The 288358-nt window shown below is 36.3% G+C and overlaps 2 protein-coding genes and 1 long non-coding RNA gene across 7 annotated transcripts; 1 reads left to right on the top strand and 2 right to left on the bottom strand.

The window, feature by feature from the left end:
* Positions 1 to 50089: 50089 nt before the first annotated feature.
* RPE65 (retinoid isomerohydrolase RPE65) lies at positions 50090 to 70859 on the bottom strand. 4 transcript variants are annotated; one of them, XM_032303195.1, is made up of 14 exons: positions 70790 to 70859; positions 69580 to 69662; positions 67825 to 67975; positions 66178 to 66285; positions 65934 to 66075; positions 63432 to 63579; positions 62169 to 62250; positions 61810 to 61942; positions 61563 to 61702; positions 60475 to 60604; positions 52729 to 52843; positions 52553 to 52647; positions 52338 to 52449; positions 50090 to 51226 (listed from the first exon to the last, which is right to left on the bottom strand). In XM_032303195.1, exons 1-14 carry the CDS (start codon positions 70798 to 70800, stop codon positions 51075 to 51077), a joined length of 1602 nt encoding a protein of 533 aa, XP_032159086.1. In that variant the 5' UTR covers positions 70801 to 70859; the 3' UTR covers positions 50090 to 51074. The 4 variants fall into 4 exon arrangements, with proteins under 4 accessions (XP_032159086.1, XP_032159084.1, XP_032159085.1 ...); XM_032303193.1 differs by having other exon boundaries at positions 52553 to 52843; XM_032303194.1 differs by having other exon boundaries at positions 52553 to 52843; positions 63498 to 63579.
* Positions 70860 to 108538: 37679 nt separating this feature from the next.
* On the bottom strand, positions 108539 to 127721 carry DEPDC1 (DEP domain containing 1). Its single transcript, XM_032302687.1, is given in 13 exon segments — positions 108539 to 109294; positions 109972 to 110157; positions 111484 to 111660; positions 113379 to 113551; positions 114000 to 114851; positions 116205 to 116345; positions 119498 to 119545; positions 120936 to 121066; positions 121465 to 121583; positions 122023 to 122179; positions 125117 to 125382; positions 127481 to 127499; positions 127501 to 127721. Coding segments are annotated over 13 exon segments (2436 nt in total). The 5' UTR covers positions 127527 to 127721; the 3' UTR covers positions 108539 to 109153.
* LOC116567562 lies at positions 127693 to 242265 on the top strand. 2 transcript variants are annotated; one of them, XR_004276255.1, is made up of 4 exons: positions 127693 to 127921; positions 149846 to 149957; positions 164367 to 164453; positions 242043 to 242265. It is a non-coding gene; the product is annotated as an uncharacterized LOC116567562 (long non-coding RNA). The 2 variants fall into 2 exon arrangements; XR_004276254.1 differs by lacking the exon at positions 242043 to 242265 and adding an exon at positions 165399 to 166705.
* The last annotated feature ends 46093 nt before the right edge of the window (positions 242266 to 288358 follow it).

Genomic DNA, 288358 nt, shown 5'->3' with positions numbered 1-288358 from the left:
GGGCGCCAAACCTTATTTGTGGAGCATAACAAATAGCATGGAGGACATGGGGACTTAGAGTGGAGAAGGGAGTTGGGGGAAATTGGAAGGGGAGGTGAACCATGAGAGACTATGGACTCTGAAAAACAATCTGAGGGTTTTGAAGGGATGGGGGGTGGGAGGTTGGGGTACCAGGTGGTGGGTATTATAGAGGGCACGGATTGCATGGAGCACGGGGTGTGGTGCAAAAATAATGAATACTGTTATGCTGGAAAAAAAAAAAAAAAAAAAAAAAAGGGCGCCAAACAATTAGACAGATTATACATTGGGCTAAACGGACTTCTGTGGTCCCCTTTCTTTCGAACTTTTGCTTTGCATTTATCTCCCTTCAGATGGGAGATAGTCATGGAATTAAAAGATAATTGGTTCTGCTCTGGCATCCACAAAGTTTCTGACCAAATTATTGCCCAGTGTACTACTTATAAACCTCATCAGATTTTTAGAAGAAACCAATGTGCTTCAGGAAGTCTTCCGGGGCCCACATTGCCTCTTGGGGTACTCCTAAATGGGTTTTATAAATTTGTCTCCAGCTATAGGCTACATGGCTACATAAGCTGTGCGTTACTTGTCTATGTGTTTAGTGGATGGACTGAAATCTATGTAACTATATGTGCTGATGCCACAGAGTGGGAAAGAAATGAAAAACTGAGATTATTCCTTGTTTTGGCCTGTTATGGATTGAATCAGATCAAGGAACTCATTTGACAGCAGAAACAAGCCATTTGCTTGCAAAACCTTTGAGATACTCATTGAAATTCCATACCCTGTACTATCCTCAATCCTTGGAGCAAGTGGAACATAAAAATCAAGGCATAAAGAAGACTTTAGAAAAAGTCTGTCAGAAAATGGACTTAAACATCCTCTCTTGTCCTTATAAAAATCTAGAATAGTCCATATAGGGGACATGGCTTATCCCCTTTTAAAAGATAATGTTGGGTCACCCTATGCCTACTAGCATCTCTAAGCTTCCATTCCTAGATTGAGTGAACATTATGGGGACTGAGGTGAGCAATGTGATGTTAAGATTAGCTATATGCAAGAATTAGCTAGTATTCTTGGGACAGATCATCAACAGGTAAAAAAGTCATGACATCCAAATAACAGATGAGTTTTACCCTCCCTTTCCAACAGGAGATTGGGTATACAACAAGGTTTTTAAAAGATAGGACACACCGTCATCTCCCTGGGAAGGACCTTATTAAGAAGTATTGGTAACCACTTAGGCTGCCTTAAAAATGACAGGAAAATCCTCCTGATTTGTGTACATATGTGCACCAAACTAAACCCAGATCAGCATTCCCAAGACAACTGGAAGAGCATTCCTACAGGTGACCTTGAAGCAAGGATTTCTAGGATTAATTCCCAAGTTTAAGAAGCATATGACATCACAGAGTAGATATCTTTCCCCAAGAACAGGATTAGCAAACTGTATTTCCACCTATTTTCTACCCCCACTAAATCTTCTAATCCACAAAAAACCGAAATGAAACAAATTAAAATAATGCTGTTACTTTTAATGCAGCCTCCCATTTTTTTTGCCATTTAATTAAAGATAACTAAAGATTGCTTATCTCAGTGGTACCTTTTCTCCCTCTGATCCTCCACTATGGCCTTTCTCTCAAAGTTTCTCCCTTGTGTTAACCCTTACTGTTTTCTCAACAGGTCAAACATAGATCTAACATTCCCTTATACTGGTTTTCCAAACACTGACCACTTTAACTAACTAGTTTGGTTATTGGTTGTATCAACATCTAGATCATGCAAAAGAACCTGAGCTGATTTTTGTTCTGCCAGTGTGAACCAGCTCTGGAAATGGATGTATGACAGGGTATGATTTCCACAACCAAGAAAATAATACTACTCTGTTTGGCATTCTGTTGTGTTGATGGGTCATGAAAGCCTCTATAGATTCTCAAGGATGGTTCTTTGCTCAGGTGAAGTCATTAGAAGGGAGTTTTCCCCTCTGTGTTGGAAACAGGAATGGTGGGGCACCTGGGTGGCTCAGTCATTTGAGTGTCTGAGTCTTGATTTTGGCTCAGGTCATATTCTCAGGGTATTGAGATTGAACCATGTTGGACTCCCTGCTCAGCATGGTTTCCCTGGGATTTTCTCTCTCTTCCTCTTCCTTTGCTCCCTGCCCCCAGTCCCCGCTAACATGGGCTATAAATAAATAAGTAAATAAATAATCTTAAAAAAAAGAAAACAGGAATGGTGCTGGATCCTTCCTAGGTGACATACCAAGGCAATATTACAATCAAGCTTTGATTTAGTTTCACAGGTGACATCTTCAAAGATGTCTCACAAAGGTCATAGATGGCCTTGGCACCCACTCTTATGGTACGGACACTTGCCAAATCACTAGATATTAACAGCTTAGCTCATAAGCCACCCTTATATAATCTGGGGTAGCTCAGCTGCTCTTCTGATTAGGTTGCCCAATACCGAAGAATACATAAGTATAGACCAAAATTCTTGGCAAGGTAACACAATCACGCCTCATAACTGCCAAAGCCAAACTGTAGGTCTTCTATATTAGATGTTTTGCAATGTGTTATGCTCCCACAGACCGATGTAAACATACACGGAAGATGGAGTTATGCAGATGCCAACATGACAGATGATGAAACGAACCAAACTCCAACCTGATGGGTCGAAAGTTCTACTCTGATCTTACTTGACAATGTAATGAAGGATTCAAAAATGGTCAGGACAATTTGGACTTGGATACCTGATGCTTCCATCACCATTTCTTCTTTTAAATGTGAGCCAAAGCACAAACTTGGGCACCTTGTTCATAAAGTACTGCCCCATAAACATACTAAGTGTTCTAGGCACCATGTCATAGAAAATCCACGTGTATGTCATAATTCTATGTTCTTTTCAGCACTGAGACCCCTTTTCTTAGGCTTTGAAAGCTCTGAGTTGGAAAAGGCATATTGATTTTTTTAAAAAAAGATTTTATTTATTTATTTGACAGAGAGCATAAGCAGGGAGAATGGCTGAGAGAGGGAGAAGGAGAAGCAGGCTCCCCACAGAGGAGGGAGCCTGATGCTGGCTCCATCCCAGGACCCTGAGATCATGATTTGATGTGAAGGCAAACACTTAACCAACTGAGCCACCCAAACGCCCCAGCATATTGATTATTTTGAGTTAAAGGCACTTAAAAAACAGCCAGTGCAAGAAGGATGCTCTGATTTCCCCTTTTTCCTTCTTAAGGCAGAGGTTAAAACGACCATGGGAGAACTGCCCAGCCTATGCCATGAGGAAAGAAACATCCTCATTGCCAGAAATGGGAGTCAGGCTCAGTGGATTCTGTACAAACCAACCTTGTTAAAATAACTCTTAATATTCCTTTGTTCTCCTCATTTATTTTAGTTGCTTTTCCATAATTGCCATCCTTTATTCAATGTAGTATATAAGCATTTAGGTTTTGCCGCTTCTTTGGGTTTTCATTTCCCTATGAAGTCTTCTGTGTCATATAAAACTAACATTAAATAAATTTATATTTCTCTTGTTAATGTGTGTTACATCAGTTTAATTCTCAGGCCCAGCTGGAGACTTTAAGAGAGTAGAGGTAAAATTTCTGCTTTTCCTACAAAAGCAATCAATAGAACCTTTCTCTGAGGGGGCCATATATTGGACTTAGCAGAGGAAGATTTCAAAGCAATTATTATGAACATATTTAAATAAAGGAACTAATATTTTAAAATGTAAACAAAAATATAACAATTATTCATCAAATAGAGAATGTCTAAAGAAATTAAAATGAAGAAATTTGATTTGAAAAAGCAAGTAGAAATTCTGGAATTATAAAGTATAATTAAGATGAAAAATTCACAAGAGGGGCTCAATTACAAATATCAACTGGCAGAATAAAATGAGTCTGTGAAATTGAAGATACATTAAAAATTATAAGAAATTACAGAAAGAAAAATGAACAGTCTCTGAGACCTAAGGAACACCAACAAGTGATCCAACATAAGTGTCCCAGAAGTAGAGAAGAGAAAAGGAAAGAAAAAATATTTAAGAAATAATGCCAGAGGACCTGCATGGCTCAGTTGGTTAAACGGCTGCCTTCAGCTCATATCATGGTGATGGGGTCCTGAAATGGAACCTGCATTGGGCCCATGCTCAACAGGGCGTCTGCTTCTCCCTTTGCCCTTCCCCACACACTCATGCTCACTTGTGTGCATGCTCTCTCTCTCAAGTGAATAAATAAAATCTTAAAAAAAGAAATAATGCCAGAAAATAACTAAATGTATATATATATTTATATGTGTGTATTATATATACATTTGTGTGTGTGTGTATTTTAAAAGACCTCTGTATTACTCTGCTCAGGCTGTTGTAACAAAAATACCTTTATTGGGTGGTTTAAACAACAGACATTTATTTCTCATAGTTTTGGAGGATAAGTCCTCTTGGTGAGAACCTCCTTCCTAGCTTCCAGATGGCTTCCTGCTTGCTGTGTCCTCACATGGCAGAGAGAATGAGCTCTGGTCTCTTTTCCTCTTCTTATAAGGTCATGAATCCCAACATGGAAGCCCCTCCTCATGACCTCATCTAAACTTAATAATCTTACAAAAGCCCCACCTCCAGATACCATCATACTGAGGGTTAGGGCTTCAATATATGCACATTAGGGGGACACAAACATTCAGTCTGTACAGCATCCTGCAAATGAATTTAAGTGGTCCACTAGAAAATATTTAATACAATAAAAGCAATAAAGAACAGAAAAGCAAAAGAATGCATGATATATAGGTAAATAAATCCAAATAAAATTTCAACAAATACATTGAAAATAAAAGCATTCAAGAAACATATATTAGAATGGCCATAGATAAAAAAACTGACAATACCTGTTGCTGGTAAGGATGCAACAGGAACTCTCATTCATTGCTGATGGGTATCAAAGAGAAAAAGACTCCTTGGAAGATAGTTTGGCAGTTTCTTACAAAGCTAAACATAGTCTTACCTTATGAACCAGCAGTGTGCTCCTAGGTATTCACCCAACTGATCTAAAGACTATGTCCTAAAAATGCTGCAAATGAATGTTTATAGCAGCTGTATTTATAATGGCCAAAAGCTAATAATAGGTGGATAGATAAACAAACTGTGGCACATTCATAGAATAAAGTGTTAGTTGGTGATAAAAATATATGAAGCCGTGGTAAGGCATGGTAAACTTTAAATGCATATGCAAAGTGAAATAAGCCATTTTAAAAAGGCTATATACTCTTTAATTCTAATATGTGACAATGTGGAAAAGAGAAAACTGGAAACCGTAAATATGTGAGTGATTTCCAGAGTTTGGCAGCAGGTAGGGGTCTGATGGAAGGTTCAGTAGATGAAGTACAGGGATTTTTTTAGGGTGTTGAAAGGATTCTTTGTGATAATGTAATTGTGGATATGTGACACTATGCATTTGTCAAAACTTTAGAGCAAAAAGAATGAACTTTAATTGTGCAAATATTAAAAAATCATTTAGGGGGTAGAGGAATCACAAGATTGAATCCAGTACATCAAACTGTATGTAATTCAAATGCATAGAACAACCTCATGGAAGGGGCTTGGGTAAGAGGCACTGACCTATGTAAGTCTGGAAATAAATGAAGTCTGTAAAAATAGTGATGAAAGAAACTATGCACACGCATTGTCAGTAGTTGATAGAGTTATTTCCCATGGACATACAGCTTAACAAGTCGGATACTGCTATTCTGGAATCGAACAGTTAAGTAAATTCAGACTTCCATTCAGATGGTGGGAGTCAGATGTCAGATGATGTCTCATTGTTGATACATGATAACTCATGTTGACAGTATGTATCCTTGATAAACAAAAGGAAAAGGCTAGAACTATTCAAGTGGTAATGGACTAGAGTTTGAAGCATTAGTATGAACTCATGTTAGGCTTAACATCAATACAGATGCTTATATGCAGAAATGTGTACATGTACAGATTAGTATATACATATGTATTTCCTTGCTCTGTCATCTGAGCAGGCCTAGAAACAGTAACACTCCAAAAGCAATGAGCACACTTAGTGCTCAGATCTTGGTGTCTAATACCATTTGCCCATAAAAGGAACCAGGGTTTCTTAGAGAACTGGTTGATTCTAGGACTAGGGTGGGAAATATACAAAATGAACCTGGACCATCCTACAGTGTCAGAAAGCAAGAAAGTTGTTCAAAAGCAAGCTAACAAACATCCATGGTGTTGGAAGTATATCTAAAGGAGCTTAAATGAAAGAACTCCCAATGGCGGGGACAGAACAATCCAAGCAATCACATTTGTAAAGTACTATTGGATAGTAATCCAGATTATAAAATAAGTACCAATGAGTCCATACTGATGTAAATAAGTGATTGAATAAATATTAAATGGGGGGGGGAAGATCTCTCATATAGAAGAATTCCAAATAGTTCACACAGATATTCTGGCCTCAAAACAGTGGAGTATAACTCCCTACTCCTTAGGTTTGGGCTGTGTATAGTGACTTCCTGCCAAAGAATACAGCATGAAAAGGAGGGAAAAAGGAGTGACTTTACAGTGGAGAAAACTGACAAACATTACCTGAGCTGGTCAAGGTCAACATCAAGAGTTATAAGTCATGTTGATAGTATATATACTTGATACAATGTGATGAAAATGGCACTTTACCTCTGTGATCTTCCCTCTCAAAATACACAACTCGAGTCTAATCCTAAGAAAAACACAATAATGGAGGGACATTATACAAAGAGCCTGACTAGTACTCTTCAGATACATCAAAGTCATCAAAAACAAGGCTAGTCTGAGAAACTCTCATGGTCAAGGAGAGCCTAGGTAGACATGATGAGCAAATGTAATGTGACATCCTAGATGGCACACGGCATCAGAAAAAGGTTATTAGAGAAAAACTGAGAAAATCTGATTGAAGAATTATCAATAGTGTTCAATATTGGTTTATTAAATTTAACAAATGTACCATACTAATGTAAAATAGGGGAAAATTAATGTAAGTTGTGTGAAAACTCTGTACTTATAATCTTTGTAATCTTTCTATAAATCTAGAACTTTTAAAAATACAGTATTTGAAAAATATATATATGTGTCTATGTGTGTGTGTGTGTATCATGCAAGCAAGCAATAACCATAAATAAGTTAGAATGGCTCTAATAGTATCAAGTAAAATAGAATTTAAGACAAATATTTATAATAGATAGAAGGTGATATGTCCATAACGTTCATATGATGAAATATTATGCAGCAATAAAAGGGTATGAATTGGGCGCCTGGGTGGCTCAGTGGGTTAAGCCGCTGCCTTCGGCTCAGGTCATGATCTCAGGGTCCTGGGATCGAGTCCCGCATCGGGCTCTCTGCTCAGCAGGGAGCCTGCTTCCCTCTCTCTCTCTCTGCCTGCCTCTCCGACTACTTGTGATTTCTCTCTGTCAAATAAATAAATAAAATCTTTAAAAAAAAAAAAAAAAGGGTATGAATTACTGATACCTACTACAACATGGATGACCCTCAAAAACATTATGCTGATTGAAAAAAGCCAGATACAGAGGACCTATTGTTATGGGTTCCATTTATATCAAATGCCTGGAAAAGGCAAACCTATAGAGACAGCAAGTCAATTAGTGATTGCCTCAGGCTGGAGGTAGAAAAGTGGTTTGGCTGCAAGTAGGCATAAGGGAATCTCTTTGGGGTGATGGGAGTGTTCTAAAATGGGATTGTGATGATTGCTTTAAATTTAATTTTACTGACACTCATTGATGTACATTTAACATGAGGCAAATATTTGGGGGGGACTGAATCTTCTGATGTGTAAATTATATGTCCATAAAGCTGTTTAAAACTTTAAAAAAAATTTTAACTCTGTAGATAAGTTAATGACTAATAAGCAGATTATTATCAATGTCTGCTTTGTTTTGTCTTTTTAAACATTGTAATGCAATTTTGCCCTACTTTCTAAGAACTTAAATTAGAGTTCTTGTCCCTTTTTCCTTTGCAGTTGGAGAATGTGTGGCACTCTGCTGAATAAAACAGTAACTCTCTTGTGACTCCTGCCGGTGTGAGGTGAAATCCTTCCCAATGCCCAAAGAAAGCCCAGTTTCTGGGATCTTCCTCAAGAGCCATGGGATCTTCTGGTCTTTGCTGGGAATCTGGGAGGCAGACACAACAGCTGGACAACCTTCAGGATGCTTAGAATTCTGTCCCTTATGGCTTACCAAAGGGCAAAGCTAAGGTCAGTTGGTCCTTCCCTGTGGGATTGTCGCTTTTATCCAGCCCACAGCTCCGTTGTGGAAGCACACCTCAGGAAGAGCAAAGCCTGTACAAAGAGGTCATTCATACCTCTTTGCTCTTTGGGTTGGTTCTTTGTGGCTGATAGACCCCCAATGGGACCTGTGAGTTCATACCAGCCTGGATGAATTATGAGAAATTATTAGGTTGGTGGGAAAAAGAGAGCTATTCTGATTATTCTTACTTCCCAGCACTTTTTGAGGTGTCCTGTCTCTAGATCTTTGTAAATACTTCTCCCTTCCGTCATGTCTCTCTTCCACCTGGGGAAATCATTTTCCACCTTCAAGATTCAACTCAAGTGTTTCTTCCAAGAAGCTTTCCTTCACCTTAATGAGGCATACTCTGCTTTGTATGCCTTGGGGCTTGGTGCCCATCTTGGCGTTTATCTTCCTTGTACTGTATTATAATCATGTTCTCAGCCTTAGACGAAGAAGAATATCCTGAGGTGCTGAGTTGAATTGTTGATTCTTCTCTATATCCCAAGTACACCTAGTACAATGGCTGACATGGAGAAAGCTCATAATGAATATTTCATTACTGAGCAAGGAATAACTAAAAGAAGAATGAAGAGAGACCAGACTCCAAAGGAAACTTTGTGAAGTTTCCTCTCACCCTATTCCTGAATCCCCCAGTGAGCCTGGGTTGCCACACCCTTTGTGGGATCTGTGCTATTTCTAGCCCATTTTTAAAAAACATTTTTATTATAGGTTGAAACATGTAACTTTGAAAATGGTCTTTCAAGCTCATGGCCTTCAACCCTAGAATTAGGTTGCAAATATGTGTCTTTGGTTGCTAGTAATGAAAAAAAGATTGAGTGGGGAGAACTTTCCATGGGAAGGACATATAATAATGTTACAAAGAGCAGTCTTTATAACATTGCAAGGGAATGTTTTTTTCAAATGTTTTACAAATATGTTGGGCAAGAGGATGACTTCTAGGTCTCACCAGTTCTTTCTTTATGATTCTACTGAATGACTTGCAAACAGGCCACACTGCATTGTTCTTAGCCAAGATAAGCACTTAAAAAATGCATTGGTTCATGTTCTGCCTCCCATATTTGTGAACTAAGCTCATTACATATTTCCTTCTTCTCTCTGAGCAAAGAATTTACCAAGATAAACAGATACATAGTATGTCCTGAAACTCCTGCAATGCACCTCTTTAATAAACTTGACCTCCTTTTCTCCTGATTATACACACCTCTTTCTAGAAATATACTTCTTCCACTGTTACTGTTCCCTGGAAAGCAGTTCTCTTCCTAAATTCAATGCACACCCAGATATCCTTCGAAAATTCTTGTTGTGTTGTACTTGATGAGGTTTGACTCGTAGTGTTTCTTTCTTTCTTTCTTTCTTTGTTCTAGTATATGGGGTTTTGTTGAAATGTAACCTCCCTTAGTGCATCAATTCAGGATAAATCCACACTTCTTCCATGCTCTCACATAAAAGCCTAATGCAAGGTAGACCCCTGTGTGAGTGACTGTTCCCTCTATCTCCTGGAAGGCAGAGACAAGTTCTTGTTCCCTGCCTTATCCTCACGGCCCAGCTGTGGGCCTGATACCTAAGAGGCACTTGGTAAATGTGACTTTTAAATTTTAGCCTTTAGAAGCAGAGCATGACTATGTTTAGCACTTGTAGGGCCAGTGTTAGCAGAAGTATGAGAAGTTGGGGATATTTGGGCAGCATTTGAGAATTCATGGTGGCAAGGAAGATCTCTCAGATGAAGAAAGGGAAGGAAGCTAATGGGAGGCAGTAAAAGGAAAGAGGAATAAAGAAAGAACTGACATCTGTCAGACTGAGCTTTTCCTCCTGCTTGCCCTCAGTTCCAGGACCTGCTGAATTTGTTTGGGTTTTTCTTTGTAGTACCTTCCCACCTGCTCCAATTCTGATGAGGAGAGCTGTAGTGCAGAATGAGTAATTGTAAGCAGGTGGAGAACAGCAACTGAATGTAAAGGTTAGGAATTTATTTAGCCAAGAAATTTGAAGTTATGTTAAAATGCCAGGCTACATTATAATGTTTCGCTGCTCAAGGGGTGGACCTTCTAAGTGACTAATCATCTTTCCCCTATCAAATGCAGTATGCTTTAATGGAAACAGTCCATGAACAGCCTGGTGTTTCATTTCTCCAAGGTCTTCCAGAGTTGCTGCTGGGTTGATTTGGAGGGTTGGCTGGGTTGGGCTAAGGTTAAGCCAAGAAGGTCTTAAAGTAAGTGGCATTTGGGGTAACTACTATATGTTTCCAAAGAATAGGTGATGATGACAAAGAGATGTGATCTGAAAGGTATGTGACTTCAAAAGCGTGCAGCTTTAGTCTTTTGCTTGATTCTTATTTGTCAAAATAGCCCAGGGGATTCTGACCAAAGGTCTTGTTGGAAGAAAAATTGCAATTTGCCAAATCCCTTTTTTTTTAAACTTCAACTTTTTAAGAAGTAGAAAATAAACATTGGTTGGAATGCAGTTGTCTTTTTGTTTAATTGTGAAAACATTTTTAGGATATCTCAAATACCCTCCAAAATTTGGTAGTTAATATTTCAAGTATAAATATTTAAATGAAGTGAGAAACTTGCCTATAGGGAAAAATGAGAAATTTTGAGCTCTTCATTTGAGTTCCAGGTGTACCATCTGTATCTTTGTACCCAAGTGCTTGGCATGTAGTGGGAGTTCATAAACATTTGGTAAAGGAGTGGGGAAGCCAAAAACCAACTACATTATGCAATCCTGTTCTGCTGTTTCAGTCAAAGCAGCTAGTTGGCTATACCTAATGGGACCTCAGCATTTTGATTTATTTTGCTATGAAAGTAGGTAGAGTGAGGAGATGGACACAACTTTAAACCACCTGTTCTCAATAACAATAAGTCTATTTTATTAGAAATGTATGTGTGCATGTGTTTGCAGGAAAAGCTTGCAACATAACAGAACCAGCTTTCAGAAAATTGACCACTGTCTTTTGTAATCAGTACGTCATCCCTTTGTAGTCTTTCCAAACGGATGAGCAGAGAGCTCCAAGTTTCTTTAGAGATTTAATTAAACTAATAGTGGTATCATTTTGTATTTTTCCTGATCGCAAAGTCATATTTTTTTAAATTGTGCAAAATGAAAAAGCAGAAAGAAATTAAAACTCAGAGTCACTGCAAGGATATGTAATAGGCAGAATTCTACAGAGTTTTCACTGCAAGAATATGTAATAGCTAGAATTCCAAGATGGCTCCCATGATCCACCCTCTCTGGGGTGTTTCCTGTGATTGGGGATGTTACCTGGAAAAAGGCATTTTACAGAGGTAATTAAGTTACTAATCAGTTGACCTTAAAGTAAGGAGATTATTCAGGTGGGCCTAACCCTTTCAAAGTAAAGTTTTCTCTCCCTAATTGAAAAAGCAGCAGTCAGAGATTTAAAATATGAGAAGAATTCAACATTCCAGCCAACATTGCTGGCTTAAAGATGGAGAGATCCATAAGTTGAAGAATGTGGGTGACATCTAGGAGTTGAAAGTGACTCCCAGCCACCAGCCAGCAAGTGAATGGAGACCTACTCCTACAACCAGAGAGAACTGGACTCTTCCAATGATGTGAATGAATTTGAAAGCAAATTCTCATACAGAGCCTCCACCTAGGCCAACACCTTGATTTCAGCCTGAGATACTAAGTAGAGGACATAGCAAAGATGGCTCTAGGCCAGATTCCTGACCCACAGATACTGCTTTTATAAGTATATATTATTTATAGCTGCTAAGTTTGTGGTAGTTCTGTAGTAATAAAAGACTAATACAGATTTTGGTACTTGGAAATGCGGTACTGCCCTAAAGTAACATATCTAAGGCCTGGAAGTAGCTTTGGAATCAGGCAGTAGCTGGAAGAATTTTGAGGAATATGATAGAAGAAACCAAAAATTGCCTTGAACAGACTGTTAGTAGAACTGTGGACACTGCAGATGCAGCTGGTGAAAGCTCAGAAGGAATTGAACATTATAGAGAAAACTTACATTGTTTTAGAGAAAGACTAAATTACCATGAATAGACCGTTATTAGGAATTTCGGTTTTTAGAATGCTTCTGGTGAAGACTCAGAAGGAAGTGGAGAATATGTTATTGGAACCGGAGGATGGAGGAAGATCCTTACATGGTGGCAGAAAGCTTTGAAAAATTGTGACCTGAAGTTATGTCAAAAGTGGAATTTTTGACAAATTGGAATATATAGCTAGGGGGGTTCTAAGCAAAGTGGTGAAGTAGCTAATTTGCTTCATCTTGCTGGTTATACTAAAATGCAAGGAAAAAAAGAAATAATTGATTTATTTTTAAGCTTTTATTTTAATTAAAGTTAGTTAACATACAGTGTTATATTAGTTTTAGGTGTATAGGATAGCAATTCAACAATTTCATATATCACCCTGTGCTTATCACAACAAGTGCACTCCAATTGAAAAAAGAAATAATTTGAAGGAAAAAACCTGGTAAATATAAGATGATTCAGGACTGGATGATTTTGAAAAATTTCAGCTGTTTCAGACGGTGAAAGATTTGAACCGTCAGAAGTGGCTTCTGACATGGTATAGAGAGCTGTGTGACTATCCAGCTTTTGGGGGGAACAGAAAGACCAGACAGAAAACAGAAAGTATTCAGTGATAGGCTTTTCTAGGAGCTTAAGGGTGTGATGCATAGGTCCCATCAATCAAACCAGAGGGTCTCTCAGAAGCTTAGGGGCATTGTCCCTAAACCATCTGAGCAGAAACCAAAGGTAAAAGGAGATACCTCAAAAATATTTGTCGATGTGATTTTTGTTTAATGGAGTGAAACTATGAAATTCATGCAAGGATAATATAACAGGTTGAATAGTTTCCCCCCAAATTCATGTTTACCTAAAATATGTGAATGTAACCATATTCAGAAATGTAATTGAGTTAAGATGAGGTCATTCTGGATTAGCATGGGCTCTAATCTAATGACCTGTGTCCTCATAAGAAGAAGAAAATTTGGACAGAATTCTAAGCATTCTGGCAGTATTCTAAGCTAGCCCCTAGATCTCTGCCCTCTGGTGTTAACTCTCTGATTATATTGTGTTACATAGGAACAGGCTTTTTACAGATGCAATTAAGGTAGCTAATCAGTTGACTTTAAGAGAGAGAGGGTATCCAGGTAGGCCTGTCCTAATCACATAAACCTTTTAAAATAAGTGAATTTTCTCTGAGTGGTCAGAGAAGCAGAAGTCAGAGGTTCAAAACATGAGAAGAATTCAGCATACCATTGTTGGCTTGAAGATAGAGGGAGCCACATGTTGAGGATTGTATTCAGATTCTGGAGCTGATGGTGACCACTGACCAACAGCCCCAGTGTGAGAATGAGGACTTTAGTCCTGCCACCGCAAGAACTTGATTTTGCCAACAACGTGAATGAGCATGGAAGCAGATTCTTCCCTAGAAACTCCTTATGAGACCACAGCTCAGCTGACAGCTTGATTTCATTCAACCTTTGAGACCCTCAACAGAGGGCCCACATAAAGATTATTGGACACCTGAACCCTGGAAACTATGAGATATAAATTTGTGTTATATATAGCTATAAGTTTGTGGTAATTGGTTATGCAGCAATAAAACTAGTCTGTGCGATTGTATGGGTATAATTCTGTGCATATATATACTCTTAGGTTATGAAGGGTCTTATGTAGTAATGTAAACTTTATCTTGAAAATGGTGGGAAAAATCATTTGAAGTATTTAAGCATAGGATGTTACCAAGTTTTCTCTTTAGAAAAATCTGTTTGCAGGGTAGAGATGAATTATAGGGAGCAAGACCAATTGAAGAGAGATCAGACCAAACTCTTCCAGATTTGAGATATCTGAACTGAGTGATGGTGGGATGGAGAGGAGCGCATGGCCTTGAGAGATCATAGAGACTAAATGATCACTGTGTGTTTGCTTGGAACTGGACTATGAAGAAGGGGGAAGAACAAAGGTTCATGTCTATTTTTCAGGGTTTTGAGATTAGTTGACTGGCTGTATCACTCAACAAGTTGGGAACCCAGAGGAGGAGCACTTTTGGGAAAGAGATGAACTCAGTTTTTGGACATGTTGTGTTTGAAGTGTATGTGAGGTAGCCAAAGGGAAATGTCACAGAGGAATTTGGTTATCTTATTCTGTAGGAGATAGGAGACTTGTTTCCTATCCCCTAGACAGAGGCTTGGACAGGTTGGTGCAATGAAATTACTATCAGAAAAGGCAGTTGAAATTGTTGGTAAGAGAATAGCTGAAATGATTAAAAACTATGCTATTTATCTGTAAAACTAGGATAATAATTTATCTGTAGTAGTAATACATTAGTATGCAGTCAGGACCAGAGGTTGTCAAACTCAGACATGTAATAGTATAGATGTTGTAAGAACAAAGAATACCTTCTAAGCAAAGGATTTTCAGATATCTCACCCAAGATCTGAGAGTTGAGTGTGGTTTCTTTAATTCTGCATTAAACACTGCCTACACGGATGGTGACCATGTTTCACTTCAAGGATGAGGTCCCACCAGGTTGCAGGAAGCTCTGAGTAGGGACTTACCATGTCTCTTATATTCTAAAATATGTCACACCCAAACTCCTGTATAGTTGATTTATAAGGCTGATGAAACTTCCCTTAGTGGGCCCCATTACCTGTATCTAATTAGATAGGTTCCAGGTACAGTTCCTCACTAAGCTTCCAGTGCCATCTTGCTACGTTGTCCCAAGTTTTAGAATGATGGCTAGGTATCTAGTGTGTATAGTTACACTGGAATGATGAACAGTGTATATATGTTCAGTTTAAGAACTAGAAAGGGCTTAGCATGGAAGACTTGACTAAAGCCTTCAACCCCAAGTTCATAGAGTGGTCCTGACAATTAAATGATATAAGCCAGGAAAATGCTTAGCACCCAATAAAAGTTGCTATTATTGTTAATTGTTCTTACTTATTGCTGTTACTAATGCTGTGGCAACTATTGTTGCAAAAGAAGTGAAGACAATACGGGCTGTAATTGGGAGACGGCTCATATTGGGAGAAAGAGGAGGGTTTGGGGAGGTCATAATGAGGCTGAAGAAATAATAGGATGGCAACAACTGGATGAAAGTTTTGGATGGTGGTGATGAGCAGTGGTTAAATTGAAGCTTTAAGAGAGGGAATAGTTCCAAGTAATGACAGGACTCCAGCAACCGGGATGGACGTAACAGTGTATGTGCGACGTGAGATGAGAAGTGTGAGAAGGAGCTGTGAGATGAAGGTCATTAGCACTAAGGAGGTCAAAGAATCCAGGGGAACCTGGAAGTTCCTCCATGTGACTGTGGAGGTCTCTTGGGATGACATCGTGGCTTGGATTAGAGAAGACAAATATAAGTAAGTGCTTATTAACATCTTTGATACAAGAAGAAAATACCTGAACTATGTGGGTAGGATCCCCATGCCTGACACTGTCTCTGGATCCTGTGGATTTAGCAGAACTGTTCTGTACACTACTTATGCCCTTGGGCAGAGTTTTGTCTATCCTCTAACTTTAGGATGTGACTCGATTCAGCTGGTTTCCAGAGAGCTGCTGTGATAGTGCAGTCAGTCCCCGGGGTGGCTGTTTGGAACACATCCGAGGTACTGTACCCTTTCTTCTAGTCCCGGCCAACTGCCCCATTTCCAAGAAGAAAGACCCCTTAGAGCTCCTTGCCTGAACGTCACGAGATCTGTTCTCATTCTAATTTAGAATGCAGAGGCTTGTGTGATGACTCATACATTTGAAAAGCCCAAATTAAGTAGTGGTGATCTCAACCATGATTCACTGATGAAAACTGGAAAGTGATTCATCTCCTTTATGTGCTTGTCCTTGGGAGTCACAAGGCTTAGAGGTCTTTCTTCTGAAGAACACACCGCACTCAAGGAAAGACACTGGGCCCTCCTGTGGTGGTATTTTAGTAATGACATGGAGTCACTCACCACATTTTCTTACAAGGCCGTTTGTATTAGTTCATTTTATTCCCATCTCTAATCTGTAAGATGTTCTTGAGCTGTAATGACTCACTGCTAATAAATTAGGGAAGGCAATGATGCTTTCAGGCCAAAGGTGTGTGTGGGGGTCCATTTAGTAAATCATTGGTGCAGAGTCACAGCCCGGTAATGTGTAGAGACCATAGTGTCTTTCAGATTATCTATTTGTTATCAGGGGGTCACTTTTTTTCTTAGATGAACAACTAGGTTTAAATAAATTTATAAGGTCTTAAGAGAAAATATTAATGAAAATACTTAAAAGTAAAGATGACTTAAAAAAATTTTTTTTTAACATATTTACTTGAGAGAGAGAAAGAACACATGGGTAAGACAGCACAAATGGGGGGAGGGACCGAAGCAGACGGAAGGGGAGAAACAATCTTCCCTCTGAGCAGGGAACCCAGCACAGGGCTCCTTCCCAGGACCCTGGGACCATGACCCCAGACACTTAACTGACAGAGCCATCCAGGCACCCCAGGATGACTTCTATTATAACAAATAAGCTGAGAGATTAATGACCCTTATGTACCAGAAATAGCATTATATAGAATTAAAATTAATATCCAAAATTAATATCTGAAAAAAAGAGACCATATAATTTGACCACAATAAGTAATTATTTGTGTGCCTACTATGTTCTTAATCACTGTGCTATCTAGGACTAGGTAGGAATTGTTCCTATGAGCTTCCTTAGCACCTTGTACTAACACTCACCGTAGCTTGTATAAATGATCAGTTCCAGTGCTATCTGATATATCTATGATCTCCACCCAGGTCTTTGAATGCTTATAGCTAACATATATACTGGATTATTTTGTGCCAGGCACTGGCTCTAAGCAATAATTAACTTACTTAATATTTACAGAACCCTAGGAATTAAGTCCTTATTCTTATCCCTGTGCTTATGTACAAATAAACTGAAACCAGAAACATCAAATTGTTGCCATGGTCATCCAGCATGTGGTAAGGGAGCCAGGGTTTAAACCCAGGTAGAATTGCTGGAGTCCATGTTCTTCAACAGTCTCCTCTGTGCATGTCTCTGAGTCTCTTTCATGCCTATCTTCATATCCTCGGGTGTACTAGGTGTCATGTCTGGCCACTCAGTCTTATGTTTGTCCCACTTTGGTCTATTCTCTACACAGCTACCAGAATAATGTTTTAAAACTGTTAGATCAAAGTTACTATCTTTGTCAAAACCCCCAGTGACTCCCTATCTCACTTAGAATAAAATTCAAACTCCTACAAGGTCCTACATAATCCGGCTACTGCCTACACAACCTCATCTTTACCATTTCCAGCCTTGCTCACTCTCTTCCACCTACACCATTCTTCTTGCTGCCCTTAGAATGCAGCAATACCTTCCTGCCTCAGGAGTTGGATAATTGCTCGTCTCTCTGCCAATGAGATTATTTGACTACCTTTTTCTTCATTGATATTGCTTCTCAAATGCCCTCTTCTTAAAGGGGCTTTTTCTGACTCTCCTGTCTATTACTCCCAGTCACTGACTTGCCCTTACCCCACTTTACAGCTCTTAATCACTAGCTGAAATTGTACAAGACAATGCCATCTACATGATCACGGGCAATTTACTGTCTTATTCACTGTTGTATCTTGAGCACTGAGAACAGGTGTCTGGTTCCTAGTAGGCACTCAATAAGTATATGTTGAATGAATGCTTGTCTAGTAATAGGTATAAATTTTTTTGAAGGAGTGAATAAATGCATGCAGTCTTATAGATGATACACAGATAATTTTAATATGAAAATATTGATGAGTGCATAGAAGAGGGATTCCCAAGTATTTCTAGAGAGAATGGAGCTGAGCTAAGTCTTGACAAAATGGTAGGAGTTACTTAGGCTTAGAATGGATGGAAGGGTCTTTCAAGGAAAGGAAAAAATTATGCAAAGATTTGAAAGTGTGAAACAAGTACTAAATAGGGAATTACAAGTAGTTGGTATATTCTGGAGCCATAAAATGTAGGCTCCTTTTTCTTCCATAAAGAAACAGAAATGATCCTGGAAATACAGACAAGGGCTGCTTTATCTTTCTTCAATACTGAAATAAAAATGTTAAAAACTACAGTCAACCAAACAAAATCATCTCGTACTTAAAAGTTAATGGAATGGGGGTACCTGGGCGCAGCGGGTTAAGCCTCTGTCTTCGGCTCAGGTCATGATCTCAGGGTCCTGGGATTGAGCCCTGCATTGGGCTCTCTGCTCAGTGGGGAGCCTGCTTCCCCCTCTCTCTCTGCCTGCCTCTCTGCCTACTTGTGATCTCTCTCTGTCAAATAAATAATAAAATCTTTTAAAAAATTAGTGGAATGTATTAATTTAAAAGTCATCACTAGTTCTCAATTTTTTAAAACTTTGATACTCCAAGTAACTGATAGCATGTAAAGAAAGAAAAAAAGACATCCTGAGGTGAGGGCAATAATGACAAGCTGTTAGTGAATGAGCAACTCAGGTTAGTCGTGTATAATTAATACTTTCTGGGACTGACACCCTGAGCAAGCCATGACGTACTCTATGGCAAGATCCAGGATGCAGGCATCTTCATGGGTGAGGTGTGGGGCTATCTCTTACCCCCATTCTTCTCTCACTTAAAAAAAGAGAAGCAAATTCTTGATTTTCTTGTTTTTGTTGATTTCTCTACTACAATATAAACTTCTTGAGGGCAGGAACTTTACATATCTCGTTCATAACTATGTCCTCACCACCTAGAACTAAAGGAACATTTGTTGAATGATCATATGGGTATCCAAATAGAGGTGTGTATTTAGCATTTGCATCCATGGGTCCAGAGACTAGAAGGTAAATAAAGATTATTTGTGTTGAGATGATCCCTAACATTGCCAGTGTGGATTAATTTTGTGGATTAATTTTATATTAATTTTATATATGGACCTTGTAATTACCCATAAAGGAGACAGTAGTTAAATAAGAGGAAGGCCTGAGTTAAATGTCAAAGAGCTCAGTGAATGAGGCAGAGTAGTTAGGATGGAAATACAGACAAGGGCTGCTTTATCTTTCTTCAATACTTCAATATAATTATCATTTACAGATAATGTGCCAGGCACTGGCTCTAAGATAATGATAATTATCTGTAAATGATAATTATATTTGGAATAGAGAGCAATATAGACAGATATCAAAGTGATAAGTGATTTAGCCTGAGCATGGAAAATTAATGATTTATGAAAGAATATAGAAGAACCATCCTTCCCCTTCCCCTCCATTTTCCTGGTAAAACTAGGAAGATGGAGGAACATTGTATAACTAGGTTGGGAATATAAGAAGGATTGATGGAGGAACTCAAAGGTTCTGTAGAACACTGAGAAATAGGATAGCTATGGAAAGAAGAATCACAGTGCGGAAGGAACATAGGATGGCATGGAACATGTGAGGGAATAGTGGATTACAGAGGTTTGCATTTTGGCCAGTTACCAAAGATAGCAGAGATGAGGGCCACAGGTACATTGACTATTCTTAAGGGAAGGACCATACTTAATCTGCAACTACTTCCCACATTGTTAATTCTTTCTACAGATATTTACTGAGGATTTGCCAGCTATGTTCCAGTCATTGTGAAAACACAGGAGAGTAAAATGGCTCTGGCCCCTTTTCTGGTGTATGCTATATAGTCTAGCAGAACAGATGGATTTAAACATAGATATTTATGTAATTGTAAATGCAATAGATTCAATGAGAAAATATGTAGAGTGCAGTGAGAATTTATAATAAAGGAATCTAACTTAATCTAGAGATTCTGGGAAATTTATTCCTAAAAGATGGGTAATGATAAACCAAATTATAAAGGTAGACACAGGCAGAGTCTTTGAGGCAAGATGCAGGAGCTACCTGCCATTGTATTACATAGACAGTGTTCTATAAAATGTAGTGCTCAGTAAAGCTTTAGTATTCTGTTATGTATTATAGCATGGAAAAGTGTGATTTTTGTATCCAATGTGGTATTAGGTTAAGTTCCTGGTGCAGACATTTAAAGTGCTTTCAAGTGCTGTTGTCATTTGTACATTCTCAATAGATTGGCTTTGACATTTTCCTTCAACATCATAGGTCTGTTTCTCTGACTGACACAGAAAATTGAAAGCATAGTTTTTAAAAAAACTTTGAATTGAATTCAGTCAGCTATCTATTGACAGCAAAATGTAGAAGACACAGCGAAGGTCAGTGAACTCAATGAAATTACAATGTTATTGAAAATGCAATATACAAAAATGAGATGAATGATAACACAATATAACAACATAGTAGGTGTTATAGAACAGTGTATAACACTTGAGGGGTATAAACAAGAGATACCCTAGAGTCATAGGGTGGTGATAATACTGTTTTCCTGGAGTTGTCTGAGAATGCTTTATGATGGACTTGGGCTTGAGATAGTCTTTGAAATCTCTCTGAATAGATGCTATAGCCAGATATTTTAATTTTGAAGAAAACCTCTTAGAGTATATAGTAGTTAGGATTATTTTGGGGTTGCAAATATATATATATATATATATATATATTTGCAACCAAAATATATTACAGATATCTATAAAATTATATATATGCATATATATATATATATATATATTTTTTTTTTTTTTTCTCCCAAAGTGACTTGAATGAGAAAGGAAATAGACTGGCTTACAAAACTAAAAACTCCACTAGTAATGCAGACAGCAAGTAGAGTTTGATTAAGGACCTGGTTTTATTTCTCCTCTTCATGTTTGTTCTTAGGCTGCTTTCTTTCATGGTTGCTAGATGACCATCCTTTACAAGAAGAGGGGAAGAGGTTGCACTCTTCTTTACTAATAATGGGGTATATCGTTGCACAATGTTTTAGTGGACAGTTACATGCTATTTAGTAAAATTTGTTATCTTTTTTTTACTTTCATTTTTCATGGAGATGTATATGTTCTAAAGCAATAAAGTAGACTAATATTGGTTATGCAATTTACTTATTTTTTTTTTACACATGTATGATATCGTGTAATTACTACCAGAATTAAGATATGGTAACTTCCTATCATCACAGATCACTTTCACCTAGTCTTGAATTTCCTGTAAAAGAAATCATAGTTCCTGTTCTTTTGTGTCTTGTTTGTTTCAATAAATTGTCTGGGAGATTCATCCATATAGTTGAATGTTATCAGTAGTTCACATTTTTTGTCAATTACCTGTTGATAAACATTTAAATAATTTCTAGTTCAAGACTGTTCAGAATAAAGCTATTTTGAACATTCTTGCATATATCTCTTGATGGACATATATCCTCATTGCTATTGTGATTGCTGTCTCATAGAGCTGGAAGATCTTTAGCTTTAGTGGATATTTCCAAACCAATTTTTGAAGTGCTTTTACAATTTATATTCTCACAAACAGGGTATGAGAGTTCCAGTTGCACCACATACTTCCCAAGGCTTGTTATTGCCAGTCTTTTAATTTTAGCCATTCTCACGCTGGTGTGATGGTATCTTCTTGTGGCTTTAATTTGCATTTCCCAGGTAGGTCATGATGTTAAGCACCTTTTCATACACTATTGGTCATTTTCATTTCCCTTTTCTTTGTGATCTGTAATATATCTCAAATTCATTTTTGTGTATTATGGGAGATAGAAACCTGACATTTTTTCTCAAAAGATAGGAAATTTTCCCACTGATTTGAAGTACCACTTTTATTTTATATTTATAAATATTTATACCAATCATATATGCATGTGTCTTTCTCTGGACCAACTATTTAGCTCCCCTGATTCATTTGTTTATCAGTAATAGAATACTGCGCAGTTTTAATTACTTATGGATTTGTTGTATGTTTTGATACCTGATAGGACATCCTCCCTCCTCCTCCCCTTTCTTTCTTTCTCTTCCTCCCCATACTCTTCCTCTCCCTTCTCTTTCTCCCCTCCTTCCTCCCTTCCTCTCCTCCTCCTCCTCTTCCTCTTCCTTTTCCCTTTTCTTCTCCTCATCCTTCCTCCTCGTCTCTGCAATATTTAAGCTATTCTTTGACATTTCTCTAACCAGATGAACTTTGGAATCAGTTTTTTATGACAAGTCTTCCTATTCAGAATGCAGTTTACGTCTCTAGTTACTCTAGTTATGTCTTCCATAAAGTTCTAGAATTGACTTTAGAGAGGTGACTTTAGAGAGGACTTCTTTTTAATTTTATTCTGAGCTACTACATAAAATCTGCTTTAATGGGACCTATTTTCATTATTAAAGTTTTTAAAAAATAAACATTTCTTCTATATAAGAAGAAAATATATATCTCTCAATCTGTTCCACAAATTTTTTTATGTATTCTAAAATTTGCTGTTGATTATCTTGGATATCCTAGGTAGACCATTATGTCTCCTGCATGTAGAAATAAAAATCCCTTTATTTTGTAATATTTTGTGATATTTATTTCTTTATTCTTTTTTCTTATATTTCCTAACACAACCAGGCAATGTTAACTACTAATGCTAATAGTATTCCTGTCTTAGGTTTTATTAGAATGCATCTACGGTTTAAGAGTTAATAAATATATTCTGCTAGTTTGTAGTAGATGACTTTTGTTAGGCTAAGGATGTTTCCAGTATTGTTAATTTACTAGGAGCTTTCATTACATTTGTTTTAGAATGTATGTATTTGTTAAGAATGTATTAAGTAGGGCGCCTGGGTGGCTCAGTGGGTTAAGCCGCTGCCTTCGGCTCAGGTCATGATCTCAGGGTCCTGGGATCGAGTCCCACATCGGGCTCTCTGCTCAGCAGGGAGCCTGCTTCCTCCTCTCTCTCTCTCTGCCTGCCTCTCTGCCTACTTGTGATCTCTCTCTGTCAAATAAATAAATAAAATCTTTAAAAAAAAAAAAAGAATGTATTAAGTACCTTTTAATTCTGAAATTATTTTAAACAAAGGGAAAAAAAGAAGTTATTAGTCAGTTTTCCTTGAATTTATAACTGTTCCCATTTTTAAAAACTATTTTAATGGTATCTTAAAAGTATTTTAATATTTTAAAGTTTAGAATATAATTTTATAGCTTATAATCTTTGAGTGCTGAGTCAAAAGCTTGAGGATGTATAAGACATGGTTATTAGTATGTGTTTCAACTTGGAAATATTTTAAAAAAGATTTATTTATTTTAGAGAGTGAATGTGTATGTGAATGGGGTTGGGAGAGATAGAAGGAGAGGGAGAGAGAGAATCTCAAGCAAACTCTCCACTGAGTAGGAAGTCCAGTGTGGGACTTGATCTCATGATCATGAGATCATGACCTGAGCCAAAATCAAGAGTTGGGTGCTGAGTTGACTGAGTCACTCAACTTGTAAGTTTTTTAATAGAAACTGATTTTTCTTTTATAAGTCTTTATTGAAGTGTTTTGGGGAACTTGTTAGTTTATATCTGTTCGAGTCTCTTCTTAGGCAGACATTTTTTCAGATGATAAGCGTAGTTGTAGAATGATATGTACCATAACATTACTATCTTCAATAAAAATTCCATAGGCAACCAGAAGATTTTTAATTTTTTAAATGTAGGATTTAAAAAACTATATTTTTATAATTTTTTTCTATAATATATTATATTCTATTTATAAAACTATTCCCTAAAAATAAGTTTAAATATTTTAAATATTTGAATTTTTTCTTTCCTTTGAAAATTTATGTATTATTTCTTACAAAAATATCAACAGTAACTTTGAAAACAAAATCAAAATTCAATGAAAAGGAAAACAATAACTCACAATAGTGACAGACATTGTTATAATTCTGACATGTTTCTTTCTAATCTTTTCTTCATATATATCTTTATATATTTGTAATCAGAGTATGCATACAGTCTTTGCAAGTTGTATGTTATACTTTAAATCAGTATCAGGCTGCATTTTTCTAAGTTTCTATGTTATCTTCATTGTCATCATCAATGGCCACATAACATTAAATTTTATAAATGTACTGTAATTTTCTCAACCATTTTTCTTTGTGGGAAATTTAGGTTATCTGTAATATTTCACTATAATAAAGTAAGTTGGGAAATTTTTTAAAGACTAGATTCCTAACAATGAAATTAATGAATCAAAGGGTTATTTTCTCATTTCTCTTGACACATTCTTGCAAATTGTTTTCAGAAGGTTTATGCCACTCTGTACTCTCACTTGATACAGGATGCCAACTTATTTTAATGAGGGGCATGCCTATTGATAATTCTTCCAAAAATATAGGACAGGACCAGTTTCACCAGATCCTTGCCAGCACTGGGTATTATCATTTTTTAAAAAGTTTTATTTTACTGTTTCATAAGTTGAAATTTTCAGACCTTGACCTTGAAGCTAAATATAACAATAAATAAATAAATAAATAAATAAATAAATAAATGTATATATATATATAAAACAATATAATCTTAAGGCCTGAAAAATAATATATTTTGTTTGTTTCTCTCACTCATTTTAGCAGTATGGAATTGTAGTTTTTAGGTAGCAGGAGCTGCTTACATTTCTAGCCCGACTGAGGAATGTAAAATTGTAAAGCTGGGCCAGCTTTAGTAAAAGCTGCTGTAGAAGAAGATATCTCTGTTGGAGAACTGGGAGAAGCCACTCTGAATTCATGGTAGAAAAGGAGATGAAAAACAAATTAATTGTTCTCAAAAGGTGATATTCAAAACCCAGGGTAAATGCAGGCTATTGTGATGGAGACTGAGTAATTATAATCTGAGGTTTATATGGAAGGATCAGGTTTTTTTTTTTTTTTTTTTAAGATTTTATTTATTTATTTTGAGAGATTGAGCAGGGAGGGTTGGGGAGGGGCAGAGGGAGAAAGAGGTTCTCAAGCAGACTCCATGTTGACCATGGAGCCCAATGCGGAGCTTGATCTCAAGACCCTGAATTCATGGCCTGAGCCAAGATCAGAAGTCAGACGCTTAACCAACTGAGCCATCCAAATGCCCTGGGAAGGATAAGCTCTTTTCTGATCAGTTCATGTTGAGCATTATGCAATGACTACAACTTGAGTGATCATCCTGGCTTAGGGACAGGACTGGGAGCTTCTCAAACAAAATTCAAAATATTGAAATCATACAAAGAACAGTCCAAGATGTTAGGAATACCAACAAATTGAAAACAAAATAAGCCATAAAAAGAAAATAAATAATAAAAGCAGAAAATACTGAAACAGGAAACAAGTATATAATAAAATCAATAGAGTAAAAAATTGTCTCTTTAAAAAAACAATGAAATTGGTAAGTATCACATAAAAATTACCAAGACAAAAAGTGAGAAGTTTAAAAAGTGAGAAAGAATGTAAAAGGGGATGTTGAAAAGATCACAGAGGAACATTATGAACAAATTCATGTCAGCAAATTTGGAAATTTAAATAAAATACCTATATTTCTAGGAAAATAAAACTTACCAAAAGTAACAGAAGAAGTACAAAATCAAGGAATTCTATAACTGCTAAAAAAACTCAATGTGTAGTTAAACACCTTCCTGTAGAAGAAACTTCAAGTTGAAATAGCATCGCCAATGAGTTTTTGATAACCTATAAAGGAAGAAATAATGTCACACAAGCTTTTCTAGAATATGGAGGAAAAAAAGAACACTTCCCAACTTTTTTGGTGAGAATTGCATAACTTTAATAACAAAACTGACAAGAGCTTGAGAAACAAATAAGTAAAAGCCCCTCAGGCCAATCTTTTTTATTGAATATAAATATAAAAATCCTAAATAAAGTATTGGGACACCAAAATCAAGGAATTTATAAAAAGAATAATAAAACCAACCGACCTGAGTTTATTTTCATTAATGCAAATTTGGAAAATCAATGGAACTCATCACATCAACAAAATATAGAGGACACATACGTTGATGGACACAGAAAAATCATTTGACAAAAGACAACATCCATTTATAATAAAAACTCCCAGGAAACCTGAAATAGAAGGAACATTCCTTCATCTGATGAAGGGTATTTACCAAAACAAACAAATAAACAAAAATCCTGTTGAAAGCCATCCCTCTGAGATTGTAGATAAGAATGTTTGGTATCATTACTTTGCCTTATTCTGGTCATTCTTCCCAGTGTAATAAAATGAGAAAAAAAAATAAAGACTGGAAAGGAAGAAAGAAGTTATATTAAAAAGTATTTTAGGGGCGCCTGGTTGGCTCAGTGGGTTAAAGTCTCTGCCTTCAGCTCAGGTCATGATCTCAGGGTCCTGGGATCGAGCCCCGCATCAGGCTCTCTGCTCAGCAGGGAGCCTGCTTCCTCCTCCCTCTCTGCCTGCCTCTCTGCCTACCTGTGATCTCCATCTGACAAATAAATAAGTCAAATATTAAAAAGAAAAAAAGTATTTTAAAGCACTTTACTAAGTTATTTGAAATACAAGGAATAAATAAAATGAAAAGAAATGAAAAGAAGATGGCAGAGGGGCACAAAATAGAACCAGCGATGAGTCCATAAAAGACATGTACCACAGCACCATATTCTCCCAATCACTGGGACACAAATCTGATTCTAACTTTTCTAGCAACCAGCAGCAAAAGGAATTCGAATAAATCTATAGGTCACATAAAATAGACACAGTCTAGTTGTTCAAGAGAAACATGATTCTTTTTTTTTTTTTTTAAGATTTTATGTATTTACTTGACAAAGAGAGAGAGAGGGAACACAAGCAGGGGGAGTAGGAGTGGGAGAAGGGAGCCTGATGTGGGACTTGATCCCAGGATCCCGGGATCATGACTTGAACCGAAGGCAGAAGCTCAACGACTGAGCCACCCAGGTGCCCCACATGATTCTTTCTGATGCCAAGACCAGGTAGGATTTTTTTTTCTTGATGTAAAATATGCACAAAATATGCACTGCGTATGTGAGGATATAATTATCTTCCAGTCTATGGGCTTAAATTTTTGTCTGTGATTTGATGTCTTGAAGTATAGTTTTTCCTGTTTGTAATTTTATTTGGTTCCTGTTAGTGTTAGTGGTGGTATTGACTATTTTGCATCTACTGAAGAGGAAGCCTATAATCAGGTTAAAAATATTTTTCTCAAAGAATTTTTTTTTCCACATAAATTATGGATACCTGACAAGCCTGTGGAATGTGATGATCTTTTATATAGCCCCTTTTATATAGGCTGGCAACTCAAGATATTGAGTCTCATTAGATCTTAAATTAGAAGGGAAGAAAGTAAACATGTTTTTAGGTGGATTACTTAGACAAGTGATTAATTATTTTCAAAAATTATGGTGCATTTGGGACTCCTGGATGGCTTAGTCGGTTAAATGACTAACTCTTGATTTTGGCTCAGGTCATGATCTCAGGGTTGTTAGATGGAGCCCCGCCTTGGGCTCTGCACTGAGTGTGGAGCCTGCTTAAGATTCTCTCTCTCCCTTTCTTTCTGTCCATCTCTCCTCCCCCGCCTGCTTGCACTCTCTCTTTCTCTCAAAAAAAAAAAAAAAAAAAGAAATTATGGTGCATTTAATTATTCCAAGTATTTAGATGAGTCTTAGAATGTGGCACTGGAAGTTAAAGCTTAGTGATACGGAATAAGTATTCTTTTCATGAAGACATGATATAAATAATTATGTATCTAATCAATTAGAGACTAGTGAGTTAGAAGTCTGATATATTTTCAAGCTCATGCAAATTAATGGGATTTTATGACTCCTGCAGGTATCTGATTTTTATCTTTAAACTCTGTTAGTATATTTTAAATACCGAGGCAAAAGAAAACATTAGAAAAGTTTGAGAATCTATGACTGCCTAGTCCCAGGATTCTATGGAAGTAGAGAAATAATTAATGGAGGGAAAGGGATCTTTGAAATGTAGAAGTTCTGAAAGGATTTTTCAAGCAAGGGTGAACTCTTAGAAAAACCACGATAGTCATAAACAGCCTTTGGAATTCAACAATCCTGGTTTTGAATCTCCTTTCAACCATTTATAATGGTTGACCTTTAGTAAGTTATTTACTCTCTAGGTCTGTTTATCTATAAAATGCATACAGTGATAATGTCTATTTCATAAGGTTATTTTAAGAACTTAATCAAATATTCATGTACATTGCCTAGCACCATGTTAAAAAGTAATAGCTGTTATAATTGGTGGTTTTATAGGTGCTAGAACTCTCAGGCAGAGAATTATTATTATTTGATGAAACAAGAATGAAAACTCCAAAGATTTCTGTCCTTTGGAGTGAATAAAATACATTTGTTAAGTAAATTAATGAATATCTGGATACAGTGAGTTTTTAAACTGTTAATTCTTTCAATAATATATTCAGCACAGGCTCACTGAATACTTAATATGTGACACATGAACTTAGTTGAAAGTCAAAGAGGCAGACCTTAACAATATTAAATTACACGTGAGTTTTTAAACCATCACTAGATTCCTGCAAAGTACACCATAAGGACATTTAAACTAGTTGAGTTATGAAGGCATATCATCATGTGTCTTTTGTAGATTTTGAATTGGTTGACAGATGGAAGTTGATTCCATGAGTTCGAAGCAGAATGTGGAACAACATTTGTAACAGGTTTTATTCATCTGGGAGGGTAAGAATTCTCTTTTTTTTTTTTTTTTTTTGAGAGTGAGAGTGAGAATGAGAAAGACTGAGCATGCATGCTAGCAAGGGAAAGGGGCAGAGAGAGAGAGAGAGAGAATCTTAAGCAGGCTCCACGGCCAGCGGAGAGCCCAATGTGGGGCGATCTCACAACCCTGAGATCATGACCTGAGCCTAAATCAAGAATAGGATGCTAAACCAACTGAGCTTCCCAGGCACCCTGAGAGAGGGTAATATTTACTTTGCAGGAGCACATCTTTCTTGTAAAGTTGAGCTAGAGGAGGACAAGGCACTCTTCCTTTCTGCTAAGGCTGATCTTTTCAATTGTAATCTAGATCTAGTTCTTCTAAAACCCATTTTATCAACCATGTGAGAAAACTAAGCATCTTTGTGGATGAAACAGAACTTCAAGGAAAATTCCATTAGGGAGAATGATATGATGTGCATATGAGTCCTATTCCCAGGGTTTAAGAGAGTTCTGCAGTGGGAAACTTCTTTTGGCATCCCAATATTCAATAGCCCAAATTAAAAATTCAGGCTGCACTGAGTGCTATACCAGTTGCTTTACAATTCTATGCTTGAGTTCTGTCAGGCAAATTCATTTTCTCCAGAGGAAGCTCGTTGTTTCTTGCTTAAGTTAAAAAATTTTAAGGTAATTAAGAGGCAAATTATACTGTATCATGTATCATCATCATAGATATTTAATGAATATCCACTGGGTAGGTTCAAATGCTAGACACGATCAATTATGAGTTTGTAAAGAGATGTGAGAACAACTGGTTTAATAAATCCAGTGTTGTTATTAAAATGTTTCATTGGTTATATTATTCCAGAGGGACACCAGAACCTGTTGGGCCAAGAATGAATGATTTTCCCTGATTGGGTGTTCTAAGAAATAATTGAAATAGATGCCATTAAAATAAACAGCCTTTCAGATGACTCTTTGACGTGACCCAACTGAGATGGTAACAAAAGAACATGTATTGAATTCTTCCTGTGTGCCAGGACCTGTTCTAAATGTTATATGTATGTCACTTTATTTAATAATCAGAATAATCCTACAAAGCAAATACCACAATTACCCTCATGTGATGGATGAGACTAAAGCACAGAATAGTTATTTGTCAAGTCAGTGTTAGTGAGTGGTGATGTTGGACTTGAAGCCTAGTCAGTCTGACCTCAGAGACTGTGTGCTTATCCAGGAGAATACAGAAGTAGTAGCAGGAATTGTAGTAGTTTAATGTAGTAATAGTATAATGTAATAGGAGGAGGACAGGGAGAAGGAAGAGGAGAATAGCTAGAGGTAAAATTAGTAAAATAGTAGCAGCTGCTGAATACCAAGGAGTAGTGGAGCTGGTGGGTGAGAGTGAAGACTGCAGCTAGCCTGCCTTAATCCATATCCTCTCTTCTATCTGAACAAGAAGTGAGACCTGGGGTGCCTGGGTGGCTCAGTGGGTTAAAGCCTCTGCCTTCGGCTCGGGTCATAATCCCAGAGTCCTGGGATGGAGCCCCACATCGTGCTCTCTGCTCAGCAGGGAGCCTGCTTCCCCCTCTTCTCTCTCTGCCTGTCTCTCTGCCTACTTGTGATCTCTGTCAAATAAATAAATAAAAATCTTAAAAAAAAAAAAAGAAGTCAGACCTTAGGTAAGTCACTTAATATCTTTTTAAAAAAGTATTTTATTTATTTGACAGAGAGATCACAAGTAGGCAGAGAGGCAGGCAGAGAGAGAGAGAGAGGGGAAAGCAGGCTCCCTGCTGAGCAGAGAGCCCAATGCGAGGACCCTGAGATCATGACCTGAGCTGAAGGCAGCGGCTTAATCCACTGAGAAACCCAGGTGCCCCCATTTAATATTTTTGTGCCTCCATTTTGTCACCTGTGAAATAGTTACTGGGGAAAGGTTAAATGATATAATTACATATACTTAGAGTAGAGCCTGGCACATGATGTGTACTCAATCAATGTTGTTAATATTTATATTATTTCTGTGCTGTGTCTCCTTAGGAAAGACATGCACAAGGAATCCTTTCTTATTTTTCTTTTCTCTCTGCTCATCTTGAAAATCCCATCACATGATCTTTTCTTAGTTTAGCATGCTTCTCTTTCTTCTTATCCTAGGATGAAATTTTCAGGACAATCTGAATTTTCAGCTTCTGGAGATTTATCCCTCACCTGTCTAGATATATTATATGTTTCTCCAGAGTGTGGTCAGCAACACATTGAAATACTGAGTTTAGTAGATGATGAGACAAACCAGTCTTGGCTTACTCCGCATCTAGAGACTAGACATCTATCCTGAGGGAACAAGCATACTTCTCTTATGGGTATGAAGGGAGAGGTTTCTCAGCTAATTAGAGCAAGCGGGCCTTCCACATGGACACATAAAAATTAGAGTAAGGGAAAGAGAGTGGCTTCAGGGCTGTGCTTTGATCCTGGAGAAGAAAGGGTGGGAGTAGAGAGCTGAGATTTTGATTAAAGCAGGTAATATGCTTGTTGAGACTGGGTTTCTTTGTTTACAAACAAGCCAATTAAAAATTCAGTTCCTTGGGACGCCTGGGTGGCTCAGTTGGTTGGACGACTGCCTTCGGCTCAGGTCATGATCCTGGAGTCCCGGGATCGAGTCCCACATCGGGCTCCCAGCTCCATGGGGAGTCTGCTTCGCTCTCTGACCTTCTCCTCGCTCATGGTCTCTCTCACTGTCTCTCTCTCAAATAAATAAATAAATAAAATAAATAAAATCTTTAAAAAAAAAAAATTCAGTTCCTTAGTTACACTAGCCACACTTAAAGTGCTCAGTAGCCATATGTGGCCAGTGGTTACACTATTGGACAACACAAGATAGAGCACTTCCATCATCACAGAAGGTTTTACTGGTCTAGACAGTACTTGGAACATAGCAGTTGCTCAGTAAATATTAGCTGGGTGAAAGAGTTGAATCACAAAGAATGCTTACCTTGCCGACTTTGCAGAGTGTTTGGAGAATCAAAAGTTCTTTTCAAATGATGAATGATTGGGAACATTGAAGAGCTTTCATTTCTATTATGTCTTCCAAACAAATACAAATCCAAATACTTGGATGCATGATCAATTTTTGTCATTGGTTATGTTTTAGGAATGGTGTTTCCTCAGGGCCACTATCCCTGCAATTAAACAAACTTCCTTTTTGACTACAGGAAATGAGGTGAACTTGACCCAGCGGCACGGCCCTGTTTGTTCCTCCTCTTTTCAGCAGGTTCCCTCCATCTTTTTTTTACGATTTTATTTATTTATTTGACAGACAGAGATCACAAGTAGGCAGAGAGGCAGGCAGAGAGAGAGGAGAAGCAGGCTCCCTGCTGAGCAGAGAGATTCCTTCTCAATTATCAAAGATGTTCATATGTGTCCTCCTACATGTCTTCCAACAGTCTTAGAGGGCTGATAGGGCAGATATAATTCTTCCAACTCTGTGGACAAAGTTCAGAACAGAGCATTTTATGTAAGTGGCTCACTTCAGATTATATAGCTTATAAGAAGCAAAACAGGACTAACACCTAGGGCTTCTGACCCATACTCCTTTACCCTCTGCTGCCTAATTTACTTTATGGGAGATGAAACCGTTGATCAGTTTTTGCAGATGTAGACATTAACATGATTCCATCGCAGTTTCTTCTAATACCCTTTTAACTGGGTTGTGCTTTTGCCTTTCTTTTATCTTCACTTATTTAGACGCAGTGACGAATGATAGAAAAGGATGGACTTTGAAGTCAGACAAGCATGACTCCTCCACTACCCTCTCCTCCCCTACTTACTAGATGAGTACATTTGGGCAACTTACTTATATTTTATAAACTTTGGTTTACTCATTTAAAAAAAATAAAGAAGGGGCAGAGTGCCTGGGTGGCTCAGTTGGTTAAGCCTCCAACTCTTGTTTCCTGCTCAGGTTGTGATCTCAGGTTCGTCAGGGATCAAGCCCCGTGTTGGGCTCTGTCCTCAGAATGGAGTCTGCTTAAGACTCTCTCTCTCTCTCCCCCTCACCCTTTGACCCTCCCCCTGCACTCCTTTTCTCTAAAATAAATAAATAAGGCTTTAAAAAAAAATAGAGAAGCAAATAAGGAAATTAGAAATACTGTCTACATCACCAGTATATTATGACAGTCATATATTGAAACTTAGCAAGCTTTTTATAAATAAACTAGTTGTTTTCCCTCCTTAGAACTAAAAAGTGAATGCAGATCTCAGATAATGTTAGGCAGTCCATAGGCTCTTGAAAGATCTTAGAGTGAACATTTAGAGTAAGTAAAATTCCACTGAAACCAATAAGTATTTATTAAGCATCAACCCTGTGCCTGGAAATGTCCTATGCAAGGCTCCTTGGAATGTAGTACTTGGGCCCCACCTTTTGAGATTTTGAGTACAGCCTATTGATTAGCAAATAAATACTATTTATTGAGAATTCAAATTGGGCAGTATGTCACGATGATCTGAGAAAGAATAAAATGTGACCCTTCTCTTGAATGTGCTTTACTTTCTAGAGAAGAAAGCAAGGTATTTAGCACTATTATTCCCATTTTATAGATAAAGATATTAAATAAACTATTAAAGTTTGCAAAGGCAGTATATAGAAAAATATGAATTCTGATCCAGATCACCTGACTCTGAAACCCTCTCTGCTACTTGAAGGAATATCTGATATAACTCAAAACCAGTGATCTCAATAGGAACCAGCATCTGTTTAGCACTCCCAAGTCCCAGATACTGCACTTGACCCTTGACATGCTTTCTTCCTTTATCCTCACAGTAAACATGTGAAGTTGATACTCCCATTAGCCTCCTTCTACCAGTGGGACACCGGGGTTCGTTCGGAATTGGCAAAGCCAGTATTGAAACCTATGTCTATCTCCAAATCCTAACACTTAACCACTCACTGCCTCAGGCTTCCTGTCACCTTGCACACATGGAGAAGTAGCTCCCTCACAGTCTATGCACTGAAACGTGTGTAACTAACATCTTGTCTCATTCACAGTTCAGAATATCATTCCAGGGCACCTGGGTGGCTCAGGTGTTGGGTGTCTGCCCTTGGCTTGGGTCATAATCCCAGGGTCCTGGGATTGAGTCCCACACTGGGCTCCCTGCTTGACAGGAAGCCTGCTTCTCCCTCTCCAATTCCCCCTGCTTGTGTTCCCTCTCTCACTGTGTCTCTCTCTGTCAAGTAAATAAATAAAAATTTTTACAAAAAAATATCATTCCTTCAGATAACCGATGAAAGGTATTTATAGCTATTATGCAGGAGATTTGTTATGAAGTAGACAAAGCATTCAACACAAAGCCAGTATTTTTTTTTTTGTCTTTTCTATATATGATCAAAATCTGGATTGTCAGAGAAGCAGTGATTATTTCTTATACATGCTTCGGTTATATGTATATGTTCTTTATTCTAGGAGATAGGAATTTTTGGTGATGACTTATAGCAATAGGATAGATTCATCTATGCAATTTCATCTGTATCCTTTTCTGTCAAAAAACAACTAGTAGGTAATAGTTCTAACCATAATGAAAAAGAGACTAGGCTGAATCTGGCCTGATACTGTGCAAATAATGATTCATTTGTTGAAGAATCAACAATGACTCTCCATATCCTAGCAGATAAAACCCCAAATCATCACCCAAATCCCTCTGAATTTGTCCAGACATATCCATTACTTTTCTCTGTCATGAACCCTGTTTATGCTTCTTAATATCCTTGAGAGGGTACTGACACTGGATTTAGCTTATAAAAATGCCAATTAAAAATTCAGTTCCTCACACACTAGCTACACTCAACATTGTTTTGCCAACAGTGACATATGAAATGACTGACAGTCAAAATTTCAAACCAATAAAGGACAGTCTTTCCTCATTACAAATTGTCATGTATTCCTGGAAAATTCTGTGTATATTGAAATCAATAAAAAATATACTACTAGGTTTTTTTTTTCTTTGTGAAATTGAGTTATGTTCCAGGCTCTAATAGTTATAAATAAGTTTTTCACTCACCGAGATGTCAGTTTAGTTGGTTATGAATAGTACAAAGTTATTCTTCTTTGATCAAACTGTCCCCTAAATTACAGAAAAACTGGATTGGCTTACATGTCATCAGTGTGTCCCCTTTTCCATCTTCATGATGGCCCAATGTATGTCACATATTTCCAAAACCCCCTGGCGGTTGTTTCATCCCTTTGGAGACCGCCTGCTCTAGAGTATTTTAGGCTCTGATATCATGAGCGTTTAGATAATGCCTCTTTGGTTCTATTGAAAACTCTAACAGTGCTGGGATGGTTCTACCATGAAAGATATAGCTGTAACCACAATGAGAAAGGGCTAATATCATACTGACGAGTTTGCTTCTTAGGATGATTAAGCTTTAAAAATTTTATGTTTTATTTTCTTAGATGCTACTAATAGTACTCTAACAGCACATTCTTAGTAATTGAAGATTCCTTTAAGCATTGTAAGTATACAGAAATATGGATTATTAGCAATTCTCATGACAAGAGAATAGCAAATGGAGACCGAGTCTATGTTTAGAGAATGATGCAGATAACCTTGTAAGTTTCTTGAACATTTGGCCTTTGGAAATTGTCAAGTGGATATTTAAGGTCAAGAAACTTACATTTAAAATTTTATGTGTGGTTTTTCTTCATAGATATGAATAGCAATTTGGTCTTTATTCACTTTTCATTTATGCGCTCATCCAATGACAAATATTTAAGTCCTTATTAAGTACCATGCACTGTGCTAGCTCCAGACACACAAAGATAAGTAAAATATGGCTCCTATTCTCCAGAAGTTTATAATCTACTGGAGAAGACAGATAGAGAAACAATTAATTATAAAACAGTAGGTAAGTGCTTTAACAAAAAGGTGTGTGGCATATGGGGACAAAGAAAAGACTTATCTACTAAGAGGATATCTGTGTGTGTGTGTGTGTGTGTTGTGGATGGCTTGTTGGGTAAGTCACAAATGACTTCTCTGAGAAGGTGATGTTTATGCTGAATTTTAAATGAAGAGTAGAAGTAACAAGTTAAATGCAGAGGAATGCATGGGATTGGGCTTCTCAGGCAAGGGGGGAAAGCAAAGAGATAAGAAAAAACATGATCGGTAAGGGAAACTATATTGGGGCACCTGGGTGGTTCAGTGTGTTGGGCATCTGTGTTTGGCTCAGGTCATGATCTTGGTGTCCTGGGGTCGAGTGCTGCACTGGGCTCCTTGCTCAGCAGAGAGTCTGCTTCTCCCTCTGCTTTTCCCCTTCCTTATGCTCTCTCTCTCAAATAAATAAAATCTTAAAAAATAAGGGAAACTATAAGAATTATGTGACTGAAAGTTACATTTTGAGATGAGACTATGGAGGTAGGCTGAGTGAGATTATGAATGCTTGAAATTCTTGTACTTGATCCTGAATACAGTGAGGAACCATTAAGAGTTTGAGGTGTGGGGGCGCCTGGGTGGCTCAGTGGGTTAAGCCTCTGCCTTCGGCTCAGGTCATGATCTTAGGGTCCTGGGATCGAGACCCCCGTTGGGCTCTCTGCTCAGCAGGGAGCCTGCTTCCTCTCCCCCCTCTCTCTCTCTGTCTGCCTCTCTGCCTACTTGTGACCTCTGTCTGTCAAATAAACGAATAAAATCTTAAAAAAAAAAAAAAAAAAGAAAAAGAGTTTGAGGTGTGGAATGACATGGGTAGACCTAACATTTCATTGTTTTGTGAGAGCAAAAGACCACTTGGAAAGTTGGTCAAGACTAGTGTGAAGTTAAAATGTTTTAATTTACTGCAAAGTAAATGTGGACAACAATTCTGTATCAGAAGTTTAAGTGAAAAGTTTATCCACTTGTACATCGGTCTCGTGCTTTCTGGAACATAACCTAAGTAAAAAATTAGTTATTCATGAAAATGTTTCCCAGCCCCCCATAAATTTCAATCTTTCTGCTTCCTATCATAATTTTTTTTAGATCTAACTCTTAAGATAATTTTTGGTAAATAGGCAAAAGGGCACATTATTATAACTGTAACATTCTTTTAAAAAATTAAATCCTTGTGGTGGTTTATAAATAATTTTGGCATAACCAAAGCAAAAATGGCTTTATTTTTCTACAATAGTACTTAGTCTTTTTAGAATCAAAGTAATCATATACTTAAAAGAATCTTGAGTTTGTATTTTAAAGTAATTACTTTTATTTGAAAATAATATTTGATGTTAAATATTGAAAATATTGATCTTGATATTGAAAATATTGAAAGTAATATTGAAAATATTTTATCTTATTTGTCAGATGGGCTAATTTACATTTGTTGCTTATATCTTTGAAAAATGTCAATTTGACATTTGTTGAGCACCAAAAAGAAAAAGTAGAATAAGTAATGATTGGTTAATGATTTGTCAGTTTTCAATATTGGATGCAATAATTTTAATTAGTTTAAATGCATTCTCTTTGAGAATAAGATGAAGCTACAAAATTACCTACCACTGTATTTGAGAAACCATCCCTGATTTAACTCTACCAAATCTCAGTTCCATTATTGAAATATCTAAAAAGTTTTTTGTTAGTATTCATGTTACTTTTTGGGAAAAAAATTTTTGTATATGTATGTACCCATTATATATAGATGAATATGCTTGTCTTTATAAGCATATACTCACATAAAAGTGTAAATAATACATCATGAATATAAAAATAAACCTGGGTGCCCTGGAACCCAAGACTTTGGTGATGATCTGACACTGGGGAAAGGCCTAGAGCCTGGGACCATGAATGTCAGCACCTGCAGACCATGAATGTCTGCAGGTGCTGGCCTGGCTTCTGGGAATGTGGGGGAGTGAGTTTCAATATTGTATCCATTCTTTTTCCGTCTTTTCCTTTTCCTCTTCCAAAGCATGGAGCCCAACGCAGAACTTGAACTCACAACCCTGAGACTAAGACCTGAGCTGAGATCAAGAGTTGAATGCTTAATTGATTGAGCCGCCCTGGCACCCCTCTTTTTCCATCTCATTGCTCCTCCTAGCCTAGCCTTTTGCTTAATCTGCAGGGTGCAAATTGTCTTCATGCCATGCCCTCACTGGAGATAGTCGGAAAGAAAAAAAGAGGTAGAAGAAGATAAATCACTTACTTTTTGTTAGGGGCAAGACCTAATCTCATACTCTGCTCATGTCCCATTGTTCAGAAGTTAACAAAGCTGGAAGGGAAGCTGAGAATTGTCATCATTACCTTGGGCAGCCATTTACTTCTAACATTTAGAGGTTCTGTGACTTTGGTGGAGATTCAGAGATACACGGCGATTCATTAGTTTTTTTTTTTTTCCCCCTTCTATCTTTATTGTGCCCTCTAGTTTTCCTTTGAATTTTTCTCGCCTTTTAGCAGGGTTTTAAATATTTTTGTAAAAATCTCACATATTTCTTATTGTGTTTTACTCCATGGTACTTTTTGTGGTGAGTCTCATTCCTTGGTAAAGTTTTGTTATAGTTTTCAGCCTTTTTTTCTTCCATCAATGTCACGCTAGTCTCCTCTTAGTATTCATTGTTATGGATTGAATTGTATCCTCTCAAATGATATTTTGAAATCCTAACCCCTATACCTCTGAATGTGACCTTATTTGGAAAATAGGGTCTTTATAAGGTAACCACATTAAAGTTGTTAGAGTGGATCCTAATTCAGTATGATGGCTCTCCTTATAAAAAGGGGACATTTGGGAACAGAAAAAGACATGCATAGAGGGAAGCTAATCTGAAGATTCACAGGGAGAATGCCTTCTGAAGATTGAGGATCCCAGTTATGCCGAGAAACACCTGGGACCACCAGAAGCTAGGAAGATACAAGGAAGAATTAATTCCCTTCATAGGTTAGAGGGAAACTGGTCCTAGTGATACCTTGATTTCAGACTTGTGGCCTAAAGAACTATGAGATGATACAGTTCTATTATTTTGAGCTACCCAGTTTGGGGTACTTTGTTATAGCAGTCCTGGTTGAGCTGAATTAATTATTGCATCGGATTTTCCTGGATTAACAATTTTCAGGGGATTTATTTTTATGTACTTGAGGAGAGTTGGCAGAGGACCAACTGTAGCACACCAGCTTCGTGCCTTAATGATGCTCTTCTTTGTTGTTCCTTCAGAGACAGGTAGTTTCCACAAATGTGGCTTGACTATGCATGTAGCCCTACTTTTGAACTGATTTTTACCAAATAAATCTAGGAAAGCTTAGGTCGCCAGCCCTTCTTATCTTAGTTTTTGCACTGATTTTTGTAAGCATTGTGAGTACCATAAAAGCCATGCTAATGGATATGTGATATATTGGATACCAGAACCTCTTTTTACTCTTTTTCCTTCATTTTTTCTTCTTATGCCCCATCCCAGCTGCTTTTATTAACCCTGTGATTGTTTTGGCATCTGGAAATATATACTTTCCTTAAAAATGGAGTATACAGGGTTTTGTTGTTGTTATGTTTTCCTGTTGCTTTTCTATGATTTATAGAAAGGGTAATGCAGGGATGCCTGGGTGGCTCAGTGGGTTAAGCCTCTGCCTTCAGCTCAGGTCATGATCCCAGGGTCCTGGGATCGAGCCCACATTGGGCTCCCTGTTCTGCAGGAAGCCTGCTTGTCTCTCTCCCACTCCCCCTATTTGTGTTCCCTCTCTCTCTGTGTCTCTGTCAAATAAATAAACAAAATCTTAAAAAAAATAAAAAGGGGAATGCAGATTTGTACAGCCTTGTTCATGGGTGAAGACTCAGTGTGCACTTTCAAAGCTGTTGGCAGCAGTAAGAACAGAAATAGAAGTTGCATAAGACTAAGAGGCAATGTTGTGTTTTTCTTTTACCAGACATCAGACTGGAATCCTGGCAAATAATGCTGGCATCTCTTAAAGGAAATAACTTTGTCAATTCATGTAGTCACAAAAATATCCCGATTATGTTTCTCCCAAACACACCCCACAGCATCAACATGTAGCTAGTCTCTCACAGGTTATGTCACCTTGGACTTCTAAAATGCTGTCAAAAAAGGCTTAGGTCTTGTCAGTTAATGGGGTTTCTGTGTTTTCTCTTTAAAACTTCAGCAAAATAAGTGTTTCTGATACTTTTTGACTTGGAACCCATAGAACATTTTTGCATTCTTTTCTTCAACAAATATTTACTGAGTGGCTTCCGTATACCTAGTTTTGTAGCTGGAGTAGGAGAGAAACAATGAACAGAGGGGACATTACCATTCCTGCATGAAGCTCAATTTAATTTCTTTGAGGAGGAGTTAAATAAAAAAAAAAATCCCTGATACATTTGTTATCAAAAGCATAGGTAATATTTATATTTTACATCTCTTTTTTATTACCTCTATCAATAAGATAGTGTCTAAGCCAACTTGTTACTTAGTCTCTGGAACAGTTAGATATGTTCTTAAGTAAAAAGAAAGCATGATAACACTCTCATATTTAAGTTTTCATTTCTTTTTTCTTTGAAGGCTATTCTTCATGCTTCAGGAAGGTTAAGATCACAAGATCTGGAACTGAATAGATTTAGATTCAAACCCTAGCCATTCGTGTAAGTAGGAAGTTACTTAGGCTTTCTGAGATTCAAATTCCTCTGCTGGGAAATAAAAACAATAATACCAATCTTTCTAGCTTATTAGGAGGATTAAGCATGCAAAACCATGTAAATCCCTCAGCATGACACATAGGAATAACAGATTTATTATTGGTATAGTTACCTATGGCACTGTGCATTAAAGTTAAGTGTATATTACATTTTCAGGTATGGCCCCTAAGTGACCTTTTTTTGTATGATCCTCTCCTGTACAGAGATTTTAAAAAATTATCTCCTCTAACCCATACTCTTTTTTAAAATTAAATTAAAATTCTTTTCAGTGTTCCAAAATTCATTGTTTATGCACCACACCCAAGGCTCCATGCGATATGTGCCCTCCTTAATACCCACCACCAGGCTCACCCAACCCCCCACCCCTCTCCCCTCCAAAACCCTCATTTTGTTTCTCAGAGTCCACATTCTCATGCTTTGTCTCCCACTGCCTCAATTTTCCCCAACTCACTTCTCCTCTCCATCTCTCAATGTCCTCCATGTTATTCCTTATGCTCCACAAGTAAGTGAAACCATATGATAATTGATTCTCTGCTTGACTTATTTCACTCAGCATAATCTCTTCCAGTCCCATCCATGTTGATATAAAAGTTGGGTATTCTTCCTTTCTGATGGAGGCATAATACTCCATTGTATATATGGACCACATCTTCTTTATCCATTTGCCCACTGAAGGGCATCTTGGCTCTTTCCCACAGTTTGGTGACTGTGCCATTGCTGCTATGAACACTGGGGTACAGATGGCCCTTCTTTTCACTACATCTGTATCTTTGGGGTAAATACCCAGTATGCAATTGCAGGGTCATAGGGTAGCTCTATTTTTAATTTCTTAAGGAATCTCCACACTGTTTTCCAAAGTGGCTGCACCAACTTGCATTCCCACCAACAGTGTAAGAGGGTTCCCCTTTCTCCACATTCTCTCCAACACTTGTTGTTTACTGTCTTGTTGATTTTGGCCATTCTAACTGGTGTAAGGTGGTATCTCAATGTGGTTTTGATTTGAATCTCTCTGATGACTAATGATGGTGAACATTTTTTCATGTGTCTGTTAGCCATTTGTATGTCTTTGGAGAAGTGTCTTCTAACCCATACTCTTATATACTGCGTTATTTTTGTTTTTGTGTTGATGATGGTGATTTATTTTTCATTAAATGTGTTTTTTCTTTTGTTTTTCTTTTCTCTATTTATTTTGTCTTTGACCCAGTGATACCCACAAAGATTTCTTAGAAGAGTAGTCCTTACAGTGTAATAGTATAACTCTTTTTTAAAATTGATCCTCCTTACAGGCAGAAGATCTTTCTGGAGGCTAAGAGCCCAGCCTTTTATAATGGCCACAGTTACCTGTGCAGTTGTACCCAAGTTAACTCAGTCATTGGTGGTTGTTTTGGCAGCAAAAGCTACACTGTGGTAATGGATGTGATATATTTTGAATACTGGATCACACAAGATGAGTTTTATTGTTTTCCCAAACACTGAACAGTACAGAAGCAATTCCAAATAGTGTCTTGTTCCCATGAGTAGTCCAAGGAAGATAGAAATATTTATTTCAACTTCTCTTCTGGTAGCAGGCTATGGTCCTGCACTCAGAACTACTTCTGCAATCAAAGGTAACCATAGATATAGTTTTAATAACATCATTGTCAGGGAAGATGTGGGTGATGTCAAAGAAACAAGGCTACTGAGACTCCTGCACTCCATTATAATTCTGGCTTTTTAAGTCAATGGGTGGATTTAAGGGAAGTCATTACATTTTCCCATTTCTTTCATCATCTCAAATGTCAACAAATGTCAGTTTAATCACAGTGCGATTAAAGTCATGGGCTATGGAGCCAGACTGCTTTTACAAATCTTTTTTTTTGCCACTTAACAGCTGTTGTACAAGTTCATTAACCTCTCACTGTCGTGGTTTCTTTATTTGTAATGAAGTGGTATCTACTTTGTTTAGTCATTGATATCCAATCATTAGATCTAATCATTGGGATTGAATGAGTTAATGCATGGAAAAATGCATAGAACATAGAAAGCACATACATAGAAAGCGAGTGAGTGATTAAGTGAGTAAGTAAGTAAGATGACTCCCATGTCAGCTTGCCTTTTGGTAAGGGTAAAAAAAGTGTCCAGTAAAACCATCATTGCAACCATCATCAGCAAGGCTTAAGAGAGTGTCAGTGTCATCAAGCTAAGTTGCTTTTCTACAGGACTCCTCATCTCCATCAGTAGGATCCAGGTGTGAGGCCCTTAATTCTTCTTGCTTCCCCTTCCTAAACACTAATACCCTTTCAATCACTTTATGCTTTTGGTGCATCAGAAGTAATGTTATGATAGGGGCACCTGGGTGGCTCAGTCAGTTAAGCATCTGCCTTTGGCCCAGATCATGATCTCAGGGTCCTGGGATCGAGCCCCACATCAGGTTCCCTGCTCTGTGGGGGGTCTGCTTTTCCTTCTCCCTCTTCCTGCTGCTCTCCCTGCTTGTGCGCTCTCTTTGTCACTGTCAAATAGATAAATAGAAATCTTTAAAAAAAGTTTATCTAAAGAAAAAGAAATAATGTTGTGATATCCTTTATCACTGTTCATGGATTCCCAGGTCTCTTATATTCTAGACTCTAATTCTAGGGTTCTAGGCATTACCTTTCCTGTCCTCATCTCCCTGAGGCCCATCTCTGAAACCCTAGAATTCTGCGTGAGTCATCAATTAGATCCTCTTTATCTTCAATCTCATTTGTGAACTTTCTATTTTCCGTTTGCTATAACCAAAACACAGCTCAAAAAGCCCAAACACCAAACCAGCACCCCTCCTCCCCAAACCAAAACCAAACCACATGGCTCTACCCTGATAATAATGCATCTCTGCAGCCTTTTCAAGTGGTGAATGCTTCCTTTCCCAAACCCCTCATACCATGGGGCCTGGAATTTTCAGGCCATCCTCTCTTTCTCTTCCATTAAAGAAAGAGCTCGTTTGAATTCCTTGTTATCAGATTTTACCATCATTATCCCTCCTAATGTAATGTTTTATGACTTCCCAGATTGTTAATCTTTAGTCCTTCAACATTGTATCTGTTAGCTCACTCTTTTCCCATCCAATATCACTCTTGCCATAATTTGGGGAAAATTCAACATTCATTTAGAGAATTGTACATTTGCTTTGGTATTGTAGATTGCTTAACCTCCTTCACTCTTACTGGGCCATTCATTCTGATGTCCTGTCCCTTACTGCAAACTCTCCATAATCTCAATTGTACGTATTCTACTTTGTACGCACTATCTACTGTTTTTCCCTACCAAAATAAGATTACCTTACATGACCACTGACCTTTTGTCTATAATCTTCCTTATTCCTATCTTACTCTGCTTAAACTCTATGACTATTCATTACAATAGCTTTTTTTTTAATTAATTTTTTATTTTTTATAAACATATATTTTTATCCCCAGGGGTACAGGTCTGTGAATCACCAGGTTTACACACTTCACAGCGCTCACCAAAGCACATACCCTCCCCAATGTCCATAATCCCACCCCCTTCTCCCAAACCCCCTCCCCCCAGCAACCCTCAGTTTGTTTTGTGAGATTAAGAGTCACTTATGGTTTGTCTCCCTCCCAATCCCACAATGGAATACTATGCAGCCATCAAAAGAAATGAAATCTTGCCATTTGCGACAACATGGATGGAACTAGAGCGTATCATGCTTAGTGAAATAAGTCAAGCAGAGAAAGACAACTATCATATGATCTCCCTGATATGAGGAAGTGGTGATGCAACATGGGGGCTTAAGTGGGTAGGAGTACAATAGCTTTTTTTGTATAGATACTAAACTCCCTAATCTTATCCAATGTATATGTACCCTTTATCTCATTTTTTTCATGTCTATTCAAGGACATTTACCCAGAAGGTTTGCTTTGTTTTATCAAATCATCATGTTTCCTTCTTCTACCAGGTCATTCTTATCAGAATTTAAAGGTGTTATAATTTCTCTAACTAAAAAAAAAAAAAAAAAAGCACTTTTTTGGATTCCATTCTCTTCAGCCACTCCCCCTATTACCTGACTCCCTTCTTCCCTTTACAGAGAAATTTACTAAAAGTATGTTCTGTGCTTTATATTTTCAATTTCTCCCTCATTCTTTCTTGTACCTATTCCAATCAAGTATCTTTTCCCAGCACAATGCAGAAACTGCTCTTGACAAGTCAACCAGTGACTTCCATATTACTTAGATGAATAGATGAGGCCAATTCTCAATTCTTTTCTAACTTGACCTATTGCAGCATTGACTTCTCACTTATTTTTAAAACACCTTGCTTCCATAACACCCATATTGTTTATTTTTTTTCTCCTAGATTTCTGTCTACTCACTTTCTATTTTCTTAATTTCTTCTCATCCCTCTGATTTCTAAATGTTGGAATGCCTCAGAGCTCCATTTTTGAACCTCTTTCTTCCCCTATCTGTATCCCTTCCCCAGATGATCTCATTTAATTTAATGGCTTTAAAAACCATTTATGAAGTTATGACTCCCAAATGTATATCTGCGGCCCTGAGCAATCCTCAATGCCAGAAATTTATAACCAATAAATTATTTGATATGTCATGTGGATCTCCACAGATATTTCAAACTCAACATGTCAAAAACTGTTCTTTATATTTGTCACTAAAACAGCTTCCCATAATGGTATTTCCATTAATGATAATTCTATCCTTCCAGGTGCTCAGGGCAAAGATTTTGGCGTTCTCTTGGATTCTTCACTTTCTCCCCAGAGTGCAGTCTGTCAGAAAGTTGTGTTGGCTCTATCTTCACAATATGTCCAGTTTCTACCATTTCTATTACCTTTACCACCACTTATTTTGTCCAAACCTCATTCCCTCTCTCTGGAGTACTGCAGTAGCTTCTTAACAGCCCCCTCATTTCTGACTCTGTTCTGTTATGGTCAAGTCTCAGAAGAGCTACCTAAGAGATGCTATGAAAAATGTCAACCAGGTCACCTTACATTTCTGTTTACAACTCTTCAATTACTTGTAATCCAAAAGTTCACACAATTTCACCAAATTCCTCCCAGTTCCCAAGACCTTTCTGCTAAGACCTTGATACCATTCTCTATTTTATTTTATTTTATATTATTTTATCTTATTATTTTTTACTTTGGATAGAGAGAGAGAGAGAGAGAGAGAGAGCAGGGGAAGGGGCAGAGGGAGAGGATACCAAGCAGACTCCCTGTTGAGCATGGGTCCTGACATGGGGCTTGATCCCGCAACCCTGAGATCATGACCTGAGCCAAAACCAAGAGTCGGGCTTAACTGACTGTGCCACCCAGTTGTCCTGCTATCAGATACGTGTTTTTACAAATATTTTCTCCCATTCTGTGGGTTGCCTTTTTACTTTCTTGATGGTATCCTTGGGGCACAAATGTAAAAAATATTTATAAAGTCCAATTTATATCTTTTTCAGTTGTTGTTTATGCTTTTGGTATTACATCTAAGAAACCTCGTCTAAACCAAGGTTATAGACATTTACCTGTATGGTTTCTCCTAGGAGTTTTGAAGTTTGAGCGCTTATATTTAGTTCTGTGATCAATTTTGAGTTAATTTTTTTAGATATTTATTTATTTTAGAGAGAGAGCGTAAGTATGAGCAGGGGTAGGGGCCGAGGGAATAAGAAAGAGAAGCAGACTCCCTACTGAGCGGAAGCCCAATGAAAGACTGAATCCCAGCATCCTGAGATGAGATCATGACCTGAGCAAAATTGAGTCCAATGTTTAACTGAGCCACTGAGGAGCCCCTTGAGTTAATTTTTGTATGATGTGAGATAAGGGTCCAGTTTGATTCTTTTGTACGTGGCTATCCAATTTCACAGCACCATTTGTTGAAAAGACTTTTTCCTCATTGAATTCTCTTGGTACCTTTATCGAAAATCATTTGGCCAAATGTAAGGGTTGTTTTCTGAACTCTCTATTTGATATGTTCATTTGATATGTATGTTTATCCTTATGTTAGCACCACACTGTCTTGATTATGTAGTTCTATAGCGGCTTTTGAAATGGAAACATATGAGTCCTTCAACTTTGCTCTTTCTTTTCAAGATTCTTTTCACTATTCTTGGTCTTTTTCGTATGACTTTTAGGATCATTTTGTTAATTTCTGCTTAAAGGCAGCTCAGGTTTTGATATAAATTGCATTGAGTCTGTAGGGCAATTTGGATTATATTGCCATCTTAACAATATTAAGTCTTCAAATCCAAGAACATGGGATGTTTCTCCATTTACTTTTTTCAACTGTATTTTGTAGTTTCTGTGTAAAAGTCTTGAAACTCTTATATTAAGTTTATTACTAAGTATTTTGTTCTTTTTGACACTTTTGTAAATGGATTGTTGTCTTTATTTTGGATAGCAAACAGAAATATAACTACTTTTTATATAGTGATCTTGTATCCTGCAACTTTGTGGAACTGATTATTCTAATACTTTTTATTTGAATTCTAATAGTTTTTGATGCAAAACCATGTCATCTGTGAATAAAAATAGTTTTATTCTTCATTTTACATTTTATTTCTTTTCCTTGTCTAATTGCTATGGCTAAAACCTCCAGTACAATGGTGAACAGTAGTGGAGAGAGCCAACATCTTTCTTTTGTTCCTGATCTTGGTGGGTAAAATTCATTATTTCATAATAAATTGTGATGTGAACTGTGGGTTTTTCATAGATGCTCTTTATTTGGATGAACAAATTCATTTTTATTTGTACTATTTTTTCTCCCCCCCATGAATAGTTGTTAAATGCTTTCAAATGCTTTGTCTGAATCTGCTGAGATGATCACGTGGTTTGTCCTTTATTAATATGGCGCATTACATTTATTTATTATTTATTTATTTTTGGAGAAAGACAGTGTGTGTGCATGTATGAGTGGTCAGGGGAGAGGTAGGGACAGAGGGAGGGAGAGACTCTTAAACAGGCTCCACACCCAGCGTGGAGCCCAGTGTGGGGCTTGATCTCACAACCCTGAGTTCATGACCTGAACCAAAATCAAGAGTCAGATGCATAACTGACTGAGCCACCCAGGCTAGCCACCCACATTTATTGATTTTTGGATGTTAAACCAACCTTGAATTTTTAGAATAAGTCCCACTTGATATAGTCCTTTTTTATGAATTGTTGAATTTGGCTTGCTAATATATTACTCATTTTTTTCCATGTAAATTCATAAGTGATATTGGTCTGTGTAGTTTTCTTGTGATGTTTTTGTCTGGAATTGCTATCAATATCAAATTGCTATCAATAATCAATATTGGCCTATGAATGTATTGGGAAATATTTCCTGTATGTCTACATTTTGGATATCATCCAAAAGAAGGTAGTAATGTAATGTTGAAATTGTGAACTACCTCCAGGTAGTAGTTCACTGTGTCCAACAGATCCAGATAGTATTTGGAATTAGATCACCATTCTGTGTGGAAATTTGGACAAGATATTTAACATTATTGAGCTTCACTTTCCTCACCTGCAACAAATGTGTAGATTATCAAATCTACACACAAGATTTTACTGGTATTGGTTAATAGAATCCCTGGCATAATAAATACTTGGTAAATGGTCAGTATATTTAAGGAACATTTTGGCTACTAATCAATAGTAGTATGAGTTACTGACCAGTCAAAGATTTTATTGCACCCAGACTTGATGACCAAGTAGTATGATAGTAGTTGTATTTGAAATAAAATTTTCAATAAGTAGGAATATTTCAAAAGTTATCAGAAACCAAATTTTCAAGGAGAACTATTAGGTTTAGATTTTAGTTCAAGTTTTGCTTCTCATTAAAAGAAGTAACCTGGCCTCCCTTTCCTCATCTTTAAAATGGTGCAGGTAGTACCATGATGGGTATAGCTTTATGAATGACTTTCACTTTTCTTTAAAAAAGTAAAAGGCAGTCTAAGAGTGCAAGTTTTCTTTCTTCTTGTCTTTTAGAGATTGTTTTCCCACTGATGTTGAATTTTACCGGATTTGGTGTTCCTCTGAGATGGTCTTCAGAGATTCTATAAAGACATATTTTCTCTATAATCCCTGATCATTGATACTCTTCCTGTCAAGTTTATGGAAGAAAGCACTCCATTTTGTTCTTTAGCCAGACTGTTGGTTGATGGAATTCTTGGAATGTAGGCTGCCTTTTTGTCTATTGGTATTTTCTGGTTTAGAATACAGCACAGGGACTTTGTCTAGATTATCTTCCATAAGACAAAAAATTGTCAGTTTTTAATAAGCCTTTGGTGATATTTTCCAAAGTTGATTGACATGGCTATGACAAATATAATAAAAATGGAAAAAATAAAGGTCTCAAACAACTTGTTGTTTTAAAAATAACTTCTTATCAACAGGTTTATTTGTCTTAATTTAGTTGAATTTTTTCCTTAAAACAGATTTATTTGTTTATACATGGGATGTAGTTCTCTAGATCCTCCAAATGGGTAGCTCTGGTTCTTAGAAAGCAGGTTCCTTAATTTTTTCAATGCGCATTTCCAAATTAGTTCTTCTTTCCTGACTTAAGCCTCCTTTATTTTAATTAAAAAATTTAAAGCTCATCTTCCATTTTTTGGTCTTAAAAGGCAGCTCCTAAGCCTTTTTGGCATAATATTAGCAATGGTTATATAGAGAATTCCAATTTTGTGAAATGGTATTGACAGGATGTTGCTTTAGTTAGATCTACCTCTCTTCTGTCTTCACAAACACTGTGGCGATCTCCACAGAGCACAGTGCTCACAGTGGGATCCTGCACAAGGAAGAGAGGTGGGCACACTGAAGTGCAAGACTTTCTTCATAGAAAATGAATAGGAAGGAATAAGGCAAGGAGTGATTGGCAAATGTAGGAAAGGGCAGCTTTAGGAATTCTCTTAAATAGGAAAATTTTATCAAGCACAGAACTTAGTAATTATTCAGTAATTTATTTCCTGCATTTTTTTTTAAAGATTTTATTTATTTATTTGACAGAGAGAAATCACAAGTAGACGGAGAGGCAGGCAGAGAGAGAGAGAGAGGGAAGCAGGCTCCCCACTGAGCAGAGAGCCGGATGCGGGACTCGATCCCAAGACCCTGAGATCATGACCTGAGCCGAAGGCAGCGGCTTAACCCACTGAGCCACCCAGGCGCCCCTATTTCCTGCATTTTTAAAAGAAATAGGTAAATAGCCTTCTCTGTGGAATTATGTTCATGTGCCATGTCTAGAGACAAAAACTAACAGGTTGATGTTTATCTACGTCACACATTCCACGTTACTCTCTGGCATTTTCTTTTCTTTTGTGAAATTTCTAATTCTAGCTAGGAACTAGGCACAATGAAACAATGATTACATTAAAATCCATGGGAGGAAAAAAGAAAAGAATAGTCCCCAATCTTAATAGTAGTTGAGCTTAGATGAGCTCTGTATGATTGTACTTTATAATTTCTACTTTTCTGTAATTTTAAATTTTCTTTGAGAAGTATGTTTCAATGAGTATTTATAATTTTAAAAATGAGTTTGCATTTTATTCTAAATAAAGAAATCAAATAGATGCATCAAATACCCTAGTCAGTCTGTTCCTTCAAGCTATTTTTACTTAGTCAAACACAATGGTGATTATCTTAAGCACAATGATGTGTAATACTTAGCATAAAATACATACCAGGATTAAGATATAGAATATAATTTTTTGTCAATCTCCATTTTTTGCAACATGTAGCAATAAGAGAATAATTTTTAAAATAAAAATACTTAAATGTATTAATATATGAATACTAATTTTAATATTTTCTTTTTCTCTCTTTGTCTTTTGCTTAGGTCAGCTGATTGCACAGTGCTTATATATAATTAAACATGAGGCAACATAGTATAACCCCCTGACATTATCTTATACTCTGATTTTAAGTAGAAATTATATTTGTAAGTATTTCAAAAATTATAGTCACTACTATATGTAAGTGCTTTGATGTTATATAAGCTTTTAATAGATAACTTATCTCTGCGATGTTACTTTGTTAGAGCTGTCAGTCGATTAGAGATAGGCTTTCTTATTGTAAAATCAGAAATAACCAGTAATTGTGTATATTAAATGGAAATGTTAAAATTCATAAAGCTTGAGAATCTTGGAACAGTAATGTATGTATGTATGTGTATACACACACACACACACACACACACACACACTTATTAGTAGGATTACTCTTAGATGATAGTCCCTGGTTGTGAAAAAGTTTGGTCTGACATTTAGTAATTAAGCCTTTTTGCATGGTACTACCTTGCCTTAGGGAAGCCGTATACAAATCAGTTGTAGAGAACTTTGGCTTTTAAATGTTAAAAAATAATTGGAGAAGATAGATACCTAAAATATACTTTTACAGTAGGAAAAAAACCTTAATAAATCCACATTTATTTTCTACCTGATTGATAAATATATAAAGAGTTTTTAGTTATGGTCTGCCTGTCTCACAGAGAAAGTATGATTATCTAAAATTTGTGCTGCCTTTTTTTTTTTTTTAAGGAATTGCTTGCTAAACTCTGTGCTTTCTGTAAAATATTGCAAAATTGTGTTTATCTGCAAGTTAAAACGATGTAATACAGCAGGCTAAAACTGAACAGAATTTGATTGCAGACCCGACTGTTTTTCTGGTTTTGTCAATAGAAATATAATGTGCTAGAATGTGCTTAGGATTTTTTGAACAGTCCATGAAAGGTGACAGGGATATTAATTTCCACTTCAGCCCTGGCAACTTCGCTCAAGTCCTTGGCATTCAGAATCAGAAGATAAGCAGGTTTTTGTCCTGCCCCAGGGCTCACCACCACACTCAGAACTACACCTGTTAATCAAAAGTAAGGCAATGTTAAAAAAAAAAAAAAAAAAAAAGCCCAGGACCATAGGCTAAATGAAATAATATAGGAGGTTTTGGCATTGACAAATAAAGAAAACCATATCATTTGATATCTTGCCCTGACTCATCCATCATCTGTCTATACCACCACCTTGAATGGATCTTTCAAACTCTTTATGTTCCCTAGACGGTAAGCTCCAGAAAGGGAGTGACCATATCTGTCTTGTCCACTGTTGATTTCCAATAGCTACTCCAATTGCTAGGATATAGTAGGTGTTCATTAAATTCCTATTGATGAAAAGATCTGTGCTCTTGTCTGTAACATAAGATTTAACATAACCTATTACAAAAAAAAGTGTTGTGACAATCAAGTGAAAAAATATATTAAAAGGCTTTGAAAACAGTAAGGTATATTATTTATGTACTTTCTAAGACCTAGCTAGAAGCTTACAAAACGTGAACAAACCTTTTGCAGTTTTGTCCAGATGGACTGTATATGTAAAATCATTTAGCAGGAAATGGCTCCATAGTTCTTTTACTCATTTCTCTGTGGCTTTCCAAATTTTAATTCCAGAGAGTGTCATCTACCTTCCTGTCCCAGCTAATCAGTAGTTAACAAAGACTGATGCTTTGTCATTGAATGACTGTGTTATAGGCTATGGCTCCAGCTTACTAAAAGAAGAAACCCAAAGCAGAGGCACAAAGCCCCATTCTTATTCTCTTTGATCTGTTAGAATACTCAATTTCTCTCCTTCGAACTCTATCCTTTTTCAGAAATTTATCTAGGTCAGGAAAGGCAACACCCTTGAATTCATGCTGTTCTTTCTTCATCCTTCCCGCCTTCATCTAGAACAGACATTGATGTTCCATTATGACACCAGATGGTGGTTTAACATTTTCCCATGAGTAATCAATGAGCTTGGCCACAAGATGAAACTTATTTTCTAATAAGCTTAAATACTTTCATGCTGCATTGAAATTAGTAGTATTAAGGATCATATCTGGACATAAGGGAGTAATCACTGTGACTCCTAATGTACTAGCATATAGAACTCCCAATAAAAAGAAAGTGTTCAGACACATCCATTGCTTTCATTACCATCATCTTCCTCCAAGGCATCTGGGTGAGAAACAAAGATAGGTTCTGATGGATATGAATCAGGTTCTTGCCATACCCACGTTTCTTTAGTTTTAACGTTCAGCTTACAGAGCTGCTTGTGAGAAACAAACATCAGTTAATCAGTCGATGGGCTTTACTTGACTAGTATATGACTCAAACTACTTTTCTAGTATTAGGTAAGATGGATTAATTACCCTGTCTGGAACAAAGTGATTCAAACCAAGTCCATATGCGTACGTGTAAGGTTTCCCTCCATACTTCTGATAATTGATTTGAGGAAACTCAAATGCTACAAAATAGAGGACATGCTTAGGAAAACTCTGAAAAAATTTCTGAAACAGACAATTTGTTCCCTCTAAATCAATCTCACCTTGGCGAGGCCCTGAAAAGAGAACCTCAGGTTCCAGCCAGATGGTCTCATCACTGCACAGAATTGCAGTGGCAGTTGTGTTGGGGAGTGTGACTAAGTTCTTGCCTGTGTCAGCCTAAGGAAAAAGGATAACAGACACCTCAGTGAGAAGGAAAGAAAAATCAAGCAGCCATAAATGCGGTCTTCCTGAGTTTTGTCTCTTGCATTCTTTGTTTCTTAAGTCAATGTGTAGGGAGGAGCAGTGCATAAAGCAACACAATTGGGAAAACCGTCTGTACCTGTGTTGGTCACTGCCTGTGTATCACTGGGAAAGTCATGTAACCTCTAGGCCCTCTAGGCCTTCACATCTCTACAATGAGATTGTCCTTAAAGAAAATGTAAGGCTCTGAGGAAGGGCTTCTGAGAATTTTTTTTTTTTAAGACCAGCAAAGGACTTCAAACTCTTTGAATTCATTTATAGTGTTTATCTCACTTACAGTTAGGATATATTTTGATTTTTCTTGAAAAAAAAAAAACCCATACATTTCTGTTGTCAAAAAGAAAAAAAATGCATATAAGAAAACTATTGGAGCAGATGTTGTCTAAGATCTCTTGTCACTCCCTCACCCTGCCTGGTGGTTTTCAGATTCTTCTGTGAAAGGAATGCATAACCTGAACTCTTTCTAAGAACATTATTTTTTAATACCTGTATCAAATACTTGAATACATGTTTTGTGCTCGACTCTATTCTAGATGTTTGGGAGAATTCAGAGAATCAAGTTCCTGAAGCTTGCATTCTAGTTTGGGGACATAAACAAATCAATACAATTAATAAAGTATATAATATATCATGAGTATGGGGAGAAAAAATACAGTGGACTTAGGAGGATCAAAAGTGTGAGGTGTAGGTGTTATAATTTTAGTAGGTGGTCAGGGTGGGTCTCCTTGAAAAGATGACATTTGGGACAAAACCTTTTGTAGGAAGTGAAGTGAAGAAACCAACAGCATAGATATCTAGGGAAGAACATTTACACAAAGAAAACAGCGTAAAGGCCTGAGGTAGGAGGATGCCAAATGTGCTTGAAGAACATTAAAGAAACTGGTGTGGCTGCAGCTGTCTGAGCCTGGGGAAGAGAAACAGGAGAGGAGTGTAGCGGAGAGATTGTGTACAGCTTTTTTTTTTTTTTTTAAATATATTTTTTTAATTTATTTATTTGAGAGAGAGACAGTGAGAGAGAGCATGAGAAGCGAGAAGGTCAGAGGGAGAAGCAGTCTCCCCATGGAACTGGGAGCCTGATGCGGGACTTGATCCCAGGACTCCGGGACCGTGACCTGAGCCGAAGGCAGTTGCTTAACCAACTGAGCCACCCAGGCGCCCTGTGTACAGCTTTTTAGATCATTGGGAGGACTTGGTCTTTTACTCTGAGTGAGAGATGGGAAGCCATAAATTGATTTGGGGTAGAGGATTGACATGCTATAATATTTAAAAGAATTGCTCTGGCTGTTCTCTTGAGACTACCCTTGGGAGTAGGGGGAATGCGAGAGCAGAAATGGGGACACCAGTTTGTTCAGTTGTCTAGTCAAAAGAAGAGAGTAGTTCAGACTAGGCTAGTAGCACTGGAGTCAGTGAGAAGTGGAAGGCAGAGCCATGAGGTTTTCCTGATAGATAGGCTATGGGGTAGGGAAGAGGCATGAACTTAAGACAGAAGTCAGGGATGACTCCAAGGTGTTTGGCCTGAAAATTCATTGTTGAAGCTGTCTCAACAAAGATGAGGACTGCTGCAGGTGGGGTAAATTTTTTTGGTAGAGGAAGAGAAGAAATTTAGATTTCATCTTATTAAGCTTGAGAGGTCTATTAGACATTCAAAGGGAGACATGGAATTCACAGTAGCATATATAAATCTTGAATTGAAAGATAAGTTGAAAATGTAAATGTAGGCTGCTTTAAAGCAAGAGTCTTTACAAAGGGAGGGAATGTATAAACAGAAGATAGAATGAAAGGCTGAGTTCTGATGCCCTCCAACATTAAGGGGTCTATAAAAAAGAGAATGAAGATAGCTTGTGGGGGCAAGAAGAGTCAAGAGAAGGATTTTGTAAGAGAGCAAAATAATAGCACGATATGAGTGACCCAATGAGATAGAAGGGAAAGTAATGATAAAGGAGAGGGAAGAGAATCACTTGAGTGATGTCCTTGAGTGGGTAAGGAAGGAAAAATGGGAAGGACTAGTTCTGGGTGGGATGATAGATAATTCAATACAAGTACAGATGCTGGTGGGCGGGTAGATGTGGTGGCAGGAGTCTAACGTTCTTTTTTGATTTCTTTCATTTGTTTCAATAAAATAGGAAGCAGAGCCATCAGCTGAGTATGAGTGTGGAGGTGGGAGGTGTTAGAAGATTGAAAAGGGGAGGGTGTGAAATACTTAACTAGCAAAGTGGGAGAGTAAATGAAGTTGAGAAATGTAGCAATGAGGTTTGTGGTCATATATTTAAAAATGAACCAATTAACATGATTGTGTGTTTTCAGCACTTAATTTCATCCTTAGAGATACAAGTGTAGAGTGGGTGGAGAGTTGGATTTAACTAGGGGGAATTGTGGTTTTGAAAAATGAGTTCAATAAAGTAAGAAGGAGGCAAGAGAAGTGAGAATCTATATAAGATTGAAATTGTTGACAATGGAATTTTAATTAAGTAATGAGGAAAAGTAAGTTCTCAGGGGAGTGAGGTATGTTGAGAAGGTAGTAAGTTCAGGGGATTGGAGGTTTCTGGTGGGAATCATAGTAGGGCAAGTGATCTTGAAAGATAGAAGGTGGTAGTCAGAGCCAATCATGCATGAAACTAAGAGTATGGAAGAAGCACAGTCATAGGTAATGGCAGGGTCAAGTGTATGACAATGGGGAGTGAGTAGCTGACATAGAATGGAGGACAAGATCAGTGGAAGAGGTCAAGGAACTGAGAGGCCAGGTTGTTGGAAGAATCACCCTGGAAATGACCAAGAGTCAGTAGATCCGGGGAGTGTGACATTGGGACAAGAAGGGAAGTGAGGCAGTGGTGGTTCATAGACAACAAAAGTAATGAGGGGTGAATATATGTATACATCCCTTAGCTGAATTGAGATTAGCTGAAATGAGATTAAAATTGGAATATGTTAAGAGTGGATGGAAGGAACAGGGAATCTGGAAACAGAGAAGTAGAACAGAGAGAATATCTACAGTAACCCCAGGTCAAGAGGTATAAGGGCTGTAGGAAGAGACTGGAGAGATCAGTGTCTTTAAGAGAGAGCCAGGTTTTTGCTTTTTGTTTTTGTTTTTTAAAGATTTTATTTATTTCTTTGAGAGAGCACAAGCAGGGGGATAAGGAGAAGCAGGCTCCCCGCTGAACTTGGGAGACAGATGTGGAGCTCCATCCCAGGACCCTGAGACCATGACCCAAGACGAAGGTAGACACTTAATTTACTGAGCCATGCAAGTGGTCCCAGGTTGTTTTTTTTTTTTAAATTTAAATATAATGTATTATTTGTTCAGGGGTACAGATCTGTGATTCGTCGCTCTACCCACGTTTGGTTTTAAAGTAAAGAATGTGAAAGGAACATTCTGAAAAGAGGATAGAGGGGATTTTTCTGAGGGTGTATCATTGATTAAGAGGTCATGGAAGATTCTTAAGATAGGGAAGGGATAGGAGGTAAGGAGCAAATACAGAAATGATGATAATTTTATGAGATTTTGTGAAATAGGACCTCAAGGTACTTTGTGGTGTTTTGGGGGAAGAAGAGATCAAATGCTTACGTCAGACATATTATCTATATACTTGTAAGTTTAAATTGATTCTCTTCATTCTATCTTATTTTTTCTATTACTAAATTAAAATTTTTATGTAAGAAATCTGTAACATTATTCTTGCTTTCCCCAACAAACTAGCACCTCATTTTTGCTACCCACCCACTTTTTTTTTTTAACAGAAGCATTTTTCCTTTAACCCAAAATCTCATTTCTGAGGATCTAATCTATTCATATATCTGTGCATGTATGAAATGACATACATACAAAGTTATTCCTTATCACATTATTGGAAATAGCCAAAGACTGGAAACAATTCTGTTGTGCAGCAATGAGAGACCTGGGTATGTTCACAGAAAGAATACCGTGTAGTTGAAAACAGCAAGATCTTTAGCATATATATTGTTAAATGAAGAAAGCAGGGAAGAAAACAGTGGATATAGAAAATAACTTTTTGTGTATGAGAATGGGAAATAATAATTATATATATATATATACTTATATTCTTATATTTGCATAAACAAACCAAAGAAAAGGAAAAACATGGAAAGGTACACATAGGGAGTGAGCGGGGATAGTACAGACTGGATGCAGGTGGAGGGTGGAGTGAGATTTCCCAGTGTGTACCTCTGCATATCATTTTGATTTTTGACTATTTAAATGTACCACCTACTCAAAAAAATGTAAAGACATATTTTAAAGGTACTACCATTATCTAATTAGTAAACTGGAAACTTCACTCACCTTATACTCTTTCCTCTCCTTAGCCCTTCCCTCAATATCTTTCTTACCTCTCCTCCCAATTTATGACCGATTTTCCCCTTCCCTGCCACATTTTTCGACGTGTGGACTTAGAGTTACTCCTCCCACGTGCTACCAGTTGCTGACCTTTGAGTCCCAATTTCTCCCTCTCTCAACCTCATCTGTTGGAGATCACCAAATCTGGTATTTGACTTTTGGTCTTCATCCTTTTTAACTTGTCTATAGCAAGGGGCACTGATGAAACCCTCTTGCCCTATCCAATGTGGGATTTTCCTCTCTTAGCTCCAGGTAGGGCTATTTGGTGACTTTCTCTCTCTCTCTCTCTCTCTCTCTCTCTCTCTCTCTCTCTCCCTCGCTCCTCTTTTTTGTACTTTCTGTACATGAGACCTCCCAAACTTCCGTGTCTGGCCAACCTTTCTTCTCTCGGTCTTTTCTATACTATCAAATTCTTTATTTTTAAAATAAGCAAATGTGTATGTTTCTTTTCTAAAATTTATTCTAAAGTATGACTTCTCCTTGCTAGAAGTCTCATCTATCTAATCTCATATATTTGATCATCATTTCAATATCAGTAACTATCAGCCCTGACTGACCTCACAAGGTCCTTCATTGATGTGTGGAAGCCTATGAGGTATCTTCCATGAAGATGTTTTGATACTGATTTTGTTGTTGTTGCTGCTGATGATAGGGGATATTTGTTTGATATTTACTTTGTGAGAAGGGCTATATTTTTTTTCAAGGGCTTTATTTAATAATTAACATATACCAATTCATGTATCAGCCACAAAAACTCTGTAAGATGGGTCTAGATTAGGAAAAGGAAATTTAAAAAGGTTCAATGTTTCTCCTTATAGATAGAGAGAAGAAAATTTAATGTTAAATCACTCAGTAAGTGGAAGAGCTAAAACTCAAGCCTGGCTCTGTATGACTTGAAGTGAAGCTCCTTTTCCTTTCCCTTCCTGAGAGTTCTATACTTCATGTTTCTCCATACCTGCTCTGCCTGTTACACTCCCTATTTCCAAAAGTATCACTATTCTAGACATGTAGGCTTATGGGATCTCTATGATGTTTTGCATGTCTAAGATTTAATTCATTCTGCAATCCAATCAAATGCAAGACCCTTTTAATTCCACCTAGAGTAACTCTTATTTTCATCCATGTTTGCCTTTTCCTAGGATCACTACATTATTCTCTTGCCTGCCTGAGTGAATTTATTGTCTTCTACCCCAGGGTCCTATCTCTGTCCTTTCTACACTTCCAGTATCACTTAGGCACAACACAGACTTATTTTAGAAAATCAAGTTTTTAAAGGTGCAAATGACCCTTGTTATTATTTAGTCCAATTTAGCTAGGTTTCAGAGCAGGCAACTGAACTTAGAGTGGTTGAGTGACTTGCCTGGGGGAAGCCAGGCATTTAGTTGAAGAGACAACCATGAAAGTCAGCACACCTGGTACCCATTCCACCAACTCTGAATGCGGTTTTCTTCTGTTCAGAGACTTTCACTGCCAAAAAAAGTACAACCTCTTAGCCTGGCCTTAAAGCTTTTGAAGACCACAAGTTTGCCTTTTAAAATTTTTAAAAATCCTGCCTCATTTAGTCCACTGCGTATGCTTATGTTCTAATTGGATTGCAGTCAGTTCCCTCTGCTCTTCTGCCCCACCCCACTTCTGTTTTTTCTCAAACTATGCCTCCTGTCTTAAGTTGATGTGCTTCAGTATCTTCTGCCAGAATATTGCAAATGACTGTGTTTCATGAATTCCTCCAAACAAGCATGACCGTTCATTGTCTGAATAGCCAAAGTACTTTATGCCTCCTTCCCACGACTTGTCTCATGCCAACATGTGTTATCATTACCAAATCACCTTCCTCCTCCCCAATACACGAGGTAATGAGTTCCTGGGGAACAAGAGCATATCCTAGTGATGTACCCACTGGAATAAGTCATACAATGTTGTGTTAACAGTGGTTAATTGTGAAAGAAGGGTCTAGGATGACATTAGACATTTTTTTTTTTTTGTCACCGAGGTTCTCTATTTCATTATTGGATGGTCTTTCTTCAGGCAGTGATGACTACATATTTATGAAAATCTTTCCTTGTTCCTATTCTTGGATGTGAAGAGAGTGAGGTAAGGCATATTTAAATTAAGTGATCTTAGTTTAAAGATGATTGTGATTTTCTCATCACTAGTAAAATAAAATTTTACTAAAATCATTAGACTCATTCATTTGGTATTTTGTAGACACTCAGCTATGTACTAGAGATCTGCTTCCCAAGGGCAAAGTTAGAGTACTTAAAGCCTCATACAATATCATTCCAACCTTCTTTCCAGTCCCTCTGCCCAATGCCCATCTCTCCTTTGCTCCTAATGTACCAGCTCTACCAACCACTTTGTATTTCTACATTGTTTGGTTTTTTAACACCTCTCTGCTTTTGAAGAAGCTCATTTAACTAACTACCTAATGCCCCACCTCAACTTCCTCTTCCTTTCTTATCCTTATAGAGTTTACAAACTTGCTTAAGAGCTGTAGTGTCTAGTTCTAAATTGGGTTTATTTTCCACTGTATTTGATCTAGCTTTGAGTACAATGTTCTACATTCCATGTAGCTGCCTTACCCATTTTTGTGTATATATCTCATATGTACACAAATGACAGTGTATGCTCATGTATCCATTGTGAAAATTCTGTTTGTCTTGGTTTTGACTGGCATTCTATCACACAAAAACTTCTTGATGTTAGTCTAATATTATAAAAAGACAGCCACTGAATACAGGGAAGAAAAAGTAGAAATAAAAAGATGACCGCCAAAGGCTATTAATGATGTTTGTCCTCTACTGATATTTTTCGAAGGTTTGCAGAAAATAAAAATAATGGGCTGATTTCCCTAAAGGAGTGCTTTTTAATCCTTCATTTCTTTAGAATTTCAAATCACTTAAATTAAATTATTTATATTATTAACAGAGGATCCTAAGAAACAGTGGTCTGCACTATTCACTGAGAAAATATATTTTGAAAGGATTTTACAAATGAAAGAACAGCAGATTTAGCATCAAAACCTGGCTCTGCTGCACTTGGCTTTTCCTAAGTCATGTCACTCATTTGTTAAATGAGGGGAGTTGAATTAGTGTATTTTTAAAGTTCCTTCCAGCTCTGAAGTTTCAAGACTTTATGTATAAACATAAGGCAGGAGAACAAATCTGATATATCTGAAATCTGTGTAGAGGGCATTTACCTTGTCAATATTCAGAGGAAGCACGTATCTCCTCACTTCAGGCTGGGGAGCCTTTCTGGCATTTTTTTTCACCTCTTCCCAGTTCTCACGTAAATTGGCTAAATATAAGTAATTATAAACAAATTCAAATCTGCAAAAAGTAAGAAGTAAGAAGTTAGACATGAGCACAGACAATGGCAAATAATTCCAGAGAGATGATCCATATCCGTGCCTTTTAAAAGAACAAGTGTCTGCCTGTTCCTTTTTTTTTTTTTTTAAGATTTATTTATTTATTTTAGAGAGAGAGTGAGAGAGAGAACGGGTGAATGAGCATGGGGTAAGGGGTATAGAAAGGGGGGAAGGGCAGAGAGAGAGACTCTTAAGTGGACTCTGAGCTGAGCTTAGTGTAGAGCTGAGGTGGGGCTTAATCCCATGACCCTGAGATGAGGACCTGAGCTGAAACCAAGAGTCGGACACTTAAGTGGCTGTGCCACCCAGGCGCCCCAACCTGCCTGTTCTTTATTCTCCTACCCAGGAACTGCTAATGACCCAAGTATATTAGAGCCATTTTCTCTTGTCCATGCTGCATGAACACCAAACCAAACAAAACAAAGAAATCTGCCTCACCGATATGTTTAAATAACAGCAGCTTTTGATACTTTCTGCTCTGTTTCTCCATCATCATTCTGTGTCTTTAGGAGCTACTGTCTTTTTAGTGACTTGGTATTATTCTCAAGAAAGCATGCCTCTTTCTCCCAAACCAAGAGTGGGTGGAGTTCAAGGCCCCACCAAGGGAACATGTCAAGTTGCAGTGAGGTTAAGTTTAAATTCACGTATCAGGTCATAGCTTCTCTGATTTTCAGCTCAGGTTCATAGACCTGATCAGTTTTCAATCACTAACCATGGTTTTGATGTTCAGTTTGCATGTGCTTCTGATTAACTAGCCTCCCTACTGCTTTTTCAGTTATATTCTGTGACTTAAGCATACTTCTTGTGTTTTTTTTTTGAAGCTGTAATTCATATTAAATATTGAGAGCAGCATCTCTGAAAAAGGCCCCTAATTTCTAAGCATGACTGGGGATGTAACATTATCACATGTCCTTTCTTACCCTTTCCAGCAACAGAGATCCACAATCAGAAACCCATTGTCTTCATAAGTATTGATGTGATGGAAGAGATTAAAGGAAGAGGTCCTGTATTTATTATTGAGGTACTTTCTTCTTTTTTTGTCAGCGATATGAAGCCAAACCTTGAAAAGTGAGGAAAATATTTTGATGCATTTAAAAAGGAAAACAGTATACATTATGAAACGCTATCTTCAGAATCCTAAACGTGACAAATAAATGCATGACTTACCCCCATGGTTTCATTGGACTCAAAACAATCCATGTAGTTGGCTCCCCAAAGACTCCATGAGGAAAGGAACTTGAACAGGTTAATTTTGACTGGCGTCTCCACAAAAACAATATAGTTGGGAGTCAAACCAAAACTGTTCAGAAACACAAATAGACTTGTGAATGGGAAGGACTGATTCTCAAACCACAAAAAAATATGTGCACATGAGGTATGAATCAACAGTGCCTACATGAAATTAATTACATTTAAATTTAGGTTTCTGCAAGGAAATGTCGTGATCAGGATTGGTATCAAAGGTAGGCAAAGCAGATCTTTAAACTTGAGTTTTCCTGAAGATTCATAGCAGGCCTTCAAGTTACCTATGGACGTAAGATGGCTTGAATCGGTCACTGCAGGGGAATTGTACAACGACCTCTGACTTGCTTATTGGATCTTCCTTGTCTGAAATAAAGCGGTTTTAAAAGGCTTTGGAAAAGCCTCTTTTTTTCTCTTTTAATACAATGCATTTAGAACAGCTTATGCAAATAAAAAAATACATTTTCAGATCTTGATTTTTTGTTTTTAGAGCTTATTTTCATTTTTTCAGTCATTGGCATTTCTTAGGGAAATTTCATGTGAAGCTGCAGTCGTCCAGGAAAATCCAAACAGCAGCAGATTTGGAAAAGTGTACTCAAACAGTGTTGTGGCAGGCAGAGGACAGTAGAGTTGCATCTTAACAACTGGTAGGTGCCAAGTCAGCACACAGTAGTATGCTCAAAATGCCTTTTGTAATCTCTTAAGTTACCTATAAAGTGTCATGTATGTGGGTTTGTGTCATTAGTTCTGTACGGTAATTCTTATGCACAGAAAAGGTTGTTTCCTACTATGTCAGTGGTGTTCAAACCTTAGTGTACATCAGAATCACAGAAAGAGGTTTTTAAAATAGTAACTGTGGGCCCACACCCAGAATTTCTCCTTTAGTCAACCATGGGTGGGACTCTGGATTTCTAGCAGCTTTCCAAGTGATTCTGCTGGTCCAGGGACCACGCCTTGAGATCCAGGCTATGCAATACCAAACAAAAATCCATATATGTTCAAATAATTCTGTCGCCAAGATGGTTATCAAATTTCTGGCAGTGAATGAATGGAGAATTCTGAAGAGGACTCTCTTTTCTGTTTTAGTATTCTTCCTCTATAATATTAGTATGAGTTAATAGGTTTGTTTGTGGCTTTGAGAATTAAACACACACAAAATAGTTAGTACCCTCTCATATATGTGTGTGTGCTACTATGCATACACATGTTTGTTTAGAAATTTAATTTTGCCTGGCACATGAATAAGAGCCCAGTAAGTATTTCCTGAACTTGAATCTAACTCTTACATGATCAGATACTCATATACACTACATTTTTGAAACATTGTAGAATACGATTTGGCCACTTGCTTTCTGTTTTCAAGTCGTCATTTTCTGCTATGATGCTTCTGGGCATTGGTCCCTGGAGGATGGTGCAAAGGCAATTTAAAAGGAATTTAACTGTGCATCTATAGTGCGATCCTGATAGTCTGATCTGGTATCCCATTTCCAGTAATTTTCTCACAATATAGATACTTGTTTTAAGAAGGGTCAAATTGGTAAACTGACCTGCTTGTAGTGGAGGGATCTTTACAATATTGTAGGCAATTGAAAAATTTTTCCCAAAGCAATTACCAATGTTGTAAACAGTTCCGTCACTTTCAATATGGGGGTGAGCAGTGGCTCCATTGACAGACACATAGTTGCAAAGATCAACCTAGGGAAGCAGAGCAGATGTCATCCATGTAAAGAGAAAGGCTGTATTACCCCTTGGTCCCTAGGTCTGACCTTACGGTTGCCACTTGTATCCTCACCCAAAGCACATTTTCTCTTTTTTTCCATCTCCCTGGGTTCTACCCTTTTTCAAGTCTGCCTGAATTCTTGTTGATAGTGCAGAGCTCTCTTCTGACCCTCATACTGATTGTCCCACACCTCTGAAATCTTGGAGATCTTCCTGACTGTGTTCTTCCCTGTACCCCATACACTGCTCTGGTTAGTTACTTTCCTTCTGCTCATGCAACTTATCCTCAAACTGATAATGTGAATCCTGGGATTTCTTTATATCCCCCTTATTGTATTAGATGAATTGTGTGAGATTGCTGAGATATACAATAATTTTTATTTTATGAAAATGGCAATTTTGTACACTATAACCTAAATACCAAATCCAGTGGCTTGCACAGAGTATAAATTTGGAAGTGAAAGAAATCCCAGGATTCTATTTAGTATAGAGTCAACCTAAATAGACTTCAGGAGAACCATGAATCTCCTGGAATTAAATGCAAATGTTTCTGGAGAAAAGATTTAGCACTTTAATTCAATTTGGAGTCTCATAGGAAATTCAGAATCACAAATCTAGCATAAATCTCTCTGTTTACAGAAAGAGAAATTGAAGTCCAAGAGAGGTCAGGTGACTTTTTCAAGGATACAAAGCCACATGCTGGCAAAATCAGCACTAGAATTTCTACCTGTGACTTACTCAATATAGATTTATTGAATGGATAATTGATGAGGTATATATTTAACCAAAATTCTTTCTATTTAATTAGGAGAATATGTTTTAAAGGGAATTTTAAGCATTTTTATTTAAATAATAGAAAAGACATTCATTCATTCAATCATTCCTTATGTACTCATTAAACTTCTATGATTACTGTGCTAGGGTCAAGTTCTATTTGGTAGCACTGTTAGACCAGTAAGCTGGTATATAATACCGTACATTGCTGGTAAATGCAAAACGGTATCTGCAGGGTCATCTAACCCAGACTGGGAGATTAGGCCAGGCTTCCCAACGGCAATGACTCCAACTAATGTTTGGAAAGACAAGTAGGAGCCAAGTGGAGAAGAAAGACAGATATTACAGGGACTGGGAATCCTAATGTACAAGCACTGAATTGTGAAATAGCAGGTGCTGTTTGGGGATTACTAGTCATTAAACATGGCTGCTATGAAAGGTATGCATGGAGGAGGAGAAATAAGAACCAGCCAGCCACAAAGCCCTGTTTGGACTTTATCTTGGGAACTGTGGGTGCCTCAGATAGAGAAACACATTTTTACTTGCATTTGAGAAAAATTGCTTCTACTGAATTAGGGAAGTTGTATTTAAGAGAATCAGGCTGGAGGCAAAGGTACTTATTAGGAGGCTATTTTAGTAATAGTTAATAAAAGAATCTCAAATTCTAAAACTGTATTTTTATATGAAGTCAAGGCACAGTGAGGCTCACAATGAAACTTGACCTCCTAGTAAAGGCTATTTTGGAGCCTTACATGAACTTTACATTTGCAATTATATTACCATAGCAATTTGAGTACAGATCCACTCATCAGAGTGAAATGAATGGTTTAGAATTCATTTTCAGTTCTTCTCCAAATGATCTAACACATAGTCTTATATGATTGCAAACATACATTAAAAATAAGAGAGAGCTATGAAGAGGATATGTTAAGTCTTAGTAAATAGTCTGCTGAGAATTACACATTAGCTAGTGACATTGAGGCCTAGGGCTGGGGCTGTTTTTTCCGTTCTGTTTCTACTACACTGAATTTCTAGTTCTGATCTTAAATTCTACCTAGCTTGTCTCCCAGCTGTCCCTTACCTCTTTTGTCCTCCCATACGGTTTATGCATGGCTTCCAGATTAAATATCCTAAAGCACGGCTCTGCTTATACTGTTTCACCAAGCAAAAACTTGCAGTAGCTTCCCGTTAGCTAAACAATTTATTCCAAATTCTTGTCTTAAGTGGGTTGTCTCTCCTATTGATATATTCTTTGCATCTGGTATACGTTCTGATATATGGAAGGGATTCAATATTTGTGTCACAAATGAATGAATGAATGAATGAATATGTTAGGCATTTTATAAGGTTTTCCTCCAACCTGTATAATAAATGTTTAAAATTTCATAGATGAAGAAACAAAGTTTTCCCTGTGTCACATAGTTAGTAGTTGATGACAAAACAAGGAGGTGAAACTTCATCTATCTGGGTCTCATGTGCTTTCCCCCAAAGTGCAGTTAATTCTGAACTGCAAATTCTAACTTCTTGAGCAGTGTTGCCAGAGCACTGTGTCCTACCTGCTTAATTGTCTCCAAAGTCTCAGGATTAATCTTTGTAATGAAGTTGGTCTCTGTGCAGGCATAGTAATCTTCCCCTACTGGGTAGATGTTAACAAGGGCATTGTCAGTGACCTCCACTCCTCGAAAGTAAGAAAAAAACCTGCAGAAGCAAATGGATTTTTCAGTCCAGTAACTTTCAAGCTGTGAGAGAAAAGGGCTAATGTAAAATGTCTTTAATAACATGCAGTCAAGTTTCAGTAACCTGGAAAATATATTCTTGCAGGGATCTGGGAATGCACAGGTGCCAAACTCTGTTATGACAATCCTTTTCTCAGTCATTGCCCGGACATAAGCATCAGTGCGGATGAACCTGAAGGACACAGAGACATGGGAAAGTGTCATAGGCAGGGACAATCAGTGTGGTCCATATGGAACTGAGAATGGTCATTCCATATGTCCTTAACAAGTTGGAACCATAAATCCACAACATGAAGAATGAAGAGCATTGTTCAGTAACTTTCTCAGGGTGACTGAGAGAGAAAGAGATAATGTGCTATGAGTTTAAATTTAAGTCTTATAAACCTCACAATGACTTAAGGAAATTGAGGCTCATGGCTTAGACTTGTCATGTCCAAGCAGAGCAGTTAAGCGATTGGCATATGTCATAGAACTAGGTTAGAACTCAAGTTGGCCAGGGCTGGGAAACATGCATTTCTCCATATCACACTATGCAACCTCTGTGGGTGGTTCACATAGGACCTCTGACTTCCTGTAGCCTATAACCCACCAACCTAAAACTGAATGGAGAAATACAGAATAAGGTGTGCTGAATTATAGTCCTTTCAATCTCCCTTTTGTCACTGTTGGTTTTTTTCCTGCAGTTTAAAAATTTATTTCTCTGGTTTTAAAAAAGTAGATGTTCTTGAATCCAGTATCTTGTATAGACAGAACTCTGTAACCATATCCCATATGTTACCTAGGATTTCTCATGTGGAAAGCCAATTAAAATCTGATTTTGCATTTCTTCCAATGCATATAATAGTTTAAGATTTCTAGATGAAGAAACAAAGTCATGGAGAAGAAACAATACCAAGGTCTTTAGGGGGCATATGAAAGCTTTGTCTGACTTCTTAGCTAAATTTTTGCTTGACCTGATCTATTTCTCTTCTGTTATAGTCTGAATTATCCTGACTACCTCAAGCCTTCATTTGCTTTTCCTTATGGTGTCTCTTCAGAATTCCTGATAACCTGTGGTGATCAACAAAGCGTCTTACAGGTCCGAATATTACAGGAAAAGCAAAGTATTTATTGTGGTGTTAATGGGTACTTGGAGTGATGGCTTAGGCCTTGGAGCCTTTTAGCACCAATCTTCTGTTCTTAGTAAACTTCTCTTGTATCATAATGACAAAATTTGGTCCTTCCCTCTTTGCGCCACCCCTCTCTCCTACCCAGGGCCTTTCTGATTATTAAAAAAAAAGAAAGAGTCTAGAGAACCAATGGTCTAATAATTATAACAATAATTATAATAATAGCAACTTATTATTACTGAATATTTCCTATTTACCAGTACTTCATTTAATCATTATAATGAACCCTGAGTTAGAATTTTAGAGATGACAAAACCAAGAATTAGAGATTAATATCTTGCCAAAGTTTGCCCAGTTAGGCAAGTGGTGTCTGGTAGATATAAAATTTGAAGCTGAGCATATTGAACCCGAAAGCTCTAGTTCTTAGGTTCTTTTTTAATATCTCACAGTTCCCAGGTATCTGTGCAAATGTCCTGGGCCAGGATTCTGAGAGGAAACAAACCTTTAAGTAGACTCTTGAATTCAAGAGGTTGAGGAGCATATAGGAGGAGGTGCTGAGCTAGGCCCTACCCCTAGGCGGAGTAGGACCTGGCATTCTTTACCTTCTATGATATGTGACGTGTCCTTCTTTAAAGTCAAACTTGTGCAGGAGGGCTTGTCCATCGAACAGGTGGTAAAATGGTTCAGATCCAACTTCAAAGAGTCCTGGCCCACATCGAAGGAGACTGCCAGTGAGCCAGAGGGGGATCCTGCCTGTGATGAAGGTGAGACATAGAGTATTGCTTCTTAGCCCAGCCCTTTGCTGGGCTCATCCCTGGTATGGGGGAGTGTATGATTATATTAGCAGCTCAATTGGGCAGCCTCTTTGTAAAGCTGGCAATGATTTTCATTCCCAGCTCTCACACTGGGCAGCCCTTCCAAAATGCTTGCTGACTTGACTGTCCTTTCACTAGGAGACCAAGTGGTGGGAAACATTGCAATGCCTGAGTTTGGATAAAGGGTTGGAAGGAGACAAGGAAAAGCATCTTGAGGAAAAGGGGATTCTGCACCCACCAGGTTTCCCCAGATAGCAACATCTTTTTACCATCTCGCTTTTAAGAAAATCATCAAATTTCTTGATGTATTTTGATGGAGTAAGGTGTGGGAAAGGTGGATTAGGAACAGGGATCAAAACACTAAAAAAAGATGTTTCTATAGAAGAAACCATTTAAATGACAACAAGAATACTGGCTTTTTAAAACCTAGAGCTATATTCCTTTGAGGGTATGGGCTACTGTCCAGATGAAGATTAACCTGCTGAAGGAGAAATTGCACAAGGCTGGCTGTCAGAGACTGGATTCTGGTTCAGGATTTGCCATGTGCCATCTCGGGGGCTCAGTGTCCTCATCTGCAAAATGAGGGGTACACAACAAAGGCCATGAAGCCTTTCATTTTAAGCAGTTAGATATGTGCCCTCATATCCTATGAAAAATGCAATGTTTGCTTAATCCTTACCATTTTTTTAAACAGAAGGATTATTTTCTGCAGTTCCATTTCTGTAGCCTGCTTCCTAAGAATGTATTTTTCTGATAAAACCTTTAAGAAGGCATGACTTAACTAATGACACAACATAAATTTGGTTGCTAGAACCTATATTGTTAGCATCAGAATCTGACTGAGAAAGAACATTTGGCTCCTCTCTCTTATTTTACAGAAGGAGAAACAGGAGGGAAGAGACTTTCTGTGTCCAAACAGGGATGTTGCATGGGTCATATGATGTTTTTGGATAATGCTAACAATAGTACTAATAATGACCACTTACTGATTGCTTTGTGTTGGATACTAGGTGAATCTTTCAGTCATCTTATTCAGTTATTCACAACAACCCCATGATGAAAAGTTTGGCTTTTGATAGGTAAGGGAACTGGAACTCAGAAAGTTTAAGTAACTTGCAAGGTTCACAGCCAGTAAAATACTGGAGCTGCAATGAGCAGCTGTCTGACTCTGGAAGCAAATCAACAGGCAGGAAACCTACCATTCTTTACTGTAATATTTCCAGATGCTTGTCACCAGGTCCTCACTTATCCAGACACTGGAATGGATAATGGAACATGCATTTCTAGGATATTTACTATATGCCAGGCACTGAGTTAGGCTTTGACAGTTTAAAGATGACAAAGATGGAGTCCCAGTCCCAAGGAGTTGCAGTTAGGTAGCATATTTCTAGCTTAGGGAAATAAAAGCTAAATGAGAGGAAATGGGCTTCTGGCATACAAAGCCCACACCTCCACCATTGAGAGATGCCAATGAATAAAAAACCAGGGAAAAGGGATCTCAACAAAGCAAGAGAAGATGGTTTCAAGACTGGTGAGACCAACCTGTAACATGAGCTGTGAGCGGCGAAGACAGTTCCTCCACAGTTTCGAACAGTTTCTTGTAACCACCAGCAGGATGTTCAACTCTGAAAAGGTGGAATAATCGAGAAGAAGCCCACGTTGATACTCCGAGAAGTCCCCTGAGGCAGCGGTAGAGCTCCAAGAGAAAAGGCATTCTCTGATTCAATATCAGAGCACCACTGCCAGTCTAGCCTTTGCTGGGAGCACACACTTTGCTGGAGGACAGCAGTGTCCTCAGGTTTGCTAGTGGCAGGTTGCGGGGGTGCTGGGTCAGTGCTCTACCTTTGATGTTGGAGGAATGGCCTCCCTTTTAATGTCACAGTGGACCTAATTCTGCCCTCTGCAGTCTTCCCATGTTTTGGATGATAAATCAACTAATCCTGTTGCTCTCAGTGGTCATCCCCCAGAATTACCCTGCCCTGTCGCCACTCTAAGTGCACAGCATCATTGATTCTCTTGCCTTGTTTGTGTCCCTCCAAGAGTCGGGAGATGACCGCTTTTTGAGCAAGTAACTTATTTTTTGTTATAATATAACTTATATTTTGTTATTGTTATTTTATTATTTGTTATATTTTGTAATATATAATACCTATATTATACCATCATCTGTGCCGATCATCCTATTTCTTCACCCATCTCCAGGAGCTTATGGTACTCTTTAAAAATAGTCTGACTGGGAGATTCTGGTTTCATATTTTTGTTTATTTCCTGCCTCTTCACTTTGGCTTTATTTTATAACCTCTCAAGTGGGAACCATGCCCAGAGTCCTTAATTATGATAGCTGTCTTTTATTAAGCACTTACTATGTGCCACACACCATAAAAAGAATTTTGTATGCTATTAGCTCATTTAAATGTCACAATACCACAATGCTCATTCTATATATGGAAAAACATAGACTATGAAACGTTAAGTCCAAAATCACACAGCTGGGAAGTGGCTGCAACCTAGGCCTGCCTCATTATAGTCTTCATGCTCACAACTGCTTTCAAGGCCCATTCACAAAAATCTCACAGTAATTTAGACCCCAATTCTAGATATTTGCTTCAATATATAAATAGGAAGAAATTCTCCCCTTCAAGACCTAAGGCCTCCCATAAACAGGCCTTCAGTCCTCTTCAGGACCTCTTGAAATAGCCCATTTACCATCGACCCACCAAGGCATTTAAAAACACCTCCCAGAGATACTCACTGGATGGACATTTTCTCTCAGTGGTGGATTGAGAGTTCTGGCACCAAGTGCAGAATGAGGAAGCGAGTCCTCAACCAGGGGCCTTTATATGCCTTCTAAGTCTCTCTGAAAGGACTTAGGGCTTTCCCACCCCGTCAGCTGAGAGAAGGGGAACAGAAGTGGCTTTCAGCACTCAGATCCTCCTGATGCCGGAGCATTATTTGGGCTTGCCGTTCCCATAACAGTTTTTTGGCTGTTTTCCAGAGACCTCAATCCTTCTCAAAGAGAATGACAAGTGGATTGGAAAGAAAGGAGCTGTGTGGGAGTGGCTAGCATCAGGCCTGAGCTGATCCGGGTCACCCCACTGGAACCTGGCATCACTCTCTGGCAGTCACCCCCCTCTACCACCTCTGTGCCCTCATCTTCACTGTCATGTGTTCATTCACTTCCTTAATTTTTAACATCGGATGCATATCATCTATGGGCCAGACAGATGGGCACTGTCCATGTCGTCACAGATGTTGTCACGCTGCAAGGAGAACAGGAATTTAACAAACTATTTCATAACATTTTCTAAGCGTTAAGATGGGAACAAATATGCAGTGTTATGGAAGTGCCCTATAGCACCTCCAACCCCCTCCGGTTGCTTTATTGGCCCCACTTAGGGCCCTCGTTACAACAAGGGGAAGGATTTTATGGCCTTTTGGTTTGTTGGGGATGAAGCCCTTTCTATATCCTTGCTTGTCACTAATGCTCGTTTGTTCTGCCCCTCACCTTCCTGCTTGTGGGTATGTGTGCTGCCCTCAGAGAGCAGATAGTGCTATTTCCTTCACATTTCCCTAAGCCTTAGTTGTTTGTTAGTACAGATGTGATGCCTCCCAAAGGAGTCCCTTGAAACAGACAAGATATCTACTATACCAGCTGACAACTTGAACATTTTTTGAGAAGCTCATTATCCATTTTGATTTTGAGAAGTGGTTATGGCTATTCACCCTAGAGCTCCTCAGTAAAACAACTTGAGCATCCCCAAGATGGGAGACAGGAGCTTAATTTCCCAGCCTGCCTTGCAGTGACAGCACAGACATGTGACTGGGGCTTCACCAATCAGAGGAAGGGGCAGAGGTACTAGTAGTAGCACCCAGTGCCCAGCACCAGCTAGGTGTGACCATCCAAGGCTGCCAGAGTCTCTCCAATGGAGCCATTCTGTAGTGGAGACTGGAGTATTTTCAATGACTTGGTGTTCTCCAAACCCCATCCTTTAGCAATCTCAGAGATTCTCTTAGTCACCTAATTAAACTATTTGTGTAGCTGTTTGATTAACTGAAATTGGTTTCATCGTTTATAACTAAAAGCTCTGTGTCTATAAAATGATGGTAAAATAGGGTACTTTAGAATCACATAAGATGAACATCTTTATTGTCCCAGAGGGATTTTTGAGGAAGTCTCTAAGCTAAGAAGAATATATAAAGGTTAGCTAGTCAAAGGGCAGGGAGAAGAATGTTCAGACACAGCTTGTAGCATTTACCAAAGTCTAGAAGTGAGTGTGATTTGGGGAAATGGCAAAAGATGAAGACATATTTGAGATAACCATAGGCCAGATTTTGTAGAGCCTTGTCAACTCCATAAAGAAATTGAGACCCATATCATGAGAACAGAGGGAATCACTGGAATGTGTTATTCAGAAGAGGGAAACCTTCTGATTTGCATTTTGTTAAGACTACTTTGATTACATTGTATATAATATATTGGAATGGGAGTTTTGGTAAGATAAATCGGAGACCAAGCAAGTGCAGATAACGGATGTGAGGGATGCATTGGGGTTGGATATGAATGGTCGAATTCAAGAGATACTTTAGAGAAGGACTGATCACATTTTGTACTTGGTAAGTACATTGAGGAAATAAAAGGTAGAGAAAGGATGGCTGCTTGGTTTCTGGATTGAACTATGGTACAAATACTTGAGAAAGTACACATTGTGTGTGTGTACACATGTGTGTGAGCATGCACGAGTGTGCATTTGAGACACAAAGACAAGTTTTAGAGATGTAGAGATGTAGGATGAATTCTGATTTTGATAAATTTATTTAAAGAAAGAGATGACTGGGGGCTGTAATAGTTTGAAAGCTTCATAGGGAAGTGGAGTAAGTTGCCATCTGAAGGATAGGCAGGGTATGGACACAGAGAAGATGGAGAGGAGGTCTGGTGAAGGGAGCAGAGCGAGAGAAGGCAGAGTGGGCAGTTTGAGACGCAATGTTCAAAGGAATTTCTCTCTCTTGCACTGTTCCTGTTGGATTTTGTTTTCTCAGAAGTGTCTCTTCATGAATAGAATTATGGGCCATGTTGTGATACCTGTACACAGTCAGTGCACTGAAGAGAATTTCCAAGAACATCAGAACCCAGCTGCTTTTCTTCATTTTCACCTCCTGTTGCAAGGAGCCAAAACAGAAGGCTTTGTGGCAGGCAGGTGTTAGAAAACCTATACTAGCTGAATGATGCTTTGACAAACTGCATTTTCTATTGAGGAACATTTTCTGGGAGATGAAAACCAACCTGACTGGTACCCATGAGTGTACCAAATGCCTTTCATAGGGGTTCCTGTGCAGCCTTTGGTATTCCGGGGCCATAGCCACGTTGCTTAACTGCAGGAATTGATTTTCGTGATTTTTGCAGTTAGTTTTGCATCTGCGGTAGTCTTTATTCTTCAGCCTATTTCAATACTAGAAGTCAGTGACTTCAGATCCATTGTAAAAATACAAATCATAGCAATTCATTCTTGGGAGACATACAGACTTATGGATCACGCGAGTCATCAAGTTAGCATGCTTGATTAAAGTCAGAATGAAAGCTAATTACTGTGCATTGACCCTCATGGAACCCAGAATTCTTCAGGTATAAAGCAAGGAAATTGTGCAAAATATTTTTTAGCTTACTCTCTATACAAATATTAAGTGATATATACCAATGCTCATTCGTAGGGAGTTTCATTTGTCTAATCTTCCATCTAACACCTCTTACCTCAGAGGCAACTCATTTTTCTGTATTCCTTATTGGTGTGAAGTCAGAGAACAGATGGCTATATCCTTTACAAAGCACTGTTTTGATCTCTTGGCTTCTAAAGCCTCAAATGTGGACCTCTTTCTTAAGTCTATCTGTTTCTTTCTGTCATTTCATTGTTATACACTGGCTCACCAATTTACTCTTACTTTCTCTTTCATCCTGTCCTCTTATTTTCCATCTTAATTTTTTGTTGTTTGGAAAAATCAGATCTTCATGTTCAACTTATGTGTCTGCCAAAGTTTCTTTTTTGTAAATTTAAATTTTAGTTAGTTAATATACAGTGCAATATTGGTTTCTGGAGTAGAATTCAGTGACTTATCACTTACATGCCACACCCAGTGCTCATCATAGTAAGTGCCTTCTTTGATAGCCATCACCAGTCTAGCCCATGTCCTACCCCACCTTCTTCCATCAACCCTCAGTTTGTTCTCTATTGTTAAGAGTGGTTTATTTCCCTTGTTCCTTCTCCCCTTTCCTGTATGTCCATCTGTTTTTTTTTCCTTAAATTCCGTATGTGGGTGAAATCATATGGTATTTGTCTTTTTCTGACTGAATTATTTCACTTAGCATAATGTACTATAGCTCCATCCAGGTCATTGCAAATGGCAAGATTTCACTTTTTTGATGGCTGAGTAATATTCCATTGAAACTGTTTCATTTTTATATACTTTGGTACATTTACCAAAATAATATTCCCTGAATTGAAATAGTAAAGCATCTTTCTTCATGCAGAAATTTCTTAATGGGAACCAATTCCACATTTCTTTGAAGAAACCATATTTGAGAGTATAATACAAGCTACTTTTTCACCCTGGCACATGGCAGACCATGCTGGGCTTAGGGGTCATGGTGAAGAGCTTGTATTAGATTGTATTCTGAGAGCAATACAAAGAAATTGAAGGGTTTTGAGCAGGGAAATGACTGAAGTGATCTTACTTACATCACTCTCCTTGATACTTGAAGAATAGATTGTAAATGCCTGAAGTAGAAGCAGAGAAAGCATATAGTAATTCAGGTGAGGTGGTGGTGGTTCTTAGTCTATAGTGGAGCAGTGCAGATGGAAAAAAAGCAGATAGATTTGAGATCTGTTTTGTAGGTAGAAGTATAGGATTTTCTGTTATATAATTGATATGCCTGGGATGTAAGAAAATGGAGTCATGGGACCTATCATTTATCTACTATGGCATAAAAATTAAACTTTAAATCTCAGTGTCCTACAACAGTCAGTGCCTGGGGTGGTTAGCTAGGTAGATTTGCTGATATTGGCTGGATTTGCTCTCTTAATTGGATTTGCCTAGCTGTTAGCTAATCTCCAGGACTCAGCTGGGATGAGAGGGGTAAACTGGCTTTACCACTCGTGTTTGTCCTGTAGGTAACCTGGGCATATTCTCCTGCCTGTGGCAGGGATGAAAATGAGCAAGTACAAATACAAAAATCTGCTTCAGGGCTAGGCTTAGAATGATAACACTGTCACTTCTACCACCTTCTGTTAGCCAAAACAAGTCATGAGACCAGACCATATCTCAAGGGGTATGAAAACAGCTTCTGCCTTTAGTGAGAACTATAGTGTCACACATTGCAAGGTCATGGATACAGGGAGAGATGAAGAATTAGTGCCATCTTTGCATTTGGATGTATAGGAGAACTAAATAGGATTCTTAGTAACTGAATGAGTGTCATACACTAAGACTATGGGAGGAATGGTTGAGAGGAAATGGTATATTACGAGTTCCTCATTAAATTGGAGACGTTGTAAGAGATTCATCTTCTCCATATGACTTAGTTGTGCTTTCTTCTAGCCTCCTATAGTACCTCTGAGCCTCCTAACCCTGAAGGAACATGCTTGGTCAGTGGAGGTGGGATTCAAAGCAAAACAGTCTGATTTCAGACTGATTCCAGTCTGCATTCTCTTTTTTTTTTCTTTAAGATTTTTATTAGAGAGAGAGAGAGCATGAGCAGTGGGGAGAGAGAGAGAAGCAGGTTCCCTGCCAAACAGAAAGCCCAATGCGGGGCTCAATCCTAGGACCCTGGGATCATAACCGAAGGCAGATGCTTAACCCATTGAGCTACCCAGACGCCCCTCCAGTCTGCATTCTTATAAGTGTTACTTCCAGTTACATGTTAAGTAAGTTCTGGTAAATACTATTTTCTCAATTTTATTACATGCTCAATAATATTTTAGTGCTCCTTATAGATAAATGCTCCTGGAAGCTTCCCAGCTAACTTGTCCCTAATCTGTGTCTTCAACTATTCTTCACCAACACCCCTGGAATCATTCTTCTTAAAGGAAAATTAGGCCATGTCCCTTCTTAGAGCCTTTTATGAGGTCTGTACTATTTACTGGATAAAGTCCCTGATCTTTGCCTATGTCTTTGTGTCTTCACCTGCCACTCTCTCCTTTCATTTGTGCTCCAGCAGTACCGAACTCTTCATTGCTTCTCATCAGTCATGTACCATTTCATACTTCCTTTCTTCATGCAATTTAGCATCTTTGCTTGGAATTCCCTTGCCTCCCTTGCCCATCTGGTAAATGCCTAGTTTCCGTCATAACCCTGAGAGCATCACCTTCCTGTGATGCCTCAGATAGAATGCGCTCTTTTGTATTTTTTGGGAAACTTTCATATAATTCCGCTTTTGTATATATAACACTATGTTGTTTCATCTGTTAGCATGTCTGTCTTCCACTTTAATTTATAAGCTTCTTGATTATTGCAGAACAACTTAAATCACCCAGCAAAATGAAATTTGGTCAAACCATTCAATATCTGTCAGGATGGAAACTGGAAGCCACCCCAGCTGCTCCCCCAGGGTGAAAATCAATAGACTAGCAAAAGCTCTGCATTCACTTCTGCTGTACCTCCATAAATCATATGAGGCAAGCTATCCTGCCCCTCTTGTCTCCCCATCACTGCCAAAACTAAGACTGCCCTGGCATCATTAAAAAATGTCGTGGCAGGTGGGGGGCACTCCTGGGTGGCCTCTGCCTTTGGCTCAGGTCATGATCTCAGGGTCCTGGGATTGAATCCTGCATTGGGCTCTCTGCTCAGCAGGGAGCCTGCTCCCCACTCCCCCGCCTGCCTCTCTGCCTACTTGTGATCTCTGTCAAATAAGGAAATAAAATCTTAAACAAATGTCATGGGGAAGGAAAGATTCATAAGGTCCCCTGACCAGCCAGGCACACTCTGTCTTCTCTCCTCTGTAGTAGATATCAGATTGCCTTCTTTCTGGTGGATCCTCCGCATCACTTGGGGAATCCCCCTTGTTTGCCCATACCTGTGTGAGTAATAGTTCAAGTTGTTTGTAGTCCCTGGCTTGGGTGTGCTGTTTTGACATCTGATATCTTAATAAGTTAGACCCTATATGCTCAGGGCATCAGTATAAGAACTCAGTAAAACTTATTTGTTCAACCAAGTTAGTATAGGTCACTAAAAAAACTCTTAGTGAACTGAACACAAGAATAATATTAAAATTGTGCTAATGAATGAGTGCTTAAGGATTTAGATTTGTTTTCTACAAAGAATTTAAAATATTTTCCTTAAAATCTTGATTATAGTCTTATTTTAATTAATTAGCTCTTAATTCACACAAATGCAGAAAGTACAAAAGAGGATCTGGGCCAGCCCTAATGGATTAATGGTGCCTCAGCTATTTAAGGCCTTAGTCCCCTTTAAATTCTGTGGTTCTGCCAGTTGGTACAAATGCAAAGAAGAAAGGGCAGCTGAAATCTTTTAGAGCAGATTTTTTTTACCCTTTCTAGGCCAGAGAACTGGTTTATTAGACAAAAGAACCTTAAAGGTGGATTAGGTATGACTTATCCTCTTAACTTCAGGCACATGAACATCAGAGAAAGAGCAATTCTAATAGCATTAGGAATCCCAGTTGTGCTAATCTAGTTTATGAAATTTTAGATTGTTTATGGGTCATTCTCAGACAATGGGAAAATAAGCTTACTAGTAGGAGAAAATTGTTAATAATTGAGCGAATGTCCACACATATCTTTATTCCTTTACTTATCACAGTATATTACCTGCTTCTGTGATTGTTTTTTGAGACAGTGCACCTGTTTATTTGTCATTGTATGGTAAAGCCCAGGACTTAGTGAGTAGTTACTAAATATTATATGCTATTGTAAATGGTAATTTTTAAATCTGAATTTCTGCCTGTTAAGTGCCAGCATATGGAAATACATTTAATTTTTGTAAACTGATCTTTCACTGTTGTAAACTGATCCTGCAGTCTTTCTAAACTCATTTACTCTAGCAGTTTTTAAAGTAGATTCCCTCATATTTTCTGATAGAAGATCATGTTGCTATAGGTAAAGACAGTTTCACTTCTTCCTTTCCAATCTAGATGCTTTTTATTTCTTTTATTTTCTTGTCTTATTGCACTTGCTAGAACCTCTAGGACAGTGTTGGTAGAAGTGGTGAGAGAGGACATCCTTGTCTAGTTCCTGATCTTAGATAGAAAATATGGAGTCTTTTACCATAAAATATGATGTTTCCTATAGCTTTTTTCATAGATGTCCTTTATCAGCTTGAGTAAGTTTTCTACTTATTGAGGGTTTTGAGTCAGGAATGGATGTCAGAGTATGTCAAATGCTTTTTTTGTATTCATTAAGATTATCATATGAATATTATTTATTAGTTATTATGGTGAATTCTATTTACTTTACAGACCATTAAATTAACTTTGAATTTCTAGGATAACCCAGAGACCTATATTACCATTTTTATGAACTTTACGATTCTGTTTGTGAGTTTTTACATCCATGTTCACATAGAATAATGGTCTAAACTGTATTTTTTCTTGTAATGTTTTTGTCTAGTTTATGATGGCTTTGAAAAATGAGTTAGAAATTGTTATCAGCTCTTAACTTTTCTGTAAGACTTTGTACAGAATTACTATTTTTTGTCCCTTCAGCATCTGGTAACTTTATCAGTGAAGCCATTTAAGCCTGGAGCTTTTGTTTTTTATAGGGTTTTAGTGACAAATTCTATTTCTTTAATAGAGATAGGAGTCTAGGTTATGTATTTCACTGAGATATCTCATAAGATTTGTTCATTTGTGTCTTTCAAAGAATTTACACTTCATCTAAGTTAGTGAATATACTGGCCTAATGTTGTACATAATTCCATTTTATTTTTTTAATATCTATAGAATCTGCAGTTATGTTGCATCTCTCACTCCTGATATTGGTAATTGTACCTTTTTCCTTTTTTTCACTGAGTAGTCTGGCTAGAGTTTTATCAATTTTATTGATCTCAAAGAACCATCTTTCTTTTTTAAACCTATTTCAATTAAATTAATTAATTAATTAATTTGTGTTCCAAAATTCATTGTTTATGCACCTCACCCAGTGCTCCATGCAATACGTGCCCTCCTTAATACCCACCACCAGGCTCACCCAACCTCCTACCCTTTTCCCCTCCAAAATCCTCATTTTGTTTCTCAGAGTCCACACTCTCTCATGGTTTGTCTCCCCCTCTGATTTGCCCCATCACTTCTCCTCTCCCATTTCCTGATGTCTTATTCCTTATGCTCCGCAAGTAAGTGAAACTATATGATAACTGACTCTCTCTGCTTGACTTATTTCATGCAGAATAGTCTCCTCCAGATGATACAAAAGGTGGGTATTCATCCTTTCTGCTGGAGGCATAATACACCATTGTATATATGAATCATATCTTAATCCATTCATCCGTTGAAGGGCATCTTGGCTCTCTTCACAGTTTGGCGACTGTGGCCATTGCTGCTATGAACATTGGGGTACGGGTGGCCCTTCTTTTCACTACATCTTTGGGGTAAATACCCAGTAGTGCAATTGCAGGGTCATAGGTAGCTCTGCTTTTAATTTCTTAAGGAATCTCCACACTGTTTTCCAAAGTGGCTGTACTAACTTGCATTCCCACAATGGTATATAAGAGGGTTCCCCTTTCTCCACATTCTCTCCAACACTTGTTGTTTACGGTCTTGTTGATTTTGGCCATTCTAACTGGTGTAAGGTGGTATCTCGCTGTGGTTTTGATTTGAATCTCCCTGATGGCTAATGATGATGAACATTTTTTCATGTGTATGTTAGCCATTTGTATGTCTTCTTTGGAGAAGTGTCTTCATGTCTTCTGCCCATTTTTTGACATGGTTATCTGTTCTGTGTGTGTTGAGTTTGAGGAGTACTTTATAGATCTTGGATATCAACCCTTTGTCTGTAGTGTCATTTGCGAATATCATCTCCTATTCCGTGGGTTGCCTCTTTGTTTTGTTGACTGTTTGCTTTGCTGTGCAGAAGCTTTTGATCTTGATGAAGTCCCAAAAGTTCTTTTTCGCTTTTATTTCCTTTGCCTTGGGGGACATATCTTGAAAGAAGTTGCTGTGGCCGATGTCATAGAGGTTACTGCCTATGTTCTGGTCTAGGATTTTGTTAGATTCCTGTCTCACGTTGAGGTCTTTTATCCATTTCAAGTTTATCTTTGTGTATGGGGTAAGAGAATGGTCGAATTTCATTCTTCTATACATAGCAGTCCGATTTTCCCAGCACCATTTATTAAAGGGACTCTCTTTTTTCCCCCTGTATATTTTTTCCTGCTTTGTCAAAGATTATTTGACCATAGAGTTGAGGGTCCATATCTGGGCTCTCTACTCTGTTCTACTGAACTATGTGTCTGTTTTTGTGCCAGTACCATGATGTGTCTGTTTTTGTGCCAGTACCATGCTGTCTTGATCACAGCTTTGTCATAAAGTTTGAAATTAGGCAACATGATGCCCCCAGTTTTTTCTTTTCCAACATTTCAAAGAACTGTTTTATAAAACCTATTTATATGTTTATGTTTAAAACTTAATTTCTTATTGGTGGAATGTAGTTTTGTCTTGCTTTTTAATCCAGTCTGACAATATTTGCCTTTTAGATGGGATATGTAGACCATTCATATTTAATGTGACTATTGATGTGGTTAAATTTGAGCCTATCATCTTATTATTTGTTTGCTTTACATCTCTTCTGTTCTTGGTCCCTCTTCCCCTTTTTTTACGACCTCCTTAGGGATTAATAAATTTTTATTGTTGTTATTAATACCATCTATTGTATTTTCATATCTGAGAGTATAGTTTTCATCTCTAGAGTTTCTATTTGGGTCTTTTTTAAAGATTTTTTTTTTTTTTATTTGACAGAGAGAAATCACAAGTAGATGGAGAGGCAGGCAGAGAGAGAGAGAGGGAAGCAGGCTCTCTGCTGAGCAGAGAGCCCGATGCGGGACTCGATCCCAGGACTCTGAGATCATGACCTGAGCCGAAGGCAGCGGCTTAACCCACTGAGCCACCCAGGCGCCCTTGGGTCTTTTTTTATATGTTCCATATCTCTACTTAAATTTTTGCATGTTTTAATATACTTCTCTGGTAATTAGAACATATGTGTGGGTGTCAATTGGCTGATTTTTATCTTAATTATGGGTTATAGTTTTCTGCTTTTTTGCATGCCTGGTAATTTTTTATTGATAACCAGACATTTAAAAATTTACCTCATTCATTGCTAGATTTATTTGTATTCCTTTTAATGATCTTGTGCTTTGTTCTGGGACTCAGTTTTTTTGGAAACAGGTCACTTTGAGTTTTGTTAAGATTTCTTAGGTGGAATTGAAGCAGTACTTAGTGCTCAAGGCCAATTTTCCAATACTGCCCAAGTACTTTTCTGTGTGGTCTACCAAATTCTCCATCACTCGTGAGATTTTCTAGTCTGCGTCATGGGAATAAAGAGGTCCTATTCTCAGCTCTGTGTGGGTGAAGCAATGTTACCTCTAATCTAGTCAGGTGATTCTCTTGGCTTAGGGTAATTTGCTTACATAAAAGCACTGACAAATATTTCAGCTTAATACTTAAAGGGGACATGATACAGAGCTTCAGAATTCTCTCTCCGTAGATTTCCACCTCTATAGGACTCTCCTTGAATTTTAAGTCACCTCCTTCTCCCCAGATTCTTAGCTTCATCTCCTCAACTCAGAGAATCTTCTAGGCTCTATTAGGTTCACTTTCTGGGCATCACAATACAGAAACCTTTCATAGTATTAAACTGGTGCAATCAGATGGCTTACCTTGTTTAGTGGTCATTGTTTTTTATTGAATGATTTCAAGTATCTTGGATACAGTTGTTTTAAATTTTTTTCATTATTTCAGGCAAGGGGATAAATCTAGGCTTTAATTAGTGATTAGTTAAGTGCTTAATTTTTAGTGCTTAATTTTTATTGGTAGCTGAAGTTCACCAATTGATAAATATTTGTTTTGAAATAAATTTCAGGAAACTGAAATTCTGAACTTCTTATAGAACAACTTGGGGGGGCTGTGTTGCATATCTTTGGAAGTGGGAAAGTGAGATTATGGAATTTTATGACGGATGGCATTAGGTGTAATATGATGGTAATAGAGGTTAGATATTGCAGGAGACAAGAAACTTAAAAATGGCCACTGTTAAGACTTGTAAAATATAGTGTCATACACTATATGATGGTGAATCAAAAGACAAATTTCTTTCTGCATCAGACATCATTATAGTTTGCATGAGGACAAGTGTTTGATTGCTTAATTTATTATTTTTGCATTACTTTGCATTGATTGAGATGTTTTATTTCATTAAGATAGGCCATATAACCCTAACAATATACAACATGTGATATGTGTTAGCTCACAGATTTGTACTTCCCTGTTACAGCACTCATATTATATTATAATTGTCAAAATTTTTTATGATTTTTTAAAATTTTTTATTTTTTATAAACATATAATATATTTTTATCCCCAGGGGTACAGGTCTGTGAATCGCCAGGTTTACACACTTCACAGCACTCACCATAGCACATACCCTCCCCAGTGTCCAAAACCTCACTCCGCTTCTCCCAACCCCCCTCCCCCTAGCAAGCCTCAGTTTGTTTTGTGAGATTAAGAGTCACTTATTGGAAGGGGAGGTGAACCATGAGAGACTATGGACTCTGAAAAACAATCTGAGGGTTTTGAAGGGACGGGGGGTGGGAGGTTGGGGTACCAGGTGGTGGGTATTATAGAGGGCACGGATTGCATGGAGCACGGGGTGTGGTGCAAAAATAATGAATACTGTTATGCTGGAAATAAAAAAAAAATTAAAAAAAAAAAAAAGAGTCACTTATGGTTTGTCTCCCTCCCAATCCCATCTTGTTTCATTTATTTTTCTCCTATCCCCTTAACCCCCCATGTTGCATCTCCACTTCCTCATATCAGGGAGATCATATGATAGTTGTCTTTCTCTGATTGACTTATTTTGCTAAGCATGATACCCTCTAGTTCCATCCACTCTAACTGTCAATTTTTTTTATCTGTTTTTCTAACCAGTCTGTCAGCTTCTCTAAATCAAGATTAGGGTATTACATTTAGCCTTTTATCCCCATTGTCTAACACAGTGCAGAGCATGTAGCTGGTATCAGTGAGTGAATAATGAATGGAGAAATAGATGAATGATGGTCTAAATTTTCTGTATTAGGGCTGATTGTCAAGAAAGTCATTTTGGATAAATGGATCTTTTGGTTACTTTAGTTAGGTTACTGCCTTGACACCTATCAATCAAAATATACCAACACATTTATCTTCAAGTCTAATGGAAGTTGGTGTGTAATAATAATAGGGTTATGTGTTCAGAATATGTTTTTTAAAGTTTTAATACTAGTTGCTATGAGAACTTCAAGGTGTTTTTTTTTTTTTTGCTTTCAAATGTAAACAAATGAACAGTAGTACTTCCTAAATTCGAATAAGTGAGAAGCTAATTATATGTACACCTGAGCAATATCTAGTATTTACTTCATAATGATCTTCCAATGTGAAGCAATACATAAATGCATAAATAAATAAATTTTAAAGAAGGCAGCAGTTAAAAGTGGACCATGTTTGGGCAGCAGGATCCTTGTATACTGGACCATGTTTGGGCAGCAGGATCCTTGTATACGTCTCTAGAACCTAGAACAATACTTAGGAATGAATGGCTGAAGAGATGAATGAACAACACCTCATTCTTCTCAAGGTTAATTCACTACATCAAAATGACTCTGGGAGCATAACCAAACAAAAGGAAAATGTAAGCCTATTTAGCAAGGTAGTATCTTTAGCAGATGAGGATACTATTATCATGGTTTATGAACAGAACATTTTTTAAAAACCTGACTATTCAATAAAGTAAATATTTTATACCCAGGTGGGGCCTTGGGCCACAGTAGAAAATGGTCAAGCAGATTGTTTTTCAGGGTATTTGTGCAATAGAATGCTTTAGCTCAGCCCAGACTATTCAAGGCATGATTCAATACTCTGAATTCCAATCAAGTTTGTAAAATGAGATGTCAGATTGAAAACCTCTGCTAGAATTAAGTTCCTTCTCAGAAGGTCCTTCCATGTAATCAGCAGAATAGTACAAGGACCTGCAGGGGAAGAGAAGGAGAAAAGCCATGCATAAAAGAAAACATGGTAAAGTTGTGCATAAGTTTTGGAGTTTTAATGATATTTTATAATTAAACATTTGGCCAAATATTTGATAAGTCATCAGATATAATTAAGAAAAAGTGACATATCAGAGAAGAATCCATTAAGCATGCTCAAATCAGATTTGTTGAATTGCTTATTTCCACACTTGTAATCTTACATATAGAAAAAAAGTTTGAGGGATAAAAATAACCAAATTAGTAGATACTAATAGCTTACCATGCAAGCTTTGATGATTAGTTTGCAATGCTGCTGATAATGGCATAAAAATGTACATTAGAGCTGTGAGATATTCTATGAAGCTGTTATAGTGTCTTTATCTGCACTCAATCACCCAGGCACCCTGTTCAATTACTTTTTTTTTTTAAGATTTTATTTATTTATTTGACAGACAGAGATCATAAATGCAGAGATTCACATTCAGTCAGATTTGCTAGCTTTTTTTTTCCCACTGTAAATCTCTCATAATCTTTCTTTTAGTTAATCATAACTGCCTGGTTGTATACAATTGAGGCAATTCAAAGAATCTAATGATTCAAGTGCATCACTTTGATTTTTACTGTTCATACTTCTGAATAAATACTTTAAATTTTTTGTTTAAATCATCTCCAGTTAAATTACTTTTTAATTTTTTAATATTTTAAAAGATTGTGTTTTATTCATTTGAAAGAGAGTGAGCAGGAGAGAAAGCAAGCAGTAGGGAGGGGAAGAGGGAGAGGGAGAAGCAGGCTCCATGCTGAGCAGAGAGCATGATGTAGGGCTCAATCTCAGGACTCTGGGATCATGACCTGAACTGAAGGCAGATGCTTAACTGACTAAGCCACCCAGGCACCCTGTTCAATTACTTTTTTTTTTTTTTTTTAAGATTTTATTTATTTATTTGACAGACAGAGATCACAAGTAGGCAGAGAGAGGCAGGCAAAGAGAGAGGAGGGGAGCAGGCTCCCCGCTGAACAGAGAGCCTGATCCAGGGCTTGATCCTAGGACCCTGGGATCATGACCTGAGCCGAAGGCAGAGGCTTTAACCCACTGAACCACCCAGGCGCCCCTTAAATTACTTTTTAAATGTGTTTTTCCATGAAGACACATTTCTGAGTGCCTAATATGTTATTATTTATATTCATCAATTAGAGATGTTTTATTTAATTAGGAATTTCTGGGGCACCTGGGTGGCTCAGTGGGTTGGGCCTCTGTCTTTGGAATGGGTCATGATCTCAAGGCCCTGGGATTGAGCCCCACCGCATAGGACTCTCTGCTTAGCAGGGGGCCTGCTTCTCCCTCCCCCTCTGCCTGCCTCTCTGCCTACTTGTGATCTCTGTCAAATAAATAAATAAAATCTTTAAAAAAATAATTAGGAATTTCTTCTAATAACCAGATTAGAAAGGCTCCAGTTGCACTGAAATTACATCTTAACTGTTATATTCAAAAGATCTATCTTATATTATTATGGCTGTGAATCTCATAACTAGCAGATCATAGATTTGAAAGAATCAGAATAAGATTCACATATGAAATAGGGTAGAAGAAACAGGGGTGTGATCTATTAATGCCCTTCTCTGAAGGGCTTTAAATTAATTTCTCTACTTTAGAAGAGATGAAACTATTTAATCAGTCATTGGATCACTGGATCCTTTTAGAGGTTCTGGAAAGATAAGAGGTGAAGAGAAAAGAAAGTGACAGGGAGTTCCTTCTTCCTCCCTGACTTATATCCAAACTTGGATTAAGTTGGAAATATAAGCTGACTTTATAGAAATAAATAGGTTTGTTGGTCTTTATTGAATTAACCAGTCAGATTAGTATAGTAAAACTACAATCAATTCAATAAACATTTCAGTCATGCCAAAGACTTATCATATTTTATTTGACTAGACTAGATTAGTATAGACTCAAGACTATTATTAGACTAGACTTAGACTCCAAGATTAGAGTAAAAGAGTTTAGAGATAATCTAGTACAAACCTCCCACTTTACATGTTAGGATATTAAAGTTCAAAAATTATTTATCTAACCTATTAGTGAAAGCCCGAGGTCTCAATGCTTTTACTCTCAATTTAGTCAGAATTGAAATGGCTTTGGTATGGGATATAACAAGTAGATTTGGGTATGTTAAAGCTTATTTGTTTTCATACTTAATCAATCTTTTCTTCCCATCAGAGAATGTTTGCTTCCGACAGCCCATGTGTGGCCCATATGGATGCCATTGTAGCACTTTTCTATGAAACTTTAGATTAGCAAGGGTGAGGCTTCAGCCTTGTCTCCCATTTGAGCTATACCCAATAGGGATGCCCAGACTGAGTTCACAGGCAAAATTTACTCCTTACCATGGATCCCAATTTTCCTGAATCCTACTTTTAGGACTCAGTCGAGCCAATCAAAATTAGGCTATAATCACACTAGATTTAAATAGTCATGTTAGTTAAAACCATGCTACATGAGAGATAGGGTAGTGTTTGCCAAATCTCTTGAGAGAGAGATTCAGACTCATTAGGTCTGAGTTGATAGGTTAGACAAGGCTGAGAAACAATGTCTGATATCAAGGGAAGAAAAGCTTAAAAGGCAAGATCAGAGGTAGATTGGACACAGAGACAGGGGATCTTCGTCTTGTTGGTTACAGCATGCTTCAAAGTTGAGGTCATTCAAGACATTATTGGCCAAAAGGCTCAATGCTCTAAAATTACCTAGTTGGTACTTCCTCTAGTATTGTCTAATTAATTCAAGTTTACTTCACTGTATCACATTATAAATCCCTGCAGTTCCTGATGTTCCCTGGCATTAGTGTCACCTGATTGATATTGCTGGAATTAAAACAAAAACGGATGCCATAGGAATGATGAAGAAAACCTATACAGAGGAATTCTTTCCATTAAAGATGATTTAAAAATTTGCCTTTTTAAAATCATTGGCTGAGATTGTAGATGTACAGATATCTCTTTAAGGATGGTGGGGCAGCTTCATTTTCTTGACTACTTTTAGCCTATGAGTCTTGCGGAAAAGAAATGCCTTTTGTTGTGACAGGAGGCTATGGAAAATTGTTCATGCCTACAGACGATCTGGAGAGCTGTTCAGTTCTGGCCTAATTCTCATCAACATCACATGGCTTGTCCTCTGAGATCTTTTTTTTTTTTTCCTGGTGGAAAGGATCTCTTAAATTATTTTACCTCCTTGTGATTTTGTTTCCTCTTTTAAAGTGCTGTCTCTTCTCTTAACTCCCCACGTCCTCCATGCTATTTGTTATGCTCCACAAATAAGTGAAACCATATAATTGACTCTCTCTGCTTGACTTATTTCACTCAGCATAATATCTTCCAGTCCTGTCCATGTTGCTACAAAAGTTGGGTATTCGTCCTTTCTGATGGAGGCATAATACTCCATAGTGTATATGGACCCCATCTTCCTTATCCATTCGTCCGTTGAAGGGCATCTTGGTTCTTGCCACAGTTTGGCGACCGTGGCCATTGCTGCTATAAACATTGGGGTACAGATGGCCCTTCTTTTCACTCCATCTGTATCTTTGGGGTAAATACCCAGTAGTGCAATTGCAGGGTCATAGGGAAGTTCTATTTTTAATTTCTTGAGGAATCTCCACACTGTTCTCCAAAGAGGCTGCACCAACTTGCATTCCCACCAACAGTGGAAGAGGGTTCCCCTTTCTCCAAATCCCCTCCAACACATGTTGTTTCCTGTCTTGTTAATTTTGGCCATTCTAACTGGTGTAAGGTGATATCTCAATGTGGTTTTAATTTGAATCTCCCTGATGGCTAGTGATGAACATTTTTCCATGTGTCCAATAGCCATTTGTATGTCTTCATTGGAGAAGTGTCTGTTCATTATCTTCTGCCCATGTTTTGATATGATTGTCTTTTTTGTGTGTGTTGAGTTTGAGGAGTTCTTTATAGATCCTGGATATCAACCTTTTGTCTGTACTGTCATTTGCAAATATCTTCTCCCATTCCGTGGGTTGCTTCTTTGTTTTCTTGACTGTTTCCTTTGCTGTGCAGAAGCTTTTGATTTTTTTTTTTTTAAGATTTTATTTATTTATTTGACAGAGAACACAAGTAGGCAGAGAGGCAGGCAGAGAGAGAGGAGGAAGCAGGCTCTCTGCTGAGCAGAGAGCCCGATGCGGGACTCGATCCCAGGACCCTGAGATCATGACCTGAGCCGAAGGCAGCGGCTTAACCCACTGAGCCACCCAGGCGCCCCGAAGCTTTTGATTTTGATGAAGTCCCAAAAGTTTATTTTGGCTTTTTTTTTCCTTTGCCTTTGGAGACATATCTTGAAAGAAGTTGCTGTGACTGTTATCGAAGAGATTACTGCCTATATTCTCCTCTAAGATTCTGATGGATTCCTGTCTCACGTTGAGGTCTTTTTTCCATTTTGAGTTTATCTTTGTGTATGGTGTAAGAGAATGGTCGAGTTTCATTCTTCTACATATAGCTGTCCAGTTTTCCCAGCACCATTTATTGAAGAGACTGTCTTTTTTCCACTGTATATTTTTTCCTGTTTTGTCGAAGATTATTTGCCCATAGAGTTGAGGGTCCATAACTGAGCAAAGTGCCAATGATAATTATACCTTCCTCAAAGAGTTCTTATCAGAATAAAATAAGTTATTAATACAAAGTGCTCAGAATCCTATCTGGCAACAGGTGCTCAGTAATTGTTAGCTTATTATTACTACTGTCACTTCTGAAGGAGAGTAGTTATGATACTGGGGTAAAACAGAAAAGAATCATTGGATCATGTGGAAAGGTTTGTGACAAATGGTGGCCCTTATCCATGCCCCATGCAATCTATATTTACAAGTCCACCTATCAAGAGATGGAGTGTCTTCCCACTCCTTGAATGTGAGATGGACTGTGACTTCCCTTAGAGTGATGGAATGCAGTAGAAGACATGCTGTGTCAGTTCCAGGCTTAATTCTCTAGAGTTATTGCACAAATCTACTCTGTGTCTTGGGACTTCTGACTGCCATGAAAAAGCCCCAGCTAGTGAGAGACTGCATGAAATGAAGATGATTCATCTCAGGTGAGGCCATTCCAGATCAGGTAAGACCAGAAAAACTGTCCTTCTGAGCCCAGCAGAGGTTGACGAACTGCAGAATTGTGAGCTAAATAAATAGTCATTGTTTTAAGCTTTCACATTTCAGGGGTGGTTGATAGAGGGCTTTTGGGAAGAAGGCAAGTTGTGGGAAGGTGACCATAAAATGTATGGTAAGTAAGAGTTTAATAAGGTTTGATAGGGTTAGTTAACCAGATTTGTCAGTGCCTTCTCTATTGGTGAGTTGCTGAGTTCTCCTCTTCCTGGCATAGGAAAGAGAGACATCTCTACAAATGGAAATTTTCTTTATAAATGTGAATTTCTTTTACAAAAGGGAAATGTGTGCCCTGAATTTAGGTCTTTTTCTGGGTGTTCTGGTTCTCAGTAGCCTTTAGCTCAAAATAACCCATATGCCAAAGAGGCATATTTTGGGGTGATGTATTCTGGTACTATTTAAGATACCGAAGAAAAAACGCTCAAAACTCCTGGTCTTAAGGAGTTACATTAATTTCTTATTATTACCATACACTTAGAGACTAAAGCAACACAGATTTATTATCTTACGGTTCTAGAGGTCAGAAGTCTAAATTGGTTGTACAGGGTCACTTTCCTTCTGGAGCCACTGGGAGAGCATCTGTTTCCTTGACTTTTCCAGCTTCTAGAGGCTGCCTATATTTCGACTTATGGCCCCTTCCTGTCTTGAAGCCAACTGCGTATCATTTTCTCTTCTCTGATTTTTGCTTCCATCTTCACATCTGTCTCTGATGATCCTCCTGTCTTTCTTTTCTATAGGACCCTTGTGATTACATTGGGTCTACCCAATAATCTAGGATAATCACTGTATCTCAGGATCTTTATTTTAATCACAAATGCAAAGGTTGTTTTGTTTTTTTAAAGCTATATAAGGTATATAGTCACAGGTTTTTGGGATTAGGACATGAACTTATTTGGGGGTCTGTTATTCAACTGGGCACAAGAAGGTTGCCTTTTAGTAAAGTTCATTGTTATAGGATAAAGCCCAAGTTTTTAAATGTAAGTCAGATAAATTTTTATGATCTTTCATCCCAGCTAGATGTCCAGTGACTCTCTGCCTAAGATACATAGTTCAAAAATCCTGCTTCTATTACTTCTCCCTAACAGAAAAAATATGTTCTTTCTTACCCCTGTGATTTGCCCCTTTCTACAAGGCCCTGCTTCTGCATACCTCTTCTCAACATCCCAGCACTCTTTGCCTGGAAAAATACTCAGCAAGGGGCATCACCTTATCTGAGAAGTGGTGACCCTTTGGCTGCCTCCACCACTGACTTTGTTACACTGTCTCTGTTTATGAAGAACTCTCTGTTTATGTGTTGGTTGCCTTGCTCCATTACTCAAAAGCTCCGTGAGAGTCGGGAGTGTGCCACTCATTTTTACTAGCTTCAACACTTAGATCTAGTACCTGGCATACTATAACAGCTTAAGAATTGTCAAATGAGTAAGTGAGTATCACTGAAATTATGTATCTATTACTAATTATATGAGGAAGAAAGGAGGGAAAAGTTGGAGTTTTTTGTCTTGTTTTTATCTTGAATTGTTAAAAAAGTTTGGTAAAGAGCAAATTTCTTGCAGAGCTTGGAGAAGGAACAGCAAACGGGAAAGATGAGGTATACATGACTCACAGGCAATGATAATAACAAGAGCCAGAGGCACTGAAGCTTCAGGCCTGCTCCTCTCGGTTGGAGGGTTTTTGATGTGTGCCTGCTTTGATCCCTGCTGTGTAGCTATGGCCCAGGATGTTCCAGAATGAAAAAAAACAAGACAAAACAAAAACAAAACGACTTACTGTTTCCTGTTCTCAAGATCTAGGGTGTGTTACAGAAGAAACACATGGTGAGGGGGTTGGTGACAAAAGAAAATCATCTCCCAAAGGTAAATTGTCTCTCCAACATGGCTGAGAGCTGAAACAAAAGAAAAGAGGCTGCACAGAAAAGACATTGCAGTGTGCAGGAGAAAAGCAGAATGCAACATAAAAGCAGAGACAAGATAAAAGTGTGAGGTCAGCAAGGCTGTACTAGTAATGGCAGCAATGGATTACCGACCATACGTGGAGGGATTTTGTCAGCCTCTTGGACAATACATGGTGCACAGATAGTGACACCTCAAGTACCCTTATACTAAGGAACAGGAAATCATGGTTGACAGATCAGGACTGGGGGAAAAAAGACACGCAGAAACACACTGCTACCCCTCCCTGTATGGGAAGTCATGTGGAACTCCCATTGTGAGTTTATTTTTAGAAGCATAAATTCTGTCATGGATTATGTCCAAGTTAAATCATTTTTTTTTAAAGATTTTATTTATTTATTTGACAGACAGAGATCACAAGTAGGCAGAGAGACAGGCAGAGAGAGAGGTGAGGAAGCAGGCTCCCCGCGGAGCAGAGAGCCTGATGCGGGGCTCCATCCCAGGACCCTGGGATCATGACCTGAGCCGAAGGCAGAGGCTATAACCCACTGAGCCACCCAGGTGCCCCCAAGTTAAATCATTCTTATTAAACTTATCTGAGATGTGGTTCAGTTATTGTCAAAAACTCCTTTCTGAAATAGAGCTTCCTTTTTAGAAATGTGTTAAATTTATACAATAGTCAGATCTTATTGACCATCTCAGACTAGCCTATTATAAATGTACTGCTACTTCAATCTTCCCAGTTTGGTAGAGAGAGAGAGGAGAATATGAATTTTTAAAAAGGAGGGAGTATGTGAGACAAGCTTTGGGGAGTTGTTGGAAAATCAAGCACTCTCATGCTACACATATTAAACAGTTTAAGAGGCAAACAGCTGGGGCTGTACCTAAGCAAATATCTGATGGGACTTGATTCAAAAAAGGAAGCTCTTTCTAGAATATGAAGTGTTTTAGAGTTAATTGTCCTAGTCCCTAAACCCTGGTATTTTTTAGGATACATAACGTCAAAGTCACTGTAGTTTGACAAAGGGCTAAATCATGTTAATTCTCACACTGAGAAGCAGAGATCTTGTCTGTTTTATTCACCACTGGAAAAGTTTCTGCACATTGTGGGGGCTCAAAAGTAGCTGATAGAATGAACACAGTGGAGAGAGGATGAGTCACTGAATCTATAAAACTTGTGTTTGTGAGTGGGGTTAATGATGGAGATGAAACATGATTGCCCAAAGACCTGTGAGCCTCTGAGGCTGGGGCCTCTGCAATTTGGTCCTAGGAGAAAGCTAACAGTATCAGAGCTCTATTTTAATTAGTTACATTGTATACCACATTATGAGCTAGACATTTTAGATATATTGTTTCCAGTCCTCAAAATAACTCCCCAAGGTACATGGTATCATCCCTGTTTTACACATAGGGAAAACAAGCTGTGAAAAGTTAAATAACTTTTCTAAAGTGACATGACTAGTAAATGACATAGCAATAATTCAAACCCAGATTTGACTGCTAAATCAATGTTTTGTATTCATACCACACCATCTCCAACAATATACATATTCTTATAATAAAATCAGTACATGTTTGCAATAGATGTGGGAAATATAGAAATGTGTAGAGGAAAAATCAGTAATGATACCTTCACTGTTTTGTAAAGATAGGACAATGCAATTGATTCTCATTATTTGCAATAATGTTCTGTAAGTCACCATGAACACTGAATTAGCAAACACTGAAGACTTGCTCCTAGGGTAATAACAGATTTGGGTTCCTGTGAGATTCTGGTCACATTTTCATCAGTCTGCTAATCCATAACCTTATTTTATGTGTGTTTATATAAAGACATTATTTAATATATGTTGTTGACTCACAGCCAACAGTGCCTGACTTGATGCCTGAGTGAAGCTTTTCCAATACACGCATTTTCTCTGTAAGGCACATTACAGCTTTTGTATGTTTAGGAACACCAGACAGCACTTCAGCTCTATGCTTGGGGTTCATATTAACAGTGAAATCACAGATAAAGAGCACAATAATGCAGAAAAAAAAAAAAAACCTGACACCACATAGACCTCCAAAAAAGGACAATTATTTATAGCATGAGAGCTGAGAAAGAAGGCAGAGCATCCCCTTGTTCAGCCTCAGCTGGAAACACACATGTTGGTGATGCAATATTATACCACTCTGGGCATGTCCAGGGATGACTGTCAAAGTGTTGCAAGTATTAATTTGAGGGTTAGAAATACACGTTATTGAGTAGACGAGTTCACAAATATGAAATTGTGAATAATGAAGATCAAAATACTGATTGGTTTTGTGAAAACCATGGACATTGTAGAAGAGGGCTTTTCAGAAACATCTGCTCTGCAAAAATCTCATGTAGAGGCAGATCCATCCAGCTAGCCATTTATTTCGTTTAACATCTGTTGGGTCTCTCCTAATATAGGCTAGGGACTATGATAGGTATTAGAGATAATAAAAGTGAACATGACCGTTCCTAGCTCATGGTTTAATGGAAGGAGACAGACATATAAAAAATGATTTTAGCAAATTGTGGTAAGCTCAGTACTGGACGTAGGTATGAGGTCTTTTGGCAGCACACACAGGAGGAGAGCCACTTGGAAGGGGGTGATTCAGTTAAGTACTAAGGACACAGTCTGATTTGGTTCGGTGATGGGTGGGAAGGAGTTGTGGGAGGGAGTGGTGACTGTTAATTGTCAGTAATACACAATAAGATAGTATATGTTAACAAAGGCAATTTGATTCAGATGTCTTTGGAAACATGAAGTAAAATGATTAATTACCATGTATACTAGCCTGTGTCTTCCACATAGCACAGGTTTTACTATGTTTTGTCTAGCTCAACCTGGACTTTATGGATGGATCATCATAGCATATTTCATGCTTGCTACATGTCCTAATTGTTAGATAAGTGAAGGATCTTGTCTTGGTCTAGTATTTATCAAGGTAACTGTACTTATGTCATGTTTCCAAATAGATGATAAAATTCCCCCCAAGGCAAAGATTTTTCTGAGTTCTTTGTATAAAAGTCTGCAAATAGAAATAATTGTCTACTACATGATACACGTTCCCTTGAGAGTATATATTAAGATTTCAGAGTTTATCCCAAATCTGAATTGTTCAGTCAAGACTTTTCCTTTTCTCTACTGCTTCATTTAGAAGTAAGAAGCCAAGATTTGGGGGTGGGGAGGAAGAATTACTCATTTTTTAATATAAGGATAATTTCATATATTTTCCTTTTCCAGATATTCATATTTATTTGTTTTTATTTGAAAAATGTTGTACATGATAGGATTTAGAACAGCTCCAAAGATATACACCTTAAAAAATAAGGCTTCATATCCTCCAGATTCAGCAATCAATCACTGTTTATCAATTTCTGGTAAATATCTTGCAGAAATATTCTTTGCAGGTATTTACATCTACATAGATTTGAAATTTAAAAGACATAAAAATGAAAACAGAGAGCAGGGTTGATAGTAAGTATTCTAAGAAGACAGTTCCTTCAAACTCCATTTTCCCCCAAAAGATAATTTTACAACTCTAAAGCTGACTGGGTATGAAGGCAATAGTCTTTAGATTTTTAAAACTTTGTTTGTTTTAAGGGAAAGGGAACTACTGTGCATTGGGGCACATTGTATGCACATTCTGTATGAGGCATTTTATACATATTATCTCATTTGAGCTCTCAAAGATGTCAAGAATCAAGAAGGAAGTATTATTCTCATTTTATAAATAAGGAAACTTCATGTCAGAGATATTAAAATTTTTAATGTCACACAGCTGGTAAGTAATGGAGCCACAATTAGAAGCCAGTCCTCTAAGATCCCAATATTTATGTTCATCAAAATATATTCAAGGTCCTATATGTTATGTTTAATATTTTGGCTATAAATATGAATATGACAATTGATATTAGCTCAGTGACTTAAAAATCCCTAACAGGGATCTGTACCTGTAAATTTATGCTGCTTAAATTTGTGCTTAATATCACTTTGTATTTGACATTACAAAGCCATAAATATTCAGTAGAGTCAAATCCCTTTTGAGAACCCGAGAGTTGTAAGAACTGCATCAGAGGAGACCTGCAGATGGCACTGGTGCCCATGCACCAAAATCAAACTTCCTAATTGCTTAAATAAACAAAACAAAAGATAGTTGTTTTAGGAATTGCCCAACAGTGAATCCAAAAGTTAAATTCAACCAACATTTGAGTGATCTATAAATCGTGTAATTCCTCCCAATTTATGGTTTGACACTGAAATTTAATGAACAATGAGTATAATGCTTAACAATGTTCTAGCCTAGCAATAGGTAGAATACAAGTCTTTGTGGAGGCGACACAAGAATATCAATTAAGTTTGGGAAGAGAAAGAAATTTGGACTCTGCTTGAACATAAGGTGCTGCCTGACAAATCAGGTCACTTAAGAATCATGAGAGAGATTGAGAGTGCTAAAATCTAAAGATTGATACAGTCTTTAGAATTTCCAAGTAACCTGGAACCTGATGAAAAACCACAAATGCAAAAGTCTGAGACATTGTACGTAATGAACAAGAATGCCAGGCCTTTACCATTGTATTTTTAGCTTCACCATGAATTTTTAGGAAAAATTACTCTCAGTTTTTAATCCTAACCAATCATACAAGTTTTAGAAGACAAGAGCTACTTTCTCTTGAGTCATTAAGAGACAAAGTTCTGGAGAAGGAACGCCAAGATTTTCACAGGGTTGATTCTGGTTGGTAAGTATATGGGTGATTTAAATTTTCATTTCTAATCATCTACAATAGACAGACATTACTTTTTAATTAGAGGTTAAAATTAGTAAATACTAAAGCAGAAAATAACTGAAAACTGATTTTTATTACCTCTCCTTTGTCTCTGTCTCTCATATTAACACAAATCCTCCCCACCCTTGACCTTCACCCGCTGCTGCTTTGTGTTCATTTTAATGCTAGGGATCCTCTGTGGTGAATATGAAGTGTTCTGTACAGACCTCCATTCAGTGCTATGTCATGAATTCTCCCAACTGCCAGGAATACTGGCTCTAGTCCTCTTTAGGAATTGTATGCTTGGTAGAAGGGAGTTGTCTCAACCTAAGGTTACACTTCTTCTTCAGAAACAACCTATATTCTGTGACTGGTTTACTTAAAGGTACAAACTCCCAGCACTTTCTCTCAGTTTGAGACAATTCTGAAGAGCCATCCCACCTTCAGAACCCCTCATGTGATCAGCTGCACCGCAGTTCAACTTTTTCTTTTGCCCCAGCCCAACTCCATCACTTTCTTACAAGGGTTCCTGAGTGTACTTCCCAGTAAACTCTTATGCAAATATGTCTCAAAATATGGGGATCATGGCCTAAAACAGAACTAAGAGTAGTCCAGGAAGGTGACTAGAATAGAATTTTGGAGCTTGATCATCCAGTGGCTGTCTCATAATGAGGGGATTATTATCATTGGTGGCTAGTGAAGTGCTGAAAGTTATTGCCCAAACTTTTATTGGTGCTGAACTGCTACCAACTCCCAGTCAAGTTAGCAAATCTAAGACAGTATCATTCAATTTTTCTCCGGGATTGCAGATTTTTACAAGAAGTGTACTGTCTCTTTTATTTTTCTGTGTAAAATGTGTTTTTCTCTAGATGCCTTTAAGATTTCTCTATCAATAATTTTTAGCAACCTGATTATATATGTCTTGGTATAGTCTTGTTTCTTTTGTTGGGGGTTATGTGAGCTTCTCTAGGTTTATGGTCTTTATCATTTTAGAAAAAAATGCAGCCTTTACTTTTGGCCAGTAATTTTTATGCCCTTCCTTTTTCTTCTCTCATTCCTAGGTTTCTTTTCTTTCTTTCTTTTTTTTAAGATGTATTTATTTGAAAAGGAGAGTGCAATTGAGAGCATGGAGGTGGAGGGAGGGGCAGAGGAAGAGAATCCTCAAGCAGATACTCTGCTAAGTGCAGAGCCCATTGTGGGACTGGATCCCTCAACTGACCCATGACATCATGACCTGAGCCAAAACCAAGACCTGGACACTTAAACGATTGAGCCACCCAGGTGCATCCCAGCCTCCAACTGTATACATTACTCAATTTCATAATTTCACACAGCTCTCTGAGGTTCTGTAATATTTTTTGTTTTATTTCCTCTTTATTTTGGGTAGTGTCTATGGCTCTCTCAAGTTTACAGACATTCTGCTATGTCTCATTTGCTCTTAATTTCATTACATAGATTTTTCATTTTAGGTATTATACTTTTAATCTTTATAACTTCTTTTTGGATCTGTTTTTTATAACTTCCATTCTATCACTTTATTCCCTATTCCTTCATATCCTACAATATGCTTATAATGATTATGTTAGTGTTTAATTCCATTATCTCTGTCATTCCCACATGTTTCTGTTGACTGATTTTTCCCCGCTTTCATTATGGGTAATGTATTTTCTGTTTCTTTGCACGTCTGGTAATTTTTATTTTCTTCTTATTATTACTTTTCTATTGAAGTATATTGGCAAATGACATACCAGTTTCAGATGTACAATATGACCAATATTGTATTTATTATGAAATGATCACACAATATGTCTAGTAATTTTTGATTAGATGATGGACATTGTAGCTTTTACATTGTTGAGTGCTGGGTTTCGCTGTATTTTTAAAAGGATGGAACTTTGTGAACGGTGCAGGTCCATGCCATAGAAATCTGTAAAATTTGGAGATTTGAAATTCACTCCCATACCTGAGATAAAAACACTTGGTCACAGGCTGGGTGAACACAGAGTTCAGATGGAAACCAGAGAGACAAACGTGATTGATTACTTTTCTGTGACAGCTCAATGAAGAGTGGGGGGCATAAGCTTTCAGTTCCAGAGCTAGAGAGCAGGGCGTTGTCATTTTCATCCTCTCTGCATTAGTGCTGAAAGCCTTCAAGGAGCAAAACACCACCACATAGTAGAATCCAGAGCTGCTTACACTGAGCCTGGCCCCCAGGCAAGGATGGTGTATTTCCACAACTGCAAGGGTACCTGAGAATGGGTACCTGAGAATCAGTGCAACAGGCCCTCCCCCAGATGGCCAGCAAGAACAACTGGCTAGAACCAAGTTTACTGATCACAGAGAACTGCAAACTTTAGCTCTTGGGGAAAAGAGTATATAGCATTTGTGGGTTTGTTTTGTTTTTGTTTTAAATTTAGTCTTTCAGGGTTTTTTATTTTTTCAATTCTTTTTTTATTCCATATATATATGGACTATATATATTAATTATAAATATATATTATATATTTAATATATTTATATATAATATATAATAATATAAATATAAATTATACATACACACACATATTTACTTTTGGTTTCCTTTCATTGTATTTTCCTTTTGTGTATATATATGTTTTTCCTTCTTTCCTGTTTTGGGGTTTAGTTTCTTTAACAAACAGACCAAGATACACACAGCATCTAGCTTATTATTTTGTTCTGTTTTGTTTCCTGCTTGATTTTTTCATATTTTGTTTTGTTTTCTTCTGGTTTCCTTTGCTTTTTTTCCTTTTGTTATTATTGTTGTCTTTTCTCTCTCTTTCATATGTTCTTTTCTGGACATAATGATGAGACAAAGAAATTCACCCCAAAAGAAAGAACATGAGGTAGTACTCACTGCCAGCGAGTTAATGAATACAGATATAAGTAAGATGTTTGAAATAGAATTTAAAACAATGATTATAAAGATGCCAGCTGGGCTTGAAAAAAGCATAGATGACACTAGAGAATCCCTTACTGTTGGAATAAATAACTAAAATCTAATCAGGCTGAAATAAAAAATGCTGTTATAGGATTTCCTTTTTCATTGGTGTCCATGGTTCTTGGTCACCCTGCTTTGAGATAGATGACAGAGTGGGGAGCAGCAAAGCAAAGTTTATTGAGGGATAGTAAAGCTTATTGAGGGATAGTAAAGTTTATTGAATGATAGAGTACACAGCTCCCAAAGAGGGAAGGGACCCAAGAGGATGCCACTGGCGTTTCTAAGTCTAGGGGTATTCATGGGCTTTTTGGTGGGCTGTTTTAATCTGATTAAACTCCATGAGCCTGTCATCCAGTCAGGTTTTGTCATCTATCTATCACATGGGAAAGGGTGGAGAGCTCCTTCCAGGGTGGTTTGCCTTTAGAGTGGGACCTCATTGTCCCTCTCGGCTTTTCTTCTAACTATCCTTCATCAATGCTATTACTAAGATACTGTCACAAATGGAGGCTCTAACAGCTAAGATAAATGAGGCAGAGGAGAGATTCAATGATATAGAAGACAAAATGATGGGAAATAAGGAAGCTGAGAAGAAGAGAGAAAGACAACTAGTAGATCACAAAGGGTGACTTTGAGAACTCAGTGATTCCATAAAGTGATACAGTATTGGGATACTATGGGTCCCAAAAAATGAAGAGGTGGTGGTGGGGGGGAAACAGAAGATTTATTTGAACAATTTATGGCTGAGAACTTCCTTAATCTGGGGAAGGAAACAGGCATTCAAGTCCAGGAGGCACAGGGAATCCCCCTCAAAATCAATAAAATTAGGTCAACACCTTGACATATAATAGTGAAGCTCACAAATTTCAGAGATACACAGAAAATCCTGAAAGCAGCTTGGGACAAGAGGTCCTTAACGTACAAGGATAGACACTTAAGACTGGTAGCAGACGTGTCCAGAGACTTGGCAGGCCTGAAATGACTGGCATGATATATTCAGCATGCAAAATGGGAAACATATGCAGCCAAGAATACTTTATCAGCAAGGCTGTCATTCAGAATAGGAGAGATAAAGAGTTTCTAGGACAAACAAAAACTAAAGGACTTTGTGGTCACTAAACCAGCCCTGCAAGAAATATTACAGGGGATCCTTTGAACAGAGACTGAACCCAAAAGTAACAAAGACCAGAAAGGAATAGAGACAATCTACAGGAACAGTGACTTCACAGGTAATACAATGGCACTAAATTCATATCTTTCAATAATTACTCTGAATGTTAATGGGCTAAGTGCTATAATCAAAAGACACAGCATCATATTGGATAAAAAATAAGACCCACTGATATGCTCTCTATAAGAGACTCATTTCAGACTGAAATGCACCTCCAGATTGAAAGCGAAGGGATGGAGAACTGTTTATCCTGGTAATGGACTATCAGAAGAAAGCTGGGATAGCCATCCTTAATATCAGACAAACTAGATTTTAAACCAAACACTAATAAGAGATGAAGAAGGACACTTTATCAGAATAAAAGGATCTATCCAACAAGAAGATCTAACAATTATAAATATTTATGCCCCTAACTTGGGAGCAGCCAAATATATAAAGCAATTAATAACAAAATTAAAGAAACCAATTGATAATATTACAATAACAGTAAGGGACTTTAACATCCCACTCACAGCAATGGACAGATCATATAAGCAGATCAGCAAGGAAACAACAGCTCTGAATGACACAGTGGACCAGATGGACATCACAAATATATTCATAGCATTTCATCATAAAGCAGCAAAATACACATTCTTCTTGTGTGCACATTTAACATTCTCCAGAATAGATTATATACTGGGTTGCAAATCGAGTCTCAACTGGTACAAAAAGACTGAGATTATACCATGCATATTTTTATTTTAAAATTTGAACTCAACCACAAGAACAAATTCGGAAGGACCACAAATGGAGGTTAAAGAGCATCCTGCAAAAGAATGAATAGGTCAACTGTGAAATTAAAGAACTTAAAAAAATACATGGAATCAAATGAAAATGAAAACACAACAGTTCAGAAACTTTGGGATGCAGCAAAGGTGGCCCTAAGAGGGAATTATATACCAGTACAGGCCTTCCTCAAGAAACAATGAGAGTCTCAAATACACAAACTATCTTACACCAAAAGGAGCTGGAAAAAGAAAGCAAATGAACCCTAAATTCAGCAGTAGAAGAGAAATAATAATAAACCCCTCCCCCCAGGAGAACAGATCAATGAAATTAGGAGTTGGTTCTTTGAAAAAATTAATAAGATTGATAGACCCGTAGCCAGACTATCCAAAAGCAGAGAAAGGACACGAATAAATAAAATCGTGAAGTAAAGAGGTGAGATCACAAACACTGAGGAAATACAATTATAAGAGAATATTATGAGCAATTATATGCCAACAAATTAGGCAATCGGGAAGAAATGGATGCATTCCTACAAACATATAAACTACCAAAACTGAAAAAGGAAGAAATAGAAAACCCGAGCAGACCCATAATCAGCAAAGAAATTGAAGCAGTAATAAAAAATCTCCCAACAAGTATCCAGGACCTGATGGCTTCCCAGAGGAATCCTACCAAACATTTAAAGAAAAATTAATATCTCTTCTGAAATTGTAAAAAAAAAAAAAAATGAAATGGAAGGAAAACTTCCAAAGTTATTCTGAGACCAGCATTATCTTGATCCCAAAACAAAAACCCCACGGAATTACAGACCAATATTACTGAGAAATATGGTTGCAAATATTATCACCAAGATCCTAGCTAATAGGATCCACAGTATAGTAAATGATTATTCATCCCCACCAAGTGGGATTTATTCATGGGCAGCAAGGGTGGTTCAACATCTGCAAATCAATCAATGTGATACACTACATTAATAAAAGAAAGGACAAGAACCATATTATTCTCTCAGGTGATGCAAAAAAAAGCATTTGACAAAACACAGCATCCTTTCTTGATAAAAACTCTGTGCTGTGCAGGGATAAATGGAGCATACCTCAATATCATAAAATTTATATACAAAAGACCCACAGCAAATATCATCCTCATTGGGGAAAAACGGAGTCTTCCCCTTAGATCAGGAACACGACAGTGATGTACAACTTTCACCAATGTTGTTCAACATAGTACTGGAAGTCCTAGCCTCAGCAATTAGACAACAAGAAGTAAAAAAAGGCATCCAAATTGGCAAAGAAGTCCAATTCTCACTCTTCACATGTGACATAATACTCTGTAGAAAACCCAAAAGACTCCACACCAAAAATTTGCTAGAATTGTTACAGGAATTCAGCAAAGTGGCAGAGTATAAAATTAATGCACAGAAAACAGTTGCATTTCTATACACTAACAATGAGGCAGAGGAAAGAAAATTCAAGGAAATCTATCCCATTTACAATTGCACCAAAACCCACAAGTTACCTAGGAATAAACCGAAGCAAAGAGGGAAAGGATCTATACTCAGAAAACTAAGAACACTTATGAAAGAAATTGAGGAAGACACAAAGAAATGGAAAAACATTCCGTGTCCATGGATTAGAAGAACAAATATTATTAAAATTTTATGCTACCCAAAGCAATCTACACATTCAGTGCAATCCCTATCAAAGTACCATCAGCATTTTTCACAGAACTGGAACAAACAGTCCTAAAATTTGTATGGAACTAGAAGAGACCCCAAATAGCTAGAGGAATATTGAAAAAGAAAACCAAAGCTGGAGGCATCACAATTCTGGACTTCAAGTTATATTACAAAGCTGTAATCAAGACAGTAGGTATTGGCACAAAAACAGACACAGATCAATGGATCAGAATAGAGAACCCAGAAATGGACCCTCAACCCTATGGTCAACTGATCTTTGACAAAGCAGGAAAGACTATCCAATGGATAAAAGACAGTCTCTTCAACAAATGGCCTTAGGAAAATTGGACAGTCACAGGGAGAAGAATGAAACTGGACCATTTTCTTACACCATACACAAAAATCAACTCCAAATGGATGAAAGACCTAAATGTGAGACAGCAATCCATCAAAATCCTAGAGGAGAACACAGGCAGGAACCTCTTGGATCTCAGCACAGAAACTTCATACTAGACACATCTCCAAAAGCAAGAGAAACAAAAGCAAAAATGAACTATCAGGACCTCAAAATGAAAAGCTTTTGGACAGCAAAGGAAACAGTCAACAAAACTAAAAGGCAATCTATGGAGTGGGAGAAAATATTTGCAAATGACTTAACTGATAAAGGGCTAGTATAAAAAATCTACAAAGAACTTATCAAACTCAACACCCAAAGAAAAAATAATCTAATCAAGAAATGGGGACTAGGCATGAACAGATATTCTCCAAAGACATCCAAATGGCTAATAGACACATGAAAAAAATGCTGAACATCACTCAGGATCAGGGAAATACAAATCAAAACCACAATGAGATACCACCTCACACCAGTCAGAATGGCTGAAATGAAAAATTCTGGAAACAGCGATGTTGGAGAAGATTTGGGGACATCTTGCCCTCTTACATTGTTGGTGGGAATGCAACCTGGTGCAGCCACTGAAGAAAACAGTATGGAGGTTCCTCAAAAAGTTAAAAATAGAACTACAGTATGACCCAGCAATTGTACCCGTAGGTATTTATCTTAAGGATATGAACATAGTGATTCAAAGGGGCACATGCACCTTGGTGTTTATTATTTGTCAGAGAGAGGGAGGGAATGAGAAAACATAAGCAGGAGAAGCAGCAGGCAGTGGGAGAAGCAGGCTCCCCACTGAGTAAGGAGCCTGATGTGGGACTTGATTCCAGGACCCTGGGACCATGACCTGAGCCAAAGGCAGATGTTTAACCAACTGAGCCACCCAGAGGTCCTGCACCCCAATGTTTAAAGCAACAATGTCTGTAATAGCCAAATTATGGAAGGAGCCCAGATGTCCATCAACAGATGAATAGATAAAGAAGTAGTAGTACACTGGAGTACTACTCAGCTATCAAAAAGAATGAAATCTTGCTATTTGCAGTGATGTGGATAGAACTAGAGAGTACTACGCTAAGCAAAATAAGTCAGAGAAAGACAAATACCATGATTTCATTCATATGTGTAATTTAGGAAACAAAACAGATGAACATAAGGAAAGGGAACTAAAAATAAGATGAAAATTAAGGAGGAGGCCAACCATGAGAGAGACTGAACTCTAGAAAACAAACTGAGGATTGCTGGAGGGGTGGTGGGTGGGGGAAGCGATCATTGGGTGATGGGCATTATGGAGGACACTTGATGGAATGACTACTGGGTATTATGTGCAATTGATGGATCACTAAATTCTACCTTTGAAAGTAATAAAAATATTTTTAAAAGATGTGAGAAAAAAGGTATGGAACTTTGTTCTGGCATGCAGGAAGTTACTTGATCAATTTGAACATTTTGAGGTATTTTTAAGATTCATTAAGGTGAATCCATAACAGTTTTAATTTATGGCTAATTTGGCCCTACTAGTAAAGCACAACTGTTCTGAAGATGCTACCCAATGCCCCATGTATTAGACTCTCTATTCTTCCTGATGGTAACATAAACTATTCCCAGCTCAGTGAGGTCCAGGGATTGTTTTACTACTTTCCAGTTATTCTTTTTATTTTTTTAAAGATTTATTTACTTATTTATTTGTGAGAGAGAAAGAGCATAAAATATCAGAGTCCTTGCTTAGTATCAAGCAGACTCCTTGCGGAGTCTGACCCAGTGCTCAATCTCAAGACAGAGATCAAGAACCGAGATGAAAACAGGAGTAAGAAGCTTAACTGACCACACTATCCAGTTGCCCCTCCAGTTATTCTTTTGTTGGCCTTTTTGAATAGTACTCAATTGGCTTCCTTCACCTTTGACCATGCCAATTATTACACAACAAATTCTTTAGATTACTCTGCAGATCTCTTGAGCTTTTTGTTGTTTTGCAGCTTCCTCAGTCATCCTAAACTCTCCTCTAGTTATTAAATGTAGTGAGATGCTGGGCTTCATTTGGTTCTCCATTCCTTCACTGCAGCCTGGCAACTGCCTCCAGGTGGTAATCTAGGGGCAATCATAAGGCTCACCACGTTCAATCGTCATAGTCCCATATTACTTAATGTCCAATGTCTAAAAACAGCTCTTTCATATACTTTTGATTTTTTAGCTGCTTACAGAAGGAAGGACAATTCAAAGATCAACTAATACATGTGAATCTACACTTTGATACAGAAATTTCTATTTTTTTAAAAAAATTGTTTTAATGAAAAATAAAATCACTGCTTTCACTTGTCTTATAAATTCTACATTTCCTCAGTGCACATTCTTAAATTTTCAGGAGATAACAGGTAATCTGTACCTTTCCTCTCCTAGTTCTTAGAAAATAAGACTCTCAGTTAACAAAAAAGCTAATTTTGAGTAATAAAAGATTCTTAATTGCTCTACTTGATTGTATTCAGAACTGTTAAGTTTATTCTAGTGAAATTGACTTTATTTCTTTTTATTTAGAATTTAACATTAAAACTAGCAATCCTTAATTTTCTGCCCTTAAAAGACTTCAATGCCAAACACACACACATACTCTCTCACTCTATCTTTAGAATCAAAGGGTGGTATATCTATTGGAGAGGTACACAGATTGTTAGGATATAAAATTCCAAGCTATTTTTAATTCCACTAAATATGAGGTCAAAATGACTACCACTGATAGAGTAGAAACATACTGTGAAATGCGAAGGCAGAGATTTGGTAGGAAAGAAGTTTTAATTAGCAGAGATCTTGTGAAGCTCAATATAAGGAAAGAGGAAAGGACTGGGAAGTTGAACATGGGCTTGGCTCAGTTCAAGATTTAAATATGTTGGCTCTTTTGATTTTCAAAACAACTTGGTTAGGTGCCCGTTATTATTCAAATTTTATAGATTAAGAAACTAAAGAGTTTAAGTTTCCCAAGGACAGAATGTAGTCAGTAGAAAATGTCACATACTCTCCACTCTAAATGTTACGTAACTGTCCTGGACAATATGTGGGGAGAGCGGATCATTATAACACAACCATTAACAGAAACAATCGGGGATGGTTGGCAGCAAGAACTACATACAGTTTGTAAAACAACCAGATATCATTTGATTTGGTATAACCTGCATATCATCCTCCCCATCCTGCTTTACTCTTAGCAGCTGACTTTCTTAGTTCCTAAGAAACTAAAAGCAATTAGAAGAGAATTTCTGTAAGCCATCAACATCCAATCAGCCAATCTATATTTGAATTTAAATACTCTGCCTTTTTTCTGACAGTATGGGAAGTATGGAATCTGTCCATGCTCTTGCTGAAGGCTAAGCCCTTTACTGTGTACTGCAACTCATGTTTTCATATACTTAAGAATATTGCTTCTGAAGATATTCATACTTTCCTTCCTCATCAAATTTTCCCTTCATACTAGGTTAAAGTTTTTCAGCCAGTGTGTACAATCAGAACTTTCATCTTCTAACTAAACAGCAGTTTAATAAGACTCAATAATTGTTGACAATTTTGTTTTGTTCATGTCTGCCTAAAGAAACTCAGGACACAAGATTATATTTCTGCTAAGATCTCTTCTAGTGCTAGAATAATAATTGTTAATATTTAATAGAGTGCTATTTCTAGACTAGACACTGTGCTAAACACTTGCATGTATTATATTATTTAATTCTCACAACAATTCTAAAAGAGAGATACTATTATAATCTTTATGGTATAGAAGAGGAAAAGTAGAACTTAGAACAGTTAATTTGTCTGAGGTTACATAGTAAATAGCACAGTAAAATTCAAACCTGACTTCACAATTCAGGTTATTAAATTGTTACACCAATTTTTTTTTTTTTAAAGAATTTTATTTATTTGACAGATCACAAGAAGGCAGAGAGGCAGGCAGAGAGAGAGAGGAGGAGGCAGGCTCCCTGCCGAGCAGAGAGCCTGATGTGAGGCTTGATCCCAGGGTCCTGGGGATAATGTCCCAAGCCGAAGGCAGAGGCTTTAAACCACTGAGCCACCCAGGCGCCCTGTTATACCAATTTTGTAATCTCAATTGCATGCACACTACTGCAGATAAAAGGTTACTGACTTTATAATATTTATAATTTAATATCAATGGATAAAAAACCAAAATCGTTAGAAAATCCACAATAATTTTTATCTCAATATGCAACAGAATTCACATAATTACATGTCTTTTTTAAAAAAACTTATTTGAGAGAGAGATGGGGGGGACAGTGCAAGTGAGGGCAGGGGCAGAGGGAGAGGAAAAGAGAGAATCACAAGCAGGCCTCACATCCAGTGCAGAGCCTGAAGTGAGGCTAGATCTCACAGCTCTGAGATCACAACCTGAGCAGAAATCAAGAGTTGGATGCTTAACTGACTGAGACATTCAGGTGCTCCATTATACATCTTTAAAGAGGAAAATTTTAGCATATAGACACCTTGGAAAAAGATCTAATTTGGTCCTATAGTTTTATAGCTAAGGGTAAAAGACAGGAGTTATCATTTTCTGTACAGGTTTTTTTTTTTTTTTTAGATTTTATTTATTTATTTGACAGAGATCACAAGTATGCAGAGAGGCAAGCAGAGACAGAGAGGAGGAAGCAGGCTCCCTGCTGAGCATAGAGCCCAATGCGGGGCTCGATCTCAGGACCCTGAGATCATGACCTGAGCTGAAAGCAGAGGCTCTAACCCACTGAGCCACCCAGGTGCCCCATCTGTCCAGGTTTTTAATAAAAAGTAGTAATTTCAAATGAAACATTGTCATTTTATAGCACATTACATTGAGAAATCAAGTTATTGAATAGTAAGTGTCTATTATGTCTCAGACATTATATATCTTTACACATAAGAATGGGTATTAAATAAGCTTAGAGTAAAATATGGAAGAAAAACTGCTTCAAGTTTGTGTTTAATAAAGCAGAAATATGAATAACCTTGTATTAAGATGAGAAGCGTTTATAATTTGCATTTTCATCCAATGAAATAATAAAGCCAAGCTTGGCATTTGCTTAAATGCTTATAAAAAGTGTTTAGGGACTGATTCTTAAAGTTGGCTGAATACTGGAATCTCCTCGAGAGTTTGAAAAATACTGATGGCTACTGATAAAAGGTAGAGCCTGAGCATTATTGTTTTAAAACTTTCTAGGTAATTCTAATATGTAAGAGTTTGAAAACACTAGCTTAGAGAACTGTTACATAACTAAAGAGGCCAGTCTTCAGCTGAAGGATATTCCATGACTTGATTTCAGGGTATATACTGTTATTTAAGTACCTGGAAGTTATATCTCCCTTAGTTAGAAAATACATAAAAAAAAATTTTTTTATTTTATTCATCATTTTCTCTCCCTATTTGGAATAATAAAAGGCACATAGTAGTTGCTAAATAAATTTTTTGAATGAATACGATTGCCTTATACTTCATTTACACCATTATCTTCTAGTAGATACATGAACATAAGAATGCAAGATATTCAAATATCAAGATATTTATTGAAAAATTGAATGATTGAAGTAGTTTTGATAAGGGTTTAAAGCAAAGTGAAGACTTACTTACATGTATATATTTTAAAAACATACATATATATAAATAGATCAAAAGTAGAAAAAGAATACACAAAAGAGTGCAACATTTAGCATAGAGAATTCACTGAGTTTTCCAATACTCTTCACATTCTTTTACTTAGAAAAAAGAATACCCCTAAACAACTAGTACTTTAGCTAATATTCATAAGTACATGTACAGATAATTTTTTTAAAAAACAGAATTACAGCTTAATCTTGACATATCAGTTTTCAAAATTCAAGTAAGTAAAGTTTTAGCACACATAATAGCTTTTACAGGTGCTGTATTAAAAAAAAGATTTCTTGTTAAAGTATCTGGTACCACCTTTGTTATTTGTTCTCAGTTGATACCTATTAGCTTCTTAGCAGTCTTACACTGATAAAAAATTACTTTGGTACCTCTTTACATATTTTTCTTAGAAAAATCCATTAATAAATAGACTTCTATTTTAGAAGCTAGATTCTTAGATATGGCTTCATTTACCAAAGTTCTACAGATATTACATTGTAATTTTTAATTCAGTTAGTATCTTAGACTACGAAACTTTGTTTTTTTTAAAATTAGCATTGGTTGTTTGATTGTAGGTTTGTCACCAAAAAGGACTGCTTCACTCTCCGTGGATGGAAATCTTTTCTGATATATCAAGGGATATTCCTTCTGAAACTTAAAAACGAGGTGAGAAATTAGAGGGTATTTTACATTTATTATCCTAGCTGAAGCCAGTGTTCAACATAAGAATTCAGTGCCTTTCTCAAACATGTATTTCAGAAGTGAGTATCCATTCAATTTATCCTTGCCTTTCCCTTTGTTTTCTCATATATGAAAGGTATAATGTAAGATTTCTTAGATCCAAGTTAGCATTAATATTCTAGGATTCTCTTCTAATGTATTCTCCTCCTAAATTCCAGATCTTCTTTCTTTCCATTTGTAACACCTGTGAAGGTCATAGTGATTTAGTATATTTCATATTTGAGTATCTCAGACCTGGAATTAAACTTGTCAGAATCATGTTGTTACTGGATTTTGATGGAGATTTAAAATTCTAAATGGTAATAATGAGTCAGTAAAAGTTATATATTATAATAAAAATATTTTAATTATTTTCCCAGGCTAATCTAAACTATAAGGAAGAGTATCTGTTATTATTATTATTATTTTTATTATTTAAATTTCAGGATAAAGAGTAAAGCCAGGCAAATAGGGTATATAAATAGCCTAAATATATAGTGTCTAAAATCTAAAATATTAGAATGAGAAATTAGATTCTTAATTTTATTAAATAACAATCAGCAACAGCATAATGAAAAATATTATGATTGAGAACTTGTTCATTCTCTTACCTGTTTTAGTTTTTTCCTTTTCTCTTTTAGAGGCAAACTCTTGTTTTTAATAATATTCTCTAAAAGTTCTGTAATTGCAGCTTGTGAGGTAGACACTTTTTGTTCATCAAACTCCTGAGCACTAATCTGCTTACAATATGAGTACGTTGGCAAAGGAACAGTCAGTCCATCTCCAGGATTTTTAATCTGTCGTGGACAAAATGGTATAGTCCAAGTCTATTCTGTTCATGTTACTATTTGCTAAGGGTTCTTTCGATGAGACTTAGTATCTACTAATTTGCTATCAAACATTTAATACTTAAAGAAAACTGTATTATGCAGTAGAGTAGTGATAAATCCCAGAATATAAATCCCAGACCCACAATCTACTAGCTTTGTAGCATTGAGCAAGTTATTCTACTTCACTTGCTCTGTTTCCTCATCTGTAAAATGGGAATTACAAAAGTTAATGTATATAAAGTGCTCAGCACAGAATAAGTATTAAAGTCATCCATTATCATTATTGCCATTAACCATGAATTTTATTAACTACAAAACAAAAAAAATGCTTTAATTCATTTTAAAACATTACTCTTCTGACATAGTAATAATATTCATCTACTGTTTTTGAGGTGTAAGAGCATGAACAGATACTGTATCATCTGCTGATAACAGAAGGAAATTGTGAAGGATAATTATAAGCCAGGGCAATATTAGAACGGTATATATGGGAAGAAACATAGTATGAAATATAGGTGCTCGGCAGCCAAAAATTGAATATAACAGACATCTGGTTTTTGGTTACTCAGCATTCCTTCTCTCCTTTTAATAGTTGCTTCCCATTCCAGCTCCAGTATCCTCATCCTCCCACCCCGCCCAATTTTTTAAACATTTATTTATTTATTTGAGAAAGAGAGAGAGTGCAAGAAGCAGAGGGAATGGGACTAGCAGACTTTGCACTGACAGTGGAGGCTGATGTGGGGGCTCGATCTCACGACCCTAGATCATGACCTGAGTCAAAATTAAGAGGCAGATGCTTAACTGAGCCACCCAGGTGTCCCTGCCCTCACTTTTTGAATAGCAGATTCTCCTCTAATCATCTAGAGCCAGAGTATGGCCCTGTCTCCAATGCACTTACCCTGAACCACCTAAAGGTTGTGTTTTAGCCTAGACTGTCCAGAGGCATGTAGTAGTTGCCTTGTGGAGAACTTTTCAAATTGGTAGGTAAAGCTGTAGTACTTTTTCCTTTTGGGTTAAAAATGCAAGTTTGTGACTTAAGAGCTTTAATCAGCCATATGCCCCCTATCATGTGAAGGAGCCATTTGTTAAATATAGGACCAAAATGGAAATAAGAGATGAAGAGATGGGAATAGTTTTATTGCTATTTGAGTCCCCAGATTCTGTTATATTCCTGACTTTTAGAGGTTATTTATGTGAGCTAATAAAGACTTCCTTTTTAATTAGGCTAGTTTGAGATGAGTTTGCCACTTGGAACTGACTAATGCAGAGAATTTTAAGATTTACAATACATACATAGCCCTTTTTTAAGTAGTCAAGATGTTTATCCACTGCAGTCTGTAAGTAAGAGGGTACTTGAAGAATTTCCTGATGATGATCCATTAAGAAAGAAACTAATCTTGCAGCAAGAAGCTCATCAAGATCCACTTCTTCAGCACAGCATAGCACACACCGAGAAAAAGTGTGTATCATCTAGAAACATATTAAAAGATGTGAATGTAAAAACCTAAGCTTTCATATAAATAAGAGTATCAGGAATTTCTGGGTATCATGCTAAAGTACTGAGATAAAGTGATAAGCAGATTTCAGCTTAAAAATGAGAACAATTAATTACATTAGAAAGGTAAGAATATTCTTTTTAAAGTACTTTTTAAGTATTTCTTTAATATAATTCCAAAGGATTATAAAGGGCTTAGCTTTTTAATTTTGTCACAATTTTATTGGTAAATACCATTGGTTCCATTAGTAACATATGGATATGTCACTTAAAGAATGTCAAAGAACAATGACTTATTAACCCCATAAAACACAAACTAGGAGAATACATACCATGTAAAGATTAGTGATAATGAGGTTGGTACCATTTAGCTTTTGAAATTCTGGAAAATAGCTTTTAATCTTTTTTCTGTCAGTTTTTAAAGACAATACATACATTTTTCAATTCCATCATAAGGAGTCTTCAAATCCTGGGATAAATTTTGTGTTTCAAAAGTTATTTACTCTCATTCATATCCATATTATCCATTAAGTATAAGACACTCAAACCCATATCTCATTCTAAAATAGTCATCAGAATTCTAAGTATTTAGCATATAATAGATGAGGAACACATTTACTGAACTGAAATATTTTTGGTTTTATTCCTACATGTCAGACATGTTTTCCTCTCCTTCCACAACTGAGTCCTCAGCTTTTTATTCATCCTTCCTAGCTTTGTAGAGCTCATTTATTCTCAAAGCTCCAACTACTACTTCTCTCCAAATAATCTGCCTTTTGACCTAATCTTTCTTCACCAAGCTCACATTTCTAATAGTCTGTTGGATAAATTTCACTTGGATGTCCTATAAACTCAAACTCAAAAAGTATAAAACTGAAATTATTTTCTTTCTACTCATGTCTCTGAAAATATATTCCTCTATAAACTTCCCTATGCCTTTTAATGGTGTCACAATTACTCAAGAATAATTCTTCCTTTTTAGATTGGATCTATCATTGCTAAAGAACTGTCCTTAATGAGTGGAAGAATAGAGCTCAGCTCCAGATTCCTTGCTATAAGAAAATCATTGGAAGCTGCACTGAGGAAGTGGTAGCTCTTGAAAAGAGAGTGAGTGAGAGAGAGAGATTAGATACTATTTTAAGAGTTCATTTTCAATCAATATCTGGATAAAATGCTTCCACCCTCATCCTCTTATGGAGTCTGAGACTGCTTCGTAATAGTTTGTCCCAATTTCTTGCCCACAGTGAAATGCTATCCTAATTCACATATTTCGTCAAATACAACTTTCCCATTACCACAAGATTTCTATTAATTCTCTCATTTACAAAGTTATAGTGCCCTTATGCTTTTAACCATGCTTATATCTTCTCTTTCTTCCTCACCAAACAGAATTTGTACAAGGCAATGGAATATGGTCTGATAATCCAAGTCTATCAATATGATGTGTTAGGAGTGAAGAGGCAAAGTGCTCAGACAAGATAAAGATCAGGATATGAAAGTTTAGCATACTGGACACAAAAGATTAATGCAACAACATTCTGCTACTAAGAAAGATACTTTTAAGAGCCTTTCTATCCTAAAAATCTAGGATTTTGAGACCACAATATCACTCAAGTAGAACTTTTGGGTGATTTGCTTTTCTTTTTTTAGTTTATGAACCATGGCTTATTCTTTCCTTAAGAAATCAACTTACCAGTGATCTTGTACCCATTGCATCATGAAGTTGGGGCATATCAACATTTTGACTCATTCGGGAAATCATGCGCATTAAAAGTTGAAGCTTTCTACGATTTGGTGGGGGAAGTAACAAACAACATAACTGTAGTGCATCGATGGCAACCCTCTCTAAATGAGGTTGCAGGAAACCTAGAAGGCAAAATTACAACCCACCCCCCAAAAAATCATCAATGACACTAAATTGCTTTCACATCATGAGCATACACAATTACATGAAGAATACGGTTATATAAATACTAAAACAATATTTTAGTAATAATTTCTTTTAACTATCCCTAGAAATTTCCACATTGCTCAAAAGCTCATTACTTTCTTCATAACCTATTTGAGTATTAACATCCTTTACCTACTACAAATAAAGTGACTCAGAATAAGTTAAAATGAGGTAAAAGAAAATAAGTGCTTTAGGTAAGTAGAATAAATCTTGGTTATGCCATGACAAAGTCTTTTGCAATAAAAACATTTCCTTTTGGAGGAAAAATATAAAGCAGTTTCAGAGAAGAAAAGACAGGTAAACAAAACACAGTTAGTAAACACTAAAAGTTAATATTACATGCATTGAAAGCATCAACCTTACTTTGTGTGCCAGTCAACACAGAAGAAGCTGGAGGTAAAGAATTTCCTGAAAGTTCTATCGTACTTTTGCAGAGTCTTTTATTGATTGTTGTACTAGACTCCCCGAGTTCACTTTCCATAGCTGTTTGTACACTTGTGCTGCCTTGTCCGAGATTTGGTTTCATGATAATTTCAGCCACTGGCATATTGATATAACTATTCCTTCTTCTACTAGTTCTTAAAAGTAAACTCTGAGATCTACAAAGCTGTTTTGACTTGCATTTCCCATTACATAACTCCTCTTGGTCTTGAACAGTCAAAGTAGAGGTTCTCTTAAAACCAACACAGAGTGGCTTTTGATTACTCTCCTCTGAATGAAGATTCATTAGGGATTCCTGTTTGCTCTTAGACTCTAAAAACTGCTTATTATTTTGTCCTTCTATATTCAGAACAGATTGATGGAAGGCATTGAAGACCTCTTTATTTGCACTCCCTGGTAGGTCTATAATTCCTTCTAAAGAATAGCACCTTGGTTTGATGTTAGAGGATAGAACATGCATATTACTTAAGCCTATTAAATTATGACAACTTCCTCCCATTATGTCATTAGCACTGGCTCTTCTATTTTTAAAATTAACTAGCTGCATTTTCTTAGCACATTTTTCTTGAAATCCTTGATCACTTATCTGCAGTCTCTTAGTAGTATCTGATTCTTCTTTGTTTTTGTCTTTATGAAGCAGACTGAGAAGAAGACACTCAGTTGATTTGAAGGAATTCAAATTGTTTAAGCGAAGGATTTTTGAAGACTGTGGATCATCTTGGATTTTATGTATCCCACTGGGTCTATCTGAAACTGTGACGTAGCCACAAACAACTACCAGGAAATGAAACAAAAATTAAAATGCAACTGTGTGACAGTGGGCAAAAATAAAACAAAAACAATAGTAAAGTTAAAAAAAAAAGCATCACTATAGTATATATTGTTAGTATAGTACAAATAGCAGTTGCTTAATTCAGAAGCCACTTAAATAGGACACATGCAACATTCAGTTACAAAGTGCAAGACTAGAGGTTTTCCAACTTGTGACATAAAAAACTTTAAAGTTTATTTCTACAGTCTAAATTATAATTGAGTCAAATACATAAAAAAACCTGGTTTCAGCCTATAAATATTAGAAAGCTCTTAATTATAAGACAACTATAGTATAATAAAGACTTAAATATTTGGTCTTTGTCTCTACTACCTGGTGTAGTGCTTCTAAGAGGCTTGGAATTTTCAGAGTGACAGGAGTCTTTGTTACTCATAATGCATCTGTTTGAGTACATCTGAGTTTATGCTAATGAGGTGACTTAGGACTGGACTAGAGAAGGTTGGAATTTTCAGCCTACCTCAGACCTCCTTGAGGAGAGGGGGATGTGAGTTGAAGACTGATTGACAAATTGACAATTTGACAGATTGACAAATCATTGGTCAATCACCAATGACCAATGATTTAATCAATCATGATTTAATCAGTCATGCCTATGTAATTAAACCTCAATTAAAATTCTGAGGTAACAAGATTAGGGGACTTTATGGGTGGTTGAGCATATGAACCTGGTTGGGAGGATGGCATTCTTGGAGAGGGCATGAAAGATCTGCACAGCCCTTACTTCCATATCTTGCCCTATGTACTTACACTTTCATATGGCTGTTCTTGACTTGTATCCTTTAAAAAACTGGTACTGATTAAATAAAGCAGTTTCCAGAGTTCTGAGTTAAAATCAATCATTAAATTCAAGAAAGGTTATGGGAACCCCGAAACTGATAGTTGGGCAGAAGTGTCAGTAAACCCGAGGATCTCATTTATAGACAACTGAATGGAAGGCAGTCTTGTGGAGGTGAGCACTTAATTGGTGTTTACATTAACTCTATGGTTAATATGAGGATTGAAGGATTTTGTGCCTAACTTGTGGGGTCTAGTCTAATTTTGGGTAGTCAGTGTCAGAAATGAGTAGTAGGGCACCAAACTGATGTGGAGAACTGGTGTTGGAATGACATATTTAAATTATTGGAAAAAAACATAACAGGAACCAGAGTATTCCCAAATTTTAAAATAATTCATAGCTTGCCACCTTTATATTTACCTGCACTTTTTTTTTTTTTTTACCTACATCTTTTAAATTATGGAAGACTTGAAAATGTTAATGAAATACATTTAAATAATAAGTAAAAATCCATACATACCCAAAATGCTTACAAATAATTCATAATATTCAAACGTAATCAGAGGTTCAGGGAGCTCTAGAAAATAATCTGCTATTGTTCTGAATACATCTCGTTCAAATCCAACATAAGTTGGATTATTCATATCATTACTTCTTGGCCCTAAGACACAGGAGGCAAAAAAAAAATTGGCAAAATTTATTTTATTTCAAATAAAAATTTTAAATTTTAAAATGTATAAAACCTGTATTTCATGAAGGAGCTAAGTTTAACAACTTCTGTCACAATTCAAAAATCTGAAGAGTTGTGCACATCTCATTCTTATTGTTTTCATTAGAAATCACTACAAGCAACTACTAGCATTTTGTTTTAATATTTATATACTTGAAAATTGCCTAGAGGGCAAAATTTGAAATACATTTTATTTTATTTTTAAAGATTTTATTTACTTATTTGACAGAGAGAGAGATATCACAAGTAGGCAGAGAGGCTGGCAGAGGGAGAGGAGAAGCAGGCTTCCTGCTGAGCAGAGAGCCTGATGTGGGGCTTGATCCCAGGACCCTGTGACCATGACCTGAGCCGAAGGCAGAGGCTTAACCCACTGAGCTACCCAGGTGTCCCAAAATATATTTTAAAATATTAAGGTTATTTAATGAGATTTTATTGCAATTCATTTTATAAAACAAAGAATATTTAGGTAATACAAATAATCCTTCTAAATTCTCTTTTGTAAATTTACATTTTCATGAACAAATTTTGCCTAACACAAAGCATGCCCTTAATGAATTTAAACAAAATCTTTACATTGCCATTTCATTAGCTTAACGTTCTTAAAAGAATCATTCCTGTTCATTAGTATTTTACTCAGAAATAAAATCTGATCTCATGTTACAGATGAAAAAAGTGAAGCTCAGAGTAATTTGCCTAAAATGAAAAAGCCACTGGTGGCAAAGCTAGAATTAGAACTTAGAGCAGTGTAAGTAAGAGCTAGACCTGGCACCCTGAGGTCTAACAACTAAAGTAAGCTCTATGGATTATATAATCAGAATCATCCAATATGCCTATTAAAAATATAAGTTTCTCTGTACAGACCAGAATTTATGGAGGCAAAGCTAAGAATTACGGACTTAAAAATGTTTGCTTCTGGCTAATTTAGTAGTTTCCAAATGCTGATCTGGGAATCTTCACTCTAAGAATCTTCTGAGGTATGCTGAATCAACTAAATGAAACCACCTAATGAATCAACCAATCAGAATCTTTGGCTAGTTTCACTAGTTACTATAATCCGCAATGGGGTTTGAGAGTCACTCTTCTATCTATTCTTTTTTTTTTTTTTAAATATTTTATTATTTGATAGCACAAGCAGGGGGAGTGGCAGGCAGAGGGAGAAGCAGGCTCCCCGAGGAGCAGGGAGCTCAATGTGGGGCTCGATCGGGGATTATGACCTGAGCCCAGGGCAGAAGGTAGATGCTTAACTGACTGAGCCACCGATGCTGTTCTTTCAAGTTATAATCTTTTTCTTCCCAAACCCAAATAATCTCTCTTACTTCTCTGTCTCCAAACTTTTGTATTGTCATACAAATGTGAGCACATGCACTAAAAAAGGATTAAAGAAAAAAATCACACATATTTAATAGCTTAAAGGCTAATATGGATTTACATAGAGCAAAATAAACATCTCCTTCAGGAGAATAAGAAATAGTCTCAGTATGTAAAATATAAATTTTGATAATCATTACAACATTTTCTAAGACAAAATACTTTTACTAGAATTAAAATACAGAATTTATAGTTCGAGGATCCTAGTTGCATGCATAGCTCTTTATATTATCAGTAGACTTTCAAAAGCCTTATTTTCTCTTCTGGAAAAAAAATAGGATAGTATGTTAATCACTGATTCTTGTATGTCATGGGATTACTATAGGGATTAAATAATGACTACAAGTCTAAATACTACCTCTGGCTAGATATATTATTAATTTGGAATCTAGTAAATTATATCTTTGGTACCACTTAGGTATAACATAGACTGGTAAGAAAGAGAAGAAAAAAATATCTCTCAACATGAGATCTCAGAGAAATCCTGAAAGTGTAAGTATCTGGGTTGCTAACCATGAGCCAAGGTATGAGGCAGAAGGGCAGTTAGATGAGGGAAGGTAGAAAGAGAAACTCAAAAATCAAGTTTATGATTAAGATCTTTATTTCAATTTGATAAAGAAAATATTTCTATCACTTACATTATTTATTTTATTGCTATTTATTCTGTTATTTTGTCATATTGACACCCAGTGGACAACAAGGGAATATATACCTATCTTGAACTTTATTAATAAAATACTCATTTCATAAAAATGAGAAAAATCCTTTTGTAAAAAAACTATCAAAATATAATTTAACTTAATTTGATGACTTAGAAGCACATATTTCTGCATATTTTAAAACTGATTTTTAAAGCAGTTAGGTCTTCTACTTGAAATATGGTCTCAAATTATAAAAATCAGTTATCACTGATCATTATGGAAAAAGCCATGCTTAAAAAAGTGGTTTGCTGCTTAGTGACAGATCATTTTTTCCCATAAATATAAAAGTCCCATTAATATATCTGATGGAGGGCGCCTGGGTGGCTCAGTGGGTTAAGCTGCTGCCTTCGGCTCAGGTCATGATCTCAGGGTCCTGGGATCGAGTCCCACATCGGGCTCTCTGCTCAGCAGGGAGCCTGCTTCCTCCTCTCTCTCTCTGCCTACTTGTGATCTCTCTGTCAAATAAATAAATAAAAACCTTTAAAAAGAAAATATATATATATCTGATGGATACATTATATATATAATATGTATATATCTGATGACAAGCCTGTCATGAAGCACCCCAGTGTTGAAGCCTTGTACTAATGGCAAGGGGACTAAAGTAGATTTTATGAGACTATTTCTGATTGAACCTTTCCTGCTTTTAAGAGCTATATTACTTACAGGTTGTATATGATTCTAGAGGCCTCACTAAGACAACTAATGTATGTTATACCTAAAAATTCTGTAAGACCCACTAACCTATGATTTTATGATTTATGAAAACTGAGCCATACATGAGAAGATTGAATTATAAAACCACCATCTTCATAGAAAAAGTTAAGGACTCTATTCCACATGCAAGTATATGTAATAATTTCTACTAGATTGTCATTTAAGCATCAAGAGAAATTGGCATACTCTAAATTTATCAGGACTTCTATGAATTATTTTAAAAATCTCTTTAGTTCTTGTTAAATACTACAAATATAAAACACGAATATACATACATATTTTGCATGATTAACTTACAGTTTGCTAGGCACTTCATGGCAGATAAGACCCAATGAGGAAGGTCATCTATACAAAAATATATTTACACTATTTAGTAAATCACACAATTTTTATGATAGTATATTAATATTTTACACTTACTATATACATATAATTATACCCACACACATATATATAGATGTATGTACATACATCTATATTACCAAGATTAAAAATTATGTGTTTAACAAGACATAAAGCCAAAATAATATTTTAATACAAATTTAAAACTTACAGAGATCTTGAGTTTGATGCTTTCCATGATACATAAAACAATTAGTTATCCCCAAATTGAGGATACATTATTTTGGTGGGGATTCATAAATAAAAAAATGTTCATCCTTGTCCACTGCTACCATGTTTTCTTTATCTTCATTTCCATTCTAATTATAGCTATACTATTTGAATATTACTGCCTTGAGTGAGATCTATGATTGAAATGAGCTATATTTGAATATTAGGGTGCTTTCACAGTGAGGCTTACTTAAAATCTTTCATTTGTCACTAACTGAATTATGCTGCATAAAATCTTGTAGTTTTTGACACCAATACAAAAACCATACATACACTTGACTTGAAAAGTTTATGGTTATAAAGAAAAGCCTGAATAAGATAATATACTGTTAAGTATGTGATTTTAGGTAATGAAAGATGGGACTAGACCAAAGCCATATGCATAAGCAACATGATTCTTAAGTTTTTGCTTTTTGTTCCTACAGTTTAAACCTTAAAGTTCTTGCCAACAGAAAGAAACTCAAGTAATGCATGCCACTTAACACTGCAGGCAGCAGTTGATTATAAAAAATGAGTTAACACTTTGAGATTTATTGACAGATTTCTTGAAGTGTTAAGTTTTGTAATGCATCTGGCTTGAATTATATCCCTAATTTTTTCATCTTAGATCTAAAATCAATATATTATATCTATATATATAATACAAAGCTAGTAATTTTTAAAATATCAACTTTGAGAGTTTGGGCTTATGTTATTGTGTGTTACCTCAGTTTTGAATATATATCTCGACCTGTGTAAATTTATATGTAACTACTTATATAAGCTCCAAGAAGTCATGGACCATTTCTCTCTTGTTCATCACTAAATCTTTAGCATAATGCCCGGTACATTGTAGGCCCTCACTAAAATGTAGTTAATCAATAATTTTATTATATTTGCATACCTTTCAGATGTCTAGCCCTACCACTTAAAAAAAAACATGCATAAGTACCACTTATAGGCTAAAATAATAGTATGAATAATATTCACTTAAAATGACTACTAAAGCACGTATGATAAAACAATAATCTCCCCTTGATGCTCTCTCAAAGTATTCTACTTTCTATATTTTTAGTCTCAGTGCACCCCCACTATAGCTGCAACCTATGCTAACAAGATTCTAACTTCTTTTATTGATACCAACCTGATTTGTCTTGTAGTATAACTATTCCATGTTTACTTGTATTGGTCATGTTGTACATTACATATTGAGGAACTACTTGCTTTGGATTTATGAGTTCTTCTAGGGATGGCACACCTAAAATAGTTTGTAGGCTAAACCAGAAGAAAGAAGACAAACTTCTTTTTCTCCATAAATAAATGGAATAGGATATAAATATTGAAAGAGTATTAATGGCAAAGTATTCAGAGTATTTCTTTACTTAACTTACAAGGTTTATATTAGTAGCCACTTTCAAATGTATTTTAGTAACCTTGAAATGATTCCAATATAAAACTCCAACTATATATATGTATAACTTTGATTCAAAGAAAAAACAAATCATGCTGAAAACATTCTATTTCTACTATACTAGAACTATAGCAAGAGCATTTATTAAGAAACACATATAGGTTAAATTCTAAGCTTTTCTGCATTTGTATATCTTGATAAAAACGTCAAATTCACATTCTAAACACCTCTAGAACTTGGTTAGAGCTTAGTTTTAGCTTACTAGATCAGAGTAATATGTCTCCAAACTTCTTCAACATCTTCCTGGCTTATTTCTCTATTATAAACTGAGTTTTCTTGATCTCCATTGATTATTTCATGGTTCATTTCCTCTACATTTTCCTGGGGAAAAAAATTACTTTGGTTTAATGTTATGCTCAAATTAAGGAAATATTGAAGTGACACAATTCCTAATATTTTATTGGTAGATAGTCCACAATGAAGCTATAAGGTATCACCTAAAGAAATAATGTTAACATATGGTAATAGAACTTTTTGGTTTTGTAGCTGCTCCTACCACCCTCAGATCAATTTAAAACAAAACAGACTTAAATTATACAAATAGTGTTTCAAGTATGTCTCACTACAATATTTATTATTGTTCCTATGCGTTCTATTGTTCTACTGTAAAACAATTTACACACATTTTTGGAATTCAATGTAGATTAAGAGACTTCAGTATTGGCTTCAAATATTAAAGATTTATATACTTTTAATGATTTTTTAATTAAGTACATGGTAGTTATATTTAAACTAATAATTAGCAAAAGGGATGTTTTACCTGAGAGAAATGTAATCCAAGTTTTTTAGGCGTTCTACGAGATAAATTTCGTAATTTAAAAATGCTATCTTTATCTTTGGAAAAGTTTTCTATGCTGTTTTTTCTCAATTCTGGATGTTTTCGTGGAAGACTTTTAAGCGGAGAATTTGCAGGAAATCTGGTTTAAGAATAATATGCAATTAAGTAATATAAGATCAGAAACAAATTTTTAATGCCTGTTTATCTAAAGTAAAAATCACAAAAGAACTGAATTTATTTATATTACCAGGAATAAAGATTCTACATAAATCGATTTTCTCACTAAACCTTTAAAAAATATCTTAATAGTTTCCTACTCTTCTTAGTATACAGTACATATTTAACTTTATATCGGCATAATTTAGAGGTATTATTGGGATCAATTCTGTTGAAGAAGAAAATAGTTGCATTTTTAAAATTTCTTTGACAAGCTATCTATAATTTATATATATTTCTGACTTTTGTTGACTGTGCTTGTTCTAATTGCCAGATCTTGGTTTCTGTTACTGCTTTTGATTATAATGTTTCCCCCCTCCAGTGTAATAAAGAATATTTCAAAGATATAAAAGGTACAGAAAATAGTATAGATAACATGCATATATGTAATCTTCAACCAATGCAATTGTTAACATTTTACTAAAGACTTCATTATTATTTTTTTGTTAAATGAAAGAAATTCTTTGCTTATTCTATTTCTTTCTTTCTGAGGGAAGCCATTAACTTGCAGTTAGTGTTATTTCCTTCTTGTTCATGTTTATATTTTTAATAAATATTCATTAACAATATGTATGGTTTTGTTTTTTCATTCTATAGTATCTTACACATTAAATATATGCATAAGTTTATAGTGAACTCAGAAGTTCTTTTATATTCCACAGTCCTAAAATATTTTTTATACTCCTTCATAAGAGTTTTATTTTCATATTTAGGTATTTAATCCATGTATAATTTATATCCCATTCCCATATACAGTTGACCTGTGAACATGGGTTCGAACACTTATACACAGGTTTTTTAAATCAATGAAGTACAGTATTACAGAAGTGTTCCCTTCCTTATGATTTTCTTAATAACATGTTCTTTTCTCTAGCTTACTTTATTGTAAAAATACAGTTTATAATACATGTAACATAAAAAATGTGTGTTAATTGATTGCGTATGTTAATAATAAAGCTTCTGGTCAATAGTAGGCTATTAGCAAAGTTTTAAGGGAGTCAAAAGTTATATGTGGATTTTTGACTATGCAAGGAGTCAGTGTCTCTGATCCCTGCACTATTCAAGAACCAACTATATGTATGGGTTTTGCTTTTTCAGTACTTAATTGTTTTAATTTAATTTAAGACCAGATATCATATATGGCAATTCTCCCCTCCTTGTTCACTTCAAAACTGCCTTGAACTTTAGAATCTGCTTGTCACATTCTATAAAGGAATTATATAGGATTTTGAATGAATATGCACTGAATTTATCGATTTTGGGAAAAGTGACTCTTTTCATTCATCAACAGGATATCCTTCTCCCCTTCTACTTTCTATACAACTTTATAATTTTCTCCAGTAAGGTCTTACACATTTTTGGTAAAGTATATTTATAAGTACTTTATAACCTTATTATCATTATAAAAGACTAGAGGCAGAGAGACTAGTTGAAGAATTACACAGAGTTCCAGGTAAGAGAGAAAAATGGTCTAACAAAAAAAACTGTTAGGGTGGAGAAAGAAGTGGACAGAGAACTACTGAAGCAGTATAACAGATATGGTTTGTTAATTAAATCATATTTAAAGGGGAGAGGAAAGGAAAAGAATCAAAGCAACTACAGGGAAAACAGTATCATTCATCTATGTATAGACATTAGAAGACACAGTTCAGGTTAAGACATGATACTTATTTTTCTTTTTGTTGTATCTGAAATGCCTAATGGGCAAAAAATGGGTCTAAATCTCAGAAGATATATTTGGGTTGGAAATTTTAAAGTTAAAAGGAAAGTAGGTGAAGACATGGTAAGAAATTGTCTAGGGAGAGAGGTGAAGTAAAGATTAATCTAGGATCTTAAAAACCAGTAACAACTATAGAATGAATAATAGCAAAGGAGCTCCCAAAGGTGACTAAGCTATAGTTAGGAGAGGAAGCTATAGTTAGGAGGATTTGTAGAATGTTCTACAAAATGAACTATTCACATGCTTGTTATTGCAATTCACTTGTACAACATAAATCATCTTTGATATGGAGGCAAAAATCAACTTCTAAGACATTTCACTTGAAAACTACTAATTTTGTAGAGAAACAAAGCATGGGTATTAGAATCCAAAGACTCAGTTGAATGATATATGAAACAGAACCCTGAGAAAAAGCAATTGTGGTGGCCTGAGGGAGTCAGAAAGGCTCCACAGAGAAAGCTGCAGTACAAACGACAGGAGAACAAATGTATTTACTAATCTGACAAATATCTACCGTGTTTCAAGGTGGAAGAACATATATCATACATATGTAACAAGATTAAATAAAGCATAATCTCAGTTTCCTTATCTGTAAAAATGAACTAATATTTATCCCGCTTAAATAGTCTGGGGATTAAGTAAGCAAACATGCAAATCATAAAGCAAGGCTTCTGATACATGGTGAATCCTTAATAAATATCTCTTTAACCTATGGTAAGTTTCTTCTATTATTTAAAGTTTGCTATTATTTATTTTATCACATATATTCTTTGATTATATAAGATTATATGTTACTTGAGGGCAAGGACCTGTGAGAATTTGTCTTATAATTCCTCAACTTATGAAACTAAAGGTTAATAGTAATCTGTTCTTGAAATGTTATAGCTTTCAGAATATGAAGAAGTGATGTCTCACTCTTTTGTCCCAATACCTATTTTATTTTATATACTATTTAACATTTTACAAGTTTTAATTGTGCAGCAATTAACTTTAACCTCTAAGTACTTTTAATTGTACTAAGAGCAGTAAGTTTTATAAAAAAAATTTTCTTCTGAAGAAGCTGAAATTTTAGTAAAAGCATTATAGAAATGGAGTTAACTTTTGTTAAGTAATTCAATTTTGTAGCTACTTGTTCAGTACCTGAATAGCTGACTGTTGTCATCAATATTTTCTGATCCCCATCTGCCTTTGATATCTTCAATTACATGATTCTTAAGAAATTTTCTCAGCAGTTGGAGAGTCTGTTGCCTTGTAACTTCAGGACCAAAATTGTTGTTATTTCTTAATAGGTCATAAAGCCAATCCACTGCTTCTTCTGCTGTAAAACAATTGCCATATTTTTTAAAGTGCTGCCTGTGTTTTCGTAGAGGCATTCCTGCTCGAAAAGATGTGGTAATTTCATTCCACTGCAGAAAGAAAATATATATTTTTTAAAATTAAACAACAAAATTAGATATCTTACAACTCAGTTGAAACAAAGTAGACAAAGAAAATTATTTTATTCACAACGAATTATATCATAAACATTCATTAAGAATCATTCATTAAGAAATCATTTGTCTTATTTACTACAGAAAATATCAGATCTTATATTGATTTCTCTTTATTCTAGTATTGTGGTAATACTTCTTTGTATAGTTTTTGACTAAAAGCACTTCATGGTCTGATTGGCTTACTTAGGAAACCTACAAATAATGAAGAACTGCAATGAACTTGCCTCTTAGTTTTGATACAGAAAACACTTATTCCTTTTTTTCTAAATCTCAACTAATATTAGTAAAATGCTGGTAGCATTTGTGTCAGATACTACTTTACATTCATTACTTCATTTTCATTCTCAGAATTCTATTAGTAGGTACTATTGTTATTCCATTTTCATATAAGGAATATGAAACACAGAGAGATTTAATAATTGGACCAAAGTCACCCAGATAAATGATGAATCCAGGCATTCAAACCCAGGTTTGATTGACTCAAGAACCTGCATTCGTAACTCCTATGCTGGTCAAATAAAATTCATGGTAGGCAGTAGTTTTACTGGAAGATACCTTTAATGTTGAAGTACCTTATATATGTCTTACGTGAAGATTCCCATAGTGAACATAGAACAAGAGGGTAAATTAACTAAGCTTTAAGTCCACTGCATATTGAATAACAGTGATGCACCTAGGTTTTAAAAAGATACTCATGGGACGCCTGGGTGGCTCAGTTGGTTGGACGACTGCCTTCGGCTCAGGTCATGATCCTGGAGTCCCGGGATCGAGTCCCGCATTGGACTCCCAGCTCCATGGGGAGTCTGCTTCTCCCTCTGACCTTCTCCTCTCTCACCTTCTCACTCTCTCTCTCTCTCTCTCTCAAGTAAATAAAAAAATAAAAAAAATCTCAAAAAAAAAAATAAAAAAAATTAAAAGATACTCATATTTTCCAAATTGTCTTCAAATAACCCAAACTTTCAGGTTTGTGGTAGCTATACCACTGGAGTACCAAGGTGGTGGTGGTGGTGTAAAGTACACACATCACTCTTTAACTGAAAAATCCTGTATTAGAGTCCAAGAAATCTGATTCGTAACCCCCAACTATGCCACTACAAGCTATGTTATCATTTATCTAACCAATGCGGCCCCAACACCCACAACACAATAATTATTCTTTTCTTCCCACCACACCTCCCCATTTCATACATTTATTCAAGAAACGTATTGAGCTCTGACTTATCCATAGGATCTATAGATCACAACACACTTTCATATACGGTATCCTCTTGGGATATCCTTTAAGGTGGGTGTATACACTATTAGCCCGACTTTACCAGAGTGGAAACTGGGGCTAACATAAATTAAGCCACTCTTCTAATTTCACGTACCCAGTGGCACTGGACTCTGTTGGATTGAGAATTTAAATGCACAAAGACACTGTATCCGAGTACAAACCCAGTGACTACCAACAGTGGTTCCCGTTGGGTATCTTAACTGTTCCGGGCTTAGTTTGGAAATGGGCGGCTGTTACCTAATGCGATTACAATCGGTAGATCCTGCATTACATTCTACAGACCCAGCAAAACAAAGCTGTCACATTCGGGCTGTCTCCCTATTCTGACACTACAGGGTAACAGAACTCTTTCTCAGCTCTTCTTTAATCCTGATCGGGGTAGAGAATCAGACGTGGGGAGTGGCTAAAATCGGAATATTCTATGACTTTCCAGAGCACGCCGACAACTGCAGGCACAGGAGTCGCCTAAAAAAGGCCAGTGTATGATGCGCAAACCCGGGGACGCGACCCTTTGGACTAACGGCTCACAGCCCAGACCCTCAAAGGAGGAGGATAGGCGTGTCCCGCCAGGGTTTCGCGATGCCTAATTCCCCCCAATCTCCTTTTCAGGGAACCAAGGGGCTCTGGGATCCATCTGTCCTCTCAAGACAAAAAAACTACAAACGTTCTCGCGTAAAGGCGGTGGCGGCCATCGCTGCGGCTGGCCAAAGTCTAGCCATTCTGGGCGGTTCTTACCAGTTTGGTGGCCGATAAGGCCCGGGAGAACACTCCGACTCTCCATTCCGCCTGGCGGGCCCGGAGGTCTGTCAGCGGCCGGCGCAGTGCATGGCGGCGTTGGACGATACGGGAGCTCGGTGGCCCCGACGGCGGCGTGGCTAGGCACAACGGCCGGCCGCGCCGCGGATTTGAATAGCGCAGAGGGCTGCGCTGATTGGCCGCGTCTCGAAGTCACGTGCGCGCCGTCCGGATCCGGCCGCAGTTGGCTAGCGCCGCCGCGTCGCTGCTCCGTGCCGGGGCGCGAGCCGCGGATGCTTGGCACCGTGTAGCCAGCGCGGGGGCCGGGCCCGTGGGACGGGCTCGTGGGACGGGCTCTGGGCTTCACTCGGCTGTCCTGGAGCTGCTTCTCCCTCTTGCGGTCGCAGGCGAGGCGGAGCCGTGTTTCCACACTCAGAACCGGTGAGGCAGTTTAGCCACAGACTGGATGGTTTGGAGTCCTGCCTTTGGCTTTAGGGAATTTGAAATTTGAAAAGAAGAAGAAAAACAAAACCCCAAGCGTTTTCTGCCTGGCCCTACAGAATCTCCAGCAGTGGTTGGCATGTAAAACAAAGCACCTCTGGGGCGTAGCTTTCACCTGACAAACCCCTTGGTTTTGCTTCTGTAAAGCTTCCTGGGTGTAGGCTGCGGTGCGGTCATCCTGGTACATTTTAGCTGGGGGCCATGATTCCGTTCTTCCCAGGGCAAAAACGTAGGTTATTCCTCCTCCCCTTTAATTCCGTGGTAAAATGGAGCAGAAGTAGATTTCCAGTAAGTACACACGACGAAGGGCTTGGGAAAGGTTATATAAAACTTGTCAAATTGCTCCGCTGAAGAAAATCTGGCATGTCTTTACAAGAATCATGGTTAAATTTAAATCATGATTATACACTTTAAAAATGTCATTTTTCAAATGACATAAGCTAAGTTCTGAACGTTGAAGAGACTTGCCCAAAGTCGCACGTCTCCTTGGCGGAGGTCAGGCTTCATACTTTTTATTTTTATTGAAATAAAAACGCTCTATCACCAGTCTGAAACTGATACTAAGAAAGCCTTAGTACAGCATACTGAGAGATTGCTTGAGTGGTTTGAAGCTGTAGAATAATTAATTTGGAAATTAAACAGCAATGTAGAAGGATAGGACTTAGCCAAAAGGCAAGGTAAGGGAAAGTGTTCTAAGGAGGAATAGTATAATGGTCTACAGTTTATTTTAGCTATTGAACTTCAGATAATTTAGATGGAGATGCATCTGTTTTTCTGAACAGGACCAGTGGTTAGGAATTTTCAAAAACGACTTGGTAAATGGGAACAATCATCTCAGTTTTGCATTTGTGTTAAGGGCAAGTAGAATGATAGATGTTACAAAATAATGTTAACTATTGTTTATCTGGCTTTGTGACATATTGTCCTTTCTTTTGCCTCCTATTTCCTTTCAGAATGACATGGAGATGACAACGTGGAAGCCAAATTCATTTTGCATTTTTGCCTAGCTCCTTAGCTGAAAATTATCTCATTGCAGCCTTTGCTATAGCTTAATACTACCTAAGTTTCTAAGACATAATCTGACAGAGGATACTATTAATGACATAAAATTAATTTAAAATTACAGAGTATCATCTGACATGTTTTAGAAGGTAGCAGGAAAAGTAAATCCAAACTTTTCATAAGAGAATAGTTGAAGTTCTAAAAAGGCATGCAGAAAAAAGTGGGGTCACATCTTGAGAAAGCCTTTAGGACTCTAGATACTTTCATTGTTTCTGTGGCTTACTTTGCATCATTCACCTTCATGTTGACTGTTTTTGTAGTAAGAAAATATCTAAAAGTTAGGGTTTATCAGATGTTGGTGGTTTATGATTCTTTTTTATTCTTTAATTAATTAATTAATTTTTGGTTTATTTTTCTTTAGTTAACTATATATTTCTGCTCTTAGTAACTATTGATTTCGTTGTTTGATTCTTGGAAGTAATTTTATTTCTTTCATTGCCTGGTTTTGGGGACTCACTTGACCATTTTTTTCCTCATTCCCCTACTTTGGGATTTCTCAGGTGGGTAAAAAAAACACCTCATTAAGGTCATCTGGGGTACCTGTCAAAATGCTAATTCCTTGGATTCCCCAAACAATATTGGGGGAGTGTGTGTGTGTGTGTGTGTGTGTGTGTGTTTGGTGTGGCGGGGTAGGTACAGGGTACATGTTTATGATGGAGGAGCCTGGATTTCTAAAGATTTTGTGGAGCTGCGCTGCTAGAATGCCCAAAGGCCACCTACCTGTGAACTTTTTATGAGAGAAATATGAACCTCTGTTAATTCAGTCTTAGAGCTGAAACTAATCCTAATTGATAAAACAAATATTAGAAAATAAAATAAAATGTAGTATCACCTCTTAAATATGAGGAAACAAGATATGAAATACAAAAATTTCCTACCTTGACAGAGATTATCTACTTTGCATGGAGTTTCATTTAGTCCCAATAGAATATAAGTTCCATAGCAGAGACTTTACCTCATTTGTTCACTATTGTATCTCCAACTGCTAAACAGCACATAGGAATTTAATAAATATTTGGTGAATGGATTATCACTAAAAACAAAGCTTGTATATAGGTGATATATATCCAATTAACTTTTCTTCCTAGGAAACTTTTTATAAAATATTTCTGCATGGTAAAGATTTATTTGTTTTTGAAGTTTAGGCATTCCATCATTTCATATGTCTAGTTATGAGTGTGAGTTCATAAATCTTGACTAATATTTGGTCTGGTCTGAGAAAACTTCCTCTTTTTTCTTTTGTATTGATCCAGTCTGTTTTCTTCCCATGCTTTTGAAACTGTTATTGGTTATTTGATGTCCTGGGTCTGTCTTATTTTTCTAATGCCCTTCCTTCTAGGATTTTCATTTTACTGTTTTTTTTTTCTTTTTGTAAATTTTGAGAGAATTCTTCCAACTGAGCTTTGAATTCAGTGATCTAATTTCCTTTACACCTTTATGTTTTATAGTAACTCACTAGAAATGCCCCCAAATGACCTTCTTCTTTGACCTGCTGATTCTTTAAAAAAAGATTTTATTTATTTATTTGAGAGAGAGGGAGAGCATGAGCAGGGGGAGGGGTAGAGGGAGAAGGAGACTCTCTCCCGAGCAAGGAGCCCAACATGGCTCCATCCCACGATCCTGAGATTATGGTCTGAGCCAAAGACAGATGCTTAAGTGACTGAGCCACCCAGGTGCCCCAGCTGCTGATTTTTTTTATTGTATGCATTGATTTGCTTTAATTTATATGTTCTTATAAGAGATTTTTTAAAATTTGCCATCAGTAACTGAGATGAGTCCCAGTAAAGACTTGTTAAGACCATGAAAATAATAAAATAACTATTTTTTATTTTGCTACCATCCATTTCCCAAGATCCTGCATTCTCAAATATGTAGACAGCTGTTATATTTTAGGGTTAGAAGTATAGTTGACACTCATTGTTTTGTCTGGCAATAGCTCTCAGTTCTTTTGGGAATAGCATGCTTCCTTTTCAAAGAACTCATTTTACTATAACATGTATTCTGAATGGACTCTTCCATGTTCTTTGCTTTCAGGAATGAACACAATATAAGTGAGTTATAGCATTTTGCTCCCCTGATTCAGTGAGGTGGTCACGTGCCCAAGCTGAGTCAAGGAGGGTTTTTTGAAATATTGGATTAAGAGGGAAGAGCTGTCTCTTTCTGAGAACTGAATTGAGAAGATAGGAGCCAGGAGCCAGTGCGGGCTATAGTTATAGCTAATGAGACTTCTACTCTGTAAAACACACAGATGCTTAAAGACAAACAGAAGTGAAAGTCAGAGAGTACTAGTTTTAGTCTTTCTGAGGCTAGCTTACTTCTCTAGAATTTGATTATATGGTATAATTTTTGTTTGTTCGCTTGGATTTTTGTCACTTACCATCAGAAGATCTCCCGTAAAAGAATTTTTTCAAGAGTGCTAGTGGTGATGATATTTCTTAGGAAGAATGCCATCCAATTCCTTGGTAAGGTTTTATATCATTTTAGTATGTTACAGAGCTCTGTATAGATAACAGAGAAGCCACATAACTACATTGGGGAGATTATCAGGATTGCTCACGGTCAGATGCTGGCCTTCTTGAGGAGGTTCTCATGTGTTTGACAACTAAGCTAATTTGGGGTCCTATAACTTTTTGTCTTTATTGGGAAGTTTTACTTCATGAGACTTTTAGTCTCCTCTCTAGTACACAGCATATGAAAGTCCCTAACCTACTTCTCCAAAGCTTCTAGTAAATCCCATAGTCTCAAACACACTATGTAAGTTTACTGAAGCTTGGGAAGGTGAGGATGACAGGGGCCTGTGGTCAGGCTGCCACATTCCATATTCTTCTGTGTTCTGTTTTTACGTAGTGGAACAATTTATGGTAAAAAACACCTGGATTAAAAGACCATGAAGAGGGGCGTCTGGGTGACTCAGTGGGTTAAGGCTTTGTCTTCGGCTCAGGTCATGATCTTAGGGTCCTAAGACTGACCTCTGCATTGGGGTAAGGGGTGGTGTCTCTGCTCAGCAGGGAGCCTGCTTCCCCACTCTCTCTGCCTGCCTCTCTGCCTACTTGTGATCTCTCTGTCAAAAAATAAATAAAATAAAATAAAAAAAAGACCATGAAGAATTCAGTTACATGGTTTCTTTTTCTCCATGAGAGATTATATTAGCCAACCTCCAGGACAGCCCCCAATGATTCATGCTTGTTGGTGTTCATATCCTTGTGTTATCCCATCGCAAACCAAGAAAGGCCAACCTGAGTAACCAATAAGATGTTGCAAAAATGAATGTGAATCTTGACATTCACATTCAATTACATAAAAGTAATTCCTGTTCCTGCCTTGCTATTTCTTGGATCTTTTGCTCTGGGGGAAGTTGCCTGCCATATCATGAGACTATTTGGACAGTCTTTTGGAAAAGTCCCTGTGGAAAGGAATTGAAGCCTTATGTTAACAGTCAGCACTGACTGAGTGAGCCACCTTAGAGTAGATTCTTCTAACCTACTAAAAGTTTTGGATGACCAACCTTGGACAATACCTTGACTGCAGTCTTATGAGAGACCCTGGGCTAGAACCACTAAACTATATCTGGCATCCTGACCTACAAAGACTAAGATGTTTGTTGTTTTAAGTTGTTGTTTGAGTGAATTGTTACAGAGCAATACATAACTAATATAGAGATTCTCACTGTTCTTAAGAAATCAGTTTGATAAATAGTAGAGTTTATTCTGATGGAAAAGATTGGGGGAAGAACAAATTGAAATCAGAATTTCTGCTTTGGTCTTGTTAATTATGAGATGCTAGTAGGAATTCAAGTGTGGATGTTAAATTCACAGTTGAGCATAAGATTATTGCATTTTAGAGAGAGATCAGAATTATAGAATGGAATTTGAGAGGCATTTGTATATACATTGTATTTAATATTGAAGGAGGAGATGTAGAGAAGAGAATGGAGCTCATCATTGGGTTGCTTCCCAATGGGGGAAGAAGAAGAGTCAGCAAAAAAGTTTAAGAAATAGTCATTGAAATAGGAGGAAAAGAAACTAGCTTGTGTGTTAAGAATGCTAAGAGAAGAAAATGTCTTTGGAAGAAGGGGATGATCTACCTTGCCAAATGACTTGAGGTTCAGCAGGATAACAGATAAGTGTATATGGGAGCTGGCATCATGGTGAGCACCTTCCTGAGAGCAGTTTTTAGTGTAGTGATGATTTTTAAAAAATGAAGCCCAAGTGGAGTGACCTGACAAGAGTATGGGAATGAGGAAGACAGACATCACTAACACATTCAAGAAGTTTTGCAGTGAAAGGGAGGTGAGAAATAGCTCCTGGAAAAAAATAGTAACTGGAAGAGGATATGAGGGCAAGAGAGGGCTTATTTTTTTTTTTCCTTTTTTGTATTTAAAATTTTTAAGATACAGGATACCAGACTATGTTTGTAAGCTGATGGGAATAATTAAGCTGAAGAGATTAATAAGAGATGCAGGAGAGGGGATAATTGTGGGAACAAACCCTGTGAAAAATTGAGAAGGGATGAAATAGAATTGGAGAGGTTGGTCTTTGAAGGAAGCAGGAAATTCTTTCTTTGTAATGAGAAGCCTTGATTACTCCTAAATTATACAGATTGAGAAGTGTTCAGAGATAGGGAATTGAACATTTCCTTAAAAACTAATAGCAATATCTAATAGCTTTTTAAATAGAAATACTGCGTTTTAGAGTGTAAACTAATCTCTGTGAAAACAGACTAAGTATATGTGTGTGTGCGTGTATGTAGGTGTGCATAAAATTGAAATTCAGTTTAAAAGTATATTTGGGTGTATATGGAGTATTCAAGCTAATCTGAATTTTTTAACTAGAATACTCTTGGCTTCAACATTATTGTTGAAAATCTTTCTAATATAGATCACTTTACTTTGATGTCTTGTTAATGCTTAAAAACATGTGTTGGAAATTATGTGGAAAATTTTTAATTAAGCAATTTTCAATTTAATTTTGGTTAAGATTTTTACTATACTTGAATATTTTTAAGTTCAAGTTCCCCGCCTTGTATTTCTTCTTTTCTTTTCTTTTTTTTTTTTTAAGATTTTATTTATTTATTTGACAAAGAGAGAGATCACAAGTAGGCGAGAGGCAGGCAGAGAGAGAGGGGGAAGCAGGCTCCCTGCTGAGTAGAGAGCCAATGTGGGGCTTGATCCCAGGACCCCAAGATCTTGACCTGAGCTGAGGGCAGAGGCTTAACCAACTGAGCCACCCAGGTGCCCCGTATTTCTTCCCTTTGAATAATTCTGATTTGTGTGTGTGTGTGTGTGTGTGTTTAGTGTGTGATAATAAAAGTAATACAATTTTATAGTTTATATTCTTCTATTAATGTAGAACTTTATTTTTTTACCCTAAAGTCTTTCATCTGAAATAGTTTCCACTAACATTTTTCTTCATTCTTTTTTTTTTTTTTTTCTTTGGATTTGTCCTTTATTAAGAGTTTTTTTTTTTAAATTTAAATTAATTTTTTATTTTTTATAAACATATATTTTTATCCCCAGGGGTACAGGTCTGTGAATCACCAGGTTTACACACTTCACAGCACTCACCAAAGCACATACCCTCCCCAATGTCCATAATCCCACCCCCTTCTCCCAAACCCCCTCCCCCCAGCAACCCTCAGTTTGTTTTGTGAGATTAAGAGTCATTTTTCTTCATTCTATTTGCTCTTTTTTTCCCTTTAGTCTTTTGTCTCTTTTGGTGGAGAGATGGCAGTAAGGAGGCTATAGGGAATTCTAGTCTTCATTTGATATGTCATTTTATAGACTTCTGCTTTCTTTGAACTTTAATGCCAATTCTTTATTATTATTTTTTTAATTCTGCTTAGTCAGGTCTCATGCTATGCTGGAGAGAGTAAAATTTATTAATGAATTTCAATAAGTATATATAGAAAATGCTAATATAATATATAACCATCAAATGTCTGAGTTTGCCTTTGTTTATAACATTTCTATGTTTTTCTATTAAAGGTAATTTATTAAAAATTAATAGATCTGTAGCTGTACAATTATACATGTCTAAAACATATCTTCATATGTATGTGTAATATGTATGTATTCTGAAATAGAAAAAATCCTTTGTTGGACTGCTCTGTTACTACAATATGTACATGAGAATTCTGGTGAACTCAGTGTATGACAATAACATTGGTAGAAGGGGATTTATAGAGGAGGAGGAAGTTTGTGAATTTCTTGATGAGAAAATACTACATGAAGTTTGTAAATGATTATTTGCCTTGCAGGAAATTCATAGATCAAGGAACAGCCTCTTCTAGTCTAGTAGATGTTTACTGGTTGATTACACAACATTGCTTTTCCTTGTTGATTTTTCTTAAAAAACCCAGATTGTTCTTATACCTTCTTTTTGATGGAAGGTATAAGAACAATCTGGGTTTTTGAAAAAAAAAAAATCAGCTCTGGGTGTAGCCCTGGATTTCCTTAATCTAATAAGGATATGAAATTGCTTTCGATGCAATTAATTTTGATTGGATTTAAGCCAATGGCTATGTTGAATCTGCCATGTTTTATAAAGTCCTTCTAGGTCCCATAGGAAGGTTTTGGAGTCAAGTAGACAAACAGCTGAGGATGGCTAGCTACTATAAAACATTTGGCAGATACCATAAATAAGGGGGAAAAATCCCCAAATAAAATTCTTACAAAATTGGAATATGAAAGTCAGGAAGGGGTGCTAGGATCACAGTAATGTGGGATTAGAAAGTCATCATGCATTTTTCAACTATAACAGTAATCATTAGTAGCATGTTCAAGGAACTTAACCTGTGAGGTTCAAAGATCCACACATAAAAATAATCCCTTCCTTAACTTTAATTCTTCCCCTATTGTACATTGTGAATTATAGGACTATTGTTCCATAGAGCACCTATAATTGGGGACTAATTTAGGAATTCAACACAATTTAGAAAATTATTTCAAGGGGAAAAATGAATTCCCAGTTCTAACTACAAGTGATTCATAGGTGAGTTTTTAAAATATACCCCACATATCAGTTTAGAATTTGTTGTGTTTGTAAGAGGCTTGGTAGTGTGTTGGAGCGCTGCTCTAGGAAGGAGACAAAGAATATTCATTCTTACCTAGTTCTGCTATTAATTAGCTGTGAGACCTGCATAAGTCACCTTCCTGGTTCTTTATTTACTCATATGACAAATGAAAATTTAAAGTATATTTTGAAGATTCTTGTGGGTCCAGTAATTTATAATAAATCTGTCAAATGCCAGACACTCATTTATTTGACAGTGACTTTATTTTTTATTTTATCTTATTTTTAAAAAGATTTATTTATTTATCTATTTGATAGAGAGAGTACAAGCAGGGGGAACAGCAGAGGGAGAGAAAAAGCAGGCTTTTCACTGAGCAGGGGGCCTGATATGGGGCTTGATTCCAGAACCCTAAGATCATGACCTGAGCCAAAGGTGGACACTTAACAACTGAGCCACCCAGGCGCCCCAGCAGTGACTTTAATACTAGGTTTTACAAATGTGTTTTGAAAAATATTCTTCTTCATTTTATTTTGTTCTTCTGGATCATAAAATATGATTCATAAAAGTAATTTTACCTTTGAACATTTAATTTAAGACATTAGTTAGGATCATTCTAATAATGGTACCAAGACACATCTTGATAAGATAATGTATTATACATAAGTGTTTTGTTTGTTTTCTTTTGTTTTTGAGAGAGAGAGAGAAAAAGAGAGAGAGACTGTGGTGGGGAGGGGCAGATGGAGAGGGAGAGAGAGAATCTTAAGTAGGCCCATACCCAGTGCAGAGCACAATGTGGGGCTCGATCTCACAACCCTGAGATCATGACCAGAGCTGAAATAATGAGTCAGATGCTAAACTGATTGAGCCCTCCAGATGTCCCTAGACATAATTTTAAATGCATTTTTTTTGTTTTTACTAATTCTAAATGACTTTAAGTCCTTTCGTTTATTTTTCCAGGTGTTCTTGTGATACACTGGTATGAGAGGACTTTTGTTACTTCCTAAAATAGTTATGCCTGATTTATAATTTTATTATGTTACTGATTTAGTAATATTCATTAGAAATTTTAAAACAAATTCTTTGTGTACATGTACAATATTATTATAGCATATTTTATATGTGTGTGACATTAGACATGTATATAATAATGTGGTTAACATCACATATATTTCATGCATATATATATGTGTATATACACACAGACACATATGTAAATATATATATATAATATTTATGAGATACTATTTATATTGTCATTTTTTAAGCCTATTTTATGCCAGGTACTCTGCTAGGCTCTGGGGATAAAAAAACATAGGGTTATTTGTTGCAAGGGGCTTATGGTCTACTGAATAAAATAATCAGGTAAAATGTATGGCCAGTTAATGTATGGAAAGATATACATGCATTACTAATCATGGGAATCAGAAATAATATATTCCAGTTTTTGAAGATTAGGTGGGTGATAGTATCACATATAAGGCAGAATGTGAAAAAGGGATGCTGTTTTGGAATGATTGTAAATATTACTCCTTTCTATCTCTTTATTATGCTTTATTTTCCTTCTCAGACCTGAGGTATATGTTTATTTATATATCATCTGCTTTTATCCACTAGAACATGAACTCCATAAAAGAATTGATTTACAATGTTTTTGTCCACTGCTAAATTCTTAGTGCTTATGGTAGTGCCCGACACACAGTAGGTACTCAATAAATACTTGTTGAATAAATGAGTGAAATGGAGATTTATTACACAGTATAGCAGAATTCAAGCAAAACTGAAATTGCCTGTGTTAAGACTTAGAAATTCCACTTTTTAAGGATGTAACTTACACGAGTAAATTATTTTTATGCACAAAAGTGTTTGCTTGAACATTATTTAAATAGTGAAAAAATTGAAAATAAACTATATTTTTATCAAAAGGGTATAGTGTGCCATCTGCATACTTTGGAGTATATACATGTGTGTTGACATGGATAGAAATTTGGGGAACACTTTTAAGTGAAAAAGAAGTGGCAAAACAATGCAAATAGTCTTATCCAATTTGTATGTGTGCAATTATGTAAATTAGTAGAAAAACCCTGGAAGAACACACATCAATCTAGGAAAAGTGAAAGAGTGTGTAATGTTACTCCATGTAAAATTTTTATTCTTTTTATCTATGAAGTTTTTTATTGTTTGGAATTTTTATATTGTGCATATAGCAGCATACTATTTAAATACCTAACTACATAAGCAGATGATATATTTTCTTAAGCACCATGACAACCATAATAAAATGAGATGCATAGGAAAGTCACAAAAGCTATTTTCGGGAGGGCTTGTGTGAGAAGGAAACGCCACAGCTTACCTTGACAAATAAACTGGGAGTTGGCCAGGTGAAGAAAGGAAAGAAGGATATCTAATGAGAAAGAATAGCTTGTACAGAGTTATGAAAGCATATGCATGTAGACTATTTGGGAAATTGAAAGTAATTTTTATGTGATAGTGCAGGAAAGAAAGAATGAGATGAAGCTGGAGACATAAACATGATTTAGATCATGAGGATGCTTATATGCCATGTAAGAATTTCACATTACACCTCTCCCCAGTCTATCCTTGATTAGTCTTTTTTCTGACTTTAAAAGTCATTTTCCTATGGATAGTCAGTCACATTGCAGTTGCAATTCTTACATCTACTTTTGTCTCCCTAGAATTTTTCTTTTAAAAAAATTTTATTTTATTTAAATTCAATTAATTGACAATTGCAGTTGCATATAACACCCAGTACATTATGTTAGGTGCCCTTCTTAATGCCATCACCCAGTTACCCCATCCCCCGCCCGCCCACCCCCCCACCACAGCAACCCTCAGTTTGTTTCCTGTAGTTAAGAGTTTCTTATGGTTTGTCTCTCCTCTACAATTTTGTGTTATTTTATTTTTCCCTTCTTTCCTCTGTGATTCTCTTTTTTGTTTCTTAAATTTCACATAATGAGGGAAATTATATAATTGTCATTCTCTGATTGAATTATTTCACTCAGCGTAATACACTGTAGTTCCATCCACATTGTTGCAAATGACAAGATTTCATTTTTTTCTACTGGCTGAGTAATATTTCATTGTATATATATATCACATCTTCTTTATCCATTCATCTGTCAATGGACATCTGGACTCTTTCCATAGTTTGGCTATTGTGGACATTTCTGCTGTGAACATTGGGGTGCAGGTGCCCCTTCTGATCACTATGTTTATATTCTTTGGGTAAATACCTAGTGGTGCAATTGCTGGGTTGCTCTATTTTCAACTTTTTGAGGAATCTTCACACTGTTTTCCAGGGTGGCTGTAACAGCTTGTATTCCCACCATTAAGAGGGTTCCCCTTTCTCTGCATCCTCACCAACATTTGTTGTTTCCTGACTTGTTAATTTTAGCTAGTCTGACTGGTGTGAGGTGGTATCTCAGTGTTGTTTTGATTTGTATTTCCCTGATGCTGAGTGATGTGGAGCATTTTTTCATGTATCTGTTGGTCATTTGGATGTCTTCTTTGGAAAATATCTGTCATGTCTTCTGCCCATTTCTTGACTGGATTATTTGTTTTTTGGGGGAGTATTAAGTTTGATAAGTTCTTTATAGATACTGGACATTAACCCTTTATCTGATAAGATATTTGCAAATATCTTCTCCCATCCTGTAAGTTGCCGTTTCAGTTTTGTTGACTGCTTCCTTTGTTGTGAAAAAGCTTTTTTTTTTTTTTTTAAATATTTTATTTGTTTATTTGACAGAGATCTCAAGTAGGCAGAGAGGCAGGCAGAGAGAGGAAGGGAAGCAGGCTCCCCGCTGAGCAGAGAGCCCGAAGCGGGGCTCGATCCCAGGATCCTGACCCGAGCCAAAGGCAGAGGCTTTAACCCACTGAGCCACCCAGGCGCCCCATTGTGAAAAAGCTTTTAATCGTGATGAAATCCCATTAGTGCATTTTTGCTTTTGTTTCCCTTGGCTTTGGAGATGTATCTAACAAGAAGTTGTGGCAGCTGAGGTGGAAGAGGTTGCTGCCTGTGTTCTCCTCAAGAATTTTGATGGATTCCAAGATATTGAGGTCATTCATCCATTTGGAGTTGATTTTTGTGTATGGTGTAAGAAAATGGCCCAGTTTCTTTATTCTGCATGTGGCTGTCCAATTTTCTCAAGACCATTTTTTGAAGAGACTGTCTTTTTTTCCATTGGATAGTCTTTCCTGCTTTGTCAAAGATCAGTTGACCATAGGGTTGTGGGTCCATTTCTGGGTTCTCTATTCTGTTCCATTGATCTGTGTTTGTTTTTGTGCCAGTACCTACTGTCTTGATGATTACAGCTTTGTAATACCCACTTGAAGTCCAGAATTATGATGTCTCCGGCTTTGTTTATCTTTTAAAACATTCCTCTGGCTATTCAGGGTCTTTTCTGGTTCATACACATTTTAGGACTGTTTGTTCGAGTTCTGTGAGAAATGTTGATGATATTTTGATAGGGATTGCATTAAATGTGTAAATTGCTCTGGGTAACATAGACATTTTAACAATATTTATTCTTCCAATCCATGGTGATGGAATGTTTTTCCATTTTTTTGTGTCTTCCTCAATTTCTTTTATAAGTGTTCTATAATATTTTTTACAATTTTATTTATTTGAGAGAGAGAGAGAGCATGAGCAAGGGGAAGGGCAGAAAGAGAAGCAGCAGACTTCCCATAGAGCAGGGAGCCTGATGCAGGGCTCAATCCCAGGAGCCCAGGATCATGACCTGAGCTGAAGGCAGTCACTTAACCATCTGAGGCACCAAGGCTCCCTCCTAAGTGTTCTGTAGTTTTCAGAATACAGATCCTTTCTCTCTTTGGTTAGGTTTATTCCTAGGTATCTTATGGGTTTGGTGCAGTTGTAAATGGGCTTGTTTTCTTAACTTCTCTTTCTTCTGCCTCATTGTTTATATAGAAAAGTGACTGACCTCTGTGTATTGGGTAGGGATTTATTGATCTTATTAATTTTTTCAGAGAACCGATTCTGAGTTTCATTGATATGTTCCACTGTACTTTTGGTTTCTGTTTCCTTGGTTTCTGCTCTACTGTTTATTATTTCTTTTCTGCTGGATTTAGGCTTTATTTGCTGTTTTTTCTCTAGCTCCTTTAGGTATAAGTGTAGGTTATGTAGTTGAGATTTTCGTTTCTTGAGAAAGACCTGTATTGCTATATACTTCCTTGTTAGGACCATCTTTGCTGCATCCCACAGGTTCTGAACTGTTTTTTTGTTTTGTTTTTTTAAGATTTTATTTATTTATTTGACAGAGAGACACAGCGAGAGAGAGAGAACACAGCAGAGGAAGTGGGAGAGGGAGAAGCTGGCTTCCCACGGAGCAGGGAGCCTGATGTGGGACTCGATTCCAGGACCCTGGGATCATGACCTGAGCCGTAGGCAGACGCTGAACGACTGAGCCACCCAGGCGCTTTTGAGCTGTTGTGTTTTTATTTTCATTTGCTTTCATGTATTTTTAAAATTCTTCTTTAATTTCCTGGTTGACCTATTCATTCTTTTGTAGGATGCTCTGTAAACCTCCATGTATTTGTGGTCCTTCCAATTTTTTCTTGTGGTTGATTTCACATTTTAAAGCATTGTGGTCTGAAAATATGCATGGTATAATCTCAATCTTTTTGTATTTGAGATATTTGAGACCTGATTTGTGACCCTGGATGTATTCTATTCTGGAGAATATTCCACGTGCACTTGAGAAGAATGTGTATTCTTTTGCTTTAGTATGAAATGATGAAATGCTCTGAACATGTATGTGAAGTCCATCTGGTCCAGTGTGCCATTCAGAGCTCTTGTTTTCTTGCTGATCTTCTGCTTATATGATCTTTCCATTGCTGTGAGTGGGGTATTAAATTTGCCTACTATTATTGTCAATGAGTTTCTTTAATATTGTTGTTAATTGGTTTATGTAACTGGCTGATCCCACTTTAGGGGCATAGATATTTACAATGTTAGATCTTCTTGCTGGATAGACCCTTTAATTATAATACAGTGTCCTCCTTCTCTTTTACAGTTTTTGGTTTAAGATATAATTTATCTGGCATAAGGATTGCTACCCTAGATTTCTTTCGATGTCCATTAGTATGAAAAATTGTTCTCCCCCCTTCACTTTCTATCTGGAGCTGTCTTTGGGTGTAAAATTAATCTCTTGTATAGAGGGGATCAGTGGGTTTTGATTTTTATCCAATTTGATGCCTGTGTCTTTTGATTGTAGCATTTAGCCCATTTACACTACAAGTTATTATTGAAAGATATGAATTTAGTGCCATTGTATTACCTGTGAAGTCACTGTTTTTGATATTGTCTCTGTTCCTTTCTGGTCTTTGTTTCTTTTGGCCTCTCTCTTCACTTAAAGGATCCCCTGTGATATTTCTTGCAGCGCTGATTTAGTGATCACAAATTCTTTTGGTTTCTGTTTGTCCTGGAAACTATCTCTCCTTCTATTCTGAATGACAGCCTTGCTGGATAAAGTATTTTGGTTTCATATTTTTCTCATTTAGCTTGCTGAATATATCATGTCAGTCCTTTTGAGCCTGCCAGGTCTCTGTGGACAAGTCTGCTGCTAGCCTTATGCTTCTACTCTTCTAGGTTAAAGATCTCTTGTCCTAAGCTGATTTTAGGATTTTCTGTGTATCTCTGAAATTTGCAAGCTTCACTATATGTTGAGGTGTTGATCTATTTTTATTGATTTTGAGGGGGATTCTGTGTTCCTACTGGACTTGAATGCCTGTTTCCTTCCCCAGATTAGGGAAGTTCTCAGCTGTAATATGTTCAAATAAACCTTTTGCCCTCCCCTCTTCATTTTCTGGGACCCCTCTTGTCCAGATAGTATTTTGCTTTATGGAATCACTGAGTTTTTGAAGTCTCTTTTTGTGATCCAGTTATTGTCTCTCTATTCTTCTCAGCTTCCTTATTTTCTATCATTTTTCTTCTTTATCACTGACTCTCTCTCTCTTCTCCTCATTTATCCTAGCAGTTAGAACCTCCATTTTTATTGCATCTCAGTAATAGCCTTTTGAATTTCCATCTGATTAGATTTTAGTTCTTTTATTTTTCAGTGAGGGTATCTCTGTGTCTTCTCTGTTTTTTTTTCAAGCCTAGCTGGTATCTTTATAATCATTGTTTTGAATTTTAGTTTTGATATCTTAATTATATCCATATTTATTAAATCACTGGCAGTGAGTACTGCCTCTTGTTCTCTTTTTGGGGGTGAGTTCTTCTATCTGGTCATTATGTCCAGAAAAAAATGGACATATGAAAAAGAGGGAAAATATAAGAATAGCAATAGTGACACCAGAAGAATATACAGTACACAAATTAGAAGAAAAGAGAAACCAAAAAGAAAGAAAAATTAAAAAAAATAAGAATAAAATCAAATAAGAAGTTGAACAGAACAATGAACTAGATCCTGGGTGTATTTTGGTCTGTTTGTTAGAAGAAACTAGATCCCAAATAGGAAAGAAACAAAAACATAATATACAAAAATGAAGTTGAATACAATGAAGCAAAACATGAAAAAGAAATGTATAAAACCTAAGTGTAAAAATGAAAATTAAAATGACTTAAAAATAATTGATAAAATAAGAAAATATCTGAAAAGGAAGATAAAATATAAAGCTGAAAGACTAAAGAATAATAAGAAAAATACATGAATGCTATACATTTCTTTGCCCAAGAGCTAGAGTTAACAGTCTTTATGATCTGTAAACTTGGCATTCACTGAAAGTTTCTGCTGGTCTCCTGGGGGAGGGGCCTGTTGCACTGATTCTCAGGTGTCTTTGCCCAGGAGGAATTGCACCCCGCCTTGTTAGGGGGCTAGTCTTAGTGTAAGTGACTCTGGAGCTAGTGTGGAGGATGAAAATGGCAGTGCCCCAATCTCTAGGCCCTGAGCTGAAAGTTCGTGTCCGTGTCCCCTACATTTCAGTGAGCCCTTACAGAAAAGCAGTCAGTCAGTTTTGTCTCCCTGGTTTCTCTTTCTGTCTGAACTCTGTGTTCACCCATCCTGTGACTGAACATTTTTATCTCAGGCACGTGATCCCGTTTCCTTTCAAGTGTCCAAACTTTATGAATTCTGGTGATGTTCTCCTCCAGTGTTCCTCCTGGGAGAGAGTGAGGAAGGTGTCGCCAGGGTTCTGCCTCTTGCTGGGACCCTGCTTGGAGAGTGGTCACCCAACAGTGCAGTATTTCTGATTTATGGAAACACTGAGCAGAAATCCTGCTCTTGGACTCACTGTTTGCAAATCATTTCCCCACTCCAGTGCCGGGGACTCTGCTGCATTCGGATACCCCTATTCTTTTTGTGACCTTGGGGATCCTGAGGCCATGTTCTCCCACCTGGGATTCCACCTTGTTTTGTCTCTTGAGCACCTTTGAAGCAAAATTTTAAAAGTTCTTTTTTGCATTCCACTGCTTATACCACTTTCCAGTGGAGGCTCCCTCTACCCGGTTTATCTTCCCATATATCACCTTGGGTTCATGTCTCCACACCTCCTTACCGTGCAAAAAAGTGGCCACTTTTCTGTTTGTAGAATTGTAACAATTCTTGTATCTATGGTTGATTTTGCAGATGTTCAGAATTATTTGATACTATCTAGCTGATTTTCAGGGACTAGATGAAAATAGGGTCCCATAGTCCTCTGCCATCTTAACTCCTGTAGAATTTATTTTCAGTGAAACACCCAGTTACCTCTCACCCATATAGTTCCTTTTATTATGCCCCCTTACATTGTAATTGTTTTATGTATTATATCTACATACATTGAAAACCCTATCAAGATAGTATTAAAATATTTACCTTCAAATATCAAGCATATTTTAAAGAACTATAGAGGATAAGAATAGTGTATTATATTGTCCCAAATATTTACTATTTCTGCAGCTCTTCTTTCATTCTCAGTGCTATAGGCATCTTTTGGGTATTTTTTCCATTCTGTCTGAAGAAATTCTTTAACATTTCTTTTGGCACATATCAACTGGCAAGAAATTCTCTTGCTTTATCTACCTTTGTTTGAGAATATCCCCATTTCACCTTCATTCCTAAAAGATACTTTCTCTGGATATGGAATTCTGGGTTGGTAATTGTTTCTTTTCAAAATTTAAGAATATTATGAAATGTTCCACTTCCTTCTGGCCTACATGAGTCATTTGAATAATTTTTCCCTGTAAATGATACATTATTTTTCTCTTGCTATTTTCATGATATTTTCTTTGTCTGTAGTTTTCAGCAGTTTGATTATGATAGGTCTGGGCATAGATTTCATTGGGTTTATTCTTTTTGGGTTTAGTGTGTTTCTTAAACCTGTAAGTATATGTCTTTCCTCCAAATTTGGGTAGTTTTCAACCATTATTTCTTCAAAAAATTTTTTTATAAACATTTCATGATTCTGTGCAGCTTAGATGATACCACTGTTAGACGTTTTGTTACTCTACTACAGATTCCTGTTGTCCTGTGTAATTAAATTTAATTTTTTCATTCATTTTCTGTCAGTTTTTCAGATACAGTCCCTATTACTTTGTCTTTAAATTCAGTAATTTCCTTTGCAATCTCTATTCTGCTATGGAGCCCATCCAGTAAGTTTCTAAGTTTGTTATTGTATTTTTCAGTTCTAGAGTTTCCACTGGATTCTTAAGATATTCTATTTCAAGATTTACTACCTTTCCATTTATTTCAAGATTATTTCCCCTTACTTGTTGGAGTATTTTTATAATACCTGCTTTATTTATTTATTTTTTTAAAAGATTTCATTTATTTATTTATTTATTTGACAGAGACAGCAAGAGAGGGAATGCAAGCAGGGGGAGTAAGAGAGGGAGAAGCAGGCTTCTGCAGAAAGGGACCCCAAAGTGGGGCTCGATTCCAGGGCCCTGGGATCATAACCTGAGCCAAACACAAATGCTTAACTGAGCCACCCAGGCACCCCTACGATAGCTGCTTAATGCAGAATTATACAATCCGTGTCACTTCATCATTGGCATCTGTTGATGGTCTTTCCCATTGTGAGTTGAGATTTTTCTGGTTCATCCATCATATATCAAGTAACTGTAAATTATATCTTGGACATTTTGAATATTATGTTATGAGACTCTAGGTCTTATTAAAATCATATGAAAAATGTGGATACTTTTGTATTAGTTGGCAGTTGGACTATCTGGGTTCAGACCATAAACTGTAACCAGCTTTCTGCAGCTTTCTTTCAATGTTGGTTTTGTTTCCAAAGCTTTTATAGTGCAAAGGGTCTTTTTTGTGTATGTATCATTTTCAGTGGCCAGTGTGAGATCTGGGTAGTGGTCTACATCATGGTTCACTTTTTAGAGTTGTTGGTATGCTGTTCAAGTTCAAATATATGCATATGTAGCTTGTGGGTGAGGACAGGATTCATAAACAATTTATGGTATCATTTTCTCACATTCTTCATTCTGCAAGTTTCTCTGTGCTTTTCTGTTTCTTCTAGCTTCCCTTTTTGGTTTGCTGGCCATAACCATGGGTCTTTATTCCACTCACACTCTTCCTGTGATTCTCTCTGTATCTGGTACAAAACAGCAAGAGGACAGAGGTAGGTCGGGGGGTGGGGGGAGATTTCTTATCCTTTTTGGAGTACAGCTCATATGATTGGAGATGGAAGGTTCTTGTCACATAAACTTTTAGACACACATTCTTCCATTGCCATCTCTGTTATGGTCACTGAGCAACCATTGGATTGCTTGGGGCTGGGACATGAGCAAATGGGAAAAAGAAAAAAAAAATGGACTTCTTGCTCTCTCTGTTAGTGTTAGTCTTATCTTTTCTTTTTTAATGTTTAATTTATTGAGAGAGAGAAAGAACACAAGCAGAGGGAGGGGCAGGGGAGAGAGAGAAGCAGACTCTGCTGAATGTGGAGCCCAATATGGGGCTTAATCCTAGGATCTGAGAATATGATCTGAGTTGCAGTCAGACACAAAACTGACTGAGCCACCCAGAAGTCCTGTGTTAGGTTGTTTTTGTTTTTGTTTTCTGTGCCCTATTTTTGAGTTTCAGACTAAACTAAGTATAGGCCAAAACATTCCAAAGTAAAATAAAAGTTAAAACTCACTGTCAGCTCAGTAATACTTTGATTTCTGTGTTTCTTTTCTGATCTTCTTGTTATTTACTTATCAGAGTCCTCAAGTAGCTGTCGTATGTATTCTTTTTTAATTTATTTTTATATCTTTTCAGTGTTCCAAAATTCATTGTTTGTGTACTACACCTAGTGCTCCATGCAATACATGCCCTCCACAATAACCACAATCAGGCTCACCCCACCACCCTTGCTCCAAAACCCTCAGTTTGTTTCTCAGAGTCCACAGGCTCTCATGGTTTGTCTCCCCCTCCGATTTCCCCCAACTCACTTCTCTTCCATCTCCCAGTGTCCTCCATGTTATTCCTTAAGCTCCTCAAGTAAGTGAAACCATATGATAATTGACTCTCTCTGCTTGACTTATTTCGCTCAGCATAATCTCCTCCAGTCTTGTCCATGTTGATACAAAAGTTGGGTATTCTTCCTTTCTGATGGAAGCATAATACTCCATTGTATATATGGACCATATCTTCTTTATTCATTTGTCCATTGAAGGGCATCTTATTTTATCGCTATATCTGGTATAGTAATGAATTATTAATAAATAACTGTTTGGTTGGTTATTATGAGAGATTATCATAATATCTCAATTTAGGAATTCTTGAGTGAAATTTTCTTTGGAAATAATTTATTTTCTTTTATGAGAGGAAATTTAATTTCTATCTTGTAAAAGTCCTTTTCTAGATATTAAATGAGTTTTTCCTTGTTATCCTGGAAGAAATAATGTTCTTTACATAATTGTAATTGTTAACTCTTCAAAGTATTTGCTGCAGGTTTAGGAGGTGATTGATTTTTTTTTTAAAAATTCTGTTTTATGTATGTATTCAGCTTGATTTTGTCTGTTACTATATTTGCTTCATTTTTTCTTAACATTGATAGGTTCATTCTTATAACTTGAAACAAATTTAACATGAAATTCATGTGTAATTGAACCATTAAAGAATAGACCATTCTTTAATCTTACATTAAATTAAAGGAATTACAAGTAGGAAAGCCACTCCTTAGTATACATGTTAACTATTAAGGAATAGAGGGGGAAAAAAAGAAAGTTTTCATATGTATTAAGATGACCAAAACTCTAATTATTTCTGAGTTTGTCCCTTTTAGAGCATAGCTATGGTATAGTTATAAGCAATTGTAAAGGGATTACTTTAAAATTCATGAACACTTAGTTATTCTCTCAACTGCACTTTCAGAGACTATAGTCTTATTGGGCTTCAGTCATTAGAAGGAATTCTAAATATAGAAAACATGGTGTCATGAACACTGTAAAATTGGACGTTGAGAATCAGGCTATTGCAGGTTGGATGCTTACTTCCTAGAGGACTAAGTTTCTAATAGGCATGCATTTCTTAGGGACCATAATCCATTTAATCATAGCCTTAATGTTAACATTAATCTATTCTAAGACTTTCCAGGAGTACTTATCAGGAAGTGACAGATGTTTTTTAGACTACATATTCTTGACTCTTTGGTAAGTCATCACTTCACTATCTAAGTGTTCATTTGTTGCCTCAGTAAATGTTTATTGACTTCCTGCTATGTTCTTGGATTTTGCTAGATCTGGGGCTATATTGGACAGTAAAAACAAGTTTTACTCAGAGTTACTTGTAATTTTTCAAGAAATACATGCCAATAAAATAAGGTTTAATTGGTGTTATGATAGAAGTGTAAGTTATTAAAAATAGTATAAGATGCTGGGATGGTACATAAGAGGGGCATCTAAGTCAAAGAATGTCTATAATAATACTATACAATACTAATCAAATAATAAGAGTAAGAACAAATTAGCCAAATGAGAAGATGATAGAGGACCTTTCTGACTCGATACAGAGAGATTTCCCTGAGAACTGTAGCCTGTCACAATAGTAATGCTTCAATGTTATTTTATTTTCTAAAGAGTGAGTACCTGGAAAAGTTCATATATATTTTTCTTACTCTAAATGAAGCAAAGAACCTAATTAATATGTAATTCTGGTCCGATTCACAAATTAATAAAACAGTTATAGATCATAAATGTTACCACACATCATTTCCAATTACTAATAAATAATTTCATATTTATATAGCCTCATAAATCAATATTATAATGATTTTTTAAAAGATTTTATTTATTTGAGAGAGAGAGAGTTCACACAAGCAGGAGGGAGAGGCAGAGGAAGAGAGAAGCAAACTCCCTGCTGAACAAGAAGCCTGACCTGCGGCTTGATGCCTGGAACCCCAGATCATGACCTGACCCAAGGGCAGATGCTTAACTGACTGAGCCACCCTGGCACCACTATTATGATTCTTGATGATGTCCATCAGCAGCTTTCTTCCTTCACTGTTTTCTTACCTGACAGTGGGTCCGTGTATCTATTTGCTTGTCTTGAAGTTTTATTTTCTTAGCCTTTCTGTTTTTCTTATCCATTATGAATAAGGGGTAAAAATGTCAATTTTGAAATTTCCTTGTGAAAGTTCCATCCCGTTTTTGTTAGATTCATCACTCATTTTATTCTCAGTTTTAATGATAGATTACAGTGGCTTTCAAGTATCAGATATATCAATTTAATATCTTTACTGGCTTGTTCTTTGATACCTTTTGCTTTCTTTTCTCCTCTTTTCACTGGAAGTTTCATTTCTGAGTTTATTTTTTTAAGTTAGTTTCTCAGTATTTTCCCATAGCATAACAAGAGAAAAACAATCTTGTTTGGCTGGACAACATGGAAGAACGAATAAAAGGAGAGAATAAGCTGCAAATCCAAAACCTTCAGGAGACAGAGAGCGTGACTGAAAGGTATGGTGAAAAGGGATATTTCTGTCTTGGACAAGAGGGCTTTGGGACGTGATGATAATTTATTTGTAGACTATTTATAGATAAGCTCTGGGCTTCTATGAGAGTTACAAGTTAGGGGGACCTAGATACTCTGGTAGATACTCTCAAAATGAGTGTGTAGATGGGCTTGTACTAAGTTTAGTGCTTAGAGAAAAATGACTGATTTTTCTTAGGTTGTGTTTGAATGCGCTGTGTTCTCAAGGATGTGATAAGCCTGAGTGTTGGAATATGCTTATTGAACTGTAGATTCGATGAGGGGTTGGCTGACATTGTGGCTATTCAGAAAATTCTGTGGCATGGATAAACAAAAAATGGCATAAACTGCAATACTGAGCTCTCCCTAAAAGGCAATCTTCTCTCCCTTTCTTTTTTTAAAAGTAGGCTCCACGCCTAGCATGGAGCGCAGTGTGGGGCTCAAACTCACAACCCTGAGATTGATACCTGAGCTGAGATCAAGAGTTGGATGCTTAGCCAACTGAGGCACCTACGCACCCCTGTCTCTCTCTTTAGAGAGATCTAGGTTATACTCTCATGTGGAATAAAAGTTGTACCTCTAGAGGTTTTCAGTGTGCCTTTGTGGTTGGGTGGATGGTTTGGGGGCAGTGCTGGAGAGAGAAACACACTTGGATGGGATAGCATTCGATCCCTAAGAACATGACCAATTTTACAGAACATTATAATCTAAGGAGATTTGATTACTCTGAAATCAAGGGACCATCAGGAATTACTACACAGAGCTGCATTTATGTTGCTTTTATTACTATGAAAACTTCTATTACTAATATAAAGCAATAAGTAAGAAAAATCTATGATTAATGATTTAAACAAAAAAATGAGACGGCTAGCTTTTCACATAAAGTAGTTTTTAGTCTCTTATCCAACTACTCAGTTGTTGAGTTTAAGACTTTATTATCTCTTTAAATCATAATTAATATAGAAAATATGATGCATTTGTGCTTCCTGCATTTGTGCTTCCTAATCACTGTTTATCCAAGCAACTCCAACATTTTATAATTCTGTTTTGTACTATCATTATATTTGTTTTATAAATGAGAAGCATTAAGTTTTGTTTTCATGAGAAAATCTTAAGGTGGCACTTCAATAAAGCAATGTTAAGTCAAAGAGTTAGAATCTAATATACATTGACATTAAGACATGCACGTATTTTGGGGGACACTTGGGTAGTTCAGTCAGTTAAGCCTCTGAATCTTGATTTTGGCTTAGGTCCTGATCTCATGGCTTGTGGGATTGAACCTCTCATTGGGCTCCCCCTCATCAGGAGTCTGCTTGGACATTCTCTCCCTCTGCCCCTTTCCCTGCTTATGCACATGTTCTCTCTCTCTCTCTCAAATAAATAAATAAATCTTAAAAAAAAGACATGCACATATTTTTGAATATTTTAATGATAGCAATACCAAAGAATGGGAAATGGTTTTTATATTTATTAATTCAAGATCCTAGAACATTCATGTTTGAGAAGTGCTTAATATTTTCGTTACAGAGCTTTTAGGAGCATTTTGTATTTTGATCATGTGAAATATAACAAGGATAACGAAAGGATTTACAATTTCCCAGAACATTGCTCTCACTTAGTTCAGTTCAAAAGACACAAACAGATGAATAGCTTAGAAGAAAGCATGCTAAGTTCTAGTACCTGTTCTCAAAGAGTTTACACCTCAACTGGGAAAATTTCAAAACAATGTTTTGATAATTTGATTGTTCAATAACAAAATTGATGATTTCAAAACAGCACAATGATAAATGCTTTAATAAAGGCATGTACATCAGTGTTCTGTAGGTGCAAATAAGAGATACTTAATCTTAGCTAGAATATGCTGTTTTCTCTAGGAATAGCTTCCTGCATTTTGAGAGAGTTCAGTTTGGCTGTCTTGACTATATACTCTCTAGAAGCTGGAATAATAATGAAGGATGTGCCTCACTGGAAGGTTGGATGACTTGGAAAGCACTGGTAGATGCCTCCATGCTAGAGAAGTAACTCAGGAATAAGGCATCATGATTACAATTGAGGGACTGCAATGCTAACCATGGAGTAGTTTAGCATTTCTGTAATGTTCTTTTTCAGGTAGGATCCTTAGATCAGTATCCTTGTGAAGATTGTGGGCTATATATCAATATTTTTGTTCTTCACCTTTCCTCCCACCACACGAGTCACAAAAAGACAGGGGGAAGTGAATTTGGGGCAAGGAGATGGTGGGAGTAGAGACTCTAGGAAAAATTAGAGATGGTATCTCCATCAACTAAGTTTTGCTTAAGCTTTGAAATGTTTGTACTGTTTTGTGTATGCTTGATGAAGAGGTTGTAGATACAAGAGGGAAGAGTTTGGGAGAAAATGAGAGTTGCTTCTGCCATAGCAGTGGAGGAACAAGACCTGCTGATGTTGGGCTCTCTAACCTGTAAAGTTTACCTCACTTTGCTGTGAGGGCTGTCTGGGGGATGGTAGTCAAAATGTCCAGCATAATATACTCCCAGTTGGTCTAGAGTCCTAGGCATGATGGACTTGTGTGTTGAAAGGTCACACCATGGCCCAACTCCAATCAGAGGTTAGGTAATGTTGGATAGAAGGACCTGGTCTTCTTTGCACCAGAGTAGAGGTATTCCTTTCCATTTCTTCTTTTCATGGGGCCTTGTCTCTGGCAGGGATTTTCCTGGAACTGGGAGGTTTTGATACTTCTATAAACTAACTTACTGGAAATAATGCTGTTGTGCATCTGAGAAAATATGATTCTGAAAGTGTCGCTCAGTTGTTACTGGTGGTGAGAGATGATGATATTGTGGAATATTCTAGATATATAACATTCAATCAGGTTATTGGAAAGGTTAACAAATTACATGGGGGCCCACATTTGGTTTGGTGCTAATGGGAAGGTGAAAGTTCAGTTTGATATTTATCTTAAAACCTTTTCTACTTTTGTACCTTTAACTTGAGTGAAAATTGTAATTACAAATAAGCACATGTTAATATAAACCGCACAGTAAGGACATAAGAATTCTAATGGCAAGGAAATTGGTGAAGTTGGGAGTTAAGGAAATTTTCTTAGAGAAAGTGAGCCCTTTTTTTTTTTTTGAAGCTTTATTGAGGAATTATTTACATACAATAAACAATGTAGCCACAATTTCCATTTCCTGTACTCTTTTTTCCTTTGTATAAATTCATTATTTTCATTAATATCATTTTTTTCTGCCTGAATTTTTCCTTTAACATTTCTTGTAGTGTGGATCTGCTGGTGATAATTTCTTTCACGTTTTATGTATCTGAAAAGTCTTCCTCTTAGCTTCATTTTTTTTTTTTTTTTGTTGAAGCCATTTATTTTATTTTATTTTATTTTATTTTTTCAAAGCAAATACACAGGTGGAAAGTCAACCCATGTAAAGATGTTTAATATCATTAATCATTAGGAAAATTCACATTAAAACCACAATGAGATAACACCATATGCACTCTAGAATGGTTGACATTAACAAGACTGACCCTATGAAGTGTTGGTGATAATATGAAACCATTGGAACTTTCATACAAGGAAAGAACATAAAATGGCACAATCCCCTTGTAAAACAGTTTGACATTTTTTTTTTTATTTATTTCCAGCATAACAGTATTCATTATTTTTGCACCACACCCCGTGCTCCATGCAATCCGTGCCCTCTATAATACCCACCACCTGATACCCCAACCTCCCACCCCCCGTCCCTTCAAAACCCTCAGATTGTTTTTCAGAGTCCATAGTCTCTCATGGTTCACCTCCCCTTCCAATTTCCCCCAACTCCCTTCTCCACTCTAAGTCCCCATGTCCTCCATGCTATTTGTTATGCTCCACAATTAAGTGAAACCATATGATAATTGACTCTCTCTGCTTGACTTATTTCACTCAGCATAATCTCTTCCAGTCCCGTCCATGTTGTTACAAAAGTTGGGTATTCATCCTTTCTGATGGAGGCATAATACTCTATCCCCAGGGGTACAGGTCTGTGAATCACCAGGTTTACACACTTCACAGCACTCACCAAAGCACATACCCTCCCCAATGTCCATAATCCCACCCCCTTCTCCCAAACCCCCTCCCCCCAGCAACCCTCAGTTTGTTTTGTGAGATTAAAAGTCACTTATGGTTTGTCTCCCTCCCAATCCCATCTTGTTTCCTTTATTCTTCTCCTACCCACTTAAGCCCCCATGTTGCATCACCACTTCCTCATATCAAGGAGATCATATGATAGTTGTCTTTCTCTGCTTGACTTATTTCGCTAAGCATGATACGCTCTAGTTCCATCCATGTTGTCGCAAATGGCAAGATTTCATTTCTTTTGATGGCTGCATAGTATTCCATTGTGTATATATACCACATCTTCTTGATCCATTCATCTGTTGATGGACATCTAGGTTCTTTCCATAGTTTGGCTATTGTGGACATTGCTGCTATAAACATTCGGGTGCATGTGCCCCTTTGGATCACTACGTTTGTATCCTTAGGGTAAATACCCAATAGTGCAATTGCTGGGTCATAGGGCAGTTCTATTTTCAACATTTTGAGGAACCTCCATGCTGTTTTCCAGAGTGGCTGCACCAGCTTGCATTCCCACCAACAGTGTAGGAGGGTTCCCCTTTCTCCGCATCCTCGCCAGCATCTGTCATTTCCTGACTTGTTGATTTGAGCCATTCTGACTGGTGTGAGGTGATATCTCATTGTGGTTTTGATTTGTATTTCCCTGATGCCGAGTGATATGGAGCACTTTTTCATGTGTCTGTTGGCCATCTGGATGTCTTCTTTGCAGAAATGTCTGTTCATGTCCTCTGCCCATTTCTTGATTGGATTATTTGTTCTTTGGGTGTTGAGTTTGCTAAGTTCCTTATAGATTCTGGACACTAGTCCTTTATCTGATATGTCATTTGCAAATATCTTCTCCCATTCTGTCAGTTGTCTTTTGATTTTGTTAACTGTTTCCTTTGCTGTGCAAAAGCTTTTGATCTTGATGAAATCCCAATAGTTCATTTTTGCCCTTGCTTCCCTTGCCTTTTGCGTTGTTCCTAGGAAGATGTTGCTGCGGTTGAGGTCAAAGAGGTTGCTGCCTGTGTTCTCCTCAAGGATTTTGATGGATTCCTTTCGCACATTGAGGTCCTTCATCCATTTTGAGTCTATTTTTGTGTGTGGTGTAAGGAAATGGTCCAATTTCATTTTTCTGCATGTGGCTGTCCAATTTTCCCAGCACCATTTATTGAAGAGGCTGTCTTTTTGCCATTGGACATTCTTTCCTGCTTTGTCGAAGATTAGTTGACCATAGAGTTGAGGGTCTATTTCTGGGCTCTCTATTCTGTTCCATTGATCTATGTGTCTGTTTTTGTGCCAGTACCATGCTGTCTTGATGACGACAGCTTTGTAATAGAGCTTGAAGTCCGGAATTGTGATGCCACCAACGTTGGCTTTCTTTTTCAATATCCCTTTGGCTATTCGAGGTCTTTTCTGGTTCCATATAATTTTAGCATTATTTGTTCCATTTCTTTGAAAAAGATGGATGGTACTTTGATAGGAATTGCATTAAATGTGTAGATTGCTTTAGGTAGCATAGACATTTTCACAATATTTATTCTTCCAATCCAGGAGCATGGAACATCTTTCCATTTCTTTGTGTCTTCCTCAATTTCTTTCATGAGTACTTTATAGTTTTCTGAGTATAGATTCTGTGTCTCTTTGGTTAGGTTTATTCCTAGGTATCTTATGGTTTTGGGTGCAATTGTAAATGGGATTGACTCCTTAATTTCTCTTTCTTCTGTCTTGCTGTTGGTGTAGAGAAATGCAACTGATTTCTGTGCATTGATTTTATATCCTGACACTTTACTGAATTCCTGTATAAGTTCTAGCAGTTTTGGAGTGGAGTCTTTTGGGTTTTCCACATATAGTATCATATCATCTGCGAAGAGTGATAATTTGACTTCTTCTTTGCCGATTTGGATGCCTTTAATTTCCTTTTGTTGTCTGATTGCTGAGGCTAGGACCTCTAGTACTATGTTGAATAGCAGTGGTGATAATGGACATCCCTGCCGTGTTCCTGACCTTAGCGGAAAAGCTTTCAGTTTTTCTGCATTGAGAATGATATTTGCGATGGGTTTTTCATAGATGGCTTTGATGATATTGAGGTATGTGCCCTCTATCCCTACACTTTGAAGAGTTTTGATCAGGAAGGGATGCTGTACTTTGTCAAATGCCTTTTCAGCATCTATTGAGAGTATCATATGGTTCTTGTTCTGTCTTTTATTGATGTGTTGTATCACATTGACTGATTTGCGGATGTTGAACCAACCTTGCAGCCCTGGAATAAATCCCACTTGGTCGTGGTGAATAATCTTTTTAATGTACTGTTGAATCCTATTGGCTAGTATTTTGTTGAGTATTTTCGCATCTGTGTTCATCAAGGATATCGGTCTATAGCTCTCTTTTTTGGTGGGATCCTTGTCTGGTTTTAGGATCAAGGTGATGCTGGCCTCATAAAATGAGTTTGGAAGTTTTCCTTCCATTTCTATTTTTTGGAACAGTTTCAGGAGAATAGGAATTAGTTCTTCTTTAAATGTTTGGTAGAATTCCCCCGGGAAGCCGTCTGGCCCTGGGCTTTTGTTTGTTTGGAGATTTTTAATGACTGTTTCAATCTCCTTACTGGTTATGGGTCTGTTCAGGCTTTCTATTTCTTCCTGGTTCAGTTGTGGTAGTTTATATGTTTCTAGGAATGCATCCATTTCTTCCAGATTGTCAAATTTGTTGGCGTAGAGTTGCTCATAGTATGTTCTTATAATAGTTTGTATTTCTTTGGTGTTAGTTGTGATCTCTCCTCTTTCATTCATGATTTTATTTATTTGGGTCCTTTCTCTTTTCTTTTTGATAAGTCGGGCCAGGGGTTTATCAATTTTATTAATTCTTTCAAAGAACCAGCTCCTAGTTTCGTTGATTTGTTCTATTGTTTTTTTTGGTTTCTATTTCATTGATTTCTGCTCTGATCTTTATGATTTCTCTTCTCCTGCTGGGCTTAGGGTTTCTTTCTTGTTCTTTCTCCAGCTCCTTTAGGTGTAGGGTTAGGTTGTGTACCTGAGACCTTTCTTGTTTCTTGAGAAAGGCTTGTACCGCTATATATTTTCCTCTCAGGACTGCCTTTGTTGTGTCCCACAGATTTTGAACCGTTGTATTTTCATTATCATTTGTTTCCATGATTTTTTTCAATTCTTCTTTAATTTCCCGGTTGACCCATTCATTCTTTAGAAGGATGCTGTTTAGTCTCCATGTATTTGGGTTCTTTCCAAACTTCCTTTTGTGGTTGAGTTCTAGCTTTAGAGCATTGTGGTCTGAAAATATGCAGGGAATGATCCCAATCTTTTGATACCGGTTGAGTCCTGATTTAGGACCAAGGATGTGATCTATTCTGGAGAATGTTCCATGTGCACTAGAGAAGAATGTGTATTCTGTTGCTTTGGGATGAAATATTCTGAATATATCTGTGATGTCCATCTGGTCCAGTGTGTCGTTTAAGGCCTTTATTTCCTTGCTGATCTTTTGCTTGGATGATCTGTCCATTTCAGTGAGGGGAGGGTTAAAGTCCCCTACTATTATTGTATTATTGTTGATGTGTTTCTTTGATTTTGTTATTAATTGGTTTATATAGTTGGCTGCTCCCACGTTGGGGGCATAGATATTTAAAATTGTTAAATCTTCTTGTTGGACAGACCCTTTGAGTATGATATAGTGTCCTTCCTCATCTCTTATTATAGTCTTTGGCTTAAAATCTAATTGATCTGATATAAGGATTGCCACTCCTGCTTTCTTCTGATGTCCATTAGCATGGTAAATTCTTTTCCACCCCCTCACTTTAAATCTGGAGGTGTCTTCGGGCTTAAAATGAGTTTCTTGGAGGCAACATATAGATGGGTTTTGTTTTTTTATCCATTCTGATACCCTGTGTCTTTTGACAGGGGCATTTAGCCCATTAACATTCAGGGTAACTATTGAGAGATATGAATTTAGTGCCATTGTATTGCCTGTAAGTTGACTGTTACTGTATATGGTCTCTGTTCCTTTCTGATCTACCACTTGTAGGCTCTCTCTTTGCTTAGAGGACCCCTTTCAATATTTCCTGTAGAGCTGGTTTGGTATTTGCAAATTCTTTCAGTTTTGTTTGTCCTGGAAGCTTTTAATCTCTCCTTCTATTTTCAATGATAGCCTAGCTGGATATAGTATTCTTGGCTGCATGTTTTTCTCGTTTAGTGCTCTGAAAATATCATGCCAGCTCTTTCTGGCCTGCCAGGTCTCTGTGGATAAGTCAGCTGCCAATCTAATATTTTTACCATTGTATGTTACAGACTTCTTTTCCCGGGCTGCTTTCAGGATTTTCTCTTTGTCACTGAGACTTGTAAATTTTACTATTAGGTGACGGGGTGTGGGCCTATTCCTATTGATTTTGAGGGGCGTTCTCTGAACCTCCTGAATTTTGATGCTCGTTCCCTTTGCCATATTGGGGAAATTCTCCCCAATAATTCTCTCCAGTATACCTTCTGCTCCCCTCTCTCTTTCTTCTTCTTCTGGAATCCCAATTATTCTAATGTTGTTTCGTCTTATGGTGTCACTTATCTCTCGAATTCTCCCCTCGTGGTCCAGTAGCTGTTTGTCCCTCTTTTGATCAGCTTCTTTATTCTCTGTCATTTGGTCTTCTATATCACTAATTCTTTCTTCTGCCTCATTTATCCTAGCAGTGAGAGCCTCCATTTTTGATTGCACTTCATTAATAGCTTTTTTGATTTCAACTTGGTTAGATTTTAGTTCTTTTATTTCTCCAGAAAGGGCTTTTATATCTCTCGAGAGGGTTTCTCTAATATCTTCCATGCCTTTTTCGAGCCCGGCTAGAACCTTGAGAATTGTCATTCTGAACTCTAGATCTGACATATTACCAATGTCTGTATTGATTAGGTCCCTAGCCTTCGGTACTGCCTCTTGTTCTTTTTTTTGTGTTGAATTTTTCCGTCTTGTCATTTTGTCCAGATAAGAGTATATGAAGGGGCAAGTAAAATACTAAAAGGGTGGCAACAACCCCAGGAAAAAATGCTTTAACCAAATTAGAAGAGATCCAAAATCGTGAGGGGGGAGAAAGGGGATAAAAAGAGGTTCAAAAAGGAAGAAAGAAAAAAAAAGAAAAAAGAAAAAAAAAAAAGAAAAAAAAGAAAAAAGAAAATAATTAAAAAAAAAAAAAAAAGGAAAACACCTAAGAAAAATGTAAAAAAGAAAAAATATATATATTAGATAAACTAGTAAAAAATCGTTAAAAAAGAAACAGGTAACAGTTAAAAAAAAAAAATTTTACCCGAAGGCGAGAAAAAAAAAAAAAAAAAAACCAAAAAATGAAAAAGAAAAAAATTAAATTAACTGCAAGACGAAAAAAAAATCACAGGGAAAAAGCCATGAGTTCCGTGCTTGGCTTTCTCTTCCTCTGGAATTCTGCTGCTCTCCTTGGTATTGAAACCGCACTCCTTGGTAGGTGAACTTGGTCTCGGCTGGATTTCTTGTTGATCTTCTGGGGGAGGGGCCTGTTGTAGTGATTCTCAAGTGTCTTTGCCCCAGGCGGAATTACACCGCCCTTACCCGGGGCCGGGGTGAGTAATCCGCTCGGGTTTGCTTTCAGGAGCTTTTGTTCCCTGAGCGCTTTCCGTAGAGTTCCGGAGGACGGGAATACAAATGGCGGCCTCCTGGTCTCCGGCCCGGAGGAGCCGAGAGCCCAGGGCCGCAATCCTCAGTGCGCCCTCAGAGAACAACGCCCAGTTACTCCCGTCTGCCTGACCTCCGGCCGCGCTCCGAGCTCTCCGAGCCTGCGACCAGTTCAAGGTAACACCGAGCTGTGAGCTTACTGTCGGCTCTGTCTCTGTAGCCGGCTTTCCCGTTCCAATACCCGCAAGGTCTGCGACACTCAGACACCCCTGCTCCTTCTGTGACCCTGCGGGACCTGAGGCCACGCTGAACCCGCGTGGGCTTTGCCCCGGTTTAGCCTCTGGAGCGATGTCCCTCAGCGGAACAGACTTTTAAAACTCCTGATTTTGTGCACCGTTGCTCCGCCGCTTGCCGGGAGCCGGCCCCTCCCCCCGGGGTCTATCTTCCCGTCGCTTTGGATTCACTTCTCCGCCGGTCCTACCTTTCAGAAAGTGGTTGTTTTTCTGTTTCCAGATTGCTGTTCTTCTTCTCTTCGATCTGCCGATGGATTTTCAGGTGTTTGCAATCTTTAGATAAGCTATCTAGCTGATCTCCGGCTAGCTGAAGCAGTCTCAGCCTGCTACTTCTCCACCATCTTGACTCCTCCCCCTCTCTTAGCTTCATTTTTATAGATTTCTTTTTTTTACTGAATATTGAATTCTAGGTTGACAGTGTTTTTTTTCTTTCTTTTTTTTTTTTTTTAAAGATTTTATTTATTTATTTGACAGACAGAGATCACAAGCAGGCAGAGAGAGAGGAGGAAGCAGGCTCCCTGCTGAGCAGAGAGCCGGATGTGGGGCTTGATCCCAGTACCCTGGGATTATGACCTGGGCCGAAGGCAGAGGCTTTAATCCACTGAGCCACCCAGGCGCCCCCATATTTTCTTTTCATACTTAAAAATATACTTTAAAAAAAATGCTCCACTGTCTCCTCACTTGATCATTCTTATTCTCTCTATATAATGTAACATACTCTGTTTAACCCTGATATTGAGCCATTTGATTATCATGCACACAGGTGTAGTTTTCTTCAGGTTTCTTATGCCTTGGGGTTCATCGAAACTTCATGGAACTCTGAGTTTATCAAATTTGGAAAATTTTAACCATTATATTTTTGAAAAATATAAAAATGTTAATAAACGTTTCTGTCCCTCCTTTTCAAGTTTGAACATGAGCTACATTTCACTGATGTTCTGTTTCTTCTTCTTTTCTTAAATTCTCTTTTATTTCTGTATTTCCTTTTGGATAGTTTCTATTGCTACTTCTTAAAGGCCACTAATATTTTCTTCTACAATGTCTAATCAGTATGTATTTTTGTATTTAAATTCAATTAATTAACACATAATGTATTCTTTGTTTCAGGGGTACAGGTCTGTGATTCATTAGTCATATATAATACCCAGAGCTCATTACAACACATACCGTCCCGAGTGTCCATCACCCAGTTAACCCATCCCTCTACCCTCCTTCCCTCCAGCAATCCTCAGTTTGTTTCCTATGATTAAGAGTCTCTTATGGTTTGTCTCCCTCTCTGGTTTCGTCTTGTTTCATTTTTTTCCTCTCTTCCCCTATGATCCTCTGCCTTGTTTCTTAAATTCCTCATATGAGTGAGATTATATGATACTTGTCTTTTTCTGATTGACTTATTTCACCTAGCATAATATACAGTATGTATTCTGGGTAGTTCTATCCATGTTAGTTCTTTCTTGAAGAAGGTCATAGATGCAGATTGGCATCTATGTTATGATTTGCCTTGAACAACTCATTTAACCTTACCAAAGGGTTTTCACATTTATCATCTCACTTTATCCAGAAAAAATTCTATAGCAATTATCATACCAGTTGGATTAATAAGGAAACCAAGCCATTAAGAGGTCAGATATTATCAAAGGACACATTTTGTTAGCTGAATTTCTGTGCCTTGAACCCAAATCCCCTGTGTTCTGATCTGTGTTATATGCATAAGCTATATATAATCTCTTTCCTACTTTGTCCCTCATTATATAAGAAACACAGAATAAAAAAAGATATTTTAATATTTTTGCTATTAAGTTTGAAAATGCAAAATATACTAGGAAAATAAAACTAATAAAATAGTTAAGCCTTTAAAAGAAAAATAAGTTAAGGGGTGCCTGGGTGGTTTAATTGGTTGAATGTCTGACTCAAGATTTTGGCTCAGGTCACAATTTCATGATCTCAGGATGGTGGGATAGAGCCCCAGGTCTGGCTCAACAGGGAGTCTGCTTGAGATTCTCTGTCTCTTCTCTCCCCCTCTCTCTGCCCCTCCTCCCACTCACAGTCCCCCCTCAAATAAATAGATATTTAAAAATAGTAAAGTTATAAAAATAGTTATAATATTTCTGATATATTCCCCCAAAGTTAGGGAAAATGAATTGCCATCAAATATTAGGTCAACCTAAAGAGATAAAGTACACTAAACAATGGTTTTTTAATGTAATTAAAATGTAATGTTAATACACAATGTAATATTAACTTTTCAAAACCTAATTAAAATGCAGTGTAATATTAATCTTTCAAAGTTCAGTTCATATAGACTCTTTTTTTTTTTTTTAAATTAACAGCTTCTTCTCAGTGATATGTCAAGATTTTTGCTCCCTATTATTTTGCCATGCTATGTCTGGAAATGGAACTGGGTGTGATGTTCTGGTCCTGGACTCTCATTCCTGAGCCCAAGGTGTGTTAAAGTGGAGTTGGGTTGTTAGCATTAGCTGTACATTGCTTTCTCAAAAGCAAGGAAGGTACTTTGCTCACTGCTGATTCTTCCTCATCTGTTTATTGTGTCTGTTAAACTATTGCTCATGGGCTGGTTAAAATGGCATGAGTGCTCACATTTCACATATTACCATCATTCTGATTGTTTTGTTTGTAGGGTTTCAAACTCAGAAATCTTTTCTTCTTCTTCTTTTTTTCCAATCACAGCCTCCTTGCTTCATTCATATACCCTTCAACATTTTGTTTCTCCTGAGTTTGCACTTTATCTTTTGGCCTCCTTCCAGTACATTAATTATTAGATAACAAGTCTCCTGTTTTTAGAAAATGAAGGCAAACCCAGTAAAGAGAGAAAGAAAAAGAAAATGAAGGCAAAATTTTAGCTCTTGAGGCACTCACAGTCTACTCTAAAGCAATGACAAGATGGTAATACCATGTGGTAAGAATTTTGTCAGGAGTTGTTATCTCTTTTTAGTAGTGTGGTCTTGATTAACCATATGAAACACAAGCAGGGTTTTGAGACTAAGTAGTACAAGTCCTAGTGTATTTCTTTTTTATTGCTATGTAACAAATTACCTCAGAACTTAATGGCTTTAAACAACATTATCTGGAAGTTTCTGTGGGTCAGAAGCCTGGGCTGGCTTAGCAGGTCTTCTGTCTCTCCCTCTATGTACTAGATTGGATGTAGCCAAAAAACTAAAAATAACTGTGGCAAGGTGATAAGCTGTTATCATTTATTGAAAGGCTGTGTTGGAAACTGTGTTGGTGTCCCCATTCTTTCACTTGGCCTTTGAAAGGTATGTAATAGGGAGGCAGCCTTAGGTGTCAGCAGGGCTGCTTTACTGAGCTGTGCAGGTTGTGCCCTGCATAACTCCCAAGATCATGACCACCAGTGTGAGCAACACATGTTGGATATGTATGTAGTGGCAGTGTTTATTGGTTGTATTCTTGCATCTGGATTCAGCACTTTCTTACTAGTGGTGTGGCCTTGACAAGTTATTTAAGGTCTCTAAGCTTTAGTTTCCTCATCTCAAGTACTCTAGATTGCTAGGGGGATTACATGAGAGCCTCCTCCTCATCATCACTATCACTTACTCCATGCTTATAAAGATCCAGGCACTCCTCTAAGTGTTTTGAAGAAATTAACTTTCACAATAACTCCATGAAGAAGGTATCTTTATGATCTCATTTTTACTGATGATGAAACGGAGGCATGGAGAGGTTAAGTACTTTACCTAAGGTAACAGAGCTAGGAAATGGTTCAACTCCAGAGTCTTTTTAACATTTACACCATACTGCTCATTCTGGAGTCAAGATCATAGCATAGTGGCCAGCACTTAGTACCTGCTCATTAATAACTCTTATTTACCTTCATTTTGCTAATGGGAAAACAAAGACTGTGAATCTAGGCCATCAAGAAAAGGATGCATTTTAAATCATGTAACTCTGAATAAAGGACTGGAAATATGTAATATATTTTAGAATGTTTCCATTGAATTTATTGAAGTAGAATCAGTTTGATACTACAATAGGTAAGCGTCAGCTACCTGGAAAATTGATTTATGTTGCGCATCTCCTTCCTGAGCTTTGTCAGTTAAATGAAGTATGGCTATGTAAAGTAAAAAGGATAGTAAATGCAATAGCTCTGAGTGTTTAGCTACAAATGGACCTCAACAATTTTAGTTTAGTTTTCTGCATCTTACCAGAAATATAGAATGTTCTGTAACTCATGAAATGAATCGCATTAAAGGAATGTGATCCATGAAATATACCTCTGTTTTTAAAAACGTATATATGCCCATCCATTAGTTGTACCTTTTCCATATAGGGGTGTGTGTGTGTATGTGCATATATATGTGTATATATATGAAAATTATTAATCATATACTTTATTCTATGCTGCTGTTATCAAGGAATAGAGAATGGAACTGATAGATGAAATGTCATGTCATAAAGAAAACAAGCATTTTCCTTGTAAGGACGTATCAACCACCAGCAAAGTAGGTACTGTTATAAATTTACATTCTTCATTCTAAGTTGGCTCTCAACAATGCTTTGGAAAACAAACATTATATTTCTATAATGACCTCACTGTCTTCACCTTATAAAATATCTTAACTAAACTTTCTTATTATTTTTTAAGATTTTTTTTTTTTTAAATATTACATGTTTTATTATCCTGTCCCCAGAGGGTGGTTTATCCAGAAACCGAGAAAAAAATAATCAAATCAGAATAAACTCAATAAAGGGGGGAAGGGAGCAAAACCCATCAACTAACAGGCAGCCAGGCCGGCAGCCCACCCTCCACCTTATTTATTTATTTTAGAGAGGTAGAGAGTGTGAATGGGGGGAGGGCAGAGAGGGAGAGAGATGGAATCCCAAGCAGACACTGTTCTGAGCACAGAGCCCAACATGGGGCTAGATCCCAGCACCCCGAGATCATGACCTGAGGCAAAATCAGGGAATCAGATGCTCAACCAACTAAGCCACCCAGGTGCACTAACCTTTTTAAATTTTTGTCCATCTTTTCTTCCTCCTTGTTTTATGTGTATCTAAATGATAACATCTACTTTATACTGTTGAGAAAGTTCATAAGGCCTTTTACTGAATTCAGTCAAACAAAGTGATCATTGGAGGAGTCAGAACTACTTTGTTTAGATACTTGTTCTGTTATTTACCAGGTAGGAGACTGGGGCAAGTCCTTTAAATTCTATAAATTTCATTTTTCTTCTATGTAAAATGGGAACAAAGTGGTAGCCATTTTGATATATCAGGTATATTAGGATGTCCTAAGGATTAAATTATAATCCATATAATAATCCATATAAAACTCTTAGTTTTGTGGCTGGCAAGTAGGTCAATAAACGTTACTTGTTATCATTAATATTATTATTGTTATAATATTATATTTTTGTTAATAATATTATTTATTGGTTCTGTTTTAGGTGCTGAGAGCTTCCAAATCTGTACCATTAGTGCAGATATCTTTTCTGGGATTCAGAACTGCCTAAACCCCACATCTAGCTTTCAGTGATCCATCTGCTTAACTCCATTTGTTTTGCTGTTAGCTTTCCTCACGACTTGGACCAAACTCTGGGGAGAGCAATGGCATTCACTTTGCCTAATAGAATTGTGAATAGACTCTTTAATATTCCAGGTACTTTCAGTTATTAGAACTGTTCTATTTCAGCCTTTAACATCTCAGTCTTGTATATTTTAAGACTTCCCTCTCATACTCTATTCAAAGCTCTCTCTTTTCTTAAAAGCACAGTTAGGACTATCTGGTTGATCTTCAGTAGCTTAGAACAAAGTTTCCACATCCAACTTCCTCTTCTAGGTACTAGCTCCTCTCTTAGGTTCTGGTGCAGAGAAGGGAGTGGGGAAAAAACCCAAGCCTTTACTTACTGAATTGAGAGTGGAAGTAATTACTTGTAATTGGTAAGAGGTTTCTCTGGCTGCCATTGGTTGTTTCTGTCATGGGTTGTAGAGGACCTTGTTTGGATTCCCTGATGATTCTTTGACATGGGAGATAAGCTCTGGTTTATTATTTTCATTTCTTGTACCCTTAGCTTCTGGCTGATAGCATTTTACTGCTGGGGTGCTTCTTGGGAGAAGTTCCTGCAAAGAGAGGCTGAAACTCAACTCCTTTTGAGATGTCTACTTGGCTTGGCCTTAATACTATGAGTGCAGTTTCATTGCTTCTTTATCTTTTAGTCTTGTCTTCTTTCTCTCTTCCCAGCTCATGGTTACCCAGTGGTAGATCATTGAGTCTGTTGGTTCCCAACTGGACTTTTCTCCTTTTTTGGTGGAAATCCTACTATTGTAAAAGGGATTTTTATGAAGCTGCCCGTTCCCAGTGGATTTCGGAAGGAGAAGCATTCATATAGATATATTGGGAAAGGAAAAGAAAGTTATCTTCTCCTTGGATACTGCACACAATTCACTCTCTCCTCCCCATCTTTTATGTGTTTTCACTGTTAGAAAAGATGATCATTGAGTGTGGTAGAGAAGATTTTGGATTCTTGCCTCCCATTCAGCCTTGAAGATATGTGTGAGCCCAAGTGCTGATGAATTTATGAGCTTATAATGTAAGAACTTTGTATGTTTTGTGTATAGTTTTGAGCCTTTGCTGTAATTCTTAGAACACAGAACAAAATCTCAAACAAACCTCCTGTTATACTCCACTAAATTTAAATACCAGAAATCTGAGACCATTATTTTCCTATCTCATTTTATGTATTTATTTTTGTGTTTTTAAACTTTTAATTGCAGCTTAGTTAACATATAACATATTAGTTTCAGGTATACAACAGAGTGATTTGATTTATATACATTATATATATGCATATATAATGTATATATATATAATTATATATACTTTGAAAAGCTCACCATAAGAAGTGTAGTTACCGTGTGTTAGGTACACAAAGTTATTGCAGTATTATTGACCATATTCCCTATGACATGCTTTTCATCCCTGTGATTCAGTCAATTTATAACTTGATGTTTGTACCTCTTTATCCCCTTCACCTATTTTGCCCATTCCCTGACTCCCTCCCCTCTGGAAATTACTAGTTCTCTATATTTATGAGAATGTTTCTCTTTTGTTAATGTTTGTCTTTTAGATTCCAAAAATAAGTGAAACTGTATGATATTTGTTTTTCTCTGAGTTATTTTACTTGACATAATACTCTCTAGCCCATCTGTGTTGTCATGAATGGAAAGATTTCACCCTTTTTTAATGGCTGAGTAATATTCTGTTATGTATATATGTCACATCTTTATTCATCTATTGATAGACTCTTAGGTGGCTTCCATATCTCGGCTATTGTAAGTAATGCTGCAGTAAACATAGAGGTGCATTGATTTTTCAAATTAGAATTTTCATTTTTTCCTGTTCTCATTTTATACCTACAGTACCTCACATAGTATCTACAAGATTGTAGGTATTCAATAAATATTTGTTGAATGAATGAAAATCCAAACAGGACACCTAGAAAAGCTGATCCTAAACTCTTTGGCACACAATAGGGAGAGAAGACATCATCTTGGAAATAGGTACCCAGAAAAATTGCTATCAACATCTTAATACTTTCAAACATACAAATTTCTTGAGTTGGTCCCTTTGATACCATTGTGTTTATTGTGTGCATTTCTATACTTTCATGCTTTGTTTTTACTTTCTACCTATTAGTTAAATAATTACTTTATAAAAATTGTGGGGATATATTTAAAACTTTACTGTGTTTCTACAGAGTTCTGCTGTAATATAAATACTATGGAATGATTTCACATCTACTCAGAATTATTAACAGGCATGGTCTAAGAAATGTTTTTATTTTTCTTCATTCTTTTCCCAGTCATCTTAAAATGATCCCCTTTGCATTTAGGTGATTTTGTTAAGAGTTTTGTACTCATTTTAAAATGCCAGATTCTTTTTCTAATCTTTAAAATTTCTTTACTGGAAACTTGATTTCCAAGCAAAGTATTCAAGAAAAAAATCTAAATTTAAATTCAGTCTTTCAGATAAATATGAATAACATCTGGTAAAAAGTAATGAATGCTGTTCTTAATATTTCCCTAAAAAACTTGGGAATTTTGCTGGGTTCTCAAGTAGATTTACCTGAGAGATTAGCCATGAGCCATTTTAAGGTACATGAGCTTGATCGCTTGATATGAACAAATCCCCACATACCTTTGTTAAAAGTACGAAGAAAAATAATCATAATGTTCTGTTCCAATATATTTCAATAATGTTTGGAATAGGACCTTTTTTAAAAGTCCTGATTAGAAAATTGCTCAGAGTTTACAAAGATTGTTAAAAAAAAATAACTTGGACGTAATAAATTGCACTAAATTTATTGCAAACAATAAATTGCTTGGCTATTTCAGGTTCTTATAGGGATTGGGCTTAGTGAGGCAAGTTACCAGGGAAACCTTTTCCTCACTGGGAAAGGATAATTGTGCACTATCCATCCATGCGTAGCAAGGTTATAATCTTGCTCTACTTTTATTTCATCTGGGTTAGCCACAGAAGAACAAACATTGTAGAGACTAGATGCTAAGAATGCCGAAGGGTAAAAGTAATTTTTATAATCTTAAGTTGATTATTCATATTAATAACAGTATGAATAGTAGTACTGATATTATTAATAAAAATAAACATTTATAAATCACTCTATATTTTAAAAACTGTGCTCACTTAAATAGGTCTTTTTGAGACACTATTGTCACAGCCTCATCTTAGAGATGAGGAAGTTACAGTCAAGTGCATGGCCCCTGACAAATAGGAATTAAGTGGGAGCCTGAAAGTTGTACCCAGCCTCTTGATGCCAGAATATTTACCTTTCACGTATCACCCATAAAGCAAACTCCTAGTCATTCTAGTGAGAGGATGCAGAGGTAGGCTTAGCATGAATTAAAAGAAGCATAGTTTTAGGGCCTCTCACTTACCTGGGCTCATTCCAAAGTCTTGGGAGAGGCCTTCACAGTATTCACATATTTTTGTAAAATTTTGTAGTATTTTTTAAAAAGTAAGATATTTTTCAATCTGTAATCAGTCTTTCCATTGTATCTTTACCTTTGTTGTATTTCCCCTTGTTTTGGCTTGGTGTTCCAGTAGCTATGGGTTGTTTCGGAATCTAGTTTAGAGGAAATTGATTTGGCAATACACTTGGTTTAATGAGATTTATTTATGTGATTTTATTTATGTGATTTGCATTTACTCCCCCCATGGTTAAACCATTGTCATCCATGGTGATGTAGAGATGTTTTCTAGGAATATTACTATAGCCTGTTGTGTTGACTCAATCAGGATTAAAACATAAAAATGCAGCATAGATAGTTATTTACTATCAATTTACTCATAGTACAGCTTCAGCACCTAAAATATATGAGAAGAGGAAGACAAACAGAATAGTTCAGAGCCAGAAGCTAATTTGTAGAAAATTCTTCCAAGTATTACATGAGTAAAATATAAGTAGAGAGATGGATTCTCACCAACACTTAGTCAAAATCGCCCTCTTCTTGATAGAGGTTTTCCCAAATGTGACAACAATCTTAAAATTTTTCATGTCCTTACTAATGACAAATTATGAAGCTGAAAGTTAATTTAGTAAAGGAAGTTAATTAATAGAAATATGCCATCTTCTGATTTTATATTTTTGGTATTGCAACTTAATACAATTTGTAACTTTTTGTGATTTATATTTTCATTCTGAATATTTTTATTTTATTTTTTATTTAAAAGAATTTTTAAAGATTTTATTTATTTATTTGACAGAGAGAGAAAGAGAGAGAGCAAGCAGGGGCAGCAGCAGAGGGAGAGGGAAAAGCAGACTCTGTGCTGAGCAGGGAGCCTCTGTCGGGCTCAGTCCCAGGATTCTGGGATCATGACCTGAGTGGAAGGCAGATCCTGAACTGACTGAGCCACCCAGGTGTCCCTCTGAATATTTGTATAGAGGACTTTGTACGTATAATTTTATGTAATTTTTTCTTAAAGGGGCTCTTATTCCCCAAATTGTTTTAGATTAAGACCTCATAAAGCTGGATCTTCCACTGAAGTATGTATGCCCAGGAATACTTGTGGAATAAATAAAAATCTCCATGAATTGGTTTTGATACCAAAGTGATTTGATACTCTGAAATTCTGACCATAAGGAATTGGTGGATTTTCTCTTCCAAACTGGGAGATAGGAGATAGCCCTGTACTTTATGAATCTTGTGCTCTGTATAGATTTATTATAGTTCTTTTTAAAAAAGATTTTATTTTTGTTTATTTGCGAGAGAGAGAGAGAGAGAGTGAGTGCAAGAGTGGGGTGAGGGACAGAGGGAGAAGCAGACTGTCCACTAAGCCAGGAGCCTGATAACGTGGCTGGATCCTGGAACTCTGGGATCATGGCCTAAGCTGAAGGCAGATGCTTAACTGACTGAGCCACCCAGGTGCCCAAAGATTTATTATATTTCTATTCTAGTACCTGCCTAAAGCTAACTACTTGTGTTCTATAGTCAGAGATTTTCCCTCCTCTAGCAACTTAGCTTCTTACCTTCTTTGGATATCAAACAGAATCTTTCTCTTTAAAACCCTATGCTCATCAAGGTGATACAAATGGATTGTTTTAGACTGGGAAGGATTCCAATGGAAGTGGTTCACTCTGGGAGAGATATTAGACCTTGAATTTGGGTGTCACAAATGATGGAAGGCTGTAAGGAGAGTCATCTTGTTTTCCCTAAACTCATTTTTTGGAAATGATGATTCTTCCATAAAGCTGAGATGATTGTGACACTATAAGTTGTAGTTTGAGACACTTATTAATAGTTTCCGAAGTCCTAGAGTGCCTGGGTGCCTCTGTCAGTTAAGCATCTGCCTTTGGCTCAGGTTGTGATCCCAGGGTCTCGGGCTCTGTTCAGTGGAGAGCCTGCTTTCCCTCTCCTTCTGCCTGCTACTTACCCTGTTTGTGCCCTTGGCTCTCTCTCTCTCTCTCTTTCTGTGTCAAATAAATAAACAAAGTCTTAAAAAAATTAGTTTCTGAAGTACTGAGTTATCACACAGTAGATAGAAACATTAGTGTATTAAGGGGTGCTTGGATGATTGGACTGTTCACATCACAGGGGAATCATCTAGATCGAAGACCATAGACTCCTTTTTCCTAATTTGCCGAACTATATAATCACACCATCTCATCACTCCAATGGAAGACTTTTGTATATATAATGATATTAAAATAGTAATTCTCAAACCATGGTAAACATTTTAGAAATACAAATTCTCAGGACTACTAATCAATAACTCTAGGGAGCAATGCCATAGAGCAAATTTATATGTATTACATATGGATTTGAAGTATTTCACACAAGTGGGGAACACGAAGGTCTGCTGGGCCTCACAAAGGATGGGAAACAGAAACGGAAAAGCCATCAGGAGACAAGGCAATGACACAAACACTTTCTAGATACAGAATAGCGTAGTCTGTCCTGGCTTTGCTCTGCGAATCTGAATTTTTCTTTGTTTAAAGATTTTTTCTTTTTCTGCTTCTCTCTATATATGGCTAAAAAGTAACCATCTTTTTGTTCTACAAGAGCTCAGGTAGTTAACAGAGATTGACTATGAATCTGAAACCCAATTTTAGAAGAAAGATTTGATTGCCTCCATTTAGAAGTTTGGGCTGACGTGATCATATGGGACAGACAGTGCTGTAAGGGGCCTTACACTTGTGTGTGGTGTGTCAGTTCCCAGAAAAGGAGCTCATGTATCTACACAGTAAACATCAGGATGCGTAAGACTGAAGACTATTAATATTATAGGTTATATTTCTAGTTTTTATTAAATTTCTTGCCTACAGGTTCTTTTGTACCTTGACTAAGTCTTGTGCACATTTCCATGTGCTTGGATATATTAAAATAAATCAAGTTTGGCAAGGAAGTTAAATTTATGCTGGAGTAAGAGGTAGTTGGAAGTCTGACTTTTATACTGGGATTTTTATTGCCTGCTTAAGACATAAATTGTATTTCCTCCAAAGATCTGAAATAACAGCTTAATAAATGACTACTAATATTGCAGTTCAAGCATTTTAATTAGGCATCGTTAACTTCCACTACTGTAATAGTCAAGTAATGTATGATGCAGCGAGCCTGTTTGGTTGCAAAATTGGAAACTTTCCAATAATCTAAGCAACATTTCAAGTGAATTTAATTTTAACTCAGACTCTAGGTATCTAAGAATTATTTTTACTAATATCTAAAAATAATCACAGATTTGTTATACTTTTAATCTTTGGTTTCTTTATTGTTAGTACATGTGGTTATTTCCAAGTCTAGGTTTTTATTAATTATTTCCTTAAAGCTAATTATGGTGAATTCTCAATTCCATGCAGTAGGATGAGGTCTCTGATCAAAAAGATCTCAGGATATAAACCAGAAGTTGTCCGGTGTTTTCATTTAAGGGCCAGAGTGTAAATATTTTAGGTGTTATGGACCACAAATAGTGACATAGTCTTTTCCTTCTCCTCTTCCCCATTTTCTTACTTTTCTTCCTCCTCCTTTTGCTCCTTTTCCTCTTCTTCTTCCTTCTTTGTAACTTATTCTTATCTCAGGGGTCATATAAAAACAGGCTGCAGGCTGAGTTTGGCCCATGAGCTATAGTTTTTGACCCATGATTTTAATTCAGAAAGGAACTAGAAAGTGATTGAATTTTCTGTCTTCAAAGTGTCACGAATTATCAGTCACCCTTTTGTGATCAAATTATATGATCAGATTGTGGTGCAGAAAGAGGCTAAAACATGCAGAGTAAGGGAAAGGAGAACAAATTGATAAATGACTTCAGACTTAATAATAGAGAAGATATTTATAAGCATCTCTATTGTGCCAGATACTAAATAAGTATATGTTTTTCACTTAATCTTCCAAACCAAACTGGTAGGTTTTTTAATATCCTTTATAGATAAGAAAACATATGTGAAGAGGTAACATTACTAAATACCTTCTCAAGTTTGTTTGCTGCATAAAACCCATCTTCTTTGTGATATACCACATTATGATGTTTCATAGAGTCAAGAATACTATACACATCACCACAGATTTGTAAACATTTAAAAAAAACCCCTGCATTCTAAAAGCATGTTGGTGGGAATGCAAGCTGGTGCAGCCACTCTGGAAAACAGCATGGAGGTTCCTCAAAATGTTGAAAATAGAACTGCCCTATGACCCAGCAATTGCACTATTGGGTATTTACCCTAAGGATACAAACGTAGTGATCCAAAGGGGCACATGCACCCGAATGTTTATAGCAGCAATGTCCACAATAGCCAAACTATGGAAAGAACCTAGATGTCCATCAACAGATGAATGGATCAAGAAGATGTGGTATATATACACAATGGAATACTATGCAGCCATCAAAAGAAATGAAATCTTGCCATTTGCGACAACATGGATGGAACTAGAGCGTATCATGCTTAGCGAAATAAGTCAAGCAGAGAAAGACAACTATCATATGATCTCCTTGATATGAGGAAGTGGTGATGCAACATGGGGGCTTAAGTGGGTAGGAGAAGAATAAAGGAAACAAGATGGGATTGGGAGGGAGACAAACCATAAGTGACTTTTAATCTCACAAAACAAACTGAGGGTTGCTGGGGGGAGGGGGTTTGGGAGAAGGGGGTGGGATTATGGACATTGGGGAGGGTATGTGCTTTGGTGAGTGCTGTGAAGTGTGTAAACCTGGTGATTCACAGACCTGTACCCCTGGGGATAGAGTATTATGCCTCCATCAGAAAGGATGAATACCCAACTTTTGTAACAACATGGACGGGACTGGAAGAGATTATGCTGAGTGAAATAAGTCAAGCAGAGAGAGTCAATTATCATATGGTTTCACTTATTTGTGGAGCATAACAAATAGCATGGAGGACATGGGGACTTAGAGTGGAGAAGGGAGTTGGGGGAAATTGGAAGGGGAGGTGAACCATGAGAGACTATGGACTCTGAAAAACAATCTGAGGGTTTTGAAGGGACGGGGAGTGGGAGGTTGGGGTACTAGGTGGTGGGTATTATAGAGGGCACGGATTGCATGGAGCACGGGGTGTGGTGCAAAAATAATGAATACTGTTATGCTGGAAATAAAAAAAAAAATTAAAAAAAAATAAAGAATAAAAAAAAAATAAAGAAATCCGAATCATTCTCTGAAAAAAAAAAAAATAAAAAAATAAAAGCATCTTATAGCAGGACCTGGGTGGCATAGTCCATTAAGTGTCTATCTTGTTTTGACTCAGGTCATAAACTCGGGGTCATGAGATCGAGCCCTGTGTGGAGATTGCTCAGTGTGGAGTTTGCTTGAGATTCTTCGCTCTCTGCCCTGCCCCCCCCACATGGGCTCTCTCTCTCTTTCTAATAAATAAATAAATCTTTAAAAAAATAAAAGCCTCTTATAGAATTGCTGAAGTATTAAAAGAATTTTACAGGTATTTATTAGAGTCAATATGTGCAAATAAATTCAAACTGCTTAGAAATAACATTTCTTTAATGGTAACATATTGTTTTTTTACAATACATATAGTTTGAAAGTTCCAAAGTTCTAGTCCTAATAAATGAAATAGTGCATTGCCCAAAGTGTTCATACACCTGTTCCCTTTATCCTTATCAGTACACTTATAATCACAATGTATTCATGAAATATGCAAGATAAATGTGAAACTATTGTTTTACTCTATTTTCTGAGGCACTGGTACATGAAGGAGCTGAAATGAACTTGCTTAGTTGGTGGTGGAACTAAGACTGTGATTAGAATTATATACATACCCTTAAGCTAATGGATATTTTACTAGATTGCCTCTTGTGTGTTGCTTTATGTTTTAGGGAGAGCATTTTCCTGATTTCTAATGAATATACAGCTGGACCTACTTTTCTCAAATTAGCTTATCATCAAGGCTATTATTCCATAAAAGTGAATCAGATGTTACTTAAATCTAGCTTGATTACAGATACTTCCCACAGTTTTATTCAATTGCTTAACTCTAAACATTATGCTATCAAACCATTTAATTTGACCATCTCCAAAAGTTTTATTTAAATTGTTTAATATTATGGGAATTAAATAACTCATTACCCAAGCCATAAAAGGGAGGTCATAACACAGTAATAATGTTACCATATGAATATTTATTTTTTTGAAGTCTCCAACATACTAATAAAATACTATATCAACTCTTGACATAGCTTTGCGAGATACAGTAGCTACCAGAGTATATCTGGACTTTATAGATGAAGAACTCATAGTCATGTATTGATTTGCATTAAGCATAAAAATAACTCAAAATGTTTCATGGCTTAATGCTCTTTCACAGAACAAGAATGTCTTGGTCTGTTTGGGTTGCTATAAAAGAATATTATAAACTGGGTGGCTGAAACAACAAATGTTGTGCCCCACAGTTCTGGAAGCTGGGAAATCCGAGATCAAGGCACTAAGAGATTTCTGGTAAGAGCCTGCTTCCTGATTCATAGCCAACCATCTTTCTGTTGTGTCCTTATAGGCAAAAGGAGCAAGGGAGCACTTAGGGTCTCTGTGTCAAGGGCACTAATCTAGTTCATGAGGGTGGAGCTTAATTACCTTTTGAAGGCCCTACCTCCTAATACTATCACATTGGGGATTAGGGTTTGTTTTTTTAGACATAATGTTATTGTGCACTTAGTAGACTATAGGATAATGTAAACAAAAATTATTTATTTATTTATTTATTTATTTATTTATTATTTCCAGCATAACAGTATTCATTATTTTTGCACCACAAAATTTTTATATACATTGGAAAACCAAAAACTTCATTTCACTTGCTTTATTATGGTATTTGTTTTATTGTAGTGGCCTGGAACTGAGCCCGTGTATCTCTGAGTTATGCCTGTATTTATTTTGTTTACTTTTACTTTGTGCCTGTGCAAAACTCATTTTAGGAATCTTATTAAGAAAATAGGGGTGCCTTGGAGGCACAGTTGGTTAAGCCTCTGATTCTTGGTTTTGGCTCAGGTCATGATCTCAGAGTTGTGAGACTGAGCCCCACATTGGGCTCCGTGCTTAGCACAGGGTCTGTTTGAGTTTCACTCTCCCTCTGCCCCTCCCCACTCCACTTTCTCTCTCTCTCCAATAAATAAGTAAATCTTAAAAAAACCCCAACTAAATATGATAAACTCAAAACAAGTTACCAAAGACAAAGAAATGGACATACAAATAAGGAAGGAAGAAGTCTACAGAGTTTCTGTGAGTCAGGAATTCATGAACATCTTAGCTAGCTTGAAGTCTCTAGTAATGTTGCAGTTGGGATATCTGACATCCTCTGAAGGCATAAATAGGCTGGAAAATCTGCTTTCAAGATAACCCACTCAAATGGCTAGAAAATTGCTATTGGTTGTTGGTGGGAGGCCTCAGTGTCTCCTTATATGAACCTCTTCAAAGTAGGGTTTGTTGTTCTTATTACAACCTGGGTGGTTATCTTCCCAACTGGTGACTGATTTTAAGACCACAAGACAAAAGCAGCAACTCCTTTTATGACCCAGCCTCAAAAGCCACACATTGACACTTCTGTTATATTCTGTTACAAGTGAGTCAACAACACTAGCCCATGTTTAAAGGAAGGAAAATTAAGCTATAGCTTTTGATGGGAGAGAGATCAAAGAATTTTCAAATATATTTTAAAATCATTATATTGTTTTTTGAAGATTTTAAATACTTCTTACAATTTGAAAAATCAATGAGCTCAGGTTAAGAAGAAATTAAATTAAAAAAAATTATCCCTGAAGTGAAGGTCGTGTATCTAATAACAAAAGATAATAGAAACTATTGAAAACATAGTAAGAGTGGGAGACACAAGCCAAATGAATTGTAAATGAACAAGTAATTAAAAAATATTTGAATAATTGAATAATGGCCCCAAAGATATACAGATCCCAATCCCTGGAACCTGTGAATGTTATCTATTATGGCAATGGTGACTGCAGATGCGATTAAGTATCTGAAGATGGAGAGATGGTCCTGGTAGTCCCTAAATGTAATGACAGTTGTCCTTTTGGGAAGAAGGCAAAGAGAGATTTGACTATGGTGACAGAAAAGTAGAAGGTGATGTAATGACAAAGCAGAGATGGATTTTAAAGATGTTATGTTGTTGACTTTGAAGATGAAAGAAGGGGCCATAGTTCAAGGGATGGAAGAAATGCAGGTCTAGAAGTTGGAAAAGGTAGGAAAACAGATTGTCCTCTAGAGCCTCCAAAGGGAGCACAGCTCCCTCCACACCTTGGTTTTGCCCAGTGAAACTCACTTTACACTTCTGACCTCTAGAACTATAAGCAAATAAGTGTTTATTGTTTTAAGCTATTAAGTTTGTGGTAATTTATTACCATAACTATAGGAAAATAACAAAGGAATGGCGAGAAATTTGTGTGGAAGAGAGACAAAAGGAGAATTCCAAGTATGCATAATTGTTCTGACTGAAGAATAGAACTGAAAAGATTGAAAAATATAGCTTAAGAAATGTTTTTAGAACTAAAATATTTGAAAGAAAACCTAAATTATTTGAATCAAAAATTAAAAAGTAATATTATATTCTAAAAAAATTGTCATAGAAAAACCCGTATCAGGATTTTAGTCATTCCAACAGTCTTTACATTTTAATTAGCATGTGCGTACTCATTATATTTAATGTAATCTTCAGTATATTTGGATTTAAGTCTACTGTCAGCTATTTATTTCCTATTTGTGGCATCTGTGTTCTTTTTCCTAAATTTTGACCTTAGATTATGTGTTTTAATATTCTGTTTATCTCTATTACTGCCTTCTGACTATACTTTTTTGCAACAGCTCTGGAGTTTAAAATATTTAAAATTTATTGTAGTTCACCTTCAAGTAATATTAGACCACTGCATAAATAGTGTGAAAACCTTACAATGGTATACTTTAATTCCCCCTCCTTTGTTCTATTTTTGTCATGTATATTACTTCTACATTTGATCATAATCCCCATGATATGTTGCTATCATTTTGCTTGCATTATTCAATTATCTTATAATTTTTTATGACAAAAAATGTCTTTTATATTTTGTTTGATATTTACTGTATGCCAACAATAAAGAAAATATTTTGTGCACACAGGAAGAAAGGTTAAGTTATCCAAGGACAAAATATATCAAGCTGGCCACAGTCTTCCCAGTAACATATAATATAGGAAGATTGTGATCTTAGACTTATACATCAGTCCAAATATCATTTAAATATAAATAGAACAAATATTTGTGAATTTACATAAACAAGAAACTATAAAAATTATCAGTCACATTTAAAAAAAAGCCAGAAAAAGTTCTTTAAGTGGAAAATTGGATATTTGATATTAGAGATAAAATAGATGAGTTAAATAGCTTAGGGATCTGAAGGATCTGAAGAAGTCAAAGAAAGTAAAACAAAAAGTGAGTAAGTAATGCAAAATAGTGAGGAGAAACTAAGATATGTGGAAAAATGAGAAGGTCTAACGATATCTAATCAGGGTTCTAATTTTTCAAAACAAAGGAAAACCTTTAAAGCAGCCAGAGAGAAAAAGAATGATTATTTACAAAGAAATTATAACTGGTCTGACAAGTGACTTCTCAGTTGCAGCAAGGGAAGCCATAAGGCAGTGGAATAAAATTTTCAGACTGGAGAGAAAATAATTGTCATTATGGAATTTGTAAGGTATATAAAAAGAGAGAGAGAAAACTTACTATTAACCTCTTAATAGAGAAACTTTAAAAGATATGTGTTATGTGGTATTTGTCTTTCTCCAACTGACTTATTTTGCTTAGGATAATATTTTCTAGCTCCATCCATGTCATTGCAAATGGCAAGATTTTGTTCTTTTTTATACTGAGTAATATTCCATTGTGTATATATACCACATCTTTATTGGTGGACACTTGGGTTGTTTCCATAATTTAGCTATTGTAAGTACTGCTGTTATGAACATTGGGTTGCATGTATATCTTTGAATTAATGTTTTTGTATTCTTTGGGCAAATATCTAGTGGTGTAATTGCTGTATCATAGGATAGTTCAATTTTTAACTTTTTTTAAAAAAAGATTTTATTTATTTGACACATAGAGAGAAAGTTCCTTATATATTTTGGATATTGACCAAAACAGACTCTTAACTATAGAGAATTGATAGTTACCCAGAAATGAGGTGGGTGGGAAATGTGCAAAATAGGTTATGGAGATTAAGGAATGCACTTATTGTTGTGAGTACCCAGTACTGTATGGAAATGTTGAATCACTATATTGTACACCTGAAATGAATATACCACTTTATGTCAACTAAATGAATTTAAATAAAAACTTAAAAAAGAAAAAAAATAGCTTCTGTTGTAAAAAAGAAACACAAGAAGTTAATTGAATGTAAAAAAATTATTTTAATAAAGTTATGTTTCAGTCATAAAAATAATGAGAGAAGGTGTGAAATGAAAGAAGAAAATAGTAAACATGTGAGTAAATACATGAATGTCCAAATTGTGAGGTTATAAAAAGATGAAACTATTAGAAATTAAAAAAAACAGCTCTGAACTTCGGGATAATAGAAGTCAAAAGATAGTGATTTTAGTTAAAAGATTTTAAGCTTATATGCTTTTTCCTTAAATCCTTGTTTTGATGTTAAAATTTCTAAAATTGTCATTTAAATAAAGTGGAGTGTTTAACTTTAAAACTAATGCAAGGAAAAAGTGGAAAGAATAAAAGAAATAATAATTAAATTTCTATAATTAAAAAATTACAGAAACTAAATCCATTCAAAACAATGTAGGAAAGAAGAAAAAAGTAAAATCATATAGAAAAAGTAAAAGAAAATTATAAAAGAGTAAATGTAAATGGACTCAATTTTCCAGGTAAAGAGAAAAATATTCAGACTAGAGTTAAAAAAATATTAGAAAAATTTATGGTAGGCAAATGTAACTAACATAAAGCTAATTAAACTCTTTTAATATAATGGCTGTATTGAGGAATCAGAATTTATGGAGTATAATCAAGAAACCAATTTTACTTTTGTTACTCACAGTTTTTTAAATATCTGCTCAGTGATTTAAAGGGGTTACTTTTTCCCTGCTACTCAGTGACAATTCTAGACCCTATAACTTCTTTGTTTACATTTAGAAAATAATTCCAAGATTATTACAAACAGATTCCTTTCCAGACTTTATAGACACTTCCATATTCACTGAAAATTTTAGCTGTTCCTGGATAGTCTTTGGGAGAGGAGGTATATTGGAGTTGGAGAAGAAGTAAAGGGTATATCCAAATTTTTATTTGACTGATTTAATCATAAATTGGTGTTTAAGCCCAAATGATTCTCAGACCAGAGTGTGTCTGTTGTGGAGTCCTTCCATGGCTACTTTGGAAATTTTTGCCCATCAAACTACAACTTTCTTGGTGGGCAATGCCCCTTTGTCAGATGATGCCCTTTTATCATGTGCCCTGATAATACTTTTCTCACTGTCTTTTTGTTATGATCATCTTATCCTACCAATAAGCCGTCTTCACTAGTGACTTTTAAAAATGATCCCATACCGATTTCTAACCATGAATTTCACATCTCACCCCTGGAATTCAAGTACCTTTGTAAGAGATAAATTATTAAAGCTGCAGATTTCTTTCTTTCATTTTTTTAACTTTATCAGACATGAAGTTCTTCTCAAGCAGTTCCAAAACAGGAGGAGAGTGACAGATGCCAGTTTGTCTTCCATAGTTTTGGCTGGTAGGGAAGAAATGATCCCAAATGGATTTAGAGATTATTATTTACAGCATAACAGGAAGCATGAGCTCCATGTTCATATCAGTTTCCCTTTTCCTCCGAGCTTTAAAGAAGTGATCTGAAAGTGGATCCAGGTGGATTCTGGGACCAGCTGAGGAGCACTGATCCTAGAAAACATCCAATCTTATTAGAGACTGCTGGCGAATCTACCCATCTTTCCCTCAGAAGAGAGACCTTATCTTTACTATAATGTTTTCAAGAGAAGAGATGTCTCTGTCTTTATTATACATAAATGTAAATAAATTTTCTCCTGAGTCTCTCTGTCTGTCCTGCCAGGGCCACATGAAAAACATTCTTGAAAAAATACTTACGGAGCAAATGGGCTGTTAATGCCTAGACGTGTAAATATGAAAGATACATGGAGAATTGTTTCTAACATTTTTTTTTCTGTCTGTGGTGAGAGCAGAAGGTTGACTCCTAGCAATACAATGAATACCTCATTCTTATTAAATCCTATCATCACTTACGCTATGTTTTGATTCTCCATGTGAGCAAATGATTTTTAAAATATGAAACAAATTCTCAGATCCATCATTTGAAAATCTAGTCTTGCTGTGTCCTTTACTTTGGAATTTTCTATCTGTTGCATGTTGATGCCACACCAAAAAGCTTTCACCTAAGCTGCCTGCTACTTAAAATATCACAAGATAAGACAAGATAGAATTTAAGACAAGGCATTATTAGGAAAAATAATATACTTTGATAAAAAGCTTCTTTTCACTATGAAAACTTAAAATTCGAAAGTTGCATGCACCTAATATCTGGTTTTAAATATATATGAAAAAATTATCACATCTGCGAGAACTGACAAACATACCATCCTATTGGGAAATATTAAATTTTCCAACTCATTTTATGAGGCTAGTAAGACTTTGATACTAAAACCAATGAGGGGCACCTGGGTGGCTCAGTGGGTTAAGCCTCTGCCTGCCGCTCAGGTCATGATCTCAGGGTCCTGGGATCGAGCCCTGCATCGGGCTCTCTGCTTAGCAGGGAGCCTGCTTCCCCATCCCTCTCTGCCTGCCTGTCTGCTTACTTGTGATCTCTCTTTCCGTTGAATAAATAAATAGAATCTTTAAAAAAATTAAAAACCAATGAGAGAAAGAAATTATAAATGTATTTCACATAAAAACATACAAAAATAAATATTAGGGAATAGAATTAGAAGCTAATGCATCACTATGAAATTGGAATTATAAGGATACAGAATTAGAAAATCAATGTATCTTTCTCTAATAACTTAAAGGACAAGCATGATATAGTCATCTCAAGATTTTTTTTTAAGGATTTTATTTATTTATTTGACAGAGAGAGACACAGTGAGAGAGATGACAGGCAGGGGGAGTGGGAGAGGTAGAAGCAGGCTTCCTGCCAAGCAAGGAGCCTGATGCTGGGCTTGATCCCAGGACCCTGGGATCATGACCTGAGCCCATGACCTGAGTCCAAGGCAGATGCTTAATGACTGAGCCACATGGGTGCCCCTCATCTCAAGATATAAAATATAATTGAAAAAAAAAAGTAACATTGGTTCATTATTTTTAAAAAAAACTCTCTTAGAAAGCAAATTATGGAAGAGAACTTTTTTTTTTTTTTTTTTTTTTTTGGTTTTCATATTTAATTTATTTTTTATTTTTTTATTTCCAGTGGAAGAGAACTTCTTTAGCCTGCTAGCGCTGTCCACAAAAATTCATACCAAACATCACTCCCAAGAGAATTTCTTTAAGAGTTAGAAACAAGACTTGTATGCTTGATACCACCACTGTTCAACATTTTTTTAAAAATTTTTTATTTTTTATAAACATATATTTTATCCCCAGGGGTACAGGTCTGTGAATCACCAGGTTTACACACTTCACAGCACTCACCAAAGCACATACCATCCCCAATGTCCATAATCCCACCCCCTTCTCCCAAACCCCCTCCCCCCAGCAACCCTCTTAATCTCACAACATTTTTACTGTTATTAGTTTTTTCAATAAGTTAATTAAAAGAATAATATTGGAATAGATAGAAAAAAATGTGATTATTTTCAGCCAATGTAATTGTCTACTTGAAGAACAAAAAGAATTCACAGAGAAATTATTTAAATTAATGAGATTTTGCAAGGATGCAATATATAATATTGATATTTAAGTCAATTTTATTTTTCTATCCCCTCACAACTATTTAGAAAATGTAATTTAAGAAGATATTTGCAATAGCAACACAGTGTTTTTGAATATAATGAAATGTCTTAAGATTGCTATGGAGACAAATAGAACCCCTTATTGAAAGACATTATTAAATAAAACCTAAATATATAAAATGATATATCATAGTCATGGGTTGAGGATTCAATAGTGTAAAGAAAGTTTATTATGATGTTCCAGAATGACAAGTTAGTTACATGACCTAACTAGGAAAACGAATTATATAGACTGGGTTTCTTATGCCCTCTAAGATGAAACCTCTACATGTCTCTGGTAATTTTACTAAAATACAAATAGCAAACTCAGCTATTAAAACATTCCAAATGTATTTTGTGTTGGTATATCATAGTAAAAGAGCTGTGAGTTAAGAACTATCAGCTATGTAAAACTAAACACATTATTTTGGAGGAGATACCAAGTCTCAGAAATTAAAATCAAATGACAGAAATTTTAAAAATTCATGTTGTATCAAGTAAATCTTCACATTAGTAAGGGCTTCAATCTAATAACCAGTGGCTTTTTGAATTATTTATACACAAACCACCAGGTTTTATTAGTTCCCAACCAGATTCTGCAACCTGGATTCCTATGAAGGAATGAAAATTATTCAGAAATCCTAGGAAACTATCAACATACATAAAGCAATAATTTTTGAATGTATGAGAACAATAAAAATAATTTATATTTATGTCATTGATATTTTAGACGAAGTTAGGAAACTGCAAAACTGAGTTTATAAGAGGTTCAGCTATAATAATAGCAGTTTAAATATTTGAAGGAATTTATTGAGTAAAATATGTAGTTACTGTTTAAATTCTTGAGACAAATCAGTTTTCATAACTTTTTAATGGAGATACAAAATCAGTACATCAAAATTAAGCAAAGTACATATGACAATGAATATGTCTCTCCATATGTATGATTACTTCTCACAACTAAAACACTGACCGGTACTGCAGTGATACAAAGGTGCACTGCCAGATCCCCTCTGCTGGCCCAAGACTCTCCTTTCCCCTTCTCTTGTGAGTGTTGTCTAATGATGGTTCACAGCTAATCAGTCCCTCTAGGAATTACCTCTTGATGAAGAGAGTTGTCTTGCCCAAGGTTATGCCCCTCCCTGGGGATAGCCTTCATCTGGTGGTTGATGTGGGGGCATAAAGTCTCAGATCTCAATGTGGGACAGCAGTGAAGAGCCATCATAGCTCCAGAGCTCCTGTACGATGTGCTAAGGCCTTCAGTGCAATAGCATCACCCTGTTATAGGTGTTGTTCCAGAGCAGACACTCGCCAGTTGATCTTTTGTATTCAAATCTCCATTCAAAATCTATTTCCTATGGAACCCCACCTAAGGTAGGGCTAAATTATTTTTTTTTTATTTCTATAAACAAACATTTACTAAATTGACAACTATTTGACAATTGTTGAGTTATTGATATAGACACTGGAGATACAATGATGTATTTCCTGACCTAGGTTTTATATAGGTGGGCAGGGCATCTACATAAACACTACTAAACTACACATACACATACACACACTCACAGAATGAGCCAAATATGTGAAGAGTGGATAGATAGGTAGATAGATAGATAATAGGAAGTCAGGGAAAGAAGAGATCTGTCTTCTTGAACTGTGAAAGACAAGGAGGATTGAAATAAAACAAAAGAAGATAGTATTAGGCCTGGTATGGTGCAAGGCTGTTCATAACATGTATCAGGTGGCACCACGATTTATATAGTTCACATGCCTTTTTTTTTTTTTTTCAACTAGAGTGTGAGTTCCTTAGTGATGGGTCCTTATTGTCTTCATCTTTGAATCCACAGAAAGTAGAATGTTTATTAATTCAGTGAGTATGTGGCACTAAGCAGTCAGGTACTGTTCCAGGTACTGGGCATTAGAGTATAAATGAAGTATTTTCCCTGCCTTCAGGGAGCCTATAGTCCAGAGAGGAAGATCATTAATAGACACTTAGGTAGATGATTTAAATACATTGTGACAGATAATTTGTTTAATGTCAAGTGCCATTTTTGTGCCAGGCACAGTACTGTCTATGATGAAATAATAAACATAGTGCTGTGGGAGCATACAGCAGGGACCCTCAACCCATGTAGAGAAGAATGTGTTGTTTAAGGAAGATTTCCAGAGAAGGAGATGTTAAGTGAGGTGCATCTTTGGGGTCTGTTCTCTGAGAAGAACTTAGTTCGGAGCTGTTAACTGCTTTGCTTCTAGCAGCAGGTGGATTGTCTCCATTCTGTAGGTGATTTGGGCTGAATATATCAGTATTCACCTTGGTGATTTAGGTAGACTAGACCCTCTCAAGATTGAGAGTACGTTGGAATTGCCAAGAGGGCTTTTTAAAACATAGCTGATGGCACAATCCCCAGGTTTTCTGAAATAGTAGATCAGGAGAGGGCCCTAAAATTTGCATATCTAACAAATCCCAGCTGATGCTGATACCTATGCTGCTGGCTTAGGATCTACGCTTAAAGAGCCACTGATGTAGAGAAAGCTGTATTTGAAATGCTACCTCAGAACATTCATTAAGAATAGGTAGAGTTTTGATATTTATGGAATAAATATCTTCAAATTCAAGAATCCTACTTACAACTGAAGGAGGAGAAACATGATTATAGTACAATGTGATAAGTACTATAAGAAGTTAGTGCAAAGTATTAGCAGGTTTGGAAAAGAAAATGGCTAATTTTCTCTTAGTGTGTCATGAAAATCTTGACAAAGTAAGTGATAGGCAAGCTGAAATCACCTTCTGGATGAGTGAACTAATTGTAAGTAAATTATTTATTATCTTTGCATTTTAGTTTCCCTCTGAGTAAAATGGGGATATTAATATTGATATTGGGGGTGCCTGGGTGGCTCAGTTGGTTAAGCATTTGCCTTCGGCTTAGGTCATGATCCCAGAGTCCTGGGATTGGGCTTTCTGCTCACTGGGGAGTCTGCTTCTCCCTCTCTTTCTGTCCCTCTCCCTGCTTGTGTTCTCTCTCTTGCTCTCTCTCAAATAAATAACTAAAATCTTAAAAAAAATGGTATGAGTGGTTAGGATTAATTAAGATAAGGCATATGAGGGGCACCTGGGTGGCTCAGTGGGTTAAGCCACTGCCTTCAGCTCAGGTCATGATCTCAGGGTCCTGGGTTCGAGTCCCGCATCAGGCTCTCTGCTCGGCAGGGAGCCTGCTTCCTCCTCTTTCTCTCTGCCTGCCTCTCTGCCTACTTGTGATCTCTCTCTGTCAAATAAATAAATAAAAAATCTTTAAAAAAAAAGATAAGGCATATGAAATTATAATTTAAAGTAATACTCTTTAAAATTTAAATTCAAGTTAGTTAGCATCTAGTGTAGTATTGGTTTTCGGAATATTATTTACTGATTCATCATTTACAATTATTCATATAACACCAGGTGCTCATCCCAGTAAGTGTCCTCCTTAATGCCCATCATTCATTTAGCCCATCTCCCACCCCCCTCCCTCCATCAACCCTTAGTTTGTTCTTTATAGTTAAGAGTCTCTTATGGGGGCGCCTCGGCTCAGGTCGTGGTCTCGGGGTCCTGGGATGGAGCCCCGCGTCGGGCTCTCTGCTCGGCGGGGAGCCCGCTTCCCCCCTCTCTCTGCCTGCTTGTGATCTTTCTCTCTCTCTCTGTCAAATAAATAACTAAAATATTTATATTAAAAAAAAGAGTCTTTTATGGTTTGCTTCCCTCTCTTTTTTTTCTTCCCTTGTGTTCACTTGTTTTGTTTCTTAAATTCCACATATGACTGAAATTGTATGGTATTTGTCTTTTCTCTGACTTATGTTGCTTGTCATAATAAACTCTAGCCCCATCCACATCATTATAAATGGCAAAATTTCATTCTTTTCAATGGCTGAGTAATATTCCATTCTATATGTTCTATATTCTACACCACATTGTCTTTATCCATTCATCAGCTGATGGACATTTGGGTTCCTTCCATAATTTGGCTATTGTTGATAATGCTGCTATAAACATTGATAAGCATGTGCCTCTTTGAATCAGCATTTTTGTATCCTTTGTGTAAATACCTAGTAGTACAATTGTTGGGTCACAGAGCAGTTCATTTTTAACTTTTTTTTTTTTAAAGATTTTATTTATTTATTTGAGAGAGAGACAGTGAGAGAGAACATGAGCGAGGAGAAGGTCAGAGGGAGAAGCAGACTCCCCGTGGAGCTGGGAGCCTGATGCGGGACTCGATCCCGGGACTCCAGGATCATGACCTAAGCCGAAGGCAGCCGTCTAACCAACTGAGCCACCCAGGCGCCCCCATTTTTAACTTTTTGAGGGACCTCCGTACTGTTTCCCAAAGTGGCTGCACCAGTTTTCATTCCCACCAATAGTGCAAAAGTGTTTCTCTTTCTCAGCATCCTCACCATTTTCTGTTGTTTTCTGAGTTCTTAATTTTAGCCTTTCTGACAGATGTGAGGTGGTATCTCATTGTGGTTTTGATTTGAAAAAAAAAAAAAGTAATTTTCAAAATTTTAGCTTTTGTTCTTTGCTTGATTATCTTTCTAGAATTCTTTGTTGGCTTGCTTGTTTATGTAAGTATCTATGATTTCATTGTTGTAGTAAAATAAATGATACTTTCTTCAGCTTTCAGATTTTTTCTTTTGTTTTACTAGTAATATACAACGAAACAGGATGGAAGTCACTATTAACAGTTAAATGAGAAGAATTAATTACAGTTTCCCTTTGTCATGTAAATTTTGCCTTTACTATAAGAATTGGAAAAGTTGCAAATTCTTTACTTAGGAATAGTATCTAAATGATACAAGAATGGATGTACATTTGATTAGAACTTCTATTTGTGGATTTAAATTTCACCTCTGGAATTTTTTTTAAATAAATTTAATCTCTTTTGCCACATGATGGTAGTATTGCTTCTCTTGTTAAGCCACAAAAATAGATTTCAGATGCCAGTTACAATCATAAAAAAATTACATTTCTCCTAGGAGACCTAACAATAAAACATTAGTTTCATAAAGAAAAAGGACTCCTACACATTTATGTTATTTTTAAAGTGCAGGAAACATCAATGCTTGTGTTTCCTGAGGAGAATTGCCATTTCTTCTTTAGGAAACAGATCTTTGCATGTCAGGAACATCATTTCTCTCTTACCAGATTTTGTTTTAGTCATTGTCTTTTAAGTTACTGCCCCTTTTAATTGGGTGGGTCAATATAATTATTTCCTTGTAAGTTGATGTAGATATTAATCTTAAGAGAAATTTTAAATGGCACTTACATTGATTATATTTTATATAATCTTTTATATCAGATTTAGAATTAGAAGCCAACTTGCAAGTTGTCTAGTGTGACCCTCTTTGAATGCAGTAGTTTCTTCTGCATCATCCAGAACAGATGGCCCTATAGTTCCTCAGCTGCCTCTAAAGTTGCCCTTCAAGGCAGCCTCTATTCTTCGTAGGACCCCTAGTAAAGGAACTTGCTTGCTGTTGTGCTCAACATAATGTGGTGTTGCTTGGAAGCTGTGAATCTTCTGTTTGCTTGAATTCAAAACCATTTCTTTTGTCTGGAGGCAACCATCTTGTTGAGAGAATGAGTCATAGGATAAAATTATGAAAGGCAGTTTGCTGCATACTGTAGTCAGTCACAATCTGTCCCACAGATAAAAAAAAATATTGAAGAAATATAACAAGCTGCAGTTCATAGCCTGAGAAATCTGGGTTTAACATATCAGAAATTTATTTTCTTCATGACCATCATGGATTTATTGAAGTATTGAGACAATTAGGATTTTAGGTTGTCCTTTCCCCCAAAGTGCAGTTTCCATTAACATTAAACTTTCCAATAAGCAGGTGTGGTGGAGGAAATTAAATCTTTGTCACCTTGTCAAATGGGGGTGGGGGTTGTGTGTTGAGAAGGCACACCTGCCTCAGCAGGTCTTTGGCTATTTTCTCATTTTCCCAGTTATCCAGTGACGGTAACCCATTGAAGGTGAGATGATAAGAGAGAGGTTTGTGCAAAGATTAGAATGAATTTATAGGAGTCCGAACAGCAGTGGAGTCACTGTGGGTCCAGAATGCATTCCTCAGCTTTGTGGATTTAGAAACTTCCTCTTACTGGTTCAGCAAGGGGCTGATTATGCTCTGGGGAAACCTACTACACTAACTGATCTCAGAAGAGAATGTATTATAAAACTGAATGCTTCTTTATTACATTTCCTGTGAGACATTCACCTGGAAGATAATTTACAGCGGTCATTGCCCATGCCATACTACTTCTGTGGGTATTATAATATCAGCTCCCTGAGGGGCACTATGCCAAGGTATAGAGATGAATCAGACCTTATGGGATATGCTATTTCTGCAGATGGCTAATTACTTTCATTTTGTATTCATTTTGTTGGTTCATAATTTCAGAGGGTGATATTTCTGACTTTGACCTCCTGAAACTACATATGCATGACAACTGCATAGATTGTTGTTATAAATTTTGTGATGTCTAAATATAGAAATTAACTAGGAATTATGTATTTTTCAAGTGCATTCTATTTGTAATAATTTTCTGTTATCACACAGCATTTTGATCAGAAAGGTAAGAAAAAAAACACTTAAATTTCTTCATATTTTGCTTAGACATGGCAGACACTAATTAAGATATAAACAGTGAAAAAAATAGAGTAGAAATGTGAGAACACAGACAACAATTCAGTCTTCAAGCGGAAAGTCAGATAAAGATTCATGTAATGTCCATCTTCTTTAAAATATCAATGTTGACTTTTTTTTTTACTTGATGAAGGACATCTACTATATATATGTATATTTTGAGTGAACAACTATATATATAAATTTTTTGTATACATTTTTTTGTTCACTCAAAACAAAATCACTTATGTTTAACAAATTCCAAGACTGTATTAGGCATGATAGAGACAGAATTAATAAAACAGTCTCTATCTCAAGATATTTACAACCTAGGGTTCCCTGGGTGGCTCATTGGGTTAAGCCTCTGCCTTCAGCTCAGCTCATGATCTCAGGGTCCCGGGATCAAGCCCCGCATCGGGCTCTCTGCTCAGCGGGGAACCTGCTTTCCCCTCCCTCTCTGCCTGCCTCTCTGCGTACTTGTGATGTTTCTCTCTCTCTGTCAAATAAATACACAAAATCTTTAAAAAAAAAGATATTTACAACCTAGTAGGAGAGACTAACAAGGAAACAGGCAATTCTGATTAAATAGGATGTAAAGAAACATACAGTGCTACTGGTATTCATGAAAGTTTTCCTAACCAGCTATAGTATTCATCAATAATGCAGGAAAAGCACATTTTTGTAAATTTTTAAAATACTTTTCCATAGTCTTCCTTTATTTCTGAAAGATTTAAGATAGATGATTATCCATAAAAATGAGATGCACTTATTATATGTATTAACATATGGGATAATCAAGGTCTTGATTATGGAAGTGATAGTCCCCAGAGAGTGAGATATGTATCTATATCTATATCATAAAATACATATTTACCATTGGGATGGGGTTGTAATATTCTCCCAAATTTTCAGTGTCTCCCTCAAACCACCTTATATTAAACATACAATCTACATAAAAACAGGGTGTTTGGAATGTAAGCACAGATTCAGGGAAGTTTCGTAGAACCCGATCTTTTGTTACCACACACACACAGGAACTCATCCAAACAGGGAGCTGCTTCAAATTCCTCCTATTAAGAAATTTGGAATCGCTACTGTATGAAAGTCTTTGTATAATATGAAGGCAGGAGTCAATGCAACAAAAGGATATAGGCTATTTTTTGTATGATATATAAAGTTATTGTCCGAGATGTTAGAGTCACAATTTTAACATTCCTTACTTAGACCGTAGCATTTTAATATCCTTACTATGAACTAATAGAATATACTCTATAAGACTTTCCAAAACTTCAGAGAACAAAAACATTGGACCAGTATGGATCCTTCTTCAGCAAGCTGCAGGGAATCTGTGCAGCTTTATCATAGAGTACAGTCCCATGGACTTCTGAGCTCCTATCAATCACCTGACTAGCATAAATGGTATTCAATAAAATTTCATCTACCCACTAACCTACCCAAATGGCATTTGTCAAGCTCCTATAATGTTCTGGGTTCTGTTGTGGATTCTGGGTTTCTATGAATGAGTAACATGTAATCTCTATGTCCAGGGAGTTCTCACTTCATCATGGGAGGTAGATTTACTAATGATCTATCATGTGAAAGTATTTTAACTTCTCTTGAACATGGTGCCACAAAGATTAGAAAGGAAGGATAAATATTGTCTCTTATGGGTGGAAAAAGATTCTACAGAGAGGAAGCCACATTTGTACAGCTTGAAGAATGAATAAGAATTTCTAGATGCCTAAAGATATATTGGGAAAATATTATGAGGTAAATTACATGTGATTCATTTATTCTGTTTATTTTAAGATCTATCTTTAGAAACTTAGATGATTAGAAATCTCTGTGCTTGGACTGCACCATCTCAGCTTTCTGCAGAAATGCCTCCACTGGATTTGTTTAATATTGTGGTCATTTCCTAAGAAATGGCTATATAATGAATATTGCTGCATTGTTTATAAAATGTTTTTGATTGGTATTACACACTGATTTTTCAATCTGGGCAGTGTTTAGCAAACATTTTCTTCACACCATAAGTAATTATCTTTTCTTGGTATTAAACTGTTCTAACCCTTTATCATTTTTCTTAATTGAGTTACATGCATTTCCTCTCTTATCTCACTTTTTTAATAGATAAAATAGATCCCACCAGATATGGAAACTCTCAGAATCCCTCTCCTTGAACTGCTAAGTTTTATTTATCTTCATTTATCTGTCCCACTTTTTAAAGAATAACCTTTCCATAAGATTCTTCTAGCCATTTATTTTCAAACTCATTTTGGGATTTCATGTGATCAAATATTGCCTCTCTTCTAAAATCTATCTTTCTTGCTCAACATCACTTATCAGGAAAATATAAATCAAAACCATAATGAAATACCACCTCACACCTGACAGAATGGCTAAAATTAATTATACAGGAACAACAGATATTGGTGAGGATGTGGAGAAAGGGGAATCCTCTTACAGCGTTTGTGGAAATGTAAACTGGTGCAGCCACTTTGGGAAGCAGTATGGAGGTCCCTCAAAAAGTTAAACATAGAACTGCTCTGTGAGGGGCGCCTGAGTGGCTCAGTGGGTTAAGCCTCTGCCTTCGGCTCAGGTCATGATATCAGGGTCCTGGGATTGAGTCCCGCATCGGGCTCTCTGCTCAGCGGAGAGCTTGCTTCCTCCTCTCTCTCTGCCTGCTTCTCTGGCTACTTGTGATCTCTGTCTGTCAAATAAATAAAATCTAAAAAACAAACAAACAAACAAAACTGCTCTGTGACCCAACAATTATACTACTAGGTATTTACACAAAGGATACAAAAAGCTGATTCAAAGGACACAGCATGTCAATGTTTATAGCAGCATTATCAACAATAGCCAAACTATGGAAAGAACCCAAATGTCCATCAACTGATGAATGGATAAAGAAGATGTGGTGTAGAATATAGAATATAGAATGTAATATTACTCAGCCATTGAAAAGAATGAAATTTTGCCATTTATAATGATGTGGATGGGGCTAGAGTTTATTATGGCAAGCAACATAAGTCAGAGAAAGACAAATACCATGTGATTCACTCATATGTGGAATTTAACAAAACAGTGAACACAGGGGAAGAAAAAAAAGAGAGGGAAGCAAGCCATAAGAGATTGAAACTATAAAGAACAAACTAAGTGTTGATGGAGTGGGGTGGGAGATGGGCTAAATGAATGATGGGCATTAAGGAGCGCACTTAGGATGAGTATTGTGTGTTACATGTAAGTGGTGAATCAGTAAATTCTACACCTGAAACCAATTTTACCACATGTGTTAACTAACTAGAATATAAATTAGAACTTGAAGGAAAAAAAATAAAATCTGTGTCTTTCTAACCAGTGTCATTTAACCTATGAAGATGCTTAATTCTTTTCATTGGAAAACAAGAGAAAAAAGGCATATCCTTCAAATTTGGCTTTTCCTATTTACCTTTCTTCATTCTAGATAAAGCATAGGAAGAAAAAGAAACTGAGTAACAGATCCCATGGCCAAGTCATACTTCAGTCAAACGCTGGTGAATGCTGAATACTTTCAGAGCCACTGAATATTAATTCTGAGCTGTCTTTATACATTTGCATCCTCACATGAGACAAAAAGTCCTGAGTAGAATATTTAATTGCCTTAACCTGGGCCACTTCTCTCAATAAACCCTGGTTGCTCTCTATCTTCTTTAGTAGACACATGTATGACCCTTTACCCTTGGCATAAAGCAAGATTTCCCCCTAAATTAAAAAAACAAGTGGGGCGCCTGTGTGGCTCAGTGGGTTAAGCCTTTGCCTTTGGCTCAGGTCATGATCCCAGGGTTTGGGGATGGAGCCCCACATCAGGCTCTCTGCTCAGTGGGGAGCCTGCTTCCCTTCTCCCCCTCTGCCTGCTTCTCTGCCTACTTGTGATCTCTCTCTCTCTCTGTCTGCCAAATAAATAAATAAAATCTTAAAACAACAACATCAACAGCAACAAGTACATTAGAGGGTAAACATAAAAATACAAATGTCATTTCCCCTTCCATGATCCCTCTGTGGCCTTTGGTACCATTATCCACTCCCTTCTTGAAACCCTTTTCTTTATCTGACTTTTACATACCTCTCCTGTTTTTCTAATCTTGGTATCTCCCTATTACCAATAGATTAGATAAATAGATAACATTTTTAACATGGCCTTCATTGCTTTTTGTAATAAAATTCTTTGGATTTTGATCATTACACTCCTGTCTCCATTCCAGCTTCCCATACTGCCGTCAGCTAACTTTGGCTTTTGATACAACTATTTGTTAGTTATTCTCTCAGCATACCCTTTACTTAGAGATACCTGAAAAAGCCTTTTTTCCTTTTTGTCTTCTTCAAGGTTCAGATCAATCATGTGAAGACCTCCAGGATTATCTCTGGACAGAATTAATCTCTCCCTTCTCTGGCTTCCTTTGGTACTTTATCTAGTTAGTTGATGACTCCCTGTCAAATATATTCTTAAAAGGAAAACCATATCATATTTACATAGTTGAATGAATTTTGAGTCTTAAAATCTTTTTTGGACAATTTATAAATTGTGTGGTAATAAAAAAGTTACAGTAACTATTATTCCTTATCATCGAAGTTTTCGAGTATTTAACGTATTGTTTCCATTTTCCATGCATAATTAAAATATTCTTAAATTATCTTTCTCTCAAAGATCTGGACATAATTCAACAAACAAAGCTGGAGTCTTCTGTTGAGCTGAGGAGGACACTATGGTAAAATAGGGAGAAAAGCATCTTTCTATTGTGCTCCTATTATTTTCTAGGACAGAATAATTCTCAGGCTGCCAATAGCTTAATGTGATTGCTGGCATAAAGTTTGGTTGTCTTGTCAAAAACAGCATAGCAAAACCCTGTATGGGCAGCATTCCAGGAGTTGCTATAAAAGCCCCTAAATTTCCACTCATACATAACTTTCAATGTAGTGCTGGCTGTGGTTTGCCCCTTTTAAGACTGTGTAGTAATCTGGAGGCAAAGAGAAGATCTTTCTATTATTCTGGGATACTCTACCACCTACACAATTCCCACATCTCAAGAAGGAGGCAGGATTAAACCAGCAATAGCATGAACATACTTGTTGAGTAGGTGAATGAATGTCATGCTATAGTTAACTGGGTTCTCTGTCAAATGTGTCCTGAACCCCGAGGAAGTATTTTCTGTTGTTGATCATTTTTAGACAGTAAGTTGCCAGGTAGTTTGGAGTGATGTAATATGCTAAATATGGTATATAATGTTCATCGTTGGACAAGGAAATATCTATGAACAGGAAGATGAATGCACTATCAACAAAGGAAACTATATAAAAACAATCTGTACACCAGTGGTAATGAACTTTAAGTCTTCCAAATCTTTGTCATTAACTTCAGGCTTTAAGGTAATGATACAGATATAATTAAATCTGTGGATAATGTACATTTCTGAAAAGTCATTTATAAAACTCATTTCTATGTGATTCATATGTTTTTAAACTGAGTTCCAGTTTTAGAAATATAAACCTGGATAGCATATAAACTCTGTAGAAAAAAGGGAAAGAAATGGTAAGAAAAAAAAAAGATATAGATCTAGCAAAATAAAAACAAATAAAAATGTTACAGGGATAGTCTCCAATCAGCAAACCTGAAAGAAGGCACAAAATAGTAGTGGGAAAATGACTGTTTAGTAATGGCAGTTGACAGAGTTCTGGTTTTAACACTGACATTAGAATTCTCAGCTGCTTAAATTCTGCAAGAGAAAATGTTTCCTTTTATGATTCTTTGAAAGTCTTTTGCCCTCATGAAAAAACATATGCAACAACTTTAAGCATTTTTGTTTCATAGATAGCCAGTGGTTTCTAACAAATCATGCAATGAGTGAGTCATACAAGCCTAAAAACAAATAATAAGGTCACAATCAGAGTTAGAATGCAAAAATTAACAAATCAGGAAACAACAGATGTTGGTGAGGAAGTGGGAGAAAATGGAACATTGTTACACTGTTGTTGGGAATGCAACCACCTTAGAAAATGGTGTGGAGGTTCCTCAGGTTGTTAAAAATTGAGCTACCCTAAGAACCAGCAATGGCACTACCAGGTATTTATCCCAGAGGTAGAGATGTAGTGAAAAGAAGGGCAGATGCACCCCAATGGTCATAATGACAATGTCCACAATAGCTAAACTGTGGAAATAGCTGAGATGTTCACAATAGCTAAACTATGGAAATAGCTGAGATGTTCTTCAACAGATGAGTGGATAAAGAAGATGTGGTTCATATATACAATGGAATATTCCTCAGCCACCGGAAAGGATGAATACCCACTATTTGTGTTGACATGGATGGAACTGGAGGAGCTATTGCTAAGTGAGATGAGTTAAGCAGAGAAAGACAATTATCATTTGGTTTCACTCATATGTGGAACATAAGGAATAGCATGGAAGACCATAGAGGAAGGGAGGGAAACTGAAGGGGGAGAAATCAGAGAGGGAGATGAACCATGAGAAACTATGGACTCCAGGAAACAAATAGGGTTTCAGAGGAGAGCTTGGGGGGGTGGATGGGATAGCAGGGTGATGGGTATTAAAGAGGGCATGTATTGTAATGAGCACTGCGTGTTATACACAGTTAATGAATCTTTGAACCCTACATCAAAAAACTAATGATGTACTATATATACAATGGCAAACTGAACATAATTTAAAAAACAGACTTTAAATTTGGGTTCTACCTCTATCCTACTCTTTTGCTTTTGTCAAGTCACTTTTCTGAACTTCATTTCCCTCATTTTAAAAATTGCTTATACAAATAACAACCAGGCATGGTTGTAGTTGGATAAAGTAATATATATGTAACTGCTTAGTGGGTAGATGGTACCTCATTCTTCATAGGTACTTGGTGAATGTTAATGCTCATTCTGTACTCCATATTTTCAACCTTCTTCTTTATATATATATATTTTTCCTACTGCCCCCAGCAAGTTGTAACTGGTGTTCTTATTTTATGGATACTGGAATGACTAGGCCCAGCTTAATAAAAAAGAATCTCAAATACTCGGCGTGCCTGGGTGGCTCAGTGGGTTAAAGCCTCTGCCTTTGGCTCAGGTCATGATCCCAGGGTCCTGGGATGGAGCCCCACATCAGGTTCTCTGCTCAGTGGGGAGCCTGCTTCCTCCCCTCTCTCTGCCTGCCTCTCTGCCTACTTGTGATCTCTGTCAAATAAATAAATAAAATCTTAAAAAAAAAAAAAAGAATCTCAAATACTCGATGTCTTGATTCAGTACCCAAGTGTATGAGTCATACAAGCCTAAAACAAAGAATGAATTCACAGCCAGGAAAACCTCTAAAATGTTAAGAATCATGCTATGATCAAGGGACTAATAGTGTTAGATGTGATTGTAAGAATGACCCTATTGCAGGAAGTGTAATATCAGTCCACCTGGACAATTACAGATCAAAATTTGTGAAAGCCAGATTTGCCCTGTCAAATCACTACAGGCAATGCTCCCCTTCTTGTTTTTCTGTGCTCACAGCATTTATTTACCCAGTTAATGCTCAGTCTTACCTCTATTATTTTCCCCTCCAACACTGCTTGTCAGTTTTCCTTTAGCAGCCAGACATGTTTGTACCCATCTCTTACAATATTTTATTGGGTAGTTTAAAATTTTAAGTTATTTACAATCCAAATGAATATTTAATGGACTATTTATTACACATCTTCCGGTTACCATTTTTCTATTACTGTAGTGACACTGAAGGATGGCAAAGATGCAAATGCCTATTTCTTGTGAATTTCATCTATCTCCTTCAGTCCTGTTAAATCTTATCATTTTGTTTGGTAATTAGACTATTCTGATGATGCTGTAAAATACATCTCAGTTGTAAAGGGAAAAGTCATTATTTATCATTAGAAGGTGGGGAATATACTCATTTTTCACTGCCCTTACCTGGGCAGCAAGGACAGAGCGATGCAATTTCAACTTGGAGGCCTGTGCTTAATGTGATTCTGGGATGGAACAAATAGCCATGAAATTAATCTGAGAATGTTCAATCATTCTCTTGCCAGGGCTTGGCTGGCATCATCTTGGTATATGAAGTATAGCTTTCCAGGCCTTCAGCTTCCTCCTGAGCATGAGCAAAGTAGGGGAAGATTTGTTCCTGTTACATATTGTTCTATGAAGAGTGAGGATTGGGACCAAAGGAACAAATTAATGAGGGGGGAAATGTCTTTTGAAGCCAAGGGACTATAAATAGTACAGTTCTGTCAGTATTGCTTTTATGAAGCAATGCTGTTACCTATTGTGAATTGGGGAATAACTTATAAGTGTAGGCTTGGGAAAAAGTAAAAACAAGGCTTGACTCAGAGATTTTATATCATAAGGAAAATGAAAAAAACTAAATGTTGGATGGAGGTCACTGGTTTTCAAGAAAAGACAATCTCACTTTCTGTTCATTCAATCAACTAATACATACTGAGCTCCAACTAAATACCAGACACTTATTTGAGAAATAAACATTATTCTGGTATTTAGCAGCTTTAGAGAAAAACTTCAATGTATTCAGGGTTAACTCTCGTTAATTATATAATTTACATATACATCATTAACTTTTGATTATTTTGACTTTTGTATTTTTTTCTAAGTTTAAAAATATATTTCCTTCTTCCTTAGGAAAGACGATTTATTAAATCACCCTGTAGTCAATACACTGTTGCTGCAGAATTACCTTCTTTGTTTATAACTGTTGTAAATAGTGTCTTTGATAGCATCGAAGAAGCCTTAAAGAGCAGACAGTTTGGGGCACCTGGGTGGCTCAGTGGGTTAAGCCGCTGCCTTCGGCTCAGGTCATGATCTCAGGGTCCTTGGATCGAGTCCCACATCGGGCTCTCTGCTGAGCAGGGAGCCTGCTTCCTCCTCTCTCTCTCTGCCTGCCTCTCTGCCTACTTGTGATCTCTGTCTGTCAAATAAATAAAATCTTTAAAAAAAAAAAAAAAGAGCAGACAGTTTGCAAGCTGTGAAATAACTAGTACCTTCTTTACAGATGCACACGAATTCCCCAGAAAGTTATCCTTGGGTATCCAGGGTTAGAGAGGAGGAAGAACTCTTACTCTGAAGTAAATAAACGGGGGGAAATCAGAGGGGGAGAGGAACCATGAGAGACTGTGGACTTTGAGAAACAAACTGAGGGTTTTGGAGGGGAGGGGGGTGGGAGGATGGGTGAGCCTGGTGGTGGGTATTAAGGAGGGCACATATTGCATGGAGCACTGGATGTGGTACATAAACAATGAATCTTAGAACACTGAAAAAATAAAATTAAATTAAAAAAAATAAAAATCAACTATGGATTGCCAGAGAGAAGACAAGTCAGTAATTACTACTTTACTTGGTGTTGTAATGGTTTATTGTGTTTCTTGATGTTAAGTATATCATCAGTATTTTATGTTCTTTCTTTCTTTCTTTAATTTTGTTTAACATCTTAATTTTATTTTATTTTTCCATCAAAGTCTTTGAATTTAACTATCTTTTCCCCATTTGGAAGACAATCCTTTGATTTTACCACTTTTTTCATTGTCTTTCTCTCTTTCATGATGTCACTTTACTTTTTACCCAGATCAATTGCTATTTTCATTCAGTAATAATCCTCCCTCCAGTTAATTCACTTGCTCTTTTCTCACTCTGTCAGCCACTTTTGTGAAACTCTTAATACTGGTTAAATCTAACTTAAGGTTGTTTGCTCCAATGTAGATGAACAGGGCAGGAAAAACAAACAACAACAAACCAGAAGGGCATTTGAAATTCATGATGCAAACCTCTAATGTTCTCTTTCAACCCGTATACTTGTGTACTTCTGATGCAATTTTCCAGTTTCTTACTTAACTACCTTATATCTTCTTCCCTTTCTTCTAATCTCCTGACCTTTTAACTATCTTTATTCTCAGTTGTTGACTTTCAGAAGATGGCTTTCAAAATCTCCAACAAGCAGATTTAACTATTTGTCAGCATTTCTTTACTCCTATATTTTGCCTGATACCTGCTATTTATTATAGATGAACTATCCCATTTGTTCCCATCTAAGGATGGCATCCCTATTAGTGAGCTGGGTTACATTATTTCTTCTTACACAAGGACATTGTCCCAGCAATTTTCTTCTCCTTTTCCCATACTAACAATTTCCTCTTCTTATTGGATCATTCCTATCAACATAAACATATATTGTTTTTGTCCCATTTTAATGAGAAGCTCTTGACCTCAACTTTTCTTCCTTTTGTAGCAAAACTCCCAGCAAGAGTTTTATATCCTTTTGTTATTTACTACCAGTCATTCTTGAACTCAGTTCATTTGGCTTTTGCCTCCAGTTACTTGACCAAAACTGTTCTTGCCACGGCCCCAATAACCTTTAAATTACTGACAATTCTTGTTCTCTATTTGACTTGAACCATTGGCCACTTCTGACAGACTTAGATCATTTTCCCCCCTTAAATTACTGTCTTCACTTCTTATTAATAATACCATATTTTCTTGTTTTTTTTTTCTATTACCTCTTATTTTTCTCCAAAGCTTATATCACTTTCCAATGAGTGATAATATGTAATTTATTTAATCATTTTTTCTATCTCACCATTCATCCTTATAATATGAACTCCATGAATGGTGTTTTATTGGTCTATATTTTCATATTAAATCTTCAACACATATAATAGCATGCTTGGTGTCAGTAGGTGCTTAATGAATATTCATTGCATACACAAATAATAGTATTAGCTTTATTATTAATGTTACCCAAAGAAGTATAAAAAATACTTCTGATGAACTAATTAGGCATAGTGTTTTAATTTTAATAAATTTTCTATATGAGGAATAGATATTTCTAGTCTGTTTCATTTGAGGAGTGAGACTTAAGGTATTGGCATTTGAAAACTTCAAATATTTCCATTACTGAGAGTTTATGAAATTAGCATAGGTTTGCATTAATATATCAGTCTAGATAAAAGTTAAATTGGAAGAATAAACATTCAACTAGTAAATAAAGCTTTGTGATTTTTTTATTTTATTCTCCATAATGTTATCAAAGTGATGTGTCTAAAACATAACACTGCCTCGATCAAGTCCTTGATGTAAAGTCTTTTTGTTATAATTACCTAGAATAGAAGATAACATTCCACCAGGTCTAAAGATTACTTGTATCTCCAGTTTTAGCACTTCACTTCTACTTCAAACGTATCAACCCGCTTGCAGTTTCTTTCATATATGTTTTTCATATATGTTTAAAAATTACTTCTGGAAATTCTGGCTTTCTTCTATCAGGAACATGTAATAGGGCTCATTTCAAATGTTATACTTTCTCCTAGACACAGTCTTTGATTTGCTCAGAAGTTAGTCCTTGGCTTTCATAATTCTATATCTCTGTTTATACTTATCGCATTATAATATTGTTTAATGTGTTTTTTTCCTCCTTAGACTATGAGTTCATTGAAATCAAGGTTAAACATTAATCCATCTATTCATCTTCTAAATTTTGAGATGTAATTTAGACTTACAGAAGAGTTCCAATTTTACTCAGTTTCCTCTTTATATTAACATCTTATAAAACAATAGAACATTTACCCAAACTAAGAAATTAATCTTGGTAAAATATTATTAAGTACATAATTCATTTGGATTTCATCGAGTGTCTCACCAATGTTCTATTTCTCTTCCAGGATCCAATCCAGTGTTTAGTTTCATGTTTCCTTATTCTTTCAGTTGTGACAGCTCTTCAGTTTTAACTTCTCTTTCATGACCTTGGAACTTTTGACTTTTTTTTTTGGTCAGTTACTTTGCAGAATGTCTTTCGGTTTGGGTTTGTCTGATGTTCTCTCATGAGTAAGTTGGATTATGCATTATTGGGAAGGATGCCACAGAGCTTATATGCCCTTCTCAGTGCATTTTAACAGGGGTTTCATAGTGTTAACTGTATTAGCAGTGACGTTAACCTTGGTTAAGTGGTATCAGGTGGGATTCTTTAAACATTACTATTTTTCCCTTTGTGATTTGTAAAAATTTGGGGAGAGTTAGTTTGAAACTATGTAGATACTCAATTTCTCTTAAATATTGCTCTGTAATTACGAACAGTGGATCTTCCCTGAAAACAAAATATTGTGGTGTTCTAATGGTGATTTTCTCTTTCCTTCATTCTTTCTACATTTCTCAATTAAAATTATTCTGCAAGAAGAGTTGTTCTTTATTTGTTTATTTATTCAGTTATTTAGTTACATCAGTATCAACAGTTGGATTTTTAAATAAATCATTGGGTTATAATCCAATACTCTTATTATACATTTCATTGTTCAAGTTGTTCCTAATTTAGTTAGTGAGAATTCTTTCAGGTAGGCTCATTTATACTAGTTAATGCATGACCAACATCTACATTTGTTTCTACTTTTGTACATCTTTCTGTATGTTTGTGCTTTTTTAAGTCTGTGAATCCCTATTGATAGTTCTGATTTCAGTCCTACTCCACTGTTCATTTTAGATTTCAGTCATTCCTTATTTTTAATGTCCTTAGTTCAACAGTGGGAAAGATGCTTCTCATTATATGTATTTGCTTATTTGTTCAAACCTAGTCCACAAGTAAAGTGCTTTGAGAACTGGTAACAAATACCCATGTAAATAAATTTATAGGATGATGTTTGAGTGTAGTTTCTTTCGCCTTTAGCTTTACAGTATCCTGCAAAAATGTTTTCCAAATTTATTTAGTTCAATAACTTTTTTCCAGTTCTCTTTGAGGTTTTGAGATTCATTTGTTGTATGGTTAGATTAATTTCAGTCTGGATTCCATTTTCCCCTTGACATCCTACTTTTAAAATATTATACCCTTTGATGTATCCCTTCCATTCTTTGTGCTTTGTTGTCATATATTTTACTTTTACATATGCCCAAACACAAATATATTGCAGGTATTTTTGCTTTGGACCATCAAGTTTTTTTTAAGAACAATTAAAAGTAAGAAATATTTTACTTCTGTTTTGTTACTACTGTTCTAGTCTTAATTTCTTTGTGTAGATCCCATATTTAGTGTGGCATTGTAATCATTTTGCCTGGAGAACTTGTGCATGAAATCAGGAAGAATGGTATAATGTCTCCTCATGTATTCATCACCTAGCTTCCACAACTGCCATTTTTTGCCAGCCTCTAACCTCTTTCCTTATCTTCAAGTTTATTTCCCCCCTCCATTTATATCATGTGCTTTTCTTCATTATTAATGGATAAATATTTCTCTGTAAATCTCTCTTCTTTTAACCACATTCACCAGAATGACCCACTTGCTGATACTTGACTCTGATAGATTTAGTTAACATTCTAACTATATATGATCTGTAAACCTAGCATATTCACTGTTGTTAGTGTAAAAAAAATGAACTTAGCTCTCTGATTCCTCAACCCATTGACAAATTCTCCTGGGTCCATTTAGTCTCATCAAATTTGTGGAATACCAAAAGGTGAATATTTGTGACACTTAGAGTTTATGTTAATAATAGGACAAAGCAATTTTACTGTGTATTTGTGTTTTTCTGAGATCAGATCATTTAAAATTTAAGTTCAATTTTTAATTGCTATTTTACTTCAATTTCCATGTAACATAAATTTTTAAAACTCTTCCAAATTAGTGCTTCATGTACAATTAAGGATATGACAGGTGTACCTGTAATTTATGCTAAATAATTATGTTAAGAAGTCAGAAGATGAAATTTAAAAAGAGACATTTATAAGCATTTCCTTAAAATAATGTTATTAATGTCTTTGCATTTGAAATCACTATTATAAAAATGTTTTAATTAGAGATTATAAACTCAAAATATTAAAATAAAGCCATTTAATATCTTAAGTCATTTATCCATTTATTAATGTAATATGCATTTATTGAGTAGACTATGTGTTAGACATAGGAAAATAAAAATAAGATACTCAGTGGTCAAGGAACTTATAATTTAGGGTGTAAGCAGCCAAAGCATGAGGAGGTTATAAGATGAAGATGGGAGAAGGGCATTCTATGGAATGGGCATGGCTTAGAGAAATAAAAAATATCATAATTTTTAGAAACTGTAAGTAAATGCCTGAGAACAGGAACCATGTCTAGTTGCTTACTATTATATCCTTAGCACATAACATTATAGCTGTTCAATACATATTTCCTGATTTGATTGATTGATAAATACAGTAGCAGATAAAGTTGTAAACTGCTTCTAAATAGTTTTATAGGGTATTTTGTTTTATAGCCCAATATTCACTGAAATATATTCTATGGAACACTAACTCTATAGAAAAATAAGAGGTCTTAAGGGTTCAAAAACCAAACAGCCCTAAGAAATACTGATTATACAAATCAAAACAATTTTCTTTAGATAAAGACTTCTCATACTTTAGTATGCTAATGTTGATTGTGATCACCAAGAGATTTCAGTTCAACCGTTTCCCAAGCTTCTGTACCTGGGACACACTTACCTATGCACTCAGACACTGTCCTGAGGACTGTGGTTGGTACTGTGTGGACTGAGAAAGTCTACTCTAGGTAACAGAGATCCATTTGTTTTAGGTAGGAAATTGAACTATGGTCCTAGTTTTTTTTTTTTTTTTCCTAGAAAACTCCCTTTATGTGTTAAGGAAAAAGAATGAAGAAAATTTAGTAATTAAATTGATGTGGAGGTGTGAGAGAAAATGAATACCTTGTATGATTTCTAGGTTTCTTCCTTGACTAACTTGGGAATGGCAGTAAAAAAGAATATGGTATAGAAGATGAGAAGAAGTTTGGGAAGGAAATAATACAGTTAATTTAAGGCAGCTGTGTTTAAAGCTCAAGTGGACAACCTCGATTAACTACTTAGATTATAGTTAGATTTGTTTGTATCTCAGAAGAGACTAGAGATCTTAGGGAAAGCTCTGGGAATGGCTTTTTGAGAGCTCAAAATGTTACTTCCTCTCTCTCCCATAGCCATTTGGATATTTAGTGTCTGTTTTCATGGTACCCATAAGCTTTCTCTTCTCTAGGCTTAATAAACCCAGTTGCCTCAAGCATTCCTAGGGTGAAATCCTATCTGGGCCATTTTACCTATGCACTTCCTTCCTTTGAGTACACTGTAAATCATCAATGTTTACCATAGGATATGGTGTCTCACTGAACATTATACTTCAAGTTTTATATATTACTTTATTGAATGTATTTTCCTATATATCTATCATGTTTTCCTTCTTCAAACTGGTTCTAAGCCATTTGCTACTTTCTCCTACACAATTCTTAAGTAGCCATGCCTTTTGGATTATAACCCCTCTTCAGTAAACCATCACCACATGAAATCTCTCCAGTATCTGTCTCTGGAATCTTTACTTTGTTTTGCTTGATGTAAGTGTCGAGCCTTCCCATTGGAACTTGATGTTTGTACTTGATGTTTCAGACTGTTCTTGTTTCCCAGCCTCTTTTTTAAGACTTTGACTTCAGGTTACATTCTGCTAGGTTTGCAGCAAACAACCCATTTCATGTACCCTTATTTCTGACCTTAGTTTCTGTGTGTCCATCCAGGATCTCTCACTTTGAATCAACCAACATCTAAGACTCAACCAAAACAGGTTACACATGATAGTGCTTCAATATGCCAATATATGCCAATTTCCTTGAGAGCTGGAGCTATATATTATTCTTTCTTTTTTTTCTTTTTTTAAGATTCTTTTTTATTTGAGAGAGAGAGAGAGAGGGAGAGAGCAGGTGCACACCCCAGAGAGCTTGAGTAGGATTAGGGGCAGGAAGAGAGGGAGAAGCAGACTCCCTCTGATCAGGGAGCCCCAAGTGGGGCTTGATCCAAAGACCCTGGGATCAAGGCCTGAATGTGAAGGTAGATGCTTAACCACTGAGCCTCCCAGGTGCCCCAGGAGCCATATATTATTTTTTGTACTTCCAATGTCTAATACAATGCTCAACACCAGTGATATTTCATGGGTGGATAGATGGATGGGTGGTTGAAAGAAGGAGCTCTGCTTCTGCTTCATATTTTAACATGTAACATTTTATGCTTCTACATAAAGGTTTGCTTGAAACAAGAGTTTTGACACTAGAACTACTGGGAAGCCAATACTCTATTAGGGAATGCCCTGATTAACTGAATTAATTTTCTTTCCTAAGACTAAGGAACAAGAGATAACTCCAATATTTAGGCATTTTGTACTTTTTTTTTTTTGAGGACCTACTACATGAAAATATTGGAGCTAGCATTTTTCATTGAATTATCACATTATTCTATGAGGCACCTATTATTCTTGTTTTACAGATGAGAAAACTGAAGCTTAGCTTAAATGGCTGAAGCTTATAAGTGGTAAAGGTGGATTGAATCCTAGGTCCTTTGACTCTGATTCAGTTTTTCTTCACACTGAGAAGCATGTTCTCCATATGTTTAATAAGCACTACATCATATAGACTTATTTCTTTTTCTCTTTATGTTTTTTAAAACTTGAAAGACAGAACATGAAAGGCTGAGAAATATCTGAGAATTTGCTTTACAGGAACATTGATTACTTTTTAGTAATTGGATGCAGTGCTTATTTTTTTGGAGAAGAAAAGATCAAGTTTGTTTTTGGTTCCAGTAGTGATATACTAAGAGGATACAGTGCTAGAGTGACACAGAAACAATGATCTGTTTATTGCTATCATTTTGTAATCTACATAAAGGTTTGCTTGAAACAAGAGTTTTGACACTAGAACTACTGGTATGGAGATGAAAGATGGTATGGAGATTTGGATGAAAAGAAGGGGCTTTCTCTTCTCCTCCATTGTCTCATGGGAGACAATGCTGATGCATACAGATATAGGAAGATGCATTTTGTTGAAATACTTAAGATTGGGGATAGCAAAAGTTAAGAATTATTGGTTGATGGACCTGAGTAAATATATTATAGCACAACTGGGAAATATTGCCATATAAAATTCCATGGTAGAGTTGGTTCAAATAAACCCATGCCTGGCTAAATTTGACTTTTTGTTTAGGCACTGGATTCTGTTGTAATTGCTAATGGTTCATTATAACACTTAAGATTCTTTTCTAAAGCTAGGAAGAAAGGGAAGAGTTACCACTCTAAATTTTAAAGTACAATAGACTTAAGAATAAAATCTTAATAAAATCCTATAGTTCGGGATGCCTGGGTGGCTCAGCTGGTTAAGCGGCTGCCTCCAGCTCAGGTCATGATCCCAGCATCCTGGGATCGAGTACCGCATGGGGCTCCTTCCTCAGCCGGGAGCCTGCTTCTCCCTCTGCCTCTGCCTACCACTCTGTCTGCTTGTGCTCACTCTCGCTCCTCTCTCTCTCGGACAAATAAATAAATAAAATCTTAAAAAAAAAATCCTATAGTTCATTATCATTTATTGGGTACTCTATGTCAAATTTCTAATTTATTCTCCCAATAATCGTATGGGGAGAAAGTTTATGTTTTACCCAAGAGAAAATTGAAGCTTAGAGAATTAAGTAATTGAAGCTGGGATTTGAACCAAGATCTAACTGAACGTACCCACCTTATCTCTGTTCTAAACTGTTTCTTGAGTGTTAACCATCCTTTGAACATAGACCTCTATCTTTCCAAAATTCTCTCTTAAGAGCTCTAATAACTATGTTACTGACAAAAATAAATATTTCTTTTAGCTAAGAGCGTAGAGTAAGTATATGTTTCTCTCATTGGTGTAGGTCTCTAGGCAATATATTTATTAACTATTTATACATCAAGCTTTAAATAAAGTGGTGTGTGTGTGCGTGTGTGTGTGCGTGTGTGTGTGTGTGTGTGTGTGTGTGTGTGTGTGTAGAAAAGCAAAGGTGGCTGAGGAAGTTCCTTTACATTGTTCAGTGGGTTTGGCTGAAAAAAATATTTTCGTAACTGGGACAAATATTCTTCCTGAGATATCACTCAGTATATTTTCTGCAGGGCTCCCTTTTCTGGGTGATGTGTTCACTTTGATCACTTCCCTTTTGGATTTCTATTGAATTTTTCTTTTCTGATTCCCATGTGGTATCTCTTAATGGTTTGTGTCTCTGGCTCTTGAAAGATCAAGTAGATCAGCACGGAGATGGTAACATTGAAGGGATGGTTTAAGGGAGATTTGGTATGGATGAAAGAATGGTATGGAGATGAAAGATGGTATGGAGATTTGGATGAAAAGAAGGGGCTTTCTCTTCTCCTCCTGTGTCCATGGGAGGATATAATGAGACTGAGCCTGGTTTCACCTCTCAGGTGCATGGCTATCATTTGCAGCTGGGAGCTAGGATATATATCAGGAACTAAATTTGGGGAGGCAAGTTCATTTAGGGATTCTAAGATTTCAAGTACTTTCTGATGGGTGTTATCCTATGTAAACAGAAAAATATTTCCTGATTTGGAAGATTATCTTGATTAGGGCCTTCAGCTAATGAGATGTGACATGGATGGGAGAGGATATTATTTTTCAGAGCTCATTCATGAGCCTTATGTAATAAGATAACCTGGGAGAATCACAAGCCATTTGGAGCAATCTGGCCTTGGCAAGTATGGGGAATCATTTCTCTGATTCTTCATTCGGGAAGGTCAGCTCAAGGAGCTTCAGAGAGCATTGGCTAGAGGCAATCTAGCACTGGGAAGGGTTCTTGGTAGGTGTTTGTAGGGAGTGGGAATGTATTGCTTTAGGCAGAGCCTTTCAGGTCTCTTGTTTGAATTGTAATTGTAACTTTTGGTAGATGGAATGGCTTTATCTATCTTAGGTTCTCTTTATCTACCTGTCCATCTGTCTGTCATCTACTATTTTCCACTCATCATCTATCAATCAATCATATTTCTATGCCAGGATGGACAGAATAGAAAATGATGATTATATATGTCAGGGAAATTAGAATGTGAGTGTAATCATAAGGGAGTGATAAAATTTAGCATAAGTAGGAAATAGAGAAATAAAGGGGTTCGTATCACATCAGTCATATGTGTTTTTTGGGCTGAGTAGAGGAAAAATTTAGCAGATTTATTGAGAACCCAAAGACGAAACAAGAAATTTTAAAAAAAGACTCCATCTAGGACATTTTGGGTCAGAGCTATTTGCTTCCACATAAAGGGAAAATCTAATCAGCCAATGAAAGATGCAACATTTGGTATGAGGGTAAAAGCTACCACTTAAGCTTTGGAGGGAGAATATCAGAAACCCAGAGTTTAAGTCCATTTGCTTAGACTAGTTTTTTAATTTTGCAGTAAAATAAAAGACATTGAGAGGATTAAAAAAGGAAGAAAGACACTCAAATGCAATCAATAATGCTAATTCTTATATCTGTTCTTATTTTTGTTTCTTTTTAGGAAGTACCGGAAAACTGGGTCATATCCATATCTCTGTGGTGAGGCCAGGGCTGGGAGAGAGAGTTGCAGGGGGGTTGCAGGTGATCTAGTGTAGTCAATAGTTATTCTTCTCCTTCACAGTTACCATAATTGGCCCATGGGTGGACATAGACAAGGGCAGTTGGTATCCTTCTCTGATAGGCATACTGGAAAAAGTCCCTCTGCTTTTAAAACACAGGTGCTAAGGACCATATTTGTTGACACATGGAGTTGCTTGAGTACAGGCCAATATAGGAGAAACATGAACTGAAAAATGAAGATAGAGAGGGGAAGGAGGCAGGCACGGGGGAGAGAAATAAGGGGCCAAGAGAGAAGGGTGGCAAGAGAGAGAAAGAAGAGAGGGAGAGAGAGAAACTAGCTGAATTGATAGCATCTTTTGAACTCTTAAGACTCAGCTATGCCTGAAGTTATCATCCCTTGGGCTTCCCAGTTGCATAGATTGTATTTATTTCTGAGACTTTGAATTCAATTTTTGTTACTTTCAAAGATAAAAAGCTCAGAGAAAATTCAGAAGCAAATTAAGAAACAGATTGGAACTTTTAAAACCCAGCTGAACATAAAAGGAATAGGGTAAGCAGAAAGGAAGTACATTTAGCAGCAGATAGATGAGTGGCAGTAAAGGATGTTCTGCTATTGTTTAAAGTATATAGCCCTCATGATTCACCTCCCCTTCCAATTTACCCCAACTCCCTTCTCCTCTCTAACACTCCTTGTCCTCCCTGATATTTGTTATGCTCCACAAATAAGTGAAACCATATGATAATTGACTCTCTCTGCTTGACTTATTTCACTCAGCATAATCTCTTCTAGTCCCGTCCATCAAAAGTTGGGTATTCATCCTTTCTGATGGAGGCATAATACTCCATAGTGTATATGGACCACATCTTCCTTATCCATTCATCCGTTGAAGGGCATCTTGGTTCTTTCCATAGTTTGGCGACCGTGGCCATTGCTGCTATAAACATTGGGGTACAGATGGCCCTTCTTTTCACGACATCTGTATCTTTGGGGTAAATACCCAGGTGTGGTGAAAAAAATAATGAATACTGTTTTTCTGAAAATAAATAAATCAATTTAATTTAAAAAAATAAATAAATAAACAAATAAAGTATATAGCCCTGAATAATTCTAAAGTAAAATGTTTGGGGGAGAGTGCATAGTTGAGTATGTATCCGTTTTCTCTGGGCTTATGAATGCACTTAGTGGCCTTTGAAACATCAGTAGTAGCAATTCTAATTAAAACATCTTTTGAGGAAAATCTATAACCAGGACAAATGTAGAAGCAAAATTTGTACCTTACTTGGCCACAAGAATTATGGGCTGATGGACTTCTAGAGGAGGAGGTAGAGGCAGAAGCTATATTGGCAGAAAAAGGCCAGATGTGACAAAAAAAATCCCTGGGAATGCATCAGATTCAACGAATACAAACTGAAGATAAGGAGGTTTGGATGGTGGGGTTTGTGCCAAGCCACAGATTTTGCTTAGAGGATTTCTTGTTATAAATATAAGGTCCCTGGCTCAGAAGAAAGAATAATATCTTTGTCCCTGGGAAGAAACCATATTGAATTGAAGTTTGGAACATTAGGAATCAAAAAGATTAGGAAATGGGGATCTAGAGAGTTTGGATATAGGAAGAGGAGTGTTTTGGGGAAGACCTTAGGATCAGAATGTCCACCATTTTATCTTTATAAATTTTATTAGTGGTTCAGGGTATTCCAGATACCATTTTGAAAAATCTAGAAGTAATTAATGTATAGGTTAGTGTGATAATGATTTTAAGCTTAAAAAATTTTTTGTTTTAAAAGCAAAACCCTTTTCAAGAAAATCTTAGGCAAAACTCTAATACATAAACCAATAAAAAGGCAATCAGGAGTGGGACCCTGGATACCTACTGCTTAGTGTGCTACTCTGTGGCTTTTTTGGAAAACACTGGGGTCCCAGTGTGCACAATATACAAAGAACCGTTTTATACCAAAGTAATTTTTGTGCTTAGTCTAGATCTCAAGGGTAGGAAAATACTCACTGATCTGGGACCTTAGCCCTGGCTTTTAGTAAATACCATGTATTTGCCAGCTATAATGATCTATAAGATCTCTGTTTCTGCATGATCTGTATTTCCAAGACCCTGCTGGAGTGGCTAAAGCCATTGCAGGTAGCTGGTTTTGGATTTGGAGATTGAGATCCCATCACCTTGTTTCTATTTTTATCAATGGTTGTGGCCAAGAAGGAAGTGTTTTGTAAACCTGTAAAGAGCTGTAAAAACACAATGGATTTATTTTGATAGTGCTTCTTTGGGTGATCATGCACAATGCTTATGCTCTTTTCCTTCCAACTCCATAAACCTGTCCTCTACACACACACACACACACACACACACACACACACACACACACACCCACACACCATATTTCTATTTATCTTTCAACTGTCAGTGTAACACTTCTTCCAAGAAACCTCCTATGTCTTTTTCTACCCCTGTTCTCCCCATACCGGTAGCATTTTCCACACTGTACTAAAATTTTTTGTCTGTCTCCAACCTGTGGATCTCATTAAATTGTGAACTCTATAAGGGTAGGGACTGAATTTTTTCATTCTGTGTTTCCGGTGCTTAACAAAGAACCCATTTTATTGAAGATATTATATATGAATTTTATATTTTATGAGAATATAAAAATATTTTTAATAAGTAAAATAAGTGGAAAAAGTGATGAGATAGAAGGAGGAAGGAACAGAGACCTTTTACAATTTATGATGGTTTGAGAACTTGCACTTAGTTTTATATTAACACAGAGCCCTAAGTAAATTGGATAGTCTATTCCTCTAGACCAGCTGATCATGACCATATATTTAGAGCCCCAAAGACCTCACCTCCTAGCCACGTCATAGGGTCATGGGGTCTCTGTTCTTAGAGTCGAACTGTTAAAACCATTTTGGTGTATGTGTTTTATTAATTTGTAGCTGATACTTGTATATATTTTTTAAAACTTCTGTTACTTAGATTTGTCTTTTTCTGTTTGTTTCTTGGTCCTGATTGTTTTACTCTACTAGGTGTTCTCCTAGGGTAGCAGTTGTCACATTTATGTTATGTACCTCCCTGCAGTCTGGCCCTGGGCAGGAGGATTGATTGACAAAGCAGGGTTTCCCAGAACCATATCTGTGAGGGTAAAGTTTATGAGACACTAGGAATATGCATCTTAGTATGTAGTTGTTTAAATTTTATGTGTATTTAAAGACACACACACATGTAAACACACAGAAACACACGCAGGAGTAACATTACAGCCAAGGTATACTGAAAGTAATAAGGCATTTTGCAATTAGAAGCAGCATTGTCTAACTGCCATAATAGCACAATCCTAATCTAAGAAAAATAATTAATGGCTAACTGACATCAGTGATGAAGTTCCTTTCCTCACTTTGATGACTGAGGCTGTAGCTAGTGTGGGAATAGTGAAAATGTCTGGATGCAGCAGTGGAGATAGATATAAAACTGTCCTAAAATTTCTTCAATTAAGATGGCTGACCTAAGTGTGATGATATCTTTAGATCCTTTGGACCAGAAACCTAGGTAGAATCTCAAGGGCTTTGTACTAGTTAGGATTCTCCAGAGAAACAATACAAATATAAATATAAATATGTCATATACATATATATTATGTATAATATATATGTGTTTGTATGTATATGTATGTGTATGTATGTACACATATCTATGTATATTTTTCCATAAGTATTTTTCCGTATATATTGATATTTATTTGGCTTATGTTATTACAAAGGCTGAGAAGTCCTAAGTCTCCCATCTGTAACCAAGAGGACTTACAAAGGTTAAATGTATAATTCAGTCTGAGTCTATAGGCCTGTGAACCAAGGGAGTGACTGATGGCATAGCAGGTTGATGGAACAGGTCCAAGCCTGAAGGCCTGAGAACCAGGAGTGTCAGTGTCCACGGGCAGAAGAAGATAGATGTCCTAGGTCAAGCAGAAAGCAAATTTGCCTTTCCTCTGTCTTTTTTGTCCTAAAAGCTCTCAACAGATTGGCCGAATCTTACCTCCATTGGAGAAGCAATCTTCTTTATTTAGTTGACTGATACAAATGTTTATCTCTTTCAGAAACACCCCTCACAGACACACTCAGAAATGTTTTACTAACTATTTAGGGATCCCTTAGCTCAGTCAAGTTGACACATAAAATTAACCACCACAATCTTGATCAGACTTCAGGATAAGAAGCAGTTAATGCAAAATCAAGCTAGAGGTTCCTCTACTTAAAATATATTAACTTCTCCAACAATTACTAGATCTATATATACATATACTTAAAAAACCTCTCAAAAAAAAAAAAAAAAACCTCTCACATTCTAGATGTATTAAAATGAAAAAAAAGTACTCATTAATAGGAATAGAAGAGAACACAAGTAATTATATATGAGACATCCGGTTAAGAAAGTTTTCTCTAGGTGTAGCAACTCAGGAAGAAACAATAAAAGAGAAAAGCGCATTGAAAGTAATAAAAAAATAAAGCAAAATAAAGCAAAATAAAAATCAAATAAATTAAAATAAAATAAATAAAATAAAGCAAATAAAATAGAAAATATTTACTATATATATATATGAAAGACATATGCCATCAATGAATAAAGAATGCTTAGAAGGCAATATGAATAAAGCTAGTATCATAATAGAAGACAAATATAAGGAGTTCTGGCTACCCAAAATCTTTTCTGTATTAAGTTTTATCAGAAAAAAGGAGTGTACTAAGTCACTAATTTATGGGGAACAAGTAGAGGTCAGGAAGGCAATATAGTGAAATAGGAAGGTCTGAAAGAGACCATAGAAGATCTCCTTTCTTCCTCCACCCCAAACCCACACAGGTTTATTGAAATATAATTGGCATATAACATTGTGTAAATTTAAGGTACAGAGTGTGGTGATTTGATAACACATAAGTATTGTGAAATGATTACCACAAAAAGGTTAGTTAACACATCCATTACCTCACATCGTTACCTTTATTTTGTGGTGAGAACATTTAAGATCTACTCTTTTGACAACTTTCAAGTATACAATACAGTATTGTTAATTATAGTACTTGATATACATTAGGTCCTCAGATCTTATGCATCTTCTAATGGGAAATTTGTTCCCTTTGACTAACCTCCCATATTCTCCACCATCCAGTCTCTAGGAACAACAAGTACTCTGTTTTTATGAGTTTGTTTTTTTAAGATTACACATATAAGTGAGATCTCACAGTATTTGTCTTTCTCTATCTTGCTTAATTTACTTAGCCCTCCAGATTCATCCATGTTGTTGCAAATCTGTTTTTTGGCTGAATAATATTCGATGGTGTGTAGTGTGTGTGTATATATATAAACGTGTGTGTATGTATGTGCATATATATACCCTCTTCATTTGTATCTTCTTTATCCATTCATACATTGATGGACAATTAGGTTATTTCCACATTTTGATTATCATGAATAATGCTGTAATGAACAGGGGGATGCAGATATTTCTTCTAGATAATGACATCATTTCCATTGGATACATGTCAAGAAATGGGTTTGCTGTGTGACATGGTAGTTCTATTTTTAATTTTTCGAGGAGTCTTCATATTTTCTATAGTGCTACATGAATTTACATTACCATTGACAGTGGACAAGGATTCCTTTATCTCTACATCCCCATTAACACTTGTTATCTTTTGTCTTTTTTAGGAATAGCCATTTTAACAAGTGTAAGGTGATACCGCATTATTATTTTCACCTCTGTTTCCCAATTAACAATGTTTAGTGCCTTCTCATATATCTGTGGGCCATTTGTGTGTCTTTGGAAATATATATATTCTTGTTCTTTGCCCATTTTAAAATTGTTATTTTGTTATTGAGTTGTATGAGTTACTTATATAGTTTAGATATTAACTGCTTATTAGATGTATGATTTGCAAATGTTTTCTTCAGCTGGAAACATATGTATTCACATTCTTTGCCTATTGATTGATTGGGCTGCTTTTTTTTGTTGTTGTGGGTGGTTTTTTTTTTTTTTTGCTATTTGGTTATATGAGTTAATTATGTATTTTGATTATTAACCCCTTTTCAGATACATGATTTGCAAATATTTCCTCCCATTCTGTAGTTTGCTTTTTGGTTTTATTGAATGCTTTGCTATGCAGAAGTATTTTAGTTTGATGAAGTCTCACTTTTTAAATTTTTGTTTTTGTTGCCTTTGTTTTAGTATCACATAAAAAAAATCAAGACCGAGAGGTCCACTTTGATTCTTTTGTATGTGATTATCCAGTTTTCCCAGCAGAATTTGTTGAAGGAACCATCCTTTTTCCATTGTGTGTACTTGGGACTCAGTCTAAGATTAGCTGACCATATATAAATATGTGAATATATAAATAAACCTGTATGGTTTATCTTTGGGTTCTTGATTCTGTTCCATTGGCTTTTATGTGCATTTTTATGCCAATACTGTGCTATTTTGAGAACCATAGCTTTGTGATTTAGTTTTTATGATTTACTTTTTTAAAAAAAGATTTAATTTATTTATTTATTTGTCAGAGAGAGAGAGCGCACAAGCAGGCAGAGGCAGAGAGAGAAGCAGGCTCCCTGCCGAGCAAGGAGCCTAATACAGGACTTGATCCTAGGAGCCTGGGATCATGACCCGAGCTGAAAGCAGTGGCTTAACTGACTGAGCCACCCAGGCATCCCGTGATTTAGTTTGAAATAAGGAACTATGACTCCTTCCTTTAGCTTTGTTCTTATTCAGGATTGCTCAGTCTATTTGATGTCTTTTGTGGTTCTATACCAATTTTACAATTTAGTGTACAGATCTTTACCTCCTTGGTTAAACTTATTTTTATTTTCTTTTTGATGCTACTGTAAACTGAATTGGTTTCTTAATTTTTTTCAGGTATTTTATTGTTAGTATATAGAAATTCAACTGATACCTACATGTTGGTTTTTTTTTTTTTTTAAGATTTTATTTGTCAGAGAGAGTGAGCACAGGCAGACAGAGTGGCAGGCAGAGGCAGAGGGAGAAGCAGGCTCCCTGCTGAGGAAGGAGCCCAATGTGGGACTCGATCCCAGGACACTGGGATCATGACCTGAGCCCAAGGCAGCTGCTTAACCAACTGAGCCACCCAGGTGTCCCTGCAAGTTGGTTTTGTATCCTGTAACTTTACTGAATTTATTTGTTCTAACACTTTTTCAGTGGGGTATTCAGGATTTTCTCTATTTAAGATAATAACATCTGTGAAAAGAGGTAGTTTTGTTTCTTCCTTTGTAATTTGGATGTCTTTATTTCTCTTACTTGCCTCATTGTTCTGGCTTGACTTCCAGTACTATGTTGATTCTAACTGGTGGAAATGGGCACTCTTGTCTTGTTCTTCATTTTAGAGGAAAACTTTTGGCTTTTTATCGCTGAGTATGATGTTAACTATAGGCTTGTCATACATGGGCTTTATTATGTTGAGTTCCTTCCTTTTATATTCAATATTTTGAGATTCTTTTATCACGAATGGATGTTGGTTTCTTTCAGATCTTTTTCTGCATTTGTTAAGAGGATTGTATGATTTTTATTTTACTAATGTAGTGTATCACATTGACTAATTTGTGTATGTTGAACCATCCTTGCATCCCAAGGATAAATCTCACTTGGTCATCAATTTAATGTGCTTTTGAATGTGCTTTTAATGTGCTGTTGAATTTTATTTGCTATTATTTTCTTGAGAATTTTACATCTATATTCATCAGGGATATTGGCCTGAAGTTTTATTTTCCTGTAGTGTCCTTATCTGTGCCTAACCTTATCAGGATAATGGTAGCCTTGTAGAATGGGTTTGGGAATGTTTTATCCTCTTCAGTTTTTTGGAGTAGTTTGAGATAGACTGGCCTTAGCTCTTCCTTAAAAGTTTGGTAGAATACACCAGGGAAGCCATTGGGTCCTGGGATTTTATTTGTTGGGAGGCTTTTGACTACTGATTCAGTCTCCTTACACATTATTGTCTTTTCAGATTTTCTATTTCTTTTTGATTCAGTGTTGGTAGGTTATATGTTTCCAAGATTTACCCATTTCTTCTAGATTACCCAGTTTATTGGCATATAAATTTTGACAGAAGTTTCTAATGATCATTTGTATTTCTTTTCTTTTCTTTTTTTAGACTATTTTATTTTATTTTATTTTTTTCTTTTTCTTTTTTAAAATAAACATATAATATATTTTTATCCTCCGGGGTACAGGTCTGTGAATCGCCAGATCATTTGTATTTCTATCATATCAGTTGTAACATCCCTTTTATTTATTATTTGAGTCCTCCTTTATTTTTATAAGCCTAGCTAAAGGTTTTTATCTTTTATCTTTTCAAAAATCTAAGTCATAGTTTTATTGATTTTTTTTATTGTTTCTGTTCTCAATTTCATTTATTTCTGTTCTGAATTTTGTTACCTCTTTTCTTCTGCTTACTTTGAACTTAGTTCTATTTCTAGTTGTTTGAATTGTAAAGTTAGGTTGTTTGGGATCTTTGTTTTCTCTTCACGTGGGTATTTATCATTATAAATAGAACTGTATGGACATTGGGGAGGGTATGTGCTTTGGTGAGTGCTGTGAAGTGTGTAAACCTGGTGATTCACAGACCTGTACCCCTGGGGATAAAAATATATGTTTATAAAAAATAAAAAATTAATTAAAAAAAATAAATAAATAGAACTGTTAGAGCTTCCCTCTTAGAACTCTTAGAACTGTTAGAACTGTTTCTGCAGTCTTTACCAGGAGGATGACTGGGTTACATGCTAATCCCTGCACTTAGGGATCCCTGCACAATGGGCAAATCCCCTTCCTTCAGAACCATGTGGGAAAGGAGAAGGTCAGTTCTTCCTCAGAAAGGAGAGAAAGTCCAGGCAAATAGAGGAGGTAGCCACTATAGGTAACCAATGTTGCAATGTTATATATACACACAAAAATGTATAGCCTAACTGGCAATCAAACAAATGCAAAATAAAGAATATGGAATATTTTTCACTCATCAAGTTGGCAAATAATGGAGGAATAACATTAGGTGATGGAGGGAAATAAGAACTTTTTGATCTTCTGTTTTGTATGTATTTTACTCAAGAAAATTAGTATGCTATAAAATATTATTTAATATAATGGGGAAATTTTAATTGTTATGAAAGAAAGCAGGCCATAGATTGTGTAAACTTATTTTATAAAAATAGTGTATGTATGTATGTATATATTCACAGCGTTGGTAAAATTTTATCTCTTGACAGGATTATGGGTGGTTTTAATTTTCCTCTATGCTTTTATACATACCCCAATTTTCTTAAGCGAATATATGTAATTGTGTTTATTTTTAATTTTATGATAGTAAAAATGTAGTGTACTACAAAGAATTGTATAAAAAATACCCATGTACCAAAAGCTAAATTAGTAATTATTGCGTTGTTATAATTGTTTCAAGTCTTTTTTTTTTTAATAGGAGAAATAATCCCTTTTATCCACCATTCTCAGGACCATTTCTTCTACTTTCCCAGAGCTAACCACAGTGAATAATTTGGCGTACAAACTGCCCATCTATTTCTACACCTTTGTTTAAATTGTTTTATTGTTTTTATTTTATAATTAGAAAAATAGCATATCAGTATGCTGCTAGAACAAACAAACTCCCGAAATTCCATTGACTTACAACAAAATTGTTTTATTTCTTGGCACTACTGCTCAATCCTCTATTGGTCCAGATGTTGTTTTCCTAATTTTTATGTTTCTTTGATTCTTGCAAGGAGAACACAGGAAAGGCTAGTGTTAAATACAGTCTCAAATGATTGCCCTATGCCATAAGCTGCTTATTTGAGCCCATTGTTTTTTAAGAAATAGTGTAATTTATTTTCACATTCCAGCTCCTTCAAATGATACTGATATACTCAAATGAATGTGCCAAGCCCTTCAGGGGGCATTAACAACTATCTGCCAAATTTGTTTAGATCACTTTTTATTTATGGGCTCCTGTCTTCTGCTTCCCTTGCATCCCCATTACCAGTGTTATCCCCAGGTTGCCCTTGTTTGACTCTCTGTTTTGGATTAGCTTATTTGGTTCAGCCTTGGAAATTAGCTTCCCACACCATATTCCGTAGACAATCCCCAGACTCATTATGTTTGGGTGAGGCCACAACAGATGCACAGTTACTATTTGTTGAAAGCAATTATTGAAAGGTGTGCTGCTTTTTCTCCATGCCAGCTGTGTAAGACGGACTGGCCAGGCCTGCTTCCCACATGGCCTCTCTGTCATGGGAGGAGGGAACACAGCTAAACTCAATCCAGAGCTCATAATTCAGTTTTAAATAATATGTTGCTATTTAAAATTATGCATGTGACACCTGATAGTTTAACAGAAATCTTCATTTCACATGGAAAATAGCAGACACACAGGGAGTACAGTTCTCTGTATAGTGGAATGAGTGAATTCTTGTTTTTCCTCTGGATATTCTAATGACTTTTAAAACCAGAATGACTTCATGTTTATAGACATTCTCAGTTTGGTGTGCTTAGAGATGCTCTCTATATGTCCAGATGTGGGTGGGATTTGTCAAAATTTGTCCTCTGAATAGACTTGTCCATTTGTGGTTCAGGTCATGCTATCCTTTATTTCGAGAGCATGGCAGAACTCAACAGTACTGCTGGATCTGGAACCCTCATCTCTCCACCTTCATCTGAAGAAAATGTGGTTCTAAGTCCTGCTTAATTTTTACTAGTTTCCTTTACACTTCAGAATGTATTTTAAACACATTAGTTCTGTTTGGCTGGCAACTTTTTTTCTTTCTTTTTTTCCCATCCAACTCCCATCTTCTTGTTTTATTTATTGCCAACTGAGACTATGTTCCTTCCATGTTTCAGCAAGTAAAATAGTAGTTTTCCTGGATTCTCATCAAGGGAAAGTGAATGTTGCAACCAAACACGTTGTGACTCTAATTGAAAATTATTCAAAAACATTGTTTACAAAATCTGTTGAAGGCCACTTTTTGAACATTTTCTGAACCTCAGCATTTCAACCTTAGGTTTGTGAACTGCTTTTCCATAGCCTAAAGTGGATGAATTTATGGGGAGGGGAAAATAAACTGATGAAGTCTCTTTATGCTGTGATAAGTGACTGTGATAATGCATGCAGTTTCCCATAATGGCAGAAAGGCGCAGCAAATTACTGCAGCTGCTCTATCCATGGTCATTTTGTTTTTTCCTAATTAGTAGCTTCTTTTGTATTCTCACCAGAACACATGTGACTCTCATGAACTCTTTTTGTTTTCATATTCCTTGAGCTGTGAGGCATTACAGGTACATGTGAAGTTATTTTTACTGCGGTACAATCTCTGGGTAAATTAACACACATTTTCAAGAGTGGTAGGAACAAAATGGATGAGTACTGCAGTATCAGCTCTTGCCTTGCCCAAATTAGAAGCTTTAATCAAAAACAAAATAGTCTTTTGTGTATTTTATATATGAACATATGTGTGAACCAAAAGAAAGAAGCACAAAAGAACCTTTGATTTTGTTACTTGGGCTTGGTCATCTGAAGTGAGCTGATCTAGGAAATAGTTGTATGTGTCATGTTTTGTTTGTGAGTCATATGGGTTGCATATGTCCCATAGTGGCTGGAGGGGTAGCCCATGCAACATGGAACTATCTTTTTGAGACTCTGGTTAGAGAAGTTTTGTGTGAGATTTTGTCAGTGGGTTCTCTCGACTCCAATCCAATGAATTGGATCTAAGAGAAATAAGCCCTTGGAATGATGTAACACGAAGTTTCCCTTAAGAGCATGTTTGAAAATTAAACGTACAGTGGTGCTTGAGAGATTTAATTATTCCAAATGCAAACTTTGACACCATTGTTACATACTCTAATTCTGCCTTTTGATAAATTAGTAGGTTTTAGTTTCATAAGTCTGAGTGCTGGGATTTACCCTAACACCAATTTGTGGATACTGAATGGGCCTGAATAAGGGGTTGGTTGTTTAGTGTAATTTTGGGGATGGTTTTTATTTTATTTATTTATTTTTTATTTTATTTTTAAAATTTTTAAAATTTTTAAAATTTAATGTTATTTTTTCAGTGTTCCAAGATTCATTGTAAGGGGATGGTTTTTATAAAATCAATTTATAGAGCCACCAAAAAGCTGAACCCTACCAGCTTTCCAAATATAATGCTTGTTATCATGTGTATAATATTTTTAAGTTGTATAAGCTAATTTTCATTTGGAGAAAGTAACCTAAGTTACTTATACGTCTTTGACTCATTTTTTTATCTATAAGGAAAGAAAAATAGTACCTACCTCTTAGAGCAGTGGTTAAGAATTCAGGCTTTGGCATGAGATGGACCTGCATTTGAATCTCAGCCTTGCAATTTGCCAGATGTCTGATTTTGGCAATTACTTAACCTGTAAGGTTGTTTCTCATCTACAAAATGGAGATACAAATACCTTCAACCTCAAAGAATATTTGTTAGCATGAGATAAATTATGTATGACACACAATGCTTGGCCCACATTAAAGGCTCAGAAATTTTAGTTCTTTTAAGAAGAGGTGCCTGGGTGGCTCAGTGGGTTAAGCATCTACCTTCGGCTCAGATCATGATCCCAGGGTTCTGGGATCTAGCCCTGCATCGGGCTCTCTGCTCAGCAGGAAGCCTGCTCCCCCCCCACCCCCCCACCCTGCCTACCTCTCTGCCTACTTGTGATCTCTGTCTGCCAAATAAATAAATAAAATCTTTAAAAAAATGTAACAAGTTAAAAACATCTCACATCTTGTCTGACATTAATAGGTGCTCAAAAATGTTAATTTCTCTTCTTTTTCTTCCTTTTTCTTTTTGTCCTTATTGTGGGGGTAAGGAGATGTGGGAGACATGGAGATAAGGTTAGCAGAATATGAGGATAAGTGTCAGTAAGGAAGTTGCACTAAAAATTTTTCTTTAGCTTTTGGAAACTCCACCCACCATCCCCCAAATGTCCAAGGTAGACCTGATATCTGTATTGCTGGGTGTTATGTAGATCTGCCTCATCTTCCGCCCCCTTTGTGTGAGGGCATTTATTCCACTTCCTCTCTCTCACTAGTTGAATTTAGGAGTAAGTAAAAGTTGATGTTATTTTTAGATTAGGTTATTTCTGAGAGTCGGAATGTGATCATTAGTCCCCCTCCTCATCCATCTCTCTTCGTCTGTTTATCTGTAACCTTCGCTTTTTCACTTTCTCCCTTTTCCTTTCTCTCCTGCCTCTCATTCCCTCAGAAGGACCCTTGTGATTACATTAGGCCCGCCCGTAAAATCTAGGATAGTCTCCCTATCTCAAGATCCTAATCAAATTTGCCAAGTCCATTTTGCCATATATGGTAACATATATTCACAAGTTCTGGACATTATGACATAGACATCCTGGGTGAATCATTATTCAGCCTATTAAGGCCATTGTCAGAGTTCAGCACTCTGAAAAAGTTGGTAGAAACATATAAGAACCAAATCGCAAAGGTAATCAAGATTGAAAAATGGGCATGATGAAAATTGACAGAGGAGTAGGAACGATAAATAACATGTCCTAATGCAGCAGCAAATGTTTTAGATGTATAACAAAGATGACCATCCAAAGATATTTTTGTAGCTTACCAACATCATATGAAGGGAGTAGAACAGGTTAATAGAGAGATGGATAAGGTTAAGACAGACCTGTCAGAAAGGTGATGATTTAGAGAGTATATTGTTGTTACTCTGAGAAGAACAGAGTGACACTTTTCTATTCTCAATTTTCACTGGTTGCCAGATAGTTGACCTCAATGAGATAAAAAAAGAACTCAGGTATTATTGTAAGTAATACAGTATTGGGATTCATTTATTTTTTAAGCAATTTCAAAACTCTTTTGAAATGGGGATTTAACAGTTAAAATAGTCTGATGCAGGTTAAAAACTTAATTTTTATCTGAAAATTATGATTTATATTTATACAACCTACTTAAATGTGTTAACTTGTTTTCTTTCTTTTTTAATTTTATTTTGTTATGTTAGTTACCATAACATACATCATTAGTTCTTGATGTAGTGTTCCATGAGTCATTGTTTGCATATAACACCCAGTGCTCCATGCATTCTGTGCCCTCCTTAATACCCATCCCCAGGCTCACCCATCTCCCCAAACCCCTCCTTTCTGAAACCCTCAGTTTGTTTCCTGGAGCCCATAGTCTCTCATGTTTCATCTCCCACTCCAATTATTCCCCCTTCATTTTCCCCTTCTCCTAATGTCCTCCAAGCTATTTCTTATGTTTCACAAATAATTGAAACCATATAGTAATTGACTTTATCTGTTTGACTTATTTCACTTAATGTAATCTCCCCAGTCCCATCCATGTTGATGCAGAAGTTGGGTAGTCATCCTTTCTGAAGGCTGAGTAATATTCCATTGTGTATATAGACTACATCTTCTTTATCCATTCACCTGTTGAAGGGCATCTTGGCTCTTTCCACATTTTGGCTACTGTGGACATTACTGCTATGAACATTGGGGTGCATATGGCCCTTCTTTTCACTACATCTCTATCTCTGGGGTAAGTACCCAGTAGTGTAATTGCTGGATCATAGGGTAGCTCTATTTTTAATTTCATAAGGAATCTCCACACTTTTTCCCAAAGTGGCTGCACTAACTTGCATTCCCACCAACAGTGTAAGAGGGTTCCCCTTTCTCCACATCCTCTCCAACACTTGCTGTTTATTGTCTTGTTTATTTTGGCCATTCTAACTGGTATAAGGTGGTATCTCAATGTGCTTGATTTGAATCTCCCTGATGGCTAATGATGATGAACATTTTTTCACGTGTCTATTAGCCATTTGTATGTCTTCTTTGGAGAAGTGTCTGCTCATGTCTTCTGCCCATTGTTTGGCTTGATTAGCTATTTTTTTGGGTGTTGAGTTTGAGAAGCTCTTTATAGACCTTGGATATCAGCCCTTTGTCTGTAGTGTCAGTTGTGAATATCTTCTCCCATTGCATGGGTTGCCTCTTTGTTTTGTTGACTATTTCCTTCGCTGTGCAGAAGTTTTTATCTTGATGAAGTCCCAAAAGTTCATTTTCGCTTTGTTTCCCTTGGTTTTAGAGACGTGTCTTGAAAGAAGTTGCTGTGGCCGGTGTTGAAGAGGTTATTGCCTATGTTCTTCTCAAGGATTTTGATGGATTCCTGTCTTACATTGAGATCTTTCATCCATTTAGAGTTTATCTTTGTGTGTGGTATAAGAGAATTGTCCAGTTTCATTCTTCTATATATAACTGTCCAGTTTTCCCAGCACCATTTATTGAAGAGACTGTCTTTCTTCCACTGGATATTTTTTCCTGCTTTGTCCAAGATTAGTTGACCATAGAGTTGGGGTCCATATGTGGGCTCTCTATTCTGTTCCATTGGTCTATGTGTCTGTTTTGTAGCCAGTACCATGCTGTCTTGGTGATCACCTTTGTAATATACCTTGAAACCAGGCATCATGATGCCTCCAATTTTGTTTTTCTTTTTTGGCATTTCCTTGGTGATTCAGGTTCTTTTCTGGTTCCATACAAGTTTTAGGATTATTTGTTCTACCATTTTGAAAAATGCCATTGATATTTTGATAGGGATGGCATGAAAGCATAGATTGCTCTGGGTAGCATAGACATTTTAACAATGTTTATTCTTCTTATCCATGAGCATGGAATGTTTTTCCATCTTTTTGTGTCTTCTTCAAATTCTTTCATGAGTGTTTAGTAGTTCCTAGAGTATAGATCCTTTACCTCTTTGGTTAGGTTTATTCCAAGGTATCTTACAGCTATTATAAGTGGAATCCATTCTCTAATTTCTTTTTCTACAGTTACATTGTTAATGCATAAGAAAGCAACAGATTTCTGTGCCTTGATTTTGTATCCTGCCACATTACTGAATTACTGTATGAGTTGTAGTAATTTGGGGCTGGAAACTTGCGTTTTTCATGAAGAGTATCATGTCATCTGCTAAGAGAGTTTGACTTCTTTGCCAATCTGAATACATTTTATTTCTTTTTGTTGTCTGATTGCTGTTGTTAGGACTTCTAGTACTATATTGAACAATAGTGGCAAGAGTGGGCTTCCTTGTTGTGTTCCTGATCTCAGTGGGAAGGCTCTCAGCTTTTCCCCATTGAGAATGATATTCACTGTGGGTTTTTCATAGATGGATTTTATAAAGTTGAGGAATGTTCATTCTATCCCTGTACTTTGGAGAGTTTTAATCAGGAAAGGATGTTGTATTTTGTCAAATGGTTTTTCTGTATCAAGAGGACCATGTGGTTCTTTTCTCTTCCCTTATTTATATGTTCTATCACATTGATTGATTTGTGAATGTTGAACCAGCCTTGCATCCCTGGTCATGATGGATAATCCTTTTAAGGTACTGTTGGATTCTGTTAGCTAGGATCTTCTTGAGAATTTTGGCATCTGTATTCATCAGGAATATTGGTCAGAAATTCTCTTTTTTGATGGGGTCTTTGCCTGGTTTTGGGATCAAGGTAATGCAGGCCTCCTAGAAAGAGTCTGGAAGTTTTCTTTTTGTTTCTGTTTTTTTGAAATAGCTTCAGGAGAATGGTATTATTTCTTCTTTGAGTGGCTAACTTATTTTCTAAGAGGTATATACATATTAGAAAACTTTAACCCTTCTCATTTATTACCAAAGGAAAACAATTTCCTCCTCACCCCTTCCCACCTGTATAAACAATATACCTATCTCTATTCCCACTGTTGGCCTCAGTTCAGGCCTTTGTTTCCTGTCTCCTCAACTTTCCTTTAGCCTAATCTGTTCTAGATGTTTTTCCCTCCCTCTTTATTTACTTTATGTTATGCTATTAAATTAATTGATTATACCACTCCTTGCTTGAAAGTTTTTAAGTTATTGCTAGAGAATACAGTTTTACACCCTTTGGACTTTCACTCAAACTCCTCTGAAATTAGGTGGCCTGGTATGAACAAGGGATGTGGTACAGTGGGGAGAGCTGAAGAGTTGGTAGACCTTGGCTCTTGCTCAGCACTAACACTTACAGATTTGTGAATTTGGGCAAAGAAATTAACTTCCATGAGCTATAGCTACTTCATCTTTACACCAGGGAGTATCATAGGATTAATAGCCTATAGCACATATTTCCCTATTTGCCTTTGTGTACATTTCTTATTGCTGCTATAAGAAAGAATTACAAACTCAACACAAGTTTACTGTTTTGTAATTCTAGAGGTCAGAAATCTGAAATGGGTGTCAGTAGGCCAAAATCTAGGTGTTGCAGACTTTTTTATAACAATTGAAGATATTAGGGGGAGTCTATTTCCTTCCCTTTTCCAACTTTTAGAGACAGTATCCTTCTCACCTCTGCTTCTGTCCTCAAATCTCCTTCTCTGATTCACACTTCTGCTTCCTCTTTTAAAATAAGAGCACTTCTGGTATTTATGGTGCATTTGGATAATCCAGGGTAACCTCCCATCTCAAAACTTCCTAATTTAATCACCTCTACAGAGTCCCTTTTGCCAAATTAAGGTAATATAGTCAGATTCTAAGTGGGTAGCATTGGGGGACCATTTTTTTCCCCCTACGCTTTGCTTATTAGTCTCTCTTTCCGCCTTGGGTTGCTATTCTTTCCAACACATGCACACATAATGTTTAAGTGTCCTTTCTGCTATAAACCTTTCCCAGCTACTCCTAACCAGAGGTAATATCTTCCCTCAATAAACTCCATGTGATAGGAGAAATATTTAATGTATTTACAGCTTTTCTCCAATAATGTTCAACTGATTGATCTAAATATTGCTTTCTTCACTATTCCTCAATATTTAACTTGTGGAGAGAGGAAAGGTAAAAGCTACATGGACAGGTTCACAAGAAAAGAGTTGAGTCAGTTGATGAGCTGTACTTACCAGTGTTCTGCTTATAGTTAGTGTTAGTGGTGTGTCAAAATAGTCCCAAGTGAGGACCAGGGCTAAGGACTAAGGTGAATTTGGGCCAACTTGGTAGAACCAAAATACCAAAGTGAAAGGCTTTTTTCTTTTAGAGTTAAGAGAGTCAGAGCCTCCCAGTGTTTACGGCAGAGCCATAATAGGAGAAAAGAAAACATTTTAGTGAGTTGGTCACAAACAACTACTTGAACCCTCTTCGATGTGTTTGAGAAAAGGAACAACCAAGAAAGAATGTCATTAGCAGTTATCTATTTCTCTTGGAAACTGCCTAAAGATTTAGATGCTTGGCTTCCATTATGAATGTGATTCATGAAGGTCATGGGAGTTTAGGGTAAAACTTGAGGCAACTGATTCAGAAGTCTTAAAGTAGAAAATAATAAATATTTTCTGTTTCATCTCATTAGACTAGAAAGGTAGAAGTATAGTATGTTCCTTAGATACAAAACTGTATAATATACATTCTTCATATTTTGTTTTGAAGACTACAAATATTTTTTTCTAACTAAATACCAATATTTTTTGGCATTAGAATTTAAGGTTAATATAACTGTACCTAAAAAAAATACACAGTTTAGCAATGGAAAGATGTTACAGAATTGTTTTCTTCTTTAAATAAGTAATTCTTCAAAAGATTTTACTCATAGTTCACAGATTGGATTTTTTAAAAATAGAGAAAATTTTAATTAAAAAAACTGGGTATCTTCTTCTATTTGATAATTACATAGACAATATAATACTGACAATAAGGCTTTTAAGGAGTGATTATGGACAAGGACAGATGTTGCAATGCTTTAAAATAAAATAAAAAAGAAACCCTGAAATAATAGGATAAAGCAAGTTATAAGCTGATCAGAATTCATCAGCAATGGAGTTTAATTCCATAGTACTGTACTGTTATCTGTCAAACATTCTTACAATTAAGAGAAAATATCTCCAAGCGTTTCCATGGTACTAGAGCATTCCAGTAGAACAGTCAGCCCACACAGGGCCAAGAAGCTATAAAATATTAATTCAGTACAAGTATGCATCTGACAATCTTAGCATTTATTACAGGTTACAGTAATTTTGCTCTAACAAATGATTCAGTTAAAATGAACACTGCCAAATATTGCAGAACAGGGCATAACTTCCCACTTTCTTAAAGGGTGTGTTTTAAGCTTGAGATAATAAGAACCATTTGCATGATAGAGAGCTTTCTACAATCACCATTTATATATAATGGAAGATAAGTAACCATGACATTGAACAACAGTCAATAGTAATGTATCTATGGCATGCTGCTTTTATGAGGCAGGGAGAGAGCTTTGGGCACACAGCTGAAATAAGTTCGATTTCCTTAGAACTCATCTGTTTAGGAATCAGAATTGCTAAATTCTGAGGTGGAAGAAAAAAAGCTCTCTCTCTGTTCTAACTAATTTCAGAGGAAGAAAACATCCAAAAGAGAAGAAGGGGGCCCAGATCCTTTTTGACCAATCCTAACAGTGGCTCATCAGGGAGCCAGAAATAACAGTACTCAGATAGGAATCATACTACACATTGAACAAACTAAAAATGCCATTTCTATTCCCAGTTAGAGGAATGGCTTCATATAAGGTTTTTGTAAATTAAGCTATTCCTATATTAGGACAAGAGTATTCATAACTTGTGAATGAGGGACTCCTCTTTAGTTTTTAAAGATATTATTGTAACAAAAGGCTGAGGTTTACAGTTATTTGTTGATTTTATAAAAAGTCCAACATAATGTTTATCATATATGATTCCAGTTGTGTCTTCAGAGTGACTCATTTTGACATTAGCCCTGTAATTAAGTAACGCTGTTGGCATTTTTGTCTGAAATGCTACACTGAAGAAAGTCTAGCGTTCTGTAGATTCCAGAGAGATACAATAACACAAGTGTCTTATATGCAGTGTCTTGGAGGTGGAGGAGGAAAAGCCAAAAAATTTTCACCCTCTCATCAGTGATTGATTTTCCGTTTTTTAAAAACATGACTGCTTTTTCAAGTTTTCAGATACTCATTACCACTGTCTGTAGGCATTGTCATTTAACTACTGAAGACATAGTGATACCTAAGTATATGTCTTAAATGAGGAAATAGACATTTCAAACAATAAAATAAAACCTCCCTTTTTATGATTAAAAATGGCTATTCCCAAAACCCACAGCTAATATCATACTCAATGGTGAAAAACTGAAAACTTTTCCCTAAGGTTAGAAACAAGACAAGGATGTCCATTCTCACCACCTTTATTCAACAGAGTACTGGAATTCCTAATCATAACAATCAGATTAAAATAAAAAAAGGAAGAAAAGGCATCCAAATTGGTAAGGAAAAAGTAAAATTTTCACTGTTTACAGTTAACATGATATTATATAGAGAAAACCTTAACAACTCCACCAAAAAAACCTACTAGAACAGATAAATGGCTTTAGTAAGGTAATAGGATACAAAATCAATATACAGAAGTCTGTTGTATTCGTATATACTAATAAAGAAGCAGTAAAAAGATAAACTAAGAAAACAATTCCATTTATAATTACACCAAAAATAATAAATACCTAGGAATAAATTTAACCAAAGAAGTGAAAGACCTATGCTTTGAAACTATGAAAAATTGATGAAAGAAATTTAAGATGACACAAATGGAAAGACATTCTGTGCTCATGGATTGGAAGAAAAGATATTGTTAAAATATCCATAGTGCCCAAAGCAATCTACAGATTTAATGAGATCCTTATCCAAATACCAACAGCATTTTTCTAGAATGAGAACAAACAATCCTTGTTTGTATGGAAACACAGAAGTTTCCAAATAGTCAAGACAATCTTCAGAAAGAAAAACCAAACTGGAGGCATCACAATTCCAGACCCAAAGTTATATACAAAGTTGTAGTGATTAAGACAGTGTGGTACTGGAACAAAAACAAACACACAGAGATCAATGGAATAGAATTGAAAACCCAGAAATGAACCCAACATTATTTAGTCAGTTAATCTTCAATGAAGGAGGCAAGAATATGCAGTGAGAAAAAGACAGTCTTTTCAACAAATGGTGCTGAGAAAAATGAACCACTTTCTTATACCATATATAAAAATAAATTCAAAATGGATTAAGTATCTAAATTTCAGTCTTGAAACCACAAAAATACTACAAGAGAGCACAGGTTGTAATTTCTCTGACATTGGCCATAGCAACATTTTTCTATATAAGTTTCCTGAGGCAAGGGGGAAAAAAAAAGCAAAAAGAAACTAGTGGGGATACATCAAAATAAAAAGCTTCTACACAGCAAAAGAAGCAATCAGCAAAACTAAAAGACAACTTACTGAATGGGGGGAGATATTTACAAATGACATATACAATAAAGGGTTAGTATCTAAAATACAGAAAGAACTTAAATAACTCAAAAAACCCAAATAATCCAATTCAAAATGGCAGAAGACACAAACAGACATTTTTCCAAGGAACGCATACAGATAGCCAAAAAATGCTTAATATCACTAATCATCAAGGAAATGCAAGACAAAAGCACAATGAAATATCACTTCATACTTGTCAGAATGGCTAAGTAAAAGACATAAGAAACAGTAAGTGTTGGCGAAGAGGTGGAGAAAAAGTACCTACTTGTACTATTGGTGGGAAAGCAAACTGGTGCAAACAGAACTCATATAGTGGAAACATGTAGGGCAGTTTCTTTTTTTTTTTTTTTTAAAGATTTTATTTATTTTATTTGACAGAGAGAGAGATCACAAGTAGGCAGAGAGGCAGGCAGAGACAGAGGGGGAAGCAGGCTCCCCGCTGAGCAGAGGGCCCGATGCGGGGCTCGATCCCAGGACACTGAGATCATGACCCGAGCTGAAGGCAGCGGCTTAATCCACTGAGCCACCCAGGCACCCCTGTATGGCAGTTTCTTAAAAAAACTAAAAATAGAACTACTGTATGTTCCAGTAATTCCATTTCAAAGTATTTGCCCAAAGAATATGAAAACACTAATTTGAAGAGATATATGTATCCATGTTTATCGCAGTATTATTTGCAATAGCCAAAAGATGGAACCAGCCCAAGTGTCCATTGATAGATGAATAAAGAAAATGTGGTACACAGTGAAATATTATTCAGTTAAAAAAAATGAAGTCTTGCCATTTACAGCAACATGGATACATATAGAGAGTATAATACTAAATGAAATAAGAGAAAGACATACGATAAGATTTCCTTTATATGTGGAACTTAAGAAACAAAATAAATGAACATAGAAAAATAGAGATGAAGCAAAAAACAAACTCAACTATAGAGAACAAACTGATGGTTGTTAGAGGGTTGGTGGGTGGGTGGTTGGTGGGATGGGTGAAAAACATGAAGGAGATTACACTTATCTTGATAAGCACTGGGAAATGTATAGAATTGTTGAATCTCTGTATTGTACACTTGAAACTAATATAATACTGTATGTTAACTACACTGAATTTAAAATTTTTTAAAAAATTGCTATTCCCAATAGAAAAATTAGCTCATGGAATAAATAGGTAATCACAACAATTTAGTAATACAAATAATATAATTATAACAAAACCCAACATTTACCAAGGTTTTTTTGTTTGTTTGTTTGTTTGCTTGTTTGCTTGTTTTTGTTTTTAGTGAGAGTGAGGTGGTGGGGGCAGAGAAAGAGGGGGGAGAGAGAGAATCCCAAGTAGACTCCAGGATCAGCATGGAGCCCGACACAGGGCTTGATCTCTCAACCCCAAGATCATGGCCTGAGCCAAAATCAGGAGTTGGGCAAATAAGTGACTGAGCCATACAGGCACCCCTACCAAATTTTTTAAAGTTTTATTTTATCTTCATAGGAATTTAAGAAGGGGATCCTGTTTTATTCTTGTTTTTCAGAAAATTACCCTAATTTATGTAAGATGAAACAAGTCTTAACTAGTTGAGGAAACAAAATGCAAATATAGACCATCTTATTTTAGAGTTCAAGCTTTTGCTATTAAATAGGCCAAACTGCCACTCTGGAAAACCATATGGAGGTTCCTCAAGATGTATAAAAATAGAGCTACCCTACAACCCAGCAATTGCACTACTAGGTATTTATCCCAAAGATACAGATGTAGTGAAAAGAAGGGACACATGCACTCCAATATTCATAGCAGCAATGTCCACAATAGCCAAATAGTGGAAGGAGCTGAGATGTCCGTCAACAGGTGAATGGATAAAGATGTGGTTCATATATGCAATGGAATATTACTCAGCCATCAGAAAGGATGAATACCTACCATTTGCATCTACATGAATGGAATTAAAGGGGATTATGCTAGGTGAAATAAGTCAAGCAGAGAGAGACAATTATCATATGGTTTCAGTTATATGTAGAATATAAGGAGTAGCAAGAGGACAGTTGGGGAAGGGAGGGAAAAGTCAGAAGCGATTAGAGAGGGAGAAAAACCATGAGAGACTCTGGACTCAGGGAAACAAATTGAGGATTAAAGAAGGGAGGGGAGTATGGGAATGGGGTAACCAGGTGATGGGTATTAAGGAGGGCATGGGTTGTGATGAGCACTGGTTGTTATATGCAACTAATGAATCATTGAACACTACATCAAAAATTAATGATGTACTATATGTTGGCTAACTGAATATAATGAAAAAAATAAAAAGCATGTTCCTAAAAAAAAAAAAAAAGTTAAACTGATAAGAAAAGAAAGAAAGGAAAAAGAATAATGGCTTACTCTTTTCTTTCATCAAGTTGATAGCTTTTGATTTTATTGTGAGTATTTAAAGGTTAATTATCAATATTTGTGAAGGCTGGAGGTAACCTGAACTCTATTTGTGGGACTGTAAATTGACAATATCTAAGCCTCCTGCCAAAGCTGTTGGCTCAAGAATAGGCACATGACCCAGATTTATCTAGAATGAAGTTTAGGATTTTTGCTTGAGTGTTGGGGAAGATGTACTTTCTTTGACCCTAAAGGAGAAAAAAATGTATACATGTGTTCACAGGAGTTGTTTGTAGCTATTTGTTATCTCCATAGTATCACAATAGGCAGAGCAGGAGACAAAAGGAAGCAGGAAGATTCAAATTAAAACTACATTGAGATATCACCTTACACCAGTTAGAATGGCCAAAATTAGCAAGACAGGAAACAACATGTGTTGGAGAGGATGTGGAGAAAGGGTAACCCTCTTACACTGTTGGTGGGAATGCAAGTTGGTGCAGCCTTTTTGGAGAACAGTGTGGAGATTCCTCAAGAAATTAAAAAGAGAACTTCCCTATGACTCTGCCATTGCACTCCTGGGTATTTACCCCAAAGATAAGATGTCATCAAAAGAAGGGCCATCTGTACCCCAATGTTTATAGCAGCAATGGCCACGGTCGCCAAACTGTGGAAAGAACCAAGATGCCCTTCAACGGACGAATGGTTAAGGAAGATGTGGTCCATATACACTATGGAGTATTATGCCTCCATCAGAAAGGATGAATACCCAACTTTTGTAGCAACGTGGATGGGACTGGAAGAGATTATGCTGAGTGAAATAAGTCAAGCAGAGAGAGTCAATTATCATATGGTTTCACTTATTTGTGGAGCATAACAAATAGCATGGAGGACATGGGGAGATAGAGAGGAGAAGGGAGTTGGGGGAAATTGGATGGGGAGGTGAACCAAGAGAGACTATGGACTCTGAAAAACAATCTGAGGGTTTTGAAGGGGCGGGGGGTGGGAGGTCGGGGTACCAGGTGGTGGGTATTATAGAGGGCACATGGATTGCATGGAGCACTGGGTCTGGTGCAAAAATAACAAATACTGTTATGCTGAAAATAAAAAATAAATTAAAAAAAAAAAAAGAAAAAGGAAGCAGGGTCTTCGTAACATTGTTGAATTTTGGAGGAAACCAACTATGTGCCCTGAGTTATCTCTGGACTCATGAGCTCCACTAAAAAATCTTTGATAAAGCTATTTAAATAATTTAAATTTAGATTATTTTTATTTTTAATAGCAACTGAAGACTTCATAATTGATATGCACATCAAGAACCTTAACATTTTAAATTTGTTTTTAACCAAGGAATTCTGATAGAAGGTTTTTATAATAATGATATAATCAAAGAATGTAGCACTTTGTGTTAAATAATAAAACAATATTTCAAAAACCGACATTACTTGAAATAACAAAATATGGGAGAAAACAAAATTAAATTTCTAACAATGGTGGGCTGATTGAGTAACTTTTGGTATATTTATAGAATAAAATAGCATTGTGATAAAATATTGTAATACCAAAGGCAGTTTCCTACCATGGAAATATTTATAATATATTTAAGTGAAAATAGCAGGCCAAAAGCATATACATAAATGTATATGTTTGTATGTATATATAACATAAACATAATATTAAGCTTTTAAACAATATATATCAAACTATATTAAATATATTTAACTTAAATATATAGTATACTAAACACATATAAGCACATGTGTATATTACACACACACTGAACTGGTGTAAAACTTTCAAAAATATTTTGGTTGTCAAATTATTATGGGTGCTTTTAATTTATTTTTACTTGCACTTAAAATTTTTAAGGTTTTTTTTGCTTTCTTAAATCATAAATCAGAAAAATAAACTTTTCCTTGATACTGTGTGTTCTCTTCTCCCCTTTTCTTCAGTTGCTGCTATGTTTTTAGTCTCTTTTTGTATTATGTTGATTAAAGAATAGAGTACATTCTACAACAATGGAGCTAGGATCGGCTATGTGTAGAAAGCACCTATGCGTGGAATCCTCTCCCATCATACAGGGTTGCGTATTTTTCAACTTTGCTGCTCTCTTTTAGATCATGTATATTTAGCTTCTGTAGTCTGTTCCTATATAATACATCAACAGATGAAACCAGTAAACTTAGATATAGTTTAAATGACTTTTGGAAATTACCATGTTAAATTTAGGTGATTATTCCTATAACCTAGTGTACACATATCTTCCCAAAGTCCAGACCAACATTTGTTCTTTGAATCAATTACAGGAAAGTTGAAGCTACATATAGTACAGTTGGAACTACCTAGAGTGCAATTTTTGGTCATTAACCATCACTTGCACAGATGTATAAATATGAGGATTTGGGCCTGTTCTCAAAAAAGGGTTCCTTAGGGAGTTGGAAAGCCCTCTGGGGAGGTTTGGTATTTCTTTGCTTATCCTAAGCTTTTCCCCAGAGGGTAGAAAAGTCATTATGGATAAAGTCAGTGTTAATCTGAGCGTTAAACTCAGGTGGGCTAATATTGTGCAACTAAAGGATGGCTTCATGCTGCTGTTCCTCCAGGGATAAGATGCAGATTATTTAAAGATTCCATTTGTAGATATTTGCTTTTATGTGGGTTTTTTTTCAACCTGCAGTTGGGAACTTTTGGAAATTTTCACCAACACATTCTTAAAGTCACAGTTCCCATTAAATTTTTTTCAAAATGTAGATTTGTTTAATTATTTCTTTTAAACTATTTATTAATTACTATTTATAATTCTTCTCTTAAACATGAATTCTTTTCATCACTGGAATAGTTCATAAGTATTAAGAAAATTTACAAAATACAAAAAATTATGAAAAATAAAAACTGTAATTCCTTCTCTCCAGAGAAAACACCTATTTATATTTTGATGTATTTAAGTATTTTTCAATGTATACATATATGTATGTATATTTTATAAATAGAGGGTAATCTCTTAAGACTTTTGGATATCTCAAAACAGATTATTCCGAATTTAAAGATTTTATTTATTTATTTATTTGTCAGAGAGAGAGAGAACATGTGCGAGCTTGCACACATGGGGGAGTGGCAGGCAGAGGGAGAAGCAGGCTCCACACTGAGCAAGAAGCTCCATGCTGTACTCCATTTTAGGACCCCGGGATTATGACCTGAGCTGAAGGCAGGTCATAATCTGAGCCACCCAGGCATCCCAGATTATTCAGAATTTAAAAACAAGTAACTAATATAGATTATTCTGTTGTTTTTTTCTATTAAATAATACATCTTGAGCAGTTTTATATGTCAGTAAATATTCTTTTACACTATATAATATACAATTCATGTATCATATCATAAGTAATTTTCCATTGTTGGATATTAAGTTTTGGGTATTCTAAACAAATATAATAGATATATCTTTGTATTTTCCATGATTATTCCTTTAGGATAAATTTTAACATCAGGAATTCTGGAAAAAAATGTGGTGTGTACATTTTTAAGGCTTTGATATTTATAGTCCAATTTTCTTATAAATATTTAATAATTTATTGCTCTGTGCACTGTGCCTGACTGAGCTTGTTTCTCTATGCATTATCAGTGCAGCTAGTTTATTCCTTTTACCCCATTATGTATCAGCTGCATGATACGAATTTACCCCACCTGAATAACAAGAATGGATCCTAAATGATTTAAGTCAATTATCAAATTGTTTTTTCTCTTGCCACAGTGATTGGTTCAGGCATAGACATCTAACACAGGACTAATCAAATTAGAAGATACCATTTCCCTGACCATGATCATTGGTCAAATATTGGAAAGATGACTTAAACTTATCCAATTGGAATGAATGCCAGGACTGAGGTGACAGGAGAGATACTCTCTCTTTTTTTGAATGGTGTCATAAAAAGCCAAGTCCTGGTAACCATTTGCCTTCATGAAGGTAGCCAGCTTTAACACAGTGCTATTAAATAAATAGACCAGGTCCAAAAACTTTCAGAGAATTGGAGCTTGATTACTGATTAAACCAGGCCTAAAGGCAATCCTGTCTCTGGGATAACAAAATTTTGAGGATCCAGTAATTTTTCACTGTTTAAATTACTTTGAATTTGTTTTCTGTGATTCACAACCAAAAACATTTGAACTAATATATCTATGTACTATCTTTTAAATAAAAATCTTTGTTTTTATACAAGCAAAAAAAAAAAAAGGTAGTTTTTATATTTGGACACTGAGTTTTTTCATATATTTTTCATTTATTTATTGGTCATTTTTATTCCATCTTTATGCATATCCTTGTATTTTGTGCTTTTTAAAAAAAATCATGTTATTATGTGTTTCCTCTTGTAAAAAAAAGGAATGGAACTTCTAGTCATAGCCAATAAAACATTTTCTTTCTTGGTTACTATTTTAAATTTTGACTATTCTGTTTTAATATATCTATAAGTCTTAAGTTTTTATATGTTGAAGTCAGATCAGTCTTTCAGATTCTGGTTTAACTCATATTTTTAAAGAATCCTCCTCCATTGTAAAATCAGAAATGTTTACTTATATCTCCTCTGGTTCTATATTTTTATGCTTGTCTTCACACTTAAATATTTAATTAATTTGAGAAATATTTTGGTGTATCATGTATGGTGGACTGTATTCTCTTCCAAATAATGACAGCAACTAAATATTTGAGGTAAATAATCTTCAAATATAAAAGTACCAATATATCATTTGTTGTTTCATTTTTCTTAAATTTATTCCATGGAAGGTAGGAAAAGTTTTCTTGATTGGTTTGTTATTCAAGGTGTGGTGTTTAAAAATCCATTTTTTAAACTTTTAATCTAAATTATTATTATTATTATTATTATTATTATTAGCCCATCTCGGGATATTGGTGCTATGACTAAGATTAGATGTTTCTATGGCTACAGATTGCCTTTTTTTTTTTTTTTTTTCCAAGAAAGGAGCCTGCCTTTATCCTTTAAGTCCTGATACAAAAGACCTAGCAACTGGCCCACTGTGTCCTATAAATACATTTCACTGACACTTTGTAGTGTATATTCAAACAGGAAGTGGAGAACCAGGAACTGAAAAAAAAAAGTCACCCTAAATCTGCTGTTCAGAGATTAATACCAACAAAAAGGACCATGACAGTTCTTTACTTTTTCTTTGAATTGCAATCTTTTATGTTCCGACCATATAGAGAAGGGAAAAGAAATTTCAGGCCTTATGGGGACTTTTCAGATAAAAAGTTTTTAGAGGACTCTGGTGCAGAGCAGTTTAATGAGGTGAAAAAGATTTAGGCCATCTCTGAAGACCAGAATATGGCAATGATTTAGAGGTTTAGAAGATTTCCCTAAGAGACATGTCCCATTACTGCAGGACTATCAGTCTCTATGTGGACCAAACAGGTTGATGATGTTTCTGTTTTGGATCTCTAGGCCTGATGGTAAATGGTTTACCTTGTATGTTCCTCAGAGTTTAGGGAATTTTATGGAAATGATAGTTCAATTTAAATTTGACAAATAGTAGTTGTTGAAAGCTATGTTGATATACTTGCAAGCTTTTTATATGTATTTATAGCATGTGTCTAATGTGTATATGATATCAAGAAATAGAGCTAGGAACAAAAAGTAGTGGCTACTCCAATTGATTTTTTTCTCCTAAATATAATTTCCATCCATCTCACCTATTCATTTATATAACCACTGTTTCAGTTTAGTCCACAGGTCAGCAAATCTCTTCTGTAAAGGATGGCATACAACTATTTTATGTTTGTAGGCCATATGGTCTCTGTTACAGTTATTTAACTTGCTGTATAACATGGATGCAACTATAGACAATATGTGTACAAATTGCTGTGGCTGTATTCCAAAAGAATTTTACTTTAAAGGAGGTGTTAGACTGATTTAGGCCTGTGGGCTATAGTTTGCTGACTCCTGATTTAGACTGTTAACCTCCCTCATCTGGGTTGTTGTAATGATTCCTCTTCCTTATGATCAATTCCTTTCAGTTCCATAAACATTAATTGTTTTAGGCACTTAGGTTTCTGTCCTTGAAGAGGAAACGAGGATGAGAAAGCTTATAAAGTTAATATAATGAGGTAGGGTTGCTCTCTGCATTGTTGCCAGAATTGGTTTTATACAGGAGATGATCATTTTCCTTTTCTGCAAAAATACATTTTAGTGATATCTCATAATATAAGTCCTTCATGAGGCATGTAGGTCTTTCATTATCTGGCTATCTGGCCTATAACCATCTTCCTAGACCATCTTTTTCACCTTATACTTTCATATCTTAAGTTTAATGGCAATAAATCTTACCAATAGGTATGGCAACAATACATAGCATTATGCTCTTTTATACTCTGGCCTTTGCATATTCTGTCCTGGAATGACCTCCCTTTATTTCCCCCGCAGCCAACAAGAGGAAGACTTTTCTATCCAAGCCATTCCAGGGATTGCAATGGGCCGCCTTCTTAGGTGGAGAAGGGGTATGATGAGGAGTTCTTTCTTACTGAAAATATCCAAGCATGAGTTGGCTAAACACTTGGCAGATGTATCTGATATTTTTGGAGCTTTTCCCAGATTCCCTTTAGCAGGCTTTGTATTCATATTCTAGCTATTATAGGTATTGGCTATTAACAGCATATATCTGTATCCTTTTTCTGAGGATTTCAAGAGGGCTCCACCTTGCCTGGAGATGCCAGAAAATACCCTTCCTTTCTTCCTCTCCCTACCCCCCATACCCAGCTTATAGCAAGTTGACTAACTTATGTGGGGGGCCTTGTCTCTGGATGGAACAAACTCTATGGTGTGATTCCTGTACCAGGGCTCCCCAGGGGATCGGGCTGAGACTAGAATTCTGAAACCACATCTATAATGATTGACAATTTCCTCAATAAGTTATTTGCAAAAGAATACTTAGAAAGGTAGTTAGATTAAATAATTTTTAAGGTTTCTTATTAGTCTGCTTGATTTTGAATATGAAAGGAAATCACACTCCAATCCTCTCTTTATCACTGTTTGTGTTACCATAGACAACTTTGGTATTTAATTCTCAGTTTCCTCATCCTAGTATCTACCTGGAAGAGTTACAAAAATTAAAAGAAATAGTAAATACAAATTATTAGGTGTATAAAATATGCTCAGTAACATTAGATAGTTTTATTATCTTTATTATAAACATTATTACATGTCCTCCAAAAGAGAAAATATGAAGGCAGCGCTTCTATTTATTTTAATGCAATAAAAAATTTTCTCTAGTAAAGTAATGGGAACCATGAAAAATCCATATGCTTGATGAACGTATTTGATTTCTCCATTGAGAATGGCTTTGTGTACTTTTAGCCCAGCACATAGCTGATGTCTATTAAATATTTGTTGATGAATATAAAGACATATTGTATTAACAGTAGATTTGAATTTTGGGTGGCCAATAAGTCTTAAAAGTTTAAGCAAAAATAAACTGAATTTAAGAAGTTAGAGATTTCCATGGTTTGTATAAGGAATACTCCATTCCAATATTTCTATTCTAGTTATATTAGGCATACGTGACCTATAAGTCATATATTTTGCCCTTGTCTAGATCACATTTCCCTTGAATGCCCAAATAACAATAGTCAGATGCTCAAACTCATTTGAAATTAGAAGTCCTGTCATTTTACCAGATTCCCAACTGTAGTGATTTCTTGGAATCTTTGAGGAACTTGTTCACATGTTGCACAAAGCTGTTTTGGATATTGTTTATGACTTCATCCAGTTACCTGTGAGCCTTTGATCCAGTTTTTGCAAATTATTTATTGGGATCTTGAGAATGGTTCTTCCTATGCCACTCTTCTCCCACCAACTGTTGCATTCAGCTCAGGTTTTTGAAGGGTTACAGATGACAGAAAAGAATGAACAATTGTGGTAGATTGTATTTTCCTAAGAAGGCACAGTATCCCCAAAGATGGTTGCATCATCCCACATGCTGTTCTTACAAAGTGGTTGTATTGGTTTTCTGTTCCTGTGTAATAATTTACCAGAAATTTAGTGGTTTAAACAACACTAATGTATTCTCTGCATTTCTGTTGGCCAAAAGTTCAGGATCAGGCATAGCTTAGCTGGGTTTTCTGCTTGAGGGTCTCAATAAGTTATAGTCCAGGTGTTGACTGGGCTGCTGCTCATCTGGAGGTGTTTCCACAAGTGGAAATAATCCACTTCCAAACTTGTTCAGATGTTTTCACAGTGCCTTACAACTGTAGGTCTGAGACCTTCAGCTCCTACCAGATGACTGAGGTTATTTGTCTTGTAGACCTACCCTAGGCAGTTTACATCATAGCAATTTGTTTCTTCAAGGCCAGCAGGATAAGCTCTTTCCAGTTTGCTAAGATCAAGTTTCATGTAGCATAACACAATCCTGGGAATTAGATCCAATCTCCTTTTCTATAAAACCTATTAGTCTGCTTAGGTTGTCATAACAAAATATCATAGACTGGGTGGCTTACATAACAGAAACTAATTTTCTTACATTTCTGGAGTCCGGGAATCCAAGATCAGGTGCCTGCATGTTCATGTCTGGTAAAGACTCTCTTCCTCGCTGTGTCTTCACATGGCAGAGAGAGAAAGAATAATTTCCCTGGTGTCTCTTCTTATAAGGGTACTAATCCCAGCATTAGGGCCCCACCCTAGTACCTAATTACTTCTCAAATGCCCATCTTCAAATATCATCCCATTGCAGGTTAGGGCTTCAACTTAGCAATCTGGGGGAGGGGCCACAAACATTTGTCCATAACATACATACATACATACATATATATATATTTTTTAAAAGATTTTATATATATGTGTAAAATATATATTATATATATACCATATATATATATATATTTAAAGATTTTACTTATTTATTTGACAGAGAGATCACAAGTAGGCAGAGAGGCAGGCAGAGGGTGGGGGGAAGCAGTCTCCTTGTTGAGCAGAGAGCCTGATGCGGGGCTTGATCCAGGACCCTGGGATCATGACCTGAGTGGAAGGCAGAGACTTTAACCCACTGAGCCCCCCAGGCGCCCCTGTCCATAACATATTTAAGCGGTATTTTCCGTGGAGCAACATAATACCACTTTTTCCCTATGCCATAATCTAATCAAAGGAGTGTCATTCTGCCACCTTTACCATATTCTGTTTGCACTCAAGGGAAAGAAATCATACAAACACATGTCTCATTGGGGCTACCTTAGAGTGTGTCCACTATGGTGATATTGACACATTCTTACCTCAAGAGATGAGGTCCATTATACTTCTTCCCCTTGAATATGAGTCCTCTTCTTTGTGACTTGCTTTTATCACATTAGAACATAGTAAAAGTGATGCTATGTGTCTTCCGAGTTAAGTCATTGAGAATGATTGGCCTTTCTCTTTCTCTCCATCCCACCCCATCTTTATCTCTCAGGACATGTGTTTTCTGAGAGACTTCATGAAGAGACCCATTTGGAGAAGAGAGGATACCAGCCAATAGTAGTCTGACGTGTAAGTGTGCCATACTTTAGATGATTCTAGTTTCCTGGCCTTGAGTCTTCCATCTCAGTCCAAAGACATCATAAAGCTTAGACAAGTTGTCTATACTGTGGTCTACTTGAATTCCTGATGTATAAAAACATGAACAAAATAAATGATTGTTTCTTGCCACTAAGCATGGAATTATTTGTGATAATAGTAACTGGAATAACAATGAAGAAAAATTAAAAACTGCTAATACATAATAATATATGTGATATATCAGACTCATATTCTAAGAGTTTCTACTTTCTATGAGAACGCTCTTGCCTGCCTATTTGTCTCCTTAGTTTCTGGCTTTCTACCATGTTGTAGAGATAGTTAGAATTTCTTGAAGAGTTCTTAACACTTCCTCCTTGAAGTTCAGGCCCAAATTTTCAGGCTCTCAAAAGGCAAACAACATTCTGAAAAAGATACATGTTCTGGATATCTATAGTATCACCAGCAATGAATAAATCGGCTATAAACATTTCATGAGGAGCACTTAAGCACCTTAATATCTCACACCTTTCCGTGCTCTTATGGATTCTTTCCTTATTTTGGCCTAGTCAAATTATGTGTTAAGTTGTCTTATCCTAAAACAAAGATCCAATCTTCTCTTAAGAGGCAAATCAAATCCTTAATATCTAGGGAATGAGGAAAACTGCTGCTTTAAAATTATTTTTCTCAGGGCACTTAGGTGACTCAGTGGGTTAAGTGCCTGCTTTTGGCTCAGGTCATTATCTCAGGGTCCTGGGTTTGAGCTCTGCATCGGGCTCTCTGCTCAGCAGGGAGCCTGCTTCCCCCTCTCTCTCTGCCTGCCTCTCTGCCTACTTGTGATCTCTCGAAAAAAAAAAAATCTTTATAAAATTTTTTTCTCATATCTCAAGATTTTTCTCATGTCTCAAGCTCAAACTAAAGACCTGATCAGTTAATTTCTATTGTATTTAAGAGGATGGATTTGGAAGATATCAATAAATCATTTCCTTTTCATATAAAGAGAGTAGCCTTTCTTTTTTTTTTTTTTTTCTACCAATTCCTGGTAACAGGAAGAGTAGGATATGTTCAGAAAACTTACTTTATTCTATATTAAGAAAATAAATTTCTGAAACTTCTGAATGTAATACTACCTCCAAATTAAGAGGAAGTTATGTCCCTTGTATGAAATGATGAAATTCAGCAAAACAATCTATATTCTTCAGTTAAATTACTCCTGAAAAACATTTGCCATTGGCAAAGCTTTAAACATAAAATTTAGTTTCCTGGGAATTTTTCTTTATTTTTTTAGTAGTGGGTTGTCACCTCATGATGTATCTCTCAGACCATATTTCTTGAGTAGTTTCTAAAACCACAGAAAGTATTATTTAAATTATGTGTTCTTATTTATTTTACTCTGAAAAACAGGAACCCAGGGGCAGCTGGAAGGAAAGAGAAGAAAAAAACAACACATGTATCTTCTATTAAAGCACTGGGTCATCTCTTTTTGGCAACAATAATGCTATCTGGGCAGTGAGAAAGATGATGTGAGATACACACACACACACACACACACACACACACACACAGGAATATTATTCAGTCATCAAAAAGAATGAAATCTTGCTATTTGCAATGATGTGGATGAAACTAGTCTATTATGCTGAGTGAAATGAATCAGTCAGATAAAGACAGATACCATATGATTTCATGTAGAATTTGAGAAAGAAAACAGATTAACCTGTGGGAAGGGGGAAAAGAAAAAAAGGAGAGAGGGAAACAAGCCATAAGTGACTCTTAACAATAGAGAATAAACTGAAGATTGATGGAGGGAGATGGGGGGTCAATAGGCTAGAAGAGGGCCCTTGTTGTGATTAGCCCTGAGTGTTGTATATAAATGATGAATCACCGAATTCTACCCCAGAAGCTCTGTATGTTAACTAGAAAAATTTAAATTAAAAAAAAAAATAAATTAAATTAAAAATTAAATTAAAAAAAAGAAGAAAAGAAATGGGTTTAATAAATATCCTGTGTGACACTAGTGACTAGCCAGATTTGCTCGAGACTAATGATGCTCAAAGCCTGAGAACTTTTGCAAGACTTCTTAATATAGATTTGATGGAGGGATGCCCAGTGACTTCATGATGCCCATAGGGAATTTGCATATTGAGGTTGTCCTTGGTCCTATTCTTCAATATTGGCTTCCCCAGGGCGTCCTGTTGAAGAGGACTTTTCTATGCTTGCCACCCTCTTTTGCTTTTGTGGAGTGTGAGCCATTTTGATTATGTAGCAATCTTATTTCCAACAGACTTCTGCATTTGTTTATTAGGCAAACTACAACCTTCCTCTGAGTATTATTGGCCCTATCATTTATCCAAAAATTAAAAAAAAAAAAGAAAAAAAAGAGAGATCCTGACCAGTCCAAACACAGTAGTCCTTACAGTAAGGGTGGAGTTGTGATTTGCATCACTATAAATAATAACATTGAGTGTGCTTGCTACAGATGATGTTTCAGAAAGAATTCCTACTTTTCCATTATATCAGTTCATCTGTGAATTTTAGCTATATAGCATTTTTACCAATGGAGTAGTGGTGGCAGTGATGGTCAGGAGGATAATATCCTTTCCATTTTTTTTTAATACATTAGATTTTTAATCTGAAGATTGTTGAGAGACAAGTTTGAGATTTTTGCAAATGCAGAAGCTGTTTTAACAGATTAGCCAAAATTAGTCTTCTACAGAAAATTTTTGTTTTTAAGAAGAAAATCTCATTTGTTTTGATCACTTGGAAATCATCTTTGCCCTTTGTTGGAGAAAAGTCTGGTGTAATTTCAGGATTTTATTTTTCCTGCTTCCCTCCTTCCCATGTGGTCATTTTTTACTCAAGCTTCGATATCCATGTATAGTTATCCCTTCATTTATACCTTCTCTCATTTCTCTAGAGAGTTAGCGGCTTTTTCTTATATTCTTACATATGCTGTTTGGAGGGACCAATCTCCATTATAGTGCTTATAATGTTTTTCTCAATAAATTTGAACCTAAATGTCAAAGACTATGTCTTTTTTCCACATTTCTATAGGTAGCACATAGCATAATGGCAAGTGCTTTTTAAATGTTTCTTGTATGAAAAAAGTCCTTCAGTGTAAAAGACAGGTTACCCCCCTCACACAAAAGTTTCTCCTGTAACTTCTACTCCTTTATAGTGGATTTCCATGCCCAAGTATGATTCATTTCAATTTTTTCTCAGTATGGTTAGAATTTTTTTCTGTGTACTTTGTTGTTTTCTTATCTATATATAATTGACTGGCAGCACAATTAATATTAAAATCAAAATTAGTAATTAAGGGGGCCCCTGGGTGGCTCAATTGGTTGAGCATTTGCCTTTGGCTCGGGTCATGATCTCAGGGTCCTGGGATGGAGTACCTCATTAGGCTCCCTGCTCAGCGGGGTGTCTGCTTCTCCCTCTCCCTCTGTGCCTTCCCATGCTTGTCTGTTTTCTCTATCAAATAAATAAATAAAATCTTTTAAAAAATTAGTACTTTTGGATGATGTTCACTAATGATGTTCAATGATTCCATTTCTACCCCGCCTTTATTTTTGTTCTGGATGGACCTTGTATTTATCATGTAAATACTGTGAATGTTATAAAATCCCCCTAAGATACTGGAAGAGAAGGCAGGTACTCCTATATTTCTTGACCTAGAAGGGAAGGAATAGCCTAAGGTGGAAAGTTTTCTTTGGACATTGCATAGTGTACTATATTATCATCAATGTTGCAGACATAAATTGATCATCTCTTCCAGAAATAATGCAGCATATTGTGTTATCTAGCAACTAAGCATTTCATTAAACTTCATAGACAACTCTTCAGTAATCAGATATTTAAAATAATTTAGGTCTATGTAAAAGAATGTCAGACATTTTGTCATCTCTTATTCTCTCTGTTGCTCCAAATAATGATCTAAAATACAAAGTAATACAATTTTAAAAAAAGGATTGATGAGATTTAGGGTAAATCTATTGCTATATTTTGTATTTCTCTATGAAAAGGATGCTATTTTCATAAAAATCCACTTTAATTTCTGTTTTGATTTAAGCCGCAATAGTACTTCCCTGTTTATGATTTCACTTAGTGGTTTTCTATGTCTTATCTTAGTGGTTTTCTATAGCGTTTATTCCATGTCTTAGTGGTTTCCTATAGCATTTATTCCATGTCTTAGTGGTCTTCTATAGCATTTATTATCTGTATTACACACCTGATATTTATATTTTGACTAAATCAATAAACAATGATTATCCCATTTTTATTGAAGGTTTACATATGTAGACCTCCCCAAGTAGACAGTAAACTCCTTTTGAGAACAGGGATACAGATTCTATTTATGTTCTTAACAGTGCTTAATATAATGTCTGCACAAAACAAACATTAAATAAATATTTATTTTTATTAATTTATTCACCTCACCTTCTAAACAGTGTTTTTAAGTCAGCCATGCTATCTTAAATGTTATTCTTTATTTCTTTTTAAAAAGAATCATTTAGGGTTGAACTTTTTTTCTTCTAGAACATGTAATGGTATATGGAAATGGGATCATGTGATGGTTAGAGCACAGTCTCTGGAGTTCAGCTGCTTGGGTTTGAATCATAGCCCTATGATTTACCAGCTTTGCAAATACTTTGCTACTTTGCTGAAGAAATTACTTACTTCCTGGTTCCTTAGTTTTCTCACCTATAGAGGGGGGCTAGTAATAGGCCCTATCCATGGAATTATGAGGATTAAATGAGTTAAAAAATATATGACATACTCAGAAAAAGGCTTGATAATAGAAACAAGTGCTATGTAAGCTATGTCTATATTTATATATGAAAAGAGTTTTACTGTTTCATAGGATTATAGAACATTGGGATTGAAAGGAACGTTTGAAACCAAAGTGGAAAGAAAATGAGAATATGGTCAGAAGACCTCGCTTGAGTTCTAGTTCTGAAACTTCTGAAGTGATTTCATTTGTGAAACAAACAGGCTAATAACATCATTATTGATCCTAAGAGTTTTTTTGAGGATTAGAAAGAAAAATATACTGAGCATGACATTTTAAATGGTGAAAAAACCCCACAAAACTGTTATTAGCACTTACAGATGAAGAAACTGAAGTTCACTTTATAGCCTTAGACAAGTTACTTATTCTTTCAACATTTGTTTCAGATCTGTAAAGTATGGATAATAAAGGAACCCAGCACATATGATTTTAAGAATTAAATGAGTTAATGCAAAGTGACTCTAGATAATATCTTGGTAATAACATTTATTTATTATTTTTATACTCATCCAATAACTATTTGTGATCCAGTGCTAGTTTGTATTTGTTTATAATAAAATGTGGGGGTATTGTTAAGAATACTGACTCCTCTGCTAAAGGTTTTGATTTAGGGGGTGGATAAGAAAAATGCAGGGGATGCCTGAGTGGCTCAGTCTTACTCTTGATTTCTGCTGAGGCCCTGATCTCAAGTTGTGAGATTGGTCCAGTTTAGGGCTCTGTGCTCAGCAGGGAGTCTCCTTGAGATTCTTTCTCTCTGCCCACGCCCTGCTACCCCTCACCCTGCCACCCCCACATACGTGTTCTCTGTCTCTCAAATAAATAAATCTTTGGGGAAAAAAAAAGAAAACTGTCAAATCCTCAGCTTAGTTTTCCTGTATTGACATACTTCTTTGAATTCCTTATATCTGCCCTGAGACTTATTATATGTTATGTGTTTTCTTGTCCTATATGAGCTGTTCTAGTGATTCTATGTAAATGAAAACAAACAGCAAAAAAAATTCCCTATATAGACAAAGGCAAATAAAATATAGGATTAGCTTATTATCATACTCAGGCTTTTCTTTTATTTTTTTTTCCACTAAAGGGAGTATCTTTGAGTTTTGGACATGGTAATTTGCTTCTTCTTCTTCTTCTTTTAAAAAAAAGATTTTATTTGTTTATTTGTGAGAGGTAGCACAGCAGGCAGAGGGGCAGGCAGAGGGAGAGGGAGAAGCAGGCCCTATTCTGAGTAGGGATTCCAATGTGGGGTTTGATCCCAGGATCCTGGGATCATGACCTGAGCCGAAGGCAGCCACTTAACTGACTGAGACACCCAGGTGCCCTGGTAATTTGCTTCTACAGGGAAGAACTGTATAGCATGTAAGCAGTTAAGGCAATTGTGTTTTTAGTTCAAGATGGTTTCCTATTTTATAATCAAATATTCCTTTACAGGGACTGGCCTTGCTTTAATAATCTAAAATTTTATATTATTTTTTAGTTTTGTAAATTTAAATTACCATATAATGTATTATTTGTTTCAGGGGTACAGGTCTGTAATTCATCAGTCTTATATAATATCCAGTGTTCATTACAGCACATACCCTCCCCAGTGTCCATCACCCAGTTACCACATCCCTCCACCCCCCTTCCTCCAGCAACCCTCAATTTGTTTCCTATAATTAAGAGTCTCTTAAGTTTTGTCTACCTCTCTGGTTTCACCTTGTTTCATTTTTTCCTCTCTCCACCTGTGATCCTCTGCCTTGTTCTTAAATTTCACATATGAGTGAGATCATATGATAATTGTCTTTCTTTAACAATCTAAATTTTAAACCAATAATTTTGAGGTTCTAGGAGGTACTGGTTATGAGAGATTTCTTTATGACTAGCAGGAGAGTTTGCTTTATATTTTTAATAAGGTGATATCTCATTGTGGGGCTAATTCTTCTTTTTGAAAAGGTCTAATTTAAGGCTCTTCTTTCGCTTGCCCTTTCAACATTGAATCATTCTTATTTTCAACACTTGAAGCATTTGGCAGAATTCATGATTAGTTTGCAAGCCAAGGAAACCTGAATACAGAAGTTGTCTGCTTTAAACATTATCTTGGTAGAATAACAAGCAGTCCAGTGTTCTTTGATTAATCTTTGTATTCTTGGTATAATGTGAGTATCTGGTACCTATGAAATTCCCCAATAAATATTTGATGAAGAATAATAATAACTTATATTATGCCAGATATTATGCTAAGTATTTTATATGCATTATCTTTTAATCTTGATGAAGTAGACTGTTATTAATTCTATTTTATAAAAGAGAAAACTAAGGTACAGAGAACTTGTGGAACTTGCTCAGCTTCTAAGAGCAAGTGAGTGACAGAGAACCTGGGTCTTTTTTTATTCTAGAGATCAGCTCTAAAAATCTACCTTTCATTAAACTATACATGAAAGATGAATGGATAAAGGTTACCAAGTCAAGTTTTGGTGATTTGGTGATATTGTTCCACTTGATTCTGCTGAGTCTATAATTTGAATATATATGGTCTGATTATTGATTCTATTTGCTTTGTTTATTCTCTCTCCTTCACTAAATTATAAATGATTCTAGTGCAGAGATGATGATTTTATTTTATCCTCTTACTGCTCCTAATATGGTGGACTCGCCATAGGTGTTTGCTAAAAATTATTGACCATGCAGCTAACTGACTAGAACATACTAAAAATAAGCAGCAGATAAACAACAGGTAACAGGCCTCAGTGTTCTTTATTTAAAAGACATGACTAATCATTCCTTAAGTTCTTTGGTAAAATGTAATACAATTTACAGTTTTCTTTCCAGCTTTATTTAATTGTAATGGAAAAATAAAATTGTATACATTTAAAGTGTTCAATTGATAAACTTTGTGAAATGATTACCACAACATGGTTAATTAACCCATGCATACCACACAGTTACCTTTTGTATGTGTGTGGTGAGAACTCCTAAGATCTATTCACCCATCATGATAATTTCAAGTATACATTATTATTAACCATAGTCATTATGCAGCACATTAGATTTCAAACTTATTCATCTTATAACTAAAGGCTTGTATCCTTTGACCAGCATTTTCCCATCTCCCCCACACCTCAGCCCCTAGTAACTACCATTCTACTGTTTCTAAGAGTTAGGTTTTTTTGTTTTAATTTTTTTTTTTAAATTTCATATGTAAGTGAGATCATGTAGTATTTGTCTTTCCCTGTCTGGTTTATTTCACTTAGTATAATGTTCTCTCATTTCTTCCACATTATTGCAAATGGCAGAATTTCTTTCATTTTCATGGCTGAATAATAGTCGTATAGTATTACATATCACATCTTTATTCATCAGATGATGGACACCTATCTTGTTTCCATATCTTGGCTATTGTGACTAGACAATGGGTGTGCAGATGACTTCTCTAGATATTGATCTCATTTTCTTTGGATATATATCCAGAAATGGTTATTAGATTGTATAATACTTCTATTTTTAATTTTTTGAGGAAACTCCATACTGTTTCCCATAGTATGGAAAATTGGCTATACCAATTTACATTCCTACCAAGAGGACACAAGTGTTCCCTTTACTCCATTCTTGTCAAAACTTGTTATTTCTCATCTTTTTGGTAATAGCCATTCTAATAGGTGTGAGGTGATATCTTATTGTGATTTTGATTTGCGTTTTTCTGATGATTAGTGATGTCCAGTACATTTTTGTATTCTTATTGGCCATCTGTATGACTTCTTGTAACACAGAACAGCTACTTTAGGACTCTTTCATTCTATATGCTTCACTGTTATTCTGCAAGGCTCCAAGCCTGTTTACAGGCTGGACTTTAGAATAGAACTGCCCTGGAATTGTCACATACTAGATACACTTGGACAGGTTACTTGTCACTTCACATCCAAGTGTCTTTCCTCTTGCATTATATTATTTCCTTTACCTGAAAAACCGTTAACATCTAGGGCAAGTTGTACTTCAACCTTAACTCCTGTGAAGCTGTCATGACTTGTCCTTGCCCTCAGGCAGTTTATCATTTTCTCTTCTGGGCCACTACTGTGCTCTCCTGTCTCCAGCTCCACTCTTACACTCCACACTCCTGTGAAAATGTTTCATGTAATTCCTTAAGTCTGAGATGTTCTCTTTTGTCTCTGGCCTTCTTACATGTTGCTTCTCTGACTAGAACACTATTTTCTGCCTCTTATTATTTCATCATTTTTTTAGTCTCAGTTATGTTTCTTCCTTGGGAAGCAACCTGCCTTAACACTATCATATACATGTTACTTGTTTAATTTTCTGATTTTCTCTTATAGACTGTAAGCTGCATAAAGGAAAGGATACATTTTTCTAGTTTATGTTATATCCTCTGTGCCTGTCCAAATGTTTTTGGTACATTATGATCACTTAAATATTTGTTTGAGAAATTACTATATTTGACTTAATATGGAGTCTTTGGAAAAATTATGAGTTTTATGTTTATGAAGCTATAAGAAAATAATAGGTTTATTTTATATATATAAACCTCATATATAACTATATTTTGTTATTTATATATAAGTATATATTCATATATAAATCCCATATCTATAAACATACGTTTGTGTATATATATATACTTATATGCACATGTACACACACTTTTGTGTATGCATGTCTGCATATCTCTCCCCTACCGATTGCACAAGGGATGGCTCTTACTAGCCAAATACTAAATGCTTTTGGTTTGGAATTACTGTGTCAACCCATGATGTGAAACTAGAGAGACATTCCCGAAATACGCTCCATAGAACATGTAGGAAAGGTTTTGGAGTGGATTACTACTACAGGCTAAGGAAAGTTTTTTCTGAATGAACCAGTCAGATAGATAGAGAAAAAAAATAAGATTATATTTCATAGTCAGTTTCATTTTTTTTAATTAGGATAGCTGTAAAAACAAAAAAGAAAAAAAGAGAAAAAACCCAAACTTTCTCAGACAATAGTTGAGAAGAGATTAAGGATTAAGCATTAGTTTGTTAATAGCCACCTCCAGTCACTAAAATATCTGTAGGAGACAGATAATAAACTCAGCAAAGATGTACTACAGAGAGGAACTAGATGGCTAGAGGGAGGTTTATTTCTCCCACTATATATTATCAAAGCTTTATAATTTAACATCATGTAAATGCACTTTATAAAAATGTATTTTTCAATTAAATAAAAAAGTAAGTTAAGTCACTTGAAAAAATGGCTTGAGAAAACATCACCAAAATTTTAACAAGACAGAAGCACAGAGCAGTGAGACAAACTTTTAAAGAAACAGGGTTTCTTTTGTGGTATATGCTCTGCTGAAATAAATACTGTAGAATCATATTTTTTTTTTTTTTTGAAGATCAGAAAATTTCATAGAAATTATATTAAGAGAAGTTTGAGCAGAGATATTTGAGTATGTTGATCACCATATCTCTGAGTGGGTATATAAACACTGATGTCAATCATTTTGCTCCCATGACTCCACAAAATCACAAGCTGAAAGTTTGGTCCTTTACTACCTGACATAGATGCTATATAGAGAACTGATATAGGACACAGCACAATCCTCTCATTTGCATTCTTAGAACAAGATATTTGGTGAAAATTTACTAGCTTAAAAAAATGTACCAGCTTCGAAGCAACCATATGGAATATTTTATACAAATAAAGTCAAGTCTGGGATTGCATATAAGTGGCAAAGTTTTCACAGAATCCTTGTTCTCATTAAGAATTAAGTAATGTAGTAAACTTCACCAATCAGTGTTGGAAGGAAAAGCTAAGGGAGAGAAGAACAATAATTTCAAAGCCAGAGCTCTGAGTCCTTATATCTGGGTTCCCTGTGTCCCTGAGTCATTATCCACCTTTGGTGGTGCCTTTTTAATTTTTACTTTAATGATTAGTTTTTTTTTTATCTCCACTTCTAATGGCTCTTCCGTTATGATCTCTATTCTGTTTATTTCCTCTTCTGGAATGCAGCATCTTGGCCCCTGTCCAAATCTTTTTTTATAGAAAGAAATTCACTTTCAGATGTGAGGCAGGATGGCAAATGATGAATTACAGTGCTCATGATTATTTGTATTCTTCCCTTCTTCCTGGGTCCCCTACTTTTCTAGCTCCCTTGCACCTAGGTGATAATTCTGGCTAATGGAATACAAAAGGATTGATGAATGCCATCTCTAGACTGGTCCCTAAAATTTCTGGTGAAGTCTCTCCACTATTATTTTACTTCCTTGGTCTGTTGGCTGGTCCTAGAGCAGTGCTGTCTAGTAAAAATATAAAGTGACATATACATAATTAAACATTTTCCAGGAGGCACATTAAAAACCATAAAAAGAAACAGGTGAAGTTAATTCACTAATGTATTTATTTAATACAATATATCCAATATATTATCATTTAAATATGTAATTAATTTAAAGGCATCTGGGTTGTTCAGTCAGACTCTTAGTTTTGGCTCAGGTCATGATCTCAGAATCCTGAGATCTAGCCCTGTGTTGGGGTCCTGCTTCTCCCTCTTCCCTTCCCCATGCTGATGCACTCTCTCAGATAAATAAATAAATAAGCCTTCAAACAATGTGATCAATTTAAAATTAATTAAAAGATAGTTTATTTTTTAATACCCTTTCTTCAAAATCCATTTATTTTATACTTACAACTGATCTCAATCAAGACTGAATATCTATTTCAAGTACTCAGTGGCCATCTATAGATAGAGGCTATTCTGTTGGATAGGACAGGGCATGTCTGGAGGATGACATGGAGAGAATGTCATAGCTATTTCATGGAAAAACTGAGTCACTAAATGTGGAAAATGATCATGTATCACTGATCTACACTGAACTATACTGTAAGAAATAAATCTTTAAGTCATTGAGATTTCTGGGTTTATTATCAGCTACTGTATTGTGGAAAATTAGATTATTGTATAGCAAATATTTCCTACTTTTCCCTTGTTTTCTCTTGAACCACAATGAGAGGAATATTCATCTCTGCCTCATTGCTACTGGGCTTGGCCATGTGATTTTCTTTGGCCAGTGAAATGTTGACAGGAAAAACAGTATGCCGGTTTTGAGTCTAGGCCTTACAAATTTTGTAGGATTCTAATTAATATTCTTTGAGGTTTTTTGCCCTCCTATTAAAAAAATGTAACCCAGATTATCTACTGTTCCCAAAAGAATGAAAGACATGAATGAACTGAAACAAAATTCATGAACTGAATCTGTGGTTGCAGTTAAGCTCAGCTGAGTCTAGTCTAGATCAAAAGAATATCAACCAATGTGCAGATGTACGAGCAAGTAATAAATGCTTATTGTTCTATGCAACTGTATTTTGGGGTGTATTGTTTTATAGCATTATTTGTGACAATGGTTGATTAATAAGAACTACCTTAATGGAATTTCATTTCTCATGGAAGAATCTCGATTACCAATTCACAGTCCTCCTGTGATACTTTCCCATGTTGCATCTCCTCTTCATCATCTTTCTTCCCTTTCATAATCTCCTGATTCATATTCTTCTATGTTAGCACACAGTGTTGGTCTGCTATTTGTTTTATAATTATTTACATGTTTAACTCAGAGATTAGCCAGTATCTTCTTGCAACTTAAGATCTAGATATACGGGGCGCCTGGGTGGCTCAGTGGGTTAAGCCGCTGCCTTTGGCTCAGGTCATGATCTCAGGGTCCTGGGATCGAGTCCCGCATCGGGCTCTCTGCTCAGCAGGGAGCCTGCTTCCCTCTCTCTCTCTCTCTCTGCCTGCCTCTCCATCTACTTGTGATTTCTCTCTGTCAAATAAATAAATAAAATCTTTAAAAAAAAATCTAGATATACGATCATTCATTCAGTCACCCAACACTATTTTGAACTCTTGGTATGTCCCAGGCATAGTCATAGTCTACAAGGATGCAATAGTAAAAAAAACTGTTTTCATGGTACTTGCAGTTTTGGGGGCACATAGATAATGTACAAATAAAAATACATAAAAATATAGTGTATAAGTAAGTGTTAGTAAGTGTAAGTAAGTGTAAGTAAGTAAAAATGAAGAGGAATTAGAGGTTGGAGATGGGAGCAGGGAAATTAGTGCTATAGAAATGATCTTATAAACTTCTTTCATATTCTTCAGAAATAGAAAATAGACTCTCTAGGATCTTTGCCTTTTGCTAGGGGCCTATGTTCTTATACTTCTCTGTGGCTTTGAATGGCTTACACTGAATTAGTTGAGTTTAAGGATTATTTCTATGGTTTTGTTTGTGCTCTACCTTTCATTAACTGAGTTAATTAGTATCACACAAATAATTCAAAAAGTATTTGTGTGTGTAAAAGACTTTACTCAAAAAGCATCAGGTTGTATATTTTAAGTATATAGAGTTTTTATTTAGCAAGTATACTTCAATACAGCTGGGAGGAAAAAAAAAACCATCCCAAAGACAGACAAATAAATATTTAAATAAAAAGACTACTCAATGTGTTGGAGAGATGGAAATATTTTCATCATGGTAACACAATTTAAAATTCAATAGCTATTTAAAATTCAGTTAGCTATTTCTGATCCTAAAAGTCTCAAAGCTAGACCCTAGCTTCTGCCATAATATTTCTTTGCTTATATTATTCAGTATTTATCCTTTTGTTCCAATCTGATATTAATTCAACAGAGCAATTTAGCATTTTCCTTTTCTTTGTATAACAACCCATGCCCCTACAACAACCCAGGTCCCTAGAGTCTCAATTTTCTATTAAATAGTTTACAAACTTATTATTCTATGCATGAAAACATTGAGGTTTAGAGGCATTGCATTTTATGTTGAAGGTCACACAGCTACAACATGGTGAAACTGAGGTTCTGGTCTGCTCTCTTTAGAACTAATGTTTGCAAAGTGAAAACACATTTCCTAATCACATATTAACTTGTGTATTTATTTTTTTGGTAAATTATTTGCTGCCTAGAATCTCCCTAATAAATGTAATTTAGTGTAATCACCTCCACGTCAGTCCATTTATTCCATGGCATGAATACAATGAAGTAAAAATTTAAATAGATGTATCAGTAAAGTCTTAATTCCAGGCAATTATGCATTATTGGACATCATGGGGAGTGATCCCTTGTTTGTGGCTATTCTCTGGCCATTGCTGGTGTCTGTTGAGTTTTGAGTCATTTATCCTGTTCATTTAGCAATGACCTCCTTCTTTGACATAGATATTATTTATATCCCTGGTCTTTCATGATCATTGACAGAATATGCCACCTTATACACTCTGACCTCGCCCTTCATCATATTGTTCCAGTGAGCCTGCTCTCTCTCAGAAAATTTTGTGCCTTCTGGAAGGAAAGTAAATATAATATACTTTTTCCCAACTAACATGTGGGGTACTTTAAAAAGCCATTCTAGCCCATCTACTTACATGTCTTTTTCAGGCATTACCAGGAAAGTAGGATAGTGCCTTCATCCACACTGCCCCCCTCCCAAAAGTGTCTTCATTCTAATCCCCAGAACCTGTAAGTTACCATACATGGCACAGAGAATTATGCATATGTGCTCAAATTAAGAATCTACTGGATTATCTGGGTGAGTCAAACTTTACCATACAGGTCTTTAAAAATGGAACTATTTCCAGCTGAGATCAGAATGAGATATGACTATGAAAGAATGGTTGTAGAGATGAAACATGCTGGTTTTGAAGATGGAGGGAAGGAATCACGAGCCAAAAATTGAAGCTGGCCTATAGATTCTGGAAAAGGCAAGGAAATGGATTCCCCCCCTAGAGCCTCCAAAAGGAACACAACTTTGCCAAGACCTTGATTTTTATCCCGGTGAGACTCATATTGGACTTCTATAGAACCGAAAGACAATAAAGGCACAAATATTGTTATAGCAGTGTTAGAAAACTACTACCTGGCCAAGACTAATAATGAACTAAAACTTATCTGGGAGGCATGCCAATTCTCAGATTTCTAAGATTCTCCTGACATTTTCTGAGGATTCTAAGATATCTTATTTCACCCAGGGAATCATTGAAAGGAACAGAATCTCAACACTTTCCCAACTCACAACACTGACCAAATTCCCTTATATTTTTCATTAATGAAGAAATATCTCCCTGTTTCCCCCAGTTAACTGAATTTTTCTGCAGCTCTTAGAGCATGGTTCAGTTTCCCCAACATGGTTCGGTATAATATTTATGCTATATGTTCTTCAAGCTTTTAACAGTTTTTAAGTCAAATACTGCTTTTTTTATAAAGAAATCTACTTACAATGTAAAGCCCTGGATTTCAAGACTATTGGTTCTATACTGAGTTTCAAGAACATATTTTATAAATTGAGAAGTTTAATAATTATTTTGCTGTGCCATTTTGCAAAAACAGTTCAACTGATTGTGGAGAAAATAGTATCAATAGTAATAGTCAATAGTAATGACTCTTCCTTAATTTCTCATATTTCTAACTTGTGTTCTAAGTCTATTTCTCTAGCTCTCTAAATTTGTCTCCAGTTAGTCTGGCTAGAGGTTATCAGGGTTTTTGTTTTGTTGTTTTTAAAACCATCTTTGAAATTCCTTGATTTTCTTCATTATTTTCCTATTTTCAATTTCATTGCTTTCTATTCCAATCTTTATGATATTTTCTGCTTACTTTAGACTTCAATAGCTATTCTTTCTTGAATTTCCTAAGTTCAAGCTTAGGTTATTGATTTTAGATCTTTATCCATTTCTAAAATATGTATTTAACACTACAAAGTTCCCTCTAAACTATTGCTTTCACTTACTCCCAGAAGTCTTCATAAGTTGCATACTTAAAATGATTTTATTTTTTGTACATGTAGAGGGGGAGCATGAGCATGGGGGGGGAGGGTTGGGCAGAGGAAGAATCAGGATCCCCCCCTGAATAGAGAGCCTGATGTGGGGCTCAATTCCAGGAACCTGGGATCATGACCTGAGCCAAAGGCAGATGGTTAACTAACTGAGCCACCCAGGCACCCTGGTAAGTTGTATTTTTATTTTCTTTTTGTTCAAAGTATTTAAAAATTTCCCTTAAGGCTTCTTTCTTCACCCATGTGTTACTTAGAAGTGTGTTGTTTAATTTCAGATATTTCAAGATTGTGTTGATATCTTTCTTATACTGACTTTTAGTTCAATTCTATTGTGGTTTGAGAACACACTTTGTATGATTTTTACCTTTCTACATTTTTAAGTTGTGTTATGGACCAGAAGGTGTTGTATTTTGGTGAGTGTCCCATGTAAACTCAAGAGAATGTATATTCTGTTGTTGTTGGATACAGTCTTCTATAAATGTGAATTAGATCTATTTGATTAAGTGCTGTTCACATCAAATATATCCTTACTAATTTTATGCCTGTTCTACTTATCAATTGCTTACATCTAGTCTTCTATTGCAAGAGTGGATTTGTCTATTTCTCCTTGCATTCCATCAGCTTTTGTCTTATATATTTTCAACATTGTTTTTAGGTGCATACACTTTTAGATTAGATATGGCTTCTTGTAGAATTAATCCCCTTGATATTCTGTAATGTCTTTTTTTGTCCATGATATCTTTCCTTGTTCTGAAATCAGCTTTGTCTGAAATTAATATAGCTACTCCAACTTTCTTTTGACTATTGTTAGCATTATATTTCTTTCTCTGTCCCTTTACTTTTAACCTATTTGTGTCTTTACATTTAAAGTGGGTTGCTTGGTGCTTGCTTCGGCAGCACATATACTAAAGTGAGTTGCTTGTAGATAACCTATAGTTGGGTCCTATTTTTTAAAAATTAACATAAAATGCATTATTAGCCCCAGGGGTACAGATCTGTGAATTTCCAGGTTTACACACTTCACAGCACTCACCATGGCACATACCTTTCCCATTGCCCATAATCCAACCACCCTCTCCCTATCCCTTCTCCCTGCAGCAACCCTCAGTTTGTTTTGTGAGATTAAGAGTCTCTTACGGTTTGTCTCCCTCCTGATCCCATCTTGTTTCATTTATTCCTTTCCTACCCTCCAAACCCCCCACATTGCCTCTCAACTTCCTCATATCAAGGAGATCATATGATAATTGTCTTTACCTGATTGACTTATTTCACTCAGCATAATACCCTCTAGTTCCATCCATGTCGTCAAAAATGGCAAGATTTCATTTATTTACATGGCCGCATAGTATTCCATTGTACATATATACTACATCTTCTTTATCCATTCATCTGTTGATGGACACCTAGGTTTTTTCCATAGTTTGGCTATTGTGGACATTGCTATAAACATTCTGGTGCATGTGCCCCTTTGGATCACTACATTTGTATCTTTAAGGTAAATACCCAGTAGTGCAATTGCTGGGTCATAGGGTAGCTCTAATTTCAACTTTTTGAGGAAACTCCATGCTGTTTTCCAGAGTGGTTGCACCAGCTTGCATTCCCACCAACAGTGTAGGAGGTTTCCCCTTTCTCCGCATCCTCGCCAGCATCTGTCATTTCCTGACTGTTAATTATAGCCATTCTGACAGGTGTGAGGTAGTATCTCATTGTGGTTTTGATTTGTAGTTCCCTGATGCCGAGTGATGTGGAGCACTTCTTCATGCATCTGTTGGCCATCTGGATGTCTTCTTTGCAGAAATATCTGTTCATGTCCTCTGCCCATTTCTTGGTTGGATTGTTTGTTCTTTGGGTGTTGAGTTGGATAAGTTCTGTATAGATTTTGGATACTAGCCCTTTATCTGATATGTCATTGGTAAATATTTTCTCCCATTCTGTCAGTTGTCTTTTGGTTTTGTTAACTCTTTTCTTTGCTGTGCAAAAGCTTTTGATCTTGATGAAATACCAATAGTTCATTTTTGCCCTTGCTGTCCTTGCCTTTGGCAATGTTTCTAGGGAGAAGTTGCTGCAGCTGAGGTCGAAGAGGTTGCTGCCTGTGTTCTCCTCAAGGATTTTTTTTTTAATTTTTTATTTTTTATAAACATATATTTTTATCCCCAGGGGTACAGGTCTGTGAATCACCAGGTTTACACACTTCACAGCACTCACCAAAGCACATACCCTCCCCAATGTCCATAGTCCCACCCCCTTCTCCCAAACCCCCTCCCCCCAGCAACCCTCAGTTTGTTTTGTGAGATTAAGAGTCACTTATGGTTTGTCTCCCTCCCAATCCCATCTTGTTTCATTTATTCTTCTCCTACCCACTTAAGCCCCCATGTTGCATCACCACTTCCTCATATCAGGGAGATCATATGATAGTTGTCTTTCTCTGCTCAACTTATTTCGCTAAGCATGATACGCTCTAGTTCCATCCATGTTGTCGCAAATGGCAAGATTTCATTTCTTTTGATGGCTGCATAGTATTCCATTGTGTATATATACCACATCTTCTTTTTTTTTTTTTTTAAAGATTTTATTTATTTATTTGACAGAGAGAGGTCACAAGTAGGCAGAGAGGCAGGCAGAGAGAGAGAGGAGGAAGCAGGCTCCCTGCTGAGCAGAGAGCCCGATGCGGGACTCGATCCCAGGACCCTGAGATCATGAACTGAGCCGAAGGCAGCGGCTTAACCCACTGAGCCACCCAGGCGCCCCATATACCACATCTTCTTGATCCATTCATCTGTTGATGGACATCTAGGTTCTTTCCATAGTTTGGTATTGTGGACATTGCTGCTATAAAAATTTGGGTGCACGTGCCCCTTTGGATCACTACGTTTTGTATCTTTGGGCGCTGTTCTCCTCAAGGATTTTGATGGATTCCTTTCTTAAATTGAGTTCCTTCATCCATTTTGAGTCTATTTTCATGTGTGGTGTATGGAAGTAGTCCAGTTTCATTTTTCTGCATGTGGCTGTCCAATTTTCCCAACACCATTTTTGAAGAGACTGTCTTTTTTCCATTGGACATTCTTTCCTGTTTTGTCGAAGATTAGTTGACCATAGAGTTGAGGGTCTATTTCTGGGCTTTCTATTCTGTTCCATTGATCTATGTGTCTCTTCCTGTGTCAGGACCATACTCTCTTGATCATGACAGCTTTGTAAAAGAGCTTGAAGTCTGGAATTGTGATGCCACCAACTTTGGCTTTCTTTTTCAATATTCCTCTGGCTATTTGAGGTCTTTTCTGTTTCCATATAAATTTTAGGATTGTTTGTTCCATTTCTTTGGGAAAAAATGGATGGGATTTTGATAGGGATTGCATTAAACATGTAGATTGCTTTAGGTAGCATAGACATTTTTATAATATTTGTTCTTCCAGTCATGAGCATGGAACATTTTTCCATTTCTTTGTGTCTTCCTCAATTTCTTTCATGAGTACTTTATAGTTTTCTGTACAGATTCTTTGCCTATTTGGTTAGGTTTATTCCTAAGTATCTTGTAGTTTTGGGTACAATTGTAAATAGGATTGACTCCTTAATTTCTCTTTCTTCTGTCTTGTTGTTGGTGTATAAAAATGCCACTGATTTCTGTGCATTAATTTTATATCTTGACACTTTACTGAATTCCTGTACAAGTTCTAGCAGATTTGGAGTGGAGTCTTTTGGGTTTTCCACATAAAGCATCATATCATTTGCAAAGAGTGATAGTTTGACTTCTTTGCTGATTTGGATGCCATTAATTTCTTCTTCTTGTCTGATTGCTGAGGCTAGGATTTCTACTTCTCTGTTGAATAGCAGTGGTGATAATGGACATCCCTGCCTTGTTCCTGACCTTAGCAGAAAAGCGCTCAGTTTTTCTCCATTGAGAATGATATTCACTGTGGGTTTCTCATAGATGGCTTTGATGATATTGAGGTATGTACCCTCTATCCCTACAGTTTGAAGAGTCTTGATCAAGAAAGGGTGCTGTACTTTGTCAAATGCGTTTTCAGCATCTATCGAGAGTATCATGTGGTTCTTATTCTTTCTTTTATTAATGTATTGTGTCACATTGATTGATTTGCAGATGTTGAACCAAACTTGCAGGCCTGGAATAAATCCCATTTGTTCATGGTGAATAAACCTTTTAATGTACTGTTGAATCCTATTGACTGATATTTTGGTGAGAATTTTTGCATCTGTTTTCATCAAGGATATTGGTCTGTAATTCTCTTTTTTTGATGGGATCTTTGTCTGGTTTTGGGATCAAGGTAATGCTGGTCTCATAAAATAAGTTTGGAAGTTTTCCTTCCATTTTTATTTTTTGGAACAGTTTTAGGAGAATAGGAATTAATTCTTTAAATGTTTGGTAGAATTGCCCTGGGAAGCTGTCTGGCCCTGGGCTCTTGTTTGTTGGGAGATTTTTGAGGACTGCTTCAATCTCCTTACTGGGTATGGGTCTGTTTAGGTTTTCTATTTCTTCCTGGTTCAGTTGTGATAGTTTATATGTCTCTAGGAATGCATCCATTTCTTCCACATTGTCAAATTTGTTGGCATATAGTTGCTCATAATATGTTCTTATAATTGTTTATATTTCTTTGGTGTTGGTTGTCTTTCATTCATGATTTTATTTATTTGGGTCCTTTCTCTTTTCTTTTTAATAAGTCTGGCCAGGGGTTATCAATCTTATTAATTCTTTCAAAGAACCAGCTCCTAGTTTCATTGATTTGTTCTATTGTTTTTTTTTGTTTCTATTTCATTGATTTCCACTCTGATCTTTATTACTTCTCTTCTCCTGCTGGCTTTAGGCTTTCTTTTCTGTTCTTTCTGCCGCTCCTTTATGTGTAGGGTTAGATTGTGTACTTGAGACCTTTCTTGTTTCTTGAGAATATCTGAAAATATGCCGGGAATGATTCCAGTCTTTTGGTACCAGTTGAGACCTGATTTGTGACCCAGGATGTGATCTATTCTGAAGAATGTTCCCTGTGCACCTGAGAAGAATGTGTATTCTGTTGCTTTGGGATGTAATGTTCTGAATATATCTGTGATGTCTATCTAGTCCAGTGTGTCATTTAAGGCCTTTATTTCCTTGTTGATCTTTTGCTTGGATGATCTGTCCATTTCAGTGAGGGGGCTGTGAAAGTCCCCTGTTATTATTGTATTAGTATTGATGTGTTTCTATGATTTTGTTATTGATTGGTTTATATAGGTGGCTTCTCCCGTGTTAGGGGCATAGATATTTAAAATTGTTAGATTTTCTTGTTGGACAGACCCTTTGAGCATGATATAGTGTCCTTCCTCATCTCTTATTATAGTCTTTGGCTTAAAATCTAATATATCAGATATAAGGATTGCTACCCCAGCTTTCTTTTGATGTCCATTAGCATGATAAATTATTTTCGACCCCTTCACTTTAAATCTGGAGATGTCTTTGGGTCTAAAATGAGTTTCCTGTAGACAGCATATTGATGTATTTTGTTTTTTTATCCATTCTGATACTCTTTGTCTTTGTTGGGGCATTTAGCCCTTTTACCTTCAGGGTAACTATTGAGAGATATGAATTTAGTGCCATTGTATTGCCTGTAAGGTGACTGTTACTGTATATTGTCTCTGTTCCTTTCTGGTCTACTACTTTTAGGTTCTCTCATTGCTTATAGGACCCCTTTCAATGTTTCCTATAGAGCTACTTTGGTGTTTACAAATCTCTTTTAGTTTTTCTTTGTCCTGGAAGCTTTTTATCTCTCCTTCTATTTTCAATGATAACCTAGCTAGATATAGTATTCTTGGCTGCATGTTTTTCTCATTTATTGCTCTGAATATACCATGCCAATTCTTCCTGGCCTACCAGGTCTCTGTGGATAAGTCTGCTGCCAATTTAATATTTTTACCAGTGTATGTTACAGACTTTTTGTCCTGGGCTGCTTTCAGGATTTTATCTTTGTCACTAAGATTTGTAAGTTTTACTATTAGATGATAGGGTGTGGACCTATTCTTATTTATTTTGAGGGGGATTCTCTGCGGCTCCTGAATTTTGATGTTTGTTTCCTTTGCCATATTAGGAAAATTCTCTATAATAATTGGCTCCAATATACCTTCTGCCCCCCTCTCTCTTTCTTCTTCTTCTGGAATCCCAGTTATTCTAATATTGTTTTGTCTTATGGTATCACTTATTTCTCAAATTCTCCAGTCGTGGTCAAGTAGTTACTTGTCTCTCTTTTGGTCAGCTTCTTTCTTCTCCATTATTTGGTCTTCTATAACTCTAATTCTCTCTTATGCCTCATTTATCCTAGCAGTAAGAGCCTCCATTTTTTATTGTACCTCATTAATAGCTTTTTTGATTTCAGCTTGGTTAGATTTTAGTTCTTTTATTTCTCCAGAAAGAGTTTTTATTTCTCCAGACAAGGTTTCACTAATATCTTCCATGCTTTTTTCAAGCCCAGCTAGCACCTTGAGAATCATCATTGAACTCTAGATCTGACATATTACCAACTTCTGTATTGATTAGGTCCCTAGCCTTCAGTACTGCCCCTTGTTCTTTTTTTTTGTGGTTTGGTTTTCCACCTTGTCATTTTAGCCAGATAAGATATATGAATGAAGGAATAAATACTAAAAGAGTGGCCAAGGCCCTAGAAGAGTGTGCATTAATCAAATCAGAAGAGACCCTATGTCATGGGGAGAAGAAAAGAGGTAAAGAGAAATTCAAAAAAAAATTTTAAAAAAGTATGTATTAGACTGGTGAATAGAACAGAGCCACCCACTAAGTTTTGTGAGTATTTTGGTCTCTTAGACGAAACTACCTCCCAAAATTTTAAAGAAAGAAAAACATATATATACACAAACTTACATATATACACAAAAAATATATACACAAAAACTTTTATACACACACACACACACACACAAATAAGGATAAACATGATGAAGGGATGGAATATGACTATAAAGATGAAAATTTAAAAAAATTCTAAAATTGGAGTTGATAAGTTGGTTGGGAAAAGAAAGGAATAGAAAGTGGAGAGAATTTGCTCAGACTCAAGACTAAACAAAGCCCTGTGCTAGATTTAGGGCGTATTTTGATCTATTAGAAGAAGTTGTATCCCCAAATTTTTAAAAGAAAAAACCCTATGTGTATACAAAAAATAAAGTTAGATACAATGAGGGATAAAATATGACTATAATAATGAAGTTTCAAAAAGATTTTTTTAAAGAAAGGTATCATTAAAATAAACCAGTTTTAAAAAAAAATTAAAGGAGGAAAGAGGAAAGTTAAAAAAAAATAGAATAAGGAAAAAAATAAAAAAAAATTTAACTCTGTAAGACTAAAGAATCATGGGGAGAAAGCCATGAATTCCATGCTTTGCTTTCCCCTCTGGAATTCTGCTGTTCTCCTTGATCAGTGAGCTTGGTCTTGGCTGGAAATTCTTCCTCATCTTCTGGATGGAGGGGCCTGTTGTAGTGATTCTCAAGTGTCTTTGCTCCACCCTTGCCAGGGGCTGGGCTAAGTAATCAGCTCGGGTTTGCTTTTGGGAGCTTTTATACCCTGAATGGTTTCCCTGGAGCTCTGGAGGATGGGAATGAAAATGGCGGCCTTGCAAGCCCTAGTCCAGAGGAGCCGAGACCTCGGGTCCCCTCTCCTCTGTTCTCCCTCAGAGAAAAGCGGTCAGTCATTCTCATCTCCCTGGCTTCTGGCCACACTCTGAGCTCACCCGGCCTGTGATGGAGCATCTCTGTGTCTGGCACACAGCCCCTCCTGGAGTCTCCAAACCCAGCAGATCCCTGCCACTCTTTCAGGGGGGGTGTCTCCCTAGATTTGCCACTTGTGGGATTCCCTGCTCAAAGAGTAGTGGTCTGACTGACACGGATCACAGTTTAAGGTAACCCTGATTTGAGAGCTCACTCCTCGGCTCGTCTCTGTAGCCAGCTTTCCTGCTTTAATACCTATGAGCGTTGTGATGCTCAGACATCCCTGATCCTTCTGTGACCCCATGGGACCTGAAACCATGCTGTTCCCACGAGGGATCCACCCCTTTTCAGCCTCTGGAGTGATGTCGAGCAGACTTTTAAAAGTTATGATTTTGTGCTCCATTGCTCTGCCACTTGCTGGGAGCTGGCCCCTCCCCCTGTGGTGTATCTGTCACTTCAGATTCACTTCTCTGCATGACCTTTTGGACAGTGGTCAATTTCTTGTTTCTAGAATTGCTGTTCTTCTTTTCTTCAATCTCCTGTTGGATTTGTAGGTGTTCGGAATGGTTTGATAAACTATCTAGCTGATCTCCTGCTACCTGATGTCATCTCAGCCTGCTACTCCTCCACCATCTTGACTCCCCCCCAGCCGGGTCCTATTTTTTAAGCCACTCTGACAATCTGTGTCTTTAACTTCGTTTATATACATGATTTACATTTAAAGTAGTTTTTGAAATATTTGGATTAATAACAATCATATTTTCAACTGTATTGTATTCATTGCCAAAGGCTTATTTTCTGTCCTTATTTCAATTAAATATTTAATATTATTTCATTTTATTTCCTCGCTTTGTGTATCATTCATATTTCTTTAAAAATGTAATGATTTCCTAGAGTTTTTTATATACATTTTTATAAATATTCTAAGTTGTTCTTTAAATAGCATTATTCTGCACCATGTGTAATATAGGTACCTCATAACAGTGTTCTCTTAATTCCTTCCTTTCTATCTTGTGATATTACTGTCATTCATTTAATTTATTCTTATTTAGTAGTCACCCAATGTGTTGTTATTTTTTCTCAATGCATTATTATTATGGACATTATTTTAAATAAGAAGTTATTGTATACATCAATTAAGAATAAGAAAAATAAAAGACTATTTCAGCTGTCACTTATTCTCTGTTGCTTTTCTTTTCTTTATATAAATCTGTATTGCTAACATAGCATTTCCTTCTCCTACAGAACATCTGTTAATATTTCTGGCATTAGCTAGCAATGAATTCTCTCAGTTTTTATTTGATTTAACAAGTATTTTTCCTATAGCTTTGAATAATAAATTTTGCTGTGTAAAGAAGTACAGGTTGGTGGTGTTTTTCTTTTAATTCTTTAAATACTTTACTCTCCTTGCTCCCATGGTCTCTCATGAGAAATTCACTAAAATTTTTTGAACATTTTTATCATTTTTTTATTGTTTAGGTTAGTCACCATACAATATGTCATTAGTTTTGATGTAGTGTTCCAAGATTCATTGTTTACATATAACACCTAGTGCTCCATGCAATAGGTACCCTCCTTAATACCCACCACCAGGCTCACCCACCCCCCTCTCCTCTCAAACCTTCAGTTTGTTTCTCCCAGTCCACACAGTCTTTTGTGGTTCCTCTCCCACTCCAATCACTAAAATTCTTATTCTTGTTCTGGTATAGGTAAGGTGCTTTTGTTTCCTTTTTGGTTTCTTTAAACATTTTTCCCTTTGCCTGTGGTGTTCTGCAGTTTTAATATGATAGAGTTTAAAATTTTTTTTTCTATTTGTTCTGCTTAATGTCTTCTGAGTTTCCTGAATCTGTGGATTAGTGCCTACCATTAATTTTAGAAAGTTCTTAGACATTGTTATTTCGAATATTTCTTCTACTCTGTTTTTTTCTTTCTTTTATTCCACTTAGACCTATGTTACATCTTTCAAAATTGTCTCACACTTTTTGAGTGTACTGTTCTTTTGTTTTTCATTTTTTTTCTTTCTGCATTTTATTTGAGAAGTATCTGTTGACCTGCTTTGAAGCTCACTGGTTCTTTCCTCATCTATGTCGAGTCTATTGGTGACCACACCAAAGACATTCTTCATTTCTGTTAGTGTTTTTGACTTCTGGCATTTCCTTTTGATTCTTTCTCAGAATTCCCATCTTTCTGATTGAGTTGCCATCTATATTTGGATGTTACTTTTTCCATTAGAGCCCTTAAAATAGTAAATGTAGTTATTTTAAATTCCCTGACTGAGAATTCCAACATAACTGAATCTTGTTCTGATGCTTACTTTGTACTTCAGGCTGATTTACCCCATCTTGCTGGGCCTTTTAATTTTTTGTTGAAAGCTAGACATACTGTTTTAGGTAATAGGAATCATATTAGATTTCTATTGCTGCTATGACAAAGTACCACAAACTTAGTAGCTTAAAACAACACAAATTTATTATCTTATAATTCTGGAGGTCAGACATCCAAAACATGTCTCTGTGGGCTAAAATCAAGGTATCCACTTTCCTTTGTGGGCATTCTAGGGGAAAATCAGAAGCCTTTTCTAGCTTCCAGGGTCTACCTGCATTCAGTGGCTTGTGGTACTTATTCCACCATCAAAGTCTGCAACTTCTGGTTAAATCCTTTTTCAGGCTGGTATCTTTTTAGTTCTCGCACTCTACTTCCGTCTTGCACTTAGCCTTATGATTATGTGGGCCCATTTGGAAAATCCAGGATAATGTTTTCCTCTCACAGTCAGTTGACTGGCAATGTTAATTTCATTTGTAACTTTAATTCTCCTTTTCTGTGTAACCTAATATATTCATAGGTTCTGAATTAAGACACGAACATCTCTGGGGATGGGAGTTGCGTTATTTTTCTTTCCATAGGAACTGAAGTCAGTAAGCCTCTGGTTGGAAGATTTATGGTTATCTGGCTAAGAGTTGGGCTTTGTTCAGTATTTTCTGAAGTTATAGGTGCCAGGGGCTTCAGATTTCTCTTGTGTGGGTTTTTTTTGTTTTGTTTTGTTTTTTTCCCTTTGCTCCCCTCCTGAGTTTGACCTCCAGTAACCCTATTATTCTCTGCTAATAACTTCTGACCTGGATATCCAGGAAACTCTTTCAACATCTCTTCTTCCAATTAAAGAGCATCCATTTTATGAATGCCCTCAGTTTCTCTAAGTCTTCTATAGACCACTCTTCCATGTCTTCATAAGTTCTTCACTTGGTTTTCCTATACCCATCCACTGCTGTTCTCTTCTTGTGTAGTACAACCATGATTCATTTTGTGTTTTCCTTTCTCACCTTTAAGTTCCAGGGTAATTTACATAAATGAAAATTTATACTTCTAACCCAAACTGAGTTTTTAGAACCAGTTTCAACCCCTATCTGAATTTAGCTTACTCCCTCTCCCATGGCATCTACAATATTTCAGTATTGTAAGTATGTTACGTCTCTCTTTAACCCCTCTTGTTTTCAGTCTTTTTTTTTTTTTCCTTTCTTTCTTTCTTTTTTTTTTTTTTTTTTTGGTCTTTATTGAAATTAGTTTAGATGACATATACTGTATTATCAGTTTCCGGGGTAGAATTTAGTGATTCGTCAGTTGCATATCAGACCCAGTACTCATTTAATCAACTGCCCTCTTTAAGGCCCATAACCCAATTATCTCTTCTATGCCACATCCCATTCACATTACATCCAACAATCATCCATTTTTTCCCCCTATACTTAAAAGTCTCTTTATCATTTGTCTCCCTCTCTGATTTCATCTTGTTTTATTTTTTCCTCCCTTCCCTATGATCCTCTGTTTTGTTTCTTAAATTTACCAGTTCATCTGTGGATGGACATCTGGGCTCTTGCCACAGTTTGGCTATGGTGGACATCGCTGCTATAAACATTCAGGTGCACATGCCCCTTCAGATCACTACATTGGTATCTTTGGGGTAAATCCCTAGTAATACAATTCCTAGGACATAGGGTAGCTCTACTTTCAACTTTTTGAGGAACCTCCATACTGCTTTCCAGAGTGGCTAGACCAGTTTGTATTCCCACCAACAGTGTAGGAGGGTTCCCCTTTTTCCTCATCCTTGCCAGCATCTCATCTATCCTTTCCCGATTTGTTAATTTTAGCTGCTCTGATTGGTGTGAAATGGTATCTCATTGTGGTTTTGATTTGTATTTCCCAGAGGCCGAGTGATGTTGAACACTTTTTCATCTGTCTGTTGGCCATTTGTATGTTTTCTTTGGAGAAATGTCTGCTCATGTATTCTGCCCATTTCTTGATGGGATTTTTTGTTTCTTGGGTATTGAGTTCTTTGGGGTGATAAGTTCTTTATCAATTTTGGATACTAGCCCTTTGTCTGATAAGACATTTGAAAATATTTTCTCCCATTCCCCAGGTTACTTTTTAGTTTTGTTCAATATTTCCTTTGTTGTGCAAAAGCTTTTTTTTTTAACCCACTGAGCCACCCAGGCGCCCCCCCCTTTTTTAAATTTATTTATTTGACAGACAGAGATCAGAAGTAGGCAGAGAGGCAGGCAGAGAGTGCAAAAGCTTTTTATCTTGATGAGGTCCCATAGTTCATTTTTGCTTTTGTTTCTCTTGCTTTTGGAGACGTGTCTAGTATGAAGTTTCTGTGCTGAGGTCCAAGAGGTTCCTGCCTGTGTTCTCCTCTAGGATTTTGATGGATCCCTGTCTCACATTTCGGTCTTTCATCCATTTGGAGTTGATTTTTGTGTATGGTGTAAGAAAATGGTCCAGTTTCATTCTTCTGCATGTGGCTGTCCAATTTTCCCAGCACCACTTGTTGAAGAGACTGTCTTTTTTCCATTGGGTATTCTTTCTTGTCTTGTCAAAGAGAAGTTGGCCAAAGAGTTGAGGGTCCGTTTCTGGGTTTTCTGATCTGTTCCATTGATCTGTGTGTCCGTTTTTGTGTTGGCACCATAATGTCTTGATGATTACTGCTTTGTAATATAGCTTGAAGTCCAGCATTGTAATGCTTTGAGCTTTGGTTTTCTTTTTGGACATTGCTTTGGCTGTTTGGGGTCTTTTCTGGTTCCATGCAAATTTTAGGACAGTTTGTTCCAGTTGTGTGAAAAGTGCTGATGGTATTTTAATAGGGACTGCTTTGAATGTGTAGATTGCTTTGGGTAATATAGACATTTTAACAGTATTTGCTCTTCCAATCCATGAGCATGGAATGGTTTTCCATTTCTTTGTGCCTTCCATGAGTGTTCTATAACTTTCTGAGTACAGATCCTTTGCCTCTTTGGTTAGGTTTATTCCTAGGTATCTTATGGTTTTGGGTGCTATTGTAAATGGGATCAACTCCTTAATTTCTCTGTCTTCTGTCTCATTGTTGGTATATACAAAGGCAACTGATTTCTGTGCATTGATTTTATATCCTGACACCTCACAGAACTCCTGTATGAGTTCAAACAATTTTGAGATGGAGTCTTTTGAGTTTTCCATGAAGAGTATCTTGTCATCTTTGAAGGCTGAGAGTTTGAATTTTTCTTTGTGTATTTGGATGTGTTTTATTTGTTTTTGTTGTCTGATTTCTAAGGCTATGACTTCCAGTACTATATTGAACAATAGTGGTGAGAGTGGACATCCTTGTCATGTGCTTTGACTTTAGTTAAAAGAGCTCTGTTTTACCCCGTTGAGGATGGTATTTGCTGTAGGCTTTTCTTAGATGGCTTTTATGATATTGAGATATGTATCCACTATCCCTATACTGTGAAGGATTTTAATCAAGAAAGGATGCTTTATTTTATCAAATGCTTTTTCTGCCTCAATTGAGAGGGTATCATATGGTTCTTCTCCTTTCTTTTATTAATATAGTATACCACATTTAGTTGTGGATGTAAAGCATGCTTTCAGCCCAGGAATAAATCCTACTTGGTTGTGGTGAATTATCCTTTAACTGTACTGTGGGATCCTATTGACTAGTATCTTGGTGAGAATTTTTGCATCCGTGTTCATCAGGGATATTGGTCTGTAATTCTTTCTTTTGGTGGGGTCTTCGGTTTGGGGATCACAGTAATGTTGGCCTCGTAAAATGAGTTTGGAAGTTTTCCTTCCATTTCTATTTTTTGAAACAGTTTCAGAAGAACAGGTATTAATTTTTCTTTAAATGTTTGGTAGAATTCCCCTAGGAGGCCATCAGTCTCTGGATTCTTGTCTGTTGGGAGATTTTTGATTACTGAATCAATTTTCTTGCTTGTTTTGTGTCTATTCAGGTTTCCTATTTCTTTCTGTTTCAGTTTTTGTAGTTTTTCAGTGTCTAGGAATGCTTCCATTTCTTCCTGAATGCCTAATTGGCTAGTATACAGTTGTTCATAATATATTCTTATAATTGTATTTCTTCATCATTGGTTGTGATCTCTCCTTTGTCATTCATGATTTTATTTGGGTCCTTCCCTTTTCTTCTTGATAGTCTGGCTACAAGTTTATCAATCTTATTAATTCTTTCAAGGAGCCAGTTCCTAGTTTTTTTGATCTGTTCTGTTTTTTTTTTTTTTTTAATTTCTGTGTCATTGATTTTTGCTCTAATCTTTATTATTTCTCTTCTCCTCCTGGTTTTTAGGCTTTATTTGCTCTATATTTCTAGCTCCTTTATGTATAAAGTTGTGTAGTTGAGACTTTTCTTATTTCTTGAGGAAGACTTGTATTGCTATGTAATTCCCTCTTAGGGCCACCTTTGTTGCATCCCAAACGTTCTGAATGGTTGTGTTTTCATTTTTGTTTGCCTCCAAGTATTTAAAAAAATTCTTTAATTTCCCAGTTCATCTATTCATACTTTAGTAGGATGCTCTTTAATCTTCATGTATTTTTGGTCCTTCCCAATTTTCCCTTTGGTTGACTTCCAGTTTTAAAGCACTGTGGTCTGAATATGCATGGTATAATCTCATTCTTTTTATGCCAGTTGAGACTTGATTTGCAACCCAGTATGTTATCTATTCTGGAGAATGTCCCATGTGCACTTGAGAAGAATGTGTATTCTGCTGCTTTAGGATGAAATGCTCTGTATATATCTGTGAAGTCCATCTGATCCAGTGTGTCATTAAAGCCTTTGATTACTTCTTGATATTCTGCTTAGATGATCTGTCCATTACTGTGAGTTTGATATTAAAGTCCCCTACTATTGTATTATTATCAATGAGTTTCATTAATTTTGTTATTATAGCTTGGTCTATATGTTTGGCTGCTCCCATGTTAGGGGCACAAATATTTACAACTGTTAGATCTTCTTATTGGATAGACCCTTTAATTATAATTTAGTGTCCTTCTTCATTTCTTATTAGTGTTTGGTTTAAAATCAAGTTTGTCTGATACAAGGATGGCTACTTCAGCTTTCTTTTTGATGTCCATTGGAGTGATAAATAGTTCTCCACCTCCTCACTTTACATCTGGATGTGTCTTTGTGTCTAAAATGAGTCTTTTTTAAGTAGCATATCAATGGGTCTTGTGTGTGGTTTGTCCCCCCCCATTCTGATACCCTGTGGCTTTTGATTGGAGCATTCAGTCCATTTACATTCGGAGTAGTTATTGAAAGATAAGATTTTAGTGCCAATGTGTTATCTGTAATGCCATTGTTCCTATAGATTGTCTCTGTTCCTTTCAGGTCTGTTACTTTTGAGACTCTCTGCTCAAAAGATCCCCTGTAACATTTCCTGCAGGGCTGGTTTAGTGTTCACAAATTCCTTTATTTTTTGTTCTTCTTAGATACTTTATCTCTCCTACCCTGAATGACAACCTTGCTGGGTAAAGTGTTCTTGGATGCATATTTCTCCCATTTAGCACATTAAATATATCATGCTAGTCCTTTCTGGCCTGCTAGGTCTCTGTGGACAGATTTGTTGCCAGCCTTATGTTTCTTGTAGGTTAAGGACCTCTTGTCCCAATCTGCTTTCAGGATTTTCTCTTCATCTTTGAAATTTGGAAACTTACTATATTATGTTGAAGTATTGATGTGTTTTTATTGATTTATGGGGGGTCCTCTGTGCCTCCTGACTTAAATGCCTGTTTCCTTTCCCATACTAGAGAAGTTCTAATCTATAATTTGTTCATATAAACTTTCTGCCCTCTCTTCTGTTTCTCATCATCTGTGACCCCTATTATCTGGATATTATTTGCTTTATGGAATCACTGAGTTCTCTAAGTCTCCCTTCACAATCCAGTAATTCTTTTTCTCTCTTCTTCTCAGCTTCCTTATTTTCCATCATATTATCATCTATATCACTTGCTCTTCTACCTCATCCATCCTCATTTTTATAGCTTTCATTTGTGACTCTCTCTCAGTATTAATATTTTTACTTTCAGTCTTGACTAGATTTTAGTTTTTTATTTCTCTAGTAAGGGATCCCTAGTGTTTTCTATCCTTTTCTCAAGCCCAGCTAGTCTCTTTATAATCATTCTTCTAAATCCTAATTCAGACATCTTAGTTATATTCATATTGATTAAACCTTTGGCAATGAGTACTACCTCTTGTTCTTTCTTTTGGGGTGAAATTCTCCATCTCATCCTTTTGTCCAGAGAGTAATAGAAGAAAGAAAGAGCAAAAATAACAGTAATAAGGGTAACAGGGAAGGTGGGGGAGGAGAAAAGAAAAAAGGAACCAGGAAAAAAAATACAAAGCAAGAAAAAAACAAACAGAACAAAACAAAACAAAAACTAGGTCCTCGGTATGTTTCACTCTGCTTGTTACAAGAAACTAGATCCCAAAATAAGAAAGAAAATTTATATGTATGCCAAAGTGAAATAAAATAAAATGCAATGAGAGGAAACAAAAGTTAAAAATCATGTATCTATGTTGTATACATGAAAATACAAATTAAAAAAATAAAAGAATTGAAAAAATAAGAAAATAAATGAAAAATAATACTGAAAGACTAAAGAATAAGGAAAATAATGAATGCATATACTTCTTAAAATCTTTGGTGCTCTCTATGATCAGTAACCTTGGTGAGCCATTTTTTTGTGCTGGTCTTCTGCGGAGGGGCCTGTCATGCTGATTCACAGGTTGATTTGCCCCAGTAGATATGCATCTCCAGTGCACAGGGAGATTGGCTTTGGATTCCATTTTATGGCACTGTTGTGCTCCCTGATGGCTTTCAGCACCCATGGGCAGATGAAAATGGCCCCACCTATTTTCTGTCCCTGAAGTTAAAGTTTCCTACCCCGTACTCTTGAGTAAGGCGTCAAAGAAAAGCAATCAATAGCTCTTGTTTCCCTGATTTCTGTTAGAACTCTGTGTTCACCCAGCTCATGAACAAGTTTTTTTAAAATCTAGGTATGCAAGTGAGTTTCCAAACTGCAAATTTTACGATTCCTGTGACATGGACCTGTGTTATTCCTCCTAGGAAAGTATGGGTCTTCCTACACTTCTGCCTTTTGCTGGACCCCTGAAAAGAAAGTAGTCGTAGGAGTGTGGAGTGGTTTGCAGTTTACTGCAACACAGAGCAGAAAGTTGGCACTTAGACTTGCTGTTTTCAACCAGCTTCCTCACTATTGTGCTTGGGAATTCTGCCACAGTCAGGCACCCCCATTCTTCTTGTGATCCCAGGGATACTGAGACCGCACTTTCACACCTGGAATTCTGCCCCACTTTGCCACCTGAGCACCTTTAAGTCAGGGACTTACCCCACCATTGCAGACTTCTTAAAGGGCCAATTTTTGTGCTCTGCTCCTTATAACACTTTGTAGTAACCTCCTTAAGCAGGCTCCCTTCCTCCACCATACCCTCAGATATCTCCCTGGAGCCAAGTCTTTACACCTTGTACCTTCCAAAAAGTGTTTGCCTTTTTACTTGTAGAGTTACAGCATTTCTCTTCTCAGATCTCTGACTGATTTTGCAAGTGTTTAGAATGATTGGATAACTATCTATCTGTACTTGAGGCACCAGACAAATTTAGGGTCCCTTACTCCTCTCCCATCTTAACTCCACCCCCCATCTTAATATATAGCCTATCATGTCTTATGACAAAAATTGTGGCCTTCAGTTAAAAACTTCCTCACTTTCTCTGCTTCTCCATTATTGACTCAGACATGGCATTCAATTAACAAGGAAGAGTAAGATCTAGTCCCTACATTTAAGGAAGTTTAAAAACTTATATGCTCAAGTACAAAATGAGTGCTCTATGCAACAGGTGCTCAAGTTTGAAACGGTAACAAAAATCAAAACTTTAAATGTTATTTTCTTTTATGCATACAATGACTTAGAAAGTAAGTATAATTATTACCTCTATTGCATAAATGAATGAACTAAGACCCAGAGATATAATGTAATTTGATAGAGATGATGAATGAAAGAATGGTAGAATCAGGGTTTCCAATCATGTCTGTCTTATGAAAACTAATAGACTCTTTTATGAACTAGGTATAATACTATATTATGTTGACTCTGTTCTAGACCCCTTCTATGGGTTGTCACAAACCTCTGAACGAATGTGAAAATAGGCAAGCATTGCCAGCAGTGGGCTACAGATAATTAACTTTAATCTTATTCAGAACTCAGTAAAGCATATGTCTGTCTTTTCCCTATCCTGGATTCCTGATTTCTAGGGTTTCTTTCTAAGCAGCAAAGTGAAAATAGATCAGGCGAGATAAGATAGCCATGTAATTATGTGATTTGTTTTTAACTCTGCCTTGAACCAGTAGCAAGGAAACAAAACAAAACAAAATAAAACAAACACAAAATTTCAGCAGTAGCTAGAAAGTTTCTCAAGCAAACAGGCTAAAATCCATCCTTTATTTCTTACAGAAGTCACTTTATTTCATTTGTTGGCATTATTCTTTGTCAGGAATGTGAGATCTTTCCCACAGCTTCTCATGGTAGATGCCTACTTGGCTATGTGAGTTCCTCCCACTTTTTACTTCTTATTTCAATTGCATGTGTTTTTTTCTTAATATTTTATTACCATTATTATAAAGTGAGGTTCTCCTTTCACAAATATCTGAAATAGGAAATATATACAGTACATCCTTGACCAATACCTGTGTGTATATCTGATTAGAATCCCATTATGCTCATGACTACCTTCATAACTATGAGTTATAAACAAACAAAAAGAAAAGCAAACCACTGGATAGTACAGCCTATCTTCTCTTCTTGTTTTGACTGTTTCCTCCCCAGTTTTGTCTGACCTGAATATTTCTTCCTTAATTTATGATTTTGCTCTATTTCTATTAGCCAACTTGATCTTCCTCTCATCTTTCCCCATAGATTATCCTTCTGATCAATACTTGAAGCATCATCTTAGAGTGCATAAACCATCTTTTAATTGAAACTTATACCCTTATGAGGGCTTCAACAATTCTTATATTTTTTTAGTGTTTTTATCTACATAGCAGTTAATATAGAATATAGTATTAATTTTAGGTGTACAGCGCTTCTTTTGTCGTGACAGCTTAATTTTTTTTCAAAAAAAATTTTTTTTTTCTCAGTAGCAGAGACCTGAGACTTTTTCATTGCCTTTCAAAGTACTTACCATTCAAACTTCCTTATGTTAAGGGACAAGGGACCATTGTCTTTAATATGCCATTCAAATATATCACAATTCCCATCAACCATCTCTGTGTCAATTTTAAACAATGGCCTTTATTTTATTTACTGCTGATGTAGGTAACACTTCCAAGTATGGTTTTAAACATGTGCCTGTGGGGCATAAAAAGAAAAGTGATGCCGCCCATAAAATCTCAAATATATTTCTAAGATCATCAGAGTTGTCTTTTGGAAAAAGGAGTATGATTCCATGAAGTTATCACTGGGCCTTTAATTATTATTGTTAAAAGGATTTAGAAAAATATTATTCAAATACTTAATCTTTCTCTTCCTTCCAGTATGTGTGTGAAAAGTTCTCCTTCAAGCTCTTTGGAGAGTGTGACTCACTTATGAAACTTCTAAAATTGAACAAAATTTTCAAATACAAAGTGATCCAGTTTATTGTCACTCCTATTATTGAAATTAATTGCCATTTCAAAATCTCAGGCCTGTTAGATCTTTTGCTTTTCACATTAAGCAAAATATATTCTGAGTAGAAACCGCCTAAAACAATATTAAGGAATGACTACTGTAGGAAAACTGTAGGAAAACTAATCTTAGAGGAGTCAAGAAAGCCCTGAAATCCCTGAAAAATCCCTGAACTCCCAAAACAACTTTAAAAAATAATGGCTTTCAAACAGAAGAACATTGTCTACTCAGGGAAAGCCCATGAATGTGTAGAGTTAACTGATGACAAAACTAGGTTTTTAGTTGTTGTTGTTTTATTTATTTGTTTTTCTACCAATTCTCTCTCATATGGAATTGTTTTGTGTAATAAGAATGGATTCAGTAGTTTACTGTTTATAAAGAGAGGGAAAGCCTGGGGCGACATCCCCTTAAGATGGGTAAAGGGATAGAAGGACTGATTGTTTTGAGATGGGGAGTATGTGTTGCTAAGAATAACAAACAACTCCTTCATGATAACCTAGGTTCACATTTTATTTAAGGTTCCTTTACTGTGGGGGTACAGTTTAAGAAGTTTATTGTCTGAATTCTAGGAGACTCCAAAAGAGAGTGACCATATTTTACTTTGGCAACTCTGTACAATGTGTGTGTGTGTGTGTGTGTACACATACAATTCTTACTGATTTGTGAGGCTTAGCAATATGTGACCCAACAAGAAGACTTTAAATATATAATCATTCTGGCTTTCAGGGTCTTACACTTAGACTGAAGCAGAAGCTAAATTTGGTAGTTTTCTAATAAGAAAGGTGGGTAGGTCCCCAAAGTGCATTCCTGATGTGGTTGACAGTGTTTTATAAGAATGCTTAGCTTAGTGTTCCTTCTTGTAGGCACAGTTATCTTTCATGAAAGTTAGGCACAGTGGTAAAAAAAAAAGGGTGGTGTGAAATTAAATGGTTCAAATTAATCAGGGATTGGAAAAAGTGCAAATGGAAAAGGGCATCTAGCATTCTTGAGACTTACCTGAACTAGCTGCATAATTTGCCTAATTCACATTCATAAATTAGCGGAAGAGGTCTGATAGAATACAGGATTTGGAACCAGAGAATCCTGAGCTGGAATACCAATTTTTCTATTTATCAGTAAAAAGACCTTAAAAAAGTAAATAATCTTTCTAAGCAATATTCTCATCTGTGGAAAGAAAAATAATGAGTACTTCCTTGAGTTTTTATATGGGACATTAAAATACATGCAAAACTTCAAGTACCTATCTCACAGTAGGCATTTAGAAATATTATTTACATTTCTCATACTGCCAGAGAAAATACGGTTATGTGTGGTATTGCTTTATTTTAGTGTCTCAATTTTAAGGCTCTTAGGGTTTGTCATTTTAAGGAAATTGAATTCTTAAAATTGAATTTCTCAAGGGATTTCTGATAGTCAATGGCATGCACCTAAATTTGAATCTTCTAATACATCCTCCAAAACTATAAAAATGAGGTAGATCAGGGATTAGCAGGCTTATTCTGTAAAGGGACCAGATACTAAATGTTTTTGGCTTTGTGGGCCACAGCGTCTCTGTTGCAACTATTTTATGCTCCTATTGTAGTGTGAAACCAGCCATAAAAAATACATCAACAAATAAACATGTCCATGTCTTTTCTTTCAAAAACAGGTGATGAACTAGATTTGGCCAGGGAATCATAGTTGGCCAGTTACTGAAGTAGAAGAACAAATATAACCACACAAATTCCATATCTTTACTATAATTATATGCCAGAGAAATTACATATTTCAAAATGCCCCTAAGTAGAAAAATAAACATCAGTTTTCAGTGGAGCTATTTCTCAGATCTCTACCACAAGCCTTCGCAGAGAGCAAGATGTGACCAGAAAATCTGTAGAAGAGAAAAGAGGGAAATGAAGGGCCTAAAATTGAACTAAAATCAACAGCAGAAAGAGAAAGTCAGTCTCTGTAAGCAAATACTGAAAAACAAGTTCTGGTAATTTTGAGTATTAATTACAAGAAGGGTATGTACAGGTAAGGGAGGTCTCCAAGGAGGCATCTTTGGAAGGACAATACTTGAGAAAGGTAGAAGAAAAAGGAAAGAAGAGGCATATTTTGGAAAGTGCATGGAAAAGAGAAAAGGAGCCAGAGGAGAAAATTTATGATCCTGGAAAACAAAAGAAAAATTTAAATAATTGAAGGACATAACTCCTCAAAAAAGAGGCATCTATTAAAGAAACTGCATGTTAGATCACTGACAGAAAAGTATTCTTAAATTAGGAATCTTTTAAACCAACCCAAACTATCAGTCTGTTCTCAGAAATGCAAAAATATGAGTTTTATAGTACAAAGCTACTACAAGAAAAAAATAGAATATATGAATAAAAGTTTTTCAGATGAAGAAAATCCCATTCCAATCAATGAGGAGGCAGAAAATAACTGCAGTATGTAATTCCATATTGAAGCATACATCATCAAATAAGCACATGAAGAAATAGCTTATATCTGATATCTAACAATGCAGCAAAAAAAATGAACAAAAACCATAAATAAATTAAGAATTGATTGTTCAGCAAAAAAAAAAAAAATGTAATGGCAAAATGATACCAGAATTGAAGACTGAATTAGAAGATACCTGGAAGGAATAGATTTGAATAAAAAGCATAATTTACTCCTAATAAATTCAGAAAATAATAATAAAATAAAATTGTTAGAAGTAAAGCTTTAAAATTAATGCAATCAAGGAAGATCCAACATTGGAACCCATGAAGATGAAAACTCAAACACTGAAACAGGACTCATGTTTAAAATTCTATTACAAGAAAAGTTTTCTAGAATTAAAAAAATATATATATTTTAAGTACCTACTGATGCCTCGGAAAATTGTTCCAGAATTATCAACTCTGATATGTACTGGTGTGAAACTAATAATTATAAAAACAACATTCTCAGGGCCTCTAGAAAAGCAACATGTAAATCAAGCCATCAAAGGAACATCATTTGGAAGAAATTCAAACAAAGAAATTGTAAACCAAGGATATTATATTCATCCAAGTTGTCCTTGAAATGTCATGGCCATATCAAAATAGTAGACATGCAATGACTCAAGGGATATTGAATACTTTAATCCTTTTTGGGCCAAATAACTAGAGAGAGATCTTTATCCAACCAAAAACTAACTAGAGAAATTTCAGCCAAAGGAGATTTTTAATTTAAAATATAAGAATAATACATCCAGATGGCCAACAGACACATGAAAAAGTGCTCCATATCACTCGGCATCAGGGAAATACAAATCAAAACCACAATGAGATATCACCTCACACCAGTCAGAATGGCTAAAATCAACAAGTCAGGAAATGACAGATGCTGGCGAGGATGCGGAGAAAGGGGAACCCTCCTACACTGTTGGTGGGAATGCAAGCTGGTGCAACCACTCTGGAAAATAGCATGGAGATTCCTCAAAATGTTGAAAATAGAACTGCCCTATGACCCAGCAATTGCACTATTGGGTATTTACCCTAAAGATACAAACGTAGTGATCCAAAGGGGCACGTGCACCCGAATGTTTATAGCAGCAATGTCCACAATAGCCAAACTATGGAAAGAACCTAGATGTCCATCAACAGATGAATGGATCAAGAAGATGTGGTATATATACACAATGGAATACTATGCAGCCATCAAAAGAAATGAAATCTTGCCATTTGCAACAACATGGATGGAACTAGAGCGTATTATGCTTAGCGAAATAAGTCGAGCAGAGAAAGACAACTTCCTCCCTGATATGAGGAAGTGGTGATGCAACATGGGGGCTTAAGTGGGTAGGAGAAGAATAAATGAAACAAGATGGGATTGGGAAGGAGACAAACCCTAAGTAACTCTTAATCTCACAAAACAAACTGAGGGTTGCTGGGGGGAGAGGGGTTGGGAGAAGGGGGGTGGGGTTATGGACATTGGGGAGGGTATGTGCTTTGGTGAGTGCTGTGAAGTGTGTAAACCTGGCAATTCACAGACCTGTACCCCTGGGGATAAAAATATATGTTTATAAAAAAATAAAAAAATAAAAAAAATAAGGAAAAAAAAAGAATAATAAAAGTGAAGATGAGTAGAAGAATGATGTATAAATATTATGTGCTCTTAGAAAGTGAAAATAATAGGTGTGCCTGGGTGGCTTGTTTAGTTAGGTGGCTGCCTTCAGCTCAGGTCTTGATCCCAGAGTCCTGGGCATTGGGCTCCCAGCTCAGTGGAAAGAGAGCCCAATTCTCCCTCTCCCTCTGCCTGCCTCTCTGCCTACATGTGCTCTTTCTCTGTCAAATAAATAAATCATATCTTTAAAAGAAAAAGAATGAAAATACTAGAACTTAAAGGAAGAAAGGAGAGGTAATGAGAAAGTAGAATAAGCTCATTGAATATTATGTAAGCACTATGTGGGAGTCAAAATGTACTACTAAAGACTGACTAGATAGTGAAAGTTAAATAAAATAGAAATCTAACAAATATGTAAGTATAAGAGGAACCAATATAACCAAAACAAAAATCTTTTGATGTAACAAAAGAAAGAAAATGGGATTATGGACATTGGGGAGGGTATGTGCTTTGGTGAGTGCTGTGAAGTGTGTAAACCTGGTGATTCACAGACCTGTACCCCTGGGGATAAAAATATATGTTCATGAAAAATAAAAAATTAAAAAAAAAAAAGAAAGAAAATTAAAGAAAAAAAAAAACCCACAAAACACAGGTAACCAAATATGGAAAACGAAGTACATATAATACTTACAACATTGAATTATATCAGTTATATCAATATATGTGGGCTTAACTAGAAGAACTTCAAAAACAAAGAAATTATATTGGTGACCCCTCTGCAGATACATGTAAAGACTTCATGAAATGAGGAACAGTTTACTTTTTTAATTGAATCCATAGAAGAGGGAAAGCTTAAGCAGGTCAATTTTCATGGAATAAATGCAAAAGTTTATCAAGCCTACTTCATAAGGGATTTCTATCAAACTTAAAATTTAGATAGTCCTTTTAAAATTTAAATTCAATTCATTAACATATAGTATATTATTAGTTTCAGAACTCAGTGATTCATCAGTCTTATAGCCAGTGATTATTACATCTAGTGTCCTCCTTAATGTTCATCACCCAGTTACCTCAACTGCTGCCCACCACCCTTCCCTCCAGCAACCCTCTGTTTGTTTCTTATAATTTGGAATCTCTTATCATTTGTCTTCCTTTCTGGTTTCATCTAGTTTTATTTTTTCATTACTTCCCCTATTTATCCTCTGTTTCTTTGCTTAAATTTCACATATGAGTGAAATCATGTGGTATTTCTGTTTCTCTGCCTGACTTACTTCGCTTAGCATAATGCTCTCTAGTACCATCCATGTCATTGTAAATGGCAAGATTTCATTTTTGATGGCTAAGTAGTATTCCATTATATATAAATACCAGATCTTCTTTATCCATTCATCTGTAGATGGACATCTGGGCTCTTGCCACAGTTTGGCTATTGTGGACATCACTGCTATAAACATTCAGGTGCACATGCCCCTTCAGATCACAACATTGGTATATTTGGGGTAAATCCCTAGTAATACAATTGCTAGGACTAGCTCTATTTTCAACTTTTTGAGGAACCTCCATACTGCTTTCCAGAGTGGCTAGACCAGTTTGTATTCCCACCAACAGTGTAGGAGGGTTCCCCTTTTTCCTCATCCTTGCCAACATTTATCCTTTCCCAATTTGTTAATTTTAGCTGCTCTGATTGGTGTGAAATGGTATCTCATTGTGGTTTTGATTTGTATTTCCCAGATGCCTAGTGATGTTGAACACTTTTTCATGTGTCTGTTGGCCATTTGTATGTCTTCTTTGGAGAAATGTCTGCTCATGTATTCTGCCCATTTCTTGATGGGATTTTTTGTTTCTTGGGTATTGAGTTCTTTGGGGTGATAAGTTCTTTATCAATTTTGGATACTAGCCCTTTGTCTGATAAGACATTTGAAAATATCGTCTCCCATTCCCCAGGTTGCTTTTTAGTTTTGTTGAATATTTCCTTTGTTGTGCAAAAGCTTTTTATCTTGATGAGGTCCCATAGTTCATTTTTGCTTTTGTTTCTCTTGCTTTTGGAGACGTGTCTAGTATGAAGTTTCTGTGCTGAGGTTCAAGAGGTTCCTGCCTGTGTTCTCCTCTAGGATTTTGATGGATCCCTGTCTCACATTTCGGTCTTTCATCCATTTGGAGTTGATTTTTGTGTATGGTGTAAGAAAATGGTCCAGTTTCATTCTTCTGCATGTGGCTGTCCAATTTTCTCAGCACCACTTGTTGAAGAGACTGTCTTTTTTCCATTGGGTATTCTTTCTTGTCTTGTCAAAGAGAAGTTGGCCAAAGAGTTGAGGGTCCGTTTCTGGGTTTTCGATCTGTTCCATTGATCTGTGTGTCCGTTTTTGTGCTGGCACCATAATGTCTTGATGATTACTGCTTTGTAATATAGCTTGAAGTCCAGCATTGTAATGCTTTGAGCTTTGGTTTTCTTTTTGGACATTGCTTTGGCTGTTTGGGGTCTTTTCTGGTTCCATGCAAATTTTAGGACAGTTTGTTCCAGTTGTGTGAAAAGTGCTGATGGTATTTTAATAGGGACTGCTTTGAATGTGTAGATTGCTTTGGGTAATATAGACATTTTAACAGTATTTGCTCTTCCAATCCATGAGCATGGAATGGTTTTCCATTTCTTTGTGCCTTCCATGAGTGTTCTATAGCTTTCTGAGTACAGATCCTTTGCCTCTTTGGTTAGGTTTATTCCTAGGTATCTTATGGTTTTGGGTGCTATTGTAAATGGGATCAACTCCTTAATTTCTCTGTCTTCTGTCTCATTGTTGGTATATACAAAGGCAACTGATTTCTGTACATTGATTTTATATCCTGACACTTTACTGAGTTCCTTTTTGAGTTCTAGGAGTTTTAGGGTTGCTCGTCTTTCTTTTTCTCAGCTTCTTTTTTCTCCATCATTTTGTCTTCAAATCTCCAAATCTCTCTTCTGCGTGGTTTATCCTAACTGTTAGAACCTCCATTTTTTTCTTGCATCTTATTATCTTTTTTTTTTTTTTTTTTTTTATTTCCAGCATAACAGTATTCATTATTTTTGCACCACACCCCGTGCTCCATGCAATCCGTGCCCTCTATAATACCCACCACCTGGTACCCCAACCACCCACCCCCCGTCCCTTCAAAACCCTCAGATTGTTTTTCAGAGTCCATAGTCTCTCATGGTTCACCTCCGCTTCCAATTTCCCCCAACTCCCTTCTCCACTCTAAGTCCCCATGTCCTCCATGCTATTTGTTATGCTCCACAAATAAGTGAAACCATATGATAATTGACTCTCTCTGCTTGACTTATTTCACTCAGCATAATCTCTTCCAGTCCCGTCCATGTTGCTACAAAAGTTGGGTATTCATCCTTTCTGATGGAGGCATAATACTCTATCCCCAGGGGTACAGGTCTGTGAATCACCAGGTTTACACACTTCACAGCACTCACCAAAGCACATACCCTCCCCAATGTCCATAATCCCACCCCCTTCTCCCAAACCCCCTCCCCCCAGCAACCCTCAGTTTGTTTTGTGAGATTAAAAGTCACTTATGGTTTGTCTCCCTCCCAATCCCATCTTGTTTCATTGATTCTTCTCCTACCCACTTAAGCCCCCATGTTGCATCACCACTTCCTCATATCAGGGAGATCATATGATAGTTGTCTTTCTCTGCTTGACTTATTTCGCTAAGCATGATACGCTCTAGTTCCATCCATGTTGTCGCAAATGGCAAGATTTCATTTCTTTTGATGGCTGCATAGTATTCCATTGTGTATATATACCACATCTTCTTGATCCATTCATCTGTTGATGGACATCTAGGTTCTTTCCATAGTTTGGCTATTGTGGACATTGCTGCTATAAACATTCGGGTGCATGTGCCCCTTTGGATCACTACGTTTGTATCCTTAGGGTAAATACCCAATAGTGCAATTGCTGGGTCATAGGGCAGTTCTATTTTCAACATTTTGAGGAACCTCCATGCTGTTTTCCAGAGTGGCTGCACCAGCTTGCATTCCCACCAACAGTGTAGGAGGGTTCCCCTTTCTCCGCATCCTCGCCAGCATCTGTCATTTCCTGACTTGTTGATTTGAGCCATTCTGACTGGTGTGAGGTGATATCTCATTGTGGTTTTGATTTGTATTTCCCTGATGCCGAGTGATATGGAGCACTTTTTCATGTGTCTGTTGGCCATCTGGATGTCTTCTTTGCAGAAATGTCTGTTCATGTCCTCTGCCCATTTCTTGATTGGATTATTTGTTCTTTGGGTGTTGAGTTTGCTAAGTTCTTTATAGATTCTGGACACTAGTCCTTTATCTGATATGTCATTTGCAAATATCTTCTCCCATTCTGTCAGTTGTCTTTTGATTTTGTTAACTGTTTCCTTTGCTGTGCAAAAGCTTTTGATCTTGATGAAATCCCAATAGTTCATTTTTGCCCTTGCTTCCCTTGCCTTTTGCGTTGTTCCTAGGAAGATGTTGCTGCGGTTGAGGTCAAAGAGGTTGCTGCCTGTGTTCTCCTCAAGGATTTTGATGGATTCCTTTCGCACATTGAGGTCCTTCATCCATTTTGAGTCTATTTTTGTGTGTGGTGTAAGGAAATGGTCCAATTTCATTTTTCTGCATGTGGCTGTCCAATTTTCTCAGCACCATTTATTGAAGAGGCTGTCTTTTTGCCATTGGACATTCTTTCCTGCTTTGTCGAAGATTAGTTGACCATAGAGTTGAGGGTCTATTTCTGGGCTCTCTATTCTGTTCCATTGATCTATGTGTCTGTTTTGTGGGAGCAGCCAACTATATAAACCAATTAATAACAAAATCAAAGAAACACATCAACAATAATACAATAATAGTAGGGGACTTTAACACTCCCCTCACTGAAATGGACAGATCATCCAAACAAAAGATCAGCAAGGAAATAAAGGCCTTAAACGACACACTGGACCAGATGGACATCACAGATATATTCAGAATATTTCATCCCAAAGCAACAGAATACACATTCTTCTCTAGTGCACATGGAACATTCTCCAGAATAGATCACATCCTCGGTCCTAAATCAGGACTCAACCGGTATCAAAAGATTGGGATCATTCCCTGCATATTTTCAGACCACAATGCTCTAAAGCTAGAACTCAACCACAAAAGGAAGTTTGGAAAGAACCCAAATACATGGAGACTAAACAGCATCCTTCTAAAGAATGAATGGGTCAACCGGGAAATTAAAGAAGAATTGAAAAAAATCATGGAAACAAATGATAATGAAAATACAACGGTTCAAAATCTGTGGGACACAACAAAGGCAGTCCTGAGAGGAAAATATATAGCGGTACAAGCCTTTCTCAAGAAACAAGAAAGGTCTCAGGTACACAACCTAACCCTACACCTAAAGGAGCTGGAGAAAGAACAAGAAAGAAACCCTAAGCCCAGCAGGAGAAGAGAAATCATAAAGATCAGAGCAGAAATCAATGAAATAGAAACCAAAAAAACAATAGAACAAATCAACGAAACTAGGAGCTGGTTCTTTGAAAGAATTAATAAAATTGATAAACCCCTGGCCCGACTTATCAAAAAGAAAAGAGAAAGGACCCAAATAAATAAAATCATGAATGAAAGAGGAGAGATCACAACTAACACCAAAGAAATACAAACTATTATAAGAACATACTATGAGCAACTCTACGCCAATAAATTTGACAATCTGGAAAAAATGGATGCATTCCTAGAAACATATAAACTACCACAACTGAACCAGGAAGAAATAGAAAGCCTGAACAGACCCATAACCAGTAAGGAGATTGAAACAGTCATTAAAAATCTCCAAACAAACAAAAGCCCAGGGCCAGACGGCTTCCCGGGGGAATTCTACCAAACATTTAAAGAAGAACTAATTCCTATTCTCCTGAAACTGTTCCAAAAAATAGAAATGGAAGGAAAACTTCCAAACTCATTTTATGAGGCCAGCATCACCTTGATCCTAAAACCAGACAAGGATCCCACCAAAAAAGAGAGCTATAGACCGATATCCTTGATGAACACAGATGCAAAAATACTCAACAAAATACTAGCCAATAGGATTCAACAGTACATTAAAAAGATTATTCACCACGACCAAGTGGGATTTATTCCAGGGCTGCAAGGTTGGTTCAACATCTTATTATCTTTTTTAAAAAATTGACTTGTTTAGATTTTAGTTCTTTTATTTCTCCAGAAAGGGATTCCCTAATGTCTTCTATGCTTTTTTCAACCCTAGCTACTATCTTTATAATCATTATTCTGAACATTTTACTTACACCCATAATGATTAGGTCCCTGGCAGTCAGTATTGCCTTTTTTCTCTTTGTTGAGGTGAGTTTTTCTGTCTTGTCATTCTGTCCACGGAAGAATAGATGAACAAGAGAACAAACTACTAAAAATGGCAACAATGATCCCAGAGAAGTATACACTAAACGAATCAAAAGAGACGTGAAATGGAAAAATATAATAATGAAGATTAAAAGATTAAAAAAATGAGATTATGATCAAACAGGTAAACAGAATACAGCAATGCACTGTATCCTCTGTGTATTTTTGTCTGTTTATTAGAAAACTATATCCCAAAATTTTAAGGAAAGAAAAACTCATCTATGTTCAAAAATGAAATTAAATACAGTGAAAAAATAGAATTTAAATATAAAAATGAAAATGAAAAGAAAAAAGTAAAGATTGGACAGCACAGAACAATATACTATATATCGTTGCTATGTTTTGGACTGTTCATTAGAAGAAACTACATCCCAAAATTGTAGGAAAAAATTGAAAGGAAAAAATTTTTTTTATATATATACAAAACATGTATTTTGTATATATATAAAACATATACAACTTTTATATGTATACAAAATAA

This window comes from Mustela erminea, chromosome 10 (assembly GCF_009829155.1).
Source record: "Mustela erminea isolate mMusErm1 chromosome 10, mMusErm1.Pri, whole genome shotgun sequence".
Lineage (NCBI taxonomy): Eukaryota > Metazoa > Chordata > Mammalia > Carnivora > Mustelidae > Mustela > Mustela erminea.
Note: the sequence above shows the minus strand (reverse complement) of the source record. Positions and strands in the feature narration are given on the sequence as shown.

Coding starts and splice junctions, on each gene's coding strand:
- RPE65 (XM_032303193.1), bottom strand. Junction 63,580..65,933: donor CTTTGGAGACAATTAAGCAG/GTAGGACACAGT, acceptor CTGCTTCCCTAG/GTTGATCTTTGCAACTATGT. Junction 60,605..61,562: donor GATCTCTGTTGCTGGAAAGG/GTAAGAAAGGAC, acceptor TACTTTTTGCAG/ATTTGAATTTGTTTATAATT.